We start from the raw sequence: 288,358 nt of genomic DNA, 5'->3' as shown, positions 1-288,358 counted from the left end.
GGCTGCTCCTGTTGTTTTTGCTCACTGCCACCATAGCATTGGCTGCGAATGTTGTTTTTGCTCACCCTCACCATAGCATTGGCTGCTCCTGTTGTTTTTGCTCACTGCCACCATAGCATTGGCTGCGAATTTTGTTTTTGCTCACCCCCACCAAAGCATTGGATGCTTGTGTTGTTTTTGCTCAACCCCAACATAGCATTGGCTGCTCCTGTTGTTTGTGCTCACCCCCACCATAGCATTGGCTGCTCGTGTTGTTCTTGCTCAACCCACCATAGCATTGGCTGCGAATGTTGTTTTTGCTCACCCCCACCATAGCATTGGCTGCTCCTGTTGTTTTTGCTCATCCCCACCATAGCATTGGCTGCTCCTGTTGTTTTTGCTCACCCCACCATAGCTTTGGCTGCTTCTGTTGTTTTTGCTCACCCCACCATAGCATTGGCTGCTCGTGTTGTTCTTGCTCAACCCACCATAGCATTGGCTGCTCGTGTTGTTTTTGCTCACCCCCACCATAGCATTGGCTGCTCCTGTTGTTTTTGCTCACCCCACCATAGCTTTGGCTGCTTCTGTTGTTTTTGCTCACCACCACCACAGCATTGGCAGCTCCTGTTGTTTTTGCTCACCCCCACCAAAGCATTGGCTGCTCATGTTGTTCTTGCTCAACCCACCATAGCATTGGCTGCTCGTGTTGTTCTTGCTCAACCCACCATAGCATTGGCTGCTCGTGTTGTTTTTGCTCACCCCCACCATAGCATTGGCTGCTCCTGTTGTTTTTGCTCACCCCACCATAGCTTTGGCTGCTTCTGTTGTTTTTGCTCACCACCACCACAGCATTGGCAGCTCCTGTTGTTTTTGCTCATCCCCACCATAGCATTGGCTGCTCGTGTTGTTCTTGCTCAACCCACCATAGCATTGGCTGCTCGTGTTGTTTTTGCTCACCCCCACCATATCATTGGCTGCTCCTGTTGTTTTTGCTCACCCCACCATAGCTTTGGCTGCTTCTGTTGTTTTTGCTCACCACCACCACAGCATTGGCAGCTCCTGTTGTTTTTGCTCACCCCCACCAAAGCATTGGCTGCTCATGTTGTTTTTGCTCACCCCACCATAGCATTCGCTGCTCGTGTTGTTTTTGCACACCCCCACCATAGCATTGGCTGCTCGTGTTGTTTTTGCTCACCCCCACCATAGCATTGGCTGCTCCTGTTGTTTTTGCTCACCCCCACCATAGCATTGGCTGCTCTTGTTGTTTTGCTCACCCCCACCATAGCATTGGCTGCTCGTGTTGTTTTTGCTCACCCCCACCATAGCATTGGCTGCTCTTGTTGTTTTTGCTCACCCCCACCATAGCATTGGCTGCTCGTGTTGTTTTTGCTCACTCCCACCATAACCTTGGCTGCTCGTGTTGTTTTTGCTCACCCCCACCATAGCATTGGCTGCTCGTGTTGTTTTTGCTCACCCCCACCAAAGCATTGACTGCTCGTGTTGTTTTTGCTCCCCCCCAACATAGCATTGGCTGCTCGTGTTGTTTTTGCTCACTCCAACCATATCATTGGCTGCTCGTGTTGTTTTTGCTCACCCCCACCATAGCATTGGCTGCTCGTGTTGTTTTTGCTCAACCCCACCATAGCATTGGCTGCTCCTGTTGTTCTTGCTCACCCCACCAAAGCATTCGCTGCTCGTGTTGTTTTTGCTCACCCCCACCATAGCATTCGCTGCTCGTGTTGTTTTTGCTCACCCCCACCAGAGCATTGGCTGTTCGTGTTGTTTTTGCTCACCCCCACCATAGCATTGGCTGCTCGTGTTGTTTTTGCTCACCCCCACCATAGCATTGGCTGCTCTTGTTGTTTTGCTCACCCCCACCATAGCATTGGCTGCTCGTGTTGTTTTTGCTAACCCCCACCATAGCATTGGCTGCTCTTGTTGTTTTGCTCACCCCCACCATAGCATTGGCTGCTCGTGTTGTTTTTGCTCACCCCCACCATAGCATTGGCTGCTCCTGTTGTTTTTGCTCACCCCCACCATAGCATTGGCTGCTCCTGTTGTTTTTGCTCACCCCCACCATAGCATTGGCTGCTCGTGTTGTTTTTGCTCACCCCCACCATAGCATTGGCTGCTCCTGTTGTTTGTGCTCACCCCCACCATAGCATTGGCTGCTCGTGTTGTTTTTCCTCACCCCACCATAGCATTGGCTGCGAATGTTGTTTTTGCTCACTCCCACCATAACATTGGCTGCTCGTGTTGTTTTTGCACACCCCCACCATAGCATTGGCTGCTCGTGTTGTTTTTGCTCACCCCCACCATAGCAGTGGCTGCTCCTGTTGTTTTTGCTCACCACCTACCATAGCATTGGCTGCTCCTGTTGTTTTTGTTCACTCCCACCATAACATTGGCTGCTCGTGTTGTTTTTGCTCACCCCCACCATAGCATTGGCTGCTCCTGTTGTTTGTGCTCACCCCCACCATTGCATTGGCTGCTCCTGTTGTTTGTGCTCACCCCCACCATTGCATTGGCTGCTCCTGTTGTTTTTCCTCACCCCACCATAGCATTGGCTGCGAATGTTGTTTTTGCTCACCCCCACCAAAGCATTGGATGCTTGTGTTGTTTTTGCTCACCCCCACCATAGCATTGGCTGCCCCTGTTGTTTGTGCTCACCCCCACCATAGCATTGGCTGCTCGTGTTGTTTTTCCTCACCCCACCATAACATTGGCTGCGAATGTTGTTTTTGCTCACTCCCACCATAACATTGGCTGCTCGTGTTGTTTTTGCACACCCCCACCATAGCATTGGCTGCTCGTGTTGTTTTTGCTCACCCCCACCATAGCATTGGCTGCTCCTGTTGTTTTTGCTCACCACCCACCATAGCATTGGCTGCGAATGTTGTTTTTGCTCACCCCCACATTGCATTGGCCGCTCCTGTTGTTTTTGCTCACTCCCACCATAACATTGGCTGCTCGTGTTGTTTTTGCTCACCCCCACCATAGCATTGGCTGCTCCTGTTGTTTGTGCTCACCCCCACCATAGCATTGGCTGCTCGTGTTGTTTTTCCTCACCCCACCATAGCATTGGCTGCTCGTGTTGTTTTTCCTCACCCCACCATAACATTGGCTGCTCGTGTTGTTTTTGCACACCCCCACCATAGCATTGGCTGCTCGTGTTGTTTTTGCTCACCCCCACCACAGCATTGGCTGCTCCTGTTGTTTTTGCTCACCCCCACCACAGCATTGGCTGCTCTTGTTGTTTTTGCTCACCACCCACCATAGCATTGGCTGCTCGTGTTGTTTTTGCTCACCCCCACCACAGCATTGGCTGCTCCTGTTGTTTTTGCTCACCCCCACCATAGCATTGGCTGCTCTTGTTGTTTTTGCTCACCACCCACCATAGCATTGGCTGCTCGTGTTGTTTTTGCTCACCCCCACGGTAGCATTGGCTGCTCGTGTTGTTTTTGCTCACGCCCACCATAGCATTGGGTGCTCCTCTTGTTTTTGCTCAACCCCCACCATAGCATTGGCTCCTCGTTTTGTTTTTGCTCACCCCCACCATAGCATTGGCTGCTCCTCTTGTTTTTGCTCACCCCCACCAAAGCCTTGGCTGCTCGTGTTGTTTTTGCTCACCCCCACCATAGCATTGGCTGCTCGTGTTGTTTTTGCTTACCCCCACGGTAGCATTGGCTGCTCGTGTTGTTTTTGCTCACCCCCACCATAGCATTGGCTGCTCCTCTTGTTTTTGCTCACCCCACCATGGCATTGGATGCTCCTGTTGTTTTTGCTCACCCCCACCATAGCATTGGCTGCTCGTGTTGTTTTTGCTCACCCCTACCATACCATTGGCTGCTCGTGTTGTTTTTGCTCACCCCACGATAGCATTGGCTGCTCCTGTTGTTTTTGCTCACCCCCACCATAGCATTGGCTGCTCCTGTTTGTTTTTGCTCACCCCCACCTTAGCATTGGCTGCGAATGTTGTTTTTGCTCACCCCCACCATAGCATTGGCTGCTCGTGTGGTTCTTGCTCACTCCCACCATAACATTGGCTGCTCGTGTTGTTTTTGCTCACCCCCACTATGGCATTGGCTGCTCGTGATGTTTTTGCTCACCCCCTCCATAGCATTGGCTGCTCCTGTTGTTTTTGCTCACCCCCACCACAGCATTGGCTGCTCCTGTTGTTTTTGCTCACTCCCACCATAACATTGGCTGCTCGTGTTGTTTTTGCTCACCCCCACCATAGCATTGGCTGCTCGTGTTGTTTTTGCTCACCCCCACCATAGCATTGGCTGCTCGTGTTGTTTTTGCTCACCCCCACCATAGCATTGGCTGCTCCTCTTGTTTTTGCTCACCCCCACCAAAGCATTGGCTGCTCGTGTTGTTTTTGCTCACCCTCACCATAGCATTGGCTGCGAATGTTGTTTTTGCTCACCCCCACCATAGCATTGGCTGCTCGTGTTGTTTTTGCTCACCCCCACCATAGCATTGGCTGCTCGTGTTGTTTTTGCTCACCCCCACCACAGCATTGGCTGCTCCTGTTGTTTTTGCTCACCCCCACCAAAGCATTGGCTGCACGTGTTGTGTTTGCTCACCCTCACCATAGCATTGGCTGCGAATGTTGTTTTTGCTCACCCCCACCATAGCATTGGCTGCTCGTGTTGTTTTTGCTCACCCCAACCATAGCATTGGCTGCTCGTGTTGTTTTTGCTCACCCCCACCATAGCATTGGCTGCTCCTCTTGTTTTTGCTCACCCCCACCATAGCATTGGCTGCTCGTGTTGTTTTTGCTCACCCCCACCATAGCATTGGCTGCTCCTCTTGTTTCTGCTCACCCCCACCAAAGCATTGGCTACTCCTGTTGTTTTTGCTCACCCCCACCATAGCATTGGCTGCTCGTGTTGTTTTTGCTCACCCCCACCATAGCATTGTCTGCTCCTGTTGTTTTTGCTTACCCCAACCATAGCATTGGCTGCGAATGTTGTTTTTGATCACCCCCACCATAGCATTGGCTGCTCCTGTTGTTTTTTGCTCACCCCCACCATAGCATTGGCTGCTTGTGTTGTTTTTGCTCACCCCCACCATAACATTGGCTGCTCCTGTTGTTTTTGCTCACCCCCACCAAAGCATTGGCTGCTCGTGTTGTTTTTGCTCACCCTCACCATAGCATTGGCTGCTCATGTTGATTTTGCTCACCCCCACCATAGCATTGGCTGCTCGTGTTGTTTTTGCTCACCCCCACCATAGCATTGGCTACTCGTGTTGTTTTTACTCACCCCCACGATAGCATTGGCTGCTCCTGTTGTTTTTGGTCACCCCCACCATAGCATTGGCTGGTCGTGTTGTTTTTGCTCACGCCCATCATAGCATTGGCTGCTCCTGTTTGTTTTTGCTCACCCCCACCATAGCATTGGCTGCTCCTGTTGTTTTTGCTCACCCCCACCATAGCATTGGCTGGTCGTGTTGTTTTTGCTCACTCCCACCATAACATTGGCTGCTCGTGTTGTTTTTGCTCATCCCCACCATAGCATTGGCTGTTCGTGTTGTTTTTGCTCACCACCACCAACGCATTGGCTGCTCGTGTTGTTTTTGCTCACCCTCACCATAGCATTGGCTGCGAATGTTGTTTTTACTCACCCCCACCATAGCATTGGCTGCTCCTGTTGTTTTTGCTCACCCCCACCATAGCATTGGCTGCTCGTGTTGTTTTTGCTCACCCCCACCACAGCATTGGCTGCTCGTGTTGTTTTTGCTCACCCCCACCATAGCATTGGCTGCTCGTGTTGTTTTTGCTCACCCCAACCATAGCATTGGCTGCTCGTGTTGTTTTTGCTCACCCCCACCATAGCATTGGCTGCTCGTGTTGTTTTTGCTCACCCCCAACATAGCATTGTCTGCTGCTGTTGTTTTTGCTTACCCCAACCATAGCATTGGCTGCGAATGTTGTTTTTGCTCACCTCCCACCATAGCATTGGCTGCTCCTGTTGTTTTTTGCTCACCCCCACCATAGCATTGGCTGCTTGTGTTGTTTTTGCTCACCCCCACCATAACATTGGCTGCTCCTCTTGTTTTTGCTCACCCCCACCAAAGCATTGGCTGCTCGTGTTGTTTTTGCTCACCCTCACCATAGCATTGGCTGCTCCTGTTGTTTTTGCTCACCCCCACCATAGCATTGGCTGGTCGTGTTGTTTTTGCTCACTCCCACCATAACATTGGCTGCTCGTGTTGTTTTTGCTCATCCCCACCATAGCATTGGCTGTTCGTGTTGTTTTTGCTCACCACCACCAACGCATTGGCTGCTCGTGTTGTTTTTGCTCACCCTCACCATAGCATTGGCTGCGAATGTTGTTTTTACTCACCCCCACCATAGCATTGGCTGCTCCTGTTGTTTTTGCTCACCCCCACCATAGCATTGGCTGCTCGTGTTGTTTTTGCTCACCCCCACCAAAGCATTGGCTGCTCCTCTTGTTTCTGCTCACCCCCACCAAAGCATTGGCTACTCCTGTTGTTTTTGCTCACCCCCACCATAGCATTGGCTGCTCGTGTTGTTTTTGCTCACCCCCACCATAGCATTGTCTGCTCCTGTTGTTTTTGCTTACCCCAACCATAGCATTGGCTGCGAATGTTGTTTTTGATCACCCCCACCATAGCATTGGCTGCTCCTGTTGTTTTTTGCTCACCCCCACCATAGCATTGGCTGCTTGTGTTGTTTTTGCTCACCCCCACCATAACATTGGCTGCTCCTGTTGTTTTTGCTCACCCCCAACAAAGCATTGGCTGCTCGTGTTGTTTTTGCTCACCCTCACCATAGCATTGGCTGCTCATGTTGATTTTGCTCACCCCCACCATAGCATTGGCTGCTCGTGTTGTTTTTGCTCACCCCCACCATAGCATTGGCTACTCGTGTTGTTTTTACTCACCCCCACGATAGCATTGGCTGCTCCTGTTGTTTTTGGTCACCCCCACCATAGCATTGGCTGGTCGTGTTGTTTTTGCTCACGCCCATCATAGCATTGGCTGCTCCTGTTTGTTTTTGCTCACCCCCACCATAGCATTGGCTGCTCCTGTTGTTTTTGCTCACCCCCACCATAGCATTGGCTGGTCGTGTTGTTTTTGCTCACTCCCACCATAACATTGGCTGCTCGTGTTGTTTTTGCTCATCCCCACCATAGCATTGGCTGTTCGTGTTGTTTTTGCTCACCACCACCAACGCATTGGCTGCTCGTGTTGTTTTTGCTCACCCTCACCATAGCATTGGCTGCGAATGTTGTTTTTACTCACCCCCACCATAGCATTGGCTGCTCCTGTTGTTTTTGCTCACCCCCACCATAGCATTGGCTGCTCGTGTTGTTTTTGCTCACCCCCACCACAGCATTGGCTGCTCGTGTTGTTTTTGCTCACCCCCACCATAGCATTGGCTGCTCGTGTTGTTTTTGCTCACCCCAACCATAGCATTGGCTGCTCGTGTTGTTTTTGCTCACCCCCACCATAGCATTGGCTGCTCGTGTTGTTTTTGCTCACCCCCAACATAGCATTGTCTGCTGCTGTTGTTTTTGCTTACCCCAACCATAGCATTGGCTGCGAATGTTGTTTTTGCTCACCTCCCACCATAGCATTGGCTGCTCCTGTTGTTTTTTGCTCACCCCCACCATAGCATTGGCTGCTTGTGTTGTTTTTGCTCACCCCCACCATAACATTGGCTGCTCCTCTTGTTTTTGCTCACCCCCACCAAAGCATTGGCTGCTCGTGTTGTTTTTGCTCACCCTCACCATAGCATTGGCTGCTCCTGTTGTTTTTGCTCACCCCCACCATAGCATTGGCTGGTCGTGTTGTTTTTGCTCACTCCCACCATAACATTGGCTGCTCGTGTTGTTTTTGCTCATCCCCACCATAGCATTGGCTGTTCGTGTTGTTTTTGCTCACCACCACCAACGCATTGGCTGCTCGTGTTGTTTTTGCTCACCCTCACCATAGCATTGGCTGCGAATGTTGTTTTTACTCACCCCCACCATAGCATTGGCTGCTCCTGTTGTTTTTGCTCACCCCCACCATAGCATTGGCTGCTCGTGTTGTTTTTGCTCACCCCCACCACAGCATTGGCTGCTCGTGTTGTTTTTGCTCACCCCCACCATAGCATTGGCTGCTCGTGTTGTTTTTGCTCACCCCAACCATAGCATTGGCTGCTCGTGTTGTTTTTGCTCACCCCCACCATAGCATTGGCTGCTCGTGTTGTTTTTGCTCACCCCCAACATAGCATTGTCTGCTGCTGTTGTTTTTGCTTACCCCAACCATAGCATTGGCTGCGAATGTTGTTTTTGCTCACCTCCCACCATAGCATTGGCTGCTCCTGTTGTTTTTTGCTCACCCCCACCATAGCATTGGCTGCTTGTGTTGTTTTTGCTCACCCCCACCATAACATTGGCTGCTCCTCTTGTTTTTGCTCACCCCCACCAAAGCATTGGCTGCTCGTGTTGTTTTTGCTCACCCTCACCATAGCATTGGCTGCTCATGTTGTTTTCGCTCACCCCCACCATAGCATTGGCTGCTCGTGTTGTTTTTGCTCACCCCCACCATAGCATTGGCTGTTCGTGTTGTTTTTGCTCACCCCCACCACAGCATTGGCTGCTCCTGTTGTTTTTGCTCACTCCCACCATAACATTGGCTGCTCGTGTTGTTTTTGCTCACTCCCACCATAACATTGGCTGCTCGTGTTGTTTTTGCTCACCCCCACCATAGCATTGGCTGCTCCTGTTGTTTTTGCTCACGCCCACCATAGCATTGGCTGCTCCTCTTGTTTCTGCTCACCCCCACCAAAGCATTGGCTACTCCTGTTGTTTTTGCTCACCCTCACCATAGCATTGGCTGCTCATGTTGTTTTTGCTCACCCCCACCATAGCATTGGCTGCTCGTGTTGTTTTTGCTCACCCCCACCATAGCATTGGCTGCTCGTGTTGTTTTTGCTCACCCCCACCATAGCATTGGCTGCTCGTGTTGTTTTTGCTCACCCCCACCACAGCATTGGCTGCTCCTGTTGTTTTTGCTCACCCCCACCATAGCATTGGCTGCTCGTGTTGTTTTTGCTCACCCCCACCATAGCATTGGCTGCTCCTCTTGTTTCTGCTCACCCCCACCAAAGCATTGGCTACTCCTGTTGTTTTTGCTCACCCCCACCATAGCATTGGCTGCTCGTGTTGTTTTTGCTCACCCCCACCATAGCATTGTCTGCTCCTGTTGTTTTTGCTTACCCCAACCATAGCATTGGCTGCGAATGTTGTTTTTGCTCACCCCCACCATAGCATTGGCTGCTCTTGTTGTTTTTGCTCACCACCCACCATAGCATTGGCTGCTCGTGTTGTTTTTGCTCACCCCCACGGTAGCATTGGCTGCTCGTGTTGTTTTTGCTCACGCCCACCATAGCATTGGGTGCTCCTCTTGTTTTTGCTCAACCCCCACCATAGCATTGGCTCCTCGTTTTGTTTTTGCTCACCCCCACCATAGCATTGGCTGCTCCTCTTGTTTTTGCTCACCCCCACCAAAGCCTTGGCTGCTCGTGTTGTTTTTGCTCACCCCCACCATAGCATTGGCTGCTCGTGTTGTTTTTGCTTACCCCCACGGTAGCATTGGCTGCTCGTGTTGTTTTTGCTCACCCCCACCATAGCATTGGCTGCTCCTCTTGTTTTTGCTCACCCCACCATGGCATTGGATGCTCCTGTTGTTTTTGCTCACCCCCACCATAGCATTGGCTGCTCGTGTTGTTTTTGCTCACCCCTACCATACCATTGGCTGCTCGTGTTGTTTTTGCTCACCCCACGATAGCATTGGCTGCTCCTGTTGTTTTTGCTCACCCCCACCATAGCATTGGCTGCTCCTGTTTGTTTTTGCTCACCCCCACCTTAGCATTGGCTGCGAATGTTGTTTTTGCTCACCCCCACCATAGCATTGGCTGCTCGTGTGGTTCTTGCTCACTCCCACCATAACATTGGCTGCTCGTGTTGTTTTTGCTCACCCCCACTATGGCATTGGCTGCTCGTGATGTTTTTGCTCACCCCCTCCATAGCATTGGCTGCTCCTGTTGTTTTTGCTCACCCCCACCACAGCATTGGCTGCTCCTGTTGTTTTTGCTCACTCCCACCATAACATTGGCTGCTCGTGTTGTTTTTGCTCACCCCCACCATAGCATTGGCTGCTCGTGTTGTTTTTGCTCACCCCCACCATAGCATTGGCTGCTCGTGTTGTTTTTGCTCACCCCCACCATAGCATTGGCTGCTCCTCTTGTTTTTGCTCACCCCCACCAAAGCATTGGCTGCTCTTCTTGTTTTTGCTCACCCCCACCATAGCATTGGCTGCTCCTGTTGTTTTTGCTCACCCCCACCAAAGCATTGGCTGCTCGTGTTGTTTTTGCTCACTCCCACCATAACATTGGCTGCTCGTGTTGTATTTGCTCACCCCCACCATAGCATTGGCTGCTCGTGTTGTTTATGCTCACCCCCACCATAGCATTGGCTGCTCCTCTTGTTTTTGCTCACCCCCGCCAAAGCATTGGCTGCTCGTGTTGTTTTTGCTCTCCCCCACCATAGCATTGGCTGCTCCTTTTGTTTTTGCTCACCCCCACCAAAGCATTGGCTGCTCCTGTTGTTTTTGCTCACCCCCACCATAGCATTGGCTGCTCCTGTTGTTTTTGGTCACCCCCACCATAGCATTGGCTGCTCCTGTTGTTTTTGCTCACGCCCATCATAGCATTGGCTGCTCCTGTTTGTTTTTGCTCACCCCCGCCATAGCATTGGCTGCTCCTGTTGTTTTTGCTCACCCCCACCATAGCATTGGCTGGTCGTGTTGTTTTTGCTCACCCCAACCATAGCATTGGCTGCTCGTGTTGTTTTTGCTCACCCCCACCATAGCATTGGCTGCTCCTCTTGTTTTTGCTCACCCCCACCATAGCATTGGCTGCTCGTGTTGTTTTTGCTCACCCCCACCATAGCATTGGCTGCTCCTCTTGTTTCTGCTCACCCCCACCAAAGCATTGGCTACTCCTGTTGTTTTTGCTCACCCCCACCATAGCATTGGCTGCTCGTGTTGTTTTTGCTCACCCCCACCATAGCATTGTCTGCTCCTGTTGTTTTTGCTTACCCCAACCATAGCATTGGCTGCTTGTGTTGTTTTTGCTCACCCCCACCATAACATTGGCTGCTCCTGTTGTTTTTGCTCACCCCCACCAAAGCATTGGCTGCTCGTGTTGTTTTTGCTCACCCTCACCATAGCATTGGCTGCTCATGTTGATTTTGCTCACCCCCACCATAGCATTGGCTGCTCGTGTTGTTTTTGCTCACCCCCACCATAGCATTGGCTACTCGTGTTGTTTTTACTCACCCCCACGATAGCATTGGCTGCTCCTGTTGTTTTTGGTCACCCCCACCATAGCATTGGCTGGTCGTGTTGTTTTTGCTCACGCCCATCATAGCATTGGCTGCTCCTGTTTGTTTTTGCTCACCCCCACCATAGCATTGGCTGCTCCTGTTGTTTTTGCTCACCCCCACCATAGCATTGGCTGGTCGTGTTGTTTTTGCTCACTCCCACCATAACATTGGCTGCTCGTGTTGTTTTTGCTCATCCCCACCATAGCATTGGCTGTTCGTGTTGTTTTTGCTCACCACCACCAACGCATTGGCTGCTCGTGTTGTTTTTGCTCACCCTCACCATAGCATTGGCTGCGAATGTTGTTTTTACTCACCCCCACCATAGCATTGGCTGCTCCTGTTGTTTTTGCTCACCCCCACCATAGCATTGGCTGCTCGTGTTGTTTTTGCTCACCCCCACCACAGCATTGGCTGCTCGTGTTGTTTTTGCTCACCCCCACCATAGCATTGGCTGCTCGTGTTGTTTTTGCTCACCCCAACCATAGCATTGGCTGCTCGTGTTGTTTTTGCTCACCCCCACCATAGCATTGGCTGCTCGTGTTGTTTTTGCTCACCCCCAACATAGCATTGTCTGCTGCTGTTGTTTTTGCTTACCCCAACCATAGCATTGGCTGCGAATGTTGTTTTTGCTCACCTCCCACCATAGCATTGGCTGCTCCTGTTGTTTTTTGCTCACCCCCACCATAGCATTGGCTGCTTGTGTTGTTTTTGCTCACCCCCACCATAACATTGGCTGCTCCTCTTGTTTTTGCTCACCCCCACCAAAGCATTGGCTGCTCGTGTTGTTTTTGCTCACCCTCACCATAGCATTGGCTGCTCCTGTTGTTTTTGCTCACCCCCACCATAGCATTGGCTGGTCGTGTTGTTTTTGCTCACTCCCACCATAACATTGGCTGCTCGTGTTGTTTTTGCTCATCCCCACCATAGCATTGGCTGTTCGTGTTGTTTTTGCTCACCACCACCAACGCATTGGCTGCTCGTGTTGTTTTTGCTCACCCTCACCATAGCATTGGCTGCGAATGTTGTTTTTACTCACCCCCACCATAGCATTGGCTGCTCCTGTTGTTTTTGCTCACCCCCACCATAGCATTGGCTGCTCGTGTTGTTTTTGCTCACCCCCACCACAGCATTGGCTGCTCGTGTTGTTTTTGCTCACCCCCACCATAGCATTGGCTGCTCGTGTTGTTTTTGCTCACCCCAACCATAGCATTGGCTGCTCGTGTTGTTTTTGCTCACCCCCACCATAGCATTGGCTGCTCGTGTTGTTTTTGCTCACCCCCAACATAGCATTGTCTGCTGCTGTTGTTTTTGCTTACCCCAACCATAGCATTGGCTGCGAATGTTGTTTTTGCTCACCTCCCACCATAGCATTGGCTGCTCCTGTTGTTTTTTGCTCACCCCCACCATAGCATTGGCTGCTTGTGTTGTTTTTGCTCACCCCCACCATAACATTGGCTGCTCCTCTTGTTTTTGCTCACCCCCACCAAAGCATTGGCTGCTCGTGTTGTTTTTGCTCACCCTCACCATAGCATTGGCTGCTCATGTTGTTTTCGCTCACCCCCACCATAGCATTGGCTGCTCGTGTTGTTTTTGCTCACCCCCACCATAGCATTGGCTGTTCGTGTTGTTTTTGCTCACCCCCACCACAGCATTGGCTGCTCCTGTTGTTTTTGCTCACTCCCACCATAACATTGGCTGCTCGTGTTGTTTTTGCTCACTCCCACCATAACATTGGCTGCTCGTGTTGTTTTTGCTCACCCCCACCATAGCATTGGCTGCTCCTGTTGTTTTTGCTCACGCCCACCATAGCATTGGCTGCTCCTCTTGTTTCTGCTCACCCCCACCAAAGCATTGGCTACTCCTGTTGTTTTTGCTCACCCTCACCATAGCATTGGCTGCTCATGTTGTTTTTGCTCACCCCCACCATAGCATTGGCTGCTCGTGTTGTTTTTGCTCACCCCCACCATAGCATTGGCTGCTCGTGTTGTTTTTGCTCACCCCCACCATAGCATTGGCTGCTCGTGTTGTTTTTGCTCACCCCCACCACAGCATTGGCTGCTCCTGTTGTTTTTGCTCACCCCCACCATAGCATTGGCTGCTCGTGTTGTTTTTGCTCACCCCCACCATAGCATTGGCTGCTCCTCTTGTTTCTGCTCACCCCCACCAAAGCATTGGCTACTCCTGTTGTTTTTGCTCACCCCCACCATAGCATTGGCTGCTCGTGTTGTTTTTGCTCACCCCCACCATAGCATTGTCTGCTCCTGTTGTTTTTGCTTACCCCAACCATAGCATTGGCTGCGAATGTTGTTTTTGCTCACCCCCACCATAGCATTGGCTGCTCTTGTTGTTTTTGCTCACCACCCACCATAGCATTGGCTGCTCGTGTTGTTTTTGCTCACCCCCACGGTAGCATTGGCTGCTCGTGTTGTTTTTGCTCACGCCCACCATAGCATTGGGTGCTCCTCTTGTTTTTGCTCAACCCCCACCATAGCATTGGCTCCTCGTTTTGTTTTTGCTCACCCCCACCATAGCATTGGCTGCTCCTCTTGTTTTTGCTCACCCCCACCAAAGCCTTGGCTGCTCGTGTTGTTTTTGCTCACCCCCACCATAGCATTGGCTGCTCGTGTTGTTTTTGCTTACCCCCACGGTAGCATTGGCTGCTCGTGTTGTTTTTGCTCACCCCCACCATAGCATTGGCTGCTCCTCTTGTTTTTGCTCACCCCACCATGGCATTGGATGCTCCTGTTGTTTTTGCTCACCCCCACCATAGCATTGGCTGCTCGTGTTGTTTTTGCTCACCCCTACCATACCATTGGCTGCTCGTGTTGTTTTTGCTCACCCCACGATAGCATTGGCTGCTCCTGTTGTTTTTGCTCACCCCCACCATAGCATTGGCTGCTCCTGTTTGTTTTTGCTCACCCCCACCTTAGCATTGGCTGCGAATGTTGTTTTTGCTCACCCCCACCATAGCATTGGCTGCTCGTGTGGTTCTTGCTCACTCCCACCATAACATTGGCTGCTCGTGTTGTTTTTGCTCACCCCCACTATGGCATTGGCTGCTCGTGATGTTTTTGCTCACCCCCTCCATAGCATTGGCTGCTCCTGTTGTTTTTGCTCACCCCCACCACAGCATTGGCTGCTCCTGTTGTTTTTGCTCACTCCCACCATAACATTGGCTGCTCGTGTTGTTTTTGCTCACCCCCACCATAGCATTGGCTGCTCGTGTTGTTTTTGCTCACCCCCACCATAGCATTGGCTGCTCGTGTTGTTTTTGCTCACCCCCACCATAGCATTGGCTGCTCCTCTTGTTTTTGCTCACCCCCACCAAAGCATTGGCTGCTCTTCTTGTTTTTGCTCACCCCCACCATAGCATTGGCTGCTCCTGTTGTTTTTGCTCACCCCCACCAAAGCATTGGCTGCTCGTGTTGTTTTTGCTCACTCCCACCATAACATTGGCTGCTCGTGTTGTATTTGCTCACCCCCACCATAGCATTGGCTGCTCGTGTTGTTTATGCTCACCCCCACCATAGCATTGGCTGCTCCTCTTGTTTTTGCTCACCCCCGCCAAAGCATTGGCTGCTCGTGTTGTTTTTGCTCACCCCCACCATAGCATTGGCTGCTCCTTTTGTTTTTGCTCACCCCCACCAAAGCATTGGCTGCTCCTGTTGTTTTTGCTCACCCCCACCATAGCATTGGCTGCTCCTGTTGTTTTTGGTCACCCCCACCATAGCATTGGCTGCTCCTGTTGTTTTTGCTCACGCCCATCATAGCATTGGCTGCTCCTGTTTGTTTTTGCTCACCCCCGCCATAGCATTGGCTGCTCCTGTTGTTTTTGCTCACCCCCACCATAGCATTGGCTGGTCGTGTTGTTTTTGCTCACTCCCACCATAACATTGGCTGCTCGTGTTGTTTTTGCTCATCCCCACCATAGCATTGGCTGTTCGTGTTGTTTTTGCTCACCCCCACCAAAGCATTGGCTGCTCGTGTTGTTTTTGCTCACCCTCACCATAGCATTGGCTGCGAATGTTGTTTTTGCTCACCCCCACCATAGCATTGGCTGCTCGTGTTGTTTTTGCTCACCCCCACCATAGCATTGGCTGCTCGTGTTGTTTTTGCTCACCCCCACCACAGCATTGGCTGCTCCTGTTGTTTTTGCTCACCCCCACCAAAGCATTGGCTGCACGTGTTGTGTTTGCTCACCCTCACCATAGCATTGGCTGCGAATGTTGTTTTTGCTCACCCCCACCATAGCATTGGCTGCTCGTGTTGTTTTTGCTCACCCCAACCATAGCATTGGCTGCTCGTGTTGTTTTTGCTCACCCCCACCATAGCATTGGCTGCTCCTCTTGTTTTTGCTCACCCCCACCATAGCATTGGCTGCTCGTGTTGTTTTTGCTCACCCCCACCATAGCATTGGCTGCTCCTCTTGTTTCTGCTCACCCCCACCAAAGCATTGGCTACTCCTGTTGTTTTTGCTCACCCCCACCATAGCATTGGCTGCTCGTGTTGTTTTTGCTCACCCCCACCATAGCATTGTCTGCTCCTGTTGTTTTTGCTTACCCCAACCATAGCATTGGCTGCGAATGTTGTTTTTGATCACCCCCACCATAGCATTGGCTGCTCCTGTTGTTTTTTGCTCACCCCCACCATAGCATTGGCTGCTTGTGTTGTTTTTGCTCACCCCCACCATAACATTGGCTGCTCCTGTTGTTTTTGCTCACCCCCACCAAAGCATTGGCTGCTCGTGTTGTTTTTGCTCACCCTCACCATAGCATTGGCTGCTCATGTTGATTTTGCTCACCCCCACCATAGCATTGGCTGCTCCTGTTGTTTTTGCTCACCCCCACCATAGCATTGGCTGGTCGTGTTGTTTTTGCTCACTCCCACCATAACATTGGCTGCTCGTGTTGTTTTTGCTCATCCCCACCATAGCATTGGCTGTTCGTGTTGTTTTTGCTCACCCCCACCAAAGCATTGGCTGCTCGTGTTGTTTTTGCTCACCCTCACCATAGCATTGGCTGCGAATGTTGTTTTTGCTCACCCCCACCATAGCATTGGCTGCTCGTGTTGTTTTTGCTCACCCCCACCATAGCATTGGCTGCTCGTGTTGTTTTTGCTCACCCCCACCACAGCATTGGCTGCTCCTGTTGTTTTTGCTCACCCCCACCAAAGCATTGGCTGCACGTGTTGTGTTTGCTCACCCTCACCATAGCATTGGCTGCGAATGTTGTTTTTGCTCACCCCCACCATAGCATTGGCTGCTCGTGTTGTTTTTGCTCACCCCAACCATAGCATTGGCTGCTCGTGTTGTTTTTGCTCACCCCCACCATAGCATTGGCTGCTCCTCTTGTTTTTGCTCACCCCCACCATAGCATTGGCTGCTCGTGTTGTTTTTGCTCACCCCCACCATAGCATTGGCTGCTCCTCTTGTTTCTGCTCACCCCCACCAAAGCATTGGCTACTCCTGTTGTTTTTGCTCACCCCCACCATAGCATTGGCTGCTCGTGTTGTTTTTGCTCACCCCCACCATAGCATTGTCTGCTCCTGTTGTTTTTGCTTACCCCAACCATAGCATTGGCTGCGAATGTTGTTTTTGATCACCCCCACCATAGCATTGGCTGCTCCTGTTGTTTTTTGCTCACCCCCACCATAGCATTGGCTGCTTGTGTTGTTTTTGCTCACCCCCACCATAACATTGGCTGCTCCTGTTGTTTTTGCTCACCCCCACCAAAGCATTGGCTGCTCGTGTTGTTTTTGCTCACCCTCACCATAGCATTGGCTGCTCATGTTGATTTTGCTCACCCCCACCATAGCATTGGCTGCTCGTGTTGTTTTTGCTCACCCCCACCATAGCATTGGCTACTCGTGTTGTTTTTACTCACCCCCACGATAGCATTGGCTGCTCCTGTTGTTTTTGGTCACCCCCACCATAGCATTGGCTGGTCGTGTTGTTTTTGCTCACGCCCATCATAGCATTGGCTGCTCCTGTTTGTTTTTGCTCACCCCCACCATAGCATTGGCTGCTCCTGTTGTTTTTGCCCACCCCCACCATAGCATTGGCTGGTCGTGTTGTTTTTGCTCACTCCCACCATAACATTGGCTGCTCGTGTTGTTTTTGCTCATCCCCACCATAGCATTGGCTGTTCGTGTTGTTTTTGCTCACCACCACCAACGCATTGGCTGCTCGTGTTGTTTTTGCTCACCCTCACCATAGCATTGGCTGCGAATGTTGTTTTTACTCACCCCCACCATAGCATTGGCTGCTCCTGTTGTTTTTGCTCACCCCCACCATAGCATTGGCTGCTCGTGTTGTTTTTGCTCACCCCCACCACAGCATTGGCTGCTCGTGTTGTTTTTGCTCACCCCCACCATAGCATTGGCTGCTCGTGTTGTTTTTGCTCACCCCAACCATAGCATTGGCTGCTCGTGTTGTTTTTGCTCACCCCCACCATAGCATTGGCTGCTCGTGTTGTTTTTGCTCACCCCACCATAGCATTGGCTGCTCGTGTTGTTTTTGCTCACCCCAACCATAGCATTGGCTGCTCGTGTTGTTTTTGCTCACCCCCACCATAGCATTGGCTGCTCGTGTTGTTTTTGCTCACCCCCACCATAGCATTGGCTGCTCGTGTTGTTTTTGCTCACCCCCAACATAGCATTGTCTGCTGCTGTTGTTTTTGCTTACCCCAACCATAGCATTGGCTGCGAATGTTGTTTTTGCTCACCTCCCACCATAGCATTGGCTGCTCCTGTTGTTTTTTGCTCACCCCCACCATAGCATTGGCTGCTTGTGTTGTTTTTGCTCACCCCCACCATAACATTGGCTGCTCCTCTTGTTTTTGCTCACCCCCACCAAAGCATTGGCTGCTCGTGTTGTTTTTGCTCACCCTCACCATAGCATTGGCTGCTCATGTTGTTTTCGCTCACCCCCACCATAGCATTGGCTGCTCGTGTTGTTTTTGCTCACCCCAACCATAGCATTGGCTGTTCGTGTTGTTTTTGCTCACCCCCACCACAGCATTGGCTGCTCCTGTTGTTTTTGCTCACTCCCACCATAACATTGGCTGCTCGTGTTGTTTTTGCTCACTCCCACCATAACATTGGCTGCTCGTGTTGTTTTTGCTCACCCCCACCATAGCATTGGCTGCTCCTGTTGTTTTTGCTCACGCCCACCATAGCATTGGCTGCTCCTCTTGTTTCTGCTCACCCCCACCAAAGCATTGGCTACTCCTGTTGTTTTTGCTCACCCTCACCATAGCATTGGCTGCTCATGTTGTTTTTGCTCACCCCCACCATAGCATTGGCTGCTCGTGTTGTTTTTGCTCACCCCCACCATAGCATTGGCTGCTCGTGTTGTTTTTGCTCACCCCCACCATAGCATTGGCTGCTCGTGTTGTTTTTGCTCACCCCCACCACAGCATTGGCTGCTCCTGTTGTTTTTGCTCACCCCCACCATAGCATTGGCTGCTCGTGTTGTTTTTGCTCACCCCCACCATAGCATTGGCTGCTCCTCTTGTTTCTGCTCACCCCCACCAAAGCATTGGCTACTCCTGTTGTTTTTGCTCACCCCCACCATAGCATTGGCTGCTCGTGTTGTTTTTGCTCACCCCCACCATAGCATTGTCTGCTCCTGTTGTTTTTGCTTACCCCAACCATAGCATTGGCTGCGAATGTTGTTTTTGATCACCCCCACCATAGCATTGGCTGCTCCTGTTGTTTCTTGCTCACCCCCACCATAGCATTGGCTGCTTGTGTTGTTTTTGCTCACCCTCACCATAGCATTGGCTGCTCATGTTGATTTTGCTCACCCCCACCATAGCATTGGCTGCTCGTGTTGTTTTTGCTCACCCCCACCATAGCATTGGCTACTCGTGTTGTTTTTACTCACCCCCACGATAGCATTGGCTGCTCCTGTTGTTTTTGGTCACCCCCACCATAGCATTGGCTGCTCCTGTTGTTTTTGCTCACTCCCACCATAACATTGGCTGCTCGTGTTGTTTTTGCTCATCCCCACCATAGCATTGGCTGTTCGTGTTGTTTTTGCTCACCACCACCAAAGCATTGGCTGCTCGTGTTGTTTTTGCTCACCCTCACCATAGCATTGGCTGCGAATGTTGTTTTTACTCACCCCCACCATAGCATTGGCTGCTCCTGTTGTTTTTGCTCACCCCCACCATAGCATTGGCTGCTCGTGTTGTTTTTGCTCACCCCCACCACAGCATTGGCTGCTCGTGTTGTTTTTGCTCACCCCCACCATAGCATTGGCTGCTCGTGTTGTTTTTGCTCACCCCAACCATAGCATTGGCTGCTCGTGTTGTTTTTGCTCACTCCCACCATAGCATTGGCTGCTCGTGTTGTTTTTGCTCACCCCCACCATAGCATTGGCTGCTCGTGTTGTTTTTGCTCACCCCCACCATAGCATTGTCTGCTGCTGTTGTTTTTGCTTACCCCAACCATAGCATTGGCTGCGAATGTTGTTTTTGCTCACCTCCCACCATAGCATTGGCTGCTCCTGTTGTTTTTTGCTCACCCCCACCATAGCATTGGCTGCTTGTGTTGTTTTTGCTCACCCCCACCATAACATTGGCTGCTCCTCTTGTTTTTGCTCACCCCCACCAAAGCATTGGCTGCTCGTATTGTTTTTGCTCACCCTCACCATAGCATTAGCTGCTCATGTTGTTTTTGCTCACCCCCACCATAGCATTGGCTGCTCGTGTTGTTTTTGCTCACCCCCACCATAGCATTGGCTGCTCGTGTTGTTTTTGCTCACCCCCACCACAGCATTGGCTGCTCCTGTTGTTTTTGCTCACTCCCACCATAACATTGGCTGCTCGTGTTGTTTTTGCTCACTCCCACCATAACATTGGCTGCTCGTGTTGTTTTTGCTCACCCCCACCATAGCATTGGCTGCTCCTGTTGTTTTTGCTCACGCCCACCATAGCATTGGCTGCGAATGTTGTTTTTGCTCACCCCCACCATAGCATTGGCTGCTCCTGTTGTTTTTGTTCACCCCCACCATAGCATTGGCTGCTTGTGTTGTTTTTGCTCACCCCCACCATAACATTGTCTGCTCCTGTTGTTTTTGCTCACCCCCACCAAAGCATTGGCTGCTCGTGTTGTTTTTGCTCACGCCCACCATAGCATTGGCTGCTTCTCTTGTTTTTGCTCACCCCCACCAAAGCATTGGCTGCTCGTGTTGTTTTTGCTCACTCCCACCATAGCATTGGCTGCTTGTGTTGTTTTTGCTCACCCCCACCATAGCATTGGCTGCTCCTGTTGTTTTTGCTCACCCTCACCATAGCATTGGTTGCTCGTGTTGTTTTTGCTCACCCCACCATAGCATTGGCTGCTTGTGTTGTTTTTGCTCACCCCCACCATAGCATTGGCTGCTCCTGTTGTTTTTGCTCACCCCCACCATAGCATCGGCTGCTTGTGATGTTTTTGCTCACCCCCACCATAACATTGTCTGCTCCTGTTGTTTTTCCTCACCCCCACCAAAGCATTGGCTGCTCGTGTTGTTTTTGCTCACCCCCACCATAGCATTGGCTGCTCGTGTTGTTTTTGCTCACCCCCACCATAGCATTGGCTGCTCGTGTTGTTTTTGCTCACCCCCACCACAGCATTGGCTGCTCATGTTGTTTTTGATCACCCCCACCACAGCATTGGCTGCTCTTGTTGTTTTTGCTCACCCCCACCATAGCATTGGCTGCTCGTGTTGTTTTTGCTCACCCCCACGGTAGCATTGGCTGCTCGTGTTGTTTTCGCTCACGCCCACCATAGCATTGGCTGCTCCTCTTGTTTTTGCTCATCCCCACCATAGCATTGGCTGCTCGTGTTGTTTTTGCTCACCCCCACCATAGCATTGGCTGCTCCTCTTGTTTTTGCTCACCCCCACCAAAGCATTGGCTACTCCTGTTGTTTTTGCTCACCCCCACCATAACATTGGCTGCTCGTGTTGTTTTTGCTCACCCCCACCAAAGCATTGGCTGCTCGTGTTGTTTTTGCTCACCCCCACGGTAGCATTGGCTGCTCGTGTTGTTTTTGCTCACCCCCACCATAGCATTGCCTGCTCCTCTTGTTTTTGCTCACCCCCACCAAAGCATTGGCTACTCCTGTTGTTTTTGCTCACCCCCACCATAACATTGGCTGCTCGTGTTGTTTTTGCTCACCCCCACCATAGCATTGGCTGCTCGTGTTGTTTTTGCTCACGGCCACCATAGCATTGGCTGCTCCTCTTGTTTTTGCTCACCCCCACCATAGCATTGGCTGCTCGTGTGGTTTTTGCTCACTCCCACCATAACATTGGCTGCTAGTGTTGTTTTTGCTCACCCCCATCAAAGCATTGGCTGCTCGTGTTGTTTTTGCTCACCCTCACCATAGCATTGGCTGCTCGTGTTGTTTTTGCTCACTCCCACCATAGCATTGGCTGCTTGTGTTGTTTTTGCTCACCCCCACCATAGCATTGGCTGCTCCTGTTGTTTTTGCTCACCCTCACCATAGCATTGGTTGCTCGTGTTGTTTTTGCTCACCCTCACCATAGCATTGGCTGCTCCTGTTGATTTTGCTCACCCCCACCATAGCATTGGCTGCTTGTGATGTTTTTGCTCACCCCCACCATAACATTGTCTGCTCCTGTTGTTTTTGCTCACCCCCACTAAAGCATTGGCTGCTCGTGTTGTTTTTGCTCACCCCCACCATAGCATTGGCTGCTCGTGTTGTTTTTGCTCACCCCCACCATAGCATTGGCTGCTCCTGTTGTTTTTGCTCACCCCCACCACAGCATTGGCTGCTCCTGTTGTTTTTGCTCACCCCCACCACAGCATTGGCTGCTCTTGTTGTTTTTGCTCACCCCCACCATAGCATTGGCTGCTCGTGTTGTTTTTGCTCACCCCCACGGTAGCATTGGCTGCTCGTGTTGTTTTTGCTCACGCCCACCATAGCATTGGCTGCTCCTCTTGTTTTTGCTCATCCCCACCATAGCATTGGCTGCTCGTGTTGTTTTTGCTCACCCCCACCATAGCATTGGCTGCTCCTCTTGTTTTTGCTCACCCCCACCAAAGCATTGGCTACTCCTGTTGTTTTTGCTCACCCCCACCATAACATTGGCTGCTCGTGTTGTTTTTGCTCACCCCCACCATAGCATTGGCTGCTCGTGTTGTTTTTGCTCACCCCCACGGTAGCATTGGCTGCTCGTGTTGTTTTTGCTCACCCCCACCATAGCATTGCCTGCTCCTCTTGTTTTTGCTCACCCCCACCAAAGCATTGGCTACTCCTGTTGTTTTTGCTCACCCCCACCATAACATTGGCTGCTCGTGTTGTTTTTGCTCACCCCCACCATAGCATTGGCTGCTCGTGTTGTTTTTGCTCACGCCCACCATAGCATTGGCTGCTTGTGTTGTTTTTGCTCACCCCCACCATAGCATTGGCTGCTCGTGTTGTTTTTGTTCACCCCCACCATAGCATTGGCTGCTCCTCTTGTTTTTGCTCACCCTCACCAAAGCATTGGCTACTCCTGTTGTTTTTGCTCACCCCCACCATAGCATTGGCTGCTCGTCTTGTTTTTGCTCACCCCCACCATAGCATTGGCTGCTCCTGTTGTTTTTGCTCACCCCACCATAGCATTGGCTGCTCCTGTTGTTTTTGCTCACTCCCACCATAACATTGGCTGCTCGTGTTGTTTTTGCTCACCCCACCATTGCATTGGCTGCTCCTGTTGTTTTTGCTCCCTCCCACCATAACATTGGCTGCTCCTGTTGTTTTTGCTCACTCCCACCATAACATTGGCTGCTCGTGTTGTTTTTGCTCACGCCCACCAAAGCATTGGCTGCTCCTGTTGTTTTTGCTCACCCCCACCATAGCATTGGCTGCTCGTGTTGTTTTTGCTCACCCCCACCATACCATTGGCTGCTCCTGTTATTTTTGCTCACCCCCACGATAGCATTGGCTGCTCCTGTTGTTTTTGCTCACCCCCACCATAGCATTGGCTGCTCCTGTTTGTTTTTGCTCACCCCCACCTTAGCATTGGCTGCTCCTGTTGTTTTTGCTTACCCCCACCATAGCATTGGCTGCTCGTGTGGTTTTTGCTCACTCCCACCATAACATTGGCTGCTAGTGTTGTTTTTGCTCACCCCCACCAAAGCATTGGCTGCTCGTGTTGTTTTTGCTCACCCTCACCATAGCATTGGCTGCTCGTGTTGTTTTTGCTCACTCCCACCATAGCATTGGCTGCTTGTGTTGTTTTTGCTCACCCCCACCATAGCATTGGCTGCTCCTGTTGTTTTTGCTCACCCTCACCATAGCATTGGTTGCTCGTGTTGTTTTTGCTCACCCCCACCATAGCATTGGCTGCTTGTGTTGTTTTTGCTCACCCCCACCATAGCATTGGCTGCTCCTGTTGTTTTTGCTCACCCCCACCATAGCATTGGCTGCTTGTGATGTTTTTGCTCACCCCCACCATAACATTGTCTGCTCCTGTTGTTTTTCCTCACCCCCACCAAAGCATTGGCTGCTCGTGTTGTTTTTGCTCACCCCCACCATAGCATTGGCTGCTCGTGTTGTTTTTGCTCACCCCCACCATAGCATTGGCTGCTCGTGTTGTTTTTGCTCAGCCCCACCACAGCATTGGCTGCTCCTGTTGTTTTTGCTCACCCCCACCACAGCATTGGCTGCTCTTGTTGTTTTTGCTCACCCCCACCATAGCATTGGCTGCTCGTGTTGTTTTTGCTCACCCCCACGGTAGCATTGGCTGCTCGTGTTGTTTTTGCTCACGCCCACCATAGCATTGGCTGCTCCTCTTGTTTTTGCTCATCCCCACCATAGCATTGGCTGCTCGTGTTGTTTTTGCTCACCCCCACCATAGCATTGGCTGCTCCTCTTGTTTTTGCTCACCCCCACCAAAGCATTGGCTACTCCTGTTGTTTTTGCTCACCCCCACCATAACATTGGCTGCTCGTGTTGTTTTTGCTCACCCCCACCAAAGCATTGGCTGCTCGTGTTGTTTTTGCTCACCCCCACGGTAGCATTGGCTGCTCGTGTTGTTTTTGCTCACCCCCACCATAGCATTGCCTGCTCCTCTTGTTTTTGCTCACCCCCACCAAAGCATTGGCTACTCCTGTTGTTTTTGCTCACCCCCACCATAACATTGGCTGCTCGTGTTGTTTTTGCTCACCCCCACCATAGCATTGGCTGCTCGTGTTGTTTTTGCTCACGCCCACCATAGCATTGGCTGCTCCTCTTGTTTTTGCTCACCCCCCACCATAGCATTGGCTGCTCGTGTGGTTTTTGCTCACTCCCACCATAACATTGGCTGCTAGTGTTGTTTTTGCTCACCCCCATCAAAGCATTGGCTGCTCGTGTTGTTTTTGCTCACCCTCACCATAGCATTGGCTGCTCGTGTTGTTTTTGCTCACTCCCACCATAGCATTGGCTGCTTGTGTTGTTTTTGCTCACCCCCACCATAGCATTGGCTGCTCCTGTTGTTTTTGCTCACCCTCACCATAGCATTGGTTGCTCGTGTTGTTTTTGCTCACCCTTACCATAGCATTGGCTGCACCTGTCGTTTTTGCTCACCCCCACCATAGCATTGGCTGCTTGTGATGTTTTTGCTCACCCCCACCATAACATTGTCTGCTCCTGTTGTTTTTGCTCACCCCCACCAAAGCATTGGCTGCTCGTGTTGTTTTTGCTCACCCCCACCATAGCATTGGCTGCTCGTGTTGTTTTTGCTCACCCCCACCATAGCATTGGCTGCTCCTCTTGTTTTTGCTCACCCTCACCAAAGCATTGGCTACTCCTGTTGTTTTTGCTCAGCCCCACCATAGCATTGGCTGCTCGTCTTGTTTTTGCTCACCCCCACCATAGCATTGGCTGCTCCTGTTGTTTTTGCTCACCCCCACCACAGCATTGGCTGCTCCTGTTGTTTTTGCTCACTCCCACCATAACATTGGCTGCTCGTGTTGTTTTTGCTCACCCCCACCATTGCATTGGCTGCTCCTGTTGTTTTTGCTCCCTCCCACCATAGCATTTGGCTGCTCCTGTTGTTTTTGCTCACTCCCACCATAACATTGGCTGCTCGTGTTGTTTTTGCTCACGCCCACCAAAGCATTGGCTGCTCCTGTTGTTTTTGCTCACCCCCACCATAGCATTGGCTGCTCGTGTTGTTTTTGCTCACCCCCACCATAGCATTGGCTGCTCGTGTTGTTTTTGCTCACCCCCACCATAGCATTGGCTGCTCGCGTTGTTTTTGCTCACCCCACCATAGCATTGGCTGCGAATGTTGTTTTTGCTCACCCTCACCATAGAATTGGCAGCTCCTGTTGTTTTTGCTCACCCCCACCATAGCATTGGCTGCGAATGTTGTTTTTGCTCACCCCCACCATAGCATTGGCTGCTCGTGTTGTTTTTGCTCACCCCACCATAGCATTGGATGCTCCTGTTGTTTTTGCTCACCCCCACCATAGCATTGGCTGCTCTTGTTGTTTTTGCTCACCCCCACCATAGCATTGGCTGCTCGTGTTGTTTTTGCTCACCCCCACCATAGCATTGGCTGCTCGTGTTGTTTTTGCTCACCCCCACCATAGCATTGGCTGCTCCTCTTGTTTTTGCTCACCCCCACCAAAGCATTGGCTGCTCCTCTTGTTTTTGCTCACCCCCACCATAGCATTGGCTGCTCCTGTTATTTTTGCTCACCCCCACCAAAGCATTGGCTGCTCGTGTTGTTTTGGCTCACTCTCACCATAACATTGGCTGCTCGTGTTGTTTTTGCTCACCCCCACCATAGCATTGGCTGCTCGTGTTGTTTTTGCTCACCCCCACCATAGCATTGGCTGCTCCTCTTGTTTTTGCTCACCCCACCAAAGCATTGGCTGCTCCTTTTGTTTTTGCTCACCCCCACCATAGCATTGGCTGCTCCTGTTGAATTTGCTCACCCCCACCATAGCATTGACTGCTCGTGTTGTTTTTGCTCACCCCCACTATAGCATTGGCTGCTCCTCTTGTTTTTGCTCACCCCCACCAAAGCATTGGCTACTCCTGTTGTTTTTGCTCACCCCCACCATAACATTGGCTGCTCGTGTTGTTTTTGCTCACCCCCACCATAGCATTGGCTGCTCGTGTTGTTTTTGCTCACCCCCACGGTAGCATTGGCTGCTCGTGTTGTTTTTGCTCACCCCCACCATAGCATTGCCTGCTCCTCTTGTTTTTGCTCACCCCCACCAAAGCATTGGCTACTCCTGTTGTTTTTGCTCACCCCCACCATAACATTGGCTGCTCGTGTTGTTTTTGCTCACCCCCACCATAGCATTGGCTGCTCGTGTTGTTTTTGCTCACGCCCACCATAGCATTGGCTGCTTGTGTTGTTTTTGCTCACCCCCACCATAGCATTGGCTGCTCGTGTTGTTTTTGTTCACCCCCACCATAGCATTGGCTGCTCCTCTTGTTTTTGCTCACCCTCACCAAAGCATTGGCTACTCCTGTTGTTTTTGCTCACCCCCACCATAGCATTGGCTGCTCGTCTTGTTTTTGCTCACCCCCACCATAGCATTGACTGCTCGTGTTGTTTTTGCTCACCCCCACCATAGCATTGGCTGCTCCTCTTGTTTTTGCTCACCCCCACCAAAGCATTGGCTACTCCTGTTGTTTTTGCTCACCCCCACCATAACATTGGCTGCTCGTGTTGTTTTTGCTCACCCCCACCATAGCATTGGCTGCTCGTGTTGTTTTTGCTCACCCCCACGGTAGCATTGGCTGCTCGTGTTGTTTTTGCTCACCCCCACCATAGCATTGCCTGCTCCTCTTGTTTTTGCTCACCCCCACCAAAGCATTGGCTACTCCTGTTGTTTTTGCTCACCCCCACCATAACATTGGCTGCTCGTGTTGTTTTTGCTCACCCCCACCATAGCATTGGCTGCTCGTGTTGTTTTTGCTCACGCCCACCATATCATTGGCTGCTTGTGTTGTTTTTGCTCACCCCCACCATAGCATTGGCTGCTCGTGTTGTTTTTGTTCACCCCCACCATAGCATTGGCTGCTCCTCTTGTTTTTGCTCACCCTCACCAAAGCATTGGCTACTCCTGTTGTTTTTGCTCACCCCCACCATAGCATTGGCTGCTCGTCTTGTTTTTGCTCACCCCCACCATAGCATTGGCTGCTCCTGTTGTTTTTGCTCACCCCACCATAGCATTGGCTGCTCCTGTTGTTTTTGCTCACTCCCACCATAACATTGGCTGCTCGTGTTGTTTTTGCTCACCCCACCATTGCATTGGCTGCTCCTGTTGTTTTTGCTCCCTCCCACCATAGCATTGGCTGCTCCTGTTGTTTTTGCTCACTCCCACCATAACATTGGCTGCTCGTGTTGTTTTTGCTCACGCCCACCAAAGCATTGGCTGCTCCTGTTGTTTTTGCTCACCCCCACCATAGCATTGGCTGCTCGTGTTGTTTTTGCTCACCCCCACCATACCATTGGCTGCTCCTGTTATTTTTGCTCACCCCCACGATAGCATTGGCTGCTCCTGTTGTTTTTGCTCACCCCCACCATAGCATTGGCTGCTCCTGTTTGTTTTTGCTCACCCCCACCTTAGCATTGGCTGCTCCTGTTGTTTTTGCTTACCCCCACCATAGCATTGGCTGCTCGTGTGGTTTTTGCTCACTCCCACCATAACATTGGCTGCTAGTGTTGTTTTTGCTCACCCCCACCAAAGCATTGGCTGCTCGTGTTGTTTTTGCTCACCCTCACCATAGCATTGGCTGCTCGTGTTGTTTTTGCTCACTCCCACCATAGCATTGGCTGCTTGTGTTGTTTTTGCTCACCCCCACCATAGCATTGGCTGCTCCTGTTGTTTTTGCTCACCCTCACCATAGCATTGGTTGCTCGTGTTGTTTTTGCTCACCCCCACCATAGCATTGGCTGCTTGTGTTGTTTTTGCTCACCCCCACCATAGCATTGGCTGCTCCTGTTGTTTTTGCTCACCCCCACCATAGCATTGGCTGCTTGTGATGTTTTTGCTCACCCCCACCATAACATTGTCTGCTCCTGTTGTTTTTCCTCACCCCCACCAAAGCATTGGCTGCTCGTGTTGTTTTTGCTCACCCCCACCATAGCATTGGCTGCTCGTGTTGTTTTTGCTCACCCCCACCATAGCATTGGCTGCTCGTGTTGTTTTTGCTCACCCCCACCACAGCATTGGCTGCTCCTGTTGTTTTTGCTCACCCCCACCACAGCATTGGCTGCTCTTGTTGTTTTTGCTCACCCCCACCATAGCATTGGCTGCTCGTGTTGTTTTTGCTCACCCCCACGGTAGCATTGGCTGCTCGTGTTGTTTTTGCTCACGCCCACCATAGCATTGGCTGCTCCTCTTGTTTTTGCTCATCCCCACCATAGCATTGGCTGCTCGTGTTGGTTTTGCTCACCCCCACCATAGCATTGGCTGCTCCTCTTGTTTTTGCTCACCCCCACCAAAGCATTGGCTACTCCTGTTGTTTTTGCTCACCCCCACCATAACATTGGCTGCTCGTGTTGTTTTTGCTCACCCCCACCAAAGCATTGGCTGCTCGTGTTGTTTTTGCTCACCCCCACGGTAGCATTGGCTGCTCGTGTTGTTTTTGCTCACCCCCACCATAGCATTGCCTGCTCCTCTTGTTTTTGCTCACCCCCACCAAAGCATTGGCTGCTCGTGTTGTTTTTGCTCACCCCCACCATAGCATTGGCTGCTCGTGTTGTTTTTGCTCACGCCCACCATAGCATTGGCTGCTCCTCTTGTTTTTGCTCACCCCCCACCATAGCATTGGCTGCTCGTGTGGTTTTTGCTCACTCCCACCATAACATTGGCTGCTAGTGTTGTTTTTGCTCACCCCCATCAAAGCATTGGCTGCTCGTGTTGTTTTTGCTCACCCTCACCATAGCATTGGCTGCTCGTGTTGTTTTTGCTCACTCCCACCATAGCATTGGCTGCTTGTGTTGTTTTTGCTCACCCCCACCATAGCATTGGCTGCTCCTGTTGTTTTTGCTCACCCTCACCATAGCATTGGTTGCTCGTGTTGTTTTTGCTCACCCTTACCATAGCATTGGCTGCACCTGTCGTTTTTGCTCACCCCCACCATAGCATTGGCTGCTTGTGATGTTTTTGCTCACCCCCACCATAACATTGTCTGCTCCTGTTGTTTTTGCTCACCCCCACCAAAGCATTGGCTGCTCGTGTTGTTTTTGCTCACCCCCACCATAGCATTGGCTGCTCGTGTTGTTTTTGCTCACCCCCACCATAGCATTGGCTGCTCCTCTTGTTTTTGCTCACCCTCACCAAAGCATTGGCTACTCCTGTTGTTTTTGCTCACCCCCACCATAGCATTGGCTGCTCGTCTTGTTTTTGCTCACCCCCACCATAGCATTGGCTGCTCCTGTTGTTTTTGCTCACCCCCACCACAGCATTGGCTGCTCCTGTTGTTTTTGCTCACTCCCACCATAACATTGGCTGCTCGTGTTGTTTTTGCTCACCCCCACCATTGCATTGGCTGCTCCTGTTGTTTTTGCTCCCTCCCACCATAGCATTTGGCTGCTCCTGTTGTTTTTGCTCACTCCCACCATAACATTGGCTGCTCGTGTTGTTTTTGCTCACGCCCACCAAAGCATTGGCTGCTCCTGTTGTTTTTGCTCACCCCCACCATAGCATTGGCTGCTCGTGTTGTTTTTGCTCACCCCCACCATAGCATTGGCTGCTCGTGTTGTTTTTGCTCACCCCCACCATAGCATTGGCTGCTCGCGTTGTTTTTGCTCACCCCACCATAGCATTGGCTGCGAATGTTGTTTTTGCTCACCCTCACCATAGAATTGGCAGCTCCTGTTGTTTTTGCTCACCCCCACCATAGCATTGGCTGCGAATGTTGTTTTTGCTCACCCCCACCATAGCATTGGCTGCTCGTGTTGTTTTTGCTCACCCCACCATAGCATTGGATGCTCCTGTTGTTTTTGCTCACCCCCACCATAGCATTGGCTGCTCTTGTTGTTTTTGCTCACCCCCACCATAGCATTGGCTGCTCGTGTTGTTTTTGCTCACCCCCACCATAGCATTGGCTGCTCGTGTTGTTTTTGCTCACCCCCACCATAGCATTGGCTGCTCCTCTTGTTTTTGCTCACCCCCACCAAAGCATTGGCTGCTCCTCTTGTTTTTGCTCACCCCCACCATAGCATTGGCTGCTCCTGTTATTTTTGCTCACCCCCACCAAAGCATTGGCTGCTCGTGTTGTTTTGGCTCACTCTCACCATAACATTGGCTGCTCGTGTTGTTTTTGCTCACCCCCACCATAGCATTGGCTGCTCGTGTTGTTTTTGCTCACCCCCACCATAGCATTGGCTGCTCCTCTTGTTTTTGCTCACCCCACCAAAGCATTGGCTGCTCCTTTTGTTTTTGCTCACCCCCACCATAGCATTGGCTGCTCCTGTTGAATTTGCTCACCCCCACCATAGCATTGACTGCTCGTGTTGTTTTTGCTCACCCCCACCATAGCATTGGCTGCTCGTGTTGTTTTTGCTCTCCCCCACCATAGCATTGGCTGCTCGTGTTGTTTTTGCTCACCCCCACCATAGCATTGGCTGCTCGTGTTGTTTTTGCTCTCCCCCACCATAGCATTGACTGCTCGTGTTGTTTTTGCTCACCCCCGCCATAGCATTGGCTGCTCGTGTTGTTTTTGCTCACCCCCACCATAGCATTGGCTGCTCGTGTTGTTTTTGCTCACCCCCACCATAGCATTGGCTGCTCGTGTTGTTTTTGCTCACCCCCACCATAGCATTGGCTGCTCGTGTTGTTTTTGCTCACCCCCACCATAGCATTGGCTGCTCGTGTTGTTTTTGCTCACCCCCACCATAGCATTGGCTGCTAATGTTGTTTTTTGGTAATAAAGAAAAGAAATAAATATTCCTATTTAACAGGTGTGATAGTTTATTCAACTTGATTGCAAGCAATAATTTACAACATGATTGTATATACATGTCTGTGTCCTATCAGTACAAGACATACTGCTAATATGAACTAGAAGTGTGTGAGTAGTGTGCTTGTTCCTGTTTAACCAGTGATGCCCATTTGATTATGTTAAACTATAATTGACAATTATAACAATGAACAAATTAAAATATTTTCAAAAATGTTGCTGTATTCTGTTAGCGGTAGGCAAGCAGATAGTTTTTTTTACGAGTGTAAAGACACTGTTCGGTTCGTTTTGCGTTCAATTGACGTACAAATTGAAATATCTATAATTTACATAAAAGTTTATATATAGAATATTTTGTGTAGGAAAACCTATTTCTTTTGGAGAAAATTATCGTTATAAATAGTCCTACAGTTTCGCTCACATCGGAAGTCACATGGGCTCAAAAAAGTATAAAATAGCTCTAAAAACAGACGAGAAATGCATAAATATGTTTAAAGAAAATGAATCTTATGTAAAAAATTATATAGAATCAAATTATCACCACTCAATTTAAAAACAATTAAAATCTTTGAAACAAGGATGTTGATGATGCTTTTATTCATAATCATTGTCCTTGCTTCTGTCATGCACACTATGAAAGTATTTATAACCATGATTTCCACAGAAAATACTAAATTGATCTCTATTTTTCCCTTGCACAAAAATATTGTTAAATTAGCTGAAATTGCTATATATCAACATTTGAGTGAATTATAGGTATTTCAATGGACGTTTCAAACAAATGTGAATCGAACCAAATGCTGTCTTCACACTCGTTATTCTTTTTTACAAATTTTTGTTACATTTTATAGTTAAAATTGAATTATCAGGAAAAGACTGCAATTTTGTTCATGATGGGTATTTTTTTTGTTTAGAGCCTATATTTCATCAAACTAATCATAATTATGCAAATCCAATTCTCTCCTGATCCATCATATGTCATTACAGGGCTCCCTAATTTGTGCATTAATAGACATTTTTAAAGCGTGGTAGTCGTCGCCCTGCGCATGTACGAGATATATGGGTCTCATATAAACAAAGATGGCCACTTTGACTGTTGCGCAGATCAACGAGTCCGAACTGGGACATTTCCAAGCTTTAATTAAGTAATTTTCATTTTATTGGAAGGTATCGAAGGAGTCACCGGTGGTAATTAGTGCAAGTCACGCCCAGGTCAAGCCACATACTTGTGATTTCCATTTGAAGAGCGCATTGGATTGTGGGAAAATCAATGTTTATCAACACAAATGTGTCACATGCCCAGCGCGACGACTACCGTGCTTTAAATTTTACAGTTAATACACTGCTAATCTGAATAGAGGGTAGAAATATTTGAAAAATAAAAAAATGAAAAATATTTGTAGTTCAAATAAATTACACATCTACATTCGTGTTTCTATAATACTGTGATACCAAACTATGATACCTACAGAATCACTACTAAAAATAAAAACTATTTTAATTAATGCTGAATGGCAAGAATAGATTTTGAAGAAAATTTGTACAATTCTTTACAGCTTCAAGATTGGGAGGGTTTCTACATTTATGTTTTGTAAACTTGAAACATTGAATTGTTTGTGTTCTATAGTCTGACTAATTACGCACTATAATTTAGAACACATACGTTTTAATAATGCTTGTTGATAAACATTGAAATATGATTTATAATAAAGTAAAAATATTAAATTTTTATTAATTTGATGAAAAACTGTTAGAAATAGTTTTACATTAAAATGAGGAAATCTACTGCTGGCTAATATTCTGCAATGATTATTACAGTATTTTGTTTAGCTTTCAGAAAATATATAAATGAGTTTGTTTGGTTTTCAAAAATGAAAACATTAAGAGAGATATAGAAATAGGTTAAATATTGAATTAAAAATATAATCAGTTCTTCAGTTCTAACATTTCACAATGGTTGTTCTAACATTCCTATAATACATATGTACAGTAATTTGCATACCAAATAGCAGTGACATTGGTATCACGGTTAAAGAGAGGGTGTCTGGCTGGGATATCACAGTCCATGTACCATATACCTCAGATAGATTCTTCTATTTTAAAAACTATATATTGAAGTTTGAAGGTTGAATTAATATTAAATGTTTACGAGTCCATTCATAGGCCACAAATAACGCACCATTGGCAGGAAACGACCTCAGTACACACGGTACAACACCATTGTACAAAGCTCCAATACCTATGAAGACAAACAAACAATAGCATACAAAATTATACATATTTGTTTGGAAATAATTTTTGACAAGTCATACAGTGATATACAACTTGCATGTTTATATTGTAAGATTATTTCAACAAGAATGCATGTATCCTAAACAGTTTACTGTAAAAGACTTAATTTCGCTATTTTCGCTGAAGGAATGATTCAGTGAAAATAAAATCTCTCTAATATACTTTTTTTCCTATATTTTACATACAACTTATCAAATAATAAGATAAATAAGATAAAATAAATTCCATGCAAAACACCCAAAAAGTCTTTTACGTGAGAATTAAATCCAGCTAAAATCAAGTATTTTACAGTAATTATCACTGCTAGAAATGTTTTCAGAGCGTATTGTATTTAAACCAGTGTGTAAGTGATGAGATTAAAATAGACTGGACAACAAATTAACAAGGTATTGGCTATTTTGGAATAACACACCCTAAAATATTTGCTTAAGGTAGAGATGCAGTTTATTTGTGAATTTAAATCAAAAATAGTTTTTTTTGTTTTTTATATAGATTTTTATCTAAAGAACATTCTGTGAAAATTTGACCAATAAATTCTTATTGGAACACCGTTAAAATTGCTGTTTATTTTCTGGTTAAAAATAAAAAAACACTCACACGTGGCAATGTTTATGTCCAATTGCCTAATTTGCATGAGTAATCAAATAATAGGACCTTTGATTGACAATATGCAAATCGAGATTGTACGGGTCATTGTTCATTCAATTCACGCGCACGTGCAATTATTCTCAAATCAGTTATCACTCGCTAGCAAACCAAACATTATATTTCCTCAGCGTTTTTTCCTAATTTTTATCAATACATTATGCGTGGTGTGAAAAGAAAGAGAGATAGAAAGAAGATTCAGATGATTTCTATGTCGGAAGAGGCAAAAGCTACACTGAAGGCATCAGCCCGCCGAACGGAAAACAACATCAATGTGAGCGTCCAAACATGACTTTCCCTGAAGGCGTGAATCCGAGTTTCTGATTGACTGAGAGATTTTATTTTTAAATAATTGTTCTCAAAAAATAAACTGAGCATGTGAAGAATATTTTAACATTGTTTACAGTGATAACTGCTCATTGTCGAAACGAAGCTTACCCATTCACGCTAGTCACAATAAACATCATACTCTTGAATATGCGTCAATGACTACGGTAAAACCATGGTAAAACTTAGACTCTATTTTAGGCATCAGGAATGATTGAAATGTCCGAAAATGACGCCAAAATACACCTTAAAAGTCCTATTTTATTTTTTTCTAAATCCCATCCCGAATTTATGGCAGAATCTGGTCCCTCGAATAAGGGACACGTGAGCTTTGATTCTAACCGGATATATTGCACTGGTCGGGGAGATACAAACTTTCGTGTATCTTCACAGGGAGCCCAGGTACTATAATCAACTATGAACTGTAGTACGCAGTCTCTATGAGTGGGGGGGGGGGGGGAAATCGGCTGGTATCTAGTGTAATAAATAGACAAGGGATGAAGGCTCCAGCCAGCTCACATTTTTTAAACTCGAAAAAACAGACGAAAAAAATAAAATCTAAAAAAAATACCAGGTTGGAGAATATTAGTTGCTCCTTCGAATTTCGCCAATACCTTACCTACATTTTATCGATATCTGCAGAATAAATCAAGAAAACTACACAAATTGACTCCATTTAGAAATTCCTAACGGTTAGTCCGAACGCACGACACCGTTGGAGGCGTGGCCTGTTCAGCATTTGTCAACAACCAATCACAAGACTGGTTACGAACCAGTTGAGCAAGGCTAACCGAGTCGTGACCTTGATGTGGTTCGTAACCAGTCTTGTGATTGGTTGTTGCCAAATGCTTACAGACCACGCCTCCAAACTTTGCCGTGTGTTCGGGCAAACCGTTAGGAATTCCTAAATGGAGTCAATTTGTGTAGTTTTCTTGATTTATTCTGCAGATATCGGTAAAATGTAGGCAAGGCTTTGGCGAAATTTGAAGGAGCAACTAATATTCTTCAACCTGGTATTTTTTTTAGATTTTATTTTTCATTCTTTTCGTCTGTTTTTTCGAGTTTAAAAAATGTGAGCTGGCTGGAGCCTTCATCCCTTGTCTATTTCTTACACTAGATACCAGCCGATACACCACCACCCCCCCCACCCCCACCCCGCTCATAGAGACTGCGTACTGCAGTTGATAGTTGATTATAGTTCCTGGGCTCCCTGTGGTATCTTTTGTCCAATGGGTACCTGTACTTCGATCATTCGCAAGTTTTTCTAGGTGGTGCGAGACAGCTTTGTTTGCAACCGGACGAACTCCGTTTAATTCAATGAAGCAAACAACTGACAATGCTAAAATAAATTGCAGAGGTACGCTAAAATTAATTGAAAACAAGCAAATAATTTCAATGAAAAATAAATCACAGAGAGAGGTAACTTGATACATTAACAACTCTTTTGACGCGCTGACCGCTTCTCCGCGTCTGATGTTTTGTTTTCCTTGTCATAATACTTACTGATTGATGATTTTGTTTTGATTTTTGAGTGAAAAATGGGAAAGTTTACGTCAATTTGACGGACATTCCATTTTTTTTAAACTAACGAACACACTGTTTAGCACTCCTATTTTTTTCATTTGCCGATTTCTATTCGACCGTTCGAAAATGCACCTTAATTTTGCATTCTTAAAACATGTCAGATTTCCAACACTAATTATTTAAAACCGGTCGAAATTTTAAAACTTTTACGTTAGGAGCTGGAGCTCTCTTTTTGCAGGCGACCGTCGCCGGTAGTACAACAGCATGTTTTGTACGTACATCCGTGCGCTGATTGTCTGCGACTGTCTTAGAAAATCCCTGAATAAGGCCTTACCAAAATCGAAAAAAATAGAAAATTGCCTCCCTAAAAGACGAACAGAATTCAAATATTTCTTTTAACAAATATGTTGCAGTGGGAAAAATTGGATTGGAAACGCTGAACAAAACTTCTGTGCCTCGCGTTTCGATTCTAGGATTACGCGATTATTCATTATTGTGCGTTCGCTTCCTGCAGTTGGTTCTCAATACTACATAAAAATCATCGAGGATAAATAATTTAATATCCTACTTTGTACTCTTCACGGTAAACCATAGGCTCTGAAATACTCGTAGATTTTTTATTGAAAATACATCAAAGAGAAGCCATGATGTTTTGATCGTGATAAAAGGTCACCTTCCTAGGACCGCCCCCTGTTTAATAATTCATGAGATGACGCCATATTTACTGGGCATTGCCACGTGTTTTTACCAACCCCATCAAAACACTGGTATGGATGACGTGTTTCTGATTTATATATTCAAGAGCAGTTGTTCTGGTCCAACCATTTTACATAAAATGTCTATGTCTATACGTTAACTTTCATTTTCAATAGTCTAGAAAGTATGACAAAGTAGGACAAAGCAGTAATTCCCGGTTGAACACGCAAATATGCAAATTAGCCTTTTTCTCGTCTTCTATTTTTGGTGAATTCTTGGGTTTAAATTAAAATAGCTGATAGACGCTTTGGCCATTTGGCTCGAAATTTTCACACATTATTGACAAGGTGCTCCCCCTTCAAAATGCGTCCGGACAGTTTATTACGGTGAGTGGAACCAAAATAACAAGTCCGCAATTAACATGGATATATAAATTATGCAAAAATAGAAAAGAGTGAACTTTGAGGTCATGCTGTGCGACTTTGAAAGCCGTTAGAGAGATGAGTTGACGCATTTGAATTAGTAGTATACCAAGGTATCCAGTGATATAATTTTACCCACAAATGGACTTGAAGTTTTTAAGCTAATTTTTTTTAAACCACTTTTGTCCAAAAAAGCATATTTTTGACCCAAAATCAAAAACGCATTCTGGATATTTAAAATAAAGACAAGTTTTACAAAGTTTGTATAATAAGCTTTCAGAAAATATATAACATGTTGGATATATAATACAATCTTCATCGTCTAATTACTCAATTAAAAAGCAAGCCAAATAAACTGCATCTCTACCTCAAGATAAATTTTCTTACCTTCAGTTCGTATAATTGTTTTCAGCGTTGGCATAAATCCCTGCACTTTCCCTACCATTGACTGCACTTGTATGCGTGATTTTACAACATCCACCGGGTACATTGCACTCCATAGACAGGCACCGGCAAAGCCACCGCAAATCATTAACCTTAAAGGACCTGACACACAGATAGTATACCTTATAAATCCTAGGAACACTTACTAGGGGAGGTGGCATGTATATATACATGTGCTTGTATCAACATACCTTATTAATCCAGTAGAATATAATACTTTTACTTTATAAATCTAGCAGTACCTAATGGCACAATTTGCAGGTATTCTTAATATAGGTATTATATGCACTAGTATGGGACAGGAGAAATCAATGTAAAATTCCATACCGATAAGCTCTTATAGCAAAGAATACTTAGAAAGAACTCCAGTGTTCTGAGAGTATAGACATATTCAAAATTAGAAAATTAAGAAGCTGTCTGTCAAGATAACACTCAAGCTGTTTGTCATGTTAACACACAAAAGCTGATATAATGACATGAACTGAATTGTTCTAAAGATAATCTGTGCTCATATATTATGCTCAACCCTAAGTTGACCTTATTGCCAGAGGTCAAGATTCAATAGCTGGCTAGCAATAAATAAATGTAATTTGTTGCATTCAGCCGAGGCAGGGGAGATGGGGAGATAGGAAGGGAAGGAGGGAGGGGAGATAAGGAGAAAGGGGTCTGATAGCACACTATAGATATAAACAAACACAATAATTTGAAAATTAATAGAATAGAATAGAATAGAATAGAATGGAATGGAATGGAATGGAATGGACTGGACTGGACTGGACTGGAATAGAGTGAGCCACACTTACTTATTTCAGCATTAGGATTGCCCTTGGGGATGAGTATACTGCGACTGATTTCATAACCACCAAAGAAAAAAAAATATCCAGGAACTTCTCTCGCCCATGTACTCGTTAATCCTTGAAACAGGCCATGAAATCCATCCTGTCTTATTAACGCTTTAGTAACACTCCATGTGGAAAATCTAACAAGAAATTCAGGACTGTATTTTCATTTCCCACAATACAAACTAAATCTATCAATATTTCTATAATTTAAGTTAAATTTGAGAATAACATTGCATATGGGTGGATATTTTTAAAAACAAAAATTCAATAGTCGTAACTATGTTCATAGCTATAAAGTCTACAAAGTCACAAATAAAACTTCTACCAAGTAAAGTTTTAAAGGCAATTCATACCAAAGGAGATAACAAGAAACTATGATTGAGCCAGGCCAACCACTCAATTTTCACTTAAACAAATATTTCGTTTTCAACAAATTTTAGAACTATTTTCTGATATTTTTATTGATTCATTTATTACTGATTTATTTTGTTAATATAACTAAAATTGTAAATGCATAATAATTGAATTCTAGCAACATAATTACTGCATAGCAACATAATTACTGCATAGCAACATAGTCATTACAATAATGTTATTATATTATTGCTTAGTTAACTATTGATTTATGAGTGATACTTTGACTGATAGCTTGACAGAGGTCGTCAATTACATGGACATTAATCTCTTCATTGTAAAGGTTCACTATATCAATTGTCAGCTTAAGGTAGAGATGCAGGTTCGTGGGCACATGGGAGTGCATTTTTTTTTTTTTTTTTGCTTTTTATTATCCAAAAAGTCTTGGCTATAGACTTGAAATTTTGTAGAATTGTGAATAGTGGAACATACTCAAAAAACGATTTTAAAATATAGATAACAGGTGAAAAATTATCTCTTGAATGCTTAGCAAGATTTAGCAAGGCTGTACATAAATAATTGAAAAAAAACATGGTAAAAAAAGAATTAACAAAACGATAATACATTTAAATTTGAAACTGTAACAGCCATTTTAATTATGAGTATTAGCAAACTTCTCACTGAGTGAATTGTTATGCAAATTAGCAATTATCTCAGCTTCTTTTTAGTGCACATTCCAGAACTTTAAAAACAGACAACTAGCCTGGGTGTTAATTTATGCATAAACTTGAAGTAGTGAAATTTGAGCTGCTGCCCTACAAAATTGACAACTGGTAGACAGTTTTCAAGACAAGACAGCGTTTTCTTCATAATAAACAAATGTACCCATAAACCAATTTTGACAGGAAACAGAAGCATGGTTAAGAAGCTAATTTTTTTTAAATTACCTTTGACCAAAAAAGCACATTTTTGTGCATATTTCAAACTACAGTGTCCATAAAAATAAAATAATAACAAAACTTTAAAATTCATACAATAAGCTTTCCGAAAATGTATAGTTTTGTGGACAAGGGAGGTCATCTTGGTTTCTTAATTAATTAATTAAAATACCTGTCAGGTAAACTGCATCTCTACCTTAATTTGACCATTTGCCAGTTATCCGGACATTTTGTCCTACTTTACTATATTGTGGTGTCATAGTCAAAGAATTGACCAATCACTATTGATTAGAAACGATAGAAACAAGGTATATATAAGTAATCAATGGTTTTCAACATAATGAATGAGATGCAGGTTTTGACTTTATAGCCTGACTGAGCTATCAGATTGTAATACTGGTATTTCATTGGGTTTATTGGTTCTTGCACACACATGGATATCATCGGCAAGTGTGATGCACACACATGGATATCATCGGCAAGTGTGATGCACACACATGGATATCATCGGCAAGTGTGATGCACACACATGGATATCATCGGCAAGTGTGATGCACACACATGGATATCATCGGCAAGTGTGATGCACACACATGGATATCATCGGCAAGTGTGATGCACACACATGGATATCATCGGCAAGTGTGATGCACACACATGGATATCATCGGCAAGTGTGATGCACACACATGGATATCATCGGCAAGTGTGATGCACACACATGGATATCATCGGCAAGTGTGATGCACACACATGGATATCATCGGCAAGTGTGATGCACACACATGGATATCATCGACAAGTGTGATGCACACACATGGATATCATCGACAAGTGTGATGCACACACATGGATATCATCGGCAAGTGTGATGCACACACATGGATATCATCGGCAAGTGTGATGCACACACATGGATATCATCGGCAAGTGTGATGCACACACATGGATATCATCGGCAAGTGTGATGCACACACATGGATATCATCGGCAAGTGTGATGCACACACATGGATATCATCGGCAAGTGTGATGCACACACATGGATATCATCGACAAGTGTGATGCACACACATGGATATCATCGACAAGTGTGATGCACACACATGGATATCATCGGCAAGTGTGATGCACACACATGGATATCATCGGCAAGTGTGATGCACACACATGGATATCATCGGCAAGTGTGATGCACACACATGGATATCATCGGCAAGTGTGATGCACACACATGGATATCATCGGCAAGTGTGATGCACACACATGGATATCATCGGCAAGTGTGATGCACACACATGGATATCATCGGCAAGTGTGATGCACACACATGGATATCATCGGCAAGTGTGATGCACACACATGGATATCATCGACAAGTGTGATGCACACACATGGATATCATCGACAAGTGTGATGCACACACATGGATATCATCGGCAAGTGTGATGCACACACATGGATATCATCGGCAAGTGTGATGCACACACATGGATATCATCGGCAAGTGTGATGCACACACATGGATATCATCGGCAAGTGTGATGCACACACATGGATATCATCGGCAAGTGTGATGCACACACATGGATATCATCGGCAAGTGTGATGCACACACATGGATATCATCGACAAGTGTGATGCACACACATGGATATCATCGGCAAGTGTGATGCACACACATGGATATCATCGGCAAGTGTGATGCACACACATGGATATCATCGGCAAGTGTGATGCACACACATGGATATCATCGGCAAGTGTGATGCACACACATGGATATCATCGACAAGTGTGATGCACACACATGGATATCATCGACAAGTGTGATGCACACACATGGATATCATCGGCAAGTGTGATGCACACACATGGATATCATCGGCAAGTGTGATGCACACACATGGATATCATCGACAAGTGTGATGCACACACATGGATATCATCGGTCAAATTATGCATAACATGTGTTGCTTACAAGTCAGAATAGCTCTGTGAGTCCAGGGCTACTGTTTATTTTGAGTACTGACATGCGGTGAAAGAATGTGACCTTGCAGGACAACAGCATGATATTTTGGAGACATGACATGACATTTTATAGATATAAATCCAAATATATTTTTAACTGGTCATAATTACCCTGTCATCACCATTAAATGTATAGACTTCTCAAAACATATAGTTCTGTATAGTATATCGTCTGAATGTGCTTAATAGCTTAATAAAATGTCATATCATTTCTTATTTAATTTACTTATATTTAATAATTTACTTAATATATTTATTTTATTAACCTAATAACAAGTCAGGACATGGATATCATCACATCGGATATCATCGGTTCTTGAAGAACCAAGAATTGCATTTATTACAGATATTATTGAAAATAACAAGGTTAACTAGATTATTATGTTACTAATACAGCAAATATGGTTTTATTATTTACAATATGTCAGTATAAAAGACTCACAGCTAAGCAGCCATCTGCACAAGTTGTGATCATGTTACACTACTAATTTCATAGAATCGTTCAAAACAACAGGGACTGACATTTATTTTTTTCATTTTTTACTCATTTTATCGAAAACAACTAACTCTATATACTCAATAACTTGCATACAAAACATACCTGCCTGTCGTTTTTTTCCCTTCTGATGCAATGACCTCGTGCATTGCTTGCATTCGACACTTCACAAGTTCAGTTGGACAAAGTCCTAATGAAGAAAAAAAGCCTGCACCTGCCCCGGCAGTAGCGTTTTCAAGCGCCGTGAGATGGTCCTCATGTGGGTGACCCATGACCTGACAAACAGCCTTTTTACACAGACCATAACACAGAAACAATATTGAGTTTTCAAGTATGTTAGCAGCGAGAGCTGGAACGGTGCCTCTGTAAAGACCGATAAATTGTTCATTTTTAATGCTCACTCGACAACACTGAATACTTGAGGTATACAATGAAGGAAAAGTTTGCATTTTGACTTTGATTGTGTCGAATGGTTGCCCGGTGATGACGCATGCAACGCCACCTGTTGATGAAATAAAATAGAGTTTGATAAGATTTCTAGCAATCAGCATTGATAGATAATGCCAAGCCAGACACAGCTCATTCATGACAAAACATCTTCAAAAATCAAGAAGCCAAGAACAGTGCAGGTCATTAATATTAATAAAACTCTCTCGCTATTGACTTCATTTTGAAATGACGACCATCTTTGAAATACTGATTAATCAATCCACAATTGAAATTTCCCAATATGGTAGGATGTAGATGTCAAATGTGACATGCCATAATAATAACAAGGATGTACATCAAAGAAGTACAATGATCGTATTAATCAACACAGGTTGAATGTGATTCTTTTCCACCAATGACATGATTATATTCCTGTCACATACTATGCAACCAGGGATTGTTTTAAACAAGGGAACAGGGGCTCAGCGCCCTCATGCCACAGCCATGCGCCCCCTTATTCTGGGAAGCAGATTCTCTTGCAACCATAAAATTCTAATTGACCAGGGATCACATGTGTCACATCTGTCTGACAGTAATTTTGGCCCCAAGGAAGCCATAGAATGCTTCATTTTAACCTAGAATTCTCAAAAACTCTACACCCTGGTAGGGAGAACCCTATTTCCTCCACTTGGTGGCACCGCTGAATTGCAGTGCTCTCTCTTTTTCTCAAAAAACCCTGACACAACTATTTTTGAAATTTTCAAATAAGAAATACAACACCATTAATCACTTTTTCCAAATATGTAAGATATTGACTTACCGACAGCACCAGCTGTGAATTCAGCAAATGATTGCCAAATAGGATGAACTGGTGCAGGTGAATGTGGATGAACAAAGCCTTCCACTAAACCACCTGGGGCTTCTGTTATTGTCATGATGAGTCTTTTATTATGTTAAAATAATACATCTGAAATAATGATAATACATTTTGTTAAAAATAATACATCTGAAATAAAGATAATACATTTTGATGAAAAACAATACATTTGAAATGAAGATAATACATTTTGATGAAAAACAATACATTTGAAATGAAGATAATACATTTTGATGAAAAACAATACATTTGAAATGAAGATAATACATTTTGATGAAAAACAATACATTTGAAATGAAGATAATACATTTTGATGAAAAACAATACATTTAAAATGAAGATAATACATTTTGATGAAAAACAATACATTTGAAATGAAGATAATACATTTTGATGAAAAACAATACATTTGAAATGAAGATAATACATTTTGATGAAAAACAATACATTTGAAATGAAGATAATACATTTTGATGAAAAACAATACATTTGAAATGAAGATAATACATTTTGATGAAAAACAATACATTTGAAATGAAGATAATACATTTTGATGAAAAACAATACATTTGAAATGAAGATAATACATTTTGATGAAAAACAATACATTTGAAATGAAGATAATACATTTTGATGAAAAACAATACATTTGAAATGAAGATAATACATTTTGATGAAAAACAATACATCTGAAATAAAGATAATACATTTTGATGAAAAACAATACATTTGAAATGAAGATAATACATTTTGATGAAAAACAATACATTTGAAATGAAGATAATACATTTTGATGAAAAACAATACATTTGAAATGAAGATAATACATTTTGATGAAAAACAATACATTTGAAATGAAGATAATACATTTTGATGAAAAACAATACATTTGAAATGAAGATAATACATTTTGATGAAAAACAATACATCTGAAATAAAGATAATATATATGATATAATGGAACTCGTTAATAATTCATGAGGTTTTAATTTTGCTATTTTCGCTGATAAGTGAAATCTGCTAAAATGCATGTGTACATGTAAAATTACAATAGATACTCATTGTTTGACTGGCTTTGTTTGACCATAAACCTAAAAAGAAAAGTCATCTTCTATTCTATATTCTATAGTGATTCAAAATTAAAACCTGAATATAATTATTTTTAGGGGGATTTACAATGTTTTAATTTTACAACTGATACTATTATATATTAATTGTCAAGGGTTTATAAGATAAAGGTATGCACTTTATATAGTGATATATGGTGAAGATATCATGAGAATAAACTGACAGGAATTCTGAATGCCTGGGAGAAATTATATTCTGTGTGCTTCAATCAAACGTAGTTCTAACCAATATCATCACAGAATGCTGTAGTTGCTAGTTGCAAAGTGCATGTATTACAGTATTTGTGAATAAATGCCAACACTACAAAAAACAATAAATTTTTTCAGAGACTCAGGAATAATAATTAAGCTTTCATGTGACTTCTTCAATTCACACGTGGTCTTAATCGCATATTTGCATACTCAGTTTTATAAATATAATTTTGGTTATATATACAGAAGCAGGTAACAAATTATATCATTATCCAGAGAATGTACAAATCTTAATTTTGTTTTCACATTTTGGTAATTTGAAAGGACCGATGTGGGGTTTCCAGCTCAAAGCAAGCATCAACCAGTCCCTGTTGATGTAGGTAGGTGTAACAGCTCAAAGCAAGCATCAACCAGTCCCTGGTGATGTAGGTAGGTGTAACAGCTCAAAGCAAGCATCAAGCAGTCCCTGGTGATGTAGGTAGGTGTAACAGCTCAAAGCAAACATCAACCAGTCCCTGGTGATGTAGGTAGGTGTAACAGCTCAAAGCAAACATCAACCAGTCCCTGGTGATGTAGGTAGGTGTAACAGCTCAAAGCAAGCATCAACCAGTCCCTGGTGATGTAGGTAGGTGTAACAGCTCAAAGCAAGCATCAACCAGTCCCTGGTGATGTAGGTAGGTGTAACAGCTCAAAGCAAGCATCAACCAGTCCCTGGTGATGTAGGTAGGTGTAACAGCTTAAAGCAAGCATCAACCAGTCCCTGGTGATGTAGGTAGGTGTAACAGCTCAAAGCAAGCATCAAGCAGTCCCTGGTGATGTAGGTAGGTGTAACAGCTCAAAGCAAACATCAACCAGTCCCTGGTGATGTAGGTAGGTGTAACAGCTCAAAGCAAACATCAACCAGTCCCTGGTGATGTAGGTAGGTGTAACAGCTCAAAGCAAGCATCAACCAGTCCCTGGTGATGTAGGTAGGTGTAACAGCTCAAAGCAAGCATCAACCAGTCCCTGGTGATGTAGGTAGGTGTAACAGCTCAAAGCAAGCATCAACCAGTCCCTGGTGATGTAGGTAGGTGTAACAGCTTAAAGCAAGCATCAACCAGTCCCTGGTGATGTAGGTAGGTGTAACAGCTCAAAGCAAGCATCAACCAGTCCCTGGTGATGTAGGTAGGTGTAACAGCTCAAAGCAAGCATCAACCAGTCCCTGGTGATGTAGGTAGGTGTAACAGCTCAAAGCAAGCATCAACCAGTCCCTGGTGATGTAGGTAGGTGTAACAGCTCAAAGCAAGCATCAACCAGTCCCTGGTGATGTAGGTAGGTGTAGCAGCTCAAAGCAAGCATCAACCAGTCCCTGGTGATGTAGGTAGGTGTAACAGCTCAAAGCAAGCATCAACCAGTCCCTGGTGATGTAGGTAGGTGTAACAGCTCAAAGCAAGCATCAACCAGTCCCTGGTGATGTAGGTAGGTGTAACAGCTCAAAGCAAGCATCAAACAGTCCCTGGTGATGTAGGTAGGTGTAACAGCTCAAAGCAAGCATCAACCAGTCCCTGGTGATGTAGGTAGGTGTAACAGCTCAAAGCAAACATCAACCAGTCCCTGGTGATGTAGGTAGGTGTAACAGCTTAAAGCAAGCATCAACCAGTCCCTGGTGATGTAGGTAGGTGTAACAGCTCAAAGCAAACATCAACCAGTCCCTGGTGATGTAGGTAGGTGTAACAGCTTAAAGCAAGCATCAACCAGTCCCTGGTGATGTAGGTAGGTGTAACAGCTTAAAGCAAGCATCAACCAGTCCCTGGTGATGTAGGTAGGTGTAACAGCTCAAAGCAAGCATCAACCAGTCCCTGGTGATGTAGGTAGGTGTAACAGCTCAAAGCAAGCATCAACCAGTCCCTGGTGATGTAGGTAGGTGTAACAGCTCAAAGCAAGCATCAACCAGTCCCTGGTGATGTAGGTAGGTGTAACAGCTCAAAGCAAGCATCAACCAGTCCCTGGTGATGTAGGTAGGTGTAACAGCTCAAAGCAAACATCAACCAGTCCCTGGTGATGTAGGTAGGTGTAACAGCTTAAAGCAAGCATCAACCAGTCCCTGGTGATGTAGGTAGGTGTAACAGCTTAAAGCAAGCATCAACCAGTCCCTGGTGATGTAGGTAGGTGTAACAGCTCAAAGCAAGCATCAACCAGTCCCTGGTGATGTAGGTAGGTGTAACAGCTCAAAGCAAGCATCAACCAGTCCCTGGTGATGTAGGTAGGTGTAACAGCTCAAAGCAAGCATCAACCAGTCCCTGGTGATGTAGGTAGGTGTAACAGCTCAAAGCAAGCATCAACCAGTCCCTGGTGATGTAGGTAGGTGTAACAGCTCAAAGCAAGCATCAACCAGTCCCTGGTGATGTAGGTAGGTGTAACAGCTCAAAGCAAGCATCAACCAGTCCCTGGTGATGTAGGTAGGTGTAGCAGCTCAAAGCAAGCATCAAGCAGTCCCTGGTGATGTAGGTAGGTGTAACAGCTCAAAGCAAGCATCAACCAGTCCCTGGTGATGTAGGTAGGTGTAGCAGCTCAAAGCAAGCATCAAGCAGTCCCTGGTGATGTAGGTAGGTGTAACAGCTCAAAGCAAGCGTCAACCAGTCCCTGGTGATGTAGGTAGGTGTAGCAGCTCAAAGCAAGCATCAACCAGTCCCTGGTGATGTAGGTAGGTGTAACAGCTCAAAGCAAGCAATCCATGAATCATTGTATTGCTAGTAAGTATGATATAAAAACATGACCTTGGATTGAATTTGTGAACAAACAATACAACAATATTTTTAAATGTGATGGATATGAACAAATCATTGCAAATATTTAATATGATGGAAAATAAATGTGGTAAATGAAACAGACATTCAATCCTACAGGCACTTGAATTGAAACTTGGTAAGCTGTAATACAAAAACATGGGTATGGGTATGGGTATGGGTGGTTTTCAAACAGATAGTTCTGTCTAAGCATCTATGGTGTTTAGAGTTATTAAAATAAAAAAAAATAATGGTACATTTTTTTCCCAAAATGATAAACGATAAACGCAAATAGGGATTATTATTCAATCACCATGTCTTAATTTCTGTTGTGAATTCCCTCTGGGAATCTCCTGAGTTAATCTGTATCCCACCAAGACTTTTCGAATTCCAGGTAATCTTCTTACAAATGGTTTGTTTGTACTTGGAATGGGTTAAAATTATAATGCCCATGATATTTTGAGTTGAAAAAATATGTTGCACTCAACACGCAATTTCCCATACAAGGTCTATTTTGCAGAAACAAAGATGGATGGATGGCTAGATCGGTTTAGATTACAACACAGCCATGTCACAGAGGGTCAGTACAATGAAATGTACAATAAAGTTCAAGTGAAAAATGGAGGCTAAAAATAGCTCGGATTTTATTTCACCATGATACACATTTTACAATTTATACCAATATTTACTAACGGGAATTCTTTTGTTTGTTTTTTTGCATCAAGAAATTAATTAATCAAAATAATCGTAGATAGTTATTGAAATATTTTGATCGAAATACATCTTGTGTATTTTAATTTGACATTCAGACAATACTTTATACCTCAATGGACAAATTTGACCTACAAAATAAAATACACTGAAATTCAACATAGAAAGAAATACAAATTAGAAAATCTCTGAAAAATTGATTAAACAGCAGCAAGGTTCTCCCAGACCACAGTTACATATTTATCTTTTAGAAAATTGTATTTTTTAAATAATATGACAAAGCCATATTATTTCCCATTATTTTCACAAAGCTTTCCATTCTGGACAAGTCATTAATTTTTATTTTAAAATACTCCAAGACATGTTTTCTCTCTACTTCATAGAAATTGCAATCTAAGATGAAATGCATTTCATCTTCAATTTGATCTGAATTGCATTTTTTGCAAGTTCTTTCATTTTCTGGGGTTTTTGGTTTACTCTTCCTTCCCAATTCAATTTCAAGGTTGTGGTCACTGAGCCTGAACTTTGCTAACACTCTACGTTGGCTGAAGTTTTTCATTTCATTTCATTGAGATAGTTTTCTAATTCAAATTTTTGTTTAAATATACTATATATGTTCTAAGTTCAGTTTGTTCCCCTCTTTTTTATTTAATTGTTTTTTCATGATTGAATAAATTAAATTCACAATTCAGTTCAGTGCACTGTGGTAAAGCACATTCCCTCAAGGGAGTAGGGATAAAGATGTAACATTTCTGAAATTCGATAATAGGATAAAAAAAAAGATGTATACAAACAGCTGTTCAAATAGGGTCAGTTGCCTCACATTGTAGTGGGATTCGTCCTTCTCTCCTCTGGGCTGACAGCTGAATGAATGGATCGATGTGCGAAGGACTGTGGAGTGACTGTGTAAATGAACCTATTCGAAAGAAACCGGCACTGACTACATCGTGATCCGTTATATGTCAGAGAATTATAGCCAACAGATTATAATAGTACCCGGTACTCACAAACACTGGCATGTCAACCGTTCCAGTAAGCTATGTTTGTATCTCGCATCAGGACAAGTGAACCCGCGACTCCTACAAAACATGTGATGAGGTCACGGGAATCGACCATTATTTTACGGGTATGGAAAGGAAAATGAATAATCGAATAGAAAGTAATGTCACCCAGTTAGGGACAAATGGCCGCTATCCATAAAACTACTATTATTAGAGAAATGATAATTAGATAACACCACCGTCGCGACGAAGAAGTCCCCCGCTACACGAGCAGCCTACTAAAATCAATAATAGCATGTGCCTATGACCTCTTGCATCATCCCACAGCAGGGAAATCACTCTTTTTACACGTGCTTAGTCTGTGGTCAACCCAACACTCTCAATCTGTTTGTGCACAGTCCCTCTATGGTTTGTGCTAGGGAACACGCTCATCCTGAATGCTTTCTTGAATTTGTCCTTGACCTGATTCTGGTCATTAACCACTTCTTTGTGTGTGTAACTTTATACTTTATTAAACACGTAAAATTCCCCAGGAGGAATTAAAATGGTTACATTTACACTAAACAAAACTAGACTAATAATACAAAACATTAAGACTAAAGTAATGATTAAATAATAATAATAATAATAATCGAAATAAAAAAAAATTAAAAGAAAACATGAATAGTAATAAATCCCACTAACAGCAATAATAAAGGTAGAAGAAACCATTGTTAAAAAAGTAATAACAATAATGATGCGTTAATGCATTAGAGGTTAACAATCTTGGAGGTGTTGCTGTCTTAAGTCCGAGTGTGATATGAAATGAGGTAAAATTATAACTCATTGTCAGTGCAAATTGTTCATTAATTGTAAAATTATCAAAATTATTAATTTGTTTCTTACAGTTCTCAAATATTAATTTTCATTGGTCATTGTAAAATGGACAAGTCATGATGAAATGTTTTTCGTCTTCTATTTGGTTTTTTGTGCAAAGTTCACATACTCTTTCTTTTACACGTGTTTTTGGTTTGGAATGTCGTCCTGTGTCTATTTTTAAATTGTGGTTGCTTAGTCGAAATTTACATAATGCTTGTCTTAGTTCAACATTTTTCAGTGATATCAAATAGTTTTCTAATTCAAATTTATTTTTAAATTTTCTGTATGTTCTCAATTTATTACCCTCTCGATCATTATTCAATTCTTCTTTCCAGTACTGTTTAAATTGTTTTTCCAACTGTATTTGTAAATTTTTGTTTTCAGCAGTTGTTGTTATTCTGTCCAAATTAATTTTGTCACTTTCATTGATGTTGTTTAATTGTGTCGTTATTGCGATATACCATTTACTGTTCATTTGCTTGTTTAGTATTGCTGCTTCTTTAATTAGTACGTTAGGCGAGTTTATTGCTCGGTTGTAGTATTTGATCATTTGTTTTTGTATAAATAAATGTAGCGGATATTCATCCAATTCTCCGTATATTGCCATTATGGGAGTGTTTCTCTTGAAACCGAGAATAAATCTGCAGAAATGTAAATGAATATCTTCAACTTCCGATTTATAAGAACTCTCATGGCCCCATATATCACTGCCATATGTCAGAATAGGTCTTACGAGCCTATGGAATAGGGACATCAATGTTTTTATATTTATATTAGGATTTTGTACTAGTTTCCCTATTAAAGAGAACATGGCCTTTTGACCTTTACGTTTTAAGTTTTTATGGCTTCTTTGAATTTGGGCTTAAAGTGATACCAAGATAATTGATTTTTTTAACAATATCAATTTCTTTGCTTTCATAGAAAAATATGTTATCTTCTAATAGTCTGTTCGATTTGTTGAAAACCATAATTTTAGTTTTTTCTGTGTTGACTGATAGTCTCCATTGTTTTGTGTAGGTGGATAAGTTATCTAAACAATTTTGTAAGCCGGTCTTATTTTCTGATAAAATCACTATATCATCGGCAAATAGAAGACTGCTAATTTTACTATCTTTTAAAGTGGGAGGGTAACATGTCGGTGAGTCGAAGATTCTTGGAATGTACAGACAATATAATATAGACAATAAAATACTGAATGCGTATAAGGGAACTCTGGATAACAATCGAATAAAACAGTCTTACCCATAACAAAAACTACCCAATGAATATATTAAAAATACAAATGTTTAAAGGGCGGTGGTCGTCGCGCAGCGCGTGTTTTAAATTGGGTAAGGCTAAATGAAGAATCAAGAATCAACAAATCAAGATTCAAGAATCAACGAATCAGCGATTCACGAATTGTGCAATAACTATTTTTAATTAATATTTTGTTTGCAAGAAATAGAATTAGAATATCCAAGAAATGTCATTCATGCATGCTAGTTCCAGCTATCACACTTGATTTACGTTGATTTAATTCAAATCTAAAACTGTCAATCACAAATTGTTTTCCTTCACGGAATGCTCATAGTAGAGCAAGGGCGGTAGACAAAAGTCCCGGGGGGGGGGGGCACTCTATATTTGTATACATTCCTTGTATACAAATTTTTATCTTTTTTTTAATGCGTTTTTGTTTCTTTACTTTTTATGTAGTTATTTTTTATTTACTAATATCTGATTTGTAACCCTTTTCATTCCCTCCGGGGGATGTTGTGTGTTAATAAATAAATAAATAAATAAATAAATAAATAAATAAATAAATAAATAAATAAATAAATAAATAAATAAATAAATAAATAAATAGGCCTCCGAAATAAACTCACAGGGCTGCTGCGCCAGCTGTAGGCACCCTCTTGAAACAACCACTCTCATACACCGCCCTTGGCCCCGAATTGGCGGACCCATAGCCCCGACCAGGCCGCAGACGTCCACTTGAACTTTCCCACCGGGACATTCCCGCCACTTCCAACACGAGCATACGGAGGCTTATTGTAATCAAAGAAACGTAACAAGGGGCGGATCTAGGATTCTGGAATCGGGGGGGTAAGTTGGCCAAAGGCTAAGTTCGCGAGCGCCGATGGCGCGAAGCCTTGTTGGTTGTTAAAAGCGGGGGGGGGGGGGGCTCGGCCCCCTCTAAATCCGCTCATGGTAACGAAACGAAACGGGATAAAACACATAATATAAATTAAACTGTATTCAGTGAAAATGGGTTTTATACGCACATTATTTACAGAATTTTGCTGAAAATAATATTTAAGCAATAAACCACCGCCGCGGCCGGAGACGAAACTTGACCAGTATTTTTATTTATTTATTTATTTGTAATTAGGAGCTGCAATAGAATTATTGGAAAAAGCACATACTAAATAAATGAAAAAGGAAACTTTTCAACTTAAAGTAAATACAGGAATTAAATCTAACCTACATAATCTCTTCTATAATCCATGACATCAATAAGAAATCTTTTTACTATTCCATCAATATTTCGACCTTTCAGTCGTGTATTTAACACCCTAAAACATTTGCCGAAAACAACGGGATTTTAATTAGTAAACGGTTCGTTTCGCTAATTAAAGATAATCAGAAATCTGCAATCACGCGGCGAAACAAGGGTCTTACAGGTACAATAATCACAACTATCGGACGAAACTTTACCAGTATTTTTAACTTTCAGTCGTGTATAAAACTTCATAAAACAATTATTTATAATTAGCGAAACGAACCATTCACTAATTAAAATCCCGTTATTTTCGACAAATGTTTCATGTTGTTAAATACACGACAGAAAGGTAAATATACTTGTCAAGTGTCGTCCGACAGTTGTAAATATTGTATGTGTCAGACCCATGTTTCGCTGATCACAGATTTTCGATTATCTGTAATTATCGAAACGAGTCATATGCGTATGAATTTTATTATTTTCAAACACATTTTCACTGATTACAGTTTAATTTTCATTATATGTTATACCGTTTGGTTTCGTTTCGTCGATTACAAAAAACCGCATACAGAAAGTCATCCCCGAGTCATCCACTCATTTGCATTCAGCTCCTGTTTTTTTCTGGGTTTTCTGCCCTGTATTCATGCCAAAGTCAATCGGAGCTGAACATAAAATTGCGTAATGGTATCTGATGGAATAAAGCTTGTGTGCTAATAAATAAACATATTCACAATCATGTCAATAGTTCTCATCTTTTTTCATCAAACAACGAATGACACCAACATGAGTTGCATACACAGTAACTTGTTTGAGTTGATCACACTCCACTTGTGCAAAAAGAATCCTCGCAATAGGGGGTAGGATGTTCTCAAAATATCTCTGAAATAGGGGGTGGTTTTTTCTTCAATATGTCTGCTTTAGGGGGTACTAAATTTACATTGCGTCCGAAATCGGGGGTATGGTTTGTGAATGTCCTGCCAGCCCTAGGGGCCTATTATTTTTTTAGCAGGAACGCACATGGTGTATGGTTTCAATATTGAGTGACACCCCCCCCCCGGGACAAAAGTGTTGGATCAGTGATACATTCTGCTTTGAATGATTCAAGAAATAATATTCGTAGTAAATATACACACAAACTAGATACTGCGTCATTATATCTATATTTAATTTCTTCACCGATTTGACACGTAGTGGCTCCCGATGGATGTTGAATTTTCAAACATTTCCAAACATAAAATTGTGAATTTAATGTGCAAAGCAGTCGAATAGTGATGCAAAGTGTAAATCTAATGTGCAAAGTTGTGGGAAAGTGGTGTAAAGTGTGAAAGTAGAGGGCAAAGTATTTGGAAATTGGTGCAAAGTGTGAAACTAGAGCCCGAAGCAGTGGAAAAGTGGTGAATCTAAGGTACAAAGTAGAGGGAAAGTTGGAAACTACGGAGTAAAGTAGTTGAAAAGTGGTGCATAGTGTGAGTGCAAAGTGGTGGGTGAATAGTGCGAATCTAAGCTGCAAAGTAGTAGGAAAGTGTGAAACTTGAGTTCAAATTAGTGGGTGCAAAGAAGGAAACTAGAAGACAAAGTATTGGGAAAGTGGTGCAAAATGTGAAACTAGAGGGCAAAGTATTGAGAGAGTGGGGCAAAGTGTGAAAATAGAGCGCAAAGCAGTGGGAAAGTGATTTAAAGAGTGACTCTAATGCGCAAAAAAGTGTGAAAGCCGTGGAAAGTGTAAAAGTAAAGAGACCGGGTAAGTAGTGCAAAGTGCGAATCGAAGCTGCAAAGTAGTAGGAAAGTGTGAAACTTGAGGGCAAATTTGTGAGAAAATGGTGCAAAGAGTGACTCTCATGCGCAAAAATGTAGGAAAGTGGTGCAAAGTGTGAAAGTAGAGGGAAAAGAATTGATGAAGTGGTGCAAAGTGTGAAACTATAGTGCTAAGTAGTGGGAAAGTGGTGCAAAGTTTAAAACTACAATGTAAAATAGTCGAAAAGTTGTGCATAGTGTGAAACTTGAGTGCAAAGTGGTGGGTAAGTAGAGGAAAGTGCGAACTAAGCTGCAAAGTAGTAGGAAAGTGTGAAACTTGAGTGAAAATTAGTTGGAAGTTGTGCAAAGTGTATCTAAGGTATAAAGTAGTGGGAAAGTGGCACATAGTGTGAATCAAAGGTCCAAATAGTGAAAAAGTGGCGCAAAGTGTAAATCCAATTTGCAAAGCAGTTAGATAGTGGTGTTAATCTAAGGTGTAAAGTTATTGGAAAGTGGTGAAAAGCGTGAATCTAATGCGCAAAGTGTTGGAAAAGTAGTGCAAAATGTGAAAGTAGAGGGCAAAGTAGTGGAAAAAGTGGCCCAAAGTGTTAATCTACGGTTCAAATAGTGGAAAAGTGGCGCAAAGTGTGAATTTAATGTGCAAAGCAGTCGAATAGTGATGCAAAGTGTAAATCTAAGGTGCAAAGATGTGAGAAAGTAGTGCAAAATGTGAAACTAGAGGGCAAAGTATTTGGAAATTGGTGCAAAATGTGAAACTGAGTGCAAAGCAGTGCGAAAGTGGCGTAAAGTGTGAATCTAAGGTACAAAGTAGAAGGAAAGTGGTACAAACCTGGAAACTACGGAGTAAAGTAGTTGAAAAGTGGTGCATAGTGTGAAACCAGAGTGCAAAGTGGTGGGTGAATAGTGCAAAGTACGAATCTGCAAATTAGTAGGAAAGTGTGAAACTTGAGTGCAAATTAGTGGGTGCAAAGTGGGAAACTAGAGGACAAAGTATTGGGGAGTAGTGCAAAGCGTGAAGATAGAGTGCAAAGTGGTGGGTAGTTGGTGCAAAGTGTGAATCTAAGGTTCAAATAGTGGGAAACTGGCGCAAAGTGTAAATCTAATGTGCAAAGCAGTTGGATTGTGGTGCAAAGTGTTAATCTAAGGTGCAAAGTTGTCGGAAAGTGGTACAAGGTGTGAATCTAAGGTGCAAAGTGTTGGGAAAGTAGTGCAAAATGTGAAACTAGAGGGCAAAGTGATGGGTAAGTGATGCAAAGTGTGAATCTATGGTAGAAAGTAGTGTGACAGTCTAATGTGCAAAGCAGTCAGATAGTGGTTCAAAGTGTAAATCTAAGGTTCAAATTGTGAAAAAGTGGTGCAAAGTTTAAATCTAATGTGAAAAGCAGTCGGATAGTAGTGCTAAGTGTAAAAAAAAGCTTATGTGCAAAGTTATCGGAAAGTGGTACAAAATGTGAATAGTGGTGGGTAAGTAGAGTAAAGTGCGAATATAAGCTGCAAAGTTGTAGGAAAGTGTGAAACATGAGTGCAAATTAGATGGAAAGTGTGTTTCTAAGGTTCCAATAGTGAAAAAGTGGTGCAAAGTGTAAATCTAATGTGCAAAGTAGTGGGAAAATGGTACAAAGTCTGAAACAAGAACACGAAGCAGTGGGAAAGTGGTTTAAAGAGTGACTCTAATGTGCAAAGAAGTGTGAAAGCCGTGCAAGGTGTGAAAGTAAAGAGACCAGTATTGGGTAAGTGGTGCAAAGTGTGGAACTATAGTGCTAAGTAGTGGGAAAGTGGTGCAAAGTTTCAAACTACAATGTAAAGTAGTCGAAAAGTGGTGCATGGTGTGAAACCAGAGTGCAAAGTGGTTGGTAAGTAGAGTAAAGTGCGAATCTAAGCTGCAAAGTAGTAGGACAGTGTGTAACTTTAGTGCAAATTAGTTGAAAAGTTGTGCAAAGTGTATCTAAGATACAAAATTGTTGGAAAGTGAATCAAAGTGTGAATCTAAGGTGCAAAGTGTTGGGAAAGTAGTGCAAAATGTGAAAGTAGAGGGCAAAGTAGTGGAAAAAGTGGTGCAAAGTGTAAATCTAATGTGTAAAGTTGTCAGAAAGTTGTACAAAGTGTGAATCTAAGGTGCAAAGTGTTCGGAAAGTAGAGCAACATATGAAACTAGAGGGCAAAGTATTGGGAAAGTGGTGCAAAGTGTGAAACTAAAGAGCAAAGTAGTGGACAAGTGTGAAACTAGAGGGCAAAGTGGTGGGTAAGTGATGCAAAGGGTGAATCTAAGGTACAAAGTATTCAAAAAGTGGCGCAAAGTGTGTTCCTAAGGTTCAAATAGTGAAAAAGTGGTGCAAAGTGTAAATCTAATGTGCAAAGCAGTCCGATAGTGGTACAAAGTGTGCAACTAGAGAGCGAAGTGTTGGGAGAGTGCTCAAAGTGTGAAAGTAGAGGGCAAAATAGTGGGAAAGTGGTGCAAAGTCTGAAACAAGAGTGCGAAGCAGTGGGAAAATGGTGCAAAGAGTGACTCTAATGTGCAAAGAGAGTGAAAGCCGTGCAAAGTGTGAAAGTAAAGTGACCAGTATTGGGTAAGTGGTGCAAAGTGAGGAACTATAGTCCTAAGTAGTGGGAAATTGGTGCAAAGTTTGAAACTACAGTGTAAAGTAGTCGAAAAGTGGTGCCTAGTGTGAAACCAGAGTGCAAATTAGTGGGAAAGAGGTGCAAAGTGTGAATCTAAGGTACAAAGTAGTGGTAAAGTGGTGGAAAGTGTTGAACTAGAGGGCAACGTATTGGGTAATTGATACAAAGGATGAAAGTAGAGGAAACAGTATTGGCGAAGTGGTGCAAAATGTGAAACTTGAGTGCAAATTAGTGGGAGAGTGGTAGAAAGTGTGAATCTACGGTTCAAATAGTGGAAAAGTGGCGCAAAGTGTGAATTTAATGTGCAAAGCAGTCGAATAGTGATGCAAAGTGTAAATCTAAGGTGCAAAGATGTGAGAAAGTAGTGCAAAATGTGAAACTAGAGGGCAAAGTATTTGGAAATTGGTGCAAAATGTGAATCTAAGCTGCAAAGTAGTGCGAAAGTGGCGTAAAGTGTGAAACAAGAGCCCGAAGCAGTGAGAAAGTGGTGAAAAGTGTGAATCTAAGGTACAAAGTAGAAGGAAAGTGGTGCATAGTGTGAAACCAGAGTGCAAAGTGGTGGGTGAATAGTGCAAAGTACGAATCTGCAAATTAGTAGGAAAGTGTGAAACTAGAGTGCACATTAGTGGGAAAGTGGTGCGAAGTGTTAATCTAATGTGCAAAGTGTGCAAAGTGTTAATCTAAGGTGCAAAGTTGTCGGAAAGTGGTACAAAGTGTGAATCTAAGGTGCAAAGTGTTGGGAAAGTAGTGCAAAATGTAAAACTAGAGGGCAAAATATTGGGAAAGTGGTGCAAAGTTTGAAACTACAGAGCAAAGTAGTAGGAAAGTGTGAAACTAATGGGTAAAGTGGTAGATAAGTGATGCAAAGGGTGAAAGCAAAGCAGTCCGATAGTGGTACAAAGTGTGCAACTAGAGGGCGAAGTGTTGGGAGAGTGCTCAAAGTGTGAAAGTAGGGGGCAAAGTAGTGGGAAAATGGTACAAAGTCTGAAACAAGAACACGAAGCAGTGAGAAAGTGGTTTAAAGAGTGACTCTAATGTGCAAAGAAGTGTGAAAGTCGTGCAAAGTGTGAAAGAAAGAAAAAACAGTATTGGGTAAGTGGTGCAAAGTGTGAAACTATTGTGCTAAATAGTGAGAAAGTGGTTCGAAGTGTATCTAAGGTACAAATTAGTGGGAAAGTGGCACATAGTGTGAATCTAAGGTCCAAATAGTGAAAAAGTGGCGCAAAGTGTGAATCTAATTTGCAAAGCAGTTGGATAGGTGTGCATATGTAAATCTAAGGTGCGAAAATGTCGGAAGGTGGTGCAAAGTGTGAATCTAATGTGCAAAGGTGTCGGAAAGTTGTACAAAGTGTGAATCTAAGGTGCAAAATGGTGGGAAAGTGTTGCAAAGTGTGCAACTAGAGGGCAAAGTGTTGGGGAAGTGGTGCAAAGTTTGAAACTATAGTGCTAAGTAGTGGGAAAGTGGTGCAAATTTGAAACTACAGTGTAAAGTAGTCGAAAAGTTGTGCATAGTATGAAACCAGAGTGCAATGTAGTGGCAAAGTGGTGCAAAGTGTGAAACTAGAGTGCAAATTAATGAAGTATGAATCTAAGGTTCAAAGAGTGAAAAGTGGCGCAAAGTGTAAATCTAATGTGCAAAGCAGTTGGATTGTGGTGCAAAGTGTTAATCTAAGGTGCAAAGTTGTCGGAAAGTGGTACAAGGTGTGAATCTAAGGTGCAAAGTGTTGGGAAAGTAGTGCAAAATGTGAAACTAGAGGGCAAAGTGATGGGTAAGTGATGCAAAGTGTGAATCTATGGTAGAAAGTAGTGTGACAGTCTAATGTGCAAAGCAGTCAGATAGTGGTTCAAAGTGTAAATCTAAGGTTCAAATTGTGAAAAAGTGGTGCAAAGTTTAAATCTAATGTGAAAAGCAGTCGGATAGTAGTGCTAAGTGTAAAAAAAGCTTATGTGCAAAGTTATCGGAAAGTGGTACAAAATGTGAATAGTGGTGGGTAAGTAGAGTAAAGTGCGAATATAAGCTGCAAAGTTGTAGGAAAGTGTGAAACATGAGTGCAAATTAGATGGAAAGTTGTGCAAAGTGTATCTAAGGTACAAAGCAGTTGGATAGTAGTGTATAGTGTAAATATAAGGTGCAAAGTTGTCGGAAAGTGGTGCAAAGTGTGAATCTAAGGTGCAAAGTGTTGGGAAAGTAGTGCAAAATGTGAAACTAGAGGGCAAAGTAGTGGAAAAGTGGTGCAAAATGTGAAACTTGAGCGCAAAAAAGTATGAAACTAGAGTGCAAAGTGTTGGGTAAGTAGTGCAAAGTGCGAATCGTAGCTGCAAAGTAGTGGGAAAGTGGTGTGAAGTGTGAATCTAAGGTTTAAATAGTGAAAAAGTGGCGCAAAGTGTAAATCTAATGTGCAAAGCAGTTGGACAGTGGCGCAAAGTATAAATCTAAGGTGCAAAGTGTTAAAGTAGAGTTTAAAGTAATGGGAAAGTGGTGCAATGAGTGAAACAAGAGCGCGAAGGTGTAGGAAAGTGGTGCAAAGAGTGACTCTAATGTGCAAAAAAGTGTGAAAGTCGTGCAAAGTGTGAAAGAAAAAAAAACAGTATTGGGTAAGTGGTGCAAAGTGTGAAACTATTGTGCTAAATAGTGAGAAAGTGGTTCGAAGTGTATCTAAGGTACAAATTAGTGGGAAAGTGGCACATAGTGTGAATCTAAGGTCCAAATAGTGAAAAAGTGGCACAAAGTGTGAATCTAATTTGCAAAGCAGTTGGATAGGTGTGCATATGTAAATCTAAGGTGCGAAAATGTCGGAAGGTGGTGCAAAGTGTGAATCTAATGTGCAAAGGTGTCGGGAAGTTGTACAAAGTGTGAATCTAAGGTGCAAAATGGTGGGAAAGTGGTGCAAAGTGTGCAACTAGAGGGCAAAGTGTTGGGGAAGTGGTGCAAAGTTTGAAACTACAGTGTAAAGTAGTCGAAAAGTTGTGCATAGTATGAAACCAGAGTGCAATGTAGTGGCAAAGTGGTGCAAAGTGTGAAACTAGAGTGCAAATTAATGAAGTATGAATCTAAGGTTCAAAGAGTGAAAAGTGGCGCAAAGTGTAAATCTAATGTGCAAAGCAGTTGGATTGTGGTGCAAAGTGTGGTGCAAAGTGACTCTAACGTGAAAAGAAGTGGGAAAGCTGTGCAAAATATTAAAGTAGAGGGAAAAGTATTGGGCAAGTTATATAATGCGAAAGTGGTGTAAAGTGTGGAACCAGAGTGCCAAGCAGTAGAAAAGTGTGAAACTTCAGTGCCAATTAGTGGGAAAATAGTGCGAAGCGTGAATCTAAGGTACAAAGTTGTGGGAAATCGAAGCAAAGTGTGAATCTAGAGTCCAAATAGTGGAAAAGTGGAGCAAAGTTTGAATATCAAGTGCAAAGTCGTTGGAAAGTGGTGCAAAGTGTGAATCTGAGGTGCAAATTGGTGGAAATGTGGTGCAAAATGTGAAATAAGAGGGTAAAGTATTGGGAAAGCGATTGCAAAATGTGAAACTAGAGTGCAAAGTAGTGAGAAAGTAAATTGCTGTTAAATTACCGTAGTGTTACTGCAAGTATGTAGAGGTCATAGGTACTTGTGCAAGAGATATTGATTTAAAACAATTTAAAAAACATAAAATAGCCGACAATTCGGTTTAATTTTAAATAATGCATGCAGCTGTGTTAGGTGCCCGACGAATGTTCAAAGTGAAGCACAATCGGGCGTGGTTAGTACTTGCATGGGAGACTCCTTTAGTAAACAACCTGTTGAATTTATTTATTTTTTGTTTCATCACACGCATGGAAAAGATATAAGGCAACGTTACTGCATTTTTTCTTACTGTGATTTCAAACATTTATAGTTGAAAATCGTGGCATCTTTGTCACTTTTTTAATTTATGGAAAGTTTTTAAATTCCATCTAATTTTCATGAACAAGTTGTTGATGTTTTCGGCTCGTAGTTGGTTTAACGCTGTTAACGCACCGTGCAAAGTTGTTTAAAGTGAGTGCAAAGTCGTTCAACGTTATTGCAAAGTTGGTAAATGTATTTGTATATATGACCTAAGTTGTTGGCATATAGAAACGCGCAGCTGTAAAGTCGGCAAATTTAATAAAAACCAGTTGAAAGCAGCCTATAGATGTTCACATGAGGTGACTGTAAAATGTTAGAACACAGCGTCCAAAGTTGGAAAAAATGAAGAAAATGTTGGCGGACTTGCTTGTATATTTAACTTAAATCATTATAATGACAACCCCGCAGTTAAATTCGAAAATATTAAGTAAATGTTCAGAGAATACCTTATATGTGAGCAGATTATCACAACAGTCAACCGAAAAATCGACAACAAACTGCTTACAAAGTTGTGAAAAGCAATTGCCAAATTATTAGTTTCATTCGAAATTGTTACCTGTGATATCGTATTAACAAGTCCCATAGTTGAACATTCGAAAATGTGAATAAATATTTCGTAAATTGCTGTTAAATTACCGTAGTGTTACTGCAAGTATGTAGAGGTCATAGGTACTTGTACAACCGATATCGATTTAAAATATTCAAAAACATAAAAATAGCCGCCAATTCGGCTTAATTTCAAATAATGCATACAGCTGTGTGGTGGGTGCCCGAGGAATGTTCAAAGTAAAGCACAATCGGGCGTGGTTAGTACTTGCATGGGAGACTCCCTGAGTAAACTACCCGTTGAATTTAATTTGTTTGTTTTATCACACGCATGGAACAGATATACGGCAAAGTTCCTGCATTTTTTCTTACTGTGATTTCAAACATTTATAGTTGAAAATCGTGGCATCTTTGTCACTTTTTTAATTAATGGAGAGTTTTCAAATTCAATCTAATTTTCACGAACAAATTGTTGATACTGTCGGCACGTAGTTGGATTTACGTTGTTAACGCACCGTGCAAAGTTGTTTAAAGTGAGTGCAGAGTAGTTCAACTTCATTGCAAAGTTGGTAGATGTATTTGTATATATGACCTAAGTTGTTGGCATATAGAAACGCGCAGCTGTAAAGTCGGCAAATTTAATAAAAGCCAGTTGAAAGCAGCCTATAGATGTTCACATGAGCTGACTGAAAAATGTTAGAAAACAGCGTGCAAAGTTGGAAAAAATGAAGGAAATGTTGGCGAAGTTGCTTGTATATTTAACCTAAGTCATTATAATAACAACCCCACAGTTGAATTTCGAACACATTAAGTAAATGTTCCGAGAATACCTTATTTATGAGCAGTCAACCGAGAAATCGACAACAAACTGCTTACAAAGTTGTGAAAAGCGATTGCCAAATTGGTAGTTTCATTCGAAATTGTTACCTGTGATATCGTATTAACAAGTCCCATAGTTGAACATTCGAAAATGTGAATAAATATTTCGTAAATTCCTGTTAAATTACCGCAGTGTTACTCCAAGTATGTAGAGGTCATAGGTCAATCTAGAAGGTAGTTATGCAAGCGATGTCGATTTAAAACATCTAAAAACATAAAATAGCCGCCAATTGGGTTTTATTTCAAATAATGCATGCAGCTGTGTGGTTAGGTGCCCGACGAATGTTCAAAGTAAAGCACAATCGGGCGTGGTTAGTACTTTCATGGGATTCTCCCTGAGTAAACTACCCGTTGAATTTAATTTGTTTGTTTTATCACACGCATGGAACAGATATACGGCAACGTTCCTGCATTTTTCTTACTGTGATATCAATCATTTATAGTTGAAAATCTTGGCATCTTTGTCACTTTTTTAATTAATGGAGAGTTTTCAAATTCAATCTAATTTTCACGAACAAATTGTTGATGCTGTCGGCGCTTAGTTGGATTTACGCTGTTAACGCACCGTGCAAAGTTGTTCAAAATGAGTGCAGAGTTGTTAAATTTATTTCATTCAAAGTTGGTAGATGTATTTGTATATATGACCTAAGTTGTTGGCATATAGAAACGCGCAGCTGTAAAGTCGGCAAATTTAATAAAAGCCAGTTGAAAGCATCCTATAGATGTTCACATGAGCTGACTGTAAAATGTTAGAAAACAGCGTGCAATGTTGGAAAAAATGAAGGAAATGTTGGCGGACTTGCTTGTATATTTAACCTAAGTCATTATTATGAAAACCCCGCAGTTGAATTTCGAAAACATTAAGTAAATGTTCCGAGAATGCCTCATATATAAGCAGATTATCACAACAGTCAACCGAAAAATCGGCAACAAACTGCTTACAAAGTTGTGAAAAGCGATTGCCAAATTATTAGTTTCATTCGAAATTGTTACCTGTGATATCGTATTAACAAGTCCCATAGTTGAACATTCGAAAATGTGAATAAATATGTCGTAAATTCCTGTTAAATTACCGTAGTGTTACTTCAAGTATGTAGAGGTCATAGGTACTTGTGCAAGAGATGTCGATTTAAAACATCCAAAAACATAAAAATAGCCGTCAATTCGGCTTAATTTGAAATAATGTATACAGCTGTGTGGTTAGTTACCTGACGAATGTTCAAAATAAAGCACAATCGGGTGTGGTTAGTACTTGCATGGGAGACTCCCAGAGTAAGCGACCTATTGAATTTAATTTTTGTATTTCATCACACGCATGGAAAAGATATTAGGCAACATTCCTGCCTGGCTGTTGCTATGGTGAACGGCGCTCAGAAGTCTCACTTGGCGACTGTAAATGACTACACAGTCCAATAATGCGAGGGTGGGCAAGGGAGATAGCTGGTACAGGTTACAGAAAATGAAAAAGGCATTTCACGTTTTTACAAGAAATAAAACGAAAGTTTTTTTTACAGTAAAAACGAGCTTTTACACTTAACAGATAACACAAATTCATAATTGCATTTTACAGTTTTTAATGCTTTTGTCGTTATTGTCTATTCATATTGTGTATGGAAAATTACGACCTCATGCAGTGATAGTTGAGCCATAACTGTGCATCAAGATAGCATTGAAAACAAATTGAAAATAGCATATTAATGATTTGTTTAATATTGCCCATCTCTTTTTTCCGGTTTTCTATGTCTGTTTTACAACTGTCCATGTAAGTGTTCCTACTTCTCATATATGTTTTCCGTCGTTTTATATCTTTCCCTATATGTTTTTGTTTTTTGTTTTTTTGCATAATGTTTTCTGGGTAAATGTTTCAGACTTTGTATTCAACTTTTCCGAGTCTGTAATTTTTCTGAGCAACGACTGTAGTGTCATGCAACTAATATTGTAATTAAATGCTAATCTACTCTAATTGTTCTTACTTTTTATCTAACTTGTCAGACTTTCAGGAATATCTTAATTTCGACTTGCATGTATGTGTTCATAATTTTCATATATGTTTCGTGTCGCATACGACTTGTTTACCACTTCCGTGTGACTGAGAATGTTCTAGAACCGTACTGTGTCTGGGTGGAATTTTTAGAAACTGGTTGAATAGGTAATGGAACATTCTAGAAATTTGTAGTAAGTTCCAGACTCATTATGTATGCTGATGTAATGGTCTATTTATAGACAGTGTGGGTATGTATAGGGGAGTTGTTCAGCACTGAGATCAGATCGGAGATCTCGTTAAATTGTATTGGAGTTTAAGTATCTAGTTATTGGAGTAGTGGAGTTTTACCGCGTTATTGTACTTGATGTTTGCAGAGTATAATAATACCAGTACCAGTTGAAACCTCATCTGTTGGCTCCGTGTTCGTATTTTATCATCGCCGCCAGGGAAGTCTTTCTGTTACTGTTGCCATTTTGGTATTTGAACCATCACACCTGTACTATACCAATTACGGTAATATTACGTTGCGTGTGACATCTGGGGGCTCGTCCGGGAACAGTGAAGACATATAGAAGACAGCATGGCCAGCGAGATAAAAGATATGTCGAAACAAGAGTTGATGGAGTGGGCGGATGAACTGGGAATGACTGGAGAAGACAAAAGGAAATTTATTTTGGAGCAACTGAGTTCTCAGCGAGCTGAGAGACAAGCGGCGAGGGAAGAGAGAATGGCAAAAATGGAAATAGAAGCAGAGGTGAGGAAAATGGAGATAAAGGAAAAGTTTCGGCTGGAAGCGGAAGCAAGTGAAAGAGAGAAATTGCGAATGGAAGCAGAACAGCGGGAAAAAGAAAGGGAAGCAGAGGTAAAGAAAATAGAGATTGAGGAAAGAAGGGAAAAGTTACGGCTGGAAGCGGAAGCAGGCGAAAGAGAGAAATTGCGAATGGAAGCAAAACAGCGAGAAAAGGAAAGAGAATTTGAGTTAAGGAAATTAGAGCTGCAAGCAGCAATGCCGGGGCTCCAACAGGCTGATTTTGGCGGTCAACGAAATGTGGTCAGTGATGCACAGTCACCAAAGTTGCCTGCATTTGTTGATGGTAAGGACGAACTTGATAGTTATTTATTGCGGTTTGAGAGGTTTGCAACGAATGCGAGTTGGCATAGAAATGGATGGGCCACAAAATTGAGTGCGCTGTTGACTGGTAGAGCACTGGAAGTATATTCCAGGATGTCCGACACTGATGCAGTTGACTATGATCGTGTGAAGGTGGCACTGTTGACAAGATACGATTTCTCAGAGGATGGGTACAGGAAGCGATTCCGTGAAATTAAACCTGAAAGTTCTGAGAGTCCTGACCAGTTAATCGTGCGTCTTAAGAATTATTTTGCTAAATGGGTTGAGTTGTCAGGCACTGCAGCAACATATGATGGTGTTACCGACTTGATGGTGAAGGAGCAGTTTATTGGTGCCTGTACAAGAGATCTTGCAGTTCATCTTAAAGAAAGAGCATCCAAAGATTTAGATGAGTTGGCAGTAATAGCAAAGCAGTACCTAGTGGCACATGATCGACAGTTATCCACGAAGAACCAGGTGAGGCGTAATGATAATGAGACTGCCATTAGTAATACTGATGTGGGACAGGGCAGTAGTATCCGGTGTTTTCTATGTCAGGGTGTTGGTCATCGAGCAGCACAATGTCCATCCCGCGTTACTGATGTCGACCCTGGATAAAGCCAAGTTTGCAAATGGCCGAGTGATGAGATGGGCGATGACTCTGCAAGGATATAATCATCGTGTTGAGGATATTCCTGGACGGGACAATGTGGTAGCGGACTACCTGAGTAGATTGATGGACTGAGGAACTTTGAACAGTATAGTAGAATGTTATTCGTTTATGACTGTATTTCATATTTTATTATTTCTACTGTATGTGATTTTCGAATTTATGTACTCAGTTCGATTTGATATATTGTATTGTTGTTTTATTTGAAATTGTTATCGTATTCGTATTATTGACGTCGTTGCTAGTCATGTAATATTATATGTTATAATATTCTTGAGGGGGGGCATGTCGCATACGACTTGTTTACCACTTCCGTGTGACTGAGAATGTTCTAGAACCGTACTGTGTCTGGGTGGAATTTTAGAAACTGGTTGAATAGGTAATGGACATTCTAGAAATTTGTAGTAAGTTCCAGACTCATTATGTATGCTGATGTAATGGTCTATTTATAGACAGTGTGGGTATATATAGGGGAGTTGTTCAGCACTGAGATCAGATCGGAGATCTCGTTGAATTGTATTGGAGTTTAAGTATCTAGTTATTGGAGTAGTGGAGTTTTACCGCGTTATTGTACTTGATGTTTGCAGAGTATAATAATACCAGTACCAGTTGAAACCTCATCTGTTGGCTCCGTGTTCGTATTTTATCATCGCCGCCAGGGAAGTCTTTCTGTTACTGTTGCCATTTTGGTATTTGAACCATCACACCTGTACTATACCAATTACGGTAATATTACGTTGCGTGTGACATTTCGTTACGTCTAACATCCCTATATGTTTTTTGTTTCATTTTCCGCATAAACTGTTCGACCTTTGAGTGAATGTTTCAGACTATCAAGTTAACATCTCCGATTTTGTATTTAACTTTCACGAATCTGTAATTCTTCTGAGCAACCAATGTGCAGAAAATAATATTGTAATTAAATGCTAATCTACACTAATTTTTCTTACTTTTTATCTAACTTGTCAGACTTTCAGGAATATTTTCATTTCGACTAGCATGTATGTGTTTTTAATTTTCATATATGTTTTCCCACGTCTAACAATTTTCCCTATATGTTTTTTTGTTGTTCCATTTTCTGCATAATGTTTTCGACCTCTGGGTAAATGTTTCGGACTATCAAGTTAACATCACCGACTTTGTATTCAAATTTCCCGAGTCTGTAATTCTTCTGAGCAACGACTGTTCAGCAAATAGGCAAATAACAGTGTAAATAATAATTGCGCGAACTTCTTCATAGTAATTCGATTTGCGCGACTCCGACCACGAGTAAAATAGAAACAACAGCAAAAATTAATATGATTTGTTTGTAATCGTGTTTAATTAATATGTCGGGTCTAGTGGTACGATTCCTGTTTCGGGTACAGGAGGTCCCGGGTTCGAACCCCGGACAAGCCCTGCTTTTTGGCGTTATTGTCTATTCATATTGTGTATGGAAAACTATGACCTCCTGCAGTGAATGTTGAGCCACGCTTGTAAGTGCAAGTGTTCCTACTTCTCATATATGTTTTCCGACGTTTTAAAACTTTCCATATATGTTATGTTTTTGATTTTTCCGATATAACTTTCAATATTTCCGTGAATGTTTCAGACTTTCAAGATAACATCTCTGACTCTGTATCGTTTCTCGGAGCCCCGCGGATACCGGGCAGGAAACCGCTTGTTTGGTTGTGATCACTTCCATTTATACTGCTTGCATAGTGTACATAGTGTATAGTTTTCATTTGAGGAAAGTGTTATAGCGCCCTCAAATCAACTAATTAACAGTCACTTTGTTTATTGGTCTCGGGTGCAAATCTGTCAAATCAGTTCAACCAGCCAGGCATACTATTCGTAGCAGAACTAAAATTCATCATCAATATACACCCGCGCACCCACCCAACCCAATGATTACTGTATTTTGCTTTTCTGACAACCATTCATGTGATACTTTTTTTAAAATTGTTTATGTTGATGACTGTTCTTGTTCAATTTGAATTGTTATCGATATGTTGTCAACTTGAATATGGCCATTTTCGTCACCAGTTAATAAAAGAGGTGTTCCTGGCTCAGTATTTTAATAACTCCCAAAACACTTTTCTAAAAATATTAAAACATTACAGTCTTAATAAAATATACAGGTGTTTTCTAATAATATACACGTGTTTCAATGAAAAAAAGGTGCTCCCAAGATTTACAGTGCACCATATTTTAGCGGTATTCGCCATTTAATATGATGTTTGAACAAGCCATGCATGGCACAGTCCCCGTTAGTTATCAAATTTAAGATATATAGTTTTGTTTATAGTAATATAGCTGGAATATAACCATGTCAGGTATATGATTTGTTAACATTAAAATGATCGACATTTGTATCTGATTGTCAAACAAGTACTTGTCCATATTGAGAGATATTGCTCTGGAACACATGAATACATATATATATATATGACTGTAGGTCGAGATTAAAGTACAATGGATAATGGCAAAGTAATGCTTTGTTTAATATTACTAGAATGCAATATATAAGATGAAAACATGATAAAGCACGAATTGGATTGTTTGCTTGATTCTCAAATATTAATCAAATTAAGTTATTAGTTGATATTTAAGACACGAGCGTACAGAATGATGCAACATATTTCACTAAATACCAGTAACTTGAATGTGTTCACTGAGTAACGATGACATAAACAAGTAAGTATAATTGTTGTTTTATTACAACTGGCTTAGTCCAGTAGAAATTGACATGAAAATAGTCAAACCAGACATTTTGTATAACAACAATTTTTTGTTTTAAACTCTTTATACAGGTCTCTCAAAGCTTAAAAAAATTCAACCAAAATCAACCTTGAGGAAATATGATTTTTCAACCAAATAAATGGCGTAATTGACGGTTTCGGTTAAAATTCATTAAAACCATGTTTTTGTTAAAATCATTGGTATTGTGACATAAATTGTAAGTTAAAAGTACAGAGCCCTGACTGTGTGAATGAAAAGCGCACATGTTTGGATACTTTGCAACAACCCATTGCACATGTTTATTTTTAAGACTGCTGATACAGTCACTGGGTTGTGTTGTCAGCAGAATTTGAAATACATACATCCTGTCTCTCCCTGTGGCATAATGGTATGGCTCAGACAGTGACATGGTGATTGTGAAATACCTTGCAATGTGCTTAAGTTGAGGCAAGTGGGAAAATCTTTAGTCAGGAAGGTGACCTGACTTGATCCTGTAGTATATATATAGTATATATATAACTTTATTCGTATTCGTATTTAGGCCTCCGGCCCATGTACGCAAATAATAATAAATCATTACATTTCTGTCATAGGTTTGAAAATAAAGTATAAAAGATTTGAATTACATTTTCTCTTTAATTTTAAATACATGAAAACAAAATAAAGCAACACTTTCAATATCAGTCGTGTTGTCTGATGCCATTATCTTGCGAAAATCCTGCAAGGTGTTTGCTGCATGGTCCTGGAGAGACTGGGGGAGAAATGTTTGCCTGAATGTGTTGAGTTTTGGGCATTTTAGAAGAAAATGGAACTCGTCTTCAATTTCAGACAAACATAGATCGCAAATTCTATACTCTCTGGCGATTCCTCTGTGTCTACCGACTTCTATAGCTAGGACACCTTAAACGGGCATATGCTCTACGAAGTTTTGTGTTGACTGAAAGCTTTAAGTACATTTCTCTGCCAAAGTTAAATTTAAATTGTCGATAATGATTTGTTTTCTCCGCCGTACATATATCAGAGTACCAAATTCTTTTGCCTTCATTTTGCGCACGGCTTTTGAACTCAAGTAGAAAATTTTCACTGTTTTCAACGCCTTGATTTTCCCAGACTGTGCCAAAACCTAAATTGTCTAATAGGAGCATTATTTCAGTAGCCCAAGTGCGTTTGCCTTGATTGTGCATATTTAAAAGCATTTTATAAGCTATATTTGGCAGACGCTCGTCCCCTAATCTGGTAACCCTAAGCCAGTATTTAATGCAGCGTGTTGAGTAATAGCAAAATAATGGAAGTCGTCCGCAGTCTCCCAAAACCATACTTGAAGATGTGGTCCTTGCTAATCCTAAATATCTTTTACAATATTCTGTGTGGATACTTTTTAGGTGATCATATTTCTTGAAACCCCAAATTTCACTGCCATATGTAATTAACGGAAAGATCATAACATCAAATAATTTGAAATAAATATCTACTGGCAGAGCTTCGACATGTTTGAAACATTTTCGGACGCAGATAATTTTTTCTTGGCTTTTAGCGCCAATTGTTTTGTTGTGACTTGCCAAGAGCACTTGCAGGACATAATTAATCCCAAATATTCATATGATCCCACGGTCTGAATAAGTTGGTTTCCAAAATACCACATTTCATTTTTGCTTAAATGCCCACCATTTCGGTGAACCACTATTTTTGTTTTCGACAGGTTCATGGTCATTTTCCACTTAATGGTAAATTCATGCAGGACATTGATAATACGTTTTAAATTTATAACAGTATTTGCCATAAAAACAATATCGTCAGCGTACAAAAGATTAAACAGTTCAAACATGTCATTTGGCAACAACTGTATACCCCTGAGCCCCGAATCACATAAGCTTGATTCTATTTCATTTATAAAAAACGAAAATAATATGGGACTAATTAGACACCCTTGTCGGACACCCCTCTGAAGTTGAAAGTAATCCGATGTAGACCCTCCAATCCTAACACAGGATTTAACATCGCTATATATACTTTGCAAAATATTGTACATTTTCCCATTGATACCGTCTAAACTCAGCCTATACATAAGGCAATTTCTTTCAACGGAGTCAAAGGCTTTTTGAAAGTCGACATATAAGCAATACAACCTCCCACCTCTTCGTGATAGGTACCTTTGAATAATTGCTGATAGAGTGAACACGTGTTCAATAGTGATGTACCTCTCCCTGAAACCCGCCTGTACCTCGGGAATTTTGTTATTTTCATTTGCCCAAGCTTTTAGACGTTGATTTAGAATACCAGTGAATATTTTACTAAATACACTTAGGAGGCTGATTGCTCTGTAATTGTTTGGGTCACGAGTGTTGTTCTTTTTGTAAATTGGAACTATAACACCTCTGAACCACCCCTGTGGAAAATGCCCAGTGTTAAATATACTATTGAAGAGAGTATGGATTAGAGGGACGGTTAAGTCACATGAATATTTCAAAAATTCTGGAATAATCATATCAGGGCCAGCGGATTTGTTTTTCTTAAGATTATAAACAGCATTTAAGATTTCACTTTGTGAAATTGGAGCATTCAGTAATAAATTTGGATTATCATTATCATGTGGTTGCAAATCATCGTTGGTATCGCTAAACTTTGTTTTGTACAGATTTTTAAAGTAGTTTGCCCATTCACCAATCTCCAACTGATTTGGAGTGAAGGCGTGACGTTTTTGTTTTTTCATAACAGACCAGAGACATTTTTCATCAGAAATTTTTCTCAATTCGTCTTGAATATAAATATCGTAATTATTTTTCTTAAATTTGATGAGATTCTCATAATCTCGTTTTGTATCCTTGTACAATGCCAAATCATGATTTGTACCACTTTCTCGAAAGCGCCGAAGGCTAATCAATTTGCATGTTTTTGCATTACGACATTCCTGGTCAAACCAGGGTTTATTGCTGCGTTTTTGGTTGTGTGTTTGATTTATTGTAGTAGAGTGGAGCATATCCTCCCCGGCCGAATTCAAAATTTCAGTAAAACTCTGTACAATTTTATTAATGTTGTCAATGTCAATTTCTTGGTTGGTTAGATTTCTTATGTCATCAGCTCTACCCCAAATTTTTGCACGGAAAGTTTGAAACCTATCGTCACTCCAAATATACTTATTAATAATTATTTTTTTATTATTAAATGCTTCCTTGCTTTTTAATGGTACCGCATTTACTTCTACGGTGTAGCAATGGAAAATGGTCAGATTCTACCGGAACGGGGATTTCCAAATTATTCACCATTTCAAATAGATCTAGCGAGACAATGACATAATCAACCACACTTCTACCGTCGTTTGCAACACATGTAAAATCACCAACAGGCACATCTGTTCTGCCATTAATAGTGACTAGAGATAACACTTTACACATTGATAATAGTGACTAGAGATAACACTTTACACATTGATAATAGTGACTAGAGATAACACTTTACACATTGATAATAGTGACTAGAGATAACACTTTACACATTGATAATAGTGACTAGAGATAACACTTTACACATTGATAATAGTGACTAGAGATAACACTTTACACATTGATAATAGTGACTAGAGATAACACTTTACACATTGATAATAGTGACTAGAGATAACACTTTACACATTGATAATAGTGACTAGAGATAACACTTTACACATTGATAATAGTGACTAGAGATAACACTTTACACATTGATAATAGTGACTAGAGATAACACTTTACACATTGATAATAGTGACTAGAGATAACACTTTACACATTGATAATAGTGACTAGAGATAACACTTTACACATTGATAATAGTGACTAGAGATAACACTTTACACATTGATAATAGTGACTAGAGATAACACTTTACACATTGATAATAGTGACTAGAGATAACACTTTACACATTGATAATAGTGACTAGAGATAACACTTTACACATTGATAATAGTGACTAGAGATAACACTTTACACATTGATAATAGTGACTAGAGATAACAATTTACACATTGATAATAGTGACTAGAGATAACACTTTACACATTGATAATAGTGACTAGAGATAACACTTTACACATTGATAATAGTGACTAGAGATAACACTTTACACATTGATAATAGTGACTAGAGATAACACTTTACACATTGATAATAGTGACTAGAGATAACACTTTACACATTGATAATAGTGACTAGAGATAACACTTTACACATTGATAATAGTGACTAGAGATAACACTTTACACATTGATAATAGTGACTAGAGATAACACTTTACACATTGATAATAGTGACTAGAGATAACACTTTACACATTGATAATAGTGACTAGAGATAACACTTTACACATTGATAATAGTGACTAGAGATAACACTTTACACATTGATAATAGTGACTAGAGATAACACTTTACACATTGATAATAGTGACTAGAGATAACACTTTACACATTGATAATAGTGACTAGAGATAACACTTTACACATTGATAATAGTGACTAGAGATAACACTTTACACATTGATAATAGTGACTAGAGATAACACTTTACACATTGATAATAGTGACTAGAGATAACACTTTACACATTGATAATAGTGACTAGAGATAACACTTTACACATTGATAATAGTGACTAGAGATAACACTTTACACATTGATAATAGTGACTAGAGATAACACTTTACACATTGATAATAGTGACTAGAGATAACACTTTACACATTGATAATAGTGACTAGAGATAACACTTTACACATTGATAATAGTGACTAGAGATAACACTTTACACATTGATAATAGTGACTAGAGATAACACTTTACACATTGATAATAGTGACTAGAGATAACACTTTACACATTGATAATAGTGACTAGAGATAACACTTTACACATTGATAATAGTGACTAGAGATAACACTTTACACATTGATAATAGTGACTAGAGATAACACTTTACACATTGATAATAGTGACTAGAGATAACACTTTACACATTGATAATAGTGACTAGAGATAACACTTTACACATTGATAATAGTGACTAGAGATAACACTTTACACATTGATAATAGTGACTAGAGATAACACTTTACACATTGATAATAGTGCCAAGCCAAAATTGTTAATTTTAGTGTCACGAGAAACACGTGGTATATCAAAATTTCCTTCAGTATATGCTATATCGAGGCCCACGCCATGACGTGTGTCATCGTATTGCAGGTAATCTGGGTCAGATGCAGTTCTAGCATTCAAGTCTCTTGATCCTGTAACATCGTGTGATGCTTATTCCTGGCTCCAGTGAGCTGTACCCTATACAGGGGTACATATGCAGACGTGCTGTGCAGTAATCCCTGCTGATCAACAGGAATCACTGAAGCTCACTGCCTGAACTACTTCCGTTGTACCAGTGCTACCAGTAGCAGCAGATAGCAGTGCAGTTGCCGATACTCCCTGGACACAGAGCACGAGTTTAAATTAAAGACAAGCTCCCCACTCCTGAATAGGGTGTAGCCCTACAAAGCCCCCCCCCCCCGCATTTAACGTCACAGTATATATCTTTGTTTGCTTTCAAAATATAGGTAGTTTTTGCCAAACATTTAGATATATAAAAATAGATATTTTACCATGGTAGCTGGTAAAATTTTAGCCATAAAAGTTTCAAAATACTTGTTTTTAAGCATATTTTGTTAACTTCAAGCATTTCACTGAACTCAGGTTTTAAGAATTGTGTAATTAAGTATAAGTAAAAGTAATTCAGTATTGATAATGTTTATTTTGAAACTTTTATATAACCTGTGTCTGTTTTAAATTTTGCTTAAAAAGGTAAAACCCACAATCCCATGCAGACAGATTATATGGCGATACGTAATTATTATCGCCAGTATCAGTACAGTGAATCCAATTACCGCATAGAATTGATGAGTTTACTCTCTGACAGCGATACTTGTTAGTTGATTTGTTTTGTTGTTGTCAGTTGTTTTGTCAGTTTTGTGTTCTTATTAATTATCTGTATTTTGGTAAGTTATCTGTGGTTTAGTTGATGTAACAGGATAGGATATAATAATAGTATTTACAATGTGAATTATGTAGGGGATTAAACTACGTTTGCATGTGATACCCGCAGTTGCATGTCCATCCATGTCTTGTAAGGTTGCGACAAGCAGTATTTCACATAACCAACAGTCTGTTCATACACAATTTGTCGATCATTTAATGGAGGCCAATAATTACCTAATGAAAGTCTCTTTATTGTTTCTAGCGTAAAAGTGACGATGCTGTTGGGAAATATTATCAGTTACAACCAATGTTGAAACTCTTATTCATAAATGATACGTGTTAATACAGGTTTGTATATTTATATACTTTTATCATATAATTTAAATCCGCTGATGTTTACGATTTGTACTATTTAGTGTTTTATTAAATGCATTGAAATATACCAAGGATGTTATATCCTCAATGTTTTCAGTATATTGAAGAACAAAACATGGCAACCTCCTCAAATAATAGTTGTGTTGTTTGTGGAGAGTGTGAGGATGTCAGCGATGGTAGAATCATGCGTGAACAAGGTCTATCCAAACTGACTGAAGTATCTAAAAGACGACAGGATAACTTATATGAACATTTATCAGCCAAAGTGATTATTTCGTACATTCTAAGTGCTACAAATCGTATACTGCACCTAAAAATATTATCAAAGCATGCAAACAAGCTAACTTTGAGTGTAGGGGAAGAGAATCCCCGATTCCGACTTTGCGATCTGTAAATAAACCTTATGACTATTCCACACACTGCCTCATATATGTATGTGCTGATGATGAACATGACTTCTAGGCTCTTTCACGCCACCGCACACGTCACTCTTCCACAAGTAATATAGAAATGGTGAGCAAAGAGAGGAAGTCTAGTATTATTCAGCAGAGTCTTCTCAAGGCCTGTGAAAGAAGAAATGACATGATAGCTGTGAATGTAAAAGCACGAATACAATTTGCAGGAGATATTCGAGCAGTGGATGCCAAGTATCATCGGACATGTATGCAATCTTTCATGTCAAAACAAAAACATTGCCAGCAGTCACACAGTGGTGAAATCAAATGTTCGCAATCTCAATGCATTGAATCATAAAGCGTTTAGTGATTTGTGTGACTGGCTCCCTTCTTCTGAACAACAAGCACACCAGTTTACTGTCATGAATTTGTTTTCGCATATCTGTTGATTCTAAAAATAAACTAAGAACCTACAAACTTTTTAAAACCAAAATTGAACAAGAAAACTACTTAACAATTATGAAAACAATGAACTTCGCAAATCCTTAACAAAATTTAGACTTGGCAACCACTGTCTGAAAATTGAAACAGGCCGGCATATAGGTTTGGATTTTAAAGACAGAGTCTGCAATATGTGCGACAATGACCATGTTGAAGATGAACAACATTTTGTCATAAATTGTCCTCATTACAAGGAAATAAGATCAAAACTTTACATTGTAGCTAATAAATGTATACCAAATTTTGACAAATTTAGTAATGAAAATAAATTCATATCATTACTAAGTAATGAGAAAATGTCAATTCCTTTAGCGCAATATTTAAAGTGCCTGTGAAATGGCTGCTATTTTCACGTCTAAAATTATCAATTGATACATAAATATTATTAATTTTTATGTTTCTAAGCATAAATTATTTTTTTTAAGTGAAAAAATGTGTTTTAAACTCAGTCTACAGCAACTTTATTTTTTGTATTTTAAAACGAGGCTCCTCATTAGCTATTCATTGCCATACAGAAATTCCCCTTGTGACGTCAGAAAGGGAAGTTGCTGGGCAGCTCGCATTGCCGATACGTGTAAATAAGGCAAATTTCTTGTGCAGTTTTCTCGTCTTTGACTAAATTGTCACTTATGTACTTTTTCGTCGAGGAAGAACGGGCCATAATGAACACTTGGATATCAAATTTGTTGCATGGGGTTGAGTTAGATGCGAGATATGTCCGTTCTGGTGTGGCTGGTCGCAGTGATGTCACCGTCCCCGGCGCACGTTTGTAAACTATCGCTGAACCTCGGCATTGGACAACTTTCGAGTCGGTAAGAAGTTCTAGTTTTTTTTGTTCTAGTTGAGCTTACTACTCTTTATAAAATATCTTATCGATAATTTCAAAGAGGTATGTGTGAACTCTTTATTATGCTCGATAAACTTAGATCGCGAATTTCCTCAGAAATATTGCCTGCTTCGTTCAAACGTGCATTGGCATCCATATATTGGATTTTCGTTCATGGTCGAAGGCGTGAGTGTCTCGTGTGGCCCGAATGTCATCGGCGTTTTACTTTATCACGTTTGATTTTTTTTTTTGCACAAATGAAACTCTTATTTTTTTCCACCATCAACAATTTCTGATATGGTTGTTGGGATCGGCCGACGTCTCTGTGGGCTGCTCTACACACGTAAAATGCCCAATGTTTTGACCTGGCTTCCCTTCACACGAAGCGCGGGTGTGCATTACATCCGCAAGTTTCAAAATTTTAAACGTAAATTTGAAAAATGTTTGGTGAAATAAAATTGACATATTATTATGAAAAGAAAATGAAGAAAAAAAATTTAATTATTTTTTGAATAATCGTTTGAGAGGATTGGGTGGCAATTGCTTATACTTATGTACTAATTGTAAATGTGTTCAATATTTTTTTCATCCATAATTCAAACACATATATAACATAATAATAGTTGCCTTTATTATAGTAAAAAAAGATGCATCATAAAACGAATGAATTACGTATAAACAAATGCCAAATAAAGATTGTGACCTTATTTATTTTCTAAACCTCCACAGGTTAACGAGGGGATACTTGAAGTTCATTGAAAAAGACTACAGTACTACCAGAGTGAGCAGTAACAGATTTATCAATATTTATGTCAGAGAATTATTTAGGACTTAAATTACCAAATCTTGGTTTTTCATAGATTCCAAAATCTGAAGATGTGTTTCCTTTTTTCATTGTCACACAGTGTCACTCAATTAAAACCATATACTATAGTAATAGTAATCCATGTACAAATTATATTTTATTCACATTATTTTCCTCACATACATGTACAGACAATCCAATGTTTACATTGTCATATTTCTTTGTTCATCACAAGTCTAAATAAAATTTGTGAACTGTGTAACGTAGCCTGTTTTTTATTAGCATAATTGTTGCAGCATCCGGAAATGTATTTACACTGTTATGTGAATCTTGTAGTGTGGCAATGAACTGCCGAGACTTTGTCAGGGTGGGCATACTGGCTGTTGAGTGGCAGGGGTGCATCATCAAGTGTATGTAATACACAATCTCCTCCAACATACAAGTCTAGTGTATTGAAGAGCTCTTCTACGTAATCTGTAAATTATAATGAGAGCATTTTGATTCAACAATAGTAGATAGAAAACCATAAAGAATCATATCATACATGCTCTATTGAAGTACATTTCCAGTAGAAGCATCAAAATTAAAATAAAAAGAAAACATATTTTGACATTCTAGACGTTAAACTATAGTGATCAATAAAATAGGGAAATAACTAAAAAAAACGACAAATCACAGTTACTAAATAAATGACCGCCGCGTGGAAATAGATTCAGTTGAAATGGGTGAACGCGTCGGGTCACGACGAGGACAAGTGCGTGACTGGTGGCGTTTAATTGGATAACAAAAATAATTGAGAGCAACACACATACAGACAAATTCAGAGTGGACTCGAGTTAGCGTGATTGTCATACTTATTTACTAGTACTTGGTGATAACGCATTGACAGCCAAAGCCCGGATTCTTATTCCATAAATGATTTCTAGACATCTCGATCCAAGACATTTCGACCCAAATTGAACATCTCGACCCACCGCATCGACGCGACCCTGTCTCAATGTGGCGACGCGAACCTCTATCTAGTTCAACGTTGATCGACATCTTTTAATTCGAAACATCGTGTACTATCTACTAGTATTTCCAACGCGTGTGGTCGGCGCCTTTGATTGCGTTAATTTTGTTTTTTATTCGCGAAATCTATCACTGGCAGCGTTTGTTTTGTCATGTCTCATAACTGAAAGTCCAAGCTGACTTTGTTTTGGCTGTAGGTATGAAAAACGGGTCGGGATTTTTTGGGGTCGAGATGTCCAGTACCCCCATAAAATTATTTCGCAGATCAAGCTAGAAGGAAAGTAACAGAGGTGTGAATTCGACATTCAACACAAACCACCGAACAATTCAGAAACTTTTAGCCTGCGAAAATGAAAACAATTAGCAGTGTGTAAGGACTGCGTAATTTCCTGTTTGTCCGACGCTTCGTTTTCATGTCACTATAAAAAATTATTGATACCTTTACATAACGCAAACTTAATTGTCTCTATAAAGCGATAATCAGGATGGCAAAACAAGTCAAATGATTTGAAACACTTACCCGACGTCTCTCTCTCTTCTGAAATCCGCCTCGGTGATCATGGGCTGGTTCGGAATCTATTTCTTTCAAAATTGTTGGTATTGCGCCAGGTTTAAGTTGTCGGCGCTTCTCTTTAAAACCTAGTTGTTTTTTCACGGCCGAAGACAGTTTTTCGAAAAAAGAATCTGAGGTGAAGTGGACACTACATATGACGCTGTAAGGAGAAGGTCCACCCCAACCTTTTCTCGTTGTTTTCACGGCTTTCGTTTACTGACGTCGCACCTTCGGATCGTTTGGAAAAGTGTGAATACTTACACTATGACTATACGTATTACTGCAACCGCCCACAACACAACGTTTAACCATCACAAACGTTTGTTCTAAAAACAACTTCTAAAAACTCTCTATCTCAAAAAAAAAAAAAATTGACAAAAAAAGGAAATGCCGACCGAAAAATGTATATCGTTTAAAAGTATGTTGAATCACGCAGTGTTATATAAGTACAGCTCAGGAGTATGGCTTCCTCTCATATTTTGGCATTTGGTGGCGCACTTTCGGCGAGAGTCGGAAATCCGGAAACAGTCGACCGTTTCAGGATTGGTGGGCGTGGCTACAGCACGAGATATATCTTAAATTTACTTGGATAGGAGTAACCATTTTGACAAAAACAATCAATAACTGCCCACTTCAGTAGGACACGGATCTAAAATAGTTAACGTGAGAGTGGGCATTGCACAGGCACTTTAAAAAACTGTTTTAATACAAGACAGCAGCACCTACATAAACTAAGCCAGTAACACATTCCATGTATACAAATTTATCTTTCTTTTTTTTTAATGCTTTTTTGTTCCCTTACTTTTTATGTAGTTATTTTTCTTTTACTAATATTTGATTTGTAACCCTTTTCATCCCCTCCGGGGGATGTTGTGTGTTAATAAATAAATAAGTTTATGATCGACTTATTTAGCTGATTACTAGTGAATGGCTGTGTTATATCTGTCATCATTTAGGCTCATGTGAGGTCCTGGACGGAACTTGACTCAGTGATTTGCAACTAATTACGATATAACCGAAGACGAAAACGTGATATAGAGACCAGACGAGATTTCCCCCTGATACGTGTTGGAGAACCCAGAGGAGAAGAATTCCCCATCATATTACACTAGGTGATCTTCGAGAACAATTGGCAATGTATCTGCCACCAGATGTTCCTGCATACAGCACTACTCACATCAAACGACGCCTTAATGAACAGTTTGGACAGAATATAACGATAGCTGAAGTTGAAGGCAAAATCAATGTTGTTACACACAAGGAACGAGCTGTATCAATTCTCCACGAGTCATATACTGATTCAGAAATCCCTGAATGTGTAGAGGAAGAACACATTAGACTTGCAAAATTGGTTGCATCCAACATAAAGCAAGATTTACAAAACATAGATCAGCCAACAGATGTGTACCCCATGCCCACAGAGATAGATCTTGAGAAGCTTGAAGGCCATATCCCCGATTCCCTCCAGCACCTAATAACAGGCATGTTTACTGATTCACGTACAGAACAAGCTAAACCCTAGGTCGATCCCAGACATGCGCAGTAATTTAAATTACACTAGATACTAGTCTTCATTCATTTTTCTTACTTTTTGTTTATCTTGTCAGACTTTCAGTACCAGTTTTTAAAATCGTACGATCGCTTCGTCTTCACTTGTACGTTTTACATAACACCGTGACGTACTTTTGAGTGGATGTTTCTTACAGCGATCGGCTGCATTGCACAGCGCTGAACGATTGGTTGGTTTATTTACGTAAATTGATATATTTATGCCCGTATGAAGTCACAGTCCGTATCCCGTACGATTCATTCAAACTTATCGACTTTTTCAACATTTCTGATTTTTCATGTTATTCGTCCACATTTTTACATTCAATTTACCAGACAAATTCCTGTCCATGCAATTTAACCAACTTTCCAGACACATTTATTTCCACTTTCATTCGAATTTTCGTTCTATTTTTTCAGGCAGCTGTTCAACGTGTATTGACAAACAAATGTTGCGACTCCTCTGACAACTTTTTCGGATACTTCATTCAACTGTTGAGACTTACCAGTAAATGTTATCAACTGTTATGTGATATTTCTAAATTACAAATGTATGCACTTCAAAACAAATGTCCAACATCCCACTCAACTTTTCAGATTGAAATTTCATCACATACCTTTTATCTGACTTTCCAGAACAATCACCATTTGTCCGAGCTTCTGTTCATTCTTTGTTTGCAAGACGTTCGAGGCATCAAACAGTTTACATCAACAACAGGTCTTTCAGGCATGTTCTCGAACTTTCCAAGTAAACGTATCCATTTATCCAGACAAGTTGCTTTTCTAACTTTTTAGGCAATATTTCGACTTTGTGACGTTCCCCGCATTTTCAATTGAATAAGGCAGAACAATATATTGCAATATGTAACTGCACGTGTTGAATACTCAAAAAATAATAGGTAATAAACCTAACTTTAGGGAATTGATAAAGAAACGTTGACTCCGATTTGAGTATCGGTATAATTGTAGCCAGAGTTTGTGTTGAGGGCGAATTGCGGATGCAGTGACATACTGACTATAAAATGAAGATAGGTCAACGATCTTTGAATATGGATGTACATTTGGTATTTACGAATTAAGTATTTGTTCTCACACTTCTAAAGAGTTTATGAATATATGGTCTTTGCCAATGGCTCTTTTAATACATGCAATTGTGTATAGTTTATTCGACACGCAATGTGCGCCCTCTTTGGGTGAAACATGGTGGATGATTTTACCCTCCCAAAAGTACATCAAACTACAAGTACATGTACCAGAAAGTAATGTTTGGGGAGGTAGTGTGAAGGCAACATAATGTAATCAGTTTATGCACCCAAGATAACATGTTTAATTTATTAAATTTGCTAAAATATGGCTCCCATGTTACAAACATTTTTTCATGAAGAACATTAATTTTTATTTTGTCCTTTCCAGTAATGTACACTAGATATATGTTAGAATGTATGCTGGATACGGTCAGCCAGTGGCTTTGTACAAATTTTTGAAATGCAGGTAGATGACAAGACGCATCTTAAAACGCATGCAAAAGTCTCCATTGCTGGAATTGGCTCACTTCAGACAAGGGCCTGAAGATCTTTATTTAGGCACATGGCTAGTTATTGTGTCTAGGCATGGGAATAGAGATTGTGTCCAGGTATGGGGTGAAGATCATGTCTAGACATGGGAATAGAGATTGCGTCCAGGTATGGGGTGAAGATCATGTCTAGGCAAGGGAATAGAGATCATGTCCAGCCTGAGAATACTGATACAAAACAAGTTTAATCATAGTTTTTGTTTGACATCTGAAAATCAAATCAAAAAATCTTTGGTTTCAGAAGAAAAAAAAAGCAAATAGATGGAAAACAAACAGAATAAACATTTTTTGAAAAAAATGGACAAATTATTTAGTATGGTTTAATAACAAGGTTTACAGATTAAGTACAATCGTAGACTGACACAAGGCATTAAATTAAATGAATTGTTTCATGCTTGGGGAACAAGGAGACACACTAAAAACAGACATGAGTACTTAATTGAAACAGAGAGGTGCAAGTACAACTAGTGTTGTAAATAACACATTACATACACTTCATATATACTGTAAATGTCTGCACATAAATTTTGACATAAAACATCTGTATGTGTTCATTTTGGAAGTACCGGCTTCTATACTGCATGTTTGTTTTTTAATTTGATTTCAGCAAATAATGAATGGACGTACATCAATTTTCTCTCTTCGCATAAAACAAACAATATGAATAATAAGAAATTAATGGAAGACATTAAATTAACTTGAAAATCTTGTACAAAGTAATACCGATACCACTATTGAAATGCTACTATTCTTTGGTTGTTTTCTACTATTATGCAAATTACAGGAAATATGTAATTTTACAATCTACATCTAAGCAAGATTCAAAAGTGTTGCAAAATTGATTAACATTGAAATATGATTGTTTAAGGACATTTATACAAATATATTATATAACGTCTCAAAAACAAACAAACATACAAACAATGTGTGCAACTATGATTAAAGTATACAAGAATCGCAGTAAAGAATACCTACAGTGTTAAATTAATTGATTGCAAGATGGACGACATTCAAATACAAATTTTGCATATAGCCATAAACACCAATAGTGAGGCAGATTTGTTAGCAGCTTTGCGACTTGCAATGTGTACAGTCAGTCTCCAAGCCACTTAATTATACATATAGTTAGAATCACTGAACATTACAACTAATTTCTAGTATTTTAAATTACATATAAATTCTGTGATAAATAAAATATTATGGGAAGGTGACATTAAATTACATTTTATTTACAATTTTTTTACAACATATTTGCATTTATAAAGCTGCAAATTGAAGCCATAAGTACCATTTTTGGCAAATTTTATTTCAAGTTAAATCTCTGATGTTTAATATGTTAATAAATTTATTAAATTGTTCAAATTTATGAAGACAGCTGCAGTACACATTTAGATTCTAGTAGTAGAGTTAATTGTACATTGCATGAACAATAATACGACTTTTCTAGAGTGGAATACTGTATAATAACAGTTGTAAAATAAGTTACTGTTTCACGTTTGTTTATTTATTGTATATGGGTCTGTTTCATGCAACTGACTTAATTTGATTAATTATTTTTCAACGTAACATTATCTTTGTTACAAATCATTTCAAATATCACAATCATACATTTACAGTACATAATTTGGTGATACACCACAGAACAAAAGAAGCATGTTTGTATGCTACAAATAGTACAATAATTTCCAAGCAATCAGTGTGTCAATGATAACAGTAGACAGCAGATGACAATACCTAATACTTCTCACAGACAATACCATAAAAGCATCGACAAAATGTTATATTACAGAAGACATAAGCAGCACGTCAAACATTTCACAGCAGAAACACAACATGCATGCACAGACAAAGCAAATTTATCGAGATGGAGATTGCAAAACACTGTTAATATTTGTATTACATAGAATACCTGTTACAAGCATTTTTTCACTGTCATTGCACCAGTTTAGCAGTCTATGCACCACATTGGTTTTGAAAACTTTACAACAAAAGCAAAAACACAATTACTTGTTAACATTATTGCAGCTTCCACAAAGATGATTGACAATGAATTTAATATAAAACAAAAATGTAAAACTTGTCTTCAGGGAATTTTTAGTTAAACAAACGGAATGTATGAATGGAAGAAAAATAGTAAAATTGAACATAACAACAATCAATTGGAGTGAAAACAGGATAGCATTCAAATCACATCTTGTGAAAATAGTAATATTGATACCAAGCACTGTAAGATGACAGTGACCAACAAAATACTGCTGCATCATAGATTGGTTCATGATAAAGAACAGCCATTCACAGCAGAGCTGCCAAAATAATCTAAGTACTGAGATTGTCAAATCAATTGTTTGATAAAGTTGTAAAATAGCAGCATGATTGATGAAGTAGCAATACATGTACACTGTAAAACAATTTATTTTCACTGGCTTAATTTCACTATTTTGATGTTTTGAGCAATTTCATTGGGTTTTAAATTCACAAACTTGAACAATGAGTTCTATTGTTATGTGTGGATTTAACAACAAAAACAGTGAAATTAAAAACCAGAGAACAATTAATGCATTTAGACTCACTATGATACACTGTCTCTATGCAAGTACAAAGACATCAAATAGATACAAGACATAAGCTCAAAGGTACATACATTGTATACCAATATATTTTCAAACAATTTATCACATGATTTAATTGATATACCCGGTACATATACACAAAAATGCACTTCTCTACATTAGACACATCAGTGCAAAGAATCTAATTCAATCAACTAATGTCATTGTGATGTTGATAGTGGGAAAACACCGCTTTCATGGCTCTCTGTTGAACTAGATCGTGACATAGGTCTCCTGGAATAGTCTCTATGATGAGTGGGGGATGGAGATAATGTGGACCTTGTACTACTTGGCGTCATGCCTAATATAGGTGATGATGTATCAGAGTTTTGTAATTTCCAGTATAGTTCTTCATTCTCCATGGATAAACGCTTGTTCATCTGGGATTCTTTTTCAATATGCTCACGTAGGACAACATGTTCTGATGATAATTGTCTGTAAATATTAAAGAGATTTTTAGACTGGATTAGACTAGAATATTACGAGCTGATCACCTGTTATCATTTCATAGGGATAGTTGATACAAGTGATATAATGGTGAAAACCAACGTGAAAGGATATTGTAGCCCATACAACCATGACCAACTGTGATTTCCAAACAGACATAGATACTGTAATTCTAGAACTGAACTTACAATTTATATACTAATTCTAAACTTCTAATATTGTAAGTGCCTGCCAGCAGAAGAATTATTAGATATCAGATATTATTATTTTTTTCAGATTATCAAGAAACTATGTGATGTACTTCTATTACAGGTACTGTATATGGTGTCTTACCTTTCATATGCAGATTTTGTATCTACTGTAGATGGTGTCTTACCTTTCATATGCAGATTTTGTATCTACTGTATATGGTGTCTTACCTTTCATATGCAGATTTTGTATCTACTGTATATGGTGTCTTACCTTTCATATGCAGATTTTGTATCTACTGTAGCCATCAAAGATTCAGTCTGAGCTTTTAGCCGTTTAATCTCTTCTTCCATTTCAGGAATCCTTTCAAGCTGTGCAAAACGAAAAATATGTTATTGCAACCAAATTTTGACTCATTTCTGTTTATTGCATATATCTGTTAGAAAGGTCTGTTTCAGATTGTTTTAATGATGCTTTGAAAATTGTACTGTACACAATGCAAACAAACTGTCTTGAGTTTAACAAGTTTTTACTACTCACCCTTTTTTTCATAGTGTTTGTAGTTTTGCGTTGATCATGGATTTCTTTATTTTTCAATTCTATAACACATTTCAAACTTTCTACTTCTGCAGGTAAATCTTTGAATTGTGCAATTGCCACCTGATGAGAAAAACACTTACCATTATGTTGGATTGGGAGCTACAGTATGATGTATTACCTCCTTTGTGCTGATGTGAGTGACAGAGGTGTGACAATGGTCTAAATAACTCTTATTTTAAAGTTGAATACGTACTTTGCAAATATGTGAAACACAGAATAATGAAAAACAAATGCTGTTTCAGCAAAAAAATGATATATTAAAACTAAAAGTAGATATCCTGTTCTGACTTTCTGTTCATTTGAGAGTACTGGAAGGATTTAGCTAATACACAAACATATTTTGAATGTGACTGACCTCAAGGACAAACAAAACCTTCTAACTCAGCGAGTGTATATTGTTTATGATTCTAGCCTAATTTAACTTCATAGTATGTAGTTTATTTTTTTCAATAATCATCCACAATCTCAACATTCAATTGTGTATATATTGATCAGTGGAGGCCGGGTGCATCACCTCACTCCCATTCAGTAATCATGATAAATGTGTCATTGACAAACAAAAATAAAACAAATATGAAACATTGCTGAGTATGTCTAAAAACAATTTCTATAACAGAATTGAACACAGCTGCCTGCTCTGAATAAAGTAAAGAAGTTTATACTCAGGGTATTCTCCACAAGCCTTGTACTGTTAAATGGATAAATTAAATTTTTAAACAAGCAGTCTATCAGCTGAGATAGCTCCGCTGTTAGCAATGCACATGGCAATTAAAGAACAGAAGATATCATTAGAAAATGAACAATATGCATAGTATTAAAGCAATCGGACTTGCTGTTTTTAACAAGAAGTCGAAAATATCACTTTTTATTAAAAATAACAAAAATAATCATCAAAATTAGAGAATTAAAAATATCATTATGAAATGAACAAATCTGAGAGGTCCACATGTAATACCTATATATGTAATGTCAAAGTAATCAGACTTGTGGTTTTCAACAAGAAGTCAAAAATATCACTTTTTAGCAAAAATGACAAAAATATTCACCAAAATTAGAGAACTGAAGATATCATAAAATGAAAAAATCTAAGAGAGGCCTACCCAAAGCAAATATATACCAAGTATCAAAGAAATCTGGCTTCAGTTTTCAAGGAGAAGTCAGAAAAGCAAAAAGTTGACACGGACAATCATTCATGTGATAAGATCAGAGCTAAAAAGAAAGAATACCCGGTAGAATCTATTTATACAAGAAACATATCATTAGGGATAAAACTTAACATTCAGATTTTAGCTAGTACACGTGAAAATGAAAGTTAATACATTTTAAAGTTTTCACACAAATGGCAACTTCCAGGATAAATAATTACTTTTGGAAAATAGATGATAAACCAAGAATGAAACCCAAAGCAGTCAGTTCGGTAGCTTCCTAGTAGATATTTATTTACATATATTCATTAAAACGTTTTCAATTAAAATCATTTTTGTTCATATGAAGACTCCTTAGTATTCTAAAAAAAAAAGTTTGACAATTCAAAACCTATACTTATTATCCCCATCGGTTACACAACAGGGAATGTATTATTGTTAGAAGTCACAGTGGGTAGCCACTATATCAACCTTAGAGGTCAAACAAACTACGCTAATAAAATATCTGAATCATGTGTGAGAAGAAACACTGTTAATGTAAAGATGTGAGCTCAATCACCATGACAACCATAAATTAATAATGAAGATCTGAGTAAAGATGTACAACTCAATCACCATGACAGCCACATACCATCAAAACATTTATCAAAGTAAAAATGCAAGATGACTATCAGAGTAAAAATGTACTAACATACTAACAAGCATGATGATTCAAGTAAAGATGTGAGCTGAATCACCATAACCACAGATTAAGCATGTGAGCTGAATCACCAAAACCACAGATTAAGCATGTGAGCTGAATCACCATAACCACAGAGTAAGCATGTGAGCTGAATTACCAAAACTACAGATTAAGCATGTGAGCTGAATCACCATAACCACAGATTAAGCATGTGAGCTGAATCACCATAACCACAGATTAAGCATGTGAGCTGAATCACCATAACCACAGATTAAGCATGTGAGCTGAATCACCATAACCACAGAGTAAGCATGTGAGCTGAATTACCAAAACTACAGATTAAGCATGTGAGCTGAATCACCATAACCACAGATTAAGCATGTGAGCTGAATCACCATAACCACAGATTAAGCATGTGAGCTGAATCACCATAACCACAGATTAAGCATGTGAGCTCAATCACCATAACCACATATTAAGCATGTGAGCTGAATCACCATAATAACCACAGAGTAAGCATGTGAGCTGAATCACCATAACCACAGATTAAGCATGATAATTTGAGTAAGCATGTGAGCTGATTCACCATAACCAGAGTAAGCATGATAATTTAAGCATGTGAGCTGAATCACCATGATAATTTGAGTAAGCATGTGAGCTGATTTACTATGATAACCAGAGTAAGCATGATAATGTGAGCAAGCATGTTTGCTGATTCACTATGATAAACACCGAGTAAGCATGATGATTCAAGTAAAGATGTAAGCTGATTCACTATGATAAACACAGAGTAAGCATGATAATTCAAGTAAAGTTGTGAGCTGATTCACTATGATAAACACAGAGTAAGCATGATAATTTGAGTAAGCATGTGAGCTGATTCACTCTGATAATCACAGAGTAAGCATGATAATTTGAGAAAGCATGTGAGCCGATTCACTATGATAAACACATACCAACAAGAATTTTATATCAATAAATAGGACAGATGAATCACCATGATAACCACAAATCAAGATGGCAAATGATGAAAGAAACAACTCACCTGTACTTTCTTATCACTGTCCTTTTGTAAAGCTTCTTCTAACATCTTTACTTTCTCCTTATAGTTTTCAAGTTGAAAGGTTAACGTTTCTACCTCATCCTATCAACGTAATAAACACACAAACAGTATTGATAGATCTGTCCCATCTTTTAAAGAATACATGTACATGTATCAATTCAACACAGGAACACACATATGATTTTTGGCTAAGTATGAGGATATCATTGTAAGCACTATATTATTCAAATATTACTTTCTCCTTATAGTTTTCAAGTTGAAAGGTTAACGTTTCTACCTCATCCTATCAACGTGATAAACACACAAACAGTATTGAGAGATCTGTCCCATCTTTTAAATAATACATGTACATGTATCAATTCAACATAGGAACACACATATGATTTTTGGCTAAGTATGAGGATATCATTGTAAGCACTATATTATTCAAAACCATAACCATGTACTAGTGTCACATCTTTATTATACATCACACTTTTTGTGTATAGAATTGAGAGCAATTATTTCTATAATTTTTAACCATATGGGTATAATTTCCTGTTGGCTACAGTTCTTAAATAAACATTCTGAGAAAACATTGTGTGAGTTTATTTTGTGATAACAAACATTCGGTTCTCAATAACTCAAATCCACAGAGTATGTTTAATACTATCAATCTCTACTAAACAGAGGTGCATGATAGCACACTTGCCAATAACATGTCATAACATATCCCAGAGATTCTTTTTTTCAAAATTATGAGTCTACACAAGGCTACTCAGAAATATTCATTTGAATAAAGATACAAATAAAAAGTCTAGATTGCCATAAATGCTGATCTCAGAAAGCCGTGACCACAATATCAATCTTTCAGTTTTTGGATTCTGATCTTCAAATTGCACCTGAATTTCCAGATGTGAAAACATACAAGCAGTATCATTGTTTATTTAGCTAAGATGAAACTGACAAATTTATTCATGAATAGCAGGAGTTTCAGCTTAATGTGACCACTTCATATGTTCAATGTAGACAAGCGTACATGTTGGCATCTTCTGTGTTGCCTAGTAACAAAGCCATGGTTGATACATCGATTGTGACTTTTGCTACTGAATACTGTTTTCTTTACGCATAAAAGTAAAGTAACCATTTGAAAGTTTTACTGCTTAGAAAGTTCATGATTTTTACAGTTCTACAAAATTCAGAAAAATTAGTTTCTTGTAAAATATGCATTATCTAATATATTATACACCTACAGTAACTTTTTTTAAAACCGAGAATCAGCATCTCAGGTTAGTTAACCTACTATTTTGATAATTCCAACAGAGGTAGTATATGACTTCATGAAATATATAAATCATACCTTGAGTGGAAATAGTTGCTTTTCACAATCAGTCGTAATATTTTTTATTTTGGTTGTATATTCCTTGGTAATTTCTTCTATTTCGTCTTGGTGTTGAGTTATTAATATGCTATTATCTTTGGTATATTTCTCATCTTTCTCTTTGAGTGTTTCTGTGTTAAACTTTCTCATCTCTGACAACTGAAAACATTAAATTATGAAAAACAGGATATATCACAGGATGACAAACATATATTAATGTCCTTGTTAGTCTTCATTGGAAACATGATGTAGGTAACACAATTACCTGCATAGACACAACAAATAGCTCTGTACAAATATGTGAATATCATTTACAATATCATACGTGTAACTAGCTAATCTGCTAATAATTTATTTACATCAATATATTGTATGTCAATACTGCAGTGCATTGTATACTGGGTTTCTGCTAATCCTTCACCAGCCACCAATGGTGGGATAACTTTTTTAATTTGGTCATAAAAGAATATTATTTTCTTTCGTTACTGAGGGCTAAAGGTAATTTCAAACCATTAATTATTCCGAGAAAATCATTAAGTCATTACCAACAAAAAAAGAAATCAAACATCAAGAAGCCAAAACAAGTTAGTTTTTGACTGTAGTATTTAGCCATGATAGTTATCTGTACACTCTAAGAAAAGGCCGACAAACCAAACAATGCAGCGTTCAATATCGTTTTTTCAGCTCAGTTTTAGCTATGAATAATCTGAGTAAGATTGATGACTAGAAATGTTTTCCATATGTAGTGGAATTAGTGACTATAAATACATACCTCCTCCCTATGCTGTGCTTTGATATTCTGAAGATTTTGTGAATAGTCTGACATTGCTGAAATGGAAATTCAACATTATTGTTTGCATGCATGTAATGTAACTAGGCACAGAAAATCATAATCCTGTCTGTTATGTTATTGTATAAGGAGAATACAAGCACGTCCAATGTTTTGGGTGACAGGAATGCAGGGTTTTCGTTAAAAGCCGCTCACCGGCTTATTTGCCGTCTACACGATCTCGCACGGCCGTCTACTGCTGCAGAATTCAATTGCAGGTCATAGGTCACACCTGTTGTCACATGGTTGATTGGAAAAAATGGCGTCAAAACGTAAGATCGCACAGGGAAACAAGACAGGAATAAAATCTCGTAAAATTGATTTTTTTATTTCAAAGGTATATATTACTTTTCATTATCTACTTTGTTATTTTCTTACGAAGTTTCGTTATTTTCGCGATTATTTACGAAAAATTTATGTCTGTGGCACACTAACCACAGGTACAGTGGCTTTGGTCTCCCCAATGAGTCTGTGGCACACTCACCACAGGTACAGTGGCTTTGGTCTCCCCAATGAGTCTGTGGCACACTCACTACAGGTACAGTGGCTTTGGTCTCCCCAATGAGTATGTGGCACACTCACCACCGGTACAGTGGCTTTGGTCTCCTCAACGAGTCTGTGGCACACTCACCACCGGTACAGTGGCTTTGGTCTCCCCAACGAGTCTGTGGCACACTAACCACAGGTACAGTGGCTTTGGTCTCCCCAATGAGTCTGTGGCACACTCACCACAGGTACAGTGGCTTTGGTCTCCCCAATGAGTCTGTGGCACACTCACCACAGGTACAGTGGCTTTGGTCTCCCCAATGAGTCTGTGGCACACTCACCACAGGTACAGTGGCTTTGGTCTTCCCAATGAGTCTGTGGCACACTCACCACAGGTACAGTGGCTTTGGTCTCCCCAATGAGTCTGTGGCACACTAACCACAGATACAGTAGCTTTGGTCTCCCCAATGAGTCTGTGGCACACTCACCACCACAGGTACAGTGGCTTTGGTCTCCCCAATGAGTCTGTGGCACACTCACCACAGGTACAGTGGCTTTGGTCTCCCCAATGAGTCTGTGGCACACTCACCACAGGTACAGTGGCTTTGGTCTCCCCAATGAGTCTGTGGCACACTCACCACAGGTACAGTGGCTTTGGTCTCCCCAATGAGTCTGTGGCACACTAACCACAGGTACAGTGGCTTTGATCTTCCCAATGAGTCTGTGGCACACTCACCACAGGTACAGTGGCTTTGATCTTCCCAATGAGTCTGTGGCACACTAACCACAGGTACAGTGGCTTTGTTCTCCCCAATGAGTCTGTGGCACACTAACCACAGGTACAGTGGCTTTGGTCTCCCCAATGAGTCTGTGGCACACTCACCACAGGTACAATGGCTTTGATCTTCCCAATGAGTCTGTGGCACACTAACCACAGGTACAGTGGCTTTGGTCTCCCCAATGAATCTGTGGCACACTCACCACCACAGGTACAGTGGCTTTGGTCTTCCCAATGAGTCTGTGGCACACTCACCACAGGTAGAGTGGCTTTGGTCTCCCCAATGAGTCTGGGGCACACTAACCACAGGTACAGTGGCTTTGGTCTCCCCAATGAGTCTGTGGCACACTAACCACAGATACAGTAGCTTTGGTCTCCCCAATGAGTCTGTGGCACACTCACTACAGGTACAGTGGCTTTGGTCTCCCCAATGAGTCTGTGGCACACTCACCACCACAGGTACAGTGGCTTTGGTCTCCCCAATGAGTCTGTGGCACACTCACTACAAGTACAGTGGCTTTGGTCTCCCCAATGAGTTTGTGGCACACTCACCACAGGTACAGTGGCTTTGGTCTCCCCAATGAGTCTGTGGCACACTCACCACAGGTACAGTGGCTTTGGTCTCCCCAATGAGTCTGTGGCACACTCATCACAGGTACAGTGGCTTTGGTCTCCCCAATGAGTCTGTGGCACACTCACTACAGATGCAGTGGCTTTTGGTCTCCCCAATGAGTCTGTGGCACAACCACAGGTAGTGGCTTTGGTCTCCCCTATGAGTCTGTGACACACTCATCACAGGTACAGTGGCTTTGGTCTCCCCAATGAGTCTGTGGCACACCCACTACAGGTACAGTGGCTTTGGTCTCCCCCAATGAGTCTGTGGCACACTCACTACAGGTGCAGTGGCTTTTGGTCTCCCCAATGAGTCTGTGACACACTCATCACAGGTACAGTGGCTTTGGTCTCCCCAATGAGTCTGTGGCACACTCACTACAGGTACAGTGGCTTTGGTCTCCCCAATGAGTCTGTGGCACACTCACTACAGGTGCAGTGGCTTTTGGTCTCCCCAATGAGTCTGTGACACACTCATCACAGGTACAGTGGCTTTGGTCTCCCCAATGACTCTGTGACACACTCATCAAGGATACATTGGCTGAATAATATTATTCACACATGCTTTGAGCCCGACAAGGAGAGAATAAAAGAACACATGAGTAACGAACAAAACACATACCAGTGCATTGCTTTCATACATCCAACAGATAATTTTGCCCAGTGATGTATGTTCCAAATTTCAAACATGTTCAAAATCTTCCATCGGATGGAACCAACATCACCAGTGAGTAACGAACAAAACACATACCAGTGCATTGCTTTCATACATCCAACAGATAATTTTGCCCAGTGATGTATGTTCCAAATTTCAAACATGTTCAAAATCTTCCATCGGATGGAACCAACATCACCAGTGAAGGACCGCAGGGGCCCTTATAAACGAATTAAAAATTGTGTTATATGTTGGTTGGATGTTCATCAGCGCTATATGGTGTAGTGTGAGTAATACTATATAAATACAGCTCTGGAACCATAATAATTAAAACAAAATGACTGGGCATTTTGAATCTCATCTGAAAAACAAAATGTTGTGCATCACAGTCCCATAATGTACAATGTACCGTACTCGACCGCGTTAGCGCCCATGCCCGGGCAAGCGCACATTCGGCAAAGCGCCCACCCCTTCAAAATGCAACTAATTTAAAACTTGGTCTTGCGTAACGAATCTTGGTAATTGTTTTTATATGATACAGCATGGATATCGACCGTTGTGAACATGTTGTGAATGCGTAGAACACGGTAACCGTGCGTAAACTACGCTTCGACAATGACCTGTTAATACAAGTAAAATGCGATAAATATTTCATGCCATATTCAGTTTACCTCTCAAAAATGGCTAGTTACTAGTTTTTTTGAAAAACTATGTCGTTTATTCGCTGAAATCAATTCCAACAGATCGTACTTCGACATCGATAATTCACTTCCGCATTGCGTTACCGGAAAGTCTTCGGGAATTTCCGAAGAATTGCGTCAGTACAACACAGCATTGTGATTGGTTAATAACCAACTTGACATTAGGTCAAAGGACGCCACTGCAGGTGAAATCTGCAAATGCATCATGGCGGAAAGTGATTTGTGATGAAAGTTTGCGTACGATCCAACACCTTCGTCAGTGGAGATAATATGACAATTTTGACTTCGACTGTGTTCCAACAGACTCAAATGTTTTTAATTTCATAAATTCTGGTGGTACCTAATTAATATTGTAATAAAATGTGCATATTTTTTGTGATCATTTCTGTTTCTTCATTGTGAAAATCAATGACGACTCAACTAATTTCGTAATTTGATTTCCCTCAAAGACGTAATCTGTTACTTGATGAATCAAATTTTTCATTTGCACTCTTTTTCGAGGGGGGTGCTCGGGTAAGCGCCCACCCCTAAAAAATCATGATTTTCTGAGTTGAGGCCCCTGGGCGCTAACGCGGTCGAGTACGGTATGTACCAAGTTTGAACGAAATTCATCAATACATGACAGAGATCTGGTTCTGGAATGGCAGAAGTGCTGGATTTTGATGCATTTTTCAAAATGGCCGCCAATCAGCCATTTTGAATCAGATCATGACACAAATGAATGTGCATATGTATCCCAATATATAGGATATGTGTGTGTGAAGTTTAAATGCGATCAGCCAAGGCACATCCAAGATACAGGTCTGGACATGCGCACACAGGTCAATTCAAAATACTTTAATATAGATGTTCACCTACCTTTTTGAAGAGCAACTTCTTGCATCTCATTTAGGGTCTGCTTCTCCTCCTCATATCGTTTTTCCAGTTCTTCTTTGATAGATTCAATTTCAGTTGCGTGTTCTGCATTCAATTTCTCCTCTAGTGTTCTTAATTTGTCCTCCATTTCAGACTTTTGTTGCTCTGTTTCACACTTCAATTGTTCAACTTGTTCTTCTAACTTTTCAAGAATGACATTTCTTTTGGTGAGTTCCTGGTTTAAAGATTCCACCTCAGTGTTGTGTTCATCATTCAAGGTTTCAGTTAATCTCCTCAACTGTTCCTCGTGTTCACATTTTTGCTGGTCAGCATTGCTAATCAACTGATCTATTCTTTTATCTAACTGTTGAACTATAGATGTTTTTTCCTCTTCAAATTCCAATAACTGTTTCTCATGGAAATTTGACAAAACTTCCAGCTAAGAGCAAAGAATATTATATTGTGAACACTGTGCAAATAATAAATGTTTATTTAATAGACATCCCAAATTCAATTTTCACATAACCTCAAAGTATTACTCTACAGAATAGAGAAAGTGTATGCAACCTTATGAGGTAGCAAGAATAACATGTTGGAAATAAACAGAATAAGTACACTGTAATATGGAATTACTTGGCAAGGAATCATCCTTCAATAAAATTTGAAAACAAGCAGCCTATCGGCTGAGATAGCTCCTTTTGAACTTTTGGTTTTTAACAAGAAGTTGAAAATATCACTTTTTACCAAAAATTACAAAAATATTCACCAAAATTAGAGAATTGAAGATATCATCACAAAATGAACAAATCTGAGAGAGGTCCACATGTAGTACCTATACATGTAATATCAAAGCAATCGGACTTTAGATATTAAACAAGAAGTTGAAAATATGACTTTTTACCAAAAATGACAAAAATATTCACCAAAATTAGAGAATTGAAGATATTATTACAAAATGAACAAATCTGAGAGAGATCCACATGTAGTACCTATATATGTAATATCAAAGCAATTGGACTTGTGGTTTTTAACAAGAAGTCAAAAATATAACTTTTTACTAAAAATGACAAAAATATTCACCAAAATTAGAGAATTGAAGATATCATCACAAAATGAACAAGCAGCCTATCGGCTGAGATAGCTCCACTGTTAGCAATGCACATTTCAATTAAAGAACTGAAGACATCATTAGAAAATGAACAATATGTATAGTATCAAAGCAATCGGACTTACAGTTTTTAACAAGAAGTCGAAAATATCACTTTCTACCAAAAATGACCAAAATATTCACCAAAATTAGAGAATTGAAGATATCATCACGAAATGAACAAATCTAAGAAAGGTCTACATGTAGTATTTATATAGTAATATCAAAGCAATTGAACTTTTGGTTTTTAACAAGTCGAAAATATCACTTTTTACCAAAAATTACAAAAATATTCACCAAAATTAGAGAATTGAAGATACCATCACAAAATGAACAAATCTGAGAGAGGTCCACATGTAGTACCTATATATGTAATATCAAAGCAATCAGACTATTGGTTTTTTACAAGAAGTCGAAAATATCACTTTTTACCAAAAATGACAAAAATGATCACCAAAATTATAGAATCGAAGATACCATCACGAAATGAACAAATCTGAGAAAGGTCTACATGTAGTATCTAAATATGTAATATCAAAGCAATTGAACTATTGGTTTTTAACAAGAAGTCGAAAATATCACTTTTTACCAAAAATGACAAAAATGATCACCAAAATTATAGAATCGAAGATACCATCACGAAATGAACAAATCTGAGAAAGGTCTACATGTAGTATCTAAATATGTAATATCAAAGCAATTGAACTATTGGTTTTTAACAAGAAGTCGAAAATATCACTTTTTACCAAAAATTACAAAAATATTCACCAAAATTAGAGAATTGAAGATACCATCACGAAATGAACAAATCTGAGAGAGGTTCACATGTAGTACCTATATATGTAGTATCAAAGCAATTGGACTTGCGGTTTTTAACAAGAAGTCGAAAATATCACTTTTTACCAAAAATGATAAAAATATTCACCAAAATTAGAGAATTAAAGATATCATTACAAAATGAACAAATCTGAGAGAGGTCCACATGTAGTACCTATATATGTAATATCAAAGCAATTGCACTTGCGGTTTTTAACAAGAAGTCGAAAATATCACTTTTTACCAAAAATGACAAAAATATTCACCAAAATTAGAGAATTGAAGATATCAACATGAAATGAACAAACCTAAGAGAGGTCTACCCAAGGTACATATACACCAAGTATCAAAGCATTCAGGCTTGTAGTTTTCAAGAAGAAGTCGAAAAAGTAAAACATTGACACGAACGACGACGACGGACGACGACGACGGACAATCACTCATATGATAAGCTCCGCTCGACAAAGTCGATAGCGGAGCTAACAAATCTGAGAGAGGTCCACATGTAGTACCTATATATGTAGTATCAAAGCAATTGGACTTGCGGTTTTTAACAAGAAGTCGAAAATATCACTTTTTACCAAAAATGACAAAAATATTCACCAAAATTAGAGAATTGAAGATGTGCAAATAATAAATGTTTATTTAATAGACATCCCAAATTCAATTTTCACATAACCTCAAAGTATTACTCTACAGAATAGAGAAAGTGTATGCAACCTTATGAGGTAGCAAGAATAACATGTTGGAAATAAACAGAATAAGTACACTGTAATATGGAATTACTTGGCAAGGAATCATCCTTCAATAAAATTTGAAAACAAGCAGCCTATCGGCTGAGATAGCTCCGCTGTTAGCAATGCACATTTCAATTAAAGAACTGAAGACATCATTAGAAAATGAACAATATGTATAGTATCAAAGCAATTGAACTTTTGGTTTTTAACAAGAAGTTGAAAATATCACTTTTTACCAAAAATTACAAAAATATTCACCAAAATTAGAGAATTGAAGATATCATCACAAAATGAACAAATCTGAGAGAGGTCCACATGTAGTACCTATACATGTAATATCAAAGCAATCGGACTTTAGATATTAAACAAGAAGTTGAAAATATGACTTTTTACCAAAAATGACAAAAATATTCACCAAAATTAGAGAATTGAAGATATTATTACAAAATGAACAAATCTGAGAGAGATCCACATGTAGTACCTATATATGTAATATCAAAGCAATTGGACTTGTGGTTTTTAACAAGAAGTCAAAAATATAACTTTTTACTAAAAATGACAAAAATATTCACCAAAATTAGAGAATTGAAGATATCATCACAAAATGAACAAGCAGCCTATCGGCTGAGATAGCTCCACTGTTAGCAATGCACATTTCAATTAAAGAACTGAAGACATCATTAGAAAATGAACAATATGTATAGTATCAAAGCAATCGGACTTACAGTTTTTAACAAGAAGTCGAAAATATCACTTTCTACCAAAAATGACCAAAATATTCACCAAAATTAGAGAATTGAAGATATCATCACGAAATGAACAAATCTAAGAAAGGTCTACATGTAGTATTTATATAGTAATATCAAAGCAATTGAACTTTTGGTTTTTAACAAGTCGAAAATATCACTTTTTACCAAAAATTACAAAAATATTCACCAAAATTAGAGAATTGAAGATACCATCACAAAATGAACAAATCTGAGAGAGGTCCACATGTAGTACCTATATATGTAATATCAAAGCAATCAGACTATTGGTTTTTTACAAGAAGTCGAAAATATCACTTTTTACCAAAAATGACAAAAATGATCACCAAAATTATAGAATCGAAGATACCATCACGAAATGAACAAATCTGAGAAAGGTCTACATGTAGTATCTAAATATGTAATATCAAAGCAATTGAACTATTGGTTTTTAACAAGAAGTCGAAAATATCACTTTTTACCAAAAATGACAAAAATGATCACCAAAATTATAGAATCGAAGATACCATCACGAAATGAACAAATCTGAGAAAGGTCTACATGTAGTATCTAAATATGTAATATCAAAGCAATTGAACTATTGGTTTTTAACAAGAAGTCGAAAATATCACTTTTTACCAAAAATTACAAAAATATTCACCAAAATTAGAGAATTGAAGATACCATCACGAAATGAACAAATCTGAGAGAGGTTCACATGTAGTACCTATATATGTAGTATCAAAGCAATTGGACTTGCGGTTTTTAACAAGAAGTCGAAAATATCACTTTTTACCAAAAATGATAAAAATATTCACCAAAATTAGAGAATTAAAGATATCATTACAAAATGAACAAATCTGAGAGAGGTCCACATGTAGTACCTATATATGTAATATCAAAGCAATTGCACTTGCGGTTTTTAACAAGAAGTCGAAAATATCACTTTTTACCAAAAATGACAAAAATATTCACCAAAATTAGAGAATTGAAGATATCAACATGAAATGAACAAACCTAAGAGAGGTCTACCCAAGGTACATATACACCAAGTATCAAAGCATTCAGGCTTGTAGTTTTCAAGAAGAAGTCGAAAAAGTAAAACATTGACACGAACGACGACGACGGACGACGACGACGGACAATCACTCATATGATAAGCTCCGCTCGACAAAGTCGATAGCGGAGCTAACAAATCTGAGAGAGGTCCACATGTAGTACCTATATATGTAGTATCAAAGCAATTGGACTTGCGGTTTTTAACAAGAAGTCGAAAATATCACTTTTTACCAAAAATGACAAAAATATTCACCAAAATTAGAGAATTGAAGATATCATCACGAAATGAACAAATCTGAGAAAGGTCTACATGTAGTATCTATATATGTAATATCAAAGCAATTGAACTATTGGTTTTTAACAAGAAGTCGAAAATATCACTTTTTACCAAAAATTACAAAAATATTCACCAAAATTAGAAAATTGAAGATATCATCACGAAATGAACAAATCTGAGAGAGGTTCACATGTAGTACCTATATATGTAGTATCAAAGCAATTGGACTTGCGGTTTTTAACAAGAAGTCGAAAATATCACTTTTTACCAAAAATGATAAAAATATTCACCAAAATTAGAGAATTGAAGATATCAACATGAAATGAACAAACCTAAGAGAGGTCTACCCAAGGTACATATACACAAAGTATCAAAGCATTCAGGCTTGTATTTTTCAAGAAGAAGTCGAAAAAGTAAAACATTGACACGGACAACGACGACGACGGACAATCACTCATATGATAAGCTCCGCTCGACAAAGTCGACAGCGGAGCTAAAAAAAATGGCATCCCAAAAAATTGGATAAATTTAAACCAAAAATTACATATCAATCATCACTCTGTATTGCTTTCTTCATTAATGAATGTGCGATCGGTATGAACCATGATTATTATTTTATCTCTTGATTACATGTGAGAAAGATTGCACTGGTCTAGACAAAACATTGATGCTTACCCGTTGTGCAAAATACTTTACTACTGTGCTCATGGCATCAAAACCAGTAAGCCCATTTTTCAACTGCAATTTCATGATTGTTAATTCTTTGGTTCTAGCTTCACATAAGGCTTCTAATCGCTCTACTTCTTTTGACACATTTTCAGCGGCAATGGTCGCTGTTAGCAAATCTGGTTGACTGCTGGATGCAGGTGTTGCAGTAGATGATGGTGGTTTCACTTTTAAAGGTCTGCTCTTCTCTCTACTGTGATCTATGAAGAAAGACTTTTTAAAAGAGCAGTGGTCGACGCACTTTGCATGTTTGAATTCCATGTAAACAAACAATACATTTCGTACACATTGTGTACGTTGCTATAAGTCCCATATCGAACAGGACACATGGCAACCACCGCTCTTTAACAGATTTTAATTGTTCAACATAATTTTGCTCTGAACCAGAATTTTTCACAACTCTGTATTTTTCTGAATTTTCAGGTATGAACCAGGTATGAATACTGGTAATGCATGAGTTATGTTATTGCATTGTGTTTAGTATGGGGGTTATGTGACACACACAATGAATGCAAACACATTACACTGAAATTCAATGTGCAAAGAGTGATATGCTTTACTGGAAACAACTGATTCTGCTCCACATTTTTTTATGATTGCTCATTAACCACTCACTGTCACCTATTGAATAATATCTGGCATTCAGTGACCTTCCAGAAATTGAAACAAGGCACATTCCTTCCTAAATACTGATGAAAACCACAGATACATAATCTAAATAATTTTCATTCTAATGTAGTGTATTAAATATATTTAATTTGCATAATACTGGGTGGACAGCTGCTAAAAAAATACTCTTATTCAGACTTAATTAGTAATAATAACTAGTGACTATTCAAAACTGGGTCTTGAAAATAAATAACTTACATAGAGGGAAACATGAACATTGTGCACTAACCATATTCCTCATTTTAACAAAACTAACCAGGATACGCACCATTGGTACTCTGTACCACCAATCACCATATGGAGGTATAGTAAACATGATACAAATATTACCATGTTCAACCAGGGACAATACAGTAGGATGTATTGACATAACACAAACAATACTATACATTCAATGAGTCAATACAAGTCTGCAGTGTATAATGCAATGTTATTCAAAACATGTGGACATGTTTTTAGAACTTTCTGGTATAATTTATTATATCATCCTTGCTAAAACAAATTATTATTAATTCTGTTCTCACTCAGACTTGATGAAAATGTATAATGTTGTATTGCTGGTATTGCTTATATGAGTCAGAACAGTTAAAATAAGGTATGACATGTTGAGACAAGTACATTATTTTCACTTTAATAGTCCGAATTGAATGAAAAACAGGAGAAATTGTTGTCATGAATATTGCCCTGACACATATGAGAAAAATAAATAGAATTTTGGCTCACTTATTATCCAAGGTGTGTTTCTTCTATTGCAGGAATATGATAGGAACATTTTGTTCTCCAGTGGATTTAGAAACCAGCCAATAATATGGACCACACAGGGGTGGAAAATTTGTGTCAAAATCAATATATTTAATACTACCAGTGGTAATTGATCTAACATACTATAAAGCCTCCATTTTACACAGCTGTACAGGAAACCCATTTAATCTTATGCACAGCAGGACAGTAATACAAACTATACACTATACAGGTTAGCTACGCATCAGTAAATAGCAAACAAACAAACTCAAATAGGACTCTTAAAACAAAAAAATCCACCAAAAATTAAATTTACTAGTGAAACCTACAGGGACTGTAACTTGGATAAGTGCCAGTGCAATGATGAATGAGAATAAAAAATGTAATCAGCCAGCAGTGACATTAATATTTATAGACTATACGGAAAATGAAAGCACAATGACTGTTTTTTTAAAAACTAAAATAAGAAAGCAGAAATAATATATAATACTGATCACAAAATTTAGGATTTGGTTACATTTCCTTGAAATTTAGCAAATCTAGACCAATATTGCCGGGTAATCTCACTGATGAAACACTCACACAATTGATGACAGATTCAGCAATTTTTCCCACAGGAAAAAATATCTTGACAAAACAAAGAAACATAATTATTATAATGAGCAGAAAAAAATAAACACTGGAACTAGTACAATAAAATATTAATGAAGATATTGATGAAAAATATGGATGAATGAGATAACCATACCAATATTAACCTTTGTCCATTTGCCAGAAGTGCGAATATAAAGTTTACTGAGAGCACCTTTAGTGCTGAGTCTGATTCTGAGATGAATCGTGGAAAGCGATAATCTTGGTCTCCACAGCTGCATTGTAGTGATGTATATAAAACACTAGTCTACTCTATGGGGCCTCAATACTGTATGTCTGCTAGTCAGACAGCGGAGTTCATCTCATTAATATATCTTGTATGCAGTGCCAAATGGGAACAGGAAGATACGGTGTAATATGATCCTGAGTTACAGTACAATCAGTGGGAATCAGCTGCTAATACACAGGAAGTACCAATACACAAACCAAATGTTTCTCCATGCCTGTGATATCATCATTAAGATATTTGAAACAAAATGGCTAACCATTGGCAAGTTAGGGGAGCCTTCTCTCACCCCCCCCCCCCTCCATCACAAATAAAACAACACACCTGTCTATCAACATAAATAAATCTTCATCCTATGAGCAAGACATGATTCTTTGATTAATATATTGGCTTAAAATTACAAAATTTTGACTGAAATTTTATCTAATAAACAATATATCAATAAATTGATGTTTGGATAATATATATTATGTAAATACTGATCAACATAATGTTTTTTTTTACAATTGTGAAAATGCAGGCACATCAAAATATTAACAAACCAAAAAAACATAGTTGAACTCTGGTGACCTTGCCCTTTGTTATATAATATAATTCCCTTTATCATAGTTTGTTTCAATATAAATATGCATTGTCATAATTAATTTTGAATACAAACAAGTTTTGGGGTTGAACCAACAGTGGGGAATCAGTCTAACGAATGTCCTTAAAAGATGTAAATATCTTACAAAAACATTGGTGCCTTATTTGTTTAATTATTTTAAGGAACATAATTTCCAGCTTTATTCAAAGTAATTCAGATATTTTAGGATAAAAACAAATGTCTCATTGCAAAAAAAAGTGCTGCATTTAGATGTGAATAGATTCATAAAACATGCAAGATAACAGAACAAGCAGCCTGTCGGCTGAGATAGCTCCGCTGTTAGCAATGCACATTTCGATTAAAGAACTGAAGACATCATTAGAAAATGAACAATATGCATAGTATCAATGCAATGGGACTTGCTGTTTTCAACAAGAATTCAAAAATATCATTTTTGACCATAAATGATTGTGGTTTTTAACAAGAAGAAAACATCATTTTTTACCAAAAACGACAAAAATATTCATCAAAATTAGAGAATTGAAGATATCATGAAATGAACAAATTTGAGAGTGGTCCATATGTAGTATCTATATATGTAATATCAAAGCAATTGGACTTGCAGTTTCTAACAAGAAGTTGAAAATATCACTTTTTACCAAAAATGACAAAAATATTCACCAAAATTAGAAAATTAAAGATATCATTATGAAATGAACAAATTTGAAAGTGGTCCACATGTAGTACCTATATATGTAATATCAAAGCAATTGAACTTGTGGTTTTTAACAAGAAGTCGAAAGTATCACTTTTTACCAAAAATGACAAAAATATTCACCAAATTTAGAGAATTAAAGATATCATTACAAAATGAACAAATCTGAGAGAGGTCCACATGTAGTACCTATATATGTAATATCAAAGCAATTGGACTTGTCTTTTTTAACAAGAAGTCGAAAATATCACTTTTTACCAAAAATGACAAAAATATTCACCAAAATTAGAGAATTCAAGATATCATTACAAAATGAACAAATCTGAGAGAGGTCAACATGTAGTACCTATATATGTAATATCAAAGCAACTGGACTTGCGGTTTTTAACAAGAAGTCAAAAATATAACTTTTTACTAAAAATGACAAAAATATTCACCAAAATTAGAGAATTGATGATATCATTACAAAATGAACAAATCTGAGAGAGGTCCACATGTAGTACCTATATATGTAATATCAACGCAATTGGACTTGCGGTTTTTAACAAGAAGTCGAAAATATCACTTTTTACCAAAAATGACAAAAATATTCACCAAAATTAGAGAATTGAAGATATGATCATGAAATGAACAAATCTGAGAGAGGTCTACCCAAGGTACATATACACCAAGTATCAAAGCATTCAGACTTGTAGTTTTAAGAAGAAGTCGAAAATTTAAAACATTGACACGGACATCGGACGACGACGGACAATCACTCATATGATAAGCTTCGCTCGACAAAGTTGACAGCGGAGCTAAAAATTTAGCTGGCTTTAGTCCAAGTATTTTGTACAGGTGTCTGTCAAAAATTAATGATTCACTGAGACAAATATGAACTGCCTCATTGTGTGACTACTGTATTATATGAAAAGTAAAAAAAAACATCCTTTATGAATAGCTATCATGTTGCAAGCTCTGCTTTGTATGCAAATCAACTTAAATAGTTAGTTGGTGTCCAGTGGAGGGAGAAGTCAACAGTACTGTTGCCTCCTGAGAATCTACATCTTCAAACACTGCAATCTTTGAAGTGCGTTTTTAAACTAGTATTATAAAAACTCTATCATTCTGTTCTAATAGCTGAAACATATTCCTGTGAGTTTTCATTTGTCGAATGAACTGTTTGTCAAAAACAGAATACATATATTTTAGAATAATTTTCTTTTTAAAATGTGGATGAAATGTTTTGCTTTTAATGTATTTTTTTATGTATTATTTTTGATTTGATAACTTTGAACTAAACAGATTTTCTATTAGCTTCAGATCTTGATCAAAGTTAGGCACCCAGTTCATAGGAGTGCTTATATTGATTTTCTGACATCTTGTTTTCTGTAAAGATTTTATTGGTAGGTTTGCAAATGTGTATCAGACTGTGCAATCTCTCCATGAGTTGGTTTTGAAACCCAGTATGGGATTCTGAGATACATTACCAAGGATATTATTACAAGATAAATCATTTGCTTCATTGAACACATACAACAATGCATATTTCCACTGAGATCAGTGACCTTTGAGGTGTATCACCAGTGATCAGTCAAGTAGAAACAGTCAAAATATTTTATCAGATTTTCTCAATTTTTGCATGATATTTTCATACAGGACATCTGTTGTTCAAACTCAGGGAAGACTTCATACTGATGAATAAGGTGACCAAGTTTGATAAAGTTTGGAATAGAATTAGTAAAGTTATTATGCACACAATAACAATTATTAACGACGACGACGACAACAACGACAACGCCGGACAAAAATTTTCCCTTAATATACCTTTCCCTTCCATCTTTGATGGTACGGGCAAGGTAATTAAAATGGGTGGTTTGAAAGTCTATATTATTGTAAAATATATATATATATATATATATATATATATATATAATATATATATATATATTACTTTACATATTTTGCAGCTTCAAGCCATAATATTACTATTAGTAATAAATAATGAAAAAATAATTACAACGCTGCATGCATGCATGTATGTATATTTAATGACAAAGTTATGACTTGTACAGTTATATGCGAAGCATGGTTTGGGACTTCACAGTTCACATTTTGATTCAGACGTAAAATGACTAAAGTGCTAAAATTAATAAACTGATTTTATCAACAATACGTTTTCCCCAAAACAGAGAAGCAAAAATAAAATTGACAGTATTAAAAATTAAATTTATATCAAGCAAGTGAGAACTGCTATCGTATTTGCTCTATTAGTAGCACTCACATAAATGACAGAGGCATGTCTACAATTGAAATAAGTCATATTTGAATGATCTTGTATATAATTGAAGGGCGGTGGTCGTCGTCATGTTCCATAATAATAATAAGAACTTTAATGTCGCCGTATAAAAAGATTTACATAGGATAGGATAAGTAAAGCAAAAATAAGTTTTAAAATAATAACAAGATATATGTAAAAATATTCTGAAAAAAAAACAAACAAGAGTGGAACTAGTATTTACCGGTAAATGTTAAATAAATCTTCGTGTTGTGTAAATATAATTGGCAAGTTCTATGGGATATGGAACTCATAGTGACTTACACAACATGTAAAATATACATTGTTTTTAGGATATTCAAACACACATGACCACCACCCTTTAATGAAATTGATAGATTACATGCGTCTCTATATTGGAGATGCAAGCTCGGTATGTGCATTTCATTTCTGGGTTTATATACAAGAATTGGTTTAAGAAAGGTTTCATTTCTAAACATTTGGTTTCCATTTAGTAAATTTATATCAGCAAAAATTATATACCAGTAATATATTTTTATATATGTCGTGTTACAAGGATAAAGAAAGTGAGCTAACGTTATTGGGTCATTATACTAATTTCCAAGAGCATTTATTTATTTATTTCCTATGGCAAGAAAATATCTTAATATCTTAACATTTTGCATGGCAACATAGGGTGAAAACAAATCATGTACATCACCTAACAAGTATTACAAAATATTTAGAGACAAAATGTTTGACATTATTTCTCCCCAAATAAATTTACAGTGAAAACAAATCTACTAATTTACAAATATTGAAATAATTATTGTCAGATTTAGACAATAAATACATGTATGCTATAATACACACATGTCAGATTTAGACAATAAATACATGTATGCTATAATACACACATGTCAAAAACGCGACAGTTCCACATTGCATACTATAGCTGAAAACAGTAATTTCACTCCAATTGAATATACCATTAGGATTTGATTACAAAACTATGCAGGTTCCACTGGGAATGGAAAGTGTTTGGAATGTTTACACCGAGTCTATTAAGCACATGTTACAAGGAAGCAGACTAGAACAAACAGTATCCAAGATATAAAATACTGCCAATGGTTAATCAGTCACAATATATCTCAAATTTTGTAACGCAACAAAAATGAATTTCCTCATAGCATCTCACTGGATGAAGAATGTGGGATAGTGTGAACAGGAAGACATGCATAGATTCATCTCCAACTCAAATATATGCCACTTTAAGCCAGTGGAATGCAATACTGTTATGATATCAATAAAACTTACACATACCATACTTGCTCTATTAGTTAAGGTTTCTACAGTCAACATAATAATTTAATGATTCTGTACACAACAATTTTTGGTTTACTGTAAAATACTTTATTTATTTTATTGAAATTCATTTTCGCTATTTTCACTGAAGGAATGATTCTGTGAAAATAAAGTCCTGTGAATATACCTTTTTTTTTATATTTCACATTCAACTCGTCAAATATCAGTGGAAATAAAAAACACCCAAAAAGTCTTTTCAGCAAATATTAATATAAGTGAAAACACTTATTTTTTCTTTGTTTATGTTCAAAACAAAGTTTTTGTTAACTGCTTGGTAAGCTTGAAATTTTCAATTTTTTTAAATTGTATGCATTGGCAGTGATAATTCACTCTTAATGCTTTTGATTTGTGAGAGTGATGGTTTAGGGTAGTCCTTACTCTCTGCAAAGGGAATATTATAGAACCTGAATAGTGTGTAGAACACATGGTAATCTAACATGCACAGGCATATCACTCTATGCAGACGCCACACCAAGTTCATGACGTGAAGAAGTTATTCTTTTTACATATTTACATGACAATGTACCATGGTAATTATTATGATATCAACTACAAAATTTTTTTTCACAACTTAAGATAAAACAAACTGAAGCTCGGATTACCTCATAATTCAGTCAAACTTAGTGCAACCACAGTATCCCATTGAGTTGTAAGACTTACTATACTATCAAAACATCATTCACCTCAGTAGGAGGAACATCACTTAGAATCCAACCAACACAAACATAGCAAAAAGTGGGTCAGTAATACAGTGACTACAGCAAAACAAACCTACAGTAGTACTGTAAAATCTGTATTAGAAGCCGAGGCTTCTATTAAAATGGTACAATGCAACAAAGGGAATGCGGCTTCTATTAGAGCATCTACACATATGAGAAATGATGAATTTTTGGTTCTCAATTATTCAAAAAGAATGGGTGCGACTTCTATTAGGGATGCGGCTTCTAATACAGATTTTACGGTAATTACTACAAATAAAATATCAAATATCCAAACTATCTCAGCAAGTACAAATACCTAGGGGGAGCTAATTAGAAATTAACCAGCAGCTGTTTTTATTTGACTTTTCACCTCCCTCAAGACGCTTGCATTTTTTCCCCTACACTTGTGTAACTGATCACCACTGGTTGCATAGTAACTCCTTAAGCTGGGCTTAAGAAATCTTATATTTGAAAAATCAGATTTTGTATTACTATGCAGTTTAGGACTTAAACTGAAATATACTGAAATGCTACGTTGATTGAAACAATCAGCGTAATACCCAGTAGCACAAAAAATATTGAATTCAATAATTCAAAAAGACAACGTTTGTTACTATTCCCATGTAGTAGGTTCATGCTATTTCCAAAATAAACAAGGGAGGCACCTAGTTTCAAGACCAAACTTGATAAAAAATGTCTCAGCATACAAGGATAATATAAGAAACAACTTGGGGCACCAAAGCAAACACAACAATGCCACTGTAAAGTTTAAGCCCCAAAAGCTCCACTATATTTTTCAAAAATGTTATCAGAACTTGTAGGCAATGATAAATTATGATCTTTTGATAACAAATTAAAAAAGATATTTGTGAATACGTTGGCAGATAAAATGGCTATTGCTCATTCCTCAAAAAATGTCAAATAAGTTGTTATTCAGTCTGAACAATTATTATACAAGTTACAGAGTAAGTAAATTCCACTAAAAATAATCAGCAATCAAAGAAAGCTTAGAAAGAACTCCCATGTGCTGAGAGTATTGGAGACACATTAAATATAATTCAAAATTACTTGTCAGAGATAGTGATAGTGATGGAAAAGCCAAAAACTAATAATGCAAATCAGAAAATTAATATGAACAGATTTTAATGGAAAACTAATGAGGTCTGTGCAATGTAACAGACCATCTATGTACCAAGTTTTATTGAAATTTGATTGGAACCAAACAAATTTATAAATTATTATGCTAATTAGGGAATTAATATAAACAGATTTTAACCCCAAACTAATCAGGTTTGTACATTGTCCTAGAGCATCTTTGCACTAAGTTTCATTGAAATGGAATAATTAGTACTTTAGATAAAAGTGGTTAATTATGTAAATTAGTAATTAATATGTACAGATTTTAACCCACAATTATCCAGGTCTGTCTATTGTCCTACAGCATCCATGTACAAAGTTTCATTGAAATGTGATGATTAGTACTTGAGAAATCAGTGTGAAAGCTGAAAATTAATTAATTATGCAAAGTAGGTAATTAATATACACAATTATTAACCCTAAAGCTAATCAGGTCTCTGGATAGTCCTAAAGAATCTATGTACCAAGTTTCATTGCAATGTGATAATTAGTACTTGAGATATCTGTGGGAAAGCTGAAAATTAACTAATTATGCAAATTAGGTAATTAATATGCACAAATATTTATTCCAAAACAAACAATCTCTGCATAGTCCTTAAGTATCTATGTACCAAGTTTCATTGAAATGTAATGCTTACTACTTGAAACATCAAAAGCTGAAAATTAATTAATTATGCAAATTAGGTAATTAATATGCACTGACATTACCCTAAAAACTATCAGGTCTGTGCAGTATCTTATGACATCTATGTACCAAGTTTCATTGAAATGTGATGATTAGTACTTGAGATATTAGTGGAAAAAACGAAAATTGACTAATCATTATGCAAATTAGGTAATTAGTAATTAGGTAATTTTTACCAAAAAATAATCAAAACCAAGCATTAGTTCAGAGCATCCATGTACCAAGTTTCATCAAAATCCAATAAGTGGTTCTTTAGATAACAATGGAACAGTCATGGAACAGCTAAAAATTAGCTTATTATCATGCAAATTAGGTAATTAATATGCATGAAATTTTACCAAAACCTAATCAAATCTGCATTAGCCCAGAGCATCTATGCACCAAGTTTCATCAAAAACTGATGAATGGTTCTTGAGATATCAGTGGAACAGACGGACACACGTACACACACACCCATACAGACACACTAACCGCAAAGACTCCCATTTTGTGCTTCGCACATGGGAGTCAAAAAAACTTATAAGAAATGTGACACACATACCTGTCAAAGGAGTCCTTCTGGGGGATGGTGATGGTAATGGTAAACGTGCTGAGCTACTAGTTGGTCTTGGTCTGGAACCACTAGATGATGTACCAAACTCTGAGCTACGTCTCACTGTAGTAAAAAAATTAGTAACTGGTTGTAAATTACAACAATTTGATTCATAAAACACAGTAGTTGTGATAAAGTCTATGTTGTAACTAGCAGCCTCTAGGCTAAGATAGCTCTGCTGTTAACATTGCACATTTCAGTTATAGAACTGAAGATATCATTAGAAAATGAACATATCTGAGCGAGGTCTTCCTGAGGTACCTACTTGTATAATATCAAAGCACTCAGACTTGACAAGAAGTCAAAAATATCACGTTTTACAAAAAATATTCATCAAAATTAGAGAATTGAAGATATCATCACAAAATAGAGAGAAGTCCACATGTAGTACCTATGTATATAATATCAAAACAATTGGACTTGTGGTTTTCAACAAGTCAAATAAAAATATCACCGTTTACTAAAAATGACAAATATATTCCTCAAAATTAAAATTTTAATCCTGAAAGAACAAATCTGAGAAAGGACTATCCTAATAATCTATGTTACAAACGTGAAAGTATTTAGCTTAACGGTTTTGAAGACGGCAAATATGTAAAAAGTTGACAAGAGACTACATACTACAGACGTCGGTCGACGGCTGACAAATCACTCATACAATGTATAAGCTCCACGCGACAAAGTCAACAGCGGAGCTAAGACAAAGTTGAACTATGGTGACTTTACCCTTTGTTATATTATATTATTCACTTTATCATATTTGTTCATGAATATGAATATGCATTGTCATAATTAATTTTGAATACTAACAAGTTTTGGGATTGAAACAATAGTGGGAAAGCAGTCTACCGAATGTCCTTGATTGATGTAAATATCTGACAAAAACATCGGTGTCTAATTTGTTTAATTATTTTAAGAGACATCATTTCCAGCTTCATTCAAAGTAATTCAGATATGTTAGTATAAAAACAAAACAAAACAAAAAGTGTTGAATTTAGACATGAATAGATTTATGAAACAAGCAAGATAACAAAAAATCTTAGCTGGCTTTTGCCCAATATTTTGAAGAGATGTCTGTCAAAATTAATGATTCACTGAGACAAATATGAACTGCCTTATTATATTCATTGACTACTGTATTATTTGAAAAGTAAAAAATGTCCTCTATGAATAACTATCATGTTGCAAGCTCTGCTTTGTATGCAAATCAACTAAAATAGTATATCTTTCCCTTCCATCTTTGATGGTACAGGCAAGGTAAAAACCATTTATCATCCCTGACAGCAAGAGAACAATGCCCTCAGTGGCAGAATGATTGGACTTGTGTTTTTCAACCATATTTAGTATATACTATTTATCAACATGAAACATGAGCAAAGAATATACAAGTGCTGAACTATCTGCACAATTATAATTGTAATTCATTGACCTTTTATTAGCACCACACATAACTATCTTTATAATCTTTTGCTTTAGCATAGCACACAATACTTTTTGCATATTAGCTATAGCATTGTACACAATACTTTTTGCATATTAGCTATAGCATTACACACAATACTTTTTGCATATTAGCTATAGCATAGCACACAATACTTTTTGCATATTAGCTATAGCATAGCACACAATACTTTTTGCATATTAGCTATAGCATTGCACACAATACTTTTTGCATATTAGCTATAGCATTACACACAATACTTTTTAGTCCCCGTTCGGACGCAGTCCGAAAACGGGGACTTATGTTTTGCCCTGTGTGCGTCCGTGCGTCCGTGCGTCCGTGATCACCTGTATCTCGAACATGCATGGACCGATTAAGTTCAAACTTCACTCATACATCACACATTATATGGGACATATGCACATGCATTTTTTTCATGATCCGATTAACGATAGCCGAATAGCGGCCATTTTAAGGCCGAAAATGCATCAAAATCGCACATTTTCACCATTCCGGACCCGGATCTCAGTTATGCATGGACGGATTTTGTTCAAATTCGGTACATACATTAAACATAATAGGACCTTGATGCACGTCATTTTTTTTTTGGGATCGGGTTCGAAATGGCCGACTGGTGGCCATTTTGTTTTAAAGAATTCAGTTCTGGATCCGTATCTGAGACATGCTTGGATTGATCGAGTTCAAACTTCACACACACAAGGTACATCATGTCACAAATATGTATGTGCATTTGTTTCATGATCTCATTAACGATAGCCAAATGGCGGCCGCTTTAAGGCCGAAAATGCATTGAAATCGCACATTTTCACCATTCCGGACCCGGATCTCAGTTATGCATGGACGGATTTCATTCAAATTTGGTACATACATTAAACATAATAGGACCTTGATGCACGTCATTTTTTTTTCGGATCAAGTTCGAAATAGCCGACTGGCGGCCATTTTGTTTTAAAGAATTCAGTTCTGGATCCGTATCCGAGACATGTCTGGATTGATCAAGTTCAAACTTCACACACACAAGGTACATCATGTCACAAATATGTATGTGCATTTGTTTCATGATCTCATTAACGATAGCCGAATAGCGGCCATTTTAAGGCCGAAAATGCATCAAAATCGCACATTTTCACCATTCCGGACCCGGATCTCAGTTATGCATGGACGGATTTTGTTCAAATTTGGTACATACATTAAACATAATAGGACCTTGATGCACGTCATTTTTTTTTTTGGATCGGGTTCGAAATGGCCAACTGGCGGCCATTTTGTTTTAAAGAATTCAGTTCTGGATCCGTATCTGAGACATGCTTGGATTGATCGAGTTCAAACTTCACACACACAAGGTACATCATGTCACAAATATGTATGTGCATTTGTTTCATGATCTCATTAACGATAGCCAAATGGCGGCCGCTTTAAGGCCGAAAATGCATTGAAATCGCACATTTTCACCATTCCGGACCCGGATCTCAGTTATGCATGGACGGATTTCATTCAAATTTGGTACATACATTAAACATAATAGGACCTTGATGCACGTCATTTTTTTTTTCGGATCAAGTTCGAAATAGCCGACTGGCGGCCATTTTGTTTTAAAGAATTCAGTTCTGGATCCGTATCCGAGACATGTCTGGATTGATCAAGTTCAAACTTCACACACACAAGGTACATCATGTCACAAATATGTATGTGCATTTGTTTCATGATCTCATTAACGATAGCCAAATGGGGGCCGCTTTAAGGCCGAAAATGCATTGAAATCGCACATTTTCACCATTCCGGACCCGTATCTCAGTTATGCATGGATGGATTTTGTTCAAATTTGGTACATACATTAAACATAATAGGACCTTGATGCACGTCTTTTTTTTTTTCGGATCAAGTTCGAAATGGCCGACTGGCGGCCATTTTGTTAAAGAATTCAGTTCTGGATTCGTATCCAAGACATGTCTGGATTGATCAAGTTCAAACTTCACACACATATGGTACATCATGTCACAAATAGATATGTGCATTTGTTTCATGATCTGCTTAACAATAGCGGAATGATGGCCATTTTAAGGCCGAAAATGCATCAAAATCACGTATTTTCACAATTCCAGAACCGGATCTCAGTCATGCATGGATGGATTTTGTTCAGATTTAGCACAATGTGTTGTACATATGCAGGTGCATTTCGGTCATGATCTGCTTTGAATGTATATGTCACTCAAATATGAACGGAACGGGGACGTGTCATTGACAATGACTTGTTGCATATTAGCTATAGCATTGCACACAATACTTTTTTGCATATTAGCTATAGCATTACACACAATACTTTTTGCATATTAGCTTTAGCATAGCACACAATACTTTTTGCATATTAGCTATAGCATTACACACAATACTTTTTGTATATTAGCTATAGCATAGCACACAATACTTTTTGCATATTAGCTATAGCATTGCACACAATACTTTTTGCATATTAGCTATAGCATAGCACACAATACTTTTTGCATATTAGCTATAGCATTACACACAATACTTTTTGCATATTAGCTATAGCATTACACACAATACTTTTTGCATACTAGCTATAGGATTGCACACAATACTTTTTGCATATTAGCTATAGCATTACACACAATACTTTTTGCATATTAGCTATAGCATTACACACAATACTTTTTGCATATTAGCTATAGGATTGCACACAATACTTTTTGCATATTAGCTATAGCATTACACACAATACTTTTTGTATATTAGCTATAACATAGCACACAATACTTTTTTGCATATTAGCTATAATAGCATTGCACACAATACTTTTTGCATATTAGCTATAGCATTACACACAATACTTTTTGCATATTAGCTATAGCATTGCACACAATACTTTTTGCATATTAGCTATAGCATTACACACAATACTTTTTGCATATTAGCTATAGCATTACACACAATACTTTTTGCACATTAGCTATAGCATTACACACAATACTTTTTGCATATTAGCTATAGCATTGCACACAATACTTTTTGCATATTAGCTATAGCATTGCACACAATACTTTTTGCATATTAGCTATAGCATTACACACAATACTTTTTGCATATTAGCTATAGCATAGCACACAATACTTTTTGCATATTAGCTATAGCATTACACACAATACTTTTTGCATATTAGCTATAGCATTGCACACAATACTTTTTGCATATTAGCTATAGCATTGCACACAATACTTTTTGCATATTAGCTATAGCATTGCACACAATACTTTTTGCATATTAGCTATAGCATTACACACAATACTTTTTGCATACTGGCTATAGCATTGCACACAATACTTTTTGCATATTAGCTATAGCATTACACACAATACTTTTTGCATATTAGCTATAGCATTGCACACAATACTTTTTGCATATTAGCTATAGCATTGCACACAATACTTTTTGCATATTAGCTATAGCATTACACACAATACTTTTTGCATATTAGCTATAGCATTACACACAATACTTTTTGCATATTAGCTATAGCATTACACACAATACTTTTTGCATACTGGCTATAGCATTGCACACAATACTTTTTGCATATTAGCTATAGCATTGCACACAATACTTTTTGCATACTAGCTATAGCATAGCACTCAATACTTTTTGCATATTAGCTATAGCATTGCACACAATACTTTTTGCATATTAGCTATAGCATTACACACAATACTTTTTGCACATTAGCTATAGCATAGCACACAATACTTTTTGCATATTAGCTATAGCATAGCACACAATACTTTTTGCATATTAGCTATAGCATTGCACACAATACTTTTTGCATATTAGCTATAGCATTACACACAATACTTTTTGCATACTAGCTATAGCATTGCACACAATACTTTTTGCATATTAGCTATAGCATAGCACTCAATACTTTTTGCATATTAGCTATAGCATTACACACAATACTTTTTGCATATTAGCTATAGCATTGCACACAATACTTTTTGCATATTAGCTATAGCATTACACACAATACTTTTTGCATATTAGCTATAGCATAGCACACAATACTTTTTGCATATTAGCTATAGCATAGCACACAATACTTTTTGCATATTAGCTATAGCATTGCACACAATACTTTTTGCATATTAGCTATAGCATTACACACAATACTTTTTGCATATTAGCTATAGCATTGCACACAATACTTTTTTGCATATTAGCTATAGCATTACACACAATACTTTTTGCATATTAGCTTTAGCATAGCACACAATACTTTTTGCATATTAGCTATAGCATTACACACAATACTTTTTGTATATTAGCTATAGCATAGCACACAATACTTTTTGCATATTAGCTATAGCATTGCACACAATACTTTTTGCATATTAGCTATAGCATAGCACACAATACTTTTTGCATATTAGCTATAGCATTACACACAATACTTTTTGCATATTAGCTATAGCATTACACACAATACTTTTTGCATACTAGCTATAGGAATGCACACAATACTTTTTGCATATTAGCTATAGCATTACACACAATACTTTTTGCATATTAGCTATAGCATTACACACAATACTTTTTGCATATTAGCTATAGGATTGCACACAATACTTTTTGCATATTAGCTATAGCATTACACACAATACTTTTTGTATATTAGCTATAACATAGCACACAATACTTTTTTGCATATTAGCTATAATAGCATTGCACACAATACTTTTTGCATATTAGCTATAGCATTACACACAATACTTTTTGCATATTAGCTATAGCATTGCACACAATACTTTTTGCATATTAGCTATAGCATTACACACAATACTTTTTGCATATTAGCTATAGCATTACACACAATACTTTTTGCACATTAGCTATAGCATTACACACAATACGTTTTGCATATTAGCTATAGCATTGCACACAATACTTTTTGCATATTAGCTATAGCATTGCACACAATACTTTTTGCATATTAGCTATAGCATTACACACAATACTTTTTGCATATTAGCTATAGCATAGCACACAATACTTTTTGCATATTAGCTATAGCATTACACACAATACTTTTTGCATATTAGCTATAGCATTGCACACAATACTTTTTGCATATTAGCTATAGCATTGCACACAATACTTTTTGCATATTAGCTATAGCATTGCACACAATACTTTTTGCATATTAGCTATAGCATTACACACAATACTTTTTGCATACTGGCTATAGCATTGCACACAATACTTTTTGCATATTAGCTATAGCATTACACACAATACTTTTTGCATATTAGCTATAGCATTGCACACAATACTTTTTGCATATTAGCTATAGCATTGCACACAATACTTTTTGCATATTAGCTATAGCATTACACACAATACTTTTTGCATATTAGCTATAGCATTACACACAATACTTTTTGCATATTAGCTATAGCATTACACACAATACTTTTTGCATACTGGCTATAGCATTGCACACAATACTTTTTGCATATTAGCTATAGCATTGCACACAATACTTTTTCATTACTGGCTATAGCATTGCACACAATACTTTTTGCATACTGGCTATAGCATTGCACACAATACTTTTTGCATATTAGCTATAGCATTGCACACAATACTTTTTGCATATTAGCTATAGCATTACACACAATACTTTTTGCATATTAGCTATAGCATTACACACAATACTTTTTGCATATTAGCTATAGCATTGCACACAATACTTTTTGCATACTGGCTATAGCATTGCACACAATACTTTTTGTATATTAGCTATAGCATTACACACAATACTTTTTGCATATTAGCTACAGCATTACACACAATACTTTTTGCATATTAGCTATAGCATTACACACAATACTTTTTGCATATTAGCTATAGCATTACACACAATACTTTTTGCATCTTAGCTATAGCATTGCACACAATACTTTTTGCATATTAGCTATAGCATTGCACACAATACTTTTTGCATACTGGCTATAGCATTACACACAATACTTTTTGCATATTAGCTATAGCATTACACACAATACTTTTTGCATACTGGCTATAGCATTACACACAATACTTTTTGCATATTAGCTATAGCATTGCACACAATACTTTTTGCATACTGGCTATAGCATTACACACAATACTTTTTGCATATTAGCTATAGCATTACACACAATACTTTTTGCATATTAGCTATAGCATTACACACAATACTTTTTGCATATTAGCTATAGCATTGCACACAATACTTTTTGCATATTAGCTATAGCATTACACACAATACTTTTTGCTTATTAGCTATAGCATTGCACACAATACTTTTTGCATATTTGATTTGATATAGCACCAAGCAATACTATATTTGCTTTTTGTAACCAGACAATACTTTTTGCATATTTGATTTGATATAGCACCAAGCAATACTTTATTTGCTGTTTGTAACCAGACAATACTTTTTGAATATACTTTTTCCTATACATTGCGCCCAATAAGTATTATGTCAAAAGGAAAACAGCCACTGAAGCATGTCTAAGAAATTACACTAGATAACAGGGCGGAAGGAAAAAATCCAAGTTGTTTTCAAACTTTCCAAATAAAAACTGAAAAGACAGTCAAGTCTTATTCTAAACCAGGCATTACTGATGTAGGTTGTCATACAATATGGAGATTGTGCTGTACATTTACATCAAGTCTGTCCAAGAATACATTAACAAGAAAGAAAAGAAGGAGAAAAGAAGCACAGGAAACCTTTCATAATTATTCTTACCAGAAGAGATAGTCTTAGAGGAAGATATTGTAGTTGTACTAGAAGTATTAGGTGCAGAAGAGACACTAGTGGTTGTTTGTGCTTTCTTTACTCTAATGATGTTAGATGTTTTACTTTTAGACTGTGTAGCCAATTTACTAGTGGATGTCTTACTAGTAGATACACTAGTACAAGCCACAGTGGATGCAGTGGTGCTAGTAGTTGTTGATGTAGCAGCAGTAGTAGCAGGTTTGTTCTTATTTGTGCTCTTACTTCTTTGATCAGCAGTCATGCGTTGAGAGGAGTTCAGTTTACTGGTAGTACCTAGGAGTCAGTAGAACAAGATGTGAATGTATTGATTCCCTGCTGAGTCAAATGTATTGTACAAGATGCAATTACATTAAACATTAAACATACACACTCTACATATAGGAAATGAAACAAATTCTGTGATAACGTAATAACTACTACAAAAACCTTCAGTTTATATCATAAATAATAAAATAAAATATTTCCAGTACCTGTCTTTCCTTTAATCAATATAACACCAAGATTAGTTAATGACTAACAGTTATAAAATAATCCTTATGAGGTACAATCAAGTAAGTACTTTGTATTTAAAGGAGTGTTTCAACGTTACAGATACATGTATAGTCAATTATGAAAATGAAAGGCTATTAGTTAGTCCCATATACCATGTGTAAGTGCAAATCATTTGGTATTATCTGCATTTTTGTGACAACAGTTTAAAATAAATAAGTTTTCATGCCGTGTTAGATATTTACTTACTACTTCTATGGTGAGGTATTAGTGAACGCCCTTTGGGTTTTTTCTCTGGTGAAAGTAACATTGAAAAAGAAGATGGTGAGTTACTTGGGTACAGTTATTTATACACAGACTTATGAATATTACACATGAGACATTAGAAAAGTGAAGGAAATGTCTAAACCTAACTCCAAGTATGGTATATATTGTGAATTAGGCAAAGCAAAAAAGCATCTGTCAAGTTATTGAACATAAAGTGTTTCTGTCTGTCAAAGGAAAACCATTCATTGTCAATCAAGCTGTTGTCACTTTGAACAGCACAGCACTGCGTAAATAATTGCATAGACCCGCTTCGTTGTTAGAGGGCATAACTTATAGGAAAGGTGTATTTCCAGTCTGGTGTAGTACAAATTAGTTACATTTGTACCTGAACTGCTACAATTTTCTTTGAAATGAAACAATTTTTTTTATTTACCACCATCTACAGTATAGGTTCAAAAGCATAAATGCACATTTTTTTGTAGGAATACATACATTCATGTAAATTAAACATAATTTTGATATTTTAGATTATCCTAGTATTATACACAGAAGTATCAAATTAGCCATCAATTTGGTAAACCACACTCAACACAGCAGTTGGTCAAGGTCTAGTTCATTACTTGTTAGGAAATCTTGTGAATTAAATTTCAAACATGATTGGGTGTCATGTCTACATCTCCGGTTTCGTCTTAGTTACAGCATATAAACCATACAGGCAGCTTAATCTATAGTCAATTTGTCACATACTAGTATTCAAATATGTTGGTTCTTTGATCTCATAAACAATGCCATAATCTTAGCAGTAAATGGCAGTCAGGATCATGTTTAGAATAAGAGCCGCCAGCTTGTTTTTGCCCCTCACGTTTAGAATGAGAGCCGCCAGCTTGTTTTTGCCCCTCACGTTTAGAATAAGAGCCGCCAGCTTATTTTTGCCCCTCATGTTTAGAATAAGAGCCGCCAGCTTGTTTTTGCCCCTCATGTTTAGAATAAGAGCCGCCAGCTTGTTTTTGCCCCTCATGTTTAGAATGAGAGCCGCCAGCTTGTTTTTGCCCCTCACGTTTAGAATAAGAGCCGCCAGCTTATTTTTGCCCCTCATGTTTAGAATAAGAGCCGCCAGCTTGTTTTTGCCCCTCATGTTTAGAATAAGAGCCGCCAGCTTGTTTTTGCCCCTCATGTTTAGAATAAGAGCCGCCAGCTTGTTTTTGCCCCTCATGTTTAGAATAAGAGCCGCCAGCTTGTTTTTGCCCCTCACGTTTAGAATAAGAGCCGCCAGCTTGTTTTTGCCCCTCACGTTTAGAATAAGAGCCGCCAGCTTGTTTTTGCCCCTCATGTTTAGAATAAGAGCCGTCAGCTTGTTTTTGCCCCTCATGTTTAGAATAAGAGCCGCCAGCTTGTTTTTGCCCCTCATGTTTAGAATAAGAGCCGTCAGCTTGTTTTTGCCCCTCATGTTTAGAATAAGAGCCGCCAGCTTGTTTTTGCCCCTCACGTTTAGAATAAGAGCCGTCAGCTTGTTTTTACCCCTCCGTTTAGAATAAGAGCCGCCAGCTTATTTTTGCCCCTCATGTTTAGAATAAGAGCCGCCAGCTTGTTTTTGCCCCTCATGTTTAGAATAAGAGCCGCCAGCTTGTTTTTGCCCCTCACGTTTAGAATAAGAGCCGTCAGCTTATTTTTGCCCCTCACGTTTAGAATAAGAGCCGCCAGCTTGTTTTTGCCCCTCATGTTTAGAATAAGAGCCGCCAGCTTATTTTTGCCCCTCACGTTTAGAATAAGAGCCGCCAGCTTGTTTTTGCCCCTCACATTTAGAATAAGAGCCGTCAGCTTGTTTTTGCCCCTCACATTTAGAATAAGAGCCGCCAGCTTATTTTTGCCCCTCATGTTTAGAATAAGAGCCGCCAGCTTGTTTTTGCCCCTCATGTTTAGAATAAGAGCCGCCAGCTTGTTTTTGCCCCTCATGTTTAGAATAAGAGCCGCCAGCTTATTTTTGCCCCTCATGTTTAGAATAAGAGCCGCCAGCTTATTTTTGCCCCTCATGTTTAGAATAAGAGCCGCCAGCTTATTTTTGCCCCTCACGTTTAGAATAAGAGCCGCCAGCTTGTGTTTGCCCCTCATGTTTAGAATAAGAGCCGCCAGCTTATTTTTGCCCCTCATGTTTAGAATAAGAGCCGCCAGCTTGTTTTTGCCCCTCGCGTTTAGAATAAGAGCCGCCAGCTTGTTTTTGCCCCTCATGTTTAGAATAAGAGCCCTCAGCTTATTTTTGCCCCTCACATTTAGAATAAGAGCCACCAGCTTGTTTTTGCCCCTCACGTTTAGAATAAGAGCCGCCAGCTTGTTTTTGCCCCTCACGTTTAGAATGAGAGCCGCCAGCTTGTTTTTGCCCCTCATGTTTAGAATAAGAGCCCTCAGCTTATTTTTGCCCCTCACGTTTAGAATAAGAGCCGCCAGCTTGTTTTTGCCTCTCACGTTTAGAATAAGAGCCGCCAGCTTGTTTTTGCCCCTCACGTTTAGAATAAGAGCCGCCAGCTTGTTTTTGCCCCTCACGTTTAGAATAAGAGCCGCCAGCTTGTTTTTGCCCCTCACGTTTAGAATAAGAGCCGCCAGCTTGTTTTTGCCCCTCATGTTTAGAATAAGAGCCGCCAGCTTGTTTTTGCCCCTCATGTTTAGAATAAGAGCCGCCAGCTTGTTTTTGCCCCTCACGTTTAGAATAAGAGCCGCCAGCTTGTTTTTGCCCCTCATGTTTAGAATAAGAGCCGCCAGCTTATTTTTGCCCCTCATGTTTAGAATAAGAGCCGCCAGCTTGTTTTTGCCTCTCACCTTTAGAATAAGAGCCGCCAGCTTGTTTTTGCCCCTCACGTTTAGAATAAGAGCCGCCAGCTTGTTTTTGCCCCTCATGTTTAGAATAAGAGCCGCCAGCTTATTTTTGCCCCTCACGTTTAGAATAAGAGCCGCCAGCTTGTTTTTGCCCCTCACGTTTAGAATAAGAGCCGCCAGCTTGTTTTTGCCCCTCACGTTTAGAATAAGAGCCGCCAGCTTGTTTTTGCCCCTCACGTTTAGAATAAGAGCCGCCAGCTTGTTTTTGCCCCTCATGTTTAGAATAAGAGCCGCCAGCTTGTTTTTGCCCCTCATGTTTAGAATAAGAGCCGCCAGCTTGTTTTTGCCCCTCACGTTTAGAATAAGAGCCGCCAGCTTGTTTTTGCCCCTCATGTTTAGAATAAGAGCCGCCAGCTTATTTTTGCCCCTCATGTTTAGAATAAGAGCCGCCAGCTTGTTTTTGCCTCTCACCTTTAGAATAAGAGCCGCCAGCTTGTTTTTGCCCCTCACGTTTAGAATAAGAGCCGCCAGCTTGTTTTTGCCCCTCATGTTTAGAATAAGAGCCGCCAGCTTATTTTTGCCCCTCACGTTTAGAATAAGAGCCGCCAGCTTGTTTTTGCCCCTCACGTTTAGAATAAGAGCCGTCAGCTTGTTTTTGCCCCTCACGTTTAGAATAAGAGCCGCCAGCTTATTTTTGCCCCTCATGTTTAGAATAAGAGCCGCCAGGTTGTTTTTGCCCCTCATGTTTAGAATAAGAGCCGCCAGCTTGTTTTTGCCCCTCACGTTTAGAATAAGAGCCGCCAGCTTATTTTTGCCCCTCATGTTTAGAATAAGAGCCGCCAGCTTATTTTTGCCCCTCATGTTTAGAATAAGAGCCGTCAGCTTATTTTTGCCCCTCACGTTTAGAATAAGAGCCGCCAGCTTGTTTTTGCCCCTCACGTTTAGAATAAGAGCCGCCAGCTTATTTTTGCCCCTCATGTTTAGAATAAGAGCTGCCAGCTTGTTTTTGCCCCTCACGTTTAGAATAAGAGCCGCCAGCTTATTTTTGCCCCTCATGTTTAGAATAAGAGCCGCCAGCTTGTTTTTGCCCCTCATGTTTAGAATAAGAGCCGCCAGCTTGTTTTTGCCCCTCACGTTTAGAATAAGAGCCGCCAGCTTGTTTTTGCCCCTCACGTTTAGAATAAGAGCCGCCAGCTTGTTTTTGCCCCTCATGTTTAGAATAAGAGCCGTCAGCTTGTTTTTGCCCCTCATGTTTAGAATAAGAGCCGCCAGCTTGTTTTTGCCCCTCATGTTTAGAATAAGAGCCGTCAGCTTGTTTTTGCCCCTCATGTTTAGAATAAGAGCCGCCAGCTTGTTTTTGCCCCTCACGTTTAGAATAAGAGCCGTCAGCTTGTTTTTACCCCTCACGTTTAGAATAAGAGCCGCCAGCTTATTTTTGCCCCTCATGTTTAGAATAAGAGCCGCCAGCTTGTTTTTGCCCCTCATGTTTAGAATAAGAGCCGCCAGCTTGTTTTTGCCCCTCACGTTTAGAATAAGAGCCGTCAGCTTATTTTTGCCCCTCACGTTTAGAATAAGAGCCGCCAGCTTGTTTTTGCCCCTCATGTTTAGAATAAGAGCCGCCAGCTTATTTTTGCCCCTCACGTTTAGAACAAGAGCCGCCAGCTTGTTTTTGCCCCTCACATTTAGAATAAGAGCCGTCAGCTTGTTTTTGCCCCTCACATTTAGAATAAGAGCCGCCAGCTTATTTTTGCCCCTCATGTTTAGAATAAGAGCCGCCAGCTTGTTTTTGCCCCTCATGTTTAGAATAAGAGCCGCCAGCTTGTTTTTGCCCCTCATGTTTAGAATAAGAGCCGCCAGCTTATTTTTGCCCCTCATGTTTAGAATAAGAGCCGCCAGCTTATTTTTGCCCCTCATGTTTAGAATAAGAGCCGCCAGCTTATTTTTGCCCCTCACGTTTAGAATAAGAGCCGCCAGCTTGTGTTTGCCCCTCATGTTTAGAATAAGAGCCGCCAGCTTATTTTTGCCCCTCATGTTTAGAATAAGAGCCGCCAGCTTGTTTTTGCCCCTCGCGTTTAGAATAAGAGCCGCCAGCTTGTTTTTGCCCCTCATGTTTAGAATAAGAGCCCTCAGCTTATTTTTGCCCCTCACGTTTAGAATAAGAGCCACCAGCTTGTTTTTGCCCCTCACGTTTAGAATAAGAGCCGCCAGCTTGTTTTTGCCCCTCACGTTTAGAATGAGAGCCGCCAGCTTGTTTTTGCCCCTCATGTTTAGAATAAGAGCCCTCAGCTTATTTTTGCCCCTCACGTTTAGAATAAGAGCCGCCAGCTTGTTTTTGCCTCTCACGTTTAGAATAAGAGCCGCCAGCTTGTTTTTGCCCCTCACGTTTAGAATAAGAGCCGCCAGCTTGTTTTTGCCCCTCACGTTTAGAATAAGAGCCGCCAGCTTGTTTTTGCCCCTCACGTTTAGAATAAGAGCCGCCAGCTTGTTTTTGCCCCTCATGTTTAGAATAAGAGCCGCCAGCTTGTTTTTGCCCCTCATGTTTAGAATAAGAGCCGCCAGCTTGTTTTTGCCCCTCACGTTTAGAATAAGAGCCGCCAGCTTGTTTTTGCCCCTCATGTTTAGAATAAGAGCCGCCAGCTTATTTTTGCCCCTCATGTTTAGAATAAGAGCCGCCAGCTTGTTTTTGCCTCTCACCTTTAGAATAAGAGCCGCCAGCTTGTTTTTGCCCCTCACGTTTAGAATAAGAGCCGCCAGCTTGTTTTTGCCTCTCACGTTTAGAATAAGAGCCGCCAGCTTGTTTTTGCCCCTCACGTTTAGAATAAGAGCCGCCAGCTTGTTTTTGCCCCTCATGTTTAGAATAAGAGCCGCCAGCTTGTTTTTGCCCCTCATGTTTAGAATAAGAGCCGCCAGCTTGTTTTTGCCCCTCATGTTTAGAATAAGAGCCGCCAGCTTGTTTTTGCCCCTCATGTTTAGAATAAGAGCCGCCAGCTTATTTTTGCCCCTCACGTTTAGAATAAGAGCCGCCAGCTTGTTTTTGCCCCTCACGTTTAGAATAAGAGCCGTCAGCTTGTTTTTGCCCCTCACGTTTAGAATAAGAGCCGCCAGCTTATTTTTGCCCCTCATGTTTAGAATAAGAGCCGCCAGCTTGTTTTTGCCCCTCATGTTTAGAATAAGAGCCGCCAGCTTGTTTTTGCCCCTCACGTTTAGAATAAGAGCCGCCAGCTTATTTTTGCCCCTCATGTTTAGAATAAGAGCCGCCAGCTTATTTTTGCCCCTCATGTTTAGAATAAGAGCCGTCAGCTTATTTTTGCCCCTCACGTTTAGAATAAGAGCCGCCAGCTTGTTTTTGCCCCTCACGTTTAGAATAAGAGCCGCCAGCTTATTTTTGCCCCTCATGTTTAGAATAAGAGCCGCCAGCTTGTTTTTGCCCCTCACGTTTAGAATAAGAGCCGCCAGCTTATTTTTGCCCCTCATGTTTAGAATAAGAGCCGCCAGCTTGTTTTTGCCCCTCACGTTTAGAATAAGAGCCGCCAGCTTATTTTTGCCCCTCACGTTTAGAATAAGAGCCGCCAGCTTATTTTTGCCCCTCATGTTTAGAATAAGAGCCGCCAGCTTATTTTTGCCCCTCATGTTTAGAATAAGAGCCGCCAGCTTGTTTTTGCCCCTCATGTTTAGAATAAGAGCCGCCAGCTTGTTTTTGCCCCTCATGTTTAGAATGAGAGCCGCCAGCTTGTTTTTGCCCCTCATGTTTAGAATAAGAGCCGCCAGCTTGTTTTTGTCCCTCATGTTTAGAATAAGAGCCGCCAGCTTATTTTTGCCCCTCATGTTTAGAATAAGAGCCGCCAGCTTGTTTTTGCCCCTCATGTTTAGAATAAGAGCCGCCAGCTTGTTTTTGCCCATCACGTTTAGAATAAGAGCCGCCAGCTTATTTTTGCCCCTCATGTTTAGAATAAGAGCCGCCAGCTTATTTTTGCCCCTCATGTTTAGAATAAGAGCCGTCAGCTTATTTTTGCCCCTCACGTTTAGAATAAGAGCCGCCAGCTTGTGTTTGCCCCTCATGTTTAGAATAAGAGCCGCCAGCTTATTTTTGCCCCTCATGTTTAGAATAAGAGCCGCCAGCTTATTTTTGCCCCTTGCGTTTAGAATAAGAGCCGCCAGCTTATTTTTGCCCCTCATGTTTAGAATAAGAGCCGCCAGCTTGTTTTTGCCCATCACGTTTAGAATAAGAGCCGCCAGCTTATTTTTGCCCCTCATGTTTAGAATAAGAGCCGCCAGCTTATTTTTGCCCCTCACGTTTAGAATAAGAGCCGTCAGCTTATTTTTGCCCCTCACGTTTAGAATAAGAGCCGCCAGCTTGTGTTTGCCCCTCATGTTTAGAATAAGAGCCGCCAGCTTATTTTTGCCCCTCATGTTTAGAATAAGAGCCGCCAGCTTATTTTTGCCCCTTGCGTTTAGAATAAGAGCCGCCAGCTTATTTTTGCCCCTCATGTTTAGAATAAGAGCCGCCAGCTTATTTTTGCCCCTCATGTTTAGAATAAGAGCCGCCAGCTTGTTTTTGCCCCTCATGTTTAGAATAAGAGCCGCCAGCTTGTTTTTGCCCCTCATGTTTAGAATAAGAGCCGCCAGCTTGTTTTTGCCCCTCATGTTTAGAATGAGAGCCGCCAGCTTGTTTTTGCCCCTCATGTTTAGAATAAGAGCCGCCAGCTTGTTTTGTCCCTTATGTTTAGAATAAGAGCCGCCAGCTTGTTTTTGCCCCTCATGTATAGAATGAGAGCCGCCAGCTTGTTTTTGCCCCTCACGTTTAGAATAAGAGCCGCCAGCTTGTTTTTGCCCCTCATGTTTAGAATACGAGCCGCCAGCTTATTTTTGCCCCTCATGTTTAGAATAAGAGCCGCCAGCTTGTTTTTGCCCCTCATGTTTAGAATAAGAGCCGCCAGCTTGTTTTTGCCCCTCATGTTTAGAATAAGAGCCGCCAGCTTGTTTTTGCCCCTCATGTTTAGAATGAGAGCCACCAGCTTGTTTTTGCCCCTCATGTTTAGAATAAGAGCCGCCAGCTTGTTTTTGCCCCTCATGTTTAGAATGAGAGCCGCCAGCTTGTTTTTGCCCCTCACGTTTAGAATAAGAGCCACCAGCTTGTTTTTGCCCCTCATGTTTAGAATAAGAGCCGCCAGCTTATTTTTGCCCCTCATGTTTAGAATAAGAGCCGCCAGCTTGTTTTTGCCCCTCATGTTTAGAATAAGAGCCGCCAGCTTGTTTTTGCCCCTCATGTTTAGAATGAGAGCCGCCAGCTTGTTTTTGCCCGTCATGTTTAGAATAAGAGCCGCCAGCTTATTTTTGCCCCTCACGTTTAGAATAAGAGCCGCCAGCTTGTTTTTGCCCCTCACGTTTAGAATGAGAGCCGCCAGCTTGTTTTTGCCCCTCATGTTTAGAATAAGAGCCCTCAGCTTATTTTTGCCCCTCACGTTTAGAATAAGAGCCGCCAGCTTGTTTTTGCCCCTCATGTTTAGAATAAGAGCCGCCAGCTTGTTTTTGCCCCTCACGTTTAGAATAAGAGCCGCCAGCTTATTTTTGCCCCTCACGTTTAGAATAAGAGCCGCCAGCTTATTTTTGCCCCTCACGTTTAGAATAAGAGCCGCCAGCTTATTTTTGCCCCTCATGTTTAGAATAAGAGCCGCCAGCTTGTTTTTGCCCCTCATGTTTAGAATAAGAGCCGCCAGCTTGTTTTTGCCCCTCACGTTTAGAATAAGAGCCCTCAGCTTATTTTTGCCCCTCATGTAGTGTTCCATTCTCTACTGTTATGTTCACTATTATCCTAACCCATGCTAAATTTGAGGGGTTAAACAAGTCTTCTGTCTCTTTCGCTCTCAATGAGGTCTTGGCACCTATTTGCATCTGATGCCCATTAAAATCATTTTACTTTTTACCAGCCTTGATAGATATGATATATTAATGCAATTTATTAGCATGGACCTTTATACTGTATTTTCGCCTGGAATTAATTTTCACTATTTTCGATGAAGGAATAATTCAGTGAAAATACAATCCAGTAAATATACCTTTTTCCTATATTTTACATTCAACCCATCAAAAATTAGTAAAAATAAATTCCATTAAAAAACACCCAAAGTCTTTTCAGCAAAAAATTAATTCCAGCTAAAATGAAGTATTTGACATTATACAAGACATATGATATTTATACACTTATCATTTGAAATAGAAACTATTTTCAGGCAAAACGTAACCATATAAGTGCACTAAATAAAATGGCATTCAATGAGGCATGCTTTATCAAATCATGAAATTATATTCCAAGTTTTTCTGTAACCTGGTAAACAAAATGATTTTATAGTAAAATAATAATATTGTAAACTACTATAATGCAAAGATACAGTTAATCTCACAACTAGTAAAAGCTTTGTATTACGTAAAATTATCTGTAAATAACATCGTCCACTATAACTGCTGTAGTAGCAATAACAATACAGAGTGGTATACAATTTGGTACATTAGAGGAGCAGTACAGAAACGTTTTCCCAAAACTGACTTTATGCAATCTAATTTGTTATATAGCATTGATAGATGATGCTTGAAGTGTCTACATCAAAGACAGATTCACTTTGACAGAACAGCAACAAGTTTTGAGATTAACTGCATCAACAGAAAAGTGAACACCATGAATGAGAAACAAAGCTTACTTTGTAGCCTAGGTGAAGGTGGAATGATATTACCAGCACCACCAGTGGTGAGCTTAGGCAATGATGACCTTCTTGACAATGAACCCTTTGATATGTCAGATTTAATTGATATGTCAGAAGTAATGCTAGATGAACTACCTCTTCTTTCACCCATTCTACTACCAAACACAGGTTTGCTGGATGGCTGACTGGATTTCTGACTACTTGGTTTCTGACCTGTAACGAACATTGCATTCAAATTCATATCAAACAAAGTTGATTTTCTTTAGTATATATGATAAAAGCAGTACACATGCCAGCAGCATTCCTGAATCCTATCACTGCAAAATTCCTGTTATTTCCCGAAGCTATAAGCAGTGATAGTGTGGCCTAAAATTAAGACATAAATTAGTATCAAAAAATAAAAAAACAGTAGGCCAGCAATGTAATTCTGGTAAATGGTTGGGATAATCAATTCTGAAGATGTTTTTAATTCTCCAAAACACTTGAATATAACCAAATAATAAAGGTGTGAATCAGTAAAATAAAGGTACATATAGATACATGCAACAAATCAAAGAGATTGGAAAACACTATTGCTTGCAATATTTCCAACTTAGATATCCTGAGTAAGTAAGCCATTTGCACTGTTCGTTATAGCTCACATCATTGTATAATTGAAATACCATTGAATAAAACATTAATATATAATAATGAATCAATTCAACTATTTGTAATCCTATCCATGTAATTTGGATTTGGAATTTTATAATCTGTGTAAATGAGCAAAAATAAACTACAAAAATAATATTATTATATTTTTGGTGGAAATATATTATTCATATCAAACAATTTTCTATTTTCAAAATTCCAGCAAAAATATCACATACATACTACGAAACAAGCACATCCACAAATCTATTTTAGAAAACAAAACACAAAGATGTGTAACTTCAGAGGTTGTGCAAATGGCTGACTGTTAATGCAATTCACCTGTGCAGGTTTACATGATTATGCAAATATTACCTGCGCAAAAAAACAAAACATGATAACAGTGCAAAAGGCAGAGAAAGAAGAGAGGGAAAACAAACACAACAGCAACACAAATACAAGAACATTACACAAGTTAGTTAGTCAGGTAGCCGTCTTCATTTGGCAAGTGAAGGTACAATCTTACACCATTTTAATAAATAACTTTAGTAGTATGCCCAACAAAGCCAGAAAACATGCAAGATACAATCCAGTCATTAACTTTTAAATTAAAAAAAAATCACAAACACAAAATACTGGTAGTTTTCAAAATCGGTGAATTTTGGGAAAAGGACAAAATATAAGTACCGGTACACCCTGTTAATAAATAAGATTGTAGAGATATTTAAATTAGATAGAATGCGATTTTGATTTGAATTGGACAAATGTTTATTTCTGCTATGGTTTTAACAGTTTTGTTAAAATTTTGTACAACATTCATTGTTGAACTAAAAAGGATTCATTTATAAAAACATTTACTTCCAAGCCAATTAAATTACATGTACTTTAATCTTGTGGACTCGCTTGTTATCATTTGAATGTATTCACTTCCCAGCCAATTAGATCAGTTGTCTCATGGAATCACTTTTCAGCCTGATAGATTACTTGTCACTTGGATTTATTTACTTTGAAATAATTTATTTACTTGTTTTGTGGAGAAATTTTGTAACAAATCAGAATATTCCTACCAAATTATTCTCGCATATAATATTAGATGTTACAGCATAGACAGAAATTGTTAATAAAAATGTTCCTCAAATGATATTAGGTTGAACACTGCAATTACTATTCACAATCATATTTACTCCATCCTGTTTTTGTAATGCAGAAAACATGTGCCAAAAGAATGAGGTTTTGATAAGAAACAAACATTTTTTTTTTTTTTTTATAATTCCAAAGATAATATCAGAATCCCCTTTCTGTAGTACATGTATGTGTTCATATTTTCTCCAGTATTTTTTGGCTACAAACAACAACAATAATAATAATAAGTGTTGTTGCGCTTTATACCCAAAAAATAAATGTCCAATAGTCGACAATGACAGTAAGCAAGTTGGGATTTCAACAATGAAGGCTGTACCTTAAAGTCAGGTTGAAATCGGCTTAGGGTTAAAAGTTCTATAAAGTTTCAGAATATAGTGAATTTGTTGGGGTGTATGGGGGGGGGGTTCTAAAAGTATCTTGTACCTCTTATTTCAGCCATGAGTGAACTACCCCTTATGATGGCTTGGAGATTGGCTGAGCTGGATACAGCACTACATGTACCTGCATGTAATGGATAGTAAATTATACAAGACATATAACAAGACAAAATAATACTCAACACAGAGATACAATAAAACAAGGAGTTCAAAATAAACTGTTGTGGGATGGAAAATTGACATAAAGATATTCCTTTCAGGGGGAAAGTTTACATTTTCACTGTTCATGCATTATTGAATGCCACTCCAGAGAAAATAGAGAAAAAAATAAAGTTCAAGTAAAAATAAATGAATACAGTCAAACAATAAGTTATAATGAGACACAAATAAAGATGGTGACATGTATCACATGGTATATTGTAATCAACTTGACTTACTGGAACACATGACTTGTTGGGGGTATCCTCGTTATTAAAAATAAACAAAATGTTTTATATAATAATATCATGTTCTTACCTGAGGTACTTTTAGTTAGTATATTTGAGGTAATTGTAGCATCCTCTGATTTCAGGCTCTTAATAGATGATATGCTTGATCTTCTTTCAGAATCTTCACCAAGTCTTGACTCGTTTAGCTCATCACCATCCTTCTCAGCCTTCTTCAAACTTGATCGCCGGCCAGTGTCAATCCGACTCTTCACTGTGGCAAAATTCAATTTCTGCGGCAAGATTGGAAGCTCAGTTCTCCTTCTTGGTGAGACCACACCTCCTCTGTCTTTAGGTTCTGTGGGTGAAGGAGGTTTCGTCGGAGATGAGAGTTTGCTTGTCCTCCAACTAGACGGAGTATATTTTGATTTTGGTTTGTTGTCAGCTGTCTCCTTGGTGACCGGACTATTCCGACCAGAATCTAAAGAGCCCTTTCTGAGCATGGGTCGCTTATCTATATTTTTCAATGTACGAGAAGCACTCCTTGGTTGCAGCGGAACATTCTTATCATTTTCATTGACTTTTGTGAGATTTCTTGGGGATTTAGCGTCTCTAACTTTTCTCTTCATTGGAGTATCTTTGTCACCAGAACCAGCAGATTTCGATTTTATTGAAGCTTTTTCCTTCTCTACTTTGATGTTGTCATTAGCCATCGTGCTACTAATGTCACTAGACATGCTAGTTGTGGAGTTCGTTGGAACAATTCCACTAACATCCAATTCTATGCATGGCATTGATATGTCATCTATTCCTGTCATATCCATAGTTTGATCATGCGCTACTGGTGAACTATTTGATAGAATGTCCACCACAGTCGGTTGAATCGCTGATGAAACTGCATTCACTTGTTGATCAGTCAACGTCATATCACTGAGAGTGGCAAGGTCATGACTACTTGTCTGACCTGATTTTTCTTTTAAAACCGGTTGTTTATCATCTTCTATTTCACAGGACGCAAGAACATCCAAGTTTACATGATCAAATTTAGTTTGCATTACAGCAATATCTGCAAGTTTATCGTCAGTTAAATCAATTGTTTCTATTTCGCTAGCATTATCATTTACAGAATTGTCAGTGTTCCTCTCTATATGCCCCTTGCTGTCAGACTCACAAGTCGCAAGAACATCCAAGTTTACATGATCAGTAGACATATCATCTACAGTGGTAAAGTCATGACTATCTGTCTCTTCTATTTCACAAGTCACATCAACATCTTTATCACCAATTAAATCAATTGTTTGTATTTCACTAGCATTACCATTTGCAGAATTGTCATTATTCTGCTCTATATGCCCCTTGCTGTCTGATTCACTACCACTCATATGGCTTTTGATTATGTCAAAAGATAACTGTTCGCTGAACTCAGACAGTCCAGATGCTAGTTCTAACTTTTCTATTCCATTTTCTACTTCATGTACATCCATTATACTAGTATTTGATTCATCCACAGAAGTACCTGCTATCGGTATTCCTGATTGTGTTTCCCTTTGAGTGGAATCCATTCCTACTTCCTCGATAACTGCAACTCTCTTCCTTGGGGGTGCACCATCCAAGCAGTCAGTCACATAGCAGTTTTTCAACAGCTTGTGTCTCTGATTTGTTACTCTGCCACGCCTACACTGTACAAATTCAAGATCTGGTGTGGAAGTGATTTCTGGAGGTACAGTGTAAAGATCAAGCGGAGGAATAGAAATAGGGTACAATGCATCTACAGCTTCTGCATCTTTCAGTTGTATTTTTTCGCCCATAAAAGTAAGAGGAGTTTCTGCAAATACCTGTGGTTTGTTCCCACCACTGTCTGTGTGTGATATGTCTGTCAAATCCAGAGTCTTGTCAAACTGTTCTTCTTGCGTTAAACTATTACAATCTGTATCAAAGCTAGTACTATTACAAGTCTTAGAGAATGTGGTATTATTACAAGAAAATGTGGAATCCTTGATGTCTACAGTAGTATTCAGCACAGTGTTGTCACTATTTGTTGCTCCTTGATTAAAAGAATCTTCTAAAATCTGAGTTACATTTGTATCCTTTTCATCTGGAGGCAGCTCATAAGTGCTATTCAAATCTTCTTGAATAACAGGAAGATTTTTTATTTTAGTGTCATCATTTTCTAATGAATAAGTTCTATCTAAATCTGGCTTACTTTGAGGAGTAATTGATTTTCTCTCTTGTATTGCAGGTAAGGATTTTTGATTTTTCTTAACTGTATTTTCTGATATTGTAGTTGCTTTGTCAGACCACGCTGAGGTCGAATGTGTTTTACTTTCAGCAGTTTTTCCAAACCTTGAAGAACTTGTATCACTTTTTCCTTTTTCTTTTACAGCAGTAACATTGCAAGCAGCACCATATGACTGAGAAAGTCTCCCAAATTTTGGAATGCCAGTAGAAGTAATCAGTTTACTTGTTTCTTTGGGTGGTGGAATTTTACTGTGAGGTTTTTTGTTGTTTTGCTGAGTTAAAGAAGGAAGGATATCTAAAGATGACGACAATGCAGCACCTGCTCCAGAACTACTGTCCTTTTTTAAGTGTGACACCTTGTAACTAAGCACAAGTATACCATGTTTTGGTTCACAAGTGAAATACTGGACTCCACCAACTTTACCATTGTGTTTTCCCACAGGCTCATCTAATGCAATACCACACCATTCACCTTTAGCAAATTTAGTCTTTCCCTTAAACTTTAAAATACCACTATTATAGCCTTGTACATTGACTCTGTCTCCAATAAGAAGAGATGCAACATCTGATGATGCAATGAGGGTTGTTGTCGTTGTTGTTGATGATGATGATGACGGCAATGATATTGTTCGAGGGGCTGGCAAGAAAGATCGCCTTGGTCTTTTAACTGGAAGACCAGTTTCTAACTGTGCAGAGGCCTGGAATATATAAATAGAAGATAATTATTACATTATATTGGGACCAAGATGTACAGATTTTATCATGTGCAGACAGTATAATTTTATTTCTATCAAACCCTTTATTATAGATACATGTACATGTACTCAATCCCCAAATTAAAAGACGGCGGTTGTGACAGGTTATGTTCAATATGGGTCTCATGCTATACGAATAATTTATTCATTTAAAAATACATTGTTTAAAGCGGGGGAACTGTTTCCCCTGCGCATGCGTCAGATGGCCATAGCGTGTCATTGTTTACAAACAGGCGTCTACCCAAGAGTCGTTGCGCAGGTGACGTCACTTCCACTTTAAATGAAAATTAAAAGTGTGCTGAACAATGGCCACAGCCCTGTAACTGGTCTATGATTTCCAGCCATAATCTATTTACGAATCCATGTTTAATTTGCAATGGGTTTAATTTATTCTAATATTGTGAATCAATAATTACCTTACAAAGCAAGTTTCTGACATTTATAAAACTTATCATAATCATAATCAATATTTATTTGGCTTAATTAACAATAGAAGATTACAAAATTATGTCCTGACTTTATTCTAACTTTGAACAAAGCATCTCACTTGTTTTAGACTGCATTTTATGGGAATCAAAAATTGAAAAATAATGTATCTGAGAGGTGAGATTGAACTCAGTATCATCACCATCATGTATATGCATGTTAAATGTCAGCATATTTTTTTGTTCAAATGAGTCTAGCGGTTACATTCACAAAACCACCATTACACATACAACAAATGTGGTAATGTATGATCTTTAATTAATTTGTTGTCTTTCAATTCAATTCCTTATTTAAAATAGTCTATACACAGGTAAAAGGAGCCAAAAGGGAGTAGTTGTTTCTATTTTCACTGTTTCCTTATACCAGTAGACTGGATAACAAGTCATTTGTGTGTGTCTGAGCAAATGGAGGGTAAACAGTATAGGTTACATAATAAATTTTAGAAGTCAAGACATTACACAGTTTGCTATGCATTATATTAAAGGTGTATGTAATGATATATATAAAAGATGACTGGAATCGATCTAGACATATGACAGACAAAAACAGGAACCAAGTACCAGAATGGTAAAAATACTTGGTGTATTTTCAACACAAAGATGACTACCAGTTGAACATCAATGTTGCTAAACTAATGTGTGCATCATAAGCATGTGTATGTGTAAAGCTTGAACAGCATTCATACCAGGCATGACAGAACAGCATTCATTAAAACAAAATGGCCACCAGTCAGCCACTACATGTATGTAATCAGACATGTATAATATAGTAATCTGTGTATGTACCAACTTTTAACAAAATCCATCAATGCAGACGCTACATAATCCAGGTCCTACATCCCAGCATCTATCACACTTCTATTTGATCTATTGTACTTCAATATATTGCCACACTAATGTGAGCTGCCCTCGCCTTTCTTTTAATCAGCTTCTTTCTTTTTCCACTTAGTTTGTAATTTTTTTAATTATTTTATCACAGCGAGACTGTTTTTCAGTCTGTTATGGGAACATTTCCTGGTATTGGTTTTGCTGCAGGCCTCTTTTTGCCATATAAACAGTGTTTTTTCATACATTTCACTGTACATAGATTGTTTGTATATCAGTGCTGGTTTCAAATGTAAATCTATGTGTACTCTAATTGTCTAAGTCAAGCATAAATCATTTTTTATTACATTTTTGTATAATAGATAACACTTTTTTCAATGGATAAATCAAATTCTTCAGGAGGAATGAACATTAACAAGCAGCCTCTTGGCTGAGATAGCTCCGCTGTTAGCAATGCACATTTCAATTAAAGAACTGAAGATATTAGAAAATGAACAATATGCATAGTATCAAAGCAATGGGACTTGCTGTTTTCAACAAGAATTCAAAAATATAATTTTTGACCATAAATGATTGTGGTTTTAAACAAGAAGAAAATATCACTTTTTACCAAAAATGACAAAAATACTCATCAAAATTAGAGAATTGAAGATATCATCATGAAATGAACAAATCTGAGAGAGGTCCACATGTAGTACCTATATATGTAATATCAAAGCAATTGGACTTGCCGTTTTTAACAAGAAGTCGAAAATATCACTTTTTACCAAAAATTACCAAAATATTCACCAAAATTAGAGAACTAAAGATATCATTACAAAATGAACAAATCTGAGAGAGATCCACATGTAGTACCTATATATGTAATATCAAAGCAATTGGACTTGCGGTTTTTAACAAGAAGTTGAAAATATCACTTTTTACCAAAAATGACAAAAATATTCATTAAAATTAGAGAACTAAAGATATCATTACAAAATGAATAAATTTGAGAGTGGTCCACATGTAGTACCTATATATGTAATATCAAAGCAATTGGACTTGTGGTTTTTAACAAGAAGTAGAAAATATCACTTTTTACTAAAAATGACAAAAATATTCACCAAAATTAGAGAATTGATGATATCATTACAAAATGAACAAATCTGAGAGAGGTCCATATGTAGTACCTATATATGTAATATCAACGCAATTGGACTTGCGGTTTTTAACAAGAAGTTGAAAATATCACTTTTTAACAAAAATGACAAAAATATTCACCAAAATTAGAGAATTGAAGATATCATCATGAAATGAACAAATCTGAGAGAGGTCTACCCAAGGTACATATACACCAAGTATGAAAGCATTCAGGCTTGTAGTTTTCAAGAAGAAGTCGAAAAAGTAAAACATTGACACGGACGACGACGGACAATCACTCATATGATAAGCTCCGCTCTTTGTCGACAGCGGAGCTAAAAAGTAAAACATTGACACGGACGACGACAGACAATCACTCATATGATAAGCTCCGCTCGACAAAGTCGACAGCGGAGCTAACAAATCTGAGAGAGGTCTACCCAAGGTACATATACACCAAGTATGAAAGCATTCAGGCTTGTAGTTTTCAAGAAGAAGTCGAAAAAGTAAAACATTGACACGGACGACGACGACGGACAATCACTCATATGATAAGCTCTGCTCGACAAAGTCGACAGCGGAGCTAAAAAAACATTCTTGCAGATGTTTTTCCATCATCTTATATTTACTGTAAAGCATGTTATTTTATCTAACCTGCACTAATTTATTATCACATTGCAAACTCAATATATTAAATGGTATTTATTTTTATTTTTATTTTTAAAACAGATTATGGTTGAAAATTACAAATGAAATATTAAAAACGCATGTGAAAATGAAAAACAAAAATGGTGCAGAACCATGTTGCTGTGAACACAGTACACAACATAGCATGAAATGACCTCCACATTCTTTGTCCAATCACAGTCAATTACTTTATGTTACAATCATCATGTTTAGTTTATTTATTGAACATTGAATTACATTTACCATAATTGCTCTATTTAAAAGCACTTTTGAATGGTATATCACAAAAAATAATTTCTGCTATCCCTAATATGAAGCAGGATAGCACAGTCATTATGTCACAACTGCCTTATTCAGGTCTGCAAGTGATTCAGTGTCAGTGGGTTGAGTTTATATATATCATATAAAAGCCAACAATTTATTTTTTCTTTTTGATCTTGGGTGGGTGGGAGGGGTGGTTGTTTAAGCAGGGTATTTACATAAGATCATGCTTTCAATAGAGAAAATATATATGATATAAGATCTGGATAGTCAGATAATAAAAGTAGAATTTGATATAAAACATATTTGCTATTTTTTAATGCCTTACTTATTTTTAAGAGAGGAATGTTTGATCTCAATTCAGTGGTTTGCTCAGGGTACTTAACGACTAAACATGAAGCTAACTCTTTCCTCTTATTTTGTGGCATGCCCCCTCGCTGCACTTTCACCAATACTACCCGGTAGTGATTTTTCGGTCACTGTGAAATCTTGCATATTGCAAACGCCTGTTGCAAAAAAACAATCTAATTTTGAATTTACTTTTTTTGATCAATGTCAAAATGACGACCTTTGGTAGAGGGAAATACGGTGTTGAGATACCCTCACTATCAAAAATGGCCATCATTAAATGTGTATAGCATATTATTAAGCGTGGAAATACCACCAAAATATTTTCGCATTGTCAATTAAATCCCACACAATGTTTTAATGTCATTACAATGCTATGACATTTGTTTGCTCTGTTTTTATATTCAAATTCATGCATAATGGGGATCAAGTGTTTTACTTGTGAAATCACACCCACAAGAGACTTCATCATTCATGGCTACAGGAAACATATGACATCACCTCACAAATCATCAGGTTTGTAACTTCCATGTACATTTTTGTACTTCATAAATATCTGGTCAAAGGTTCATCAATATATGAAGCAGATAAATCCCTTGAACATGATTTAAAATTAAATTATTCAACAATACACGTGTATTGATGGATTCATAACTAAATATTTTCTGTTTTTTCTTGGTAATGCATATAAGATATAGGAAAAGGTTTGCAGACTATCATTCAAGTGTGAATACATCTCTGTACAATGTCATTTATAATTGGGAAGACCTTTGTTAATGGCCTGGTATTCAGTGTCACTGGTTGAGATGCCTAAAGCCATGAGAATAGTCGAGTCAGTTGCACTGGAAAGTGATAAATCAAATGTGCAACTGGAATGTACTGTTTTATGGGATGGCAATTTACAGTAGTCAATACTTTGCCTTTCAAAAGTGGGGCTCATGTAGGGTTTATCAGTTACATTCATAGTCAAGTGAAAATTCTCATGATTATGGGTGATTAATCAAGGAACCTTGTTGCTGGAAATATTTTTGCAATTCTGTGCATCTAAAGATATGGATCCTGCTAACTTCATAAAAGTTACCAATAAAATGAATGTGAGCTCATCACAGATGGGTATTAACCAAAATCACAAGCAGATGTAGCCTTGAGACCTCAGCTTGGTAACTATTAAATTAATGGATATCATGATTTACCAATTACAATTTCACTAAACCTTTTAATCAAGCAGTGATGATTAAAGAAAACTATACTCATATTAAACCCGTTTATCAGGGTGTGCAAAACCTTGACATTACAAGCAGTGCATGCATCATTGTATACATATTTTGAAATTTCCAAAAGCAAGCCATCACATACAGATGATCTGATTTTGAGGTCACATGTAACATTTCAGAACTATTAAACAATGCATCCTCACTATGTATGCACCTCAAAGAAAGAAGCTGATAATAAACTGCATGCCACAAACAATTCAGTAAGCATAAAGGTAAACAATATCTGTAATACAACCTGCTGCTCTGCAAAATTTCCCTTGGAGCCTGTGCGTCCCCATTGATATCCAGCCATTCTGGAGAAGAATAATCCTACAAGCCTGTTAAGTTCTGATCAGATGCACAAAATATCTAAGATGCAGAAACTAAACAAGCACAGAAAAGCTTCATAGACTGGCCATTGGAGTCCAGGATGAAAATTGGATAGATGAAAGCATAACAGGCAGAGGTCAATAACTGAAACAGTAACAAGCTTTGAAACCTAATACCTAAATAATATGGAGGGAATGCTGGTCCTGGGCGGAGCTTTTTAATGCTTGGCCAATCATATGAGAAATGAGCTAGTAAAAGGATCTGTAAATATACAAGTTCATCTATTGTGATAGGGTCTCTTAGGAAAACAGTGTTGTTTTAAATTGGTGAACGAAAAATGAAATTATATATACAACTCTGTATTAAAATTCCAGGTCATACACAGTGGGGACTCGGTAAGTTATGAAAATATTACTGAAACTGAAATGATGAAACTAGTGCTCCTAGTGGGTTAGGTAAGTTGTGAAAATATTACAGAATCCGAAATGAGGAAACCAGTGCTCTTGGTGAGTCTGTAGTAGCATGTTACCGGTAATAACAGTCCCTCTGGTTTAATGTATGGAGTAATCCCATTGAAGGAATCTGCTGCTACCAAAAACACTTGACCTATTTTCAAAGCATTCTAATTGCCAATACATATACATGTACATACCAGCAATGTATACCACCCATGCAAGATAGATTGAAAAACATGGTTGGCATACATGACTTATTAAAGAACATGTAGGTAGCTTTTTCTAGCTGGCTAAGATTACATGTACATGTCTCACAATAACAATAATGCTTTTTTCAAGAATATCACATTCATGCAAGTTATTTAGGAAAATATTTGAAGAGTATATTTAATTAAGCTTTGGTTGAATATGTGATTGAAATATTTACAAGTTATTAGTTTCAACAATCTATTATCCATGCAATTAAAGAAATTGTAAATATTCTGGACATCTCTTGTACATATTGGTAATATGTCGGTCTTTTTCATGATGTATTTCCAGATAATTTTACACCAAACTCGTGGCAATAACCAAGATGAGATGTCATAATTGTCCCATACAATCACTTTAATAATACACTTTCTCATTCAGTGTGGTCATTGCAGTGAATTGAGGAACAAATGTTTCAGCAAAATTAAACTTTTTTTTTTAATATTACCATCTTTGCAATGTACTTATTATACTTTTATTTCAACTGAATTTATTATTACTTTTTTATTATAACAGTATAATTTTATTGTAATTTTATCTACAACAGGTGATGTGCTGAGGCATAAACAAAATTGCTTACACCAACATGGAATTAAATAAAGACAAATGTGAGCAAAATTTGTTTAATATTGTTTTAAACTAGTTTAAACAATTTGTTATCTGTAGTTAAGCATTTTAATACTGACTTACCATTAGAGCCAGTGTTGTTTTAATACTTATTTGTAGGTTTGATTTGGAAAAAAGTTGATAACAGCTGCAGAGATTTGTATCCACCAGCTGTATGAACAAGTGATAACATTTGTATCACATGACCAACTTTGAGGGCCAAAAAGACAGAAAAAGCTTACTTTTACATAACAATGCTAATTTATGCTAATAAGGCATGAGTGTCTAATTGTGTCGGATATATGCATTGGCAGTCGTTGATGGTTATCAATAATCAACAGAAATATCATCCTTCCAGAAGATATGTTTTTCCAAAGACACTAGAAAATATTTTCTAGTGTCTTTGGTTTTTCAAATAAACTTTCAGTTGTGTTGCGCAAAATACATTTATTGTGGCTGCAAGTTTGTTTCATAAACCAACCTTATCTTCATCTAAAGCAATGTTGCCTCCAAAATCTTATAACAATCTACTGGCTACCTGAAAGCAATATTGCTGGTAACAGATCAGTTTAGTCAGCCAATAGGTGATTTTTCGTTCAACTGCGAGATGACAGAGGAATATTGCGTTTGTATACCCTTCTTCATCGAAATTGACCATCAAATGTGTACATATACTGTACACATTTGATGGAAATATCTCCCAACATACTTTTGTGTTTGTCAAATCCCATGCGATGTTTGTCACCACTGCGGCGCTATGACCTTTGTCCTTCTTTCACGATCAATATTAATGTATAACGTCACTACGTGGGATCTCGCAGAGAACAGAAAATTCTCTATTAGCTGACAATATTGCTGGTTAGGTATACAAAATGTATCATGATTACAGGGGAAAATGAATTCAGGGTGTACAATCACAGAGAAGTACCTTTATAGGATACCAAACACATGTAGCATACAAAATATAAATATGTAGCAAATGAGATTTAGGATTTCAATTTTGAAAGAAAACAAAAAAAATCCAGAGTACATGCAGTACAGAGATTGTAGTTTATTTTCGTGAGCCCATGGTACACAAATGTAACACAGGTCTTTAACCTTTTCACCGGCAAAGTCAACTTTGTAATCTTTTACAAATCAAACACGTCTAATTTTTCCCAGTTTTTTTAAATAATAGAATAATACATACAATAAACAAAAAATGGGTGGAAAAAATATGATATACAAAACTATCTACCAGTTATTATTGACAAAAGTTAGCATGAGAGTGTCTGACTGCAGAATATCTAGAGCTCCACTTTACATTAGTACAAAATGTAAATCTCCAATCTGGGTAGAATTAAATCAATGGTCCTGAAAGGAACAAGACATCTTAAATGCAACTAAAGTTTGTGGATGCAGCCAAAATGCTGGTTAGCATATTAACTTCAACCAATTTATTAATTAAACCTACAGGAGTTTATGAAGTTACTGTTAACCGCTCTAATTTACCAAGAGACAAGATTTTTGAGTCAGTGAAAATCAAGAAATTTTTTAGCAGTGAGCATTTGGGGGGGGGGGGTCTTACGGCATAAGTGTACAAGTGTTAGCGACTCTCGCAAAATTATGTCTCCATGAATGCATTCTCATGAAAATTAACTGGTTTATGCAGTAGAAACCTTACATTAATGAGAGTGAGAAACGTAAATATACCTGTCAACTTCCAAGGCTGCGTTTCTTGGGATAGAAGATGCTGCTGTACTAAACTAATTCTTTAGTTGTATTAGTACAAGAGTACCAATAAGAAAAATAAGATATGAAAAGAACTTTTATAATGCAACCCTTTGTACAAACAAATTGCAGACAATAGTGGGAGTGTCCCACTAACCATGAAGGTATAAACAGATATATACCTCCATGCACTAAACCAACCTCAAAGGTAGAAAGTTCAATTTGTAAAGGAGGTGTGTTTGCACCATTGAACTGAACATCTGAGAATAGGCAGCAAACAAGTGAGTGGTGTAAGTTATTGGTCAAATATTATTGGCAAGGTCTGGTAGGATCAACATCCAATTAGAACCTGTGTTACCTACAGACTGCTCTTTTGTAAGGAGTGTTCTAATTGGTTGACAAATCTGGTCTGAAGGGAGCTCTCTAAATGCAATCATTTGGTCAGATGTATTTAGAAGTGATGTAAACCCAACTGCCTTGTATTAAAAGTGATGTATACCCAACTGCCTTGTATTAAAAGTGATGTAAACCCAACTGCCTTGTATTAGAAGTGATGTAAACCCAACTGCCTTGTATTAAAAGTGATGTAAACCCAACTGCCTTGTATTAGAAGTGATGTAAACCCAACTGCCTTGTATTAGAAGTGATGTAAACCCAACTGCCTTGTATTAAAAGTGATGTAAACCCAACTGCCTTGTATTAGAAGTGATGTAAACCCAACTGCCTTGTATTAAAAGTGATGTAAACCCAACTGCCTTGTATTAGAAGTGATGTAAACCCAACTGTCTTGTATTAAATGTGATGTAAACCCAACTGCCTTGTATTACAAGTGATGTAAACCCAACTGCCTTGTATTACAAGTGATGTAAACCCAACAGCCTTGTATTACAAGTGATGTAAACCCAACTGCCTTGTATTAAAAGTGATGTAAACCCAACTGCCTTGTATTAAAAGTGATGTAAACCCAACTGCCTTGTATTAAAAGTGATGTAAACCCAACTGCCTTGTATTAAAAGTGATGTAAACCCAACTGCCTTGTATTAAAAGTGATGTACACCCAACTGCCTTGTATTAAAAGTGATGTAAACCCAACTGCCTTGTATTAAAAGTGAACCATGACCTTAATTAGATTGGAGGTACAAAAAAGGAAGACAAATTTATCCCTATAATATAAGCATAAGACAATAATATGATTGGTTTTAGAAGTTTGTGTTGATGGGAGGGAGGGATGGTACTGAAAGTAGGTATCATTGACTTATAGTGATGTAATTGTAATTCAGTGTGCAAATAATGTTGAGTAAAGTTAATGACCAGTTTCAGTCAAGATTACTTGTTGTAAATGGTTTGTGAGACCATTTTTGATTTTTGAGATTTTTGAGTAAGCCTTCTAAAAGCATTTGTTGATATCTATAAATGAAGGTATATCATGCACTCGCATGTCTTGCTGTTTTGTTTACAGTTACTCCAAGTTTATTGACAAAATGCCAAGAGCGGAACATACAATTCGCAAGTAAACAACAGTCTGGGACAGGTGTGCCTTGCATTGTGGCACTATGTGAATCACAAATACCCATATTGTACTAATGTGTATTGACAGATTGCTATTGTGTTGGTCACTAAAAGTTATGACGTCTTGAATGGCCTGCATCGTACTACAGACACTTGGGGCAGTACAATCTTCATTATATGTACATGTTTAGATGAGTATTAGAATCTGCCCTTTTTGGTTCACTTATGTTATTTAAAGGTACACTGTCGGCGATGAGCTGACGCCGAAAGTACCAACATAAATTTCAGACACAGTTTAGTGTTCATGCAGCGCAATTTACAATCTGAATATTGCTGTTCTCATGCCCTTTCTGACCTTCAGGGGAGAAAATAAACCTGACAAGGCTATTTTATAGTTTATACAAACAGATATTAATACCTATTATAAATCTTGATTTTTCAATATTATTATTCATGATAGATGTATAAACTTAAAAGTATTATTCATTACAATTATGATAATCAGAATTTCTTACAAAGGCATTAAATATGTGCAACTGTCATGTTCCAAAAGACACAAGTCGATTGATGTGAAAACAATGTCTGTACTGTGTTGTTGGCTCCTGTACAGTGGTGATACAAACACTCAACGTACATGTATGTGTAATGAATTATGAATATGAGCTACGTTTCATACATATAAAGTTACTATTTAACAACAGACCCTTTTGTGCAGGAAGTATTATTAACAACACCTCCATCAATATTGTTCAGACACAAAGATGCCATAGGTCTTTACTTTAAAGTATAAATCACATATTTGTTGAAAGTATAATTTTCAGATGACAACTATTATTCACATTTACAGTTATAAACAAAAGTCTAAATGTGAATGATTTATACGCAAGGCAGGGGAACAATTTAACTTTGATTTGCAGTCTGGCAAAAATACACTTCTAATAAGAGTGTTTAGAGCATGGAGGGCATGGCACTGAGACAAACAAGGCATTGAAAATGTCACAATCCCATCTGTTCCTGTATTTTAATATATGACAAATGAAATGTCACCATTTATATGCTACTTTTTGTATATGTACATCTACCAGTTGTATGTTAACAAATTAACATGTGTGAGTTCTAATGTGTGTATTGACAAAATATAAAAGCAAATGGATTGGATTGGATTATGACACAAATCAACTTTCGTTGACATGCTTGAACACAATTGTCTATAAACCAAGTTTGGACCTGATTTGACAGTAAGAATTTAAGATTGGATTGTGGATTGGATTGTGACACATTCATTGTCTGTGAACCAAGTTTGGACCTGATTTGACAGTAAGAATTTAAGATTGGATTGTGGATTGGATTGTGACACTTTCATTGTCTATAAACCAAGTTTGGACCTGATTTGACAGTAAGAATTTAAGATTGAATTGTGGATTTGATTGTGACACATTCATTGTCTATAAACCAAGTTTGGACCTGATTTAAAACAGAGAATTTAAGCTTGGATTGTGGATTGGATTGTGACACATTCATTGTCTGTGAACCAAGTTTAGACAGCTTGAATTTGAGATAAGAGTAGATTTGTGTAAGAAATCAGATAGTAATTGCTGATTTTTGTCAAAAATGGCTGCCAGTCGAACATGATTGGAACACAAATGAACTATTGTTGATTTACTATAACCCAGTAATTTGTTTACTAAGTTTTAACCTAAATGGAAAATTTTAGTTGTAAATTTTCTTCAAACAAAATGGCTGCCAGTCGACCATATTAGATTAGATTCTAACACAAATTAATTGCTGGTGATCTACTATAACATATTGTCTGTGAACCAAGTTTGGACCTAACTGGACAAGAATTTGGGATATAAAAAAAGGCAAAAATTGCACAATTTTTTCAAAAAATTAAAAATATTTTGCCTCTGCATCAAGTCTGAATGAACTTACAAATTTCCACATAAAAGCAAAATGAAGAAAAATAAATATAAAATACCAAATGGCTGCCTTAAACAATAGATGTGTCTCAGTATGATAATGAGTGTTACCAATATTCTATGTTTTAACAGAAACTTGGAGATAATGCTCTACACATATAAAATGTAGGTTTTTAGGCTATTTTTGGACAAATATGGCCACCAGTCTGCCATTTTTAATCTGAATAGGGCGTATGTATACTATTATGTATCAACTATGTACCAGGTTTGAAACAATTTATCATATAAGCATATGTAAATCAGACAATGTTTAAATATCACCTTGCTGGAAATTTCAAAATTCAAGTATCTTTTACATGTGGCATTAGGATAATTCTCAGTATGGAACTCAAAATAGAGATGTTGGTTATCAACTAAACAGCGCCCTCACATGGTGAATATGGCAGAATACATGGATACAAAAATAACACAGATAATCAAATAATCTTCAAATAGGATTTACCCTCGGAAAACTAATAATCAGTTTAACAATAGAACCGTGATTTATTTGTCTTAAATTAGCTGAATAAAAAACACAGTGATGTAGAGTTAAATTATATACTGATAGCTCAATGTGCTAAATTATTCCATTTTAGTCATGGAGCTAAAAAAGGAAAGGAGAATGAACTGACTTTAATCCTACTGGAGTTTTTTGTTTTGAGATAATTATTCTTTTGTATGAATTAGCTTTACATCTCGTTGACTTCTGCAGACAGGGGTTGAGAGGGAGGGAATGATAATTTTAATTTCATGAGAATAACGATGTCATGATCTTGAGAATGGGTTATTATAAGTGAGATAGGGAGCTTGCAACACACAGCATTGCCATCTCATTTCGACAAGAGTTAATGGAGGCCATGATGACGCAATATTATAGCAATGATGCGATTCCATAGGAATGTAACGTTATGAATCTCACACTATGTTTTAAAAAAAGTTGAATTTCAGGTGTAAACATGTGGAGTAGAAAATTATTTTTAGCTGAATCAAAGGCTTACCTCATGATAAATTTGCTTTGGAATACTACTAGGCTGAAATCTGGTGGCCAAATGAGCTGTGGGTATTATATTTTATTATTGTCGCTACGGCAAAAACATTAAGGTAGTTTTGAAAATATATATACATGTTTGTATGTTTTTAATATATATCTCTCTACTGTACTATAATTTAATTGTCATAATATAAGTCTTCACAGATGAGAAATCAAAGATTGAAAGCTGAAAACAAATGAGAAAGTGTTAAAATGATGTATTCAAGTTGACAGAGATACTTGGTGATTGAGAAAGAAAAAAAGAAAGGTGTAAGTGAATTAGTGTAAATGTGAAAGCTTGTAATATAATAATGGTTAGCCTATACAATGTATGAAAGAAGAGGTGAATACTAACAAACTCAATCATCCAAAAATCCAACTTGAATCGTAAATCTCATACCTTGCCATGGCAACCTCTGAATTAACAGCATATTTATTTCATGGTTTGAAACCTATAAATCCACAGGGACAACCTTCAATTATTTTGATGATTAACAAATTTTTATCTGGGTTCAATTACCAGCTTCAGTGACTTTTGAGATTGGTTGCCATGTAAACATAGCAACAGGAGGCAGGGTGAAAGGTTATTGATACAATAAAATTTTAAGCAGGCAGGCAGTGATACCCTAGCAACCCACAGTTGAATGTCAATCTAAAGACCAGGAGGTCATTTGAATGTGACTACACGAGGACACTCAGAAAACGACAAGGACTTCAATTCATTTACCTGTTTATAGTTTGTGTCAGTTTTTCATATTTATTAAGTCATTTTATGGTTAATTAAACATTTGCTGCACCAGACGAGTAAACCTAGAACAATATTTCAGGTAACCTATGTGCATGACAGATATACATGGAGCTCGAACAGAATTTGAAATTAAAAAAATAATTGTCAAACTACATATACCTGTACATACATGTAGCCAGTGTATCCTAACCTGCTACCCAGCATACATTCATTCAGTACTGGCACCAAAGGTCATTTGGGATCACAGTACATGGATTTAAATGCTCACAAAATATATAAAAATGCAGACTGTAAGTAATAATGACACTTATATTATTAAAGTTAAGTTTTTTACACTTGATAATTCTTGTAATTGAATGTAGCATTCCAGTGACGGATTACAGAAACCATAGAGAAAACTATCATGAACCACAGCCTTACAAATATAGTACAATGTGTAGCACTATGGGTCACCTTGGGTCACCTGATCCAGTTGTACTTTTATACCAGCAATTGAACTAGATCAAGCAGTATAATTTAATAAGCACCAGTACACTAATAAAAGAGACTCTAGTGTATGATCTTAACAACAACTCGCATATTAACTAGAATCCACAACATTTGAAAACATGGTGGAAATTGTCTGTCAGATCATTAATATGATATATCTTGTGTATTTACTCAGCTGTGAAGAATCAACATGTAGGGAATATGGGTTCAATTGGTTATCTTGGGAGCTATAAAAGAGTAAATCCAAGTGTGTTTGTTAACACTAACAGGCAGAACTAACCAATCAGGTGGATCCTGCATTACACTCGATTCATTGCTTTGTAAAAATGAAATAAACTACAACAAAATTTACATATTCAGATTTTAAAGGATTTTTACAAACTCAATAGATCCCTTAGATCCCTGAATTTAAACCTATATTATAAATTCCTGTGTATAAATATTAGTGGCTTCAGTTATATTGGTTCAATGCATTTAGACAAAAAAGTTACAGTTGTATATTAACACAGTGTATGTTCAACTTAATGTAGTAGTAAAGTGTATTCGGTTACAAGGAAAACTTGGCTAAAGAGTTGTCTTTTTATTACAAATTATATTATTTATTATGTATGTTCACTATTTTAAGAAAGATTGATTTTGGTTTTACATATGCTCAACTGCATGGCTAAAGTATTCTGCAATATACATAGGTATGGGAATATGATCAATTTCGATGTAACAGCAATACAGTAAAAATCAACCCATATCTGGTTTGCATATCGCAATACATATTCCACACAAATAGTGATATTTTATGTACAGCATATCATGTGGCAAGACAGCTTAAACCAAGATAGATCTTTTAGTGGATTGTGAAGATAATGTAGTAAGTGTATGCATAATATTAGAATATTCAAAATGAGAAAATAATCAAAGTGAAGTTGTAATTGCAAGCTGCAGGTCAAACAAAGTGACATCTAAGCACAAAAACAGACTATGACAACGTTTAAAATTCTATACTTAATGGTGCAGTTAACAAATATATGACACACCTAGCCGAATAGCGATCACATAGCTACTAAGAAAAATTGAAATTTTGAGAGCAAGTAGCTCTGTAATTCAAATGAATTTTAAAATGAATCAATGTATGTAAGGTTTATATACTGTCATGCTGGAATATTTTATATGGCAGCAGTCATTACAAACATTTCAGCCCAATATGGCTTATCTAATCACTTGACCTGTAGACTGTAATAGGCTTCAATTTAAAAGGAATAAGAAGGAAATCTAATATCACCTTAACAGACTGGCCCTAAAGCTTATGGACTAAATATAAAATAACATGAAATTTACCTTCAGAGTCAGTTCCCAATGACAAGTCAGATTCAAACAACACATGTGCCATTATCAGCTTCATGTTATCAGATTCCAAAGGGCATGTATATAAAAACAAGGTAATGATATTGAGATTTACCACTGCTGTTTAGTGAATCATCACAGAAGCAATCAGTTATAACATACCTATACAGAAGTACTGCACAGCAGCATGTACATGTCAATCTTTAGAAACACTGAGGTACATGCATATATATCATCACTACTTAACATATGAATGGATTATGCTAATGAGATCATCCACATCAAGTACATGCACAAGATTTAATATGCATCACATGACCTGAATAGGTGATTGTAACAGTTGCACTCTCTGTGAGATAATTTCAAATATACAGTTGGCAACTCAAGGCATACAGAGATGGAAGGAAAACCTCTGTGCAATTACAATATATATACACCATATATTGGGTGTTGCCTGAAACCAAGAAGCCATTATTATTTAATGAAATTTCATTCCAATGCATTCTGCAAAAAAAAAAAATCTGGAATCCGCCTGACAACATGACACCGTAGCTTTACTGACCTTTGAACCACCCCTATAAAGTGCTTAGTAAAACAGGGCTTAAAGCAGATCATTCAGTCTGGACAAGCATTGGAATGAAAATTAATTTGAATTCTTAAAATATTATTATTAAAATATTTATATAGAAATCACTCTACATTCGTCTGTTATAAAAATAATTGTTAAAATATTATTCATTATTTTCATAAATGTTTAGTTCCAGTATCAAAATTACTATTCACACTGCCAGATCAGACACTTTAGTCATTTTATTCCTAATCTATTATAATATTTTATAATATGTTACATCATAAAATAATGAAGATACAAATGCAAGAAAAAGATTGTTGACAAAATAATTTAGCAAATATTATTCTTTACAAAATATAACTGACTTTTATGATTATTCTACCATTTCCAATATAGATCAATTTGAGGATTAAATAACAATAACTAGACATTGTATTTGAAACAGGAAGTAGTTAAAGTACTTGCTAAATAATAAATGTTATTGAGTAAGTAAATTATTGAGTTTTAGTTGCTGTAGGCTACATGTCTTTTATTGGTTGTGTTTATTGAACTGTCTTGTTCACTCCAGTGTCCTTGTAAAAAACAATACCTGCTAACAACAGCAACAGATGACAATGCATTGTATCCTAAATTCTATTGTCTACTACACCATCAACTGTTGTGTTTTTGTTAAAAGTCATGGGTTACAAGGTAGATAATAAACAGTGTTAGTGTGAGCCATGTGTCAAAGCATGTTGTCAACACCAAGTAACAGCATGAACCCTTTTATGACCTTAATTCACCTCTGAGCAGTTAGTAACTGGGAGAATGGATATCATTTTACAGTATCAGTAATGGAGAAAGAGATTTACATTTGTAATGTGAATTCAACCATTTTTAAACTTGCAGATCGATTAGAACTGTTTTTGTTTCGTTTTTCAGGTTTCCAATCAGCAGAATTGAGTTCTTCAGTCTGATCAAACAATTTTAAATTTTGAAAATATTTATATTAACGTTCATCAAAATAAACATGAAAGTGTGTACAGTAATACTGTGAAGTGTATACATGTATCAGTTAACAGAGTTAGAAATAGAATAGAGAAAATAAACTGAGTTTATAATAATACCCAGCATACCAGCCGTTTATGATTACCGTAGTAGGAATCAATTTCAGCATAATAATTCCAACCACGCAACACAGTAAATTCACAGTTATCAAAATACCCATTACAAATAAAGCACAGTAATTTGTATAGGTATAATAATTTTACTTTAGGTTAATAAAGATTTGAACCATGAAACCAAATTGCAATATAGATTTATAAATTGGGTTAAATGTTAGAAATGTTTTATATGGTTAAAAACAGATTATGAAATGAATACATGTTGTGCATAAATATATGCCATATTTCTTTTATTAAAGGGTGATGTTACTGTGCACACATTTTGTGTAAATAAATTTAACCCATACAAGTATAACAGGGGGACAAATCCAACATGCATTATGAGAGCATTCATAGAGATTTTTTGTGACATGCTACTATTATGTGAAATATTTGGTCTGAATTTGTGAGGAAGGATTTGACATTTTTTCTGCCGTGTTTCCAATCAGTGGGGGGGGGGGGGGGGGTTAAACACTACTCAAAGCATTAGCAAGGAAAATTTAAAAAAAAACAATCAAAATGGTAAGCTGAAAAAATCACCAATGTTCGGATGCCCTGTAAATCATTGAAATTCAAATATTTATTACGTATTTTCAACAGTTCACACAAATTCAAATCATTAAATATTGTCCCAAGAACCAAATAAAGCTTTATCAAAATGCCATGAATTGTGTTAATCTACTCTGCATACTATTTCAATATAGAATTTAATTTAGAGTTTTATAGTGTGAGCACCCAAAGTCACATAGAGGTATATTAGTTTGAAACCTACATGTATATCTGGTCAATTCAGGTTTTAGTACATACATACAAGAACTGTACATGTGAGTGTGGTTTAAATGTCAACATAATTGGTTCAGGCTAATGCTTGTCTAAACTTTGGCTTCTGCAACACTGAGTCAACATGTTTTTTCACTAACTCTAATAAAAATACTGGTAAATCAAATTATAATAGCTTACAAACAGAGACTGGAACTAATTTGGAGTTCAGTCTTCAAAAGTGGTCATGCAAAATAGGGCATGTTACAAGAAATTAGTGAATGGCTTGCAGAGAACATTCTATTTAAAGTGCTACAGTTACCATATTTGATATGGGTTCTATGTGACATCTGTTTACACAGAACAATCATGGTTCTTAAATGTTACAGTACAAGTTTCATTAACTATACCATTGTAAACCATTTTCATTTTGCGAGAGCCAGTGAACATTTCTTAGGGATCCTACAACATGGAGTTTCAGTGAACATTTCTTAGGGATCCTACAACATGGAGTTTCAGTGACTTTCACAACATTTTGTCTTCATGAATGTCATAGAATCCTGAAATTGCAAAAATTTCTACAAGTGAAATTAAACAATTGACAGATCATTTTCGCATAAAAACTTGTTTTCACTGAATATTTTTTTGGTGGTTCCTACTGTTAAGGGGCACCTCTAGTCACAGTAAATTTAACTTACTGGATTAAAATTACAATATACACTGTATCATAAAATAGTGAGTTTGTAGCAGAAAAACAATATCTCAGAGAAGTTATTTACTTTAAAGGAAAATTCTGCACTATACATTTCAGCTAAACATAAATAGGTGGATGGGTGTATGGCAATCTGAACATGTACAGAGACTGTAATATAGCAATCAAGTCTCATTTCAATTTGTTTAATTTAATTAATTCCCTATATACTGAAATAGTAACATTTATTTCCTGCCCTAATACAACCTACATTAAGAAAAGGAAATGAATTATAAATGAAGACTGTATTCCTTCTTGACTATTACACATACAATAATAAATAAACTTGCTCATAAAACTAACATTAGAGGAATACAAAAAGTTAATCATAGTTGAACTCTGGTGACCTTGCCCTTTAACATATTTTGTTTCAATATAAATATGCATTGTCATAATTAATTTTGAGTACAAACAAGTTTTGGGGTTGAACCAACAGTGGGGAATCAGTCTACCGAATGTCCTTTAAAGATGTAAATATCTTACAAAAACATTGGTGCCTTATTTTTTTAATTATTTTCAGGGACATAATTTCCAGCTTTATTCAAAGTAATTCAGATATTCTAGTATAAAAACAAATGCCTCATCGCAAAAAAAGTGCTGCATTTACACGTGAATAGATTCATAAAACATGCAAGATAACAGAAAATCTTAGCTGGCTTTTATCCAAGTATTTTGTACAGGTGTCTGTCAAAAATTAATGATTCACTGAGACAAATATGAACTGCCTCATTGTGTGACTACTACTGTATTATATGAAAAGTAAAAAAAAAAAACACCCTTTATGAATAGCTATCATGTTGCAAGCTCTGCTTTGTATGCAAATCAACTTAAATAGTTAGTTGGTGTCCAGTGGAGGGAGAAGTCAACAGTACTGTTGCCTCCTGAAAATCTACATCTTCAAACACTGCAATCTCTGAAGTGCGTTTTTAAACCAGTATTATAAAAACTCTATCATTCTGTTCTAATAGCTGAAACATATTCCTGTGAGTTTTCATTTGTCGAATGAACTGTTTGTCAAATACAGAATACATATATTTTAGAACAATTTTCTTTTTAAAATGTGGATGAAATGTTTTGCTTTTTATGTATTTTTTATGTATTGTTTTTGATTTGATAACTTTGAACTAAACAGATTTTCTATTAGCTTCAGATCTTGATCAAAGTTTGGCACCCAGTTCATAGGAGTGCTTATATTGATTTTCTGACATCTTGTTTTCTGTAAAGATTTTATTGGTAGGTTTGCAAATGTGTATCAGACTGTGCAATCTCTCCATGAGTTGGTTTTGAAACCCAGTATGGGATTCTGAGATACATTACCAAGGATATTATTACAAGATAAATCATTTGCTTCATTGAACGCATACAACAATGCATATTTCCACTGAGATCAGTGACCTTTGATGTGTATCACCAGTGATCAGTCAAGTAGAAACACTCAAAATATTTTATCAGATTTTCTCAATTTTTGCATGATATTTTCATACAGGACATCTGTTGTTCAAACTCAGGGAAGACTTTATACTGATGAATAAGGTGACCAAGTTTTATGAAGTTTGGAATAGAATTAGTAAAGTTATTATGCACACAATAACAATTATTAATGACGACGACAACAACAACAATAACAACGACAACGCCGGACAAAATTTTTCCCTTAATATACCTTTCCCTTCCATCTTTGATGGTACGAGCAAGGTAATAATGTGATAAAACTAACATACCTTTTTATATTACTTTGTAGAAAAAATCACGAACCCCAATAATTTATCAAGTTGTGTATGTCTCTCTAATTAAAGTGAATATTAGATCTGAATCAGCCACCCACATATTTATTTATTTATTAATTAATAAGTTATGCATATCAGCTCCCAAATTTAATATATTTTTTACTTAAAATAAGAACATTTGAAATTTGGTAAGTATTTGCTTTGTTGTTGTTGTTGTTTTCTTCTTTGTTAGTAAGAAATGACTGAATTTATTTTAATATCTGTGACCACTTTAAAAACTATTAGGGTAGATACCAGTAAACAGTAAGCAAACCAGGGTCAATCCACGGCATGTCAGAGTGATCAAGACGTTAGCGATTGGATGTCTTGTAATTTCCTACTTTTGAATGTGTCGAAAACTGAATTTGTGTGCATGTCGTCTCGGAGATTCTCACAAGACTCGTGTCCTTTGTCTAGTATCGCAATTGGTGAAGAATTGGTTAGTGCTTCGTCAAGTGCTAGAAACTTAGGTGTCTTGTTTGATTCGCAGCTATCTATGGAAACACACATTTCTACTATTTGTAGATCTGGATATTCCCATCTAAGAAATATTAATCGTATTCGTAAATCATTATCCCAATCTGATACTGAAAAGTTGGTACATGCATTCATATCTTCTCGCTTAGACAGCTGTAATTCATTATTGTCTGGTCTCCCTGTAACTAAGATAAAACCTCTTATTCGTGTACAAAATGCAGCAGCCCGCCTTGTCACTCGTGCTCGAAAATATGACCACATTACAGACATTTTTATTAAACTTCATTGGTTACCAGTTGTACAAAGAATCAATTTCAAATTACTTTTACTAGTGTATAAATCTTTGTATGGTTTTGCCCCAAATTATCTATGTGAATTAATCGAATTTTATGTACCTAGTCGTAGTTTAAGATCTGAATCAAAGTTTCTTATTAAAACTCGTCAGGTGTGTAGTAAAAAGTCCAAGGTGTTATACAAAGACCGTGCTTTTGAAAATTTAGGTCCTAAACTTTTTAATGAATTACCTCTGTCTGTTCGTTCTAGTCCTTCAGTAGACATTTTTAAATCCAGACTGAAAACGCACTTATTTAAATGTGCTTTTAATATTTGACTGATTGTTTATTGTATCAGCGCCTTTGATCTTCATATGTTGGAATTGTTGCGCTTAATTAAATAAAGTTATTATTATTATTATTATCAAGTGGTATGTTATAATAGCTAATGAAGCACCAAACCATTTATTTTCATGACAACAAACCCACTCAAGTCAATATAAGTATACCACTGACAATGCAAGTAATAATCAGTGTCTTGTCAATCATTGTCAAAACACGTAATGAAATTTAATGCATTGGCTAATAGGAAAAAAGGCATCATATAGAAGTCAAAAATCATTTTCACTTGATAGCAAATTTTGGGGTAATTTTTTTAAGCAAGGTAAATGGCAAAATTGTGCACAGTAGTAGTAGGTGTTTGATTGGGATTTTTAAGAGTCACAGTGACTGTCATAAAATTTCACTCCCATCAAAAATAAAAAAATCATGAAAACTGACAGCAGTAAAACTTTGCAGTAGATCCTAGTTTATGATAATATAAACTACCGGTATAGAGAGAAGTTGAAAAGTATTAATACAATATTGACATTTAAAAGGGACAATTTTCACCACCTAGATCATTACAGACAAAATAAGATGCGGAATGTGAGCATCAAACAAGACTGTCTGAATTAACCTGAAGTTCAGTAATTTCAAGCTTTTTACACTCTTAAAGCGAGTGACTAACACAATATTAGTTCTTTAATACATGCAAAAGTTAAACAAGTATTTTATTGCAGAATTAGTATAGCTCATTATGAATTGTAATTCAGTTATGCAGAAGTATTGTGTGTGTTGTTTTTCAGAATCAAATTAGGCCAGAGAAGAAGTAACAAAAAAAATATCATGATCAGTATTTGTTTGACATTGATTGACATTTATATTTGAATTTATGACAAGTGTATCACAGACAATATAGGAATGTAATGTCAGATATTTTGATATATAATCCAATTACTATGTATTTATTGAACTAATTAACTGTGTGATTTTACACTTCTAATTGAGAAATGCCATTATACTATGCAAGTAAGCACAGTGTAGGTATATTTGTAAGTCTATTGGTTGGTTATTTGTCAGTTATTTCACAAATAGTATTGATTAGCCATAAGTGAAGTTACTATACAACTTTGCTACATATGTAATATACTAAATATATACATTGCATATTTTCATCATTATTATTTACAGTCTGAAGTGATCAATCAATTTAAGATATTTGTATTTAAATATTGCTCAAACCTCAATGTCGTGAACGACTGAGTACTTTGTTCTATTTATACTCCCTTTCATTTAAAAAAAACGTCAGTACCCCATTATTTTTTATAGCTGTATTGTCCCACACACTAAAGTTTAGAACAAGGAGATATAAGCTAGTACGCTCTTTAGCAATACCATATTGAAAAAGGACTGTAGAACAAATAAACAAAATATTCATAAAAAAAAAACTATATATGTGGCAGGATGATTAAAATTCCCTAACTTCCATGCTTGCTTGGTTGTACACACAGTTGTGTGACTGAAACCAATGGCGTACTCAGTGAAGCCATACTGGCAGATGGTGTGTATCAGAATATATTGACAATGACATACAAATCAAATCCATTTATCAATCAGTAAAACAAAAATAGTCATATAGACTGGAAATATGTTGGTTTGGAAATAGGTAAAAAACTACATGTATTCACACTGAATAATGATCAGCGGATATAAATCAGCATAATCATTAAGACATTATCCTAGTATAATACTGATACTTGTAATTGACCAGCAAAATTTTGAATAATGTCAAAGGACAAAATTTGGTTGAATGATATTTTTTTACAACATTCAGTGAATAGGATTATACCATATTGAGTTCAACAATGCAGTCTATGTTACAACTTAATAGATTTACATATTTTTATCAGCAAGATCAGCAGATTAGACCCACACGTTTTCCATTTATATTAAACAGTTGTAGCATAAACTGTGACTACTGTATTATGTTATGGTTGGAAAAAAACCTCCTCTACAGGTGAAACCTTATCCACTGTTAGTACCAGTTCAACTAGTCTAAATTCAGTAGCTGCCAATCAGTAATCTGCCCTATAAAACAAGACAAGCTAATCTCAGCTAAATCATTAATTCTCAGCCAGGGAACAGACATCAGACACCCATATGCTGGCCATGCAGCTTACAATGCAAGATATTCAGACAGTTGATCATATAACATCAAATATCAAATAAAGAATAACTTACATACAATCTGCTAGATGTACTAAATAATTTGACAGAATATACAGCTCAGAGTAGTTTTCCCTTGAAGAAAAGGTCAAGCTAAATTTTCCAAGGTCTGGAGAATACAGAATGAACACCTTTCCTCTATAGAAATATTCCTTTCAGATGTACAGCGTGAAGGTAAAGAGAGAGTGCCTTCCATACAAACCAGGCAGAGTCCATGTGAATACAATGCTGTCTATATTAGTCAGCCAATCTCTTGGCTTTTTTATGGTCATTATTCATATGCAAATGAGATGAATCACAATAATGATATTCACTGGCAACCTCAAGCCTTCTGAGCATGAGCAGTGTGTTAAGCAGTGTGTCTAGTATACTAACTGATTAACATGATTGTTTTTACACATAACAACAATATTTGTATTCTATATGATCAATAATAAGCTACAGGTTTACTTCTAACAACCACTGATGATAATTATAAAGTGAATTGATAATTTGTATAAAATTATTATTATATTGTATTTGCTCTTTCAGTATCACATGAGCTTACATTAATGACAGGGGTGTGTCTATGGTCAAAATAGATGATGATCTACGTAGTATATAAGAAATGCAAATTCTGGTTGTATGCACATTTTTCACACAATTTCTCCTAATCATAGATGTTAGCGTTGACGTTCTAGCATCACCTTTCAATTTAATGATACCTGCCACTACAAGTATGCTTAGACTTGATGGTGACAAAAGAATACTTTTACACAAAAAAATTCAATTCATACGTCTTTTACACAAACTTAGTCATGCCACTGGGGAGAACAAATACAATGTATGCACTGTAAACTGTGAGAAAGGTTCTTTAAATTTTGTCTTTGAGGCAGAGATTCACAGTGACTTCAGTCGTGAATTTTGTCAAATCACAATTTTTAGCAGTGAATGTTTCCAGTACTAAATCAAAATATGTGATAACAGCAGGTATGACAATTTGTTTGTTTCTACATGACTAAAGAAAGATTTTTATTCATAATATTTGATGAGGTATTTGGTATTAGTTAGTTAGCGACAAATTTGGTGGCAACTCACTATATCAAATTCACAAATATTGGTACAGTTGTAGATATGTATTTAATTTTTAGTAGACCAAAAAAACTTGTATAAAGTAGTATCTCTTTACCCCAATGTACACAGAAAACAAAATTGTTTAGCAAAAATATTGATGTATGGCCACAGTCTAATACACCACAGTCTAATACACCACAGTCTAATACACCACATTCATACTGAAACCTTTTCATACTAATTTTTGCAATCTAACACAGATTGTGGATTTGAAGATTTTTAATTTATCAAAATGTGAATTTCATGAATAAAGTCTTAAATAAAATTACACACGTTCATAACCACAATTTATTTAATTTTTGTTTCATCAATGATGCACCACTATTTTCTAGTTCTGGTTGCTTCACAGGAATGTGCATTGGCTTCAGTAAAGGCTCACATTCTGTGACCTTTTTTGTTCCTCCCATAGTGCCCTCCAGTGGCCTTATTTTCTACACACAAATTTAATATACATTTCTCAGAAAATGAGAATTGAATGGTCATACATGTATACTAAAAGGTAAATCTGTGTCGGAATTTAAATAAAAACGAAAATTTTCAAATTGTTCATGAAACAGTTCAACTACCATAATTCTCATGAATAAATAAGTCCGGTGAAACAACATGATGATTCCAGACAAAAAAGCTTTATAAATGTAGGAGAATGAAATGTACAGTTTTGTTGTATCACTTTTCATTCTCCAGACATTCAACTTTTCATCAGTATTATGTTGTCCACCATCTTGATTCTTCAGCAAAGGATTATGGGTAAGGTATGACATCATAGCCACTGTTGTAAAAAATTGAGAAAATGATATCATCTGCAACTTCAAAAGTAGGACTTAATATTGGTTGAAAGTTCAGCAAAATGAAAAAATAAAATAGTGCATCATGGTACCATTGTGTTCAGTGCATGTATCAAGTTTAAATCAAATCCGTTTTTACACAGCTAAGATCCAGTTGAAGAATGGAGAAAATGTGCAATTTTCTTGCAGTTTAGATCTTAAAATGACTGATATTTGGCCATCTTGAATCGGATCGGGAAACAAATGCATGTGCAAATATCCAATACAATTTCTGATGACCAGTTTAGTATGATAGAAAGCGTGTAGTCTTCAAATTACCACAATAGAAAGAGTGGGGGTCAAGACCCAATATACATGATTTCAGCGTTTCATAATAAATGCTTTCTAATAATAATTTCACTTTCAAATAATATTCATAAGTTACGTCTAAGTCATAACCTCGTTAAAGGTCATTAGCATAGTGTGTATGCAGAGCGCATGCATCAGTCGTATTCCACAACCAATGCGTCATCACAGTGAGGTCAATTGCAATATACGTTTTATGTAAGTGACGCTCAGCACTATCAATAGTACGTGTCAGCACACGCCAGCCCAGCGACTGCATGCTCAGCAAAAGATTTGTACACTATGTCATACTCTGTAATATGCAATTACAATTCTGGTTCCCAAATAACTCTGGATCAGTTGTAGGTACATTGTATGTGTGAGATACAGTTTGATACAGACAGGCACACAGACACACAGAGGGAGAGAGAAGGGGAAAATGTGAATGGGATTGGGGATGCAAAATCTTGTTAATACCGGTATATTGTAGATCGACTTTCTTGATGTTTCATTAAAAAAAAAAAAAAGTGAAAAAATCACCGCATCGTTTTTTAAGAAAGTTTGGACTAGAAAGGAATCTTTTTTTTTTTCGTGTTGAAATTTGGTATCCTCAGAATGCAAAAGCCTTAGGGACGACGTCAAAAGATCGATGTCGGATAGAAAACTTAATTCCTTTAGTTTTTTTCCAAACCCCCCTACCCCCCACTGAAACTTAATTGATAAATATTTGTCATGGCGTCAGACTACATTCACCATTAAATACAAATTGATAATCGGACAGTAGTATTGCATAGACATTGGTTGTCTGGTGGGTGTAAAAAGATTTTACAAATGCACCTCATTTGACGCACAGATTTACACTCGAACCAAACCATTTTTCTGGTTTTTTTTCCCTTTTCGGTTATTTCTGTCCATGATTGGATAGAAAAAAAACGAACTACAAATACTCCAAGATTTTTTTGACTTCATTAAAAAATAAAATCGCTTTTGTAGGATGGAAACTTTTTGAGGTTAAAACCCCCCACCCCCAAACTAAAGGAAATAAGTTTTTTATCAGACATCGATCTTTTGACGTCGTCCCTTACAGAAGTGCAAAACATGAAAACAAAATGTAGCTATTTATTTCCTGTCAATAAGACACTAAGGTAGATTGACAGTTATTGTTACAGCCCAAACCATAATGGGTGGTCTAATTAATAGAGGGGTCCATTAATAAAGAATCTACCTTATTTGGACTACCCCTGGTATTATTAGGAATGCATCTAAATCATAGAAGTGTGTCTATTGTCAAACTGAATCAAATTTTAATGATCCATTATACAAAAAATGTAATTTTGTGGCTTATTACTTATACATTCTTTGAAAAATTGAGCAAATATGGAAATGCACTGGAAGCGATCTATATCATAAATGAGATCACGTGAAGACAGATGAAAAACACTACAGAATAATAATGAGTTTATGTCACTTGTAAGAAGCTTTCTATATAATTGCTTCTTGGATTTCCCATAATAAATCACTAGTGTGTCCTTGACCTAAAATCGTTTCAAATAGTTTCATAAATTCATAAAAGAGAAAACAGAATCAATCAAAAGTAAGACTATTTGTAAATAAAATTAATTTTGTATTGAATGGGGTGTTACCATAGACATCAACAAATGTACCACTTATTTTCAGAGCATATTTTTAAAATATTAAGTTACATGGATGGGAAAAAAGAATTAAAAATATTGAATCAATGTACTCAGTTCAAAGAATATTGATCAATAAAATACAGTGAAAATAGCATGTTTTGCCTTATTTCAGGGCATTTTACAATTGTTCCCTATGGCAAGGATATATCTCTAAATTGTTTTTGGAGACACATGGTGAAAAAAAGATATACAGTATAACAAGATGCTTTTTCATGTCTAATTTGTCAACAAAATTGACAATATTTTAGTTCTGTTTTTAAAGAAAGAAATGTGTTTTCATTGTGGTCTATGGAAACCAATGCAAAAATGCATTTTATTTCACTGTTATTCTCAAAAAAACAGATTGGCAGTGAAACAAAAAAGTTCACATACTGTTAAAATAATTATAGACACTAAACGGTTTTTGACACAAAATGTTGCCACTGCTGTATGTGCTTACGAGTAGCATTTTACACAAAAGTCAGTGTTGAATATATTTAGATTAAGATAATGTCAAACAGATTATTTTGCTGAATGTATTCATGGTTAAGCATAGATCTATTTGTATTTTTGGCCAGTAAAATGTTTGAAATATTTAAAAAAAAAATATCTTTGATGTGAATTCAGATGACTAAAAAAACTGTAATAACTTTTTCATGTTTTGACAAAAGTAGACTTCATTTCAAGTGACTTTGTCAATGTTTACATGTTTTATGTTCCATTATTGTTTTTCTTATCTTCTCTGGTTGATTTTCACCTACTGTAGTTCATTAAAACCAATTCTGGCAAGTCACTTATGTGGTATACAGTTATATCATGCATTTTTATCTTCACAAGCTTCAGCTATGTTCAACCACAAAATAATCTCTGGTTTTGTCCAATTATTGTCTAACTTCCCTGAAATACATTTTTGCAGCCATTTAAAATTGGTTGCTATGTAACCATTCATGCAGTTTGGACGACAAGAGGAATTGAAAGTGAAAGAATTATTTTTTTTTTAATTATCGGTAGTCCTTGAGTGGTTTATGCAGCAGAGCACACTTCCCAGTTATCTTGTAGATCTCAATTATAAATTTACATCCATTGTTAAAGTTTTTAGTCTCTGGTATCCACAGATCTGTGGAAAACATTAATTTAAATATCAGTAATATTTTCTTGAGCTGCAAGTAATGATTTTCACTAATCGTGTTAGATGTGAAACAATATTAGAATAGGCCATGTGATAATTAGTTTTTGATAGATAAATTAACAGGACATGGTGTTTCTTGTTGATTGTAACTGAAATTAATTTTAAGCAGGACCCAGATGGTACAGGATATCATCTAATGTGTGGGACAGCATCAGGGAGGTGGCCGTTTTTTCAACTTGTGGTCAGCTGACAACTCAACAGAGAAAGAGAAGTCATTGTCAATGACAAGTCCCCATCCAGTTTTTAGAGACTGTCAACATTAGTGCCAAATAATTATTTACACTCATGTGACAGACACGATACAAAGTGGAGCCTTTATTCTGCCTATGACATTCATAATGCAATTCTAGCATGAAAATAATGTAATGTATGACATGATGTATGTGTAAAGTTTAAACATGACCAGTCCAGTCATGTTAGCAATATAGCTCTAAAACCAGCATTCGTTAAAAACAAAATGGCCATCAGTCAGCCAGTTTGAATCAAAAATGACATACATCAAGGACCCATTAAACTATTTTTTTGAATTTGTTGATTCTTTTCTGATAATAATCTGCTATAATTGCATTGAGACCTTCATTGCTGAATAAATTTCATTTCTAATTTACAAGATAAAAACAAATAATTATAATTCAATAACATGCAAATAGGACACTTTCATGTAAACAGCACTTACTTTAGAACTGGATTTAACTAGTGATTAAAACACTTGATTTTTAGATTCACTTCAGCTTTAATATTATTATTATGGCAATGCTAGAAAAGAATTCTAAAACATGTTGCTCATTCGTCCATCTAGTGACATTTTAAAAAAACATCAGTTATTTGCAAACACCAGGTGTGAATTATGTTCTAATCTGTCAAAAGTGATAAAATAAGAATGGACAGTTTATACTACAGATACTAAAAATAAATTACAAAAATTAAAACCTAGTACAATCAATTCAAGGTCACATATCTCCTGTATACATTGTAATAAAACAAACAACAAACTAAAAATAATTATAGTATGAACACTGCAAACATTGCATAATCACTGGTTATGTTGCTTTGTTTTAATTAATAAAAGTCAGACCTAATCATGAATTCATGAGTTACAGTTTACCTTGACTTTAATGCATAATACGATAAAAATTGTAACCATTACCATGGTAACAGCATTTTAGAATTCAGCTTTGTATTATGTACCTTGCTAGCTCAGCATATAATGTAGGTAAAAATGTCAAAAAAGAACTAAATATAAAATCATCGATAGAAACCTATCTTGCCTTTACTTGAATGAAATAATGACATTTCTATGCCCCTCAACAGAATAGTTGAACAGTGTCCTAATTAAAAGTTAAAATTTAAAATTCATGAAAGGTGTGATGTTCATCATCATCATCATCATCACCATAGTGCCTCAGGTTAGGATGACCTACGACAGCATTCTGCCTGTCAGGACATCACGAAATATCAACATATGAACTCTAAATATGTATACAAATAGAATAAAAAATTGATATAGAACCACAAATTTTATAAAAATACGATTCCCAGTCACACCCAGAGTAAGGAATACAATTCAAGAAACGAAATTAACATAAGCATAGTGAATAATACATACACAGCTCAAATGATTATAATAATGTTCATTATGATTAACCATCCATCTACTTACATCCATGGCTTTAAATCTTTCAACTGAAGACAGATAGATATCCAGCAGAAGTGTTAGACAGTTCTCGCAGCGAACGAATAATTTATAAAAATAAAACTGTAACCATTTAAAAACAAATTAATCTGACTATTGATATGCAAATGAGGGGGCAAATAATAGGGAAAAGCTGTTGTTATAAACGCATGACTGACTGTCAGTATGAATATATGATTGACAGAATACTATGTTGAGAGTATAGGGGATGTGCTAATGATCATTAAAGATATTATGTAAGACTACATAATCATTAATATTTAATCATTACCTAAAGTCATATTATTTCAATAAAATGCATAACAATACAAATAAAATAAGTAATTCATTATAAATATTTGGACTGTATTCCTTTTCAATAAATTGGATACAGTGAATAAAATAACAGAAATCACACTGAAGGTCAGGGATCTATAGATCTACATGTAAATCCAATTGTTTAGATTAGATAAAAATATGAACTTTCTATTATCACTGAACATTGTTATAACTACACATTATATAGTATTATTGACATTTTTTTTAGTCCAAAAAACAGTTACAGCGCCCTCAAGTGGCAATATATGTTAAGAGCCTTTTGTATATTTCTCCACAGTTTATAGATGAAAAAACTTGCCAGTACAAAAAGATAATGAAACTCATGAATTGTCCAATTTACATGTCAATTGCGATGAAAAACTGTATACTTTAACATCAAAGTGTTATTGTTTACAGACAGCTCTTTGTAGTCATTCACAGAACGCAGTGTCTGAAGACGAGAGAAAAAGTGGGAAAGGAACAAACTGTGCTGCATAAATTGTTAGTGTCATTAAGAAAAAGTCACAAGGTTCAAGGAAAAACATTTTTTTATTCAAAAACAAAATAAAACAAAGATACAAAACTTGATTAACCAAAAAAACACACATAGAACACTAGATTTACTTGATATCATAAACTGGGAAATGTGTAGTCCTTGTATATTAGGTCTCTGCCAATGAAAACATAGAACATGACAGTCTGTAAAAAAACTGGAGTTTGAATCAGAGACTGACAATATTACAAAATTCATTATTTGGGAAAAAATACTGTAAACTGAGTTTAATGAAATTGTAGAACAGGGGAAACCTAAACAAGTACAAACACTTATAGCAACAAAACTTGTTTTGTGATTAACTAATTAATCAGTATGTGATTAACATGGACTGACTGTGTTCTAGATTTATTAGACACAAGTCAACAACTAAAAGTCTACCTTAAAAGTTACCTTAAATAACTCAAAGAGCACTGCACAGAGAAAGAAATTTTGAAAAGATCAGTCATCAAAATCAAAATTGATGCATTCAAGGTCATTCACTTCAAATTCACTTTTCTTTGTTTACATTGAAAGCACTAGCGTTATAGCATGCAAGGGAAACACAACATCACTTAACACAAACGTTTTTTGATGCCATTTATAATCTTTCATTAAATTATTACTACAAGCACAAAAAGATATATAATGATGTTATCTCAAGGAGTATGTACTCTGGCAGTGTGGGAACACATCAAACTTCGCTACATGTTGGTCGAAGAAACAAAAATACAATGTAATATCAAGGATTGTAATTTGAATAATATTTATAAATCTGTCATCGTAACGCCATAAGTTACAGCATTTCTTAATTTTGCAGTATTACACTGGGTATTTTCATCCTACCATATTAGGAAACGCAAATAAGGAACAATTGCATAATAATAATAATAAAAAACAAACATGGCTGCCCCCAGCATTTGAAGTTCACTAAATCTGTTCTGAACATTTTGGATTTCGGCATTCCCATGATGTATTACTTGGAGGAAAAGATGTACAAGGTTATTATGAGGATACTGCGAAGTATGCACTCAGACAGTACGTGGTCGCATTGACCTCCACTGCATGTCGATCAATATTCTTGCTGTACTGTCTTTGTGCGTATTTTGCAGTATCCTCGTAATAACCTCATATTAAATATTTTGGAGACATATTGTTCTGAATGGAACCTAGAAATAAATTTATCTAAAACAAAAATCTTAAGGAATAAATCATTAAAAACATCTGAATACTTCTATTACAAAAATACAATTATTTGCTGTGTGACAAGTTATACTTATCTTGGGCTAATAATCTCATCATCTGGAAATTTTATAGAAGCAAAGAAAACATTAGCAGAGAAAGCATGCAAAGCTATGTTTATACTGAACAAAACATTGGAAGGGAACACTGACATCAAACTTTTTCTGAAATTATTTCATTCAAACATTAAACCCATTTTACTCTATGGTGCAGATGTCTGGGGATCAGACATTTTGGATTTTGGAAAATAGGAGAAATGTCTAATTGAGAAAACCCACTTAAAATTTTGTAAGAGAACACTTTGTTTAAACAGATATATAAGCAATGCAGCATGTAGGAGCGAAATAGGCGAACTACCACAATTAATAGAAATTTAAAAAATGCTAATAAAATACTGGTTAAGACTAAAAGATATGCCAGAGGATAACCTTGCAAAACAAGCATACTATGAACAACGAAAATCACAGCAACATACATGGATATCATCAGTAAATAAAATATTAAAAGATAATTATTACACATCATTAATAAATTTTACAACAGGTATTCCAAAAAGAAACATTCATAAGATTATAAATAACATTGAAGCAAATATAAAACAAAAATATGTAAACCAGTGGAAGTCACAAATCTCAAATGATAATAGTAAACTTAGAACATTTGCAAAAATCAAATTTAAATACTCTTTTGAGCCGTATTTGACACTACAAAACATTAACCATAGAAATGCATTACTAAAATTGAGAACAAGCACACACAAACTTGAAATTGAAAAGGGCAAGTACACACACCCTAAAACACCAGTAAATGAAAGAAAATGCAAACAGTGCAACATGAATGTGATTGAGGATGAATTTCACTTTCTCATGATCTGTCCAAAATATGGAAACTTGCGCCAACAACTTATGTCAGAATTTAATTTTCTATCACATGATGCACACAATACATTCATTCGATTGCTCAGTGCAGATGATTGTGAAATTATAAAAAAGGTTTCACAGTTTATTTACAAAGCCTTTCAAGAAAGAATAGATAGTTGATAGCTTTGAATTTTATTATTATTAGTCTTAGTTTTATTATTATTAAACTTATTAGTATTAGTAAAAAATTTAACACATTACATTTTACTTTTATACTTAACATTATAATATTTTCTCTTTCTTTATTATTTCATTATTATTATACTTTTATTGCTACTGTACTGATAGAAATACTGTATTTCTAAAGATGCAATAAATATTATTATTATTATTATTATATATCAAAGTCTATCCAGTCCCAGCATGACAACTGTCAGCATCCAACAGATATCCACATCAAAATGTCACCCTTGACAAGCAACTGTTCATGTTATCTAACATCAGGAATTGAAATAAAATTGTGACAGGAAGCTTTAGTGTTATTTAAACTAAATATTGTTAATAAATTTTCTTCAAGAAATGTGGTACCGGTAATTGATTAATTGTTATCATCTTAACCATGCAAACTCAGCACTTTGTAGTTGTGTTTTTTTGGGACCATATGGTCTTGTATGGGGGTATACTCCATGTGTCATCAACATACATCCACTGTTATAACTTTGCTGCATTAGTGACGTCTGGATTTAACAGAGACTGACGCAGTGAACACATATGGTAATTTAGGGGTCAGTGATTGTCACTAATGGGTCCCATGTGAGAAAAATTGTTGAGAAACAAATTTGAGGATTATGCAGATTAGTGTACAAGAAGAAAGACAGTGGCATAGTTTATACTGTATACCCGGTAGGTAAATCAAGATCTGCTACTGCATATTCCCTAACCCCCATGAGCAAAGCATTCATTTCGCCCCTGGAGATCAAAACTCGCACAATACTGTAACTGCCAACATACTGTCAGTATAGTATAGAGGATTGTGGAAAAAGCCCTGCGCTTGTTAACACAAAACTTACACATACATGGAACATATGCATCTAAATGTTTAAAATTTCCTACAAGCATAGCAGAAAAATTAAATCGATCAGTGCTATCTAGTATTAATTTGTTTATGGCTGGGCATGGACGTATATTTAATATATACTTCGGACAACTACAGGAATTTAGTGGTTAGACGTACAACCGACTGTGGTTGTTTGATTATTCATGTCGGCCGGCAACCAACTGTATACAACCACCCAGTTTTGAAAATTTACTTTAAATTCAAATATATCATGAGATTATTTCTATATTAAAAGGAAAGGCAAACAATATAATTTTTTAATAAATTTTGACAAACGGAAGATCATTTCGTATCAAACTATACTGTGTGTAAAAATCATGTAGACAGCACAAAAATGGAAGTTCGGAGTGTTTTGAAGTTCAGAGAAAAGCTTACCATACTAATCGTGTTTATATCGATTGTCTTTTCTTCGTAAGACGTCGATTTTTAAAAAAAGACACCACAACACAAACAGCAAACGTGACGAGGTCAAGAAATTAAATTTCCCTCCGTCGTTCAGTGAACAGTAAAATCGACCTCGACCTTGAATATATAATTTGGGCCAAAGGTTATTAATGACCAATCAACGAAAACTTCTTTCGTTCAAAGTTGACAGAAAGGGCGTTGTTTATACCGACAACAAAACCAATATCAATTCGGTACGAAATTAAAAAAAAGAGTACGCAAAACAACAATATTTTACAGGTTAAACAATTTGGAGAATTTCTGTACGCAAAGCAAAAAACAAAATTGACAGTTTATCGCCGACAGAGGGCGCTGTCTACCTGACTTCTTCCCTTCACACAAAATAGTTGCTCTACACACAATCTGATTAAAATAAAAACCTGGTTGGCTTAATTTTTTTTTTATATAATTACTATAATTGTTATTTATTTTAATTATTTTTTGACGTCACAATTTTTTTGCTGCAAGAATGGTTTTGTTTGTAACGTCAAAAAATAATTAAAATAAATAACAATTATAGTAATTATATAAAAAAATAATAATTACTGTAGAATACTTTATTTTCACTTGGAATTTATTTTCGCTATTTTCGCTGAAGGGATGATTCCGTGAAAGTAAAATCCAGCAAATATACTTTTTATCAATATATTTCACATTCAACTCATCAAAAATCAGTGAAAATAAATTCCATACAAAACACCCAAAAAGCCTTTTCAGCGAAAATTAATTCCAGCTAAAATAAAGTATTTCACAGTATACTAAATACCGGTCATATATTAAAAAAAAAAAAAAATAAGCCAACCAGGATCTTATTTTAATCAGATTGCTCAACACAGTTTCACAAAATAAATTGTTTAATTCCATACAAGGTAATATGTGAAAAAAATAGGCTAAATTTGATAGATAATACTTGATACAAGTTATGAAATTAATACATGGGCGAAAAGTAATACACATAAACTTTCTTATTTGAAAAAATCTTTGAAAAATTAAATAATTTGTCTGGAGCTACGTAGATGTTGAACAATAAAATAGGGGAACACCATTTTTAATGATACAGCAGTTTTAGTAATTTGCCATACACATGAGTGTTCTCAACTTGAAGCCCACCCATGCTCAGGAAACTTTATTAATCAATGTTGAATTTGCATTGTCAACAAAATTATATTTGTATCTTTTGACATTTATGTAATACATGGAGCTATAATAGTCACAAAGAACTGCTTTGCCCGTAACCAAACATCACCAATCAGTTTAATGGATTTTGGTGTGAGTTTGTACTCGTTGATCTGTGCAACAGTCAAAGTCACCATCTTTGTTTATTAGAGACCTATATCTTGTCTTAGTCACGTGACTACCATCGCCCTTCTTAACTCACAAACTAAATAACTTTCAGATTTGAATTTTGACCCAGTTACTCAAAATTGGAAAGGCTCTCAACTAAAAGCCATGATACATGGATCAACATTTGTTGTCAACTAAAGTTGATCTGTGCATCATGTTGACAGAATGTCATCAAAATATTACAGCTTTTTGATTGGGACATGTTCTATTTCTAGCATCAAGCTATAGGTTATTGATTGCACTCTTGTCAAAATTGTTATCAAAAGTTGCAGTTTGTTGATCATGGCCTTACGTTTTGCCAACAATACAAATTTAACATGCCTGTCCTTGTTCTACTGCTATACTCAGCATGCTACTGTAAAAGACTTTTTGGGTGTTTTGCATAGAATTTATTTTCACTGATATTAGACGAGTTGAATGTAAAATATAAGAAAAAACATATATTCGCTGGATTTTATTTTCACTGAATAATTCCTTCAGTGAAAATAGCCAAAATTAATTCCAAGCAAAATCAAGTATTTTACATTATTTTTAAGATCTCTGTTTGCAAAAACTTTGAAACTTTTACTAGTTAAGCCCTAATGTGTAGTTTGATTTTCATCTAATGAGTTGACCGCAAGAAACTCTGAGAGGAGAAATAGAAATGCATCAAACTTTTTTGTTTCACACCTCTCAGAGTTTCTAATGGTCAACTCCTTAGCCTGAAAGTCAAGGTACAGGGGGAGTACACTACTAATTGTGGGTAAGTTTTGTGGTTAATAGATCCAGTAAGCTTGCAAATTATTTTTTGTGCTATATTTATCTTTTTTAGACAACAGCATTTTATCAGAAACCAGCAGCTTGTGACAAGTTCAGCTCCAATTTATACTGTGGGTTGAACTCAAACACTGAACCCGAAATGGCAGAACCAACTATAACCACAGTCTCGGGCACTATTCCACTTCGGCTCTAAATGAACCAGATCGAACTTTGGACTACTTTTAGCTACAATCAGACATTAATTTATTAATTAAGGTGGAAGCCTTCTCATGAATGCAAATATCCAGAATTTATTCATTTTCCAATAAATTGTATTCCCGGGCAAAAGGTTGGGGGTCATCAGCCTAATTTTCCAAAAAATGATGGTTGTATTTTAGTGAATACTGGTCATTTTGACAGTATTAGAAAACTTTTACCATAGGCTCCTATGGCAGAAATATTATGCCATATCTCCAACTGTAGTCTGGTGACATAGGCTGAAAAAATCATATATTGTCAATGACTGGGTACTTTTTGTTTTCTTCAATTATTTCAAAAATCTGGGCTTTAAAAATGTCAAAAAATGAATTTTTTCTTTAACATTGTGCTCTAGAGAATTGTTCTAAAAATAGCAATTTTTGAAAAATATTAGGATGATAAGTTTCTCAAAATAAGTCACTGTAATAAATGATGTCATGGGACAATAGCTCTATGATTTACATAATAAACCAATGAATGCTATTTGATGATGCCATGGGACAATAGCTCTATGATTTACATAATAAACCAATGAACGCTATTTGATGATGCCATGGGACAATAGCTCTATGATTTACATAATAAACCAATGAACGCTATTTGATGATGTCATGGGACAATAGCTCTATGATTTACATAATAAACCAATGAATGCTATTTGATGATGTCATGGGACACTCTATGATTTACATAATAAACCAATGAATGCTATTTGATGATGCCATGGGACAATAGCTCTATGATTTACATAATAAACCAATGAATGCTATTTGATGATGTCATGGGACAATAGCTCTATGATTTACATAATAAACCAATGAATGCTATTTGATGATGCCATGGGACAATAGCTCTATGATTTACATAATAAACCAATGAATGCTATTTGATGATGTCATGGGACAATAGCTCTATGATTTACATAATAAACCAATGAATGCTATTTCATGATGTCATGGGACAATAGCTCTATGATTTACATAATAAACCAATGAACGCTATTTGATGATGCCATGGGACAATAGCTCTATGATTTACATAATAAACCAATGAACGCTATTTGATGATGCCATGGGACAATAGCTCTATGATTTACATAATAAACCAATGAATGCTATTTGATGATGTCATGGGACAATAGCTCTATGATTTACATAATAAACCAATGAACGCTATTTGATGATGCCATGGGACAATAGCTCTATGATTTACATAATAAACCAATGAATGCTATTTGATGATGTCATGGGACAATAGCTCTATGATTTACATAATAAACCAATGAACGCTATTTGATGATGCCATGGGACAATAGCTCTATGATTTACATAATAAACCAATGAACGCTATTTGATGATGTCATGGGACAATAGCTCTATGATTTACATAATAAACCAATGAATGCTATTTGATGATGTCATGGGACAATAGCTCTATGATTTACATAATAAACCAATGAATGCTATTTGATGATGTCATGGGACAATAGCTCTATGATTTACATAATAAACCAATGAATGCTATTTCATGATGTCATGGGACAATAGCTCTATGATTTACATAATAAACCAATGAATGCTATTTCATGATGTCATGGGACAATAGCTCTATGATTTACATAATAAACCAATGAATGCTATTTCATGATGTCATGGGACAATAGCTCTATGATTTACATAATAAACCAATGAATGCTATTTGATGATGTCATGGGACAATAGCTCTATGATTTACATAATAAACCAATGAATGCTATTTCATGATGTCATGGGACAATAGCTCTATGATTTACATAATAAACCAATGAATGCTATTTCATGATGTCATGGGACAATAGCTCTATGATTTACATAATAAACCAATGAATGCTATTTGATGATGCCATGGGACAATAGCTCTATGATTTACATAATAAACCAATGAATGCTATTTGATGATGCCATGGGACAATAGCTCTATGATTTACATAATAAACCAATGAATGCTATTTGATGATGCCATGGGACAATAGCTCTATGATTTACATAATAAACCAATGAATGCTATTTGATGATGCCATGGGACAATAGCTCTATGATTTACATAATAAACCAATGAACGCTATTTGATGATGCCATGGGACAATAGCTCTATGATTTACATAATAAACCAATGAATGCTATTTGATGATGCCATGGGACAATAGCTCTATGATTTACATAATAAACCAATGAATGCTATTTCATGATGCCATGGGACAATAGCTCTATGATTTACATAATAAACCAATGAATGCTATTTGATGATGTCATGGGACAATAGCTCTATGATTTACATAATAAACCAATGAATACTATTTGATGATGCCATGGGACAATAGCTCTATGATTTACATAATAAACCAATGAATGCTATTTGATGATGCCATGGGACAATAGCTCTATGATTTACATAATAAACCAATGAATGCTATTTGATGATGCCATGGGACAATAGCTCTATGATTTACATAATAAACCAATGAATGCTATTTGATGATGCCATGGGACAATAGCTCTATGATTTACATAATAAACCAATGAATGCTATTTCATGATGCCATGGGACAATAGCTCTATGATTTACATAATAAACCAATGAATGCTATTTGATGATGTCATGGGACAATAGCTCTATGATTTACATAATAAACCAATGAATACTATTTGATGATGTCATGGGACAATAGCTCTATGATTTACATAATAAACCAATGAATGCTATTTGATGATGCCATGGGACAATAGCTCTATGATTTACATAATAAACCAATGAATGCTATTTGATGATGCCATGGGACAATAGCTCTATGATTTACATAATAAACCAATGAATACTCATGCGATTTATGACCAACTTTCTCATATGAGTAAGACTTAACTACCTTAACAGTTCGGCTCAGATAAAATATGCCATATAAACAAAGCAATATCTTTTTCTGCAATGTTTATATAAGGCCAATTATTTTATATATGAGCTGGAGTGTTTTCATTGATATATTTGCTTTATTAGCACACAACCCAAAATCATTGAAGTAGAACTTATTTCGACCATAGAAATACATCTGTAATTTACGATAATTGTATTCACTGAACATGAGCAATTTGAGATTTTTTCAGAATGTCCTAATTTAAGCGTTTTCTGTTAAATTTACTTTACACCCAAAACATGGTAAATGATTAGAAATGTCCTATGATACTATTTTGGATATCAATTTCTTAAGCTAATTTTTCAATAACTGACCTCTGTAATAAAGAGAATAATGTAGTACTGATCCAAGCTGCCTTCACACAACTGAGATCAAAGAAAGCTTAGAAAGAACTCCTGTGTGCTGAGAGTATTAGAGACACAGTAAAGATTAATTCATTGAAAATTAATTAATACTTGAGATATTGATGGAAAAGCTGAAAACTAATTGTGCAAATCCGAAAATTAAAATGAACAGAGTGTAAAACTAATAATGTAACAGACCATCTATGTACCAAGTTTCATTGAAATGTGATCAGAACCAAACAATTATGAATTATTATGCTAATTAGTGAATTTATTATGAATTAGTGATTTTAACCCAAAACTGATCATTTTTGAACATTGTCCTAGAGCATCTATGTACAAAGTTTCAATGAAATGTGATGATTAGTACTTGAGATATTAGTGTGAAAGTTGAAATTTATTAATTATGCAAACTAGGTGATTAATATGCATAAATATATACCAATAACTAATTAGCTCTCTGCATAGTTTAGGTTAATTTAAAGGTGATAAGTACTAGAGATATCAGTGAAAAAGCTGAAAATTAAATAATTATGCAAATAAGTTAATTAATATGCACAATTATTTACCCCAAAACTAACCAGATCTTTGCATAGTCCTAGAGGATCTGTGTACCAAGTTTTCATTGAAATGCCATTAGTACTTGAGATACATGTGAAAAATCGAAAATTAACTAATTATGCAAATTAGGTTATTAATATGCACAAATATTTATCCCAAAACAATTGATCTCTGCATAGTGCTCGAGTATCTATATACACTGTAGCCTCGTTATAACAAACTCTTTGGGGGACATACAATTAGTTCGTTATAGTGAAGTGTTCACTATAATGAAGAACATAATACATTGGGTTTGTTGTGAGCGGGAGACATGCTATGTGTTCATTATATCAGGAAATTCATTATAACGGTGTTCATTATACATGTATTGAGGTTACAGTGTACCATGTTTCATTGAAATGTAATGCTTACTACTTGAAATCTCAAAAGCTGAAAATTAATTTATTATGCAAATTAGATAATTAATATGTACTGATATTACCTTAAAAACTATCAGGTCTGTGCAGTGTCATATGACATCTATGTACCAAATTTCATTGAAATGTAATGATTAGCAGTTGAGATATCAGTGGAAAAGCCGAAAATGTACTAACCATTACGCAAATAAGGTAATTAATATGCACGGATTTTTACTAAAACCTAATTAAATCTGCGCATTGGCCCAGAGCAGAGCCCATGCACCAAGTTTAAAACATAGTTGAACTCTGGTGACCTTGCCCTTTGTTATATAATATAATTCCCTTTATCATAGTTTGTTTCAATATAAATATGCATTGTCATAATTAATTTTGAATACAATCAAGTTTTGGGGTTGAACCAACAGTGGGGAATCAGTCTAACGAATGTCCTTAAAAGATGTAAATATCTTACAAAAACATTGGTGCCTTATTTGTTTAATTATTTTAAGGAACATAATTTCCAGCTTTATTCAAAGTAATTCAGATATTTTAGAATAAAAACAAATGTCTCATTGCAAAAAAATAAGTGCTGCATTTAGATGTGAATAGATTCATAAAACATGCAAGATAACAGAACAAGCAGCCTCTCGGCTGAGATAGCTCCGCTGTTAGCAATGCACATTTCGATTAAAGAACAGAAGATATCATTAGAAAATGAACAATATGCATAGTATCAATGCAATGGGACTTGCTGTTTTCAACAAGAATTCAAAAATATCATTTTTGACCATAAATGATTGTGGTTTTTAACAAGAAGAAAACATCATTTTTTACCAAAAATATTCACCAAAATTAGAGAATTGAAGATATGATCATGAAATGAACAAATCTGAGAGAGGTCTACCCAAGGTACATATACACCAAGTATCAAAGCATTCAGACTTGTAGTTTTCAAGAAGAAGTCGAAAATTTAAAACATTGACACGGACAACGGACACCGGACGACGACGGACAATCACTCATATGATAAGCTCCGCTCGACAAAGTTGACAGCGGAGCTAAAAATTTAGCTGGCTTTAGTCCAAGTATTTTGTACAGGTGTCTGTCAAAAATTAATGATTCACTGAGACAAATATGAACTGCCTCATTGTGTGACTACTGTATTATATGAAAAGTAAAAAAAAACATCCTTTATGAATAGCTATCATGTTGCAAGCTCTGCTTTGTATGCAAATCAACTTAAATAGTTGGTGTCCAGTGGAGGGAGAAGTCAACAGTACTGTTGCCTCCTGAGAATCTACATCTTCAAACACTGCAATCTTTGAAGTGCGTTTTTAAACTAGTATCATAAAAATTCTATCATTCTAATAGCTGAAACATATTCCTGTGAGTTTTCATTTGTCGAATGAACTGTTTGTCAAATACAGAATACATATATTTTAGAATAATTTTCTTTTTAAAATGTGGATGAAATGTTTTGCTTTTAATGTATTTTTTTATGTATTATTTTTGATTTGATAACTTTGAACTAAACAGATTTTCTATTAGCTTCAGATCTTGATCAAAGTTAGGCACCCAGTTCATAGGAGTGCTTATATTGATTTTCTGACATCTTGTTTTCTGTAAAGATTTTATTGGTAGGTTTGCAAATGTGTATCAGACTGTGCAATCTCTCCATGAGTTGGTTTTGAAACCCAGTACGGGATTCTGAGATACATTACCAAGGATATTATTACAAGATAAATCATTTGCTTCATTGAACACATACAACAATGCAAATTTCCACTGAGATCAGTGACCTTTGATGTGTATCACCAGTGATCAGTCAAGTAGAAACAGTCAAAATATTTTATCAGATTTTCTCAATTTTTGCATGATATTTTCATACAGGACATCTGTTGTTCAAACTCAGGGAAGACTTCATACTGATGAATAAGGTGACCAAGTTTGATAAAGTTTGGAATAGAATTAGTAAAGTTATTATGCACACAATAACAATTATTGACGACGACGACGACGACGACAACGCCGGACAAAATTTTTCCCTTAATATACCTTTCCCTTCCATCTTTGATGGTACGGGCAAGGTAAAAAAAACTGATGTATGGTTCTTGAGATATTAGTGGAACGGACGGACGGACGGACACACACACACACACAGAGACAGGGTAACTGCAAAGACTCCCATTGTGTGCTTTGCACACAAGAGAAAAAAACACAAGATAATAGGTCAAATAGCATACATTTATGCTAATAACATGTAAATAGCAAGAAATGAATCATCCTTGCACCTGGTCATTGCATGTGTAGTTCAGTAGATCCTTTCAGCTTGAATATAAAACAACCATTTCTTACATTAGGAGAATGAAGTTAGTGCCAACAGAGAGGGCGTGTTGTCATTTAGTGAGGTGAGGTGTGGCGTGGCGTGGCGTGGATATGGCAAGTTGCCATCACAGATTGAGTCAGATACACTTTGCAAAGTACCATAGAAGCTCACAAGCCAAAAATTGCATTCATTAAAATATGACAAACGACTTGCTTTGATCAAAGACATTTATGCAATGCCATACGGTTCTTATACTGATAATACGCTAACTTGTCATTCAACTAGGAAAGTGATGCAACTTTGCTAGATTACCTGCAGACGGACACCGAGATCCTGAAGGACAATGAGAAGAGAACAATGCGACAACTATAGCATCAGGAAATGTAATCAGTATTATTTTATTGATATTAAACGGAACATAAATTCCAATCAGACGAAGGACTGAACTATCTATCATTAATATTAACATTGTTGAAATGATGCCATAATGAATTCTATTCACTACGTACTTACATACACAAATCTTGGCTGAAGACATGATTACCAGAACAAGCACATAACGGCGAATGCATTCACAAAAACTTACATGGGAAGAAAAGTGGCAAATATTTTGTGGGGGAAAATATATGGGCACAATTATCTAAAGCAGAGGGGTCGTCACCTATGCAAGCGATGATAACGCATGCTAAAAATGCACAGGCTCATGGATAGACGCTTGTTTGTAAACACACTATGGCCGTTTGGCGAATGAGCAGGTGACGACTCCCCCGCAGTCTAACAATGAACATATCTGTTAACCTAGAGAGCTTTTCATCATTGCTGTTCTAGGGTGCGTATTGCAAGGCAGGGATACACAACAGTGGGTGAAGCACACCTACCGCTAATTTCATTTAATTAATCAGAATCAATCTTCACATATACAACCTTAAGAAAAAGCTGGTGTGATAAATACTACAACAGTGTCAATTACTTTTTCATTTCAAGTATGTTACAAAAAAAAAAAAAATGAAGTGTGTTAAGTTTTGTGACTGGGGAATGTTCAGATACTCTTTCTTAGGCAATACACAGGATTAACAGCTGACAAAAATAGATAACCACAGTCTTGCTTGTAATTTTTTTGTAACAAGACACTGAATAACAAAAATAAAGAGTGAAAAAAAAGTCAGGAGGAAAGGAAAATAAAAATAAATTACTTTGTAAGTTCCCTTTTTTTTTTATTAAATCGGTACATGGAGTCAGTATTATTACCAACGTGGTAGAGTTCATCCAACAATAACAGAATTGTGCATTACAACAATAAGTACCATGCACGTCTGTGGACATGTGACAGACAAGAAAGATAGCACATTAGAAAACTGACAACACTAAACACAATAACATGTACTCTCCATCTTGCAGGTAAACTTTGGGGACCTGCGCTATTTCTTTATCAGCGTAAAGTTTGCTTTCACTTCCATATCAGTCTATTATTAAATGTTCAAACAGTAATCTCAAATTTAGATTAGTTTATAATCCATAATTACATGGTTTTATTTTATCAGTAACCAATTCAAAATAAAAAGAAAAATCTTAATATATCAAGTACCAGGTATAATTAGACAAGGGAATTCATTGGACAAAAACATGACCCCTGTCTTGTATAGAAAGAAAGGCGTTCTGTGTACAGACTTTGCATCCATTTTTTTTTCAACATAAATCCACCTTGCTCAAGATACTTTAAAATGCTTATCGTATTAAGAAGGAATTGTCTTGACAGTAACTGTTCATTCATGCGCACAATGACGTTTCACTGACATGAGGAAAGTCAACTTCTTTTTAAAGCTAACACTACGATACTGACGATATAGGGTTATGTGGCGATCCCATCTGGGTTAGCACTTTATCCAGCCATTGCAGCGGACCGGCCAAATGCACTTCAATCCAGCAAGGTGTGCTGGTCACATCTTGGCGATGATATTCGGCACCCCAACCTTTCACGAAACTCATGCGTATCGTGCACATTTTGGTCAGTTCGTAAACCGCTTCAAAACCGTGATTGACAGACTGGGAGAGGAGAGCGGCAAACTCCTGGTTGTTGAAGATCTTTAAACTGCAGCCCGGTGGAATTTTACAAACAGTTGTTGGATGGAAGCCATGAGTATAGTTACAGTTTCGACTTTGCACAAAGATACTGCTGTCACTCAAACATTCTGCATACACTTCACCTCCGACATAGTACAAATGAACCCCTGTAAATAGATAATAAGAATTTATTTTCACAGTACCATATGTGGTGTTAGTATCAAATGCACTTTTACTAATGACAGCTCCCTCTATGGCTAAATTATCTGCAGGATGCTATACATGTAATTTGGGAGTTTCTTTCAGAGATGAATCTTAATGGCACAAATACAGTGCTGATTATTGAAATCAAAGATCACACAGCATAATATACACACCTTTTCCAATGTGTCTTCTTGTATTTTCTATGGTAGAATTTCTATTGACGTTTGACAGCAATCCTAGGCAGAAGCGATCAGAATTGTTCGATGGGTCTGTAAAACCATCCACAATTAAACTAGTACTAGAGGCCTGGAACAGTTCACCAACTCTAGAATTCAATTCGTAATATGCTATGGAACACCAGTAGAGTGGTTCTTGGTAAGTCACTGGAGTTAAATCTAGGAACAACCCAAGGACATGTTATAGCTGAATCATGTCAAGAAAATAAATACAACAGAATGTAGGAAAACAGAACAAACAAACATAAGTTGGGAGAGATCACCACTCTGTGTGAGGTGAAAAACAATAAAACTGTGTGACCTCTCATGAAACAGGAATCACTTACAGGAGATGCATGCAAATTACACCAATTTGGGGGTAAGGTTTTGAAAACTAAGAAAACAAAATACATAATCGTCTGGGATCACACACCTGTTTGGCAGTAATGTTGAGTAAACTACCGTAAATTAATACAAGGGATTTATTGTGATCTTTAGCGCTATATATGACATTTTTCCTAACCAAAATTGTGAGGCATAATTTTTATGTATTTTTTCATACAATTTGTTAATTTTGAAACCAAGGTACATCATTTTTCAAATGCTTTTTTTAAATGAAATGAAAAAAGATGGGGGCGGTCGATCATCAAAATGGATTCACAGAAAATGTAAAGGTGTTTGATTAGAGGTGAAAGTTAATTGTCTGCGTTAAAATTGCAATAAGAAACAAAAACACAAACTGAAAATTGACATGGATGAACGTAAAACATTGTAGAACACGATACAAAAAACAAGCAACATACAAAGTGGCAATGTATATGAATTTATGAACAAATTACAACTGTATAGGATTTTGTACATTTCAAATTTCGCAATAAAAATATTTCTTAAAGGTTGAGGTCAGCATTAGTTACGAATGCCCTACGTTTTTCAGGTATCAGTTTTCATGATCGACTTTCCCCCTTATGCAGAGGTTTGTTTTTGAAGTGTGACAAATATTGATCTTGGCGAATTATGAAATCAAGCAGAAGCAGTTTTGCCTTGTAAGTATTGTCAAATGATTGGCCTTGTCAACATAGTGAACTACCACCTTTGTGAGGGTATTAAAAGTACAAGAATATCCAAATATGGCATAAATGCAATGTAACAGATTGTTGTTAACTGTCAAAGTTGAATTCTCCTTTTTTTTGGATTCCCAGCAAAATGAAAGGTAGTGAACACTTAAAAATGATAGTAGTGGAAAATAAAATACAAACCTGAAAATTTAACAGAAAACTATAGAGCATTTATTATCTATTACTGTCGTATTTGACCAACTTAGCGCAAATATCCACCCAAGCAATTGCTTCTTCCGTAATGACCCAAATATACTGAGCAAAAAGTGATGAAACCTGCTCAGTGAAGCATTGGTTTGTTTTGGACTACAAATGCAATCCATTGAAAGGTAACATGTTGCAGCAACCAACCAACCAACTTTAGTTTTTTTCTATTTGCTTATTCTTGTCATCAGAATTACTATAGTGGTGAACAGTTTGTGGCAATAATGAAATGCGCTGCAAATGTGCTAATACGTGATTGCTAGCAATAAACTAGGTAATAGTTATGGACTCCAAATCAGCATTGTCCATGGCAATGTGCCAATACTCATTACAATACCAAATTAACATTTGGATGAAGTCTCTTATTCACAAACTATTTTGTATCAATGTCACAAACTGATACGTGCCCAACCCTTCCCAGAATCGAGGTCACTAAATCGGTCAAATACGGTAAACAGAATACTAAAAAGAGCGTATTAAACTACAAGAATGATTGATTAATGTTAGTGATTCTGAGTATCTCATGAGAAGTCACATAAAAAGAAACTAACCAATACTGATACCGCTGCGTGTCACTAGAGACATTCCATCAGTGTTGGTAGTTATTTTTTGTAGAAGGATTGAGTTTGAATCGTCTTTCATGACCATTCCAGTCATCACAGGGCTATTTGGTCCTAGAGTATAAAGAAGTTAGGCATCACAAACATGGAATCACCATCTACTTATATACACATGCAATTACCTTACAAATGGCCACAAGGCTCAACATTCACAGAGGTCATTGACCTTGGATGCTTCAGTACCCTTTAGAATACTGTGGATTACTTTATTTTAGCCAGAATTATTAAGGAAACCTTAATTTAATGTTTTTGCTGATTTGAAAACAATCAATGAACCAAAAGTAAACAAACAGAAATTAAGTAATCTACAATAATCCTTTTAGCCACTTAGCAGTTTTCAGAAGGAAAAAAGTTCTTTTATGCACATCTTGTTAGCTTCGGGGAACAAGAATCCTTGGTTATGAGTGTGCCCTCTATAGTCAAGATTTTACATAACTTTTGTTCACATTAGTCATTATGATACAGATGTTATTCAAGTAAAGTACCAAGTATCCCGACAGATGCTAATGTTTAAAAAATCATATCACAATATAAGCCACTAATTTTGGTTTTTAAGTCAACAAATATATATACTGTACGAGAAAACTTGGCAATTTATTTAAAAGATATGGAATGTGTGCACAAGCTTGTAGGCAATGCATCTTGCATAGCAAGGTAGTAGTACACCAAGAGAAAGGGACACCAACATTCTGTCAACCCTTACAGGGGTTCTGAGATTTGTTCAGTTAGAAAAATAACTTGTAACTTTGCGAAACACACTTTTGCTTTGTTCTTGACTTGACTTGACAATGTCATTTGACTGATAGCACACTGTGTGAAATTCACTATTTTATGGGGAATGTCAACATGATGATTTACTAATCTACTATATGTATTCAATAACCATCATTCATTTATTTTACTGTATGTGATTCAAAAAAGTTAAAAGAAATCAAAATATTCTGTTCCTGTATTTTAACGAACTTATATCATTTTGAAAATCTGAGCTTTATCCTTATTTCTAGTATAATAACGTCATATTCAAGATTAGACAAAAACGCGAGTGTTTTGCAAAGACATCTTGCTTAACTGACTGTGTGAATAATTCTCAGAATCACTGTAATGTGCAACAAGCACAATGTACAACAATCAATGTCTTTAAAATATTTTTCTATGGAACACTAAATTATTCATATAGTTGTTTAAAAGACTATGAATATAAAATATAACATGCATACCACCACTATATCTCCCTACTAATGAATTACATGAGGACTTGTGCAAACTGTGACCTCACAATTCCAAAATATTGCATAACTAATTATGGGAGAGAACTTCCTATTGAATATAATGGTACAAATATTACCATGTTGGAAACTAAATTAAATGTCAAATTGGCAAATATTATTAGCAATAATTATTTAACATATCAATAATACAATTTTTTTCAGCCCATGTGACTTTTATTAAGTTCACACATCATGGGGTACAAATTCAAGCAGTTGTCATTTTGTAATCAAGTTCAGAAACTAAGAATGGAAAAGACTGATGTACAATACATGAAGTAATGCAGTGCAAGTACCAGGATGTATGACCATATTAGAATACAGCTGTGATTCAGCATTGAACAGAAAACTAAATAGGCATTTCATATTGTGACACATACCAGGAGACTGCTGTGGTCCTATTTGAGGCGTATTCGTTTCCATTGGCTGGTCTTGGCTCGGGTTTTGGTCCTCAGGTGACATGCTTGAATATGCCGGTGGAGGTGTTTCTGAAAATATAAACGTTGTACCAGTTAATATAAAGTAATACATAGTCCTCACAATGAAGTGAAAACTGTTTTACTATTATTTTGTTAAATAAAATAAAACAAGGTTATGGTACTAAATAAGACGTTTCCATTACCATTTCAAAGTTCATGTTCAATAGAAGTGCATATAAACCAAAAATCACATTTGTTGCTCAGTTAATCATTAAATCTAAACACAATGCCTACTGAAACCATTAAACAAGCAGCCTGTCGGCTGATATAGCTCCGCTGTTAGCAATGCACATGGCAATTAAAGAACAGAAGATATCATTAGAAAATGAACAAATCTGAGAGAGGTCCACATGTAGTACCTATATGTATAATATATCAAAGCAATTGGACTTGCGGTTTTCAACAAGAAGTCGAAAATATCACTTTTTACCAAAAATTACAAAAATATTCATCAAAATTAGAGAATTAAAGATATCATTATGAAATGAACAAATCTGAGAGAGGTCCACATGTAGTACCTATATATGTAATATCAAAGCAATTGGACTTGCGGTTTTCAACAAGAAGTCGAAAATATCACTTTTTACCAAAAATTACAAAAATATTCACCGAAATTAGAGAATTAAAGATATCATTACAAAATGAACAAATCTGAGAGAGATCCACATGTAGTACCTATATATGTAATATCAAAGCAATTGGACTTGCGGTTTTCAACAAGAAGTCGAAAATATCACTTTTTACCAAAAATTACAAAAATATTCACCAAAATTAGAGAATTAAAGATATCATTACAAAATGAACAAATCTGAGAGAGGTCCACATGTAGTACCTATATATGTATAATATCAAAGCAATTGGACTTGCGGTTTTCAACAAGAAGTCGAAAATATCACTTTTTACCAAAAATTACAAAAATATTCACCAAAATTAGAGAATTGAAGATATCATTACAAAATGAACAAATCTGAGAGAGGTCAACATGTAGTACCTATATATGTAATATCAAAGCAATTGGACTTGCGGTTTTCAACAAGAAGTCGAAAATATCACTTTTTACCAAAAATGACAAAAATATTCACCAAAATTAGAGAATTAAAGATATCATTACAAAATGAACAAATCTGAGAGAGGTCCACATGTAGTACCTATATATGTAATATCAAAGCAATTGCACTTGCGGTTTTCAACAAGAAGTCGAAAATATCACTTTTTACTAAAAATGACAAAAATATTCACCAAAATTAGGGAATTGAAGATATGATCATGAAATGAACAAATCTGAGAGAGGTCTACCCAAGGTACATATACACCAAGTATCAAAGCATTCAGGCTTGTAGTTTCCAAGAAGTCGAAAAAGTAAAACATTGACACGGACGACGACGACGGACAATCACTCATATGATAAGCTCCGCTCGACAAAGTCGACAGCGGAGCTAAAAAAGTCATTGCCAATAATTGCCAATGACATAATCCCAGTCATATTTTTAGTGACTTTGTCAAACAATGAAAAACCTAGTCAGATTATGTTACGAATATTGGGATAGTATTCAGCATATTAACTACAAATGTGCATGAAAGTTCGAATGAAATTGGTTAAGGCATGCCCATGTTGATTTTTTGAACAATTAATGGCTGTCAGTTGAAGGTCAACAAAATAAAACAAAGCGATATTGTATATCAAATTACAAAAGAAAATAACGTGCATCTGTAACCCACTATGGGCGATCTTCTTAGCAAGTTAGAATGTAAACGACACGGGCCTGCCTGAAAAACAGTGGAAGACATGTTTAAATTTTGCAATTGTATTCGTTTTTCATATAAATGGCCGCCATTCACTAAATTTCATTGAAATCGTATCTTGCCTTTGTACCAAATTTAAACCCAGTACGTACAATCATCTCTAAAAATCAGCAGAAGATAAGAGAGATTTTGAATGTTAACCGAAAAACAAAATTATTTACATCAAGGTCCCATAATGTCTAATGTATATATCAAGTTGTGTAAAATGTGTAATGTATATACCAATTTTGAACAAAATCCATCTGTAAACAGCCGGGAAATGCTTGATTATTATAATTTTTTTAGCACAAAAATGACCGCCACTCAGCCATCGAGAAACAGATCGTAAAACAAAATAATGTGCATCGAGGTCCTATAATGTCCAACGTATATACAAGGTTTGAACAAAATCCATCTGTAAACAGCCGGGAAATGCTTGATTTTGATGATTTTTTCGCACAAAATGGCCACCATTCGGCCATTTTTAATAGGATTGTCAAACCGATATATCTGTATATCTATGACATGATCTATAATGAATATTTAAAATTTGAACATAATCAGTCAAAGCAAGTCAGAGATATGGCACTAGAACCACATTATTAAAACAAAATGACCGCCAGTCGTCCATTTTGAATCTTATCTGAAAAACAAAATGATGTGCATCAACGTCCTATAATGTGTAACATATATACCAATTTTGAACAAAACAGCTGAAAATGCTTGATTTTGGTGATTTTTAGCACAAAAATGGCCGCCATTCGGCTATCTTGAATCAGATCGTGAAACAAATTTATGTGCATATGTATAATATTATGTATGATGTACGTGTGAAGTTTGATTGTGATTGGTCCAGGCATTTCTAAGATACAGGTCCGGACAGACGAACGCACGGAAGTCAAAATATAAGTCCTCGTTACGGACTGCGTCCAATGACATTGACGTGCATCAGTAACCCACTATGCCAAGTTTGAATGAAATTAGCCAAGGCATGTCCAAGAAACGGTTGATGACATGTTTTTTGGGGACAAAAATAGCTGTCAGTTGGTCAAAGATCAACCAAATGGAAAATAAATTAATGTGCACATTTCTCCCATTATGAATTGACCACGCGTCTGAGAAATGATGGACGTATGTACAGAACCCAAAACATAAGTCACTGTTTCGAACTACATCTGACGGGGACTAATTATACCATGATTAATATACCCATTCATATCCGCTATCCATGTCAGTTAACACTCAAACAAATTTAGAAATTCAAGGTTTCAGACAACATCAGTGTTCTCCCCAGCATTCAATTTGTGTGCGGGGCCGCCACGCTGCTTTTCCTGCCCGCCACTGTGGTCTTGAGCCGCCACGGTGATTAGTAAGACCGCCACACTGCTTTTTTCATTGTTCATCCTGTGAACTGTATTACGAAATATAGAAAGAAATACGTAGCTATCAGGGATCTTGCCACGCTTCCGACCAGGACTATTGTCCGACGTACCGACCGACACGCATCCTGCCAGTCGTGGATTATAATTTGTAAACAATAGACGTAGTCACACGATGTGGTAGTGGCTTATAGACAATACAAGTTAATTTTGTAAAATTAGCACCTCTTTGTTCGTAAGTAAATACTTTAACGATCGACGCAGTCTTTAGATTGAAAGCTAACATTTTTTTCAAAATCAATTCCACCCCGATATAACATGGGCAAAGCGGAGTTCACGATCTGTTTACGCTATTCAAGAAAAAAACAACGTGTTTATTGCGTGATTGGGTAAAATACATTTGAACTTTTATCATCGTGAATCATGTAAAAACTCTTCTTTCAATACTTCTTTTACCTTTTAAAAACTGCTTATCACCTATTTCGAAAACCATCATGCAGTTTTCATCTGAAATCCATACCAACACATCGTGCTACGACATCGCTTTACTTCCGCAATGTAATTTTTATGATCACTACCATTCGGAAAACTTCGGGTTCTGCCGGCATTACCATGCGGTGTTCTGATTGGTTAATGGCGTTTTTGACCCATCGGGTCAAAGGACACATGCCGGTCAACTAATACGTCACAATTATCATGGCGGTCTTTGTTTTTTACGGAAGCGATCGAGTGATCAAAAATAATCGCTCAAATTTTACGTTTATTTCATATAAAAAAATAAGTAACATTTTTTCATGGCATGACTGAGTATGAGGAATTATTGATATAACCAGTGTATAACATCGAGAAGTGAGTTAAGTCACATCGTAACTTTGATGATCGTTTGGAAGTTTTATTTGTTCGTTCATTACTGTAAATGTAAACGTTGTAGAAGCTGATGGTACGAATAATGAACAATTTTTTGAAGGAGAATGTTTTTGTAGTAAATAAGATCGAGAACATATTCCTGGCTGAAACATTTCAAATGCGTTTCATTTAGCCTTTTACAATTTATTTGTTTGTTTTTAATATAGTCTGCAGCATTTCCATTTCGATTTGACAATTTTTCATTTTTAAATTCAAACTCTTCTAAATTGTGAAACGTAATATTTTGACTCCAATAGAAAAAATATTTGCACTGTGACTGAGCTCATTAATATCCCAAAAGAATAGTGTTTATAACACTGTATGAAACAAATAAATATGTGCCACATTGTTTTTGAAAATATATGTTGTTTGTTATGTGGATGTAAATATGCTTTGGTCAATCTCTATTATTATGTAAATGATATGCAAATGATATGCAAATTAGTCCGCCACAGTGGTTTAAATTCCTGGGGAGAACACTGAACATCCTGAATCAGGAACATTGTGAATCAGGCACAAAAGAAATGCGGACAACCAACGATACACACTTCTAAGAACTAAATTGACACAAAATCTGAGGTTGTTCTTAAAGGCAGCAGAAGATTTGTAGACCAAGGTAACTTACCGGGCATGTCAAAAGGGCTTCCTGGCTGTGTACTTGGAGCTGGTGATGGCTGTGGGTGTGCTGACGATTGAGACGAACCTCCTCCTCCACTCCCCGGTGGCATAGGTGGATTCTGGAAACTCTGGGGATAAGTTGCATTATGCGGGTACGCAGGTTCTGGTACATTACGAAATGGAAGTAGACTATGGGATGGTATACCTTCACTATGTCTTGGTACCAGTACTGGTGGTAATACTATAATGCAAAAGGAAGAACAATTACACTATAAATATAGACTGGCCTGGCAGCATAGCCAGAAAATACAAACTTAAATCCACACGGAAATAACAAAAGCCAGACATTTAGATACAGATTATATACACAATTAGATAAAAGCAATCAGCAAGATGGAATCTCTGTACAAGACAACTTTAACAATCGCATTTCATTGTAACCTAGGGCAAAACTAAGATGGTAAAAAACTGTTGGGGGTTTGGAAGCAATGCACTGCAAGATAGATACAATAATAGTATAGTGTTAATGTTGGATTACATATGCAGACAAGTGTAGGATGGGAGCATGTGTTTATGAAGTGTAATTCATCATGGCATTAATTCTATGAAGCATACATTAGTCATATAATTAATTAAATTAAAAGTCAGCTTCATGAATTGCAAATCTACTGCACGCTTCAGTCATTAAGCACCATTTAGTTTTCTATAATTCATTTCAGAAGTTTTAAATAAAAAATTAATGAATTAATTTTAATAATGTTAACACACGAACTAACGGAAATTCACAGACAGACATCGCAGAATGAACAATACAATTTGGAGGCGCTGTGAACGATCAAAAATGGTGAGTAAGATAAATTAAGTGACGTGACCACAATGCTAGCCATAACCTTTGCATGTTATTCACACCAACTTGTTCAGATCCTATTATGATAAACTAACCTCATCAATATTTATGGATTTTATGGAGTGCAGGGCAAAGAATATTATCCTTTTCATTGCAAATAACATTTTAACAAGCCATGCATGGCACAGTCCCCGTTAGTTATCAAATTTAAGATATATAGTTTTGTTTATAGTAATATAGCTGGAATATAACCATGACAGGAATATGATTTTTTAACATTAAAATGATCGACGGTTGTATCTGATTGTCAAACAAGTACTTGTCCATATTGAGAGATATTGCTCTGGAACAGCATTCAAAATCAGCCACTTTGATTACATGTATATATATAACGTATAACGAATATATAAAATTTAAATATAATAAGTCAAAGCATTTAAGAGATATGGCTCTAGAAGCCCAATCATTAAAACAAAATGGCCGCCAGTCAGGCATTTTGAATCCAATCTGAAAAATAAAATGACGAGCATCAGGAACCCGTAATGTCTAATATATGTACCAAGTTTGAACGAAATCCATCCATAAATGCCAGAAATGCTTGATATTTGATGATTGTTTAGCACAAAAAAGGCCACCATTTGGCCATTTTGAATAGGATCGTCAAACGAATATATCTGTTTATCTATGACATGATGTATAATGAATATTTAAAATTTGAAAATATTATCAGTCAAAACAAGTCTGATATATGGGTCTAGAAGCCCATTCATTAAAACAAAATGACCGCCAGACAGCCATTTTGAATCCGATCTGAAAAATAAATGATGTGCATCAGGAACCTGTAATGTCTAATATATGTACCAAGTTTGAACGAAATCCATCCATAAATGCCAGAAATGCTTGATATTTGATGATTGTTTAGCACAAAAAAGAACACCATTTGGCCATTTTGAATAGGATCGTCAAACCAGTATATCTGTCTATCTATGACATGATGTATAATGAATATTTAAAATTTGAACATAATCAGTGAAAGCAAGTCAGAGATATGGCACGAGAACCACATTCATTAATACAAAATGGCCGCCAGTCGGCCATTTTGAATCTTATCTGAAAAACAAAATTATTTGCATCAAGGTCCCATAATGTCTAATGTATATACCAAGTTTGAACAAAATCCATCTGTAAACAGCCGAGAAATCGTTGATTTTTAGGATTTTTTAGCACAAAAATGGCCGCCATTCCGCCATCTTGAATCAGATCGTAAAAAAAAATGATGTGCATCAAGGTCCTATAATGTCTAACGTATATACCAAGTTTGAACAAAATCCATCTGTAAACAGCCGAGAAATGCTTAATTTTGATGATTTTTAGCACAAAAATGGCCGCCATTCGGCCATCTTGAATCAGATCGTGAAACAAATTGACGTGCATATGTATAATATCATGTATGATGTATGTGTGAAGTTTGATTGTGATTGGTCCAGGCACTTCTAAGATACAGATCCGGACGCACGCACAGACGCACGCACAGACGCACGCACGCACACACAGAGGTCAAAACATAAGTCCTCGTTTTCGGACTGCGTCCGAACGGGGACTAATTAACAAGTGAAATATTGGTTTAACAGTTGCCAAAATATATAAATAATACTGACTTGATTGGTTTCACAGATGCCAAAATCAAGGATTTAAATAATATTGACTTGAATGCAAGAACATTAGATGAATTGCTGCAACCATTGGCTGTCAACGAGTCAATGACAAGACGCTCGCCATCGATTAGTAAATCAATGTCGCTGATTTTACGATTGGCAGAAGACAAGATGGTAGTTTACAACTGATGAATGTAATCCAATGTGAAGGGCAGACTATCTTCCAATACAGGCAACAGCTAGTAACAGTTTTCCCACCATATTTGAACTTGCACATGCACCCACGGCTGATAATTTTGTAGGAGTGCGTGTACATATCACACTAATCTGACTTTTACATCAGGGTGTAAACAATTTAAAACTAACGTATGTAGATAAGGGAGGAAACAAGTACAACCCATAGTTGAACCATAGGACAGTAAATCACTTTAATTTTTGTGAAAAATATTTAAAAAATTTGAGAATCAACAAATATAAGAAATTTTTGACTTGGGTACTCAAGACACAAAGTAGCGATTTTCGGAAACATTGTTCTTACAAATGACATTAAATCAACAAAATTCCTAGCCACGTAAATTAAAGAGTTTACAGTCTAGTCACGCATGACCACAATTGATGGATAAAGGAAAAAAATGTTTTATTATTAAACAATAAAAAAGAATGGCAGGAACAACTGCACTAAGCAACATTCCACACACCACTGATCAATTGTGAGTTCCTGTGATGTATGATTTGTAAAGACTTCCACTATGATAAATTGGTGCAACCACACATGATAACAATATGTCTGCCAAGTTTTTCCATCAGTTTTCACAAGTGAATTATTCAAAGCATCTAACATTACAGAATACATGTAAAAGTTTGCCACACCCTTTTTATTGTAACCTACAGTGAACTCATATCAGGACTTCATCACACAGTGCAGTCAGACTGAGGGATATTTGGACATGGCTGTAACCATGGTGACATCAATCACACTGGTGCCAGCAAGCTAGCCAATTGAAACTCAATATTTGTCATAAACAATTCCACAGCTCAGAAATGGTGAGACTCTGTTAACCGATCGTGATAGACAGGACACTTGATCGCAATATTGTATATATTTCAATATTATTTCTGATGAAATAGACAATGCTCTAGTTTTTCAGCTCTAGGTTTCTTGTTTCTAGCAACAACTAAATTCCTAACAGAAATAACAATCATAATTGTTTTTGACACATATAACAGTTGTGCTATCTGAAACCTAACACTATAAATGTCCAATGAGATCTAATTAGATAACAAGACCCCTTTTGCAATCAATCAACAAACGCACTAAAGATGTTATTACTAATGACAATCTCTCTGTAGCAATAGACCCACCCTTTTCAAAACGCATCACATTCTCTGGTCAGAAAGCCAGACTAACACATTTCTATGCATTTGAAGGTAACTATAGCACAGTAGGGAGGCAGTTTCTCAATTCAATGGCTCAAAAAAGAAAAGAAAAAAATGAGCCCCGCCTCTAAAAAGGTTTATCGCTGAGAATTGGCACCAGCTTACTACTTGGAGTCAGGCAACTCGGCACCATGAAATTAGTGTTGTCTCTTTCCCTAACTCACACCAACAATATGACAAGTCACTTCCGTTCTTTTATGCACAGTGTCTTCTTCAGACAAGGGTGTCAGCAAAAAGTAAACTAGCATGTCAGAGAACTAAACTGGAAATTTAACTTGTCAGCTCATTGTGTTGCTTTGTCTTTGCAATGACAGGCAGACTTTTTTTTCAAATTTACAAGTATTAATTTTAAACAACTATCATCAAGGCTGGTAACAACCCAAAAATTTATTTGAAAAAAAAAAAGAAAAAAAAAAGTGATCACTTGTCTATCTTCATAAATATTTTTGATTTAGACATATACAGGGCGAGGCCAAATGGAGAATTTATCAGTATGACCTCATAGACTATGACAGGAAATTAACTCTGAATGGATATACAGCATTAAAAAGCAGCATTCCGCAAGTAAATTATATCCCTAAGTGATTGAGCATCACTCATTCATACCAAATCAATCTACTATACTATACCCAGAACAAAATTATGTTAATAAACAAGAGTGACTCATCTATGCAAATTATCGGGAAATATCATCTTGACCTGAAAACCTTATTAAAATTCAGTTTCCCTTAGCAGGAAAGTGAGACTATGATCCAATTTAGTGCTGCATTTATTATTAATTTACATGAAAATATTAACAATATTACAAATTTGGATGTTTTAAATAATACACATGGATAAGGACCGTTATTAATATACTATTAAACTGAGGTTGCTGCCACATTTGCAAATTGAATTAGATCAGTGATCAACTCGTAATGTTCTAATTTTATTTTTTATGGGGTTTGAATGTTTCCATCCTTGCTTGGTGTGTATATATTAAGTGTAGGGATTTATTTACTGAATAAAGTCACTCTCCCTTGAGGTCAGATGAAAACATTCTTAATGTAAACTGAATTTCCTCAATCTGCCAGTCATTACAGGAAGCTAGTCTAATCCATTCAAGATGACATGTCTGTAGCCGAATTAGTCATCACATCTTCAGTGTGATCAATGTATGTCTATTTTCATCACTAAACACTATAAATTTAACTATGTAGCCGCCCATTCCCACAAGATCTGTGATGTACTTAGGCATTACATTTTTTTTTTCTTCTTCTGAGGGCTATCTTATACAAAGTCTAAATAATAGAGTATACGAGAAAACTACTATTCTAGAACACAGACACATAGAAGACCCATCCTTAGTGTGTGCAACTGCATTTGGAAAGTGAGCTGAGGAATAGTACACCTCTGGGCAACAAGCAACTTGGTAAAACCGACAAGGAATGAAATAACTGCCACTATCTGTGCATATACAAGTATCTTCTATGATTAAAACATTTCCTAATAAATCATGTCCCGAGAATTTACTACTAAAATTAAATTGCATCACCATAAACAAAATTGGAAAAAAAAAAGTACTATACCCACCAAAAACAATTTGCATAATTACCATATTCAATATTGAAGTCATTGGACGTTGAAATTGTCAGGGATACACTACCACGATTACAATACAGCGTATTATATTTACTATGACAGTGTTTAACATAAATCATGCAGGCTTGCTGACAAAAAAGAGAAAGAGTGAAACCTCATCTGAAAAAATTAATTCTTGAAAATGTTATGACCTAATTTAAAAAACCAAATTAAATCCAATTTTGTTTAAATTAAATGCTGAACCCTGTACAGAAATATTAATCATTACAAAGTATTGTTGCCAGAGATTTTAAGTACAGCGCTGGTTTTTGAAAGATGAAAACTGCACAACACGATATATAAAATCAATATTGCAGAATGCTTTGTGCTTCTCATTTCAAGTGGGTGACAGAAGTGAAACGCTATAATAACATAAAAAAACAAACTGGCATATTTACAAAAGACACCTGCTACGAACTCTAGTTCAAAATTGCACACATTGGCATACATAACAAGTTTATGTCTAGTTTTTAATAAAGACACTATGAAAGTGTTAAAAAGATTATATGTTTAACAGCCTGCTGCATAGAGGCTATGTAGAGATGAAAGACAACAGACAAGGCGGCACCTGAGTCTGAATACTAATGTACAGCAATTCTTAGTCACACAGTTGACATGATTATCACATCTTGTGAGGAACAATCAAAGTGTGAAAACCAAGTTCATTATTCTGAATTCTTCGAGAGGCAGACTTTTTAGCTATGGACCTGTCTACTATGGCAAATGTTAAAAATAAACAGCCTATAGCAGTAAGTGTGTTTGCTTTCAATTACAACATGCAATATAGAAACTATGTATCAGAATGTGTATGTACACACACAGTGGTGGAAAATTTACAAATAATCCATCAACACTCGATTGAACATTACCTGGACTTTCAACTCTCTTGTAGTGATATGGGTTGATGCAGACCTCTTTTTGTTTTGTTCCGAATGCGTACTCACAGTGATCTAAAGCCTTCAATTCGTGGTGGCTTTGGAGATCAGGCCATCTCCAAACCCGACAGTATATAACATGTGGCAAACCTTTCCTGTGCGATACTTGCAGTCTTCCATCTAAAGAACGAGGAATAGTCACGCATCTGCTGGCCTCTCCTGGACGGCTCAGAGCTCTTTCAAGTTCCTCCATTGAACCTTTCTTTTTCTTAAGCTTTTTCACAAGCGAATCCACAGCTTTTTCAGCCCATTTCTCTTCCTCATCTCCCTGTTTCCACCCTAGCAGTCGCTTCACCGCAGGGTTGGTGAACGATAACAGACTTGCCATGGTCATTTTTGCTAATTTGTTAAAGACATTCACCAGGAGTTATCAGCAAACAAAAATTTGCTGCATCGAATATAAGTTAATGAGATCCCAGGGATTTAGCAACAGAATATCACGCGGGTCAGTGGTAACTCTATAAAAGAAAGCAAAATTAATTGTTTAAATTGACAAGTCTAGATGTCTCCTATTTCAGCTTATCAACCGAGATTTTCCATGAATATTGCAAAGCATGTGTAATTCAGTACCGTAACAAATACAGTGCAGACGAGAGGATTGCGTAGACCTGAAATTTCAAATGTTGTTTACAAATATGAAACTGAACTTGACGGACAGAGTTATTGTTGCAATCTCCGCCTCAAAAGCCGAATTTACGTTAAGTTTTACTGTGACACACGTGGACTTATTCAGTCGATGTTGGAATGGAATGAATTGAAAACAATAGCATAAACACAGCGGAAACCACACTGAGTCGGAAGTATCGACCAGTCCAACATGGCCGCCATTCAACAGAACTTTACCCCGTAACACATGCAATCTGCTGCTTGATACGATGATATGCTCAATTTTACGGGTTACCCCGCCAAATCAGTCAAAAATGCAAGTGACGCTGAGTTTCATGATCTACCATCAACAAGGGTAGGACGCCAAAATCATCAACGACCTAGCGTACAAACGTGGTTTTCAGCTGGAGGCATTCGGATAGACAGGCTCGTATGAATAGCAACTCCGATTAGTCAACATGGCGTCGACTACGGTCATTCAAAGAGACATCATTTGGGGAGGAAACAGTCGTAAACACTTCCCAATAATAAAGGAAAAACTCACCCGTGTTTGGCAGTGACACTCGGGTCGCCTCTGATGAGTAAACTACAACGATCGAGTTGTAGAAAAGTGTGCAAGATGCTTTTCCATGAAAAATTCCAGTCTTGAGGTTTTCACAACTACTGGCGACACTTAGGCGAACAACCAATTTACTATCATAGCAATTGGCGGATTATTCCGCGGGTAATTAGTTATATTTCTATTTCAATTGGCGTTGGTTCGATTTTTTACAGACACTGCTCGTACGCAACCTACTTCTCAATAGATCTTTAACACTATCACCAGTTTTTCAGTTTATGCGATAAAACAGTTTGCACCAGTGCGGTGATTAAACTGATGTATTGGCCGCGGACTTGTAAAGATGTAGTGCAGTTGTAATCCGCCAGCCTGTCTCGGCGCCGATGCGCAGAAGTACTGTGACGTCATGAGTTAGGCGACACTCAGTCTGTAATTTGACACCTTTGGATATACACAATACCAGGGTGGTGCTGCGGGGGCTGGGTCAACTGAGTTTTTCAACCAACTGGAAGACATTGGCCGCATGTGGACCTCTCTTGCATTGAAAGACACTCACTCAAGCGTGTAAACTAGGACAACGCCAATTTCACAGGAAATGAACTTCTGATATATCAAACAATTACTTTGAAAACTAGTTTATTTTTGGAATATAAAAAAATAGTATTAAACATTTTAATTAATAATCGGTCATATTTTGAAAAAAACTGACGTTTTTATTTTATTTTAAAGAGTTGACTGAACGTAGAAATAAATGTATGGACAGGTTTCATGGAATATGTGTTCTCACGTGAAGAAAACAGACGTACCACAAATGACAACGTTACGAATTGAATAGCTTCTCCTTTTTTTTCACTTCAGGGAGCCATATCGCTGGAATAAACGCCAACGCGGAATCGTCTCGATTTTAAACCTCAACCAAATATGTTGAAAAAAAATATCGTGACGTTGTGCCTGTCTAGTACTTTTTACAATAACAATGGTCATTCAGAAGAGATCTCCTCTTTGAGGGATTCAAACTTTGATTAAAGAAATCCAATCTCCTTCTTCCTTTCAGAAGTCACGTACAGACGGCTGGCACTTGCTTCTGAATCATCGGCAGTGTTAACGTCACTGAATTGAAACAACGTTTTTGGAATGAGGTTTTAAGAAAATTGCTGGCATCGATGCCCCATTTCACCATCACACAAGGGTATTAGATCGGCAATCAATTCAGACATACACGGAACATTTTTTTTTATTTTACGGGTCATTGTAAATTACTTTTTAAAGTAATTTAGTGACCGGCTTCGTTATTTTGCCAACATATGCAACGGTTTTACATACAGTGCATTACCGACATTGCCGTGAATTATGAGCTCTCGGGTGTTATGGTGAATGACGTATATTTTAATTAAATTTTATTATATAGGAGAATAAAAAAAATGAATACGGTAGAACCAAGAGCCAAGCTATAATAAATAAAAGTCACAAGACGTATTGAAAATGCAATCACAATTGGAGCAAGATGAGAAGACTAATAAGTGTGACATAAAATACCAGTCCCGATTTAACGAACCCAGGGTGTTTAATGAAACCAGTTTAAAAGGAATGATAGCATAAGTCTCGCATGTCATTTAAATTGGTGGCTTGTAGACACGCTAAGGGAGGGACCAATAGAAACTTATAGTGGGCCGGCGATAGAAGAAAAACTGTTCAAAATATTGTTTTCCTTCATTTAGTTTTCTACTAACTCTATTTTCCATAATTTCAAAGTATCGTTTTTCTGTTATTAATCCCTCCAGGTTTTTCCATGATTTTTCAAGTTTTTTTTTCCTGTGCAAATTTGTTTTCCAATTCTGCCATCGCCACCGAGTGTCTCATGATCAACTTTTAAGATATGCAATAATTGTCAAATTACTACAAATAGAAGTCATCTCCTGTTATACTATCGCGGTGACAAAATAATCATCGGACTGGCAAGCTGTCTCTCTAATTTGCCAATTAAGATTAAGCATTGTGAATAAATTCGGCTAATATATCGCGTTAACAATTGTATGCCCCCGATTGATGATGCAAACGTTACTATTATTAACGTAATCGCTTCTGACAATTCCATTATGGTCACGTCGATCGATCCACTGCCGTGATATGACATGCTCGACAGTGAAATGATTACACCGCCCATTTCCAGGGAAACACTTGTTGATTACTACATGTGACTATCACAGTCCGTATATCAAAATACAGAATTCACAACAGATTATAATTTCAACCTTTCATAATTTGTGAAAATTGGTGTTCAACATATTGTATTTTGAAAACAATGGGCTAAATATTATGGAAATAATTCTAGTTTGGGGAAGTTTTCTATAGAAATCGATGAAAGCATCATTTCAACAAAGTGCGTCCCCACTCGTCGAAATGTACGGCGAACGTACCATAGCAAGAAAAGTTGCAAAATGGACGCAATTACTGATTTGTACACCAACTATTTACTAAGATTACAAAATACACAAATTTTTATAAATCTTGATGTACTGTAAAATACTTTATTTTAACTGGAATTAAATTTCGCTGAAAAGACTTTTAGGTTGTTTTTTTTAAATAATTTATGTTCACTTATATTTGACGTGTTGAATGAAAAATATAGAAAAAAATTATATTTGCTGCATTTTATTTTCACTGAATCATTGCTTCAGCGTAAATAAAATATTTTATAGTAACACATTAGACTGAACATATTCATGATATTATACTGAGCAAGTGAATGGCACCAAATATATGAATATATGTAAGCAGCTACTATGAGATTACAATTATACCTCAGTATTACTGTAAATGTATTAATTATTCACTGGGGTTTACTTTCGCTAAAATGTATAACTCATTGTTTCATTGGCAAATTCGTGAACTTGAAACCCGATGAATATATATATTAAAATAGCGAAATTAAATGTTAGAGAAAATAAGTGCTTTTACATTATTCGTTGTTATATGTTAATCAGATTAATACTGAAATGTTAGGAGGGGTGGGGCTTCACAAAAAAATATTTACGAGACCTTGAAAGAAAAGAAAAAAATTGCTGAGATAAGTTACACCGTGACGATTTGTGCATTTTAGAAGTAGCATTGTAATAAATGAACGATGGGAAGTATAAATTTCTGAGCTACAATATTTAGCGTATAACATTAGCATAACACTTGAAAGGGCGCCCAAGAAACGTGTTTTAGAAGGGAATTTTCAGAAAATCCATGTTTGCATTGAGGTCTTCTGTTTAGTTCTATGCTCCACGTTTAAATCACAATTTTCAAGGCTGGGTGTGCAACTTTTACCTGAGTGGCCCCCGGGTTTCTACCATCTGTACAGTCAGATCAGAGGACGCGTCGGTTCAACTCGCGCATGCACTGACGCAGTACTTGTTTCTTGTGGTCAATTATTTTATTATTTTACTTTTCTATGTTATCAGCTTCCATGAGTTCACCGTGTATGATATACGGGTGTCGATTGTTCAAATTCATTTTAATGTTCAACAACTTAACATGTTACATCTTGTAATGACACACTGATGCAATGATTCAAACAACAAAATAACAGTTTCTATATAACCACGATGTAGTGAAACTTGGATTTGAATTGGAAATGCCATGTGAAATAGTAAATTACTTGTATATTAAAGAGATTGTCAATGTGTTGACCCTAGGGGGTAGACACTTGGGGTAATCTTTCCGGCATGTGTACAAGTCCATATGTTCAAAATAATCATTGATTTAACAAATATAAACACCTGAATGACAACACTTTGTGATAAATGATGGTCAGACCTGTAATGACATCCCATAGAACTGAATATACACCAGATAAATCCAAATCCAATGCAATCTCTATCTAACACTTCCTACCACGTGGATTAGCTGCCAAGTGCACGCATATAGTATTTAATCTTTGGTTATACCCGGGAGACAGAAATGTCTTATTAAGATCAGGCTTTGTTATAACCGTATAGAAATGGTTGACATAGAATACTATGAAGTGTAACAAGTCATTCATATGACATAGTCCCTGTCGTGCAATAGTAAACAAAACTGAAATTACTCAGGTATTGTGAATCAAAACTTGAGTGAAAATTACGTCATTCGTCCATCTTAACTGGATCGCAAATAAATGTGCATAATGTGACATGATGAATTATGTAAGTGTGAAGTTTGAACATGATCGGACCTGAGAAGACAAAGATATGCTCCACAAGAGCATTCATTATAAGATCAAAGAACTCCCGTTTTCTGAGAGTATTGGAGGCAAGAGACAATGTAACAGATCATCTATGTACCAAGTTTCATTGAAATGTGATTAGAACCAAAAAATTATAAATGTTTATGCTAATTATGGAAATAATAGATTTTAACCCCAAACTAATCAGGTTTGCACATTGACAAATTGAATAATTAGTAGTAGATATCAGTGTGAAAACTTAAAATTGATTTAATTATGCAAATTAGGTAATTAATATGTACAGATGTTAATTAATCAGGTCTGTCTATTGTCTTACAGCATTTATGTACCAAATGTTATTGAAAGTAAAGTTGAAAATAGGTTAGTTATGCAAATTAGATAATTATTTACCCCAAAACTAAATCAGGTCTCTGCATAGTCCTACAGGGGGAGTAAATACCAAAATGTACAGACATATGAACACCACGATACAACTGGGTGAGTATTTATTTGTTCAAATAATTCATTTAAATTTTACCCCCATGTGTATTTATTTTGGAACACAACGCCCATGCTGACGATTCAGCACACTTTGACAGTGCACATTTTTGCCTGTAAACAAATATATGAATTCATGGAATACTATAGTCCACTCTTTAAAGCGCCGTAGTCTTCGCGCAGCGCGTGTTCGAATTTCATGTTTATAAACAATGTATTTTACACGCGTTGTATACGTCGCTATGAGTCCCATATCGAACAGGACGCGGCACGACGACTGCCGCCCTTTAAATATTTTATTTTGCATTTTAGTTGTAATGTTAAGCACTTCATCGCGCCGCATCCTGCTCGATATGGGACTCACAGCGACGTATACAGTACAACGCGTGTAAATTACGTTGTTTACTCGAAATTTGGATACGCGTGACGACTGTAGCACTTCAATGGGCGACGGTTGGCGCGCCCGTCGCGTTCGACATGGACCCCAAGCGACGCAAACAGCGCGCGTGAAATACACATTGTTGAAATTTGAACGCGCTGCACGACATCTGCTGCCATTAAATCACAGTTAAATTACATTTGCCCGGACACTAGACTTCTATCAACTTGTGCTTTATACGTCTCTTTATCAGTTGCTGTCTATTACCCAAACACCCCGGCGACTAATCAACAAAAAACAACGTATTCTCAACCTAGCCATCCCTACCATTTAACACATGACAGTTTCCATCATTATATATAATGACATCACAGGTCACATGTCAAGTGTATGTCACGTATTATTGTTATATCACGCACGTTTATTGTTAAACAATATTCATTGCATTTCCGCCCATCGTGAAAAACTGTACAAATAGATAGCTACAGAAATTTAATTTCAGTCGGAACAAGCCTGATTGACTAAAGAATAAACTCGTCAGAATATTTGCTGCTTTCCCGGCTGACTCATACCTATTAACCTTTACATTTAAATATTACTTTTCCGTTGACAGACATCTATTATATACACATTATTGTGTTCATTTCCAATTTGACAGATGTCACTTTTCTTATCAATGTTTCAGGCCACAGTAAGATATTTTTTTGTTTGCATGCTTATAGATGAGTAAAAACATATATGCACAGAAAAAAACTCCAGTAAGTCAGCTGATTGGATACATACTTCGATGCAAGTCTTAAAACGTTCGTTATTTAGGGGCAGCCATTTATTTCTGCTAGGGTTGCTATTCCCATGTGTCGCAAAAGTGGGTACGACAAAACGGGTATATATATATATATATTCGCCGGGTTATTGGGTTTAGCAGATTTGTAGATTCCAACCACTGCGATACTGTGACCCAAGCCGCTTGTCTATGCATATAATAACAAGTACCGTTCAGGGAATTATAACAAACAGAACCAGAGATTAGCAATCGAGTCTAGTTTTGATGTTTGAAAGAAACAACCCAATCAACAGGCAATGTATTTGAGTATTCCCTACTAATTAGCATATTTAGTAGCTATCGGTGAAATAAGCAAAAATTAAGATATATACAGTACATTTGTTGGTAAATTTGTCATGTTTTTTTTTTTTTTTTCAGTTAGTACATGAAATGACTTATATTTGTGAATACAATAGAACAACAAATTGTCTTGCAGCCAAATTTACATTTTTAATAATTAGAATTCTTATCAATAATATTATAGACTTTTATTCCATGTCACCGGGCAAAATTCAAGAATAATTCATTTTACCATGGAAACCAATATAAAAATTAAGTTCCCACGAACCTAATTTTTGTAATTTTACACACGGTATCAACACCCGGTTGGGAAACGCCTTTGTTCTAAGGTGTTAATCCCCCCGAGGGACTGTTTTTACAGTATTACATACGATCCTAAATTCGGCTCAAACCTTTTTAATTAGATGCATCTCGTGTGTTGTGCCTCTCACAGTATGGTCTGATTTTGCTTTTGTTTTTTGCTAGAGAAAATTAAACTTCCATACCGAGTTTGCTCGGTTTCTATAAATGCCGTAGTAGGGCTAAACTTTGTCAACAGAAAAATCATTTAAAATCACAATTGTTTTCATTTCATATCGTATTTTAAACCGCAATTTTTCAAAATAAAGCCAAACGCGCAAAACTATAATAATAAATTATATAGAAGGCAGCGTATAAAGCGGCAGCACTGCTGATAATTTCCAGTTGAGGTGAAGCATATATGTACAAGGCAAAATTGGATACGTCAAAAAAAAAATAATAAGCTGCTCTCTGATTGGTCGGAATTTTAGATGTTAGGGTTGCATAGCCAACCAATCAAAAGCTTGTAAAGTGATTTGCATTGACTCACAATCTGGCAAGAGATGCTGTGCTGAATGTTTGAAATGCGTAACCTTTATCTTATCTTATCATAATCAATAACCATAAGGAAGACACCCCACGCTGAAAACAGGTTATGAAACGTACATTCCTCAGTGAAATTAGACATTTTTCATAATTATACTGAAATGTTACTGCATTTACTCTGTAACAAGTACATACTTGATTCAGTCGCAATTATGTTAAAGGGCGGTGGTCGTGTCGAGCCCTCATCTTTCTTTTCACAGTGACGTACACAATGCGTGTAAAATACATTGTCTACGTGAAAACACGCGCTGCGGACAACCACCGCCACCCTTTAGTTTCAAACTTCTGGGATTGACAAATATACCCTTCCCGTGACCCCTAAAGCTATTTTTGTTAGTATGACATCATCACAAACATTTGTTTGTCTTTCTGTTCCCAACTGAAACTTTTACTTATGTAGCTAAAACAAATAGTCAAGTCTAGCACATTGTGCTGAAATATCAATAATATATGTAAATGTTTTGTGCAGAAAATACTGGCTAAAAATGCATGCATTCATATTTAATAATATTGTAAACGAATATCCTTATGATAGAGCAGCTACAGAGATGTTCGAGGGGGAAACAGAGAATAAAATAAAATTCAAAAATGTATGTATTATCATATTTTTTGGCATATGCATCCTCCAATCCTCCCACGATCATTACGCTATGCTTCCTAATGTGGGCTTTATCACAACACCAATTATGGTATGCACATCCATATATGGTATGCACATCCATATATGGGTATGCATAGAACAAGGCACAGAAGATTATGAGTGAATAGTATGTATAGTATCATGTTACAAATGAAAGTGAAAGCCATTTCCAAATAGTGACTGTGATGGACGAAATACTTAAATTTTTTAATGATTGGAATAAATTGAGTTGGTAAAGATCTGGAGAAAGTGTTGATATATGGACAACTCAACTATGTTTTATTTTGACAGAATTAACCTAGGACAGTGTGTGCAATCAAACATGTTCAATTGTTGTATCAAGCATGGTTGAGGCTTTGCATAGTGAGTTCCTACACAGCTTGAGAAGTTAAGATGAAATGCAGCGATAGATAACCAAAGATGTGAATTCAGATTTGCTGTATACATGTGAAATGAACACACTTCACTGTCATTGGTCATGTTATTCACAAGTGAATAGTAATAAAAGATCATTAGCTGCTTTTTTCCAATTTATATTTTATTTAAACTGAGCCAATATTCTTGATGTTTAATCAGCTTTTGTAAAAACAGCATAAAATAATATCTCCTTGAAAAACTACAATAATTGCACTAGTGTTTATTAGATAACCATAGAATACAGCTGAGATGCATATAACATGGAAGCACATTTTTTTTATTATACTTTATTAATTAATAAATTTATATACATGTAATCTGTTATTTGTGGGATGCAGAATATTGACAAAACCTTACCAGATTTTCTCGCCCAAATTTGTCTGCACTCTTTTCTTATATTCTTTAATATCTCTGGAAATGAACCCTAATTTTGGAGCCAACACACAAAATTTGAGTAAATTTTCAGTTTTTACACACAAAATTTGGCTCATTTTGTACCAATTTTCTGAAGGAAAGTGCAGACAACAAAACATGTCAATTTTGTGAATTTGTGATGAAAGAGGGTACTGGTGGTGAAAAGGTAAATCAACAATATTTCTCATTTCACATATTCAAAGAAAAATGCAGGATAAAAAAAATGATAATGGTGATTGTAATTATTTATAGATTTTGGAAACTTCAAAAAAGTCACAAGAAAAGAAAACAACACTGATGTTGAAGAAAATATAGAAAGTAATGAATTGGTATTGCTTTATTTAGAAATGCATTCATTTACATGAATCAATTGCTGATATAACAACATGCGGTTGATAATATCTCCCACAATGCATTGCAGATTTGCCAGGAACCACATCACATGACTCTTAACCAATCACATACTGTGTATCATTTATAACATATAATGCAAACAAAAATGCATAGTTTTATTAAAAATAACAAAACTGAAAAAAAAATATAACTGGAGTTTTCCTTATGTTGATATTTCAGTTTAGTGTCACAGTATCTTCCACAAATGGTCGGAATTTATAAGAAAATAAAAGATATTTATCTGAAATTGAAGGAAAGAAAGTATGTTATGAATTAAGAATTACAAATATGGTACTCCAATTTCACAATTTTTGAAAGGATGAGGTAACAATAGAATGAGATAACAATAGATATTCGTGAGTTATGTCAGCATAATTTGGTGCACACAGCAGTGACAATATTTTGTTTTAAAATTCGTCCATAATTAACTGTTTCATTCAGATATATGAAAATTTTTATTGTTCATTTGAAAACAAAAATTTCACACCTTATTTCATTTTTTTAATGTTTCACATCAACAAGAACAATTTAAAGACAACATATATCTAAGAAAACTTAGAAAAAACTCCTGTGTTCTGAGAGTATTGGAGACACATTAAAATTAATTCAAAATTTATAATTTGCTTTTCAAACGAGAAGCTTAGCAACTAATATTTGTGTGCATTGAGATGCATAACATGAAACAATGTGATTCACATTATTAAAATTTATAATACATACAGAAAATACATTTTAATTTTCATCCATGGTTTTCAGTCTCATTAATTCTAGAGCACCTCTGGTGAATTCAATTTAAATCTGATTTTTTTAGATATCAGAAAGGGACTATAAATAATAGATAATCAATATGCATGTTTTCAACATTAAACTAATCATGTCTTTGAATTTACCCCAAAGAACCAAATGAATTATTATACAAATTAGGCAATATTGTTATATTGTTTCAGGGTGCACATGTACCAAGTTTCATTATAATGTGATGATTAATCCTAACTGAATTAGTGGAAACTAGAAAAGTTAATTATTACACAAATTAGGTTATTATTAAGAATGTATATAAACCCAAAACTAATTAGATCCTCACATTGGATTGGAGTATATATGTACAACGTTTCATTGAAATGTGATTAGAACCAAAAAATTATGAATTATTATACAAATTAGATAATTAATTTGAACTGATTTTAACCCAAAACTTAGCAGGTCTGTGCATTGTTCTAGAGCACCTATGTACAAAGTTTCATTGAAATGAAATAATTAGTACTTGTGATATCAGTGCGAAAGCTGAAAATTGGCTAATTATGCAAATGAGGTGATTAATATATACAAATTTGTATCCAAAACTAATCAGGTCTCATGATTAGTTAGAAAATTGGTTAATTATACAAATTGGGTAATTAATATACACAGATATTAACTTATCAGGTCTATCCATTGTCCTAAGATATCTATGTACTAAGTTTCACTGAAATGTGATGATTAGTACTCAAAATTTACTTTAATCTTTGTGCAAATTATGTAATTTGTATGCATGGATTTTACCCAAAACTACCGTAAAATCTGTATTAGAAGCCGCATCCCTAATAGAAGTCGCACCCATTCTTTTTGAATAATTTAGAATAAAAAATTCATCATTTCTCATATGTGTACATGCTCTAATAGAAGGCGCATCCCCTCTGTTGCATTGTACCATTTTAATAGAAGCCGCGGCTTCTAATACAGATTTTACAGTAATCAAATCTGTGCATTAGTCCAGAGCATTTATGTACCAAGTTTCATCAAAATCAATTAGTGGTTCTGTAGATATCAGTGGAACAGTCAAATTAAACCAAAAACAGACAGACAGACAGACAGACAGACAGACAGACAGACAGACAGACAGACAGACAGACAGACAGACAGACAGACAGACAGACAGACATAACCTCACAGTTATACACAGCGCCATCTTGTAGTCAAGATTAGAGAATGTTATAAATATTCAGTATGGAGAAGTTTTTCCACTGCTTACATACCTAAGACAGCAGATTGCCAAATCAAAAGTTAATCCTTTTTTCAAAAATTCCTTTCATAAAGTTGTTACTTACCTATATTTAATTACTATGATTTAATCGTTCTATCAATTTTCCAGACACCAATTAAATAGCGTAGTCGTATGAGAAGTAGATCTTTACCCATTTGAATCCAACTCCAGACGGGAATCATCTTGGAACCTGGAAGTAAAACATTCACAATTTACCATAATACAAACTGCAACCAACCCTTACATAATCATGTTACCCATTTGAACAAAAAAAAAGTTTCCCACTAAAAAATGGCATGAATTTGTTGATATTTTCTTCATTTTCACTACTTATAGTGTTTTTTTACATTTTCGTCAACATTTTACGTGGAAAAGAGGAGACTATACCGGTGAATGAAGTTGACCTTGGCGCTCAAAGGGTTACACTTTTCACCACCAATTTCCTCTTTTCATCACAAATTCACAAAATAGTCCCCTTTATAGTCTGCACTTTCCTTCAGAAGATTGAGTAAAAACTGAAAATTGACTCAAATTTTGTCTGTTGGTTCCAAAATTGGGGTTCATTGCCAGAAATATTGAAGAAATTTAGAGAAAAGGTGCAGAAAAATTTAAGTGAGTAAATCTGGATGTGACTATAAAATGGACCTAAAATAATGACGACCATAAAGTCTCTAATTAGTGTACAATTTACACCTGTGAATATCATGCCAAATTAAAGATGAATTTAAATTGACTGAAGATAATAGTTTGGGTATTCCTTAGCTTTGCTAACCACTGTCCCTCCCGTGCATGAACGCAATTGGGTCTATCCAACATATGAGCTGAAATCTTAGCCCGTACTCATGAACACTATAATAAAAGGAAACCCTCACCGTCAATTTCTGTCCAATTAACTGCCACCTCTACGGGAGAAATGCCCAACTGTTCTGCTATGTATAAAAGCTCAACATCAAACGCCCTGCAAGTAACCAGTAGGAGACAATGTAGCAATACATTAAACTGATAAATATGTAAATGTATTAAATTAAAATGATAGGATTATAATACACTGCTTCCTCCATGAATACTTAAAAACCCAGTTAATATCTTCGCAGGATCAAACATCATATTTAGAAGTATATCTCTGTAATACTGTGAAATGCTTTATTTTAGCTGGAATTAATTTCACTAAAAAGACGTTTGAGTGTTTTGCATGGAGCTTATTTTCATTAATTTTTGATGAGTTGAATGTAAAATATACAATAAAAGAGTGTCTTATCAAAAATAACATTTATTGTATAACTGATATATCTCTAAATCTCTATTATTTCCGTGCAGATACTACTGTAAAGTAACTAATTTTCCCTGGGTTTAAATTTGGCTGATTTACCATTTCAGGCATATTCAGTGGGTTTTAAATTTACAGTTTTATCATTTAGATAATGTGTTCTATGCTAAATTTTACATATTCACTGGGTTTTAATTTAGCGCATTTTCCAGTCAGCGAAATAAGCAAAATTAAAGCCTGGTGAATAATTAACCCCTTTACAGTAATATGATATATCAGTAGCAGAAAAAGTTGTATCACAATCTAAATGGTTATGAATTACTAGGATTATCTCAAATTATATTATACCGGTATAATCCATTGATTTGATTGGTCCAAACACAAAATTTGCAGGTTTAATACCGAAATACATAAAACCGGTATTATTTGATTTTTAGAGAAATATAGTGGTTGAATTTTGAAAGAATATTGAAAAAAATAGTGAATTAAAAACATCTGAAAAGTTATATAACCATAATATTGCTTTTTGTTAATAGTGGGATCCAAGTTGTGAGCGTCGGTCGTTAGGTGATTGTCGTTTGTCACACAAACCTAAACCACCGCCTAAACGAATGCCAGAATGCTGTGTTCTCTGTGTTGTGACTTTGAGATGGATTGTGAACCTCCAACAAAGAAAACATGATCTTTAAGTACTAGATGAGATTGAAGGACAAAAAAAAATGCAAAAAACTATGAGTCACTGGCAAAAATGTATGCCACCAATAACAACCGGTGTCCCGTAGCGGCGTTCAAAATTGCATTGAAATTGCACCCGGGTAATTGTCGTCTGTTTCAAAGAACACGGGACAACGCAGAATTGGACGACGATATATGGTATTGTAATTCTCCACTATGGGTGAATAAATTACAGGAGATGATGATTTTGAAAGCTGCAGATTTGTGCCGAGTGTACACCAACCTCTGTATTAGAGTGACTGCTCACAAAGTCTTTTCTTTCGGCCGGAGTTGAGACAAGGCATATCATGTACGTGTCACAAAAACGATGCGAGAATCCGATCTTACACCATCAAACTTACCCCAGAACAAGGACAAAACTTGTCAGTTGGGAAATGAACAAATCTGAGAGAGGTCTACCTATATGTATCAAAGCAATCAAACGTTTTTTAACAAGAAGTCGAAAATATCACTTTTTTACCCAAAATGACAAAAATATTCATCAAAATTAGTGAATTGAAAATATCATCAAGAAATTAAGTCAACAGCGGAGCTAATAAAAATTGTTGGTGATAACTTGAAGTTTTCAGACAACAAATGAAAGGTTAGTGTCATGGCAACCATAGAGTCAGCATTAAAGTTTTATCTGCAAATCATGCTGGTCAAATATGCAAATGAAGAAATCTTGATGTATCACCCTGAGTTTTTTACTCACCATCTCTCAACATGAAGGTTGTAAAATGTTCGAAATGCCGCTTCACGGCTGAATAATTTGAAACCACACTGAAACAAAACAAAAGTAATTATACGGTAAGTGGATGGCCATATATGGTGAGTGAATGACCATATATGGTGAGTGGATGACCATATACGGTGAGTGGATGACCATATACGGAGTGGATGGCCATATATGGTGAGTGGATGGCCATATATGGTGAGAGGATGACCGTATATGGTGAGTGGATGGCCATATATGGTGAGTGGATGGCCATATATGGTGAGTGGATGGCCATATATGGTGGGTGGATGGCCATATATATGGTGGGTGGATGGCCATATATGGTGGGTGGATGGCCATATATGGTGGGTGGATAACCATATATGGTGGGTGGATAACCATATATGGTGGGTGGATAACCATATATGGTGGGTGGATGACCATATATGGTGAGTGGATGACCATATATGGTGGGTGGATAACCATATATGGTGGGTGGATGACCATATATGGTGAGTGGATGACCATTCATGGTGAGTGGATGACCATACATGGTGAGTGGATGGCCATATATGGTGGGTGGACGGCCATATATGGTGAGTGGATGGCCATATATGGTGGGTGGATGACCATATATGGTGAGTGGATGACCATACATGGTGAGTGGATGACCATATATGGTGGGCAGATGACCATACACGGTGAGTGGATGACCATATATGGTGAGTATAACAAAACATGACTAAAACAATGTAAATAATTCTAGTGTCAATGGAAAAACCCTGTGCTGTTGCATTTGTATTCACTTACATTTTCTAATTCCTTTGCAGAAATCTAAAAACACTCATCATATACTAACTATATGAAGGGTCAGGGTCAGACGGTGATTTAAAAGACAATTACCTGAGTGTCCTTGACACCTTTAACTTGACACAGTATCATAACAGCAAAGTGGAAGCCATACATTAAAATGGTACGGAAAACAGAACGCTGCAAAATAATAGCAATAATCTGAAAAGTCAGCAATGACAATGCACAGTCCTTGTGATGTTACGTCAAATGTCGCCTAGTACAGGATTCACACCCATAACCTTTAGTACACAGGACTGATATGCTAACCACTGCACTGCTCTCAGTTTAAATTTGAAAACAGCAACTCGCACTTTGAAACAGAAAAATATATGGAATGTGAAATCGATTGGTAATTTGCATCTAATGAGTTAATGGGCTATTTAGATATCTTGATCCCACTAATTTATTTTCTGTTGAAACTTGTTATAGCAATCAAACCATACACACTGAATTATTTGTCGTTATAACACATAAACATGGCAGATTAACAGGGTCTAGAACAATAGGAAAACTATTTGACAGATGAGATACACAAAAGCAATTTTTTAAATTTAAACAAAATAAATTTGAAAGTGAACACCAGAGGGCGCTATAACAAAATTGAATGAGTTTAGCTAGGTCTTGATGGTGTTATTGCACAAGTAGAATCAGTAAAATAAACAAGAGTTGGCAGAGCCAATAAACTATGTGTTTTCTGGCATGTTTATTTACTTATGCTAATAGGGCAGCATAGTCTATATGATTGGTCACAATTGAAATATGCAGATTTGACCTTTAAATCAGTGACCTCCCAAGGGGCTCACTCGCTCCACTGTATTTAATTAAAACTTGTTAACATATTAACTTTTCCCATAGGTCTATGCTTTGCCTTACGACACATTTATGAAACTTCTGATCAGCACTAGATATTTTATAAATAAATTAATAACTTTCTTTTGCAACCAAAATATCACTCACTACATATGAAAATTTTTGCTTACAACTGGTTTTTAATCCGTGTCGAAAACGTGCACAGAATGGTCGTTTTGTGCACGTTTTCGACACGGCTTATCAGCTACCTCAAGTGCCAAATCCATGAAATAAACAACCAATGTCAATAGAGTAGCCTAGGTGTTAAAAATGGATTAAGTATTGGCAAACCAGCTTCTGCATATAGGTATGTTTCTAAACGCTTGCTTTTTAGCTGATTTAGTCATCATTTTTGAACTCAGAAGCCCGCAAAACCTGATATTACATGTGAGAACGAAACAAATCCGTCGAGATTTCACGTTTTCCCGTAAAAGGAATGCTGGCTGTTCCCTCTCTGGACTCCCTCCACGCGTATACTAGTACTGGTACTAAAAAAAAACGATAATAGTGAAAATAAAATAATAAAGACAATCGTGCCTCATTTATTCACAAGTATTCGAGTTATTTTGTTGAAATTATTAATAAAAACAGGGTATAACGTAGGTAGACGTGCATTCAGGCTGAAAGACTGGACGTGTAGTCAAGATGGCGACAGACGTGAAAACGGAAAACGGAATGAAAGTCTATTTATAAAATGCGAGACAGACAACAACAAAAAACAAGTGTAGTCAGTGAAAATAACAAAATTTGACGATTCATGCATCATGAAAACAATAATATTCGTGTATTTTGTCGAATACGGGGTACAAACTTACACATGCATTCCGTTTGAAAGTGTGAATAAGTAGTCAAGATGACGACAGACATAAAAACGGACGGATTGAAAGTTAATTTCAAAATAAGTGCAAGACAGAGAACAACAAAAACCGAGCACAGTCGGTGGAAAATAACATAATAAGAAGATTCATGCATCATGAAAACTAAAATATTCGAGTATTTTGACGAAAACGGGGTACAACCTTAGACATGAATTCCGGTTGAAAGAGTGTGAGCTATTGTCAAGATGGTGACAGACGAGAGAACATACGGATTCAAAGTCTGTTTGAAAAAAAAATGCGTGGCAGAGAAAAATAAAAAACGAGCATAGTCGGTAAACAATAACATAATAAGATTCGTGCACCATGAAAACAAAAATATTCAAATATTTTGTCGAAAATGGGGTACAGACTGAATATAACATGTACGGAAACATTACTGCCGTCTGAAACTAACTTTTAATTTTATTCAATTAATTAATTAGTGACATCGTATGGAAGTAAATACGACGTCATTGTTTACTTGCTCATCATAATATTCCAGCCCAGCTTACGTTGGGCATTCTGCGTTTGACATTGGTGTTACTATACTACTATACTGTCTATGGTTAAACAGGGCCCAAATTGATAGGGAGTAAAACACGGAAGTGGAAGAGCTGTCCATGCATTGACCAATCACACAAGAGCTCACAAACACCAATGAAATATTTGTTGTTGTACTTAACAAAGGGGTTTGGCACTAAAAACAATGGAACGTTTATAGGCTTAACGTTGGATTTAGATCGTGTTATAATCCAAATCCCCTACTAAGACTTGTAAGCACCAATTTTCATATGTAGGCAAAACATCACCGATGTAAAAGATACTGTTCACTCGTATACTTGTTACCTTAGCAACAGCTTCCTCTTGGAGGTGAGCTCTTGATCCACAAACTATCTTCATATTATGCTATGAATAAATGAAACCAATGATAAATTTTCAAAAAATAATGTGTGACATTTTTATTTTTTAAATCTAAGTCTGCTTTTATTATGATTTTTTATGAAACAAAAATTGATTTTCGTTTCTAAAATTTTTACAAAAAACCATGACATGCCTAATGACCTGAAACAGTAACCATTTTACCATGCATTTTAATTAGCTTAAATTTGCATTCCAATGTTCAAATATGTAAAATGTCACTGCCAGAACCAGTCAGTCAGAGCCAGTTTTTAAATGATAGTGGTTTAGAAAAAAAAAATGATATATTAAAATTGGATATCCTGCGTTAACATTCCCAGAAAATGGGATTTTGAGAGTACTTTACTTTTAAGAACAAACAAAGCCCCCTAACTCAGTGATTGTTTACAAATAAGAGGCTCACTTAATTTCATATAATGTGGTTAAAGGGAGACAGCAGTCACACTGCACATGTGCAACATTTGTGTTGACAAACATTGATTTTCCCACAATCCAATGCACTCTTCTTATGGAAATAACAGGTATGAGGTTTGACCTGGGTGCGACTTGCACTAATTACTGCCGGTGACTCCTTTGATACCTTCCAATCACCTAAAAAATACCTAATCAAAGCTTGGTTTGTACTTGATGATCTGCGCAACAGTCAAATAAGTCTATAATAAGAGACCCATATATCTTGCGCATGCGTGGCATGACGACTACCGCACTTTAATTTCCAACTACCCATCCACAATCTTAACATTTTAAGGTGTATATATGGTAGAGTGTACCTTACAAATTTGCAAAGTTCAAAAGCAATTAGGAAAATTATTGGAGGAAACACAGTCATTGCTTGGAAAATAAACAAGCAGCCTCTCGGCCGAGATAGCTGCGCTGTTAGCAATGCACATTTCAATTAAAGAACAGAAGATATCATTAGAAAATGAACAATATGTATAGTATCAATGCAATGGGACTTGCTGTTTTCAACAAGAATTCAAAAATATCATTTTTCATCATAAATGATTGTGGTTTTTAACAAGAAGAAAATATCACTTTTTACCAAAAATGACAAAAATATTCATCAAAATTAGAGAATTGAAGATATCATCATGAAATGAACTAATTTGAGAGTGGTCCATATGTAGTATCTATATATGTAATATCAAAGCAATTGGACTTGCGGTTTTTAACAAGAAGTCGAAAATATCACTTTTTACCAAAAATATTCACCAAAATTAGAAAATTAAAGATATAATCATGAAATGAACAAATTTGAAAGTGGTCCACATGTAGTACCTATATATGTAATATCTAGGCAATTGGACTTGTGGTTTTTAACAAGAAGTCGAAAATGTCACTTTTTACCAAAAATGACAAAAATATTCACCAAAATTAGAGAATTAAAGATATCATTACAAAATGAACAAATCTGAGAGAGATTCACATGTAGTACCTATATATGTAATATCAAAGCAATTGGACTTGTAGTTTTTAACAAGAAGTCGAAAATATCACTTTTTACCAAAAATGACAAAAATATTCACCAAAATTAGAGAATTAAAGATATCATTATAAAATGAACAAATCTGAGAGAGGTCTACATGTAGTATCTATACATGTAATATCAAAGCAATTGGACTTGCGGTTTTCAACAAGAAGTCGAAAATATCACTTTTTACCAAAAATGACAAAAATATTCACCAAAGTTAGAGAATTGAAGATATCATTACAAAATGAACAAATCTGAGAGAGATACACATGTAGTACCTATATATGTAATATCAAAGCAATTGGACTTGCGGTTTTTAACAAGAAGTCGAAAATATCACTTTTTACCAAAAATGACAAAAATATTCACCAAAATTAGAGAATTGAAGATATGATCATGAAATGAACAAATCTGAGAGAGGTCTACCCAAGGTACATATTCACCAAGTATCAAAGCATTCAGGCTTGTAGTTTTCAAGAAGAAGTCGAAAAAGTAAAACATTGACACGGACAACGGACAACGGACGACGACGGACAATCACTCATATGATAAGCTCCGCTCGACAAAGTCGACAGTGGAGCTAAAAAACTGAATCAGTTATTAGACAGTTTAGTTAAAATTTTCACATAGCACAATACCTCACCTTGTTATTAATTTGTTTTATTGCACTTTCTAATTTCACAATATCAGGAAAATTAGTAGCACCATCAGCATCAGCAAATAGAATGTATTCTCCTCTTGCACTTAATACACCTAACCTGACTGCACCACCTTTACCACGGTTCTTTGCTAGTGTCAACACTCTCACTTTATCAATGCCATATTTTTTTGAATAGTCTAAAGCAACCTATAGAAAAGAAAAATACAACTTAAATTCACTTTGCATTCTAACTAGTAAATTTCCTTGTACCCCCTATTGCATATATTTTTCCCATAACTTACCCTGTATCCCAGTCCATATATATTTCCCATAACTTACCCTGTACCCCAGTCCATATACATTTCCCATAACTTACCCTGTACCCCAGTCCATCTACATTTCCCATAACTTACCCTGTACCCCAGTCCATATATATTTCCCATAACTTACCCTGTACCCCAGTCCATCTATTTTTCCCATAACTTACCCTGTATCCCAGTCCATATATATTTCCCATAACTTACCCTGTACTCCAGTCCATATATATTTCCCATAACTTACCCTGTACCCCAGTCCATATATTTTTCCCATAACTTACCCTGTATTCCAGTCCATATATATTCCTATAAATTACTCTGTACCCCAGTCCATATACATTTCCCATAAATTACTCTGTACCCCAGTCCATATACATTTCCCATAACTTACCCTGTATCCCAGTCCATATACATTTCCCATAACTTACCCTGTATCCCAGTCCATATACATTTCCCATAACTTACCCTGTATCCCAGTCCATATACATTTCCCATAACTTACCCTGTATCCCAGTCCATATACATTTCCCATAACTTACCCTGTATCCCAGTCCATATATATTTCCCATAACTTACCCTGTATCCCAGTCCATATATATTTCCCATAACATACTCTGTACTCCAGTCCATATACATTTCCCATAACTTACTCTGTACCCCAGTCCATATACATTTCCCATAACTTACCCTGTATCCCAGTCCATATATATTTCCCATAACTTACCCTGTACCCCGTCCATATACATTTCCCATAACTTACCCTGTATCCCAGTCCATATATATTTCCCATAACTTACTCTGTACTCCAGTCCATATATATTTCCCATAACTTACCCTGTACCCCAGTCCATATATTTTTCCCATAACTTACCCTGTATCCCAGTCCATATATATTTCCCATAACTTACCCTGTACCCCGTCCATATACATTTCCCATAAATTATTCTGTACCCCAGTCCATATACATTTCCCATAACTTACCCTGTATCCCAGTCCATATACATTTCCCATAACTTACCCTGTATCCCAGTCCATATACATTTCCCATAACTTACCCTGTATCCCAGTCCATATACATTTCCCATAACTTACCCTGTATCCCAATCCATATACATTTCCCATAACTTACCCTGTATCCCAGTCCATATACATTTCCCATAACTTACCCTGTATCCCAGTCTATATATATTTCCCATAACTAACCCTGTACCCCAGTCCATATATATTTCCCATAACTTACCCTGTACTCCAGTCCATATATATTTCTCATAACTTACCCTGTCCCCGTCCATATATATTTCCCATAACTTACCCTGTACCCCGTCCATATATATTTCCCATAACTTACCCTGTACCCCAGTCCATATATATTTCCCATAACTTACCCTGTACCCCAGTCCATATATATTTCCCATAACTTACCCTGTACTCCAGTCCATATATTTCCCATAACTTACCCTGTACCTCAGTAATATACATTTCCCATAACTCACCTTTGATGTTTTATCTCTACTCCCATCATCTACGACTATTATTTCAAAGGTCAGAGAAGATTCCTTTTTCTGAAAAGAAAAAAAAAATACAAGAAATAATTGGCACATGAACTGCATGATGGGTAGAGTTGAGTTGATGACAAGTAGAATACTAACATAGACACAATAGTGGCATACTTGTATGCAAATGTCTTTATGAACTTAGCGATATACAGGACATTTATTTCACACAGTGTCTAAAATATAATAACAATAATGTTTCCTACCAATCTCTCCTCCAGGAATGCCAGCGTTTCATCCAACATTGTAGGCACTAAAACAATACATACAAATAATGTGAAACTATTGAAACCTTTCCTTGAAGAAAGTTTATGTAAATCAGAGATAAATAAAATTATTTATCAAAATGAAGTAAGTCTAAAAATTGACATATTTATCCATGTACACATTTATTAGGTATAAAAAATAACTTGGCCAACAAAATCACTTCACTATATAAAACTGTAATTGCATTTGTGATAAAAATACTCATTCCTACATTCACAATTTTAATTAAATTGATTTCTCTTATTTTCACTAGAAGAGAATATAATCAATGAAATATACCCACACGAGAATATAATCAATGAAATATACCCACACGAGAATATAATCAATGAAATATACCCACACTGGTGGCACGGTCTGCATACAATATAATCAATGAAATATACCCACACTGGTGGCACGGTCTGCATAGAATATGAACTTTGTTTTCAAAAGTAACCACTATATTGGAAATACTGCGTAATCATTCCAAATTTGGAATTCACATTTCCTAATATGGTACAATGCAGATGCCGCAATATCACATTATGCTGTAACTTAAACAGATCACAGAGAATAATTATTTTGATGTCGATAAATGAACTTACATCTCTCTTCCTCATTGTACGAGGGCACTATCACAGAGAGATTCTTTGTTGCCTTGTCTTGTATACTTGGGAATTCTTTCTTTGATCCTCCACGGTTGGGATCTTTAAAATATTTTTCACTATCATATCTTTTTAAATTTGGCATGGAGTCTGTTGTTATGTAAATAATAATTAATCCCTGAAAAGAAAAACAATATGAAGATTTATTTTAATATTACAGCAAATGTTTCTATTGGTCATTGCTAATTTAGTATATACTGTAAAATACATTTTATTTTCGCTGAAGGGATGATTCAGTGAATATACTTTTTTTCATATATTTTACATTCAATTCATCAAGAATCAGTGAAAATAAATTCCATACAAAACACCCAAAAAGTCTTTTCATTGAAAATTAATTCCAGGTAAAATAAAGTATTTTACAGTACACTGTATCTATTGGTCTAGGTAAGCTAAACTAAACACACTAGGGAATTTAGGGACAGACAACTTTGGTCTTTTTTTTTTTGAAGTAACATTTCTTGGGATATCATATTGAATTGAATATTCGTCATGCATACGGTGATATTCCAAGACAAATACACAAAAAGCAAAGAAATATTAATTATGTTTTTTGATGGAAAAATTTCAGAACAAAAACATTATGAGTACCGTAGTAGGACATAAACTAGTAGGTTTGGAACATTAGGCACCAGATATGTCTTACAGAACATCATTCGAGTACCTTTCTTGTTTGTTTAAGTACCTTCGGTGTTTGCTATACACAGGTTTGAAAGTATATACCGTAACAAATTAATGCAAATATAATATTTTATATTAAATACTGTAAACCAATAAATACAAATGTCACGTTTCTGTGAATATTTTAGTAAAAATTTAAGCAAACTATACAAAATGTTATGGGCAAACATGGGACTAGGCATAGTAAACAGAAAACATACACGACCTCTATTGTCTTGGTTGTATGTTTAGGGTGAATGACCTTAAAATGATTTGCATACAATGCTTAGGAAAATACAAGAAACATGTAATGTTTTTGCATTCTCAATCAACACTAAAATTCCATTATTAATTTGACTTTTAAAGTAAACTTGCTTTCGATTAAAATTTACTTTATCCTCGTTTTAGATAAATACTAGGGCCAAGTTGGGGTCCTCCTTCCCGCCCCTCCCCTCTCCTCTCCCCTCCCAAAGTTCAAACATGAAGTAATGGTTGAATATACTAGTCTGTATTTTCAGTACACATCACGTATCGTGGTTATTAGGCAATTGGTCGTAAACGTAAAATCACTGCGTTTTACTCAGGTCAGAGTTCAATTGTTCAATCTTGCAACGTGGATCAACCGATCAGCTGATTGCCAGCTGATAGGAGTCGCTGAAGACTGCCCCTGGCCTTGGAACCACCACAATTCCGTACATCAGCAATTATCACACTTCTATTTGATGTTATTTGTGCAATATTTTAAAAGATAGCTACAACCTGATAAAATACATGAAAAATAAAATTCTGGCATATAATTTAGTTACGGACGGAATCTAAAGCAACATTATTAAACCGGGACATGATGCAACAACTCAACGACCTTGGAACTTCAATGCAGCTGCTGGGATCGAAATAATATTCACCCAGTGCGTCCATATCACACAAGATTGAAAGAACGTATAAATAAAAATACTAACCAAAACCAATAGCACAAATGCTAACACCAGCAGAATGCAAAATAACTCCAACAACCCAACCATCTTGCATCCGGAAGTAACAAGGGGATAAATTGAAATGCGCAAGCGTACTGTCGTGTACTTCAATCTTTCTCCTTGGCGGTTTGTTACACCAACGTTGATTGGAGAAAAAGATGTTTACAAAAAGTATTAGCCAATCGAAACATTTATTACAAAACTCGACGATTTCCAAAGGAAAATGGCTGCGGATTTCAAGTAAGTGCACGTGGTTACTGTTGACATCTTACATAATGCCACAGTTTGTCACCGAACCATAAGCACTGTTATAAATTAATATATTATCTGTTTTCAGAACCGCGCAGCCCGTTGAGTACTATAGGCAGTTTTTGGTAAGTCGTCTGACCCGTCATGTTTTTGTTTCATGATCTTACCACGGCCGACCAAATTCGTGCAACGAGCAGTTCTGCGCCTGGATTGTGTGGTGGTGGCTAGGTTATACGGCAAGCTACAGTCCCTCTATAGACTATAGAGTGACTGTGGGCAAATCACAATGAGGAGGGCTGTGATGGAGAGACTCTATGGGGAAAGGCGCTCACCAAAGTGTGCAGGTTATTGGTAGAAGTTTGACAACAACAAAACTGCATGCGAAATGTGTAGCAGTACATGTACAATTACTCTGTAATTTGAACTTTACTAAAAAAGTAATTTGCATTTTCAAATGGTCTGTGAATAATGTACATGTATGATGTATACTACGATTATTATCATTCTAACTATTCTAGTATTTATGCTCTTCACTGATCAATGAAAGTTGTTCTATTATTATATCTTTTGGGTTCTGTATTTCACATTTCAAACTTATTTGACAAAAATAGTAAATGCACCCCCCAACAAAGATGTATTAATTGTTCCTTAGGCCACACCGACTTAATTTTATGGATGACATCCGCGCGTGCATTAGTTTTCGCCTGTTCTCAAAAAAAAAAAAAAATCTCCGACGACGAGTTCCCACAGATCGGTTTTCTGTCTGGAACTTGACGACTCATATTGTCGCAAAGCGCCGACTTGCCGTAAAACTCATTTTGGACTACCTCAAAACGAGCTAATTTTGTCGTAAATGATCTTCTGCACATGCGTATTGTGTTGCCGTAAATTCTAACATGGCGACCATGCCACCAAAATACGTGAGCATAAAAGTTCAGAGGTAAAACTGAGGGATTGTTGTAGACTGGTGGCAATTGACGTCAGCCAGGGAGATGTGACGTTTACACAGCTATACGAGAGATTGGTAGCGGCAAGCAAGTTTCGCGCAGACAACTCTAAGGACATATTGTCCAGAGTGGCTGTCCCGCGATGCAACGATGAGAGAAATGAGAGAGGAGTCGAGGTGTATGGTGGCCTAGGAATGTGATAGCTGAGAAGGAAGAAAAGACCTGTTGTTGAAGAGATCGATGTGTGGGGTGTAGAGGAGTGCAAGACGCAGTCCGAAAATGGGGACTTATGTTTTGACCTCCGTGTGTGCGTGCGTGTGTGTGTGCATGCGTGCGTGTGTGCGTCTGTGCGTGCGTCCGGACCTGTATCTTAGAAATGCCTGGACCAATCACAATCAAACTTCACACATACATGATGTTATACATATGCACGTCAATTTGTTTCACAATCTGATTCAAGATGGCTGAATGGCGGCCATTTTTGTGCTAAAAATCATCAAAATCAAGCATTTCTCGGCTGTTTACAGATAGATTTTGTTCAAACTTGGTATATACGTTAGACATTATAGGACCTTGATGCATATCATTTTGTTTCACGATCTGATTCAAGATGGCTGAATGGCAGCCATTTTTGTGCTAAAAAATCCTAAAAATCAACCATTTCTCGGCTGTTTAGAGATGGATTTTGTTCAAATTTGGTATATACATTAGACATTATGGGACCTTGATGAAAATAATTTTGTTTTTCAGATAAGATTCAAAATGGCTGACTGAAGGCCATTTTGTATTAATGAATGTTGTTCTCGTGCCATATCTCTGACTTGCTTTCACTGATTATGTTCAAATTTTAAATATTCATTATACATCATGTCATAAATAGACAGATATATTGGTTTGACGATCCTATTCAAAATGGCCAAATGGTGGCCTTTTTTGTGCTAAACAATCATCAAATATCAAGCATTTCTGGCATTTATGGATGGATTTCGTTCAAACTTGGTACATACATTAGACATTATGGGTTCCTGATGCTCGTCATTTTATTTTTCAGATTGGATTCAAAATGGCTGACTGGCAGCCATTTTGTTTTAATGATTGGGCTTCTAGAGCCATATCTCTTAAATGCTTTGACTTATTATATTTAAATTTTATATATTCGTTATACATCATGTTTTATATATACCGGATTCGGCTGATACCCCGCCCATCCTAAACCCCGCCCATGGGCGATGTTTCAAATAGTGGGCGATGTTTTGGTCCACACATTGCCTGACTGAACCAACAAACATTTTCCCAGACCCTAATTTTCCCGTCCGACATCTTGTATCGAGCGCGCTATTTCAAATATGACGCTAAAATAATTCACTGTGAAGTCGAAAAGCATTAAAACTTCAATAAAACCAATGCTGTATACGAATTGTTGTTGCGTATTATGACTCGTTAAGATACATTTCACTTACGTTTATTACACTCGAATAAAGTCTACGCTTGAAAAGAATGTTATTTACGAAGTTTAAAATATCCAAGCCTTCCTGGTTCGAGCCTCTTAATTGTTATCAGTAATGTTTAATCTTTGTCTTTATCGCATTCCAGACAAAAAGTCGGTAAACAAGAAATAGGCAAACTAAAATGTCTCCTGCGTTTTACATACGACATGATTATTAAAAAACACAGAGTTAAGCGGTCGTGTACGTTCTATAAAGCTAACCTTGTACACATAATCTTGTACTGACGTGTTTTTTGTCCAAAAAAGACGTTTCCTTTCAGTTAACTCTTCGCGTCCATGGTTTTTGTGAGAGTTGAAAGATTTTTTGAACAAATGACAAGTAACTATATTGATTTGCGTCAAGCTGGATGGCCCGAATTTAAATATCAGTGCGTGAACTCTGGAGGTCATTGCCCAATGCCGCACGTAGTTATTTTAGTTCAGTCGAAAAGTACGTGAATATTGCGATCGAAGTGCGTTGTCCAGAGTTTGTTATAATATAGTAAAATTTAAATTGACGCATGGTATGGTTTATATTACATGTTCACTTCATTTCAAATAAAAAAATCACCATTGGAACATCGATGAATCACAAGTATTTAAAATATTTTCTCGACTTTCCGTAGATACCCGACTACTATCATTTTTAATGATTTAAATGCGCCCATGTTTATGTTTGCGTAATTATTACGAATGTAACGCATTATCAAGTCGGTAATATTGAAATATTCACAGACCCAATACCCCGGGTCAGCATCATAACAATAGTAAAAATTAACTTGAGTTTGCGTAATTATCATGAAAGCAATACATTACAAAGTTGAAATATTCAGAGCTGGTACAATATTGTAAACAAATTTGCGTAATTAGAAAAGCAGCGCACTAACTTGAAGTAAACGATGTTGATATACTAGTATTCAAAGCCAGTACAGAGTTGCATACAAGTTGCGTAATTGCTGTACCGTCGGATATAATAACAATTTTACTAGATCGACGCGCGGACCACAAAAGAAAAAGGTTGCTAAGGTAACGCGCCAGTTCAGCGCGTGACTTGGGGTCAAACTTCGGTCAACACACACTTGATGCCAGCATCGCCGCGCAGCAAGTTTTGCAAAGAACTTGAAGTTCAATTGCGTCCCAAAATGATGTCTCTGATCACTCAGTTGTCGCAGCGCGTGTTGTGCCATGTCCATGATGCACTCAGTTTCGACTTTGACTTGCTTTTCCTTCTTAGTGCATGTTCTTGTTCACGTAAAATGCGACCTCTCACCAATGTATTAAAACACTTTGAATTTATACTTTGCATGATTTTATTTGGTCAACGCGAAACATTATTTTTTCTAGACAATTTTTATCAACGCAGGGGTATTTTTCCAGACAAGATGGGCCTCGTAATATCTGCCAAAAGATCGCCTGGGCGATCTTTTGGTCAACATTTTTGTAAAAAAAAATCGAATCCTCCATGAGATCGCCCAGGGCGGGGTATCAGCCGATCAGATATAAATGTCAATCATTTTAATGTTAAAAAAGCATATTCCTGACATGGTTATATTTCAGCTATATTGCTATAACCAAAACTATATATCTTAAATTTGATAACTAATGGGGACTGTGCCATGCATGGCTTGTTTTTTTTTTTTTTTTTTTTTTTTTTAAAATGGTGTTCATGCTGTACCATGAATGCAGTGTTTCTGACTGAAGGTACTTCATCATGACTACATGTACTAGAGCTTGTCTGAAATGGTTATACCTGTGACAGTAACACAGTACGAGATGTGTACATCATCAACATGTGCCTCCTACAAATAAAGACTTCTTGTTTTTTGGCTCAACGGACCATAGGTCCGCTGAGCTTATGGGATGGGTTTCTGTCCTGCATCTGTCATCCATCTATCTGTCTGTGCACGACTTCTTCTCAAGAACCGCTGAACTGTTTGACTCGATTTTTGGTGTGTGGATGCCTTGATGAGTGTAGAAAAATTATGCAAATTAGACCCCCAAAACTCTACTGTGGCGGCCTATAGTGAGAGCACCATCTATAGTATGGTGTTGAAATAACTTTGTTTATGAATAAGTCTGTGCGTCCCTGTGTAGGTCAGTCGAATTGTTTCCGTCTGTATGGACAGGTCGATTCTCTTGTTAAATCGACTGAATTCCTTCCAAAGACTGAACTAAAGTGATTATGGATGTTGTGGAACTCTTGTGACAGACGAAATCATGTTTGTGTAGAATTTAGTGACTGGCAGAAGTCTTTTCCGAAAGTTGTGGTTGTGTGGATCGGCCGCACAGGTTGCAGTCTGCTGTTGCCATTGTGTTGAACGAAACCGTGTTGAACCTAGCTGCAGTTCTGTAGCTCACTTGGTTTCGCTGTCGATTATTTCGTTCGTCGTGGTGTTAACGCGAAACCATGGAGCTACAGTTGCATCTTTTGCGAGTTACCCTATTTTACCGAAATGAAATCAGGTTGGGTTGGTAACAACCGTTTTTTTTCATTATTTTCGCCAGAGGATGTCATCCATAAAATTAAATCAGTGTGGCCTTAGTTGAGTGCATCAGGCTGGTTATTTGTAGACTTTTAGAATAATCTCCGCTCGTCCATCTTCTGTAAGTCTGTTGCCATCAGGCATTTTGTCTGTCAAAATTACTAAAACATCCATTTTTACGCAATCTGGGAAGTCCAAATTACTAAAAGTACAGGACGCTGAACCTGAAATATCCAACAACCAACATGTACCAAAAATTATATCTCAATGTAAATATTCGTAGTATATTTCTAACTGGACCGGAATAGAGAATTTGTGACTTCTCTAAATATGCAAACATATTTTAGTATAAGGTAGTAATTACATTAGGATATTAAGACTGAAATTTGAACATTTCAGATTAACAGCTGAGTATACCTCAATAGTAGTAGTGTTAATCATAGTGCTACAACAGATTCTTTCTGTATAAACAATTTCAACATTGTCACATTGAAGACAAGTTCATAAATACAACTGTGTATTTTACCCTGCTTTAATGCCCGTAGATAATACAAATTCACAGGAGATACTCAATAAAAGCTAATCTACAAGCATCTTAGGGAATTACCTAATATGTTCAATATATAGGGCACTTGTGTATAAATCACTACAGTCATTGCGCAATGCATTTTTTTACATGCATTGTATACATTGCTATGGATACCATACTGAACACGATGCAGAGCAACGGCTGTAGAACTTTAATCTATTATATCAATATATAACATTTGTGTATAAATCACTACAGTCATTGCGCAATGCATTGTATACATTGCTATGGATACCATACTGAACACGATGCAGAGCAATGGCTGCATCGTCCGCCTGCACGGTGTTGTTCCGTTCGGACATTCCTCCCTCTACAACACCGTGCGGTAATACCATTCATAATCGTGTATGTCATGTGGTTGCGCGATAGAAAGTTTACCGACCAATAGAAAGCTTTGTTACAAAGACTGGCAGAAAGCGCTCGGAGCTCTGCATTTCTGATGTTTTCGGCTTCATTACTGCCGATATGTGTTGCAGTGATATCACGAGCTTTGGGGTATAACACCTACTCTTCTATAATAGTCAACAGTGGTGACAACACTATTATTAAGTAAAGCTTGAATAGCTTTGGTCTGAATATCAGTGAGTTGCATGATGTATGGATATTGTCGCTGTATCGCCTCGACATCCAAGCCACCACAGCTTTAGCTGTGCTCAGCGAGATTTATTCTCGGGTCAGGCATTTTCACCGCCTGGCAACCATCATGGTGAAACAAAGACCAATACATTCTCAGAAAACGGTATTTTTGGAATGGTTGTAAAACATATTTAAATTTGGTTGGATTTCTTAAAAGTTAAGTTTGTGCTGTTTTCTCGATTTTAGCTATTTTCACCGGCTTTTTGGTCAGTGCACAGCAGCTCGTGCAGAGTCCATAGAAATACATGGTAGAGTGGTGCGCGTTTTGTGACTTAGCTCCGCCTCGAAGATTTTGATAGCTTGGCCAAGCGCGTTGAAGAAAGAAGTTATATGATTGGCTGTGTTGTTAGACTGATTCTAAACTGTGAGGGCATTGTCACATACACATAGTCCTAATGAAATACTTCAAGGTGATAGTGGAGTGCTTCGCCGGAACATTCACCTTGAAAATTCAAGATGAATGGCTGTAGAACTTTAATCTATTATATCAATATATAACATTTGTGTATAAATCACTACAGTCATTGCGCAATGCATTGTATACATTGCTAAGGATACCATACTGAACACGATGCAGAGCAAGGGCTGTAGAACTTTAATCTATTATATCAATATATAACATTTGTGTATAACTGTTGTATATTTTTTCAGAAAAAAGATGTTCGTCCAGATGGAAGAGAACTTGGTGAAATCAGAAGCACTATAGTGAATATAGGTATAGTAGTTTCACAATTGCCTACAATTATTAAACTAAATATAATACATTTTTATGTGCATATTACCTGAATATCTGACTATCCTCGTGTTTTCACATTGTTGCCATGAGTTACAAAATTAAATTAATTTTGTAGCAGTGAACATTTCTGGTGTACCTCTGTCATCTTAGCCCATACTATTATGCTAGTATATTCTGTATTTCTGTCAATTCATTCATACAGGTTCTATCAGTACAGCGGAGGGATCTGCACTTGTTAAACTAGGAAACACAACTGTTATATGCGGCATCAAAGCAGTAAGTATAGACATTTATTAGTCCCCGTTCGGACAAAGTGCGTCCATGCGTCTGTCCGGAGTCATATCTCAGAATCCCTTGGACCGATTCCGTTCATTCTTTGCATGTGTCTAGTACTTTATGTGGGACATATGCACATGCAGTGGTTTAGCGATTCGATTCAAAATGGCCGACTGGCAGCCATCTTGTTTTTTGAAAATGTTGTATTTTGGACAATCTTTGTCAGTTTTCATTCAAATTTAGTACATAGATCATATATGTTAGGATACATGTCCATGACGATTTATTTCGCAATTGGATCAAAGATGGTCGACTGGCCGGCATCTTGTTTTTGTTTTTTTTATGTTGTGTCTTGGACGTGCTCTGTCAGTTTTCATTCAAATTTGGCACATACATGTACTTTATACATGTTAGAATGCATGTCCATGACAATTTGTTACAAAATCTGGTCAAGGATGGCCGATTGACAGCCATCTTATTTTTTGGCCTTACTACTATATTTCCACAATTTATGTACCATTTTCATTCATATTTGGCACATACATCATACATATCAGTGTGTTTCATAATCAGATCAGAGATGGACGAATAACGTTTATTTTATTTTTGGCCATATTACTACTACATGGAACACATGTTTTGATGTAAATAAACAATCTGTTGTATACGCCACTTGGAACTCAAGTTTCAAGGACACGCTCGCGATAACCCCTTCACTTTAATATGACGAGCACAAAGAGAACTTTCAAAAATTTAACAGGGACTGTGTCATTTTCAATGACTTAATTTGTTGAATTAATTTAGTGATTATCTCCACAAAAACAAATGGTAAATAGATTGACTAATAGACCTTAGAAAACATTGACATGCATCCTTAACATGTCCTATAGCGAAAGGGATCAAAGCTTTCGGAAATGTCAGTTAAAAAGTTCCAGATGAAATCCTACGTTTTGTGAGATCATACATAACCTTGTCTTTTAAATGTTAGGTCAGAGTTTCCCTGTAAAGTCACAGAATGTGTGAGCTCTGCCCATAGAACTGGTCTGTCTCATTTCTCTGGACTTTCCGATGCACAATAAACTCATTTTAATGATAAGCTTTGAAAATGAGTCTCAGAATGTTGTGTTTCAGGAGATAGTTTGGACCATATCTCCAAATCAGAGGCACGTAAAAAATTAAATGTCTATGAGAGGTCATATATTCATCTCATTTTGATGTGAATAAATTGCAAGATGATGTTTTAAAGTATTTATTTGTATTTGGCCACTGATAAACAACTGTCAAATTTATGCTTTTTTGATAGTACTTTATAAATATACAAGTATTTGATATACAAGGGATTTTATTCTGTGAAAAACTGGTGGACTGTCACCCAGAAAAATGATGAAACTTAGCAATTTTAGTAAGAATGATTGATTTATAGAAGTTCTTTTTGCTTTAAGGTAGCGAAAAGGTTTTGTGACGTTTTCGAATATTAAAACATTCTCTGTCTGTTGTCTCGTTCAGAACAGTAATTTAGCTTATATATTTCAAAACTAAGTATAGAGGTACACGTTCGCACAAACTGAACAGTCATTGTTTACATAATTATCACGTGACATCAAAAATGGCGAACCTTGTAAAAATGACTAAGTCCGCGATTGCGAGAGCACACTGCGGAATTTCCTAGTGAAATTTACGTCATGCATTGTCCGTAATCAAGTCCATTGAAATGTGTCCCCGGTAATCAAAAAACCTATTATTCCGATTTCTATGCAGTTTTGTTTTTTTGTCCCCAAATTATTTCATACTTGGCACCTTTAACAGACTATTATTCTGTGACAAAGCATTTTCTTTAAAAACCCAGACATATTTCGCACCATCATTATCTTTTGAACGATAACTGCAAGTTTGAATGTCCTAGTCCGAACGCACTTGATTTGGTGGCGGTTCCAATGGGTCGTACTCAGTCAAAACTTCAACTCGAGAAAAACAGTTTTGGATAATAAAACACTGTAGATTTGCTGCATTATTATAAATATACACTAAAAATGGTCAAACATATTAACCACTGATATCATAGAACTCATAAAGAGTGTCAGATAATGAATAATTTCAAGCTCGAGCGTGAAAAATGAAGAAAACTGCTGGCATTGGAGTCCGTACTCCAGGAACGTTCGGGTTTCCATTGTTATGCAAACGAACAACGAGGGAAAATCCTCTGACAAACATTACTGTCCCACTGTACACGCTGACAGTTTACAAACAAGTTAATCCTTCAAGTGTCTCTGATAAGAGATCTAATAGAACGGTTTTCATGGTGAAACAAAATGGCCGATGTTTGAAAAAAAAATTGCTGTTTCAGAGTGCGACACTGAGTGGAAGATTTTTCTTTGCCGTGTCTGTCAACGCTTTCTTTTCTTCGCCATTGCGTTAGAAAAATGGTATTAGCTTTTGCGACTGCTTGTTGAATTCGACCGGACAATTTCCGTTATATTTTCGACCGCACAAACCCCGAAATATCACCGAACGCCCGCCCACTCGGTCGCGCTAAAAAAGATTGAAAATGTAGGTATGGTTCTTTTGCGAGGTCCTGTTGATAATGCAGACAAATATGGTTCTGTTACCCAGGTCGTGTTCCGATCATGTGACTTTCAGCCAATCAATGACAAAGCATATTTGACGCTAATTGAAGGGTCGTCGTACCATCCAATTTCCGGCGTCGATTCACATAGTCTTTTTGTGCTGTGACAGGCTTCAAAATTATTCGCTGAAAAACATCAGTATATTTTGACAAACGGGTGGAATTTAATTTCGCTATTTTTGCTGAAGGAATTATTCAGTAAAAATAAAATCCAGCGAATATACTTTTTTTCATATATTTTACATTCAACTCATCAAAAATCAGTGAAAATAAATTCCATACAAAACACCTAAAAAGTCTTTTCAGCGAAAATTAATTCCAGCGAAAATAAAAAGTATATTATGTAACATAAATTAGATTTTTTTTTAAATGTATTTTTTGACTCCCATGTGCGAAGCACATAATGGGAGTCTTTGCAATTAGTGTGTCTGTGTGTCTGTGTGTGTGTGTGTGTGTGTATTTGGATTGCTATATGTTGCGAGGACAAAAATACAGATATATACCTACTTCCGAGGACATACACACCTTCCGAGGACCTTTTTCATAGTCCTCGGAAAATATAATTTATATTAATAGTTAATTCGATTATTAATACATTTTGCGTAGCTTAGGTTTAGTATCGGGGGAAGGTATGGTTCACGTTATATTAATATTAATATAATTGTACCATATCTTACCCCGATACTAAACCTAAGCTTCTCAAACATTTCTATGTTCAGTCACCGGATATTCAACTCTTGTTTAATTAAACTTAATTAAAATGCAATTCTCAATTGTATTGCATTGTAATTGAGTTTAATTAAACTCCAATTAAAACGCAACCCTATATAGGAACGCGTTTTAATCGAGTTCATATCGCAACTATATTAAAAGTTAATTCAACTATATTAAAAGTTAATCCAATGAAGTCCTCGGAACATATTGCAATACAAGTATGTGTGTGTGTGTGTGTATGTGTGTGTATGTGTGTGTGTTTGTATGTATGCGTGTGTGTGTGTGTATGTGTGTATGTGTGTCAGACTGTTCCACTGATATCTCAAGAACCATACATCGGTTTTTGATGAAATTTAGTGCATAGATGCTCTGGGCCAATGCACAGATTTGGTTAGGTTTTTTGTAAAAATCCATGCTCGTTAATTACCTAATTTGCATGATAATTAGCTAATTTGATATCTAAAGAACCACTCATTGGATTTTGATGAAACTTGATACATAGATGCTCTGAACATATGTGCAGATTGATTAGTTTTTGGTAAAAATCCGTGCATATTAATTACCTAATTTGCATGATAATTAGCTTTTTTTTAGTGGTTCCATGACTGTTCCACTGATATCTAAACAACCACTCATTGGATTTTGATGAAACTTGGTACATAGATGCTCTGAACTAATGCTAGGTTTTGATTAGTTTTTGGTAATAATCCGTGGATACTAATTACCTAATTTGCATAATGATTAGTCAATTTTCGGTTTTTCCACTGATATATAGTACTAATCATCACATTTCAATGAAACTTGGTACATAGATGTCATATGACACTGCACAGACCTGATAGTTTTTATGGTAATATCAGTACATATAATTACCTAATTTGCATAATTAATTAATTTTCAGCTTTTGATATACCGTATTTATCCGGGTATAAGCCCAGGGTCTTGAACATGGAAAATTGCCAAAAAGAAGGGGTGGGCGTTTGCCAGGAGATCCCCGGCAAAAAAAACGAAAATTCGCGAAAATCGGCAACACGCAGTTCGATCGAACTGCGTCAGGGAATAGAACGGCAAATGAAAACATGCAACGGAAATAAATGAACAATATGCAACACTAGAAGTAGAACAAAAATAATGTATTGCTTATAATGTGACAAAAAACCAGAAATAATAAAAATGGACAGTGAGGAATCATTTGAATTAAGATTTTCCCGCCGACAAACACGCATGAACTCAAAATGAATTAAAATGTCAGGGGTTAAACTGCGTAAAATGATTTCCGGTCTCGACAAATTACGCATCAACCGTCATACAAGATCAATAATAATTTACAAATTTACACAGTAAAAATTATAAAAATTCATAGCTGTTTGAAAAAAACTTCTCAGATCTTTATTTGTACGTTCATTGCCATCTGCGTCGAACTCAAAACCCTCAAAGTCCAAGTCGGCGTCACTGTAGCCGTCGAACAAAATCCCTACAACTTATTCCTGAAGTTCGTCGATATCGTCCCACACAATTTGGACTTAGCACTTTTAATCCACGGATTTCGCAGTCTGTCAGCTTGGCACTTTTCATTCATGTCTAATCATAATAAAGAGACAAGAAAAATGGGGTCGCTCTGCTGCGATGGCACACGATGCTTTTGTTTACAGTCTAGCAATCGTCTTTGACCTTTATGCATCTGCTTTACTGATTGGCTAATAATGACATCACTACTAGTATTTCATCATAAAGGTCAAATCGTGACATTGCTTTTTTATCAGACTTGACGCTTATTAATCACGGTGAAAGTTATCATTCAGCAAGTTCTGGCGGTTGGAATGTCTCACTATATGGATATCGCGGTGGACTTGAAATAGGAATTTTTTTTTTATCCAACGACAGAAGAATGTTTTCATGACGGTGATGAAAGATGGTAAAAAAGTTGGCAGTCTTCGGCGTGACTTTGCAAAATTGCTGACCCCAGTTATGGATTCGCAAGCTGCTACAAAATATTTTGTAAAGCCAAAATAACGTGATTTCAACCACTCTCCCAGGTACGGGTTGCTACAATATTGCAACATTGGTTTCATTGTCGACTGCGCTAAAGCCGATCGAGTGCGACACTTGCGGCTCTCCTTTTACGATTTGCCTGAATCGTTTCTAAGTTACTAAGGAAGCACAAACTAAACGGCCGGCCATTTTTAGGGCCACGATATATTTTAAAAAGAGAACTACCGTTTCTGCTTTAATATATATTTTTATAGACTTGCTGACTGTTATGATTCAGAACGCGCTGCCCTGAAGGCAGAAAGCTGTCACAGCTATTTTGCGTTCATCCCTTGTTTTACGCAGTTAACATTTTTTATAAGTATCACGACAGTCTTCAAGAAAGTCAACTGTTAATACAACCACAGTCAATGAATAGAAAATAGTTATTTTTTGTGTAGAAAAAGACCCCCTGGGCGTGTGCCCGGATATAACCTCAACTCTTTTATTGTGTCAAAAGTGGGGGGTGGGCGTTTGCCCAGGCATGGGCTCTTACCCGGATAAGTACGGTAAGTAGTGAGCATTACATTTCAATGAAACTTGGTACTTACATACTCAAGGACTATGCAGAGATTGATTGTTTCGGATAAATAATTGTGCATATTAATTTAGTGCATAGATGCTCTGGGCCAATGCACAGATTTGGTTAGGTTTTTTGTAAAAATCCATGCTCGTTAATTACCTAATTTGCATGATAATTAGCTAATTTGATATCTAAAGAACCACTCATTGGATTTTGATGAAACTTGTTACATAGATGCTCTGAACTTATGCGCAGATTTGATTAGTTTTTGGTAAAAGTCCGTGCATATTACTTACCTAATTTGCATAACAATTAGTCAATTTTCGTTTTATTCCACGGATACCTTAAGTACTAATCATCAGATTCCAATGAAATTTCGTACATAAATATCATATGACACTGCACAGACCTGATAGTTTTTAGGGTAATATCAGTACATATTAATTACCTAATTTGCATAATTAATTAATTTTCAGCTTTTGATATTTCAAGTAGTTAGCATTACATTTCAATAAAACTTGGTACATAGATACCCAAGGACTATGCAGAGACCTGATTAGTTTCAGGGTAAATAAATATGCATATTAACTATCTAATTTGCATAATTAATTGATTTTCAACTTTCACACTGATATCTCAAGTACTAATCATCACATTTCAATGAAACTTTGTACATGGATGCTATAGGACAATAGACAGACCCGATTAATTGTGGGTTAAAATCTGTAAATATTAATTACCTAATTTACATAATTAACCAATTCTAAGCTATCACACTCATATCTAATGTACTACAGTCAAAACTCGTTAGTACAAACTCGGTTACAACGAACCAACTGGGAAGTCCCGTTTGAAAATTCATTATCCCTATGGTAATTGACAACGCTTAGAACGAACTTGTTTATTACGAAAACCCGCTTAGTACGAATGGATTTTCTCTGAAAAAGAACATTTCATTCACTCAAGCAGCTGCGAAATCCTAAAACGAACCGCTAAATACGTGGTGTTACGCTTCCGCTGTTGGAAGTGGGCTTGAACTGTGCTGCATAAAATAAAAACAATGTAGCCATTGACTTGGCGCGAAAATCTTTTGTGTACGTGACTTCTAGTGTCTAGTCATTTTCGACGCCTTGCTGCTCAAGTTTTTAATTTTAAAATTCACAATAAAAAAGTGTGAAGCATGGACGCTGTAAATTTTAGATAAATTACGGCGACTATGAGTGAGATGCCAGTTTCTGTCCTGACTTCAAAATGTCAACAACTCGTGTCAAACGGCGTGCCTTGTCGTTGGACTGTAAAGTCCAAATGATCAAAGTGATTCAGTCGGGCATTCGTCATGGCGATGTCTGTCAAAAATTTGATGTTAAACCCAGTACACTGTCAATGATTTTAAAGAAAAAAATTTATGTTTTGAAGATGTTCGAACACATCAAAATTGAGCCGTGTCGGAAGCAAATGCGGATTTCAGCAGTCGACGATGTTGAGCAGGCATTGCTGAAATTGTTTACCAGTGCCTGTTCTATGAATGTCCCAATCAGCGGTCCTATCCTCCAGGGAAAGGCCGAAGATTTAGGACAGAAAATGAATCATGACGAATTCAAAGCCAGTAATGGCTGGCTGGAGAGATTCAAATCCCAACATGGTATCACGTTCAAATCCGTGTGCGGCGAAGCTGCTTCTGTCAGCGATGACATGGTTGATGACTGGGTAACGTTAACATTACCCGGTCTCATCGATGGCTACGCTCCCAGAGATATTTTTAATGCCGACGCTGGGTTATTATTCCGCCTGATGCCGGATAAAACATTATCATTCAAGAATGACGTATGGTCTGGAGGAAAGACAAGTAAAGAAAGATTGACTGTGATGCTTTGCGCAAATATGGATGGATCTGAAAAACTCAAGCCACTGGTCATCGGAAAATCAAAAAACCCTAGGTGTTTCAAAAACGTGAAATCCCTACCCGTCGATTACAAGGCAAACAAAAAAGCGTGGATGGTCAGCGATTCATCGAATGGCTACACAAACTGGACAAGAAGTACAAACGCCAGAAAAGAAAAATTTTCATGTTTGTCGACAACTGTCCCGCCCATCCAACTGTCAAAAACCTCAAAGCCATCAAACTCGTCTTTCTCCCGCCTAATACAACTTCGAAGCTGCAACCGATGGACCAGGGCGTGATTAGAAATTTCAAGTGTTTTTACCGCCAACGAGTAGTTCAGAGAATGTTGGTGAATCTTGATTCAGGTCAAACCCTACCCACGATCAATGTCAAAGATGCGATCGACATGCTTCATTTGTCCTGGCAAAAAGTTACCGATACCACCATTGCCAACTGCTTCAGAAAGGCGTCGTTTGTACATTCGCCAAATCCTGACGTGGAACAGGAAGCCAGCATTGCAGATCGTGGAGACATTACGACCGAATTACGCACTTATCTTCAGTCATGTGAAAATGTTGAAACTTTGATTTTTTAACAACTTTCAACTATCGAGGACATGCTGTTCACATCGATTTGTTCTGGTCGTCGTCAAACCAAAATTACCGACTTTTTAAAATAGCCATCCGTGTTAATAGCGAATTTTATTTTTTATGACTGAGAAATCATGAAACGAATACAATGAGTACCATGTGTGTTTGTGTATGCATACGTGACAAATTCAGTCGATCCAGCATGGACGTACTAAGAATTTCTTTATTCATTTATTTATACATGTACTTTGAATAATGAACAATACAATTGTATTTTCCATTTTAATATTATTTTAATAAACATGACAACGTTTATTTCAATACTACATGTATTTGTGTGTTTTTAATGTTTGGTCTAGTGTTTAAAATGGCGCCATAGTTTTGTTTACCCTGACTTATGGTAATTAGTTTGTTTCTGTAAAGCGCCCTCTAGTGGCGATCGGTTATTACGAACATCGGTCATAATGAACATATTCACCTGGGACCTTGATATTCGCACTAACGAGGTTTGACTGTAATTATTCCATTTCAATGAAACTTTGTACAAAAATGCTCTAGAACAATGTTTTCAATTACAAGTACAAGTAATTTCGAATTATTTTTAATGTCTCCAATACTTTCAGCACATGGGAGTTTTTTCTAAGCTTTCTTTGATTCAATCTTGAAACTCTATTCCTGACAAGAACTGATTTATTCATCACGTGCCGACTGACATTATTGAAACTTTCATTGTAAAACGTAATTTTATGTCTTCACTAATTGTCGTTATTTAATTTTTTTAGGAATTATGTACACCAACCAATGATGAACCAAAGAAGGGTTTTGTAGGTAAGTTGCATGACTGCCCCTTCTAGAGAACTTGATACCAATATATTTAACAGCGCCCTCTATGTCCAGATATACGTTTTCATCTGTTTTTTTGTTTATAATGAACTAAATTTGTGTATTGTATCACGTATCTGTTACCATTTGCCTTTTCAGGATCGAGATTTTGTCTAATTTGACAAATCATGATGCATTGTGGGTAACCGTAATTTCTAATGAAGTGAAATATTTTTGTTTCCTAGTGCCAAATGTTGACTTACCTCCACTATGTTCACCACGATTCCGTCCAGGACCGCCCAGTGAGCAAGCACAAGTTGTCAGTCAGTTTATTGCAGATGTCCTTAAAGAGTAAGTTGTCATCACTAAGTAACAAAATTGACCTGTCAGCATTTGCCTGCTATTGACCTGTCAGCATTTGCCTGCTATTGACCTGTCAGCATTTGCCTGCTATTGACCTGTCAATATTCACTACATTCAATTACCCACCATAGACTCCGGTCAGTCAAAATGACTATTTTGAACTGTAGGCATTGGACCAAACGCTACCTGGTCGGTGTGGTTACGGGGTCAGACTCCAAAGCGTGGAATGAGACCAAAATACCCCCCACCCTCTTTGTTCAGGGAATGGTGGGTGCAGTCTCGGAGCTTCGGAGTGCAATGAACCAGAGGGTTCAGATCAAGTCCGCTAGCCAGTTGGCCCTGCCAAGGGTAAGCGGAGGGCACCCCAAGCACAGAAAACACAACACCCTAGGGCGTTGTCCGCTAGCCAGAGTCAGCCTGGTGGTAACCGCTCATACCCTTCCACGGGAGGGAAGAGTAGCGGTGCACCCCAGGGAGGAAAGGGTGAGGGAGGTGGTGGTGGTGACTCCTCACCCTACTCGGGTGGTCATCTACCCCAGCAGCGAGGGAAGCGTGTTTGACGCTTACCTTTGCGACCAGGGGGACAGGCATGTGTTCGGCGAGTGTCCAGGTCACAACTTAATGACTACTTTAGGCCTTGGGGAAACTCACCTCATGGGAAAAGAGAGCACCACCCCTCGCAACTGCCAAACCCATGGTCACATATCCCTGTCGTACACAGATTGCGCCGATGCTGTTAGGTTTGGAAACAGCGGGTGACCGATCCCTAGACCTTTCCAGGCGGTGACATCCTGTTACGGGGTACCGCTGAAATCTCCATCTCCCCTGTCAGTGTCTCCCCTATTGGGCACTGCCAGGGGACTCCCACAATGCGGAAGCAATCAGGCAGGAAGTAGCAGTTTGCTGGAAAAGGGCGCTAAGCACAGGGTAGATCAGCCGGCATTAAGTCAAGGCTTCTACCCAAATGTGTTTGTAGTACCAAATCTACAGGTGGCGGGCGTCCAGTTCTGGACCTAGGCAGACTGAATCAGTACGTGCTCCTCGATCGGTTCCACATGGAGACACCATTCAGGGTTCTTCTCTCCATCCATCGTTTCGACTGGCTAGCCCCACTAGACTATGCGGGGTCTATCTGCACATCCCGATGCACCCAGCGAGTTGCCATCTCCTTCGAATCGCCCAGCTGGGCCAAGTATTCAAAATTTGGGTGCCCCCCGTTCGGGTTATGCACAGTGCCCTACGTGTTCACCAGAGTGATGAAACAGGTAGTGCTGCTGCTTCACCAAATGTCGGTACACCTCAAGCCATACCTAGATGACTGGTTACTTCACAACCCGGACAAGGGGTTAATAGCCAAACACGTTAGACTAACACAGGATTTACTTCACCAGTTGGGCTTCAGTAAATCGGCAAGTCCCATCTCGACCCAATGCGCAGTTGGTGTTCCTGGGCATGGAGTTTGACACAGAGGTAAGGTTTGTATAGCTATTTCAAGCGTATTGCTTAGCGCTGGGCAGCCTAGCTGAATGCCTAGTCAGTGTCCCTCCGAAAACTAATGCAGATCATCGGAATGATGACCTCGGTTCAAAGGGTGGTTCCCCAGGACGCACTATGCAGCCGCCCGGTATAACGTTTGTTGTTACAACACCTAACTCTCCTAGAATTAGATAGGCAGGTTTGATCTCGGACCAAGTGAAGGAAGCCCTGCCCTGGTGGTCATCATTGGCTAAGCCCAAGGACCCACTTAGTTGTGTATGCCTTCCCCCTAGTTTACCATGCACTGGAGAAAACTTCGACAGGTGCACACCTGCATATTGTCATCGGTCACACCCAATTGGCCAAGCAAGGCCTAGTTTCCACTTCTGTGAGAAATGCTAGTCGAAACACCAGTAGTGCTTCCGGACTTACTGGACCTGCTGTCCTAACCGGACGGCGCACTGCCAACGAGCCCAGCAGGTATCACTTACATGCATAGAGGCTCTCAGTAGACCTGCACATACGTAAGCTTTATCTGAGCGGGCTGCCAACGTTCTGGCCAGGACGAACAGGGATGCTGTCTACATTTCTAGATTGCGAGCATACACTGATTGGTGTAGCGGAAGGGAGATTGATCCATACCATCCCTCTATTGGCCAGGTAGCAGGCTCCTTCGTCCACTTGTTTGACGAAGTGGGTTTGTCCCACGCAGCGATCGTTGGCTACAGGTCGGCCTTGCCCCCCCCCCCCCCCCACCATTGAGAATGTGCGGGAACAAAACTAGCCGATTTTCCTATTATTAGGAAACTATTTACTGCTTTCCAGACGCCGAGACCCCATACAAGGGAACCGCCCAACTGGGTCGGTTGTGTTGTCTGTCTAAGCAGACCGCCCTTTTAGAGCCTCTCTAATCAGCACCACTCAAATTTGTTGACGTGGAAAATAGTCTTCCTACTGGCCCTCGCCTCAGGTAGGCATCGGCCAGAGCTGGGGGCATTGTCCTTCTTGAATGATGTACCGACATTATGGACAATAAAGTTGTGCTAAAGACACGAATCGGGTTTCTCGCCAAGAACCAAAACCCCAGGACACGATCCTCACCCGATCGGCATCCCCCAACTGTCAAATTTTGTTGGCCGGTCAGGAGGAATTGCTTCTCTGGCTGGTTGGAGCACGGAGTTGCTACCAAACCGTACTAAGGATTCAGAACGGGGTGCCAGGCACATGTCTTTGTACTATGGCCCAGGCAGGCAGGATAGGCCAGCCTCCACAACTTCCATAACCAGGTGGTTTACTGCGACTGTATTAGAGGTCTATACTTTAACTAATACTTTAACTTCCTCGACACAGAGCTTGCAGAGACATCAAGTACGAGCACATGAGGTCTGTGCGATTGCTAACTCACTAGTGCTAGCGTCAGCCCCCCCCCCCCCCCCTCTCGAGCACACACAGAGGGCAGGCTTCTGGAGAACGCAGACCGTTTTTATCAACTACCACCAAAGAGACACCGAATCCATTGAGGAGGGTCTCTTTAGGTTGGGTCCCATCCTAGCTGGTCAGACTTGGTTTGCTGACCCAGCTCGAACGACTACAAGGGTCCCTGCGTTTGAGTGATTATTGTAGAGTGTTTCATCCCGGACTGGGAAAAGACTCTCATCATTTTTCTGTTTGCTCGGAAAACCCGCCACCTATCGGCGTCTGACTCTGCCTACAGTTCAAAATAGTCAATTTGACTGACCGGAGTCTATGGTGGGTAATTGAACGTAGTGAATTTAGGCAGAGGGTTCTCCAAACCGGCCTATTCACATAGTTCATACCCACCATAGACCCCCCAACAACCCCACTCTTTCCGTAGCGTTGGTCTAAGTCCTTGAGGCAGAGAGAAAGGAACCAGAGTGATTAGCCAGCCGTAATGGCCCCGCTATATGGCCTCAGTCACGTGGTTCGTGATGTAAGGGAAAGAAATTTAGGGTCATGGCGCTTCCCCTGTTCTAGATTCTATCTCTTCGTCATTTTGACTGACCGGAGTCTATGGTGAGTATGAACTATGTGAATAGGCGAGTTCGGAGAACCCTCTGCCTAAATTTACATCATGTAGTAGTTCTGCTATTGACCTGTCAATATTTGCATCATGTTGTAATTCTGCTTTTAGCTTATATTAGTACCATTATGTTTAATAATTTAGTATATTTTTCAATTTTATTCAGTTCAAAGATGGTGAATCATGAAGATTTGTGCATTGCTGAGGGAAAGGTAAAATACAAGTAGAATGTATGTAGCAATTTTCTATGACTTGAGAGATGTGCACATGTATGCATTTCTCATTTAAAATACTATTGTTGAAAGTGATTTTTTTCCGCAATATATATATATAATATTCCCTCAATGCACTTGCATAATAAAGTATTGAATATCTAGTGGCCACCTAGATTGGCTTTCTTTATATCTATGCATCTTACCACTTTGACTGTGTATTCTGTATGTATAGCACCCTCTATAGTTGACTATTACCGTATTTATCCGGGTATAAGCCCAGGGTCTTGAACATGGAAAATTGCCCAAAAGAAGGGGTGGGCGTTTGCCAGGAGATCCCCGGCAAAAAAAACGAAAGTTCGCGAAAATTGACAACACGCAGTTCGAACTGCGGCAGGGAATAGAATGGCAAATGAAAACATGCAACGGAAATAAATGAACAATATGCAACACTAGAAGTAGAACGAAAATAATGTATTGCTTATAATGTGACAAATAAACCATCGAAAAATCGACAGTGTGGAATCATTTGAATTAGGATTTTCCCGCCAACAAACACGGCCAATACGCGTGAACTCAAAATGAATTAAAATTTCAGGGGTTAAACTGCGTAAAATGATTTCCGGTCTCGACAAATTACGAATCAACCGTCATACAAGATCAATAATAATTTACAAATTTACACAGTAAAAATTATAAAAATTCATAGCTGTTTGAAAAAATTTCTCAGATCTTTATTTGTACGTTCATTGCCATCTTCGTCAAACTCAAAACCCTCAAAGTCCAAGTCGGCGTCACTGTAGCCGTCGAACAAAATCCCTACAACTTATTCCTGAAGTTCGTCGATATCGTCCCACACAATTTGAACTTAGCACTTTTAATCCACGGATTTCGCAGTCTGTCAGCTTGGCACTTTTCATTCATGTCTAATCATAATAAAGAGACAAGAAAAATGGGGTCGCTCTGCTGCGATGGCACACGATGCTTTTGTTTACAGTCTAGCAATTATCTTTGACCTTTATGCATCTGCTTTTTTGATTGGCTAATAATGACATCACTACTAGTATTTCATCATAAAGGTCAAATTGTGACATTGCTTTTTTATCAGACTCGACGCTTATTAATCACGGTGAAAGTTATCATTCAGCAAGTTCCGGCGGTTGGAATGTCTCACTATATGGATATCGCGGTGGACTTGAAATAGGAAGTTTTTTTTTATCCAACGACAGAAGAATGTTTTCATGACGGTGATGAAAGATGGTAAAAAAGTTGGCAGTCTTCGGCGTGAAATTGCAAAATTGCTGACCCCAGTTAGGGATTCGCAAGATGCTACAAAATATTTTATAAAGCCAAAATAACGTGATTTCAACCACTCTCTCAGGTACGGGTTGCTACAATATTGCAACATTGGTTTCATTGTCGACGGCGCTAAAGCCGAACAAGTGCGACATTTGCCTAGCGGCTCTCCTTATACGATTTGCCTGAATCGTTTCTCAGGAAGCACAAACCAAACATATTTCAAAAAGAGAACTACCGTTTTTGCTTTAATATATATTTTTATAGACTTGCTGACTGTTATGATTCAGAACGCGCTGCCCTGAAGGCAGAAAGCTGTCACAGCTATTTTGCGTTCACCCCTTGTTTTACGCAATTAACAATTTTTATAAGTATCGCGACAGACTTCATGAAATTCAACTGTTAATACAACCACAGTCAACGAATAGAAAATAGTTTTTTTTTTTTGTGTGTAGAAAAAGACCCCCTGGGCGTGTGCCCGGATATGACCTCAACTTCTTTATTGTGTCAAAAGTGGGGGGTGGGCGTTTGTCCAGGCATAGGCTCTTACCCAGATAAGTATGGTAGTTAATAGTTCCATGATTCCATTCCATTCATGCATTTCTCAGAAAGTGACGGTGCTCAAGAGCTAGCCTACTTTTTGAGTTTGGCAGTATTTCCATGGCTGTTTATCCAATATATGTATAAATAAAAACCCTTAACTATATGACACCAGTAGCAGTATTCATTCAAGGCCAATAAGCCATATTCCACTCTCTGCGAAATCTCGTGTGACCAAGCTTTATGTCCTTAGCAACCTGTTTTGATCACGTGACACAGGTCAAGCTTTCACCTAGAGACAGTGGCAGTGCCATTGTTCACTCTATTGTATTCCGTTCACACAACAATATCGACTGTACAAAAGCGCAAGTTAAACGCTGCTCTTACGGTGAACGCAAAAGCGATTCTCGATTTCATCTAAAGTATTACACGAATGTTGTCTTTTTTACACATGTTCCAAAACCAAAAACACAACATGAGAAATGTGATCGGTGGATCAGTGCCTGTTCTCGTGCCTATGACTTTGAAAGACACTGGATCACACAAGACACTTACAGTACTCTACCACGTTAGCACCCAGTGTCTTCACACAGAAAATCATGATCTTTTAAGGGGTGGGCGCATACCCGAGCACCCCCTCGGGAAAGAGTGCAAATGACAATTTGAATTCATCATGTGACAGATTGAGGGGATATTGAGGAAAATAAAATTATGAAATTAATTGTGTCGTCATTGAAAGAAGAAACAGAAATAGTCACAAAAAATATGCACATTTTATTAAATATTAATTACGTACCACCCAAATTTACAAGGTTAAAAATATTATAGAGTTTTGGAACACGGTCTGAAGCTTGCCCTGTCTGATGTGGCCGACAACCGTTGTCAGGGTATCTCATGGGATCTCGCAGTGAGCGGAATATCCACTATTTGACTGTTTATTCTTTATGTATAACGCCCCCTATAGATGACTGTCAGTTAATAGTTTACTCATCCATAATATTTATATCATTGTTTATATTCCTGATAATTTAGTCTTGGCTTCTTTTAAATCATTCCATGCACTTTGACTGTGTAAAGATATATTTCATGTGGTACATATATGTAGGTAAAGGGGTCGTCCATAACCTATTGTATATGTCGTAAACAGATTTCCCTACACAGCTTACATGTATGTCTCATGGGAAAATAATGCTTGTATAATATTTCACAAACACTCTATTTTGTTGAAAGAGCATTTAGATCTGTGCTTAGTTTGTAAGACGCATTAGCAGATTGCTTGGTTGATAGAATTAAGTAGTCTTACCGCAGGGTGTTCTTATCAGCAGGGTACACATGCTTTGTATCAGGCATTGTGCTTGTCTACTTTTTTGACTCCCATGTGCGAAGCACAAAGAGGGAGTCTTTGCAGTTAGTGTGTCTGTATGTATGTGTGTGTGTGTGTGTGTGTGTGTGTGTGTGTGTGTGTGTGTGTGTGTGTGTGTATGTGTGTACTTGGATTGCTATATGTTGCGAGGACAAAAATACAGATATATAGCTACTTCCGAGGACATACACACCTTCCGAGGACCTTTTTCATAGTCCTCGGAAAACATAATTTATATTAATAGTTAATTCGATTATTAATACGTTTTGCGTAGCTTAGGTTTAGTATCGGGGGAAGGTATGGTTCACGTTATATTAATATTAATATAATTATACCATACCTTACCCCGATACTAAACCTAAGCTTCGCAAACATTTCTATGTTCAGTCACGGGATATTCAACTCTTGTTTAATTAAACTTAATTAAAATGCAATTCTCCATTGTATTGCATTGTAATTGAGTTTAATTAAACTCCAATTAAAACGCAACCCTATATAGGAACGCATTTTAATCGAGTTCATATCGCAACTATATTAAAAGTTAATTCAACTATATTAAAAGTTAATCCAATGAAGTCCTCGGAACATATAGCAACACAAGTATGTGTGTGTGTGTGTGTGTGTGTGTGTGTGTGTGTGTGTGTGTGTGTGTGTGTGTGTGTGTGTATGTATGTGTGTCCGTCTGTTCCACTGATATCTCAAGAACCATACATCAGTTTTTGATGAAACTTGGTGCATAGATGCTCTGGGCTAATGCGCAGATTTGATTAGGTTTTGGGTAAAAATCTGTGCAATATTAATTACCTAATTTGCATAATGATTAGTCAATTTTCGGTTTTTCCACTGATATCTCAAGTACTAATCATCACATTTCAATAAAACTTGGTACATAGATGTCATAGGACACTGCACAGACCTGATAGTTTTTAGGGTAATATGAGTACATATAATTACCTAATTTGCATAATTAATTAATTTTCAGCTTTTGGTATATCAAGTAGTAATCATCATATTTCAATGAAATTTGGTACATAGATCTTCTAGGATTATGCAGAGACCCGATTAGTTTTTAGGGTAATATGAGTACATATTAATTACCTAATTTGCATAATTAATTTTCAACTTCTGATATTTCAAGTAGTATTCATCACATTTCAAATGACACTTGGTACATAGATGTCATAGGACACTGCACAGACCTGATAGTTTTTAGGGTAATATCAGTATATATTAATTAGCTAATTTGCATAATTAATTAATTTTCAGCTTTCGATATTTCAAGTAGTAATCATCACATTTCAATGAAATTTGGTACATAGATGTCATAGGACACTGCACAGACCTGATAGTTTTTTGGGTAATATCAGTATATATTAATTAGCTAATTTGCATAATTAATTAATTTTCAGCTTTTGATATTTCAAGAGTAATCATCACATTTCAATGAAATTTGGTACATAGATGTCATATGACACTGCACAGACCTGATAGTTTTTAAGGTAATATGAGGACATATTAATTACCTAATTTGCATAATTAATTAATTTTCAGCTTTTGATATTTCAAGTAGTAATCATCACATTTCAATGACACTTGGTACATAGATGTCATAGGACACTGCACAGACCTGATAGTTTTTAGGGTAATACGAGTACATATTAATTACCTAATTAGCATAATTAATTAATTTTTAGCTTTTGATATTTCAAGTAGTAATCATCACATTTCAATGAAATTTGGTACATAGACATCATAGGACACTGCACAGACCTGATAGTTTTAGGCTAATATCAGTATATATTAATTAGCTAATTTGCATAATTAATTAATTTTCAGCTTTTGATATTTCAAGTAGTAATCATCACATTTCAATGACACTTGGTACATAGATGTCATAGGACACTGCACAGACCTGATAGTTTTTAGGGTAATATCAGTATATATTAATTAGCTAATTTGCATAATTAATTAATTTTCAGCTTTTGATATTTCAAGTAGTAATCATCACATTTCAATGACACTTGGTACATAGATGTCATAGGACACTGCACAGACCTGATAGTTTTTAGGGTAATATCAGTATATATTAATTAGCTAATTTGCATAATTAATTAATTTTCAGCTTTTGATATTTCAAGTAGTAATCATCACATTTCAATGACACTTGGTACATAGATGTCATAGGACACTGCACAGACCTGATAGTTTTTAGGGTAATATGAGTACATATTAATTACCTAATTTGCATAATTAATTAATTTTCAGCTTTTGGTATATCAAGTAGTAATCATCATATTTCTATGAGACTTGCTACATAGATCTTCTAGGATTATGCAGAGACCTGATTAGTTTTAATTGGATATTAATTACCTAATTTGCATAATGTTCCATTGATATATAAAGAACCACAAATTGGATTTTAATGAAACTTTTAAAGAGAACTATGCAGAGACCCAATTAGTTTTTGGTAAATATTTATGCTTATTAATCACCTAATTAACATAATTAATTAACACTGATATCTCAATTACTGATCATCACATTTGAATAAAATTTGGTACATAAATGCTCTAGGACAATAGACAGCCTGATTAATTTTGGGTTAAAATTTGTTCATATTAATTCTCTAGTTAGCATAATAATTCATAATTTTTTTGTTTTGTTCTGTTCTGTTCTGTTCATATTAGTTACCTGATGTACATAATTAGTTTTCAGCTTTTCTATCAATATCTCATGTACAGGTAATTTTGAATTAATTTTTAATGTGTCTTCAATACTCTCAGCACAAGCTTTCTAAGCTTTCTTTGATTATGCCCTGTCTTGTTTCAGTACCTTTCACAAAACAACCTGTATTTTTTCAAAGCCATTGATGAATTCATTTCCTGAATAATAAATTATATGTGTTTGATCCAAAAATAGCTGTTTACAGTTGTTAAAAAATCTTGTCTCAAATGTTGAACGGTGGTAGTTGTCATGTCACATATGGGACTCATAGTGATATACACAACGTGTGTAAACAAAATTGTTTGTTTACATGAAATTCGGACACGTGCTACGAGGCAGCCACCGCTCTTTAATGTTATTGTGAAATTTGTTTAGTTACTAGTGAATTTGCATTATTGTTATCAGTTTTCAATTATAGTAGGCAGGCCTGTAGACTTTGTGTCAGCGAAATAGACAGTACATACAAACTTATGCTATTATGCAGTCTCTATGTTACACAACAAAGGGTGACAACTCCAGGCACTTTCTTAAAATACACAGCATGTACAATTTGACAAAGTTGATGTTGACTGACAGTTCAGGCAGTGAAGAGCTTTGAAAATAGATCATCATGGCATGTATCAAAATGAAATGTACAAGAAAACTAAATTATAGAAATGCAAACTATTTGTATGTGCTGCTGCAGAGTAAACACCAGATTTGTGGAATCTGTCAAATTACAATGTTCAACAATTATATTGGTTTTGTTTTTCAGAATAATAGGAAATTAGTTTACAGTCATGCTGAGAGAAGATATTGTCAAAATTCAAAGACGTGCAAATTGCACAGTCAACCTGTTATCCAGTGCTTTCTATGTGCATATAAGTGCTTTAGGAAATCCAATTTGGGTGGAGGGAGATTGTGTTGTCATGGACAACTTAACTACAGTCTTTCAAAATCAATTACAATCACCAATGTTTATAAAATTTGCTAGAACCAACTTCAGAAGCGTTTGAACATTTGAGACAAGAACTATAAAAAATTAAAAATATAATTAGTTTTGATAGGGAAAAATATGGTATTCAAAGAGTTAATTTTGATCATTTCCTTCAAAAAATGTTGATAATAAAATTCTGAATCTATTTGTGCCTTTTATGGAACTGAAAATAACCCTTTTCACCATGGTTATTCTGATCAGAGAAAAAAAATTGAATTAGGCAATATTCATACACAGTAACAATAATGGCTGTTTATATTGTAGTAAAATATGATTTATTACAAGTGCATATGACAACCTTTAGGGCAGATATCGATCTCTCTTCTACTTGTACTCTCCGACATTAACCTTTAGTAATCTCTGACATTGCATGGTAGTTACAATGGTACCATTACAATGCAGAAAAAATATATCACAGTAAATCATTCAAAATTTGTTGTGTAAAGATGCTCTTAATACAAGTCATTCATATGTTTTATGCAGAAAAGAAGGATGCAAGAAAACACATGCAAAATAATTCAAAAAGCAGCCATTTTGAAACATATTTCATCAATAACTTAAAGTGCCTGTGCAATGCCCACCCTCACGTTTCCCATTTTAGATCTGTGTCCCACTGAAATGGGCAGTTATTGATTTTTTTGCTGAAAATGATTACTCGTATCCAAGTAAATTTGGGATATTTCTCGGGTTGTAGCCACGCCCATCTATCCTGAAACGGTCGACTGTTTCCGGAAATCCGACTCTCGCCGAAAGTGCGCCACCAAAGGCCAAAATGTGGGAGGAAGTCATACCCCTGAGCCGTAATAACACTGGTCATTCAGTATATTTTTAAACGATATACATTTTTCGATCGGTGTTTTTTTTCCCTTTTTTTTTGAGAGAGAGAGAGTTTTTAGATGTTGTGTTACGGGCAGTTGCAGTGAAACGTATAGTCATAGTGTAAGTATTCACACGTTTCTAATCGATCCGAAAGTGCAACATCAGTGGACGAAAGCCACTTAACCTCAGCTTAATTTTTTTTTGAAAAACTGTCCTCGTCCATACAAAAAAACAAACTAGGTTTAAAGAGAAACGCCAACAACATAAACCTGGCGCAACACTTTTGAAAGAAATAGATTCCGGACCATGATCACCGAGGCGGATTTCAGAAGAGAGAGAGAGACGGCAAGTTTTTTGCGATCCTGATTATTGTTTTATAGAGACCATTTAGTCCCTGTTAAGTAAAGAGTAGCAATTATTTTGACAGTGACACGAAAACGAAGCGACGAACAAACCCGAAATTACATAGCCCTTACACACTGCTAATTGTTTTCATTTTCGAAGGCTAAAAGTTTCTGAATTGTTTGGGGGTTTGTGTTGAATGTCGAATTCACACCTCTGTTCTTTTTTTACCTCCATGCTTGAAGCTTGATCTGCGTAATAATTTATGAAATAAGAATCCGGGCTTGGTCAATGTGTTTCCACTAAATAAAGTTTTAATATGATGTTATAATTATGACAATCACTCCATGGATCACGCTGACTCGAATCCACTCTGAATTTATCTGTATGTGTGTCGATCTCGATTATTTTTGTTATCCAATTAAACGCTGCTTTTAACGCACTTGCCCTCGTCGTGACCCGACGCGTTCACCTATTTCAACAAAATTTCAATTTATTTCCACACGGCTGTCATTTATTTAGTAACTGTGATTTGTCATATTTTAATTATTTTATAGTGATCACTATAGTCTAATGTTTAGAATGTCAAAATATGTTCTCTTTTATTTTAATTTTGAAAGTTTTACTCAGACGATCGATGAAATAAAACAGTGTAGTGACATGCCTAGTAACCTATTTTGTCCAGCGACAGTGTACAAACGTGTGCCGGTGACGATTACGGTGACCAGCTACACCAGAACGGACATATTTCGCATCTAACTCAACCCCATGCAACAAAAATTGATACTATGTGTTCATTATGGTCCATTCCTCCTCGACGAACAAGTACATAAGTGAAAATTTAGTCAAAGACGAGAAAACTGCACAAGAAATTTGCCTTATTTACACGTATCGGCAATGCAAGCTGCCATGCGACTTCCCCTTCACAAGGGGAATTTCTGTATGCAAATAAGAAGCTAATGAGGAGCCTCGTTTTAAAATACACAAAAATAAAGTTGCTGTAGATTGAGTTTAAAACACATTTTTTCACTCAAAAAATAATTCATGCTTAGAAACATAAAAATTAATAATATTTATGTATCAATGAATAATTTTAGGCGTGAAAATAGCAGCCATTTCACAGGCACTTTAAACTAATTTCTCCAATTTCTCGTGACAGCCATATGCAGCCCTCATAACACTACATATCATTTTTATAGCATACGTCACTGAACAAAATGTTGAGACATGATGGAATGTTTCTGCCATAGGAAACAATTGTAAACTATTCAAAACATGCATTTTTTAATCAATTTTCAAGGTCGTTATGTGGGAAACTTAGTTGAGCGTATACTTTTATTTCTGAATTTTGAACATTACAGTAACCCAACCTTTCCTGCTGGATTTCAACGATTTTTGAAAATGTTTTTTTAATGGTAGTGAACTACCTTAAGGTCAAGACATTGACTGAATTGGATAATATATTACAAAGATATACTCTGCGACAGACAATTGCTACGCTCACATGACAGCATTTTATCAGAGCCCAACGGCTCGAGCCAGCAGAAATGGCCGTGTGAACGTGTTCGGCTCGAGCCGACTCGAGCCAACTCGAGCCAAGTTCGGCTCCACTAAACCCTTGGGGTTGAACTCTGATAGGGTTGAGTCTCGACATGGCTCCGATCATGTAAATGCATCGGGGCCCAACTATCGGAGCCGAAATCACGCCCACACAATTTCCGGCTTGACGAAGAGGTACGCGTCCTTATATATAGTAACAAATTATTGCGATAGATTGATAGCTCAACGGGAAACAAAAAAATGGCGTACGAAATTATGTGACAAAAACTGCACGACTGAACGGGAACCTTTTAAGGACACTAAAGATAAAAATCGTAGAAGCGATTGCGGTACGATGACGTGTTCCTGGTTATTTTTGATAGTCCCTCTATGATAGATAGAGAGAATCTGTGATTCTTCCTAGTAGTTTAGATATCACTACAGTTGAATAGTTACAAAATGGTAATTTTGCATGACAATAACTTGAGCGAATAGGCTGTATTAAACGCATTTTCGCTGCCGTGTTTCCTGTTTATTCGAGATACTAGTACCTAAATCATAATACCTCCATGCTCAGACTCTTTTTTCTCCTAGCTCAACAGCATCATGCCATGTAAAGAAAAAACACAAGCATGACACTAAAATCGTTTTCAGTCACTAATTATTCGAGGGCCCTGTTCAGTTCGGCTGAGATCGAACTCTGGCAGATCTTGGCTCTCGTTCGACCCCCGACTGTATGAATGCATTGGAGATAATCTCCTGTTAATCCGTGGGAGGAGCAGTAGTTCGGCTCCGATAGAATGCTGCCGTGTGAACATAGCAATTGGTGAATAGTCTCTGAGTAATTTTGTAATATCTAAACAGTCCAGCTGTTAACTGAGCAAAGAGATAATAAAAAATAGAGGGATTTTTTCATAAAAAACTCCATGATGTAACAAAAGTGTAATCTCGGAAATATTGTGACCCTGTCACTTTTAATTACATTTATTATTCTGTACTACAAAAAAGGAAATTCAGTATCTAATGAAAATGACATTTCGTAAGTACTCTTAATCACTGCTGAATAATGTTCATGCAATCTAAAAACCCACAGGATGAATATATGCAGGCAGTTGGTGAAAATGATAAAACATAATTTGGGATAGGAATAAATACCAAAAATAATTTTGGGTTGTTCCATGATTGTGGTTGTCATGGCAACATTATATTGTAATAACCCGAACGCATTGTTTCATAATTACTCTTTTATTTTTTAGATTGTATGGGTTCTATATTGTGATATGATGTGCTTAGACTATGATGGTAACGTCATTGATGCCTGTATCATTTCACTATTAGCGGCACTACGCAATGGTGAGTATCAATATCCATCTTCTATATATAGCATTTGATTGCAAAATATTACTTAAAATAAAACTTGTGTAATCACAGTGCAGTACAGACAGGTAGAAAAGATCAAATTGGGGCAACGCCAAATGTGGTTTCACCTTCTCACGATTTTTGGTGAGTTCATTGCCAGTACATTATCCTCTTGAGAAACCTCACAACAGTTATTAATGGGTTTAGACCATTGTGAGACAGGTGTGGTTTACCCTGCTGATAAATACATGTAGTACCAGGTATACAGCATTGTGAGACAGGTGTGGTTTACCCTGCTGATAAATACATGTAGTACCAGGTATCCAGCATTGTGAGACAGGTGTGGTTTACCCTGCTGATAAATACATGTAGTACCAGGTATCCAGCATTGTGAGACAGGTGTGGTTTACCCTGCTGATAAATACATGTAGTACCAGGTATCCAGCATTGTGAGACAGGTGTGGTTTACCCTGCTGATAAATACATGTAGTACCAGGTATCCAGCATTGTGAGACAGGTGTGGTTTACCCTGCTGATAAATACATGTAGTACCAGGTATCCAGCATTGTGAGACAGGTGTGGTTTACCTTGCTGATAAATACATGTAGTACCAGGTATCCAGCATTGTGAGACAGGTGTGGTTTACCCTGCTGATAAATACATGTAGTACCAGGTATCCAGCATTGTGAGACAGGTGTGGTTTACCCTGCTGATAAATACATGTAGTACCAGGTATCCAGCATTGTGAGACAGGTGTGGTTTACCCTGCTGATAAATACATGTAGTACCAGGTATCCAGCATTGTGAGACAGGTGTGGTTTACCCTGCTGATAAATACATGTAGTACCAGGTATCCAGCATTGTGAGACAGGTGTGGTTTACCCTGCTGATAAATACATGTAGTACCAGGTATCCAGCATTGTGGTGAAACACAGAAAGTAGTCATTTATTAATCTCAGGAATTCTGTGGCAATTGTTTACTAATTTAATATGAACAAGAACATGTAATTTTAATTTAGTAATATTGTTTGATATTGTATGTTGAACAATACATTGGACTACAAATTATCAAAAAACTGAAAACGCTGTTCGTAAAGCATGCATCTTAGTTTTTGTTCAATGAAACAAGGACAAATTGTACTAAGCATGTGCACCAGGTGTTTTGGTATGTACAATAATAATTATTTCACATGTGTATTTGTAGTTTTGATTTTTTAGCTAATGAATGCTTCTATGCATCCTGCAAATGCAACATTTTTATTTCATGATTAATCATAGTATAGTTTATTGAATAATGATATTGAAAAATATATGTTTTTGTCCATATTGCATCTTTAAATATGCATGCATATATTTGAAATAATGCTTTTCACGGCTAAATTGTGGTGTATTGGACTTATAAGGTTATAAGGAAATCAACTGTTGTCAAAAAAGACTGTTATCGATTCCCGAATTGATAGCGGTTGCTCATTCATCGTTTGTGTGCTTGTGTATATTGTGTGACTTGAGGTCAGCAAACCAGAAGTTAGGACAGATTTCGTACGTTCCAAACACACAGAGTGGCAGTACACCAAATATCAATGTGTCCAACGAACAACATCAAAATTCCCCTGAAATAAAACTGCTATCATCTTTCAACTAACTCATACCAACCTCTGAAAATGTGCACACTATTCTGCCTATTGAAGCAAGAATAACGAACATGCAAATTATCTAATCATCACGTCTGGCTGTAATTCAGAGCAAAGAGCAACCCGATAACTTCCAGGTGAACAGGTCATAACCAGTTTGTACATTGCATTAAGACTCCCTAAGATGATCATTATGAGCAGGTTGTCACTAAACATAGGTTTGACTGTAATAAATATTAAATAGTTTTAACCCTCAAAACCTGTATGAATTTTTAATTTGACATGCAAAATATCAGTATGTTTTATTCAATCAATAATTATCATTATGTAAAATACATACAAGTATTAATAATTGGATCACAAAATATCATACAGTAATTAATTATTTGATCACAAAATATCATTTGGTAACGAATTAATAAGTCACAAATGAAATAATTGCAAAGTAATTAGTCAATCAAAAAGACAAATTTTAATGACAATTTTAAAACGAAAATGAAATTAAATCATGCTGATAGGAAAACCAATTTTCCACAAACTTTCTTGGTTTTTAAATTTGCTTTTCCAATTTGCAACTCGAGATGCGGTGTATTCTGCTGTACTTTATGGATGCAGGATACATCGCATCTCTCGTGAAAATAACTTCCAATACGCAACGAAAGTCATATTATTTCTTATGTTATTTTTGTAGTTGCACTGCCCTCTATAGAGGTAGATGAAGAGACCGCTAAGCCGAAATTAACATCCTCAACTTCATCTACAATGACGGTTCAATCACTGCCAGTGTCAACATCATTTGCTATCTTTGATAAGTATGTGTCTCATTATTATACAATACTTGAGTGTGTGAAATTGACAGTACATATGAAAATCAATCCAATTACTGCTTCTTAGTTCATTAAATTAGGGAGAATTATCGTTTTCTGACTTCAACGCTACAGTTCCATGCCACTTGACCCCTTTGTATTAACTTTATGATCAATAAAATATCCCTTTTGTTAATTACAAGTTCAGATTCATTGCTGAGACTGCACTTAGTGAATAACTAATTGTGTAGATGAGACAGGTTCACAGCGTGAAGGTTATGCATGGTGTAATCGTTTCCTGCTTAGACTTAATCTAAACCGCTGTGATTAATACTAGGTGTAATTCACAGGAATGAGAATCTTCACTCGTCACTTTGTATTTCGTTTACACTTGTAAGCAATATTATCCTTATAATAATGTCTCTGGTGTTTACTGTATAGTCATGGCTTACAGGCATAAAATAAGACGGTATTAGAATATAACTCACATGTGTACATCTAATACTGTATTATGTTTGGCGACCGTAAACTACATCAAGCTGGTCTGAACCAAAAAACTTATCTAAATCTAAAATAAACCAAACACTTCTGAGGATTATACATTTCTTTAAGGTAGTTACCATTAAAAGCATATTGCCAGATTTCCTAAACTTTTACCATGTGGCTTCATTTCATGCTTTTACTCACAGAATCCAGATTAACAAGCCAAGTATGGCCACCCGTCAGCCATATTGAACTGAAATATATAAAAAAATTTTTTTTAAATCAGCTTGTCAATAACTCAGTATATGTTCAAACAGCATACCAAATTTGAAAACATGTTTTCATTTCAGAAAAAAATTTTGAAGCAATGAAATTATGATTTTTTAACATTTTTAATGACTTAAATGACTGCAATTCGATAAAATATTAACCGATTAAAAAAATCATAAGTCAACTATTATGATCTGTTATTGTATCAATTTTAAACCAAATTGATCAAAGCATTTCTGAGAAATCACTATGCAAAACCATGAAACAAAAATGGCCAACAGTCAGCCATTTTGAATTAAAATGCAAAATAAAACAGGACATCCATGAAGCACTCAACATATAAAACCATCATATCATGTTTGAAACAAATTAGCCTAAACAATTCATGAAAAAAGGTACATTCGGGTGCATTGTTTGAAAAAAAAAAGACCACCAGTGGGCCATTTTGAATCAATACCGGTATATACAAAAACTGGACGTACATCTGACAGCATATGTGTACAGGCTTCATAACAAGTTTGAAACATGTTTCTTGTATCCAGAATAGGTCGTTGTTTTAACCAATGAGAGATAACCTTGTAAGTGTTTGTGAATTAACTGATATTATATGTTCTTCAAACATTTGAATTTAAAACTTATTATATAATATTGAAATGAGAATTATTTTTCTATTGTGCACTGCATAATGATTTTCCCTGAAATGATTCTGTTTATTTAAATTTTGATGCTCTCACTCCCCGGTCTAACAAAGATTGTGGTCTACAGTCACTTGTTTGAAAACGCATTGACCAATTTTCTACAGATTTAGATTTACACATTTTCTTTCTTGCGTTCTTGAAGAATGCACTTTCGTACGTAATATTTCATACATGCTTAGAGCAACACTTCAACATTTGTACTTTGGTATAATTATGCACATGCAGTCAGTTTGTTATCCAATCAATGATCGCCACTGGCATTATTATGGTTTTTAAAATGTCTGGAACCAACCTTGCACATGTGTAATCTCATTATCAAACTCATTGATGGTAATGTTAGCCACAAGGACTGTGCCGGGCATAGTTAATTTATTACAAAATAATGTTTCAACATAAATTCAGACATTTTTTTTTCTCGAAAATATTAAATTGGGTAACAAAAAGGTAACTTGTGTTTAAATCAATAATTTTGTATTACTTTAAAAAAAAAAAAAAAAAAAAAAAAAACGAGATGATTTTGTTGCTTTTATTTATTAGATTGAATAGAGTAAAACTATCTTATCTGGTTTCTCTGTTCTAGATTCAAACAATAAGACATGCTACTTATGTACATGTAGCTTAGTATTTATTACAAAATATTGTAGCTATTATTTATTTTGCCGAAGGTTTTAAATCCTTAAGTTGGTTCATTTATAATTCTGTGCATTCGATTTTTTCGACCCCAGAGGGTCTCGTTCTCTGAGATCAGTCTGATAGTTCCCAACATGATTTCAGAATGTCTAAAGAGCTAGCTGTACACTTTCTTTTTCTGTACTTTATTTCCATATGGACTTTATTTTTATATTATATGTTACATTTGATTTTGAAAAAAAATTCAACAAAGACAGCTAAAATCTCTTTTCAGGAAAAAAAAGTATTTTACAGTACAATAAAGCACACAAAACTAAAAACAGAATGTTAGCTCACTACTTTATTGTGGAGATTATTGTACAAATTATAAGTACATATCAGGTGAATGTAATAATAGAAACATGTAGTCAGTACATGTTATCAAAAAAAGGAAGAACATAATACGGTGTAAAAACCCTAATTAAATCACCTGCTATGCGATTGTGCTCACTGGAAAAACCCGCTAAAGGCTAAGTATGGATCCGTTCCCTTCCTTCAGGAACGCACACTAAATAACAGGTGGAACAATCAGTGAACCATATCAACTTCCGCCCAATCAGGAACAGACACTTGCCTCTGCAACATTGTATCCATAAATCAAGCACTTGCATGTTGGCAAGATGTAACTACCGCCTATCAATCACTCATCATGCCGACAAAACAATATTTTAACGCTAATCTTTGAACCGCTTTAAAATGCTATGTTTGCTTTCTCATGAACATTCATATTTTGTACATGGCCACTGATCACATTCAAATTTACCCAATATGTTATAAAAAATAAGTTATATGTGTGGTATGGAATGGTAAATGCAATATTGGCTGTCATGGTTACCTGCTAACAGTTGTTTTTGATTTTTAGTACAAAGTAACAAAGTCTATTTTTTTAGTTCCATTCTCATAGCTGATCCAACAAATGAAGAAGAGAACCTAGCAACGGGTGTTGTTACCGTGGTGACAAATGAGTGTGGTGAACTCTGTGCTCTGCACAAACCAGGTATGTAGCTTACTACCGTAGACGGATATCAGATTCATACAAACAATATAACATGTTACTACTACAGTAAAGTCATTTATTTTCACAAATACATATAATTTAAATATATAATAATTTCACTCTTTTGACCATACATGGATTTACCAGTGAACCAATGAGTACTATTGTAAGTTTACATTAATTTTGCAAATTTCACTTTCAAAAATATTGAAATTAAATATTAATAATACAAATAGATGTTGTACCATTTCATCTTGAGTACATTTGAGTGTTCATGATATCCTACGTATAAACGATCAGCACTCAGGGTATTCAGGGTAAACAACCTTCGTGCACCATGTACCAGATTAGAGGGAATATTATGTCTCTTAAAATTGCGAAATGAGTTGTGTCAACAATTTTATGGCAGTCCTGTGACTGTTAACAACCACTCACCAACGTGTACATCTGTCAGCTGAGAGATCGTCGTTATATCTGTCAGCTGAGCAGTTGTCGTTATATCTGTCAGCTGAGCAGTTGTCGTTATATCTATCAGCTGAGCAGTTGTCGTTATATCTGTCAGCTGAGCGGTTGTTATCTGTCAGCTGAGCGGTTGTTGTTATATCTGTCAGCTAAGCAGTTGTTGTTATATCTGTAGCTGAGCGGTTGTCGTTATATCTAGCTGAGCGGTTGTTGTTATATCTTTCAGCTGAGCGGTTGTTATATCTGTCAGCTAAGCAGTTGTCGTTATATATGTCAGCTGAGCGGTTGTCGTATCTGTAAGCTGAGCGATTGTTATATCTTTCAGCTGAGCGGTTGTTATATCTTTCAGCTGAGCGGTTGTCGTTTTATCTATCAGCTGAGTGGTTGTCGTTTTATCTGTCAGCTGAGCTGTTGTCGTTTCATCTGTCAGCTGAGCAGTTGTCGTTATATATGTCAGCTGAGCGGTTGTTGTTATATCTATCAGCTGAGCGGTTGTTGTTATATCTATCAGCTGAGCGGTTGTTATATCTGTCAGCTGAGCGGTTGTCGTTATATCTGTCAGCTGAGCTGTTGTCGTTATATCTGTCAGCTGAGCTGTTGTCGTTATATCTGTCAGCTGAGCTGTTGTCGTTATATCTGTCAGCTGAGCAGTTGTCGTTATATCTGTCAGCTGAGCGGTTGTCGTTATATCTGTCAGCTGAGCTGTTGTCGTTATATCTGTCAGCTGAGCAGTTGTCGTTATATCTGTCAGCTGAGCGGTTGTCGTTATATCTGTCAGCTGAGCGGTTGTCGTTATATCTGTCAGCTGAGCGGTTGTCGTTATATCTGTCAGCTGAGCGGTTGTCGTTATATCTGTCAGCTGAGCTGTTGTTGTTTTATCTGTCAGCTCAGGCATTGTGTAGAATATATTGACAACGTTTCCAATAATAGGGTGGCACCCCAGCTATAGTCGGGCCAGTGTTAAATATTTAATTCAATTCTATTCTGGAAAGGTGGCAATCACCTTCATACATGTAACCTAGCAATTGTTTTAAATCTCTAGTGTAGCATACCTGTAATGTCTTTCACATATAGGCACAACTAGAAGGACAAACAAATCCTACTTCAATAGCTTTTATACAGTAATAACTGTTTTCCTGAGGCGTATTTGTTGAGATTTGCTCACAAATGCATTCTAGTGTTACATCTATATTCGAAGCATGACTAATCCTCATATTTTGTTTTCATATCAGGTGGGAGCTCTTTATCTGAAAGTCAAATACAAGAATGTGTAAAGAGATCGTTCTCCCGTGGTGACGAGATCAGGAAGCTATTGGATGAAACTTTTAATAGTCTGGATAGATAGATAGCAGCGTTTTATATGTTTACACTTCATGCCCCAGTACAGATGACACATTGACTTATTTATAATGTTACCTAGGTTACGAGACAATAACTCATGTCTTCTTCAGTAGTTTTTATTACAATAATTAAAGTAACTTATAAGGAGTTGAATTATTGATGTTTGTTATTATCTTTATTACAATATAAATATATTTATAAAGATAGAGCAAGATGATGTACTGTATGTACTGTGAATAAGATTGGGTGATTGTCTTGTAGAAATGATGTCACCATCTTACGCTCTGTTGAATAAGATCCGCTTTGGTCGAGGAAAAGACTTTAATTTTGACTCAAATATCAAAGAAAATGCAGGAACTAAGTCAATCCGATAAAATCCTGGTTTGAGTCTTAGTTCTGTATTTGCTCTATTAGAAGGACATGCTTATGTAAAGGACATGCTTATGTAAAGGACATGCTTATGTAAAGGACATGCTTATGTAAAGGACATGCTTATGTAAAGGACATGCTTATGTAAAGGACATATTAAAAAGGTTTGTTTCAGCTTGATGTACTTTAAACACTAAAAAAAAAAAACATTTAGTCCATACATGTGATTCTATGGGAGTGCTTATTACAGAGCAAATATGGTATATGTGTGTTGAATCTGAGGTCCTTTGTACAGTATTTTTAGGGGGATCCTGTAAGTTTGTGTGACAGTTTAGAGCCCTTGTGTTTGAATGTTGAAATAGATGCAGGCAACATAACATCTGGACAAATATGTGATCTCTTCCAAACCATGGAAAGACCTACATGTAGCAGTATGGAGGCTGTAAGCTAAGCTTGCAATTATAGCACAATGTTTAGAAGATCATTGCTATTGATTGAGTAAATGTTATTGATTATTGGTGAATTACTGATGGCATCGTGGCTCATTGAATGTTTGGATTAATAATATTCGATCACAACATGAAAATTGTAATTCAATTTCATCTTTAATTATAACATGTTCATTTACATTAAAATGTTTTTATACCTTCATCTGTATCATATCAGTATGTACAAGTAAAAAGAAATTACAATTGTTTATAATTAATGACATGTTGAGTAGAGAGATGAAGGTGACACGTACTAAAGATACCATAAAACAATCATGTGAGAGTTTTTAGAAATATTAAGGAGTCTGCAGGAAGATTTATCTTGGTATTTCTAGTATCCATGCCAACTCAAGATTAAATACTGCTAGCCAGATTATGTTTTGTGGGCTTGGGCTTCCACTCCACAGTTTATGAACTTGCTGTAAATTTGTCTTATGTCAACTATGTACCAGTAAATGTATTTGCAACATCATGAATAATTTGTAACTCTGGCAAATATAGAGTGTGAGAAAAACAATAGTCATCCATCCAAAATTAGCATATTCAGATTAGCCAATCACAGTCGCCCACTGACCCTGGAGATGAAAACTTAACAGAAAAGTTCAGACTTGTTGGTCCAGCCTAACCCATGGAACATAATCTAGATATGTGGCTAATGTATTTAATATTGTTTGTATTTGACACATTAAATAAAATTAATGATGAGAACAGGTTTGATTGACATGGGTATGAGATCTCATGTAGAATTATAAATTCCATGCAAGCATGCGTGGCATGAGCTCAATGGGATTGTTAGCCCTTATTAGTCCCCATTGGACTTATGTTTTGCCCTGTGTGCGTCCGTGCGTCCGTGATCACCTGTATCTCGAACATGCATGGACCTATTAAGTTCAAACTTCACTCATACATCACACATTATATGGGACATATGCACATGCACTTTTTTCATGATCCGATTAACGATAGCTGAATAGCGGCCATTTTAAGCTCGAAAATGCATCAAAATCGCACATTTTCACCATTCCGGACCCGGATCTCAGTTATGCATGGATGGATTTTGTTCAAATTTGGTACATACATTAAACATAATAGGACCTTGGTGCACGTCATTTTTTTTACGGATCAAGTTCAAAATGGCCGACTGGCGGCCATTTTGTTTTAAAGAATTCAGTTCTGGATCCGTATCCGAGACATGTCTGGATTGATCAAGTTCAAACTTCACACACACATGGTACATCATGTCACAAATAGATATGTGCATTTGTTTCATGATCCGCTTAACAATAGCTGAATGATGGCCATTTTAAGGCCGAAAATGCATCAAAATCGCGTATTTTCACAATTCCGGAACCGGATCTCAGTCATGCATGGATGGATTTTGTTAAGATTTAATGCATATATTAAACATAATATAAGCTTGATGCATACCAATTTTTCTTTGGATCAAGTTCAAAATGGCCAACTGGCGGCCATTTTGTTTTAAAGAATTTAGTTTTCGATCCATATCTCGGACATGCCTGGACAGATCAAGTTCAAACTTCACATACACATCATACATTATATCATACATATGTCTGTGCATTTGGACCAGTCCTTTTAAGGTCAAAAATTTACAAAAATTGCACATTTTCACCATACCGGAACTGAATCTTAGTCATGCGTGGGCAAATTTAGTTTAATTTTTTTTTTGGATTGTGTTGAAAATGGCTGACTGGTGGCTATTTTGTTTTTAATTACTGAATGCAGTTCAGCATCCATATTGTTGCTGCTTTGAATGTATATGTCACTCAAAAATGAACGGAACGGGGACGTGTCATTGACAATAACTTGTCTTTATCTGCCTTTGATGTTACACACACAGCAATGTGAATAATAAAATGTGGGATTGAAACATTACTCAACAAGATTGTTTTACACGTTTAATCAATAACAGAAATTAATATCTGGAGTGAATATCTGTTCTTGAATTTTGAAAATAATTATTCTTCATGAAAATGTTGGTTGTGAATAAACACAAAATGAACAGTTCTTGTTATAGGTAAAATGTGTCTGGCATTTACCCTCCCCCTTCAGTAATAACAAAAGATAAGTTATTTAATTGTATGTCTAAATTGTCTATTTGACAATAATTCTATAAATTCTTTTAAAGCATTTTTATGAATGGCTGGGGATTTAAATTTTGTAAATTTAGACAATGCAGCATTAGAAAGTCTACTTAGCATTACATTAGTCAGTGCAATATTTACAGTAGAATCTGAATACAGTTAGCAGTGCAATGAAGATCTTCTTTAAAAGTGTCAAGTTTATATACAGTATATACAAGAACTTCATCAACCTTAAAGTGAAGGAACTGAAAGATGTGCAAAGAGTATTTGTAGCCATCTACATATTGTAAGGCAATTCAATTTCTGCCCAACAGACCATGAACTGACCAACATCTGTCATACATCTACTTCGTATAAATGCTGTAAATTTTAAAATGTCTTTCAAATACCTAAAAGTTTTGAAATTTAATTTAATACAGTGGCCCCTCGCTAAGTCGCGGGTGTTGGGATCCAAGCAAAAACCGCGACTTATCGAGGGCCGCGACTTACCGAGGGCCACTGTATATTGTTCAGTGTAGTTTATTTAGCAATTACATGTACAACAACTTGTTTGATAACATCTGAAGAAGGTTGGTGAACATTGATGCGATTAATGCCTGTTTCCGGGGAAACCAGTGTTGTATTTTTTCGTCTGACTAAGTCATACTATATGTGTTGTCTCGTTCGTAGCAAGTCAGTCAATAATCTCTAAAATGGCCATTCAAATATATACCTGTCACATCACTACATAGCGGGGAATTACTTGATTTGTAACGACGCAAAATCCTGAAAATGTTCCGTTCGATCATTTGCCTGTATGCACGGGACGGTGGCCGTGACGTCACGAACTGAGAAAGGGTCTACAAGTTGCTGCCTAGACTGGCAAAGTCGGGACTATAATTAAATGTTGTTTTAGCGTGAGCGCGAAAAATAACCTGACCGCTAAAGAAATCCTTCGCAGTCACGCTAGTTTTTGCGATCACGTTAAAAAGGCTAAATTGACAATTATATTTTTTTGTAAAACAAAAAAGAAGTCCCGACTTTGCCAGTCTAGTTGCTGCCGTGAACTAACATTAGCACGCACGTTAGAAACTGCAAACAATCTGTTAGAGATTTTCAGGAATATTTCATCGTATCCCATAATACGTTCAGTTAGAACTTGATGGCAGAAATGCTGACAACGAACATACACTTTAGTGTATTAACAGTGGTATCACCCCTTTTAATGTATCCTCCATGGAAGGCTATGTATGATACGTAGTATTATCAGAAGACATATTTACAAATGCTAGTACGCTAATCTAATTACATTCAAATATTACCGTGAAGTGATTTCGAGTGGGAAGGCATCGCTTTTTATTATATATCCAAGTGCTAGTGTACCCTTTTTTCTCTGGCCTTTTTGGAAGAACGTTTTGTCTTATTTGCTCAGGATTGCGATATGTTCGCGTGTCAGTGACAGGCAACACGTTGCGCGATTCCCTGTTCATCTAAGGTTTGTTTACCTGTAGCTCCGGGCCGGGGGTACAGCGGTCAAACGTCGAAACCAGAATGCATATACGCGATTCCAACTACAAAAAGTACCTGGTGTTCATTGAATTTAAGCTTGCTTAGACAGGAGTCGCTGAAAAAATCTCTTCATGTTTTCTATTGTTTATCTTTAATTAAAATAAACACTTATGTTATATATTTTATTCAACGTCCAACTGAAATCGTGGGTCATTGGGTACGTCTTGTGGCAGTATTAACGTGCAGCATGCCATTCCGTTCAGAGTATTAACCATATCCGACTTCCATCCCCACCTATCATCATCTACGTAGTAACATAGAACTGATCTCTTGCTCTGTTTCGTCTTCCACTCGTATCCTCCAACCACGTATATGTTTCCTTTCATGACCACTGCGTTTGTCACACTACACCCCGAGGGCAAATCTGAAGGGAGTGTGTGCCATTGATCGCTGAGTGGGTTATAACATTCCGTATTAAGAACGTCGATCCTCTTGCCGTTTCCGTCCTTGCAGTTACCGCCGATAGCGTATATTTTGCTTCGCACCGTGACCATGCTGTGCCACGCCCTTGCTGTTTGCATTGACATCCGTGCTTCCCACGTGTTGGTTGTCGGATTATAGGCATTCACAGCATTGCTGTACTGCCCTCCGTATCCTCCAGAGATGTATAATATGCCGTCAAATACTGCACCCGCTGGCGCCACGGCACTGACAGGGTAAGGCGCCACAAAGGACCACTGATTTTTCTGAGGATCATAGTATTCAACAGATCTCGTTCTTTCATGACGTCCTTTCCACCCGCACGCCGCATATAGTTTATTAGCTATCACGCACAGATGGAAGTTTGACCGCCTCTCCATCATTGTAGGCAGAGTCACCCAGGTATTGATGCGTGGATCATATCGATATACCGTGGCCAGGCTGTGTTCACCTCCTGGGCTACCGCTGGTTTGCCCTCCAACCACGTACATAAAATTGGCCAAAGTAGCTACGCTATGGTCTACCAATCGCGACGGTGCTTGAGACAGATGATAGGTGGCACCATTGAACGTGTTCAGACATTCCACGTTTGTAGTAGCTCCGTTATCCCGTAGTCCGCCAACAGTAATGAAAAGTTCGTTACTGGATCTTAGCATTGAGCTCATGGATTGCATACAAGGCTGGCGATGTGGAGTAGCATGGTACTTGAAGGCATCGATCAGCAGGGAGTTACATGCTGGATCATTCATCATAAACCCATGAGACTGGACTTTGTCCACCAAGTCATCTGGCGGAATCAATGACAACCGGACATTCCGCATGAGTTTCCCAGAATATGGTAATCTGATAGGAGTTAGTTGTAGCCACCTGACCACTGTCTGGAATACCTCCGTCTCGTCGTACATGGCTAGCTTATTGCTCTTGAGACAATCGTTCATTTGTCGGTCATTCAGCTCTTGGAAAACACCCTTGTCCGTAATCTCTTTAAAGTTAGCCAGTATAAATCCCTCAGCGAACACTCTGAGATCACTAACATTATAGCTGGTGCCAATATTTAGAATCTCCACACAGTTTTCGATTAACAACTCTCCTTTCAAAAAATCGCTACATATGTCTATAATACTGGGCATCTCTAGACAAGTGGTAGCTTCTAGAACCTTTGGCACGTTCTGGATACTCAAATCAATCTCAGCTGTGTAAATGAAATTTATAACTAACTCGAGACCATGGGAACTCAGGCCTTCTAAGATAATCTCACTATCATCCGTGTCCTCTGGTGGTCCGTTGAGCAAGTCTCTGAAGTATCCGCTAAACGCAGCCAGAACGCTTCGATGTACTTGGAATCTACGCTCTTCTACAATCAGAGTCAGGTCACACAAAATATTTTGTCGTCTCAATGCATTCATTCCTTGCATTAGGTTAACACTGTGTTTGGGGGATTTCAGAGTCACCGTTTTGTTAACGTTCTTCTTTCGTCTAGGCTGGACTGTTTTATCAGATGTTTCACTGAAAAGAAGATGTATATTTGCATTAGGTTCCTTTAAAGAATCTCAATAATTTGATGGAAATATTCCTCATTTACTCCAATAACATTGTCTTATCATCTTTTGAGTACACATAATATTAATGATAATTAACATTCTGTCACGTTATTCAATTAATTGTCTTTCAAATGGCACCAATTATGTAACAATTGTTCTTACAGATTACATACATTTGTTTTTGAAATTACTCCAGGAATAAATACCTTTTGTCATCAAACACTTTCTGTTGCCAGAAATGTGGCGATATTGTAGTCAACTTTGCACAGAATTTTAACAAAGCTGTTCTCAGGGCTTCCATCTTGAACTCATCCACTTCGGGATCATTCATCTGACATTCATCTGGAGAAGAAGTAGCTGCGCATGCGCCAGGAAGATCTGTTTCCTGTTCTAACTCTTTGTTGCCCTTCTCCTTCATCCATTTTTCTTGTTCCTCTTTTTCCAAACTCAACTCCAGTCTATTACCGGAGTCTTCTGTCGTCGATGTTTGCTCGTGCTTCTCTTTTTGTTTTCTCTTTGATTTTCTAGCTTTGCCCAGTCGTTTTTCAAGTAGCTCCCTGTGAACAAAATTGAAACCGTATAAGTTGTTGCCCATCTCAAATATGAAATGCTCTAACTGGCATTGCGCGAGTTGTAATTAGCACCATGACTTCATTGCTGTAGGCCAAATACGAAAAACAACGCATGCGCAGTGAACACTACCATGGGAAGGAGATCGTTGATTTTCGTAAGAGTATTCAACTTCTCGAAGACAATCAAATATAAAAGTATAAATAATTGAAACACAGGATTTTAAAATTAGTTTCTTTATAATACTAATTGTAATCGTCCAACAAAAACAAACGAAAACAAAGGTAACTTCCAAATGCGAATTTCATACCAATGCACCTTCGGGCATATCCACTAACAATATCTATCTACGATGAATGCATCCCTTATTTGGCCAATGTCGCTTAGAAGCATTTTTTGTAAACTTACATTATGCACTATTATACTCGTATATGTGTATGTTTTATTCATTTTCACATTTTTGGGATATTTTTTTTTTCAATCCTAACAAGAGCCATTGTTTTTGTAAGGGTGCATTACACCTATCAACAATATTAACATATATATCGAGTAATCCAATGATTGCGACAAGAGAGTGAGATCAGTGATTAATTTGGTTTCTCAGCTAGAACATGACGTGGAAAAACCAGAAATGAAATTGAGCCATTTAACAAGAGCATTCAAGACGAGCATACATAGTAGAGATGAAGTTATGTGTGGGGGAAACTGCCACAAACAGTATAGAATCTTTAAATCTCACCAGATAGACTGTAGATACATCAAGCAGTAGACGGTATACCAGTGTGCAATGTTCTAATGGTGAACACGCATGTATTCAGTTGTACAGCAATGAGATAGAGCTACTAGTAGTTGAAAACTACATACGCTAGGACGATTTGGAACAATGTAGCACTTGGAGTACAAAGGATGAAGTCTGTCTTAATTAACACTCTTTGTCAATTTAAAGACAAGGGTGGATTCACACCTTAGAATTTTAATCCTTGGCGTCAATTAATATGATTGGTTGTTTTAATTGAGCCAATCAGGGAGAATACACTTATGTAAACTGATAGAAATGGCTGAATATAGGCCAAAGTGTGTTTCTTTGCGTCACGAAAACAGCATAAATCTATAGAAACTTTGATTACAACTACTCAATCTTGACAACATAACTGGAGATAATAAACACTGATAATTACATACAACAATGAAGTAAATCTGATAAAAAGAAGCGAAGTTATGGTTAAATAACATGAAAAATATATGTATCCACATGGTAATAACGATATTATGATTAGAAGATGCCTTACATATACTCCAAAATTGTTACCCGTATAGTGGCCCGCATTGCAGCAAATGAGAGGAAACAGTTCCATCGAGCGTGTTGTTCATTTCTTATAAGAGCTATCTTGTGTTATGGTGTATTCCGTATAAGAGTTTTATTGCAATGATGTGTGAGTTAATCAGTTGTACGTTCTATACAAGCAAATAATTGTATATTTATTACGTATCCTTTAAAAGAAATCAAATGAACACCAATATTAAGTCAAGTTACACGCCGTTATAACCAAACACCAAACACGTGGTAGTAACAGTTTTTCCATTGGTATACATATGTGTACACGGCATGTACACATCACATATCATACATATGTTTCATGTTTAACGTGCCACATCCATCACTCCGCGTCGTAATAGATGTGGATCCCATACGACGTATGAAACGCGTGTAAAACATTGTTCATTCACATGGAAAGCAAACGCGCGTTGTATAATGATCGCAGTCATTCAATGATCTGAATTTCAAAATAACGAATTTATAATGAGGTTTTCATAATTGGAGAACAAAACACGATGCCCGTATCTCTTAGAGAACGCGACAATTTTATATTGATTTGGTCTATAATTAGGAATCAACGTATGTTGGCACTTATAATCGTGCTGTGTTCGTATCATTTATTTATTCATTTATTTATTTATTTATTTATTTATTTATTTATTTATTTATTTATTTATTTATTTATTTATTTATTTATTTATTTATTTATTGAAAATCGGCCCAAAATATGCATATCATTAAATTATTTTCAGAGACAAAAGACCATTTTTTTTATATGTAAAGACAAACCATTGTACTCGCAGATCCCAGTGAGATATTGGTACACTAGTATTTTGAGATCAGAATATTCCATCTATATTCACTGTTCAGTGAATCTGACGCCAACCAGATGGCAAATTACGATTTCTATTTGATATAATGCGACATAACTGTATTCGACTCACAGTCTAAATAAATGAGGCACATGTTATTGAGTACTGCGTGAAAGTACATGTGATAGTCCGGTGGATTACGTCATCAGTAACGTGACGTGTTGACGGGCTCGTTCAAGGTTGCTTTGCAACACACACGGTTGCGGGATTGTGCCTACCTAGAATTGAACAAACGAACAATATATTAATGACTTTTGTCAACACGTGGTGTGATTGGGTAGCTATGTGGAGTCACGACTATCACTATCATGTTTTCCTGGGAATTGTTGATGTAATCATATTTAGGACTGGATTGACAAATGTTACAAATTTGATCACAGTAACTAAAAACGGTTTATCTGTCAGTCAAATTTTTAATCAAATTCACTGATTCATTTATGTCATCTATCATCATGTACACGTTATTGATTATAATTTTTGATTACTATTAAAATAACCGTACAATTTTCAAAAGCAGTTTACGGTTTGCAAAATCTCGGACAACTGTAGAATATCATGACTTCTATGTCACAATATTGATTGAAATATTTAAATGTATGAAAGCAATCGCGTTACGTAATGAGCTGTCCATTTACTTCTTCAATGATTATACATATTGTAATAATCCACTACTCTGTGTCGTACATAACAAATATTAATGAAGTTTCAACTGAACATTTTTAAATATTAAAAACGCATAAATAATGACGCAATGCTGTAAATTATTTACTTATTGCTTGATTACCTAAATTGCTAGTGCAACCTCGTTCGCAGCGAAATATTCCAAACTTTCATAGCAATAATGCACTTTTCGGATTTTAACTCATTTTAAAACTCATTCTAATAAAGTCATGGACAATTCAATATGATAATAATATCAGGCTGCCAGTGTCTAGCAAAACTATCAAAATATCAGGCTGCCAGTGTCTAGCAAAACTATCAAAATATCAGGCTGCCAGTGTCTAGCAAAACTATTTTCAAAACATCACGGCGCAGACTTTTCTGTTTTGGTTTTGAACATGGATGGTATCGCTCGATTTAAAACAAATCAAAAGTAACTCCATTCAACTGACTTTTAAATTGAAAATTTCATTCCCCTCGTTGACTTTTGTAGCTCTCGTTTTACTGTAGAACATCACATTTGAAGATAGTGGATGACATGTACTGTCCGTGCGGAGAGTGAAGGTGTTAGCGCAAATTATCCAGGAAAAAAAATCCAAAATGGAGCAATAACAATATCCCTTTCTCACCAATACGTCGTGCGACTTCCAGGCGAAAAGGATAACAGTAGATACGTCAGTGGTAATACATACCCCCACGGTGAGTTCAGTTACGTCGCCGTTTCCGTGTTTCGGCAACTACGGCGTTAACTATAAAAGCACTAGCTCAGAACAAACTGGCATGTCACCAAACCACAAAACGTTCATAAAATGAACTCATTATGCCAGGAATAGACGCAGATGTTTAATTGTTTGATTGATAGTAATTGTCAAGAATAAAAAGGCAGGACGAAACACAACATGGCAATAGTGAAATAAAATTATCTTTGTTTATGCAAATTACACCCACATCATATTAAGCACCTCTTGTCAGTAAAGTATACGTATACAAATGATTATTTTTCATCCAATAACAATCAATATTTGATTGCGCACTAAATCTAGAATTTTAATGTTTTAAAAATGCACAAAATCTTAAAGAAAATGTCGAAAAAACATAATATTCAAATAATCTGTTTATTGAAATGTTCATCACATTGTTATAATTCGGCCTGCAAGCGCCATTGTATGACGTAGACGCTCTATGTGGTATCGCACGAAATATGCGGGCGAGTTTATTCAGTACACAACAACACGTCCCGAAATAGTAACACCAGTCAACAGCTAACTCCGCGAAGACAGCAACAACAACCACTAATCCTTTAATCGGATCAACTTGACTGGGAAATACGACAGGTGGCAGCATTCTAGCCGTATAAATTATTCTTGAATATATTAAATGTTCTTACCTTTCTAAACGGAATACTGCAGTAAATGGCTGCAATTCGCGGAGAAAGTCGTCCATTCTATCACGTGAGCATGGCACGAAATGGAACACTTAGCTTGACAGTTTTTCTTGGCGAAGTTTTTTTTCGCTTTACATGGGGAGACCTAATGATTATAGTGACGTCACTTATATAACTGATTTTTCGAGAAATCGCTTTCATAGACTTTTGCAAGACTTTCTCCACTGCTTGCATTGCGCTGATTATATGTTTAATTTACTAATAATGTAAATTGTATATTTCAACTGTCCCAATCTTTGATAACGGTTTATATTGTTTGACATTATTTTCTGTACATGACTTTATTTCATTGAAACAAGAGGCGTGTATGTTTCTTTGTGGTCGCTATGAATTAGAAAAAAATAAATCGAATTATTATTATTATTATTATTATTATTATTATTATTATTATTATTATTATTACAGACTCTGTGGTCTGTATAGAAAATAAGAACACTAACAAAACTCATGATGTGTACAAACGGCGTATATAATTAAGTTCGACCATGTGACGCAAACCAGCCAATACGATTCCTTATTAATATTAAAAGATAGAAATACACAACTCAACATTTGTAATCGGAAAAATATTTTGTATTAAGAAATTGATAATTTTCAATACGAACAATTAATTATATTTTGCTTTTATAATTCTCCAAGACGTTTATAATACACGCCTACCATGGTCACTTTATCTTACTAGCCAATCATTGGTCATTCAGATCATCTCCAAATCACGTGATGTCCAGGTGATTTACAGTTTCAATCAACTAGTCAGTGTTATGAGCCATACTGACTGCGTGTATTGATGAATTGTGTTATTTGAAGAGGTCTCAGAAAGATGCAAATCGTTATTGGATAATTTAAACCACACAAAAAATGAGTAAAATACTCTTCAAAATTCAAAACGAAGAGACCTAATGGAGATAGAAGGAAGATCTTAATAAAAAATGCTTCACATTGAATTTGAATTTTTTAAAGAGCGGTTATCGTCACACCGCGACATTGATTTTCCCATAATTCAATGGGCTCTTCTAATTGATATCACGAGTACGAATTTTGACCTGGGGGCGAAGTGCCGTCGATGACTCTGGAAATACTTTCCAATCACTAGAGATATTACCTACTAGTTAAAGTTTGGTAACGTCCCAGTTTGTACTCGTTGGTCTGTAAAACAGTCAAAATCGCCATCTTTGTTTATATGAGACCTATATCTCGCGCATGAGTGGCGCGACGACCGTCACCCTTTGATATAGTCCATCTTCAATCGCGAACACAGAGTCCTATGTGTAATTCTGTGACTTGGTGACACAACCGAACTATACAGCTACTTGATGATGTCTTCAATTGCCAAGGCGAATATCTTGCAAATCCCAAAGATGTTGCTTATACAATTTTGCCGACAATACAACATCTAAGGACAAACCTATTCAATTCTAAACCGTCCTACTGAGTTGTGCGAGAAACCATCTTAGAAATTGGTATTTCTCAAAGGATTTGTTTTACGTCTAGGTTCGTTGTTTTGATTTTAGACTGCATCTGTGATTTGGTTCAAGACGAATTCAGATGTTGCTTTACTGAGTAGGTTACTGCAAATATATGCAATGTATTATGGAAGAAAACTTGGGACATAATGAAAAGCTATTAAATACTGAAAAATAATTAAATGTTACAGTATTTAAAAAAAATCTTTTAACAACATTAGGATTCTCACCGAATATACCGAAATACTAATGTATCTAGTGACATACGCCCACCATGTTTACATGGCTTGCTGTGTTATTACCCGTGGAATCAATGAACCGAGGGGAGCATTGTCGTTTAAAATTACCACCATACATTCAACACAAATCTCAGTAGCACACACACAACACGTTAACACTGTCTGCCACAGGCTGCGGACGTATTCAAACAAATGCTATTGGCTGATCCGCTACTATTCAAATTAAGTTCAAATCTCATGGGCGCCAGTTCAAATCTCGCGGGCGCCATTGTTATCTTTTTATCACTGCCGATGGCGGCGCATTAATATTTCAGATGTAGAATTGTACACTGGGTATATTTACCACTCATTACTATTGTAACTATACTCCCCTTGATTTAGCAACACGTTTCTGTTTATTGACATTTGGTTTTCATAAACGTAAAAGAACGCTAGTATTTTGAAAATAACACAGTGTGTAGAATAAGTACGATGACGTCAAACAACATTCAGACGATGCACACTACATATTATGTTATATTCCTGCGTACATAGAAATATTGCGTATAATGGCGTTACCAGCTATTACATGTGAAACATATGAATACAAATTTATTCGTTTGTTTTATTTTTAACACGTGAAGTGTGCTTAAGAGTAACATATCTGGAATAGGACGATATTAATTGTATAAACATATCTGGAATAGGACGATATTAATTGTATAAACATATCTGAAATAGAACGATACTAATTGTATAAACATATCTGGAATAGGACGATACTAATTGTATAAACATATCTGGAATAGGACAATACTAATTGTATAAACAAATCTGAAATAGAACGATATTGATTGTATAAACATATCTGGAATAGAACGATACTAATTGTATAAACATATCTGGAATAGGACGATACTAATTGTATAAACATATCTGGAATAGAACGATACTAATTGTATAAACATATCTGGAATAGGACGATATTAATTGTATAAACATATCTGGAATAGGACGATACTAATTGTATAAACATATCTGGAATAGGACGATACTAATTGTATAAACATATCTGGAATAGGACGATATTAATTGTATAAACATATCTGAAATAGAACGATATTAATTGTATAAACATATCTGAAATAGAACGATACTAATTGTATAAACATATCTGGAATAGGACAATACTAATTGTATAAACATATCTGGAATAGGACGATATTAATTGTATAAACATATCTGAAATAGAACGATATTAATTGTATAAACATAACTGAAATAGAACGATACTAATTGTATAAACATATCTGGAATAGGACAATACTAATTGTATAAACATATCTGGAATAGGACGATACTAATTGTATAAACACATCTGGAATATGACGATACTAATTGTATAAACATATCTGGAATAGGACGATACTAATTGTATAAACATATCTGGAATAGGACGATACTAATTGTATAAACATATCTGAAATAGAACGATACTAATTGTATAAACATATCTGGAATAGAACGATACTAATTGTATAAACATATCTGGAATAGGACGATATTAATTGTATAAACATATCTGGAATAGGACGATACTAATTGTATAAACATATCTGAAATAGAACGATACTAATTGTATAAACATATCTGGAATAGAACGATACTAATTGTATAAACATATCTGGAATAGGACGATATTAATTCTATAAACATATCTGGAATAGGACGATACTAATTGTATAAACATATCTGAAATAGAACGATACTAATTGTATAAACATATCTGGAATAGAACGATACTAATTGTATAAACATATCTGGAATAGGACGATATTAATTGTATAAACATATCTGGAATAGGACGATACTAATTGTCTAAACATATCTGGAATGAGATGATATAAATAATATAAACATATCTGGAATAGGACGATACTAATTGTATAAACATATGTGGAATAGAACGATACTAATTGTATAAACATATCTGGAATAGGACGATACTAATTGTATAAACATATCTGGAATAGGACGATATTAATTGTATAAACATATCTGAAATAGAACGATATTAATTGTATAAACATATCTGAAATAGAACGATACTAATTGTATAAACATATGTGGAATAGGACAATACTAATTGTATAAACATATCTGGAATAGGACGATATTAATTGTATAAACATATCTGAAATAGAACGATATTAATTGTATAAACATAACTGAAATAGAACGATACTAATTGTATAAACATATCTGGAATAGGACAATACTAATTGTATAAACATATCTGGAATAGGACGATACTAATTGTATAAACACATCTGGAATATGACGATACTAATTGTATAAACATATCTGGAATAGGACGATACTAATTGTATAAACATATCTGAAATAGAACGATACTAATTGTATAAACATATCTGGAATAGGATAATACTAATTGTATAAACATATCTGGAATAGGACGATACTAATTGTATAAACATATCTGAAATAGAACGATACTAATTGTATAAACATATCTGGAATAGGACAATACTAATTGTATAAACATATCTGGAATAGGACGATACTAATTGTATAAACACATCTGGAATATGACGATACTAATTGTATAAACATATCTGGAATAGGACGATACTAATTGTATAAACATATCTGAAATAGAACGATACTAATTGTATAAACATATCTGGAATAGGATAATACTAATTGTATAAACATATCTGGAATAGAACGATACTAATTGTATAAACATATCTGGAATAGGACAATACTAATTGTATAAACATATCTGGAATAGGACGATACTAATTGTATAAACACATCTGGAATATGACGATACTAATTGTATAAACATATCTGGAATAGGACGATACTAATTGTATAAACATATCTGAAATAGAACGATACTAATTGTATAAACATATCTGGAATAGGATAATACTAATTGTATAAACATATCTGGAATAGAACGATACTAATTGTATAAACATATCTGGAATAGGACAATACTAATTGTATAAACATATCTGGAATAGGACGATACTAATTGTATAAACACATCTGGAATATGACGATACTAATTGTATAAACATATCTGGAATAGGACGATACTAATTGTATAAACATATCTGAAATAGAACGATACTAATTGTATAAACATATCTGGAATAGGATAATACTAATTGTATAAACATATCTGGAATAGGACGATACTAATTGTATAAACATATCTGAAATAGGACGATACTAATTGTATAAACATATGTGGAATAGAACGATACTAATTGTATAAACATATCTGGAATAGGACGATACTAATTGTCTAAACATATCTGGAATGGGATGATATAAATAATATAAACATATCTGGAATATGACGATACTAATTGTATAAACATATCTGGAATAGGACGATATTAATTGTATAAACATATCTGAAATAGAACGATATTAATTGTATAAACATAACTGAAATAGAACGATACTAATTGTATAAACATATCTGGAATAGGACAATACTAATTGTATAAACATATCTGGAATATGACGATACTAATTGTATAAACACATCTGGAATAGAACGATACTAATTGTATAAACATATCTGGAATAGGACAATACTAATTGTATAAACATATCTGGAATAGGACGATACTAATTGTATAAACACATCTGGAATATGACGATACTAATTGTATAAACATATCTGGAATAGGACGATACTAATTGTATAAACATATCTGAAATAGAACGATACTAATTGTATAAACATATCTGGAATAGGATAATACTAATTGTATAAACATATCTGGAATAGAACGATACTAATTGTATAAACATATCTGGAATAGGACAATACTAATTGTATAAACATATCTGGAATAGGACGATACTAATTGTATAAACACATCTGGAATATGACGATACTAATTGTATAAACATATCTGGAATAGGACGATATTAATTGTATAAACATATCTGAAATAGAACGATATTAATTGTATAAACATAACTGAAATAGAACGATACTAATTGTATAAACATATCTGGAATAGGACAATACTAATTGTATAAACATATCTGGAATAGGACGATACTAATTGTATAAACACATCTGGAATATGACGATACTAATTGTATAAACATATCTGGAATAGGACGATACTAATTGTATAAACATATCTGGAATAGGACGATACTAATTGTATAAACATATCTGAAATAGAACGATACTAATTGTATAAACATATCTGGAATAGAACGATACTAATTGTATAAACATATCTGGAATAGGACGATATTAATTGTATAAACATATCTGGAATAGGACGATACTAATTGTATAAACATATCTGAAATAGAACGATACTAATTGTATAAACATATCTGGAATAGAACGATACTAATTGTATAAACATATCTGGAATAGGACGATATTAATTCTATAAACATATCTGGAATAGGACGATACTAATTGTATAAACATATCTGAAATAGAACGATACTAATTGTATAAACATATCTGGAATAGAACGATACTAATTGTATAAACATATCTGGAATAGGACGATATTAATTGTATAAACATATCTGGAATAGGACGATACTAATTGTCTAAACATATCTGGAATGAGATGATATAAATAATATAAACATATCTGGAATAGGACGATACTAATTGTATAAACATATGTGGAATAGAACGATACTAATTGTATAAACATATCTGGAATAGGACGATACTAATTGTATAAACATATCTGGAATAGGACGATATTAATTGTATAAACATATCTGAAATAGAACGATATTAATTGTATAAACATATCTGAAATAGAACGATACTAATTGTATAAACATATGTGGAATAGGACAATACTAATTGTATAAACATATCTGGAATAGGACGATATTAATTGTATAAACATATCTGAAATAGAACGATATTAATTGTATAAACATAACTGAAATAGAACGATACTAATTGTATAAACATATCTGGAATAGGACAATACTAATTGTATAAACATATCTGGAATAGGACGATACTAATTGTATAAACACATCTGGAATATGACGATACTAATTGTATAAACATATCTGGAATAGGACGATACTAATTGTATAAACATATCTGAAATAGAACGATACTAATTGTATAAACATATCTGGAATAGGATAATACTAATTGTATAAACATATCTGGAATAGGACGATACTAATTGTATAAACATATCTGAAATAGAACGATACTAATTGTATAAACATATCTGGAATAGGACAATACTAATTGTATAAACATATCTGGAATAGGACGATACTAATTGTATAAACACATCTGGAATATGACGATACTAATTGTATAAACATATCTGGAATAGGACGATACTAATTGTATAAACATATCTGAAATAGAACGATACTAATTGTATAAACATATCTGGAATAGGATAATACTAATTGTATAAACATATCTGGAATAGAACGATACTAATTGTATAAACATATCTGGAATAGGACAATACTAATTGTATAAACATATCTGGAATAGGACGATACTAATTGTATAAACACATCTGGAATATGACGATACTAATTGTATAAACATATCTGGAATAGGACGATACTAATTGTATAAACATATCTGAAATAGAACGATACTAATTGTATAAACATATCTGGAATAGGATAATACTAATTGTATAAACATATCTGGAATAGAACGATACTAATTGTATAAACATATCTGGAATAGGACAATACTAATTGTATAAACATATCTGGAATAGGACGATACTAATTGTATAAACACATCTGGAATATGACGATACTAATTGTATAAACATATCTGGAATAGGACGATACTAATTGTATAAACATATCTGAAATAGAACGATACTAATTGTATAAACATATCTGGAATAGGATAATACTAATTGTATAAACATATCTGGAATAGGACGATACTAATTGTATAAACATATCTGAAATAGGACGATACTAATTGTATAAACATATGTGGAATAGAACGATACTAATTGTATAAACATATCTGGAATAGGACGATACTAATTGTCTAAACATATCTGGAATGGGATGATATAAATAATATAAACATATCTGGAATATGACGATACTAATTGTATAAACATATCTGGAATAGGACGATATTAATTGTATAAACATATCTGAAATAGAACGATATTAATTGTATAAACATAACTGAAATAGAACGATACTAATTGTATAAACATATCTGGAATAGGACAATACTAATTGTATAAACATATCTGGAATATGACGATACTAATTGTATAAACACATCTGGAATAGAACGATACTAATTGTATAAACATATCTGGAATAGGACAATACTAATTGTATAAACATATCTGGAATAGGACGATACTAATTGTATAAACACATCTGGAATATGACGATACTAATTGTATAAACATATCTGGAATAGGACGATACTAATTGTATAAACATATCTGAAATAGAACGATACTAATTGTATAAACATATCTGGAATAGGATAATACTAATTGTATAAACATATCTGGAATAGAACGATACTAATTGTATAAACATATCTGGAATAGGACAATACTAATTGTATAAACATATCTGGAATAGGACGATACTAATTGTATAAACACATCTGGAATATGACGATACTAATTGTATAAACATATCTGGAATAGGACGATACTAATTGTATAAACATATCTGAAATAGAACGATACTAATTGTATAAACATATCTGGAATAGGACAATACTAATTGTATAAACATATCTGGAATAGGACGATACTAATTGTATAAACACATCTGGAATATGACGATACTAATTGTATAAACATATCTGGAATAGGACGATACTAATTGTATAAACATATCTGAAATAGAACGATACTAATTGTATAAACATATCTGGAATAGGATAATACTAATTGTATAAACATATCTGGAATAGAACGATACTAATTGTATAAACATATCTGGAATAGGACAATACTAATTGTATAAACATATCTGGAATAGGACGATACTAATTGTATAAACACATCTGGAATATGACGATACTAATTGTATAAACATATCTGGAATAGGACGATACTAATTGTATAAACATATCTGAAATAGAACGATACTAATTGTATAAACATATCTGGAATAGGATAATACTAATTGTATAAACATATATGGAATAGGACGATACTAATTGTATAAACATATCTGAAATAGGACGATACTAATTGTATAAACATATGTGGAATAGAACGATACTAATTGTATAAACATATCTGGAATAGGACGATACTAATTGTCTAAACATATCTGGAATGGGATGATATAAATAATATAAACATATCTGGAATAGGACGATACTAATTGTATAAACATATGTGGAATAGAACGATACTAATTGTATAAACATATCTGGAATAGGACGATACTAATTGTATAAACATATCTGGAATAGGACGATATTAATTGTATAAACATATCTGAAATAGAACGATATTAATTGTATAAACATATCTGAAATAGAACGATACTAATTGTATAAACATATCTGGAATAGGACAATACTAATTGTATAAACATATCTGGAATAAGACGATATTAATTGTATAAACATATCTGAAATAGAACGATATTAATTGTATAAACATAACTGAAATAGAACGATACTAATTGTATAAACATATCTGGAATAGGACAATACTAATTGTATAAACATATCTGGAATAGGACGATACTAATTGTATAAACATATCTGGAATAGGACGATACTAATTGTATAAACATATCTGAAATAGAACGATACTAATTGTATAAACATATCTGGAATAGAACGATACTAATTGTATAAACATATCTGGAATAGGACGATATTAATTGTATAAACATATCTGGAATAGGACGATACTAATTGTATAAACATATCTGAAATAGAACGATACTAATTGTATAAACATATCTGGAATAGGATAATACTAATTGTATAAACATATCTGGAATAGGACGATACTAATTGCATAAACATATCTGAAATAGAACGATACTAATTGTATAAACATATCTGGAATAGGACAATACTAATTGTATAAACATATCTGGAATAGGACGATACTAATTGTATAAACACATCTGGAATATGACGATACTAATTGTATAAACATATCTGGAATAGGACGATACTAATTGTATAAACATATCTGAAATAGAACGATACTAATTGTATAAACATATCTGGAATAGGATAATACTAATTGTATAAACATATCTGGAATAGAACGATACTAATTGTATAAACATATCTGGAATAGGACAATACTAATTGTATAAACATATCTGGAATAGGACGATACTAATTGTATAAACACATCTGGAATATGACGATACTAATTGTATAAACATATCTGGAATAGGACGATACTAATTGTATAAACATATCTGAAATAGAACGATACTAATTGTATAAACATATCTGGAATAGGATAATACTAATTGTATAAACATATCTGGAATAGAACGATACTAATTGTATAAACATATCTGGAATAGGACAATACTAATTGTATAAACATATCTGGAATAGGACGATACTAATTGTATAAACACATCTGGAATATGACGATACTAATTGTATAAACATATCTGGAATAGGACGATACTAATTGTATAAACATATCTGAAATAGAACGATACTAATTGTATAAACATATCTGGAATAGGATAATACTAATTGTATAAACATATCTGGAATAGGACGATACTAATTGTATAAACATATCTGAAATAGGACGATACTAATTGTATAAACATATGTGGAATAGAACGATACTAATTGTATAAACATATCTGGAATAGGACGATACTAATTGTCTAAACATATCTGGAATGGGATGATATAAATAATATAAACATATCTGGAATATGACGATACTAATTGTATAAACATATCTGGAATAGGACGATATTAATTGTATAAACATATCTGAAATAGAACGATATTAATTGTATAAACATAACTGAAATAGAACGATACTAATTGTATAAACATATCTGGAATAGAACGATACTAATTGTATAAACATATCTGGAATAGGACAATACTAATTGTATAAACATATCTGGAATAGGACGATACTAATTGTATAAACACATCTGGAATATGACGATACTAATTGTATAAACATATCTGGAATAGGACGATACTAATTGTATAAACATATCTGAAATAGAACGATACTAATTGTATAAACATATCTGGAATAGGATAATACTAATTGTATAAACATATATGGAATAGGACGATACTAATTGTATAAACATATCTGAAATAGGACGATACTAATTGTATAAACATATGTGGAATAGAACGATACTAATTGTATAAACATATCTGGAATAGGACGATACTAATTGTCTAAACATATCTGGAATGGGATGATATAAATAATATAAACATATCTGGAATAGGACGATACTAATTGTATAAACATATGTGGAATAGAACGATACTAATTGTATAAACATATCTGGAATAGGACGATACTAATTGTATAAACATATCTGGAATAGGACGATATTAATTGTATAAACATATCTGAAATAGAACGATATTAATTGTATAAACATATCTGAAATAGAACGATACTAATTGTATAAACATATCTGGAATAGGACAATACTAATTGTATAAACATATCTGGAATAAGACGATATTAATTGTATAAACATATCTGAAATAGAACGATATTAATTGTATAAACATAACTGAAATAGAACGATACTAATTGTATAAACATATCTGGAATAGGACAATACTAATTGTATAAACATATCTGGAATAGGACGATACTAATTGTATAAACATATCTGGAATAGGACGATACTAATTGTATAAACATATCTGAAATAGAACGATACTAATTGTATAAACATATCTGGAATAGAACGATACTAATTGTATAAACATATCTGGAATAGGACGATATTAATTGTATAAACATATCTGGAATAGGACGATACTAATTGTATAAACATATCTGAAATAGAACGATACTAATTGTATAAACATATCTGGAATAGGATAATACTAATTGTATAAACATATCTGGAATAGGACGATACTAATTGTATAAACATATCTGAAATAGAACGATACTAATTGTATAAACATATCTGGAATAGGACAATACTAATTGTATAAACATATCTGGAATAGGACGATACTAATTGTATAAACACATCTGGAATATGACGATACTAATTGTATAAACATATCTGGAATAGGACGATACTAATTGTATAAACATATCTGAAATAGAACGATACTAATTGTATAAACATATCTGGAATAGGATAATACTAATTGTATAAACATATCTGGAATAGAACGATACTAATTGTATAAACATATCTGGAATAGGACAATACTAATTGTATAAACATATCTGGAATAGGACGATACTAATTGTATAAACACATCTGGAATATGACGATACTAATTGTATAAACATATCTGGAATAGGACGATACTAATTGTATAAACATATCTGAAATAGAACGATACTAATTGTATAAACATATCTGGAATAGGATAATACTAATTGTATAAACATATCTGGAATAGAACGATACTAATTGTATAAACATATCTGGAATAGGACAATACTAATTGTATAAACATATCTGGAATAGGACGATACTAATTGTATAAACACATCTGGAATATGACGATACTAATTGTATAAACATATCTGGAATAGGACGATACTAATTGTATAAACATATCTGAAATAGAACGATACTAATTGTATAAACATATCTGGAATAGGATAATACTAATTGTATAAACATATCTGGAATAGGACGATACTAATTGTATAAACATATCTGAAATAGGACGATACTAATTGTATAAACATATGTGGAATAGAACGATACTAATTGTATAAACATATCTGGAATAGGACGATACTAATTGTCTAAACATATCTGGAATGGGATGATATAAATAATATAAACATATCTGGAATATGACGATACTAATTGTATAAACATATCTGGAATAGGACGATATTAATTGTATAAACATATCTGAAATAGAACGATATTAATTGTATAAACATAACTGAAATAGAACGATACTAATTGTATAAACATATCTGGAATAGGACAATACTAATTGTATAAACATATCTGGAATATGACGATACTAATTGTATAAACACATCTGGAATAGAACGATACTAATTGTATAAACATATCTGGAATAGGACAATACTAATTGTATAAACATATCTGGAATAGGACGATACTAATTGTATAAACACATCTGGAATATGACGATACTAATTGTATAAACATATCTGGAATAGGACGATACTAATTGTATAAACATATCTGAAATAGAACGATACTAATTGTATAAACATATCTGGAATAGGATAATACTAATTGTATAAACATATCTGGAATAGAACGATACTAATTGTATAAACATATCTGGAATAGGACAATACTAATTGTATAAACATATCTGGAATAGGACGATACTAATTGTATAAACACATCTGGAATATGACGATACTAATTGTATAAACATATCTGGAATAGGACGATACTAATTGTATAAACATATCTGAAATAGAACGATACTAATTGTATAAACATATCTGGAATAGGACAATACTAATTGTATAAACATATCTGGAATAGGACGATACTAATTGTATAAACACATCTGGAATATGACGATACTAATTGTATAAACATATCTGGAATAGGACGATACTAATTGTATAAACATATCTGAAATAGAACGATACTAATTGTATAAACATATCTGGAATAGGATAATACTAATTGTATAAACATATCTGGAATAGAACGATACTAATTGTATAAACATATCTGGAATAGGACAATACTAATTGTATAAACATATCTGGAATAGGACGATACTAATTGTATAAACACATCTGGAATATGACGATACTAATTGTATAAACATATCTGGAATAGGACGATACTAATTGTATAAACATATCTGAAATAGAACGATACTAATTGTATAAACATATCTGGAATAGGATAATACTAATTGTATAAACATATCTGGAATAGGACGATACTAATTGTATAAACATATCTGAAATAGGACGATACTAATTGTATAAACATATGTGGAATAGAACGATACTAATTGTATAAACATATCTGGAATAGGACGATACTAATTGTCTAAACATATCTGGAATGGGATGATATAAATAATATAAACATATCTGGAATAGGACGATACTAATTGTATAAACATATGTGGAATAGAACGATACTAATTGTATAAACATATCTGGAATAGGACGATACTAATTGTATAAACATATCTGGAATAGGACGATATTAATTGTATAAACATATCTGAAATAGAACGATATTAATTGTATAAACATATCTGAAATAGAACGATACTAATTGTATAAACATATCTGGAATAGGACAATACTAATTGTATAAACATATCTGGAATAAGACGATATTAATTGTATAAACATATCTGAAATAGAACGATATTAATTGTATAAACATAACTGAAATAGAACGATACTAATTGTATAAACATATCTGGAATAGGACAATACTAATTGTATAAACATATCTGGAATAGGACGATACTAATTGTATAAACACATCTGGAATATGACGATACTAATTGTATAAACATATCTGGAATAGGACGATACTAATTGTATAAACATATCTGGAATAGGACGATACTAATTGTATAAACATATCTGAAATAGAACGATACTAATTGTATAAACATATCTGGAATAGAACGATACTAATTGTATAAACATATCTGGAATAGGACGATATTAATTGTATAAACATATCTGGAATAGGACGATACTAATTGTATAAACATATCTGAAATAGAACGATACTAATTGTATAAACATATCTGGAATAGAACGATACTAATTGTATAAACATATCTGGAATAGGACGATATTAATTCTATAAACATATCTGGAATAGGACGATACTAATTGTATAAACATATCTGAAATAGAACGATACTAATTGTATAAACATATCTGGAATAGAACGATACTAATTGTATAAACATATCTGGAATAGGACGATATTAATTGTATAAACATATCTGGAATAGGACGATACTAATTGTCTAAACATATCTGGAATGAGATGATATAAATAATATAAACATATCTGGAATAGGACGATACTAATTGTATAAACATATGTGGAATAGAACGATACTAATTGTATAAACATATCTGGAATAGGACGATACTAATTGTATAAACATATCTGGAATAGGACGATATTAATTGTATAAACATATCTGAAATAGAACGATATTAATTGTATAAACATATCTGAAATAGAACGATACTAATTGTATAAACATATCTGGAATAGGACAATACTAATTGTATAAACATATCTGGAATAGGACGATATTAATTGTATAAACATATCTGAAATAGAACGATATTAATTGTATAAACATAACTGAAATAGAACGATACTAATTGTATAAACATATCTGGAATAGGACAATACTAATTGTATAAACATATCTGGAATAGGACGATACTAATTGTATAAACACATCTGGAATATGACGATACTAATTGTATAAACATATCTGGAATAGGACGATACTAATTGTATAAACATATCTGAAATAGAACGATACTAATTGTATAAACATATCTGGAATAGGATAATACTAATTGTATAAACATATCTGGAATAGGACGATACTAATTGTATAAACATATCTGAAATAGAACGATACTAATTGTATAAACATATCTGGAATAGGACAATACTAATTGTATAAACATATCTGGAATAGGACGATACTAATTGTATAAACACATCTGGAATATGACGATACTAATTGTATAAACATATCTGGAATAGGACGATACTAATTGTATAAACATATCTGAAATAGAACGATACTAATTGTATAAACATATCTGGAATAGGAAAATACTAATTGTATAAACATATCTGGAATAGAACGATACTAATTGTATAAACATATCTGGAATAGGACAATACTAATTGTATAAACATATCTGGAATAGGACGATACTAATTGTATAAACACATCTGGAATATGACGATACTAATTGTATAAACATATCTGGAATAGGACGAGATACTAATTGTATAAACATATCTGAAATAGAACGATACTAATTGTATAAACATATCTGGAATAGGATAATACTAATTGTATAAACATATCTGGAATAGGACGATACTAATTGTATAAACATATCTGAAATAGGACGATACTAATTGTATAAACATATGTGGAATAGAACGATACTAATTGTATAAACATATCTGGAATAGGATAATACTAATTGTATAAACATATCTGGAATAGGACAATACTAATTGTATAAACATATCTGGAATAGGACAATACTAATTGTATAAACACATCTGGAATAGGACGATACTAATTGTATAAACATATCTGAAATAGAACCATACTAATTGTATAAACATATCTGGAATAGGATAATACTAATTGTATAAACATATCTGGAATAGAACGATATTAATTGTATAAACATATTTGGAATAGGACGATACTAATTGTATAAACATATCTGGAATAGGATAATACTAATTGTATAAACATATCTGGAATAGGACAATACTAATTGTATAAACATATCTGGAATAGAACGATACTAATTGTATAAACATATCTGGAATAGGACAATACTAATTGTATAACCATATCTAGAATAGAACGATACTAATTGTATAAACATATCT

General features: G+C 36.6%; 6 protein-coding genes and 1 long non-coding RNA gene across 15 annotated transcripts; 2 read left to right on the top strand and 5 right to left on the bottom strand.

The window, feature by feature from the left end:
- Nucleotides 1–31,288: 31,288 nt before the first annotated feature.
- On the bottom strand, nucleotides 31,289–49,489 carry LOC100377671 (mitochondrial ornithine transporter 1-like). 2 transcript variants are annotated; one of them, XM_002733797.4, is made up of 6 exons: nucleotides 49,236–49,489; nucleotides 43,561–43,707; nucleotides 42,417–42,813; nucleotides 38,455–38,630; nucleotides 37,595–37,753; nucleotides 31,289–33,540 (listed from the first exon to the last, which is right to left on the bottom strand). In XM_002733797.4, exons 2-6 carry the CDS (start codon nucleotides 43,673–43,675, stop codon nucleotides 33,407–33,409), a joined length of 981 nt encoding a protein of 326 aa, XP_002733843.2. In that variant the 5' UTR covers nucleotides 43,676–43,707; nucleotides 49,236–49,489; the 3' UTR covers nucleotides 31,289–33,406. The 2 variants fall into 2 exon arrangements, with proteins under 2 accessions (XP_002733843.2, XP_085354279.1); XM_085498153.1 differs by having other exon boundaries at nucleotides 49,420–49,486.
- A 27,208-nt stretch (nucleotides 49,490–76,697) lies between these two features.
- Nucleotides 76,698–78,044, top strand: LOC146747416 (uncharacterized). The gene is made up of 2 exons (XR_014929113.1): nucleotides 76,698–76,963; nucleotides 77,707–78,044. It is a non-coding gene; the product is annotated as an uncharacterized LOC146747416 (long non-coding RNA).
- A 4,589-nt stretch (nucleotides 78,045–82,633) lies between these two features.
- On the bottom strand, nucleotides 82,634–165,933 carry LOC102800695 (uncharacterized). Of its 5 annotated transcripts, none has more exons than XM_085498149.1 (15): nucleotides 165,859–165,933; nucleotides 132,528–135,372; nucleotides 132,058–132,135; nucleotides 129,862–130,077; nucleotides 120,341–120,385; nucleotides 119,573–119,875; nucleotides 111,258–111,371; nucleotides 100,936–101,186; nucleotides 95,482–95,917; nucleotides 91,335–91,390; nucleotides 90,542–90,721; nucleotides 89,185–89,283; nucleotides 86,253–86,372; nucleotides 85,986–86,083; nucleotides 82,634–85,511 (listed from the first exon to the last, which is right to left on the bottom strand). In XM_085498149.1, exons 1-15 carry the CDS (start codon nucleotides 165,862–165,864, stop codon nucleotides 85,238–85,240), a joined length of 5,121 nt encoding a protein of 1,706 aa, XP_085354275.1. In that variant the 5' UTR covers nucleotides 165,865–165,933; the 3' UTR covers nucleotides 82,634–85,237. The 5 variants fall into 5 exon arrangements, with proteins under 5 accessions (XP_085354275.1, XP_085354278.1, XP_085354276.1 ...); XM_085498152.1 differs by having other exon boundaries at nucleotides 119,825–119,875; XM_085498150.1 differs by lacking the exon at nucleotides 120,341–120,385.
- A 13,733-nt stretch (nucleotides 165,934–179,666) lies between these two features.
- Nucleotides 179,667–197,925, bottom strand: smad1/5 (Smad1/5 protein). Of its 3 annotated transcripts, none has more exons than XM_085497592.1 (7): nucleotides 197,637–197,724; nucleotides 196,576–197,099; nucleotides 190,155–190,388; nucleotides 185,364–185,471; nucleotides 183,650–183,772; nucleotides 181,738–181,959; nucleotides 179,667–181,527 (listed from the first exon to the last, which is right to left on the bottom strand). In XM_085497592.1, the coding sequence occupies exons 2-7, from the start codon at nucleotides 196,973–196,975 to the stop codon at nucleotides 181,127–181,129; spliced, it is 1,488 nt and encodes a 495-aa protein (XP_085353718.1). In that variant the 5' UTR covers nucleotides 196,976–197,099; nucleotides 197,637–197,724; the 3' UTR covers nucleotides 179,667–181,126. The 3 variants fall into 3 exon arrangements, with proteins under 3 accessions (XP_085353718.1, XP_006814584.2, NP_001158448.1); XM_006814521.3 differs by lacking the exon at nucleotides 197,637–197,724 and adding an exon at nucleotides 197,485–197,579; NM_001164976.1 differs by lacking the exon at nucleotides 197,637–197,724 and adding an exon at nucleotides 197,792–197,925 and having other exon boundaries at nucleotides 179,674–181,527.
- An 8,268-nt stretch (nucleotides 197,926–206,193) lies between these two features.
- Nucleotides 206,194–221,555, bottom strand: LOC100373804 (dolichyl-phosphate beta-glucosyltransferase-like). The gene is made up of 11 exons (XM_006814523.3): nucleotides 221,457–221,555; nucleotides 219,778–219,955; nucleotides 219,130–219,176; nucleotides 218,864–218,932; nucleotides 217,057–217,260; nucleotides 214,871–214,930; nucleotides 212,370–212,456; nucleotides 211,464–211,531; nucleotides 209,640–209,725; nucleotides 208,832–208,957; nucleotides 206,194–206,985 (listed from the first exon to the last, which is right to left on the bottom strand). The coding sequence occupies exons 1-10, from the start codon at nucleotides 221,517–221,519 to the stop codon at nucleotides 208,845–208,847; spliced, it is 975 nt and encodes a 324-aa protein (XP_006814586.1). The 5' UTR covers nucleotides 221,520–221,555; the 3' UTR covers nucleotides 206,194–206,985; nucleotides 208,832–208,844.
- Nucleotides 221,556–221,679: 124 nt separating this feature from the next.
- On the top strand, nucleotides 221,680–261,482 carry LOC100373657 (exosome complex component RRP43-like). Of its 2 annotated transcripts, XM_002733162.4 has the most exons (11): nucleotides 221,680–221,711; nucleotides 221,809–221,845; nucleotides 228,513–228,576; nucleotides 228,800–228,873; nucleotides 238,016–238,061; nucleotides 238,301–238,406; nucleotides 242,102–242,147; nucleotides 253,003–253,099; nucleotides 255,428–255,548; nucleotides 258,553–258,659; nucleotides 260,354–261,482. In XM_002733162.4, exons 1-11 carry the CDS (start codon nucleotides 221,695–221,697, stop codon nucleotides 260,464–260,466), a joined length of 828 nt encoding a protein of 275 aa, XP_002733208.1. In that variant the 5' UTR covers nucleotides 221,680–221,694; the 3' UTR covers nucleotides 260,467–261,482. The 2 variants fall into 2 exon arrangements, with proteins under 2 accessions (XP_002733208.1, XP_085354274.1); XM_085498148.1 differs by lacking the exon at nucleotides 221,680–221,711 and having other exon boundaries at nucleotides 221,753–222,157.
- A 1,743-nt stretch (nucleotides 261,483–263,225) lies between these two features.
- LOC100373507 (kelch-like protein 26) lies at nucleotides 263,226–271,846 on the bottom strand. Its single transcript, XM_085498433.1, has 3 exons — nucleotides 271,741–271,846; nucleotides 267,140–267,490; nucleotides 263,226–266,898 (listed from the first exon to the last, which is right to left on the bottom strand). Exons 1-3 carry the CDS (start codon nucleotides 271,794–271,796, stop codon nucleotides 265,095–265,097), a joined length of 2,211 nt encoding a protein of 736 aa, XP_085354559.1. The 5' UTR covers nucleotides 271,797–271,846; the 3' UTR covers nucleotides 263,226–265,094.
- Between the last annotated feature and the right edge of the window lie 16,512 nt (nucleotides 271,847–288,358).

Source organism: Saccoglossus kowalevskii, chromosome 4, assembly GCF_978046115.1.
Source record: "Saccoglossus kowalevskii chromosome 4, keSacKowa6.1, whole genome shotgun sequence".
In the NCBI taxonomy this organism is placed as follows: Eukaryota; Metazoa; Hemichordata; class Enteropneusta; family Harrimaniidae; genus Saccoglossus; species Saccoglossus kowalevskii.
This window is presented reverse-complemented; position numbering and strand designations above follow the sequence as displayed.

Bases quoted from the DNA above. Each gene is read 5' to 3' on its own strand.
- LOC100373657 (XM_085498148.1), top strand. From the start codon at position 222,035: ATGGGGAAAGGCGCTCACCAAAGTGTGCAGGTTATTGGTAGAAGTTTG. The intron at 255,549-258,552 runs GTATGTGTCTCA...CTATTTTTTTAG, and splicing joins TCATTTGCTATCTTTGATAA to TTCCATTCTCATAGCTGATC. The intron at 258,660-260,353 runs GTATGTAGCTTA...TTTTCATATCAG, and splicing joins CTGTGCTCTGCACAAACCAG to GTGGGAGCTCTTTATCTGAA.
- LOC102800695 (XM_085498149.1), bottom strand. The intron at 130,078-132,057 runs GTACAAGATACT...TGTTCGTTACAG, and splicing joins ACTCATGGCTGAAATAAGAG to GTCAGAAACCAAGTAGTCAG. The intron at 86,084-86,252 runs GTGAGTAGTAAA...CGTTTTGCACAG, and splicing joins CAAACACTATGAAAAAAAGG to CTTGAAAGGATTCCTGAAAT.
- LOC100373804 (XM_006814523.3), bottom strand. From the start codon at position 221,519: ATGGTTGGGTTGTTGGAGTTATTTTGCATTCTGCTGGTGTTAGCATTT. The intron at 219,177-219,777 runs GTAAGTTCATTT...GTATTGTTTTAG, and splicing joins GTACAATGAGGAAGAGAGAT to TGCCTACAATGTTGGATGAA. The intron at 208,958-209,639 runs GTGAGGGTTTCC...TTTTACTTCCAG, and splicing joins TAATTGGACAGAAATTGACG to GTTCCAAGATGATTCCCGTC.
- smad1/5 (NM_001164976.1), bottom strand. From the start codon at position 196,975: ATGACCATGGCAAGTCTGTTATCGTTCACCAACCCTGCGGTGAAGCGA. The intron at 185,472-190,154 runs GTAAGTTACCTT...TTATATTTTCAG, and splicing joins AAGCCCTTTTGACATGCCCG to AAACACCTCCACCGGCATAT. The intron at 183,773-185,363 runs GTATGTGTCACA...TTTATACTCTAG, and splicing joins AGGACCACAGCAGTCTCCTG to GACCAAATAGCCCTGTGATG.
- LOC100373507 (XM_085498433.1), bottom strand. From the start codon at position 271,796: ATGGACGACTTTCTCCGCGAATTGCAGCCATTTACTGCAGTATTCCGT. The intron at 267,491-271,740 runs GTAAGAACATTT...TTTTGTTCACAG, and splicing joins GCAGTATTCCGTTTAGAAAG to GGAGCTACTTGAAAAACGAC. The intron at 266,899-267,139 runs GTATTTATTCCT...TCTTCTTTTCAG, and splicing joins AAAGTGTTTGATGACAAAAG to TGAAACATCTGATAAAACAG.
- LOC100377671 (XM_002733797.4), bottom strand. From the start codon at position 43,675: ATGACAATAACAGAAGCCCCAGGTGGTTTAGTGGAAGGCTTTGTTCAT. The intron at 38,631-42,416 runs GTATGTTTTGTA...ATTTCTTGTTAG, and splicing joins GGGAAAAAAACGACAGGCAG to ATTTTCCACATGGAGTGTTA. The intron at 37,754-38,454 runs GTAAGTGTGGCT...TCTGTGTGTCAG, and splicing joins CAATCCTAATGCTGAAATAA to GTCCTTTAAGGTTAATGATT.